The sequence below is a fragment of the Rhinatrema bivittatum genome, chromosome 3 (assembly GCF_901001135.1).
Source record: "Rhinatrema bivittatum chromosome 3, aRhiBiv1.1, whole genome shotgun sequence".
NCBI lineage: Eukaryota > Metazoa > Chordata > Amphibia > Gymnophiona > Rhinatrematidae > Rhinatrema > Rhinatrema bivittatum.
Window position 1 is genome coordinate 364,284,904 of NC_042617.1, and position 288,358 is coordinate 364,573,261.

The 288,358-nt window shown below is 44.8% G+C and overlaps 1 protein-coding gene and 1 long non-coding RNA gene across 3 annotated transcripts; one reads left to right on the top strand and one right to left on the bottom strand.

Annotated features, from left to right (window-relative positions):
- Positions 1-570: 570 nt before the first annotated feature.
- On the bottom strand, positions 571-160,158 carry HTR1E (5-hydroxytryptamine receptor 1E). 2 transcript variants are annotated; one of them, XM_029595472.1, is made up of 3 exons: positions 159,597-160,158; positions 2,646-2,775; positions 571-2,099 (listed from the first exon to the last, which is right to left on the bottom strand). In XM_029595472.1, the coding sequence occupies exon 3, from the start codon at positions 1,933-1,935 to the stop codon at positions 838-840; it is 1,098 nt and encodes a 365-aa protein (XP_029451332.1). In that variant the 5' UTR covers positions 1,936-2,099; positions 2,646-2,775; positions 159,597-160,158; the 3' UTR covers positions 571-837. The 2 variants fall into 2 exon arrangements, with proteins under 2 accessions (XP_029451332.1, XP_029451331.1); XM_029595471.1 differs by lacking the exon at positions 2,646-2,775.
- Positions 159,995-170,090, top strand: LOC115087844. Its single transcript, XR_003855631.1, has 4 exons — positions 159,995-160,483; positions 161,946-162,087; positions 167,140-167,190; positions 169,962-170,090. It is a non-coding gene; the product is annotated as an uncharacterized LOC115087844 (long non-coding RNA).
- The last annotated feature ends 118,268 nt before the right edge of the window (positions 170,091-288,358 follow it).

The following is a 288,358-nucleotide window of genomic DNA, read 5'->3' on the forward strand; positions in this document are numbered from 1 at the left end:
CAAGTACTGCTGTTCCAAATTAATGGAAAGGTGCTTCTAATTCTTCAAAAGAGGCATTTATTTTTTAAGCTACCAATAGCAAATTTCTTATAACAGGAATACAGTCCCCCATATGACTTCTTGTGTGATCATATTACTCCACAATTCCTGTGTGCATGAAATCTGACTGACACGCTTTAAAAGTGTTGTTAAAGCATGAAAGCTGATTTGTGTGAACCTCAGCCCACTTTAGTACATCATTGCCATAATAAAGGACATCAAATAGAGACTAACTGGTGTATCCAGTCTACCCAGTTGCCTTCCTTTCTGGTTCTTTACCATGTTAAGATACTTAAGCCAATGCCATCTCACTCCTATGTTATCTATACTCACATAAACACACATATGTAATTATACAGATTTATATTACCACAAATTGTATGTCAAATTAGCATTGATTAGACTTCATTCTGATGTTTTGCTGAGACTAAAGCAATGAAGAGAAGAAAGACGTAGGATTGTGATAAGTGACTAGATCTAAAATAACAGCTAAACATGAATGCATGAGCGTTATTTGTATTGGAAATGTGGTATGTTAGTATAAGAAAATTTATTTTCAACATTGTACTAGGAGTAACACCAGAGGTAGAAAACAGCATAACAAGTTACAGGCCAGAAAGAAAACAGCAGGCAACACCTTTCTCCCACCCCCCCAAACTAAAACAAAATAAAACAACACACATAAAACTCTGAGGCTGGAAAATCTGAAGGCAAACAAAATAGTCCATAATTCAACTTATTTTGTCCTCCTTAAGGCCAGTATGATAGTCATACGCTTAACAGAGATTTCTACATGCTCTAAGAATGTTCTTTGCATTGGATGAGCTTTTTAAAAGCTAATTTGAAATCATCATTAAAACTGGTATAAAGCAATGGATTGATAAGAGAGTTGACATAACCCAACCAAGTCAGGAAGTCTCCAACCTCTGCTGACACAGTACAAAGGTTGAGGCCTACAATGAGCTCCTTAATGAAAAATGGCAGCCAGCTTAAAATGAAAGCGCTCAGTATCAGCCCAAGAATCCGAGCTGCCTTTCGCTCTCTTGAGCTGGAGATCTGCTGCTGACGGTCCCCAGCCTGGTCTAGGTCATTTTCAAAAGGTGGAATTCTCATTGAGGCATTTTTTTTATCAAATTCCATCATTGGATCTGAAGTGGAGAAGTCTGACACACAGAATGTCTGGGTGAGTTTACAATGAGCGAATGAGTTTTGGCTGTCATTACTCCTGTTGCTCAGATGTCTACTAGAACCACGTTTTTGGTAGAGACTCTTTGCAGCATGGTAAATTCTATAATATAAAATCAGTATTAAAGTCAAGGGAATATAAAATGCCCCCAAAGTTGAGTAGATGGTGTAGACTGCATGGTCATGTTGAATTATACATTGACTGGGAATATTTTTGCTATGGTGGTGTCTCCAAAACAATGGTGGCAATGAAATGAAAATGGATATAGCCCATACTATGAGGATCATAAGCCCAGCCCTTCTTGCTGTTCTTTTCCTAGCATATTCAATTGCATCTGTGATTGCCCAGTATCTATCCAGTGCGATGGCACAAAGATGCAGAATTGAACAAGTGCAACACGTCATGTCCACGCTAAGCCATATCTCACAGATGACATATCCAAGAGCCCATGTATCCATGGCTATGTAGGTGATACTCAAGGGCATGACCAAAATGGCAACAAGAAAATCTGTCACAGCTAAAGAGCAGATTAAGTAGTTGGCAGGCTGATGTAGTTTCTTGGTTATGCAGATTGCAACAATTACAGCAGAATTCAACAATGTTGTCAGAATTGTTATTACAGCAAGCGTCAGGGTAATGAGCATCTTCTCTGTGATGGTTTTAGTTTTGTCTCCCACACTGGGTCCCACTGTGCAATTTGTGGAATTCATTTTCTCCCCATAAAATGTTTAATGGAAAAGTTGATATATCTATATGTTAGTCATCCAGACTTGGGTGCTCTAGATGCAAATATCCTTCAGGTGTACAATTCCTGAAGCTCCATTTTGAATGGATATGCACAGGATGCATGGTCTTCTTCTGGTCATGGCTTTACCTGAAAGACAAAACCGTGTTTGTTAGTGCCATCCCAAAAAATAAAATGCCCAATCATACTGAAAAACGAAAGTTGAAGCACTTATTACTGAAATGGAAAAGCTGGAATTAATTTGTCACACTGCTTTTCTCTCTCCTCAGTCCTTCCATCTTTCTCTTTATTACTAATCCTCATTCAAAGGGTACTTTTTTAAATAGCCCACAGTGCTACAAGTCATGCGGGCATTTTTACTGTGAGTGCTTTATGCAGATTTTCAAAGAGAAACTAACCGGGTTGCTTCTTTTAGAAAATTTACAAGTACAAAGTAGTATGCATGTTAAAAGAGTCTTGCTCTGCTCCGGCTCTAGATACAGGCAGCCAAGTGAGGGCAAAACAGCGCATGGACAGATGGAATTCACCTATGCACGGTGCTATTTTTACTCCCTTGACCTGAACGTGCCTGCAGGACCATCTCCTTTTAACGAAGCTCTGAGAAAACTGCGAGTGCTTTCAGCTGCATTTGAGGAGGATAGTTTAGAGCCAGTCCATTTCCCCCTGGGTAAATACCTCTGAAAATTGCCCTCTGAGTACTTTAGCATCATTGAAAGTCAAACTTTCAGATGGCCTCCAGGAAGACTCTCTGATCTTTTGGTTTTAATTAGATGTCAGATTCAGAACTGTGCAACGTCAACATATTCTGTAAAATAAAACAGTAAAGCTTATTTCAGTGAAAATTTTCAGTTTATTTCAAGACAGGACTGTGAGGTTCTGCAAAAGCATTTCAGTGTCCTGGCAGAAGCACATTATTATTAAAAAAAATAAAAAAATAAAAAATCTGACTGATAATTTATAATACGTAATCTGCAAACACATGCTTCCAAACTCATAACATTGACTGGGAATTGCTGTTCAGTTTTTTTCAATGATTAATTGAACTAGAGGCTTTTCATAATTTTGTCTAATTATTCCTGACAATCCACATATCACACACATATCTTTCTTAGGAGAAAATGGAAAAATAACATGCCTTTGAGAGGAAGCTCCTGGATTAAATGCCATGAACCTTCTTCCATCCCCAAAGAAAGCAAAAAAAAAAAACTGTTCTTAAAAAAACTGTAAAATAGTAAATGACAGCAAAAAAGACCAAAATGGCCCATCCAGTCTGCTAGCAAGGATTTTAGGGTTGTAACTGTTGCCTAGGTTACCTTCATATATTCTGTTTAGAGCTGAAACTGCTGCTCCTTGCAGGCTACCCTCATACTTTCTGTTTAGGGTTGTACCTGTCACTCCGTGCAATTTACCACTGCTTTTCTTGGACGCATAATATAATCACTTTAATATCTTGTAAGATTGAAAGGCAAAAATAAGAATCACAATTTTTAGGTCAAAAGCAGTTAATGTAATTTGATAAACATCAGCATGACTGCTTGTCACATTGTAAGTAATTGCTTGCAGTCAGCATAAGAATTTAACCATAAAGGGCAGAAAGGCATAGGACATCAATTTCAGAATAGACTGATGTCCATGTGTATAATGCAGAGATTCTAACATACACTGAAATCTCAGTGTGTATATTTCCAGATTGAAAACCAATGTCTATAAGGGTGTCCTGAAGATAGGCCAGGAGCTGAGGAAATTTCTAACCTCTAGTGGGACCAGGCACCTTAAAGGCCATCAAAACCCATTTGTATTCTATAGTAGAGATCAGGTGACATGAATTGAATGCTGATTCTTACCAGTGTAGGAGTTTTATAGTATAGGATCAGTGGTCTCAACAGGGATGTCAGTTTAGGCAGGAGTGTGTTAAGGAGGATCGACTCTGGGAGGGGTCTTACTCTTAACAAAACTCCTGCTCTCATGTGATGCAGCAGGATTTCAGGATTTAGAATCTGAGGGTGTCCACTGTCCATCTCTTTCACAGAGGGCGTCTGGTCCCTCCATAGGAAACGTCCAAGGAAGTGCTTTCTCCCAAGGAGGAGTGCTGAGAAACTGAATTATTCCTGTTTTGAGGGAGTAGCTCTCAACCAAGACCAGGCAGGCTTTCAAGAGAGACGAGGAAGAAGAGGTCCTGTTCAGGAAAGGTGATTGGGGCCAGACTGTGATACCCAGGAAGAATTCTTGGGAGGAGAGATCAAGGAATATCTCTCATCTTGTTCCTGAGAGAGCTCTTGCAGAAGGGTGTGCTGAATTTGTCCTTGATGGGACTTGAAAGGAAAAAGCCAGCCCATCTGAGGAAGGATCCCAAATGAAGCTCCCGTCAGATGAGTAAGCCAGTAGTTTGCCAGAGTGAGAAAAGCTAGAGAGATGCAAGGAAAGATGGTCTACATAAAATATCTGGGAAGTGCCAAGGGGGGAGGGTCCTTGCCCTGAGAGGTGACCTGCCTGTGAGGGCAGCAGAATGACTATGGATTTATTTATTTATACAATTCTGAAGCAAATATATTGTCCTAAAGAGGCTGAGAGTTGATTTTTGTACCTTTTGAACTCTGTTGCTGTCTGGTGCCCTATTCACTTGTTTATCATTGTAGACTTTGTTTTACCTGCTTAGTCATCAGTGCCAGTAAAGTATTTTTATTCCAAACAACAATCTGGGAGTCTAAGTGGTGTTTCAGCTGCCTGGACTGAACTGATGAGTAGAAGAGCCCCAGTGAAGAGAAACCCCAAGGGCCTTGAAAAGAAGAAGATATTCTCCCTATGCGAGAATCTCTAGGAGGTCATGGGGTCTGCACTAGGTCGTGACCTTCCTCCTGAGTCCCGGTGTCTGGGAGAGAATTGGGGCAGGGGATATAACTGTATGTAGCACCTGCTTGATACTGCATCAAGGAAAGAAAAAGCAAAGGGGCGGATTTTAAGAGCCCTGCTCGCCTAAATCCGCCCAAATCCGGGCGGATTTAGGCGAGCAGGGCCTGTGCGCCGGTGAGCCTATTTTACATAGGCCTACTGGCGCGCGCAGAGCCCCGGGACTCGCGTAAGTCCCGGGGTTTTCTGAGGGGGGCGTGTCGGGGGGCAGGCCAGAACCGCGCGGCGTTTTCGGGGCGTGTCGGGAGCATTCCAGGGGCGGGCCCGGGGGCGTGGCTACAGCCCGGGGCGGTCCGGGGGCGTGGCCGCTCCCTCCGGACCCGCCCCCAGGTTGCGTCCCGGCGCGCTAGCGGCCCGCTGGTGCGCGGGGATTTACGCCTCCCTCTGGGAGGCGTAAAATCCCCCGACAAAGGTAAGGATGGGGTTTAGACAAGGGCCGGGCGGGTGGGTTAGGTAGGGGAAGGGAGGGGAAGGTGAGGGGAGGGCAAAAGAAAGTTCCCTCCGAGGCTGCTCCGATTTCGGAGCGGCCTCGGAGGGAACGGAGGTAGGCTGCGCGGCTCGGCGCGCGCCGGCTATACAGAATCCATAGCCTTGCGCACGCCGATCCCGGATTTTAGCGGATACGCGCGGCTCCGCGCGTATCTACTAAAATCCAGCGTACTTTTGCTTGCGCCTGATGCGCCAGCAAAAGTATGCCAAATCGCGCGGTTTGAAAATCTACCCCAAAGGCTTTTGTGCAGGTAAACATGTTTCCCCATGTAAAATCCCATTTTGAAAACTGCATTCCCTGCTAGCAGGTAAAAGTATGCATTAGGGATGTGAATCGTTTTTTGACGATATAAAATATCGTCCGATATATTTTAAATCGTCAAAAATCGTTAGAGGCGCGATACAATAGGAATTCCCCCGATTTATCGTCAAAAATCGTAAATCGGGGGAGGGGGGAGGGGAAGGGGGAGGGCGGGAAAACCGGCACACTAAAACAACCCTAAAACCCACCCGACCCTTTAAAATAAATCCCCCACGCTCCCGAACCCCCCCAAAATGTTTTAAATTATCTGGGGTCCAGTGGGGGGGGGGGGGGGGGGGGGTCCCGGTGTGATCTTCCACTCTCGGGCCACGGCTGCGTTAATAGAAATGGTGCCGGCGCAAAATGGCAAAATGCCGTATTGCAAAATGGCGCTGGCCATACGCCGGCGCCATTTTGCAATACGGCAATATGGCCGGCGCCATTTTGCAATACGACAATACGGCCATACGGCCGGCGCCATTTTGCAATACGGCCCTAGTGCATGAGGTCGCTCCCGGACCCCCGCTGGACTTTTGGCAAGTCTTGTGGGGGTCAGGAGGCCCCCCCCAAGCTGGCCAAAAGTCCCTGGGGGTCCAGCGGGGGTCTGGGAGCGATCTCCTGCGCTCGTGACGTCGGGGGACAGGAACCAAAATGGCACTGGCGCTACCTTTGCCCTGTCATATGACGGGGCAAAGGTAGCGCCGGCGCCATTTCTATTAACGCAGCCGAGGCCCGAGAGTGGAAGATCACACCGGGACCCCCCCACTGGACCCCAGGTAATTTAAAACATTTTGGGGGGGTTCGGGAGGGTGGGGGATTTATTTTAAAGGGTCGGGTGGGTTTTAGGGTTGTTTTAGTGTGCCGGTTTTCCCGCCCTCCCCCGATTTACGATTTAAACGCTTTAAAAAAAACAAAACAAAACCGCGACTATCAGATTCCCTCCCCCCCAGCCAAAATCGATCGTTAAGATGATCGATCACACGATTCACATCTCTAGTATGCATGCTGTTTCTCAAGGTGTGTACTTTTGCCTGCATGAAAAAAAGGCCTGGAGTTAGGTTGGGGGATGAAAGTACACACCGCGAGTTTATTTTCAAATCTCTGTGTCCATTTTGTACCTACTTCCCTGCAGGTGCAAAGTGCACGGGTACAAATGTACTCATGTGGTGCCGTGCAGGTTCCATTTTCAAAGGGAAACTCCAAAAGGAGTTTTTCTCTTTGAAAATAATCTTGCAATCAAGCTCTGTGGCAAAACTGAAAATTGCTCTCATATTTTTTGATTTTAGTTTTGTGTGTGAAAGAACACCTTAACTTTAAATCACATATGTGAAAGGAGATTATAAAGAGTCAAGGAAGGGACCCAGTAGCATGAAAAGCAAAAAGTAAACCATTAATATTAGCAATTTAAAAGAAACTTCAGACACTCTTGTATCTAGAGTGATACTGTAGATGCATGTGGTTTTAAATTGCTGACACAAAGTAGGTTTCTTTGCTTTACTGGAGAAACAGCACAGATTTGTACATCCAGTTTCACTGTTACTCTTTCAGCCTCATGTTTACCGCATATGCCTTATGTGCTAAGCATTTTCCTCATAGATAGAAAATCTTTAGTATATAGGACCCATGTGTTTAAGCTTTTTCACTTTACATAGCAACATGGTGGATTCAGTTGGATAGAAACATAAAATCAATTTTAATTCAACCTCTGCTCTGGCTCAGAGGAGGGGGAGAATATTTCTGCAACGTTGCTCCTTAAAGCAAAGCAGTCCTTAACTCAGATCTGTTATCTAGCAGTTACTTATAAGGGGAAATTAGTAAGCCCCCTTTTTTTTTTTTTTTTTTTAATTTTAAAAGGGTTAGATCCTTGTCATCCTATTCTAACAGAAACAAAAGCAGTGGAAATGTTGATAGCAGTGCAGTTCAATAGCTATGGGGGGGCAACAATTTTTAAAGAGCCCTTCTGGAAGCAGGATGTTTGCCTTTTCTGTGTCCAGTTGTCTGGACTGAGGATAGAGATTGCAGAGCTCACGACAGAATTGACTAGAAATAAAGGGACCCCCCCCCCCCCCGCCCTATCCAGAGTCCTTAAGGAATGCTTCTACTCCCACACAGGAATTGTGAAGCAGGTGGATTATAGTAGACTCTGGTAGGACAAGGGCTCTGAGTTGGAAAAACACTGCCTTAACTCCCAATGTTACAGCACTGCACTGTTCCTTCATGGCACTTGACTATAGCAGAAAGTCCCAGAGATGAATTGGTGGGTGAGATAGCGATGAAAGTGGTGGCCCACCGTGAAAAAGAACCTAAGACGGTGTCAGGGTATCCCAGAGGAGGAGGAGACTTCTTCAGGTAGGGGGATGCAATCAGCAGCAGCCATGCTGCCCACCTAGTTATATGCTTCGGGAGGATAACTTTCGTAACTGCTTACGCGTGCCCCATATGCGCATGTTGTATATGGGAGCGCGCAAGGCTGCTACAGTATTTTATAACCCATGAGCAAACGATATGCAGGTTGTGGGTACATAAAAAAAAAATACAAATATACCTACTGTCTGTATGGAAATGCCAGAAGTCTGAAAAATAAGACTGGAGAGTCAGAAGGAAGATATAGACATAATAAGCATCTCAGATACTGGGAGGAAGGGGGATAACAAATGGGGCACTGTGAAATCAGGTTACAAACCCTTATTGGCATGACAGGACAGATAAAATTGGTATAGGGGTGGCAGTTTATGTTAAGAAAGGCACAGAGTCAAGCAGGAGAAAAGTTTCGAAAACATCTCACCAATCAATTCTCTCTCTCACCTCCCCACGTCCCTCCCTTATCCCTCTCTTCTCCCAGCCCCTCAGCCGATCCCCCTCTCCTCCTCCTGCTCCTTTTCACCACCCCCAGCCAATCCCCTCCCCTCCAGCAGCTGTGGCCATGGAATCGTGAGAGCATGGGACTCCCTGGCTCACAGAACTGCAGCGGAACTCGGGACTTAAACCTGCAGCATTCTGGATCTGAGCCAGGGATTCTGCCACCAAGATAAAGAAGCAATGTTCCTTCCTGAGCCTGCAGGAGAAGCCTGCTTGCTTTCGCGTGCTTGCTCGTGTCCTTTCTGTCATGCATCCAGCCCAGCACGTGAATATTAGCGCCAGTGGCTGGATGGCGATCGAGTCTATTCCAGTGTGCACCCTCGTCTGATGCAGGATCTCCTTCGCTCTGGAAAACAACATGTGCCGGCCTTGACTCCTCAACAGATCTGGCGTAAATGCACCTTCTGCCTCTCGTGTGCTCTGGACAAGGACACGACGCCTCCTCGTAGCCTTCTGCCATGTCACAGTCTCTCTGACTATGTCACGTAGTGAGGATAAGATTTAATGGCTCATTAGTCAGATACCGTTCATGAAAGATCAAAAACAACAGCCACTTGTATTTTTTATTGTGTTCATGTGCAGTTGGACTTTAATAAATATGTTTTATTTCTGTATTTATTTTGTCTCATGCATATTCAGGGTGGATATCCTGAAAAGTTTTCTAATTGGTCGCCTAGAATTTTAGATAGGGTGGTTTATCGATAATTTTTAGATATAGAAAATAAAATAAATATATGCAAGTTTTTGGACACTGGCTACAAACTCTACTGAACTCTGTTATCACTGAGGAAACAAGGTAAGCTCCATGTCACACGGGTCTGGCTCGGCCTGTCCTGCATGATATGGTGCTAGCTCAGGCCTTCCCAAACCTGTCCTGGTGAGCTCCAAGGCCAGTTTAGCTTTCAGGATGCCCATCGTAAAGATTTCACGCATGAGATACAGTTTCATACACTGGAGATCAATTATATGCAAATCTGTCTCATGCATGTTCAGTGTGGATATCCTGAAAAGTGTTCTAATTGGTCACCTTAATTATAATTCCCTTCACTTTAGCACCATAACCCTAAATTTCTTGTTTCTGAAGAAACTTGAGAGTGAGTTGAATGTTGGTTGCTTTATTTATTTATTTATTCAAAATCATAAGAACATGCCATACTGGGTCAGACCAAGGGTCCATCAAGCCCAGCATCCTGTTTCCAACAGTGGCCAATCCAGACCATAAGAACCTGGCAAGTACCCAAAAACTGTTACTGTTGCTAGTAATAGCAGTGGCTATTTTCTAAGTCAACTTAATTAATAGCAGGTAATGGACTTCTCCTCCAAGAACTTATCTTTTGTATACTGCTTATACAAAATAGAGATCTAAGCGGTTTACATGACGATGTTTAGTGATCTGGTAGTTCAAACAAGGCCTGGTTGATTTTTCTGCATTAAAGAAAAAACTAGTAAGGTTTCTCCTTAAATGAACACATCATAAAACTTTTTTTTCACTTACATTTCATGTTTTAAGTTTTTATCTGACGATTGGCTGAACAACTCAAACTTTGGCCGCACAAGGTTGAGAGATGTATTTCTTTGTTATTGTTTTATAACCATGAGCACACGGGACACTTTGGTTTCCCTCGGACTCTCTCCCAATCCCGAACAAACACTCAATGCAGCACATAATGGATTTAAACAAGGCTGCAGTTTACTGACGAACATGAAGGAGACCCGCGCTCTGTGCAGAAAATTCAAAGAATAAACAGCCTTCGAACCATCGAAACCCCACCCTACCCCCCTCCACCCCCTGCAGTCTCGGGACAGATTCTGCATCTAAACCCCTGTCTCCCAAGCTGCACTGCAGGCCACCGTCACTTTCAAGACCTCACTATCATATCCCAACCGGAGGGGGAAGGGGGGGGGGGGCCTGCAATTCCGTCAAACACCACTTTGAACTGCCGCTGCCTCGCTATATCTGTTCCCTTCCAAAACCAGAACATAAGAACATAAGAAATTGCCATGCTGGGTCAGACCAAGGGTCCATCAAGCTCAGCATCCTGTTTCCAACAGTGGCCAATCCAGGCCACAAGAACCTGGCAAGTAACCAAACACTAAGAAGAACCCATGCTACTGATGCAATTAATAGCAGTGGCTATTCCCTAAGTAAACTTGATTAATAGCAGTTATTGGACTTCTCCTCCAAGAACTTATCCAAACCTTTTTTGAACCCAGCTACACTAACTGCACTAACCACATCCTCTGGCAACAAATTCCAGAGCTTTATTGTGCATTGAGTGAAAAAGAATTTTCTCTTATTAGTCTTAAATGTGCTACTTGCTAACTTCATGGAATGCCCCCTAGTTCTTCTATTATTCGAAAGTGAAAATAACCGAGTCACATCTACTTGTTCAAGACCTCTCATGATCTTAAAGACCTCTATCATATCCCCCCTCAGCCGTCTCTTCTCCAAGCTGAACAGCCCTAACCTCTTAAGCCTTTCCTCATAGGGGAGCAGTTCCATCCCCTTTATCATTTTGGTTGCCCTTCTCTGTACCTTCTCCATCGCAACTATATCTTTTTTGAGATTCGGCGACCAGAATTGTACACAGTTTTCAAGGTGCGGTCTCACCATGGAGCGATACAAAGGCATTATGACATTTTCCGTTTTATTAACCATTCCCTTCCTAATAATTCCTAACATTCTATTTGCTTTTTTGACTGCTGCAGCACACTGAGCAGACAATTTTAAAGTATTATCCACTATGATGCCTAGATCTTTTTCCTGGGTGGTAGCTCCTAATATGGAACCCAACATCGTGTAACTACAGCAAGGGTTATTTTTCCCTATATGCATCACCTTGCACTTATCCACATTAAATTTCATCTGCCATTTGGATGCCCAATCTTCCAGTCTTGCAAGGTCCTCCTGTAATGTATCACAGTCTGCTTGTGATTTAACTACTCTGAATAATTTTGTATTATCCGCAAAGTATATGCTTCCCATAGTAACACACAAGATTGCAGAATAGAATCACCCAGGGCTTGGGGCAGCCGCCGCTGCGACAATGTAACAAGCAAGTCCAAATAACACAACGCATGAGAAAAAAGGGGGAGGGAGGACAGGAAGGAGAGACGGCAGCCAGGAACGAGGTAAGTGCAAGAGGAGGGTAGCACGACACCTCTTAAAAAAGGGGAAATACACGAACCCCCTTCACACTGGGATCCTCATGGGATCTCCTCCGCTCAGCAGACCCCCTGCTTGGTTTGAAAATCCCATGAAAAGCAGTAAGACTGGGCCCAGCCAAAAAATGGGGAAGGAAGCGGGGGAAGAAGTGAGATTTCACCTCCAACCCTGAAGCCCTCTCCCCCCGGTGAACCAAATTGCTACTGTAGGGCGTGGAGACTGCGGAAGGAGGGGAGCCCAGCCCAGCCCATCGCCATGTTAATGGCAGCAGGGCTGCAACCTTGCTCACCCAGCTTTCTATGCAAAGGCTTTGCTTTGTTAGTTGATGATGTTCGCTATTTTTGACAACTGTTACCTGCATTGTATCTTTACGTTTTTAATTTTGTGTATCAACTTGGGCAGCCTTTTCAAGACTGGGAAGGTGGTTTATAAATCCTTGAAATAAATTAAAAAAATGCATGATTGGTGTTTAATAAACTGACTGAATTCGGTTTTTTTTTGTCCCCAAATCTGGTAGTGCATAGAATTGGGACTGGAAACATTTGGCCGTTCCTTAAATGCTACAGCAGGAAAAACAAATTTCTTTACTTATTGCTTGTGCTACGCTCATCTGACAGATGGACAGTGCCAAATGCAGGAAGTAAAAAAAAGCCCAAAGCAAAAGAAGAGAAATCATTACGTTTTAAAATAATTTCCAGGAATACGAAAGGCAAAAATCAATAAGCGTATTAGTGAAAACAAAACATATAGCAATCAATATGGTGTTCAGGTACAAATGAAAGCCTGCCCCCAAACTAGGCAGTTGTTTAGAAATCTGTATTATTATAGCACTGAGAATGTTTGCTGAATATTATCCTTCTTTTACCATCTGAACTATCTCCTCTGGTGTGCCGAGAATATCAGCATGTCTGTTTCATGGCTCGTTCTTTTCTCTTTTATTCCTGGCTTGCTTTCTATTCCCTTTTTTCACTGTAATGTAGTATGCTTGATATATTTTTTATACTTTTTTTTTCTATACTGAAAGGTGCACATTTTTAATTATGATCATGCCCTCTATTTTTTTTTTTAATCTCTTTCCCTGAGTCTACTCTACCATATGAAGTACAGAATAGTATTATTTTTACTGGTATTATCAGCAGTAGATGGTATATTCTCACTCTACATAACAGAATTCACTGGTAACCCAGAGGACTAACTTTCTGTCTGATCAGATTCTATGGAGAAATAAAAGAATAGTTCAGATGACTTCTCTTAGAAGAATCTTTCTCCAGTACTACTACTACTACTTATTTTTGTAACGCCACGAGACATAAGCATGGCTGGGCACCTACCCATCAGAGACATTCTCTGCTCCAGAGAGCTTGCAATCACGTCTAGGTGCACAGGAGAGACAAGCAGGAGGTTTCAGGACATGCATTCTTGCAGTAATATGGTTAATACTGCAAAAAGAGCTCAGCTTGACTGTACTAAGAAACATCTCCCCTCCCATGCAAGTTTGACTGTTTCTGCAAAAAAAAAAAAAAAAAAAAGAAGGAAAATCCCAGAGCTTCCCTAAACAGCAGAAACTTCTCACTGCTTGAAAGAAGGGCTGTGCAGATATCACAAAACCAAGCTGACAAAGGTGGTTCTACTGGGATCATGAACAAAGTATGTTAAATATTCCACCACCACCCCCCCCCTCCCCGCCTCCCTCAGCTCTGGCTGTCAAACACTTGCCTCCCTAAAAAGGAACGAGATGGCTGGAGGATCAAGCAGTTCTCAGCAGGCCTTCTTCTCTGTTCATGACCTCATTCTGGTTGTACCTAGCCTTGGCCATGTTTGCTGTAAAGGCAGTTTAGGAATCATGGAATTAAATGCATCACCCCTCTCTGCAAAGTTTTTAATCCAACAGGGCCTCACTGCCAGACCATGAGAGAAATGGAACGTGCCTTACAAGTGTCCCCGTCCCCCCCCCCCCAAACCTCTCCCCCGCCTGCTTCAGAACAAGGAGAAAAAAAATAGACAAACCGAGTAGGGTACCCCTTATTATTTGTAATCCCACGATACTCCCACTCAAAAACCTCATCGGGGATCTTCAAACTATGATTTCACTTTGAAAAGACATACAGGAAAGATGGGCAGAAGAACAAAATACATTCAGTTCTTTTTTAGATAAGGAAATTAAGAGTGAGAGACTGAACCAAGCCCTTGGATGCAGGACTACAGGAATCTCTAAAACCATCTGCTCTCAGTCCTATAATTGGTGCTAATCCAATTTCCTTTGGATATCTTCTGAGGACCCCTATTTTTTGAATTCCTACTCCGCATCATATTCTAGATTTAAAATTAGCCTTCTCTAGCTCTAAAGTCACGGCGGAAGAAAAGGCCAGTGAAGTCTCAAATTCATGTAAAGCATTCTTTTGCTGGTCCTGGGGAGGATACTTTTATAACAGCCTGCACGCTGATAAAGTCTGTGGATGGACTTCTTTAGCTCTGCTTATAACACTTCCTTGCACTTATTAATGTTGGCCGTTCACATGTTTTATGTAGAAGTGTGTCTTTATGTGTTGTGATACAGTTGTTATTTCTTTAAATAAATTGTTGTGCTTTTGTTGGATTCTATTATTATTGTACACCGTTTTGATTTTATGGAAAAGAATGGTATATTAAAAATAAAATGTTACCATACCTTCTCTTAGTCTTTTTGCTGTTAATTAGGAAGTATATGTAGCCCCTGGCCTGATCTGGATGCAAGCCCAGGGGCTCACTGGGAGACCAAGGGCAATAGCCGTACCCATGCCTCCTGGGTCCTTCCTGAATGGGAGGGGAAGGGAATCTCTTTTTCAAGGCCTTTTTGGGTTTTTCTCTCTTCTGGGCGCTTTTCTGCACACCAGTCCAAACACGCCAGCCAAAAATACCACACTGCCCACAAAGGCGGATGTACAAAAAATAAAAATCTTTACTGGTCTCTGACAGCAGGCAAACAAAATCCACATGAGCACAGTATTGTCCATAAGTCCAATACCAAGAGCAATAAACTCCGTTTCTCCTAGTATCCAAATGCCTGGCAGGTAAGCTCTCTGGGGCAGGAATCCTCCTCGCTGGGAGCACCCCTGGTACCAGTACTGGTCGCAGCTCTCCTTCTCTCTCTTTCACAGTTGCTCTTCCAAATCTCACATAAGATGAGGCTCTGGCTCATTCCTTTTTTTTTTTTTTTCCAGTCAGCAGCTCTTCAGGACCTTCCTTAGCTGAACTCCCACCAGGAGCAGTTCTCTTTGTTCCTTAAAACCTCTGTGCATTCTCTCTGGACGGATGAGGAATATAGACTTAAGCCTCTTTCCTTAAGAGTACTTCATGTCTTCACGCAGCCTCTCAGGAATTCATTCTCTGGAGCCCCCATTCCTGGAGACCTGGGCACCCCGACCTTGGGTGCCAGCCACCCCCTCAGGACAAGAGCACATTTTCAACCACCCCCTCTTTTGAGAAAGGCACCTCAAGACTCCACCTGCACTCACGTGGGCACTGGAATTTTCTTAGGCCTCTGACACTCTTGGGGTTGAGATTAAGGATAATAGGGTTAGCAAATAAGATTAGGATAAGGTACGCCTTGCACTTGGAACCAAAGAGGTAGGCATCAGGGAGAATAATAAAGGGACTTTCAGCACGGCACTTTCCACGATGGGCAAACATGAGCCTAACAAGCTAGATGGAACTTGGAACGAAGGACCGGTAGCCATTGGCACACAGTCAAGCCCCTTCACCACTGCACCTGCACAAGTGAAGTGAGGGCCACAAATTCCAAATCTGGAATAATAGATACAGACGTGGGACCCAAGATGATGGACACTGCACCTTGGGTCATGGGCCCACCAATCATGATGAAGTCACAAGGTACCACCATCCCCAACTCACCAATCACAAAATCAACAAGGCGTGGCACCCGAACCACCTAAACATCAACCAGGAAACTAAATGATCGTCTGGCCTAGGGAATAAAACTCTATAAACTAATGTTTTTTTTTCTGGGAAGCAAGCCAGTTCTTCAGCCGGATCCCTAACTATTCTCAACAGATACACCAGAAGAGGATGAGGCAGCGAAGATGACTCCAGACCCTGAAAGACATCCAGCTAAGGTGTAAGGACTTCAAACCAAGAGTGAGAGAAAGCAAACAAAAGGGATAGATAAGAATAAGGAGCATGGGCTACGCTGCATCCTTTGGGGTAACACCAATAAATCACTCATAAATCATGAGTAGTGTGTGAGTGTGTGTGAACTGCAGGGTCTGTAGTGATCGCACATTTCCATGTCCCGTACACACGTGTGTCTGCAACACTACCAGGTAGCTTGTTGAAGAAACCACTTATCTGATGGTGCCATCCCCAAATAATTTCCCATTACCACACCTCTCAATAGGGAGTAGGGCTATAGAAATGTTAAGCAGTAGCTGAAGTGTCCAACCTCTCTAACCTCGCCTACTCTATCCTGACATCACTCACAGGGGCAGGATCTGTTGAGACCACTGATTCTACACTAGTAAGGGACAACTATCACTACTGAGGCACCTATGCCACAGAAAGTGCAAGGATTTTAAAAAGCGCTGAAAGATTTAATGGTAAAAATGCAGGTTTCCTCTGTATGGGAGCCTTGAGAGGTTTTTAACAGCATGTCAACACCGGTTGGAAGGGCACAGGATGTGCATGGGGCAAAAGATTAATCTGGTAAGCAGTATAGGAATAGTCCAGAGCTTTGGGTCAGCTGTGTCAGGAGGTGTAACCTGCCTTCTTGGCAGACAAGGGGGTACATCCCCTGAGGGGGTTCGGTTATGGGGCAGAGGTGATAAAAGACCCTGACTTTCTTGAGTTAGGGGCTGCTCCAGATTGCAAGGAAAGAGAGTGGGATGGAGCTGTGACCCTCCCCCAGGATCTCAGAAGGGAGCAATCAGGAGTGTAGGGATTTTCCTCTAAAAATCCCCAGAAGCTTGAGAGTAGAGGAGAAGAAGAGTGTAAAACAGCCTGTAATTTGGAATTTAAAAGGTAAAGTCTGAATTTAACCAAGGTAGGAACTCATCTGTGCCAGAAAGCCAAACTGCGCCAGAGGGAACTTGCTTTGGGGCTCGGAGGATCCTGAGGTTGCACCAGAAGGATTTTTCCTTGAGCTGAGCAGGACATTCTTGTGAGTAATTATTTTCCTATCTGATGAAACTAAAGAGAGGACCAAGCTGGGGTGCCAAAGCTGAGGAAAGAGAAGAAACTAAATAACTGGCTCAGTGTGCTGCGGCAGTCAAAAAAGCAAACAGAATGTTAGGAATTATTAGGAAGGGAATGGTTAATAGCACGGAAAATGTCATAATGCCTCTGTATCGCTCCATGGTGAGACCGCACCTTGAATACTGTGTACAATCCTGGTCACAGCATCTCAAAAAAGATATAATTGCGATGGAGAAGGTACAGAGAAGGGCAACCAAAATGATAAAGGGGATGGAACAGCTCCCCTATGAGGAAAGACTGAAGAGATTAGGACTGTTCAGCTTGGAGAAGAGACAACTGAGGGGGGATACGATAGAGGTCTTTAAGATCATGAGAGGTCTTGAAGAAGTAGATGTGAATCAGTTATTTACACGTTTGGATAATAAGAGGACTAGGGGGCACTCCATGAAGTTAGCAAGTAACACATTTTAGACTAACTGAAGAAACTTATTTTTCACTCAACGCACAATTAAGCTCTGGAATTTGTTGCCAGAGGATGTGGTTAATGCAGTTAGTGTAGCTGGGTTCAAAAAAGGTTTGGATAAGTTCTTGGAAGAGAAGTCCATTAATGGCTATTAATCAAGTTTACTTAGGGAGTAGCCACTGCTATTAATTGCATCAGTATACACCAACCAACCTCTTTCCCTTTACTATTAATTCTCCAACATTCGCCGATTCAAGGGAAACCTTGTTCAGTGGTATTTCTTTTGTACGGTGGCTCTGTTCAAGGATAACCAATTTGTGGGATCTTCTGGGTGTTTGGGTACCTGCCAGGTTCTTGTGGCCTGGTTTGGCCTCTGTTGGAAACAGGATGCTGGGCTTGATGGACCCTTGGTCTGACCCAGCATGGCAATTTCTTATATTCTTAGGGGCAGATTTTAAAAAAATACGCGAGCGCGTACTTTTGTTTGCGCAGGAGGCGCGAACAAAAGTACGCTGGATTTTATAAGATACGCGCATAGCCGCGCGTATCTTATAAAATCCGGGGTTGGCGCGCGCAAGGGCCCAGCGCGGCCTGCCTGTTCCCTCCGAGGCCGCTCCGATTTTGGAGCGGCCTCAGAGGGAACTTTTCTTCGCCCTCCCCCCACCTTCCTCTCCCTTCCCCTACCTAACCCCCCCCCCCGGCCCTATCTAAACCCCCCCCTTACCTTTGTCGGCAAAGTTACGCCTGCTGAAAGCAGGCGTAACTTTGCACGCATCGCCGGCAGCCCCGCTCCGTCCTCCGGTCCTGGGGGCTGGTCCGGAGGCCTCGACCATGACCCCGGGCCAGCACCACGCCCCCGGGCCCGCCCCCGAAACGCTGCGGCACACCCCCAAAACGCCGCGTCGTTTCGGGAATGCCCCCGGACACGCCCCCTCCCTCCCCTTTTCGAAAGCCCCGGGACTTACACGCGTCCCGGGGCTTTACGCGCAAGGCTGCCGATTTTGGGCAGCCGGCGTGCGCCGAGCCGCGCAGCCTGCCTCCGTTCCCTCCGAGGCCGCTCCGAAATCGGAGCGGTCTCGGAGGGAACTCTCTTTCGCCCTCCCCTCACCTTCCCCTCCCTTCCTCTACCTAACCCACCCCCCCCGGCCCTATCTAAACCCCTCCCTTACCTTTGTCCGTAGATTTACGCCTGCAAGATCTACGCGCCGTCCTCCGACCCGGGGGCTGGTCCGGAGGCCTGGACCGCGCCCCCGGGCCGGCGCCATGCCCCCAGTCCCGCCCCCGAAATGCCGCGCCCCGCCCCCGAAACGCAGCGTCATCGGGTCCCCGCCCCGACATGCCCCCTTCCAAAAACCCCAGGACCTACGCGCGTCCCGGGGCTCTGCGCGCCGGCGGCCTATGGAAAAAAGGCACGCCGGCGAGCAAGGCTTTTAAAATCCGCCCGTAAAACTGCAGGCTTCAATTTAGATCAAGAAGTCAGATGTGGAGAACATTTTAATCAATTACATTTAATTATTAGAGATGAGCTTCGTTTTTCTGGCTCGGGTCGGGTTTCAGTTCGGGTGCTTCGTGGGAAAACGAGTTATCCCACGGATCGTTTTTCGGCAAAAACGAAGCTGGAACTCGAACCCGAAACCAGAAAAACGAATTAAATAAAAAAAAATCCGAATCTGAAAAAAACCTACCCCAACCCTTCACATTTACTGTATTACAACCCCCCCATGATCCCGATCCCTCCCCAAGACTTACTAAAAGCCCTGGTGGTCCAGCGGGGTCCCGCGAGCGATCTCTCCCTCCGGGCCATCGGGCTGTCAGGCCTGCTACGAATCAAAATGGCGCAGATGGCCTTTTGCCCTTACGATGTCACAGGGGCTACCGGTGCCATTGGTCGTCCCCTGTCACATGGTAGGAGCAATGGACGGCCGGCACCATCTTGTGACAGGGGCTGACCAATGGCACCGGTAGCCCCTGTGACATAATAAGGGCAAAGGCTATCGGTGCCATTTTGAATACTGGCAACCGACGGCCCAAGGGCAGGAGATCGCTCCGGGACCCCCGCTGGACCACCAGGGAGTTTTGGTAAGTCTTGGGGGGGTCAGGAGGGTGGGGGTTTTGTTTAAATTCGCTCCTTTAGACGGCCGAATAATTCGGTGAAGATTCGTTGCATTCGTGGGAATCGCGATACGCTTCGCTTCCCCACGAATACAACAAATATGGCCTTATACATTGCGGATTGCCAATACATTGCAAACAAATGCACACCCCTACTGCCTATGGAAGGTGTTTTATCTCTTTACAAGCAGCGTTAGTGGGTGTACTCCTCTTACCTTCTGCTCTCTTACAAACACACACACACACACACGCAGAGACTGCAGTGTGCAGAGGCAAAAACTCTCTTGTTCAAAAGCAAGCCACTGCTGCACTGGCAATGCCTGCTTTAGTGAGTGCCTGCCTCTACCTGGAAAGGGTATTTTTTTCCACAGATAATGACACACTTTGTGGAAAAACAGCATGCCTTCTTTTTTAAAGGTTGCTTTTAAATCTTAACCACTTCTCTATATAATAAATATATTTCCTGTAGATTCTTGTCATGTATGTTTGTCTTGACTAGCTTGTAAACTTCATGGAAACACTTTGGGGCCGATGCAATAAAGTCGCATAGAAAGCAGGCGCTGAACAGTCAGCGCCCATTCTCTTACAGGCCCCAGGACCCCCAAGGGGAGCGCCATGCAATATTTAAATTAGGGGTTCGCTTTAGCAAGGAGGTGCGAGAGTCGCTCGCGCGACCCTAGCGCATCCTTGCTAACGCAAACCCAATCAGTTTTCGTGACTGCCGTACGCCGGTCACGAAAACCGACGCCGGCAGACAGCAGTTACGAAAATTGACGCCGGGTTTATCGGCATCTGTTTTTGTGACTCGGCTGTCCGCCAGTAGAAAACCAACGTCCATAAACTCGGCGTTGGTTTTCGTGATGGGTCTGACTGTCAATTTTTTTTTTTTTTTTACTTTTGTTTCTTTTATTTTTCATCCTACTTAATATCACAGTTTTTTCTGCTTTTCTGTACTTTTTTTGGATGCGCACAGCTATTAACGCCGGCTACAGGCAGGCGTTAATAGATGACAGTTAAATGTGCGTCCGAAATGCACATTATTTCTTTGCATCGGGAGTGAATGCCTAATAGTCTCATTCACATGCATTTGCATGTGATGAGCGCTATTAGATTCACTCCGCGTTGGACGCGCGTTGAATATGTGCTAATCCCCTTATTGCATTAGGGGATTGATTAGCGCCTATTCTACCCGCATCTGACTGCAGGTTAACAGTGCGCGCGGCTGAGTGAAATGTATTGCATCGGCCCCTTTATTTGATTCTGTTCGGGATATGCATCTGGAAACCTTTGCTTTTTTTAGGTACCCTAAAAAAAGTTTTGTAATTTTTTTTCTTAAATTTTCATTTTGTGTGCACTAAATCCAAATAGTGTGCACTAAAATGAAAGCAGTGCATGCTAAATCCATGTAGTTTTCACTATTTCAGTTTAGTGTACACTAAGGGGTAGATTTTATAAACCGCGCGTGTATGTGTGGGTGGGGGGGGGGGAGGGAACTTTAGCAATTTCCGTACGGCCTTCCCCAGTTCCCTCCCAGTCCGTTCCAATTAAGCAGTGGTCTGGGAGGGAACTTTCTTACCACCCCTACCCATACATACTCCCTCCCTTTTCCCCCTCTCCTTCCCAGCCCCTAAACCCTACCTCTTTTTGTTATTTTTCTTTGTTTTGCAACTTACTTCAGCTTACTGACAGAGAACGGTGGCGCTGTCACGGCCCGCCCCGCCCTTCGAAGAAGCCCGGCACTTGCGTGCGTATCGGGCCTTATGCATGCGGCTGGGCCCCTTCGAAAATTGGCTCGTTGCGCACAAGGCCCGACCATGCGCGTAAAGCAGGGCGTTTAAAATCCGGGCTTAATTTTTTTTTTTTAGTGTGCACTGGAAAAAATTAGTGAGGACTAAAACCCCAAAATGAATTCAAACGAATGCACACCCTTAGTGTCGGTACAGAATCTAGTAGTGCTTTAGAAATAAGGAGTAGTTGTCAGGGGCGAATATGCTGCCCCTACTGAACTGACTTTTAGCATCACCAGTCTGATGTCACAAGTGAGCAGAGCTTCAGCCCCCCACTGCACCAATGGCCGCTCTCCCTTCTGAGAAGGTAAGAAGTACAGATAAATCCTCTGGGCCAGGTGAAGGCATTCGGGGGGGGTGGAGGTGGTGGTGGTGGAGGGGGCGAGGTTCTCAGGCACCATAATACGCCATTCCACTTTCTGAACTGCAGAAAGCATTCTACAGTGAATTCACTCTATTGTACCCGCCTCCTACGTGTGCCTAAAATAAGTACTCTCCTCCTACCAACACACTTAGAAAAGCCAGAAAATAGCTTAAACTGAAAGGATCAAACTGACAACTTTGGAGCCTTGACTTCTTAAAATCGTTACCTGAAAATTTCCAGACTATTCCTTTTTTTTGTTGTTCTTGTTGTTGTTGTGAATGACTAGTCATTAGGAAGGAAAAAAGTCGTGTTAGTACCTTGTAAGAAACGCGTTGCGGCTATGTCTATGTGAAAATATTGCCCTTACCTACATTTTTTTTTTTACTGTAAACAAGTGGTTTCGGGGAAGCCATTTTAGGTTGACGTCATCGGGTTTTTAAAAAATACGGCTTCCAAAGCCATTTACACGCACAAAACCGGGTTTTATGCGCATGAAGGGCCGTTACGAAAGAGCCCATAGGTCTGTGCATCTAAAAGCATGCGCATAACCCAGCTAGACGTTAACTTTTATGCAACTTTTTTTTTATGCAACTTTTTTTTTTTTTTTAATGCAACTTTTTTTTTAAACAAGCCTTTCCCGAGACTAATATCCAAGGAGAGATCCTACGGCAATAAAGCCCCCCAGAGTCTAATATCCATTAAGAGACCTTACTGCACAATGTAAATAATATCCATAAAGAGACATCACTGCACAATGTAAATAATCTACCTCTGTAAAGATTTATATTTATTCTTGACTATTCTTGTCTTCTTCCTCCCCCAGTTTCAACAACCTTGTTATATTGTAACTTTTTGCTTCCTCCGCACTGGTTAAAAATAGAACAAAGTTATTGCACCCCCCTGTTATTTGTAAACCGGCATGATATGATTGTATCATGAATGCTGGTATAGAAAAGCTTTAAATAAATAAAATAAAATAAATAAACTTGGGGAGAGATGTTCGGAGGAGGGAGGAGTTGGAACTAAGGGGAATACCTTTTGAATCTAAAATGTATGCACAGAATTTTACCTGTACAAGTTATTCCCTCCGAAGAGGGGGAGGTGTGCCCTTTGCGTGCGTTAATCCGTGCATGTACCTGGCCAATTACCTGCAAATTTGCACAGCGAACTTACGTGCGCAAGTTGGCTTTGAGAATGCATGCAGAATGACCCTCCTGAAGTCATTTAAGCATTTAGAGCTAGCACAACTTACTAAAATGCCTACTGAAAAGCCATTAAAGGATTTTCTTACTGTAGGAGCGAGGAGGACAAACTGGTGCTTTTTGATGAAGAGAAGTTGCCAGCTGCTTATTTCAAAATCACTTGCTGCCTTCTGCCTGCTGTCTTGAAGATACAAATGCCAAGTTTCAAATCTATCCATGTTCAGAGAAAACTAATAATTATGCATTTGCTTGAAAAGTCCATCTGTGATTGCTCAAGAAGCATGTCACGAGTTTCTATCACCCTTGATGGTTTTCCATGACTACCCTGTAATTTCAGACTCAACGCGAAACATCAAAAGGGGCACCTTTACCATGGAGGATGAGGCATACGGCAGATGCCAAAGAAACAAACCTTAAGTGGTGGCTCCCTTTATTGGAAGAGCCTGTGTTTGGAAAAAAGGCAATGAAGCAACTGGCAGAAGGAGAGAATGAGGCCAGTTCACATTTAATTCAATAATTCTTTTGGCTAAAGATACATTCTCCCCTCCCCCAGGAACCATTGCTCTAAATAATTCTGAAAACTGGTGCTACCACACTGTAAACAGGATAGGTTTAATGGGATTCTCCAAGTCTACCATTGTGTCCCATGCATATTATTTACAAGAACTAATCTAATAATAATATTCATAGATTTTTAGAGGACTACTGGTGCTGTACAATGGTGCTAAGTCAAGGAGAGCTTGCAGTTTAAGTGGGTACTTGAAACAATGTTACTCAATCTTTAGGAAACAACTGAAAGCTTTATATTTTTCACAAGCCTTCAGCTCCCTGACATCTTGAACAGCTGGCGGGTTTTTGTTTTTTTTTGTTTTCTTATGAAGATGTTTCTGTTTTATTATGTATGTCTTTTTAAGGTTGTTTCAATTTGAGTTGTAATCGCTTTTATTTATTTTTTGTTTTATTGGTGTTTTAATTATGTACAGTGGGGCGGATTTTAAAAGGGTTAAGCGAGTAATATACGCGCGTAACCCTTTTAAACCCGCTCCTGCGTGCGCCGAGCCCATTTTGCATAGGCCCAGCGACGCGCGCATGTCCCGGTGCTTGAAAAAAGGGGCGGGGAGGGGGCGGGACCGAAGCCTCCGGCATAGCGGCCATGCCAGGGGATCGCGCGCCGGCCAAGTGCGTAAAGGCAGGCGTAAATAAGAAAACAATGGTAGGGAGAGGATTTAGGTAGGGCTGGGAGGCGGGTTAGATAGGGGAAGGGAGGGGAAGGTGCGGGGGGGGGGGGGGGGGCGGAAGGAAAGTTCCCTCTGAGGCCGCTCTGATTTCGGAGCGGCCTCAGAGGGAACGGGGAAAGCCATCGGGGCTCCCCTAGGGCTCGGCGCGCGCAAGGTGCACAAGTGTGCGCATATTATAAAATCGGGCGTAGATATTAAAATCCGGCCCAGTATGTTTTCTGTATCCGCCGAGTACTTTGGATCAGACAACCTATAAGTCCCTTAAAACAATCAATCAATCAATCAATCAATTAATCAATAAATAAAGGGCTGATGTACTAAACTGTGATATTTTCTACGAAAATGGGCCAGTAACGCACGAAAAATTGCATGCATTACAGACTCATTTTACTAGTATAAAAACTGATTTGTGAGCCAAACTTTTGCCAAAACATTTGTACAAAATTGTGGACTCTTTCACAAAAAGACATAACTATTTCTCAGTGGAGGTATAGTTAATTTTCACACAAAATTTGGCTTTTGTGAAATTTTGCATGCAAAACGTTGCTCATGCAGAACTGCTATTGTGAGATGATTTGCAGGATTTTTTAGCTTATTATGTGATTTTGTATACATTTTACAAATAGATTTGCAAAAGTCTGAAGTTCCCTCTTAAAGTGTGTAAAAACTTTCAGGGGTCTTCTGAGACCCCCATATACCAACCCATCCCACACCTAGAAGCAGCCAATAAGTTCCCATAAAAGGAACCAGAGAGGAACAGCAAGCAGAGATGGAGGGAAAGATATGGAGAGAGAGAGTGTTGCAGTCCGGTCCGTGAAGCTCACGCCCCGGTCCTTACCTCAAGGGTTCCTGCCGGCTGGGAATGAAGCAGAATCAAGATCTGGGCGTCCCCGCGGGGGAGATGTCATTGTGGGCCTGTCCCTAGGCGTGCGCCCGCAAGTCTCTCACGCTTTTCTGGACAGTTTCCCCCTGGAGGGTGGCTCCGCCCTGAGTCTGACGTCAGACACCGTGGCCTACTTAGGGCCACCGTGGACACCCGATGAGTGCCTTGCAACAGGGTTTCTTCGTTCCCCCATTGCCTCGAGCCCCGGAGTCAGCCACTGTCTTGGCTACTCCGTTCCTGCCTGCCTGCCGGTTCCTGCTTGCCAGCCTGCCTACAGCCCAAGCCGGGTTCCAGCCTGCCTACAGCCCAAGCCTGCTTATAGCCCAAGCCGGGTTCCAGCCTACAGTCCACACCGGATCCCAGCCTGCCTACAGCCCAAGCGCCTGTCTTCAGCCCAAGCCGGGTTCCAGCCTGCCTACAGCTCACGCCGGGTTCCCGCCTGTCTCAGCCAAGCCAGATACTCGCCTGCTCCCTCTCCATCGACCGCCTCGCCTAAGTCCCAGTGGTCGGGCCCCTACGGGCTCCTCCTGGAGGGGCTCTGACTTCCAGGGTGAATCTCCTAAGTCCCAGCAGCTGGACTCCCAAAGGCCTCTCCCGGGGGAGTATCAGCTTCCAGGGCGAAACCGCTTGTACCCGCCTGCCAGAAGTCTGCCTCCCGGCCCGTTCAGTCGAGACCAGAGAAGTCCTTTCCTAGTCTCCTGCAGGCCGGCCCAAGGGTCCACTAGCCCCGTGTTCACAACAGAGAGAGAGAGAAGGGCACCTGGCTAACAATGGGGTGCAGTGCTGATGAAGAGGAGACAGAACCAGATGGACATTTCCCATTTCTAAGCTAAGTCTCTTGCCCAGAAAACATCAGGGGAACTGTGGCTATTTTCTTGGAGATCTGGGGAACGTGTTTAGGAAGCAGCAGATGGTTAAACTTTGGATCAACGTAATAGAAGCCACTGTGGCACGCTAGCTCTGATATAGCACAGCTCCTGAGAAAGCCAGAGTGACAACTCTAAAAGGAAAACAGATTAAACAAAGAGAAGAATGTTTGCTGCGCTTTAAGTTTAAAGTTATTGGCTAGAACAGGGGTGGGCAATTAATTTTCCCATGGGGCCGCATGAGAAATTGGGATGGTTTTAGAGGGCCGGACTAATATAATTAACTCAGTTCTCAATAGCCCTACTTATGAAAAGACAGCAGTTTACCACCAATGTATGTCCTCTGAGAAAACACAACAAATAAGACCGATACAAACGCTTACATGCTAGCAAAATATCTCATCTCGGTAACAGACACAGAACCGACCTAACATACTCCCAGGATCTGTAGTAATGCACATAAACTAATCCGCACACAGTTACACCTGTATTATGGAATACACTCAAACAGGAGCAACCCTATCTATGAAAAGGCAACACTACAAATATTACATCAGACCCTAAACACCAATACACCTCTTATTAGGAAAACAGAACTAGCAAGCAGCTATAGATCCCCACACAGAAATAATTGTAAAACTATACTAATAAGCAGAATAAATGTTTCTAAACAGCTATGAACAGAATAACATCCAACAATTAAAAACTCATAAAAACTATTAAACATTCTCCAAACACCAATAAAATATTTCAAAAAAGCAGACATCACACAATTAAAATGGCAGTCAAGAAAAATAAACTTAAAGCCACCTTTACTTACCCCCTCCAGCAGCTCTCCTACTCCCCTTCCCTGCAGGCCATGGCACACACCAGAAGCAGCAGTAGAAGCTAAGCTCTATACTTATGGTCCACTTCCTTAGTGCCCATGTCTCTCACACACACACCATACCAGTCATGCCCCCATGACCAGTTTCTGTCTCTCACACACCAATCATCTCCCAAACAGTCTTTGGCACACACACACCAGTCACCTTCCTGAACAGTTTCTCTCATGCCATACACACACACACACACACACACAGGCTTCCCACTCCCGTGTTCTACTTGCATATATGGTCTTCTCACTCTCATAATCACTTTCTCTGTCTCTCTCTCTCACACACACACACACTCACTCACCAGTCTCTCACTCCCATGCTTGTTCTCTCCACATGCACAGGCTTCTCATTCCCAAAATCACTTTCTTTCTCTCTCTCACACACACACACCAGTCTCTCACTCCCATGTTCTCTTTCAGATATACCGGCTTCTCCCTCCCATGATGTGTCTCACACACACCCGGGTTTCTCACTCCCATGCTCACTCTTCACATGCACAGGCTTCTCATTCCCATAATCACTTTCTCTCTCTCTCTCTCTCTCACACACACACACACACACCAGTCACCTGATCTCACTCATGCATACACACACACACAGGCTTCCCACTCCCAAGTTCTCTTTCAGATATACAGGCTTCTCCCTCCCATGCTGTGTCTCACACACACCCAGGTTTCTCACTCTCATGCTCACTCTCTTCACATGCACAGGCTTCTCATTCCCATAATCACTTTCTCTCTGTTACACACACACCAGTCTCTCTCATTTCCATGCTCACTCTCCACGTGCACAGGCTTCTCATTCCCTGAATCACATTCTCTCACATTCACACACACCAGTCTTTTTCTCTCACACACACAGTCACCTTACCAAGCAGTCTCTCTCTCTCATGCATGCACACTCACCCAGGTTTCTCACTCCCACAACTCCAGGCTTCTTATGCTCATGCTTTCCCACATACCCAGACTTCTCACTTCCATGCTTTTTCTCTCACACACACACACACATCAGTCACCTCCCTGAGCAATCACTTTCATTGTCTCTCACATACACACACACATCAGCTCTCTGACCACTCAATCACACACAGGCTGGCTGGCTGCTTCTCACTCTCTCTTACTCACTTCCTCTTCCCCCTACATATGTCACGGAGTTTTTTGCCGGTCCGCGGCGCGCGCTCCCGGTCTCTCCCGCTGCCGTTGCCGCTGGGCTGTCAGCACGTTCAAGCCCAGTGGAAACGGCAGCGGTGTTGGAAGAAGCTATGGCACCCGCGGCCGGCCTTTTCTTCTTCCCGCGCCTGCCCCCCCCCTCCCGTGACCCGAAACAGGAAGTGATACACGGAGCGGTGCGCGGGAAGGAGAAAGAGCCGTGCCGCGTCGGCTGCAGCATCGGCCCCCGAGCAATTGAACCAGCCGGCAATTGAGAAAGGAGTCAGCAGCATGAGTCCCCGCAGGCCAAGAAAGAAGAATCCCTTCGGCCGCGGGAGGCTCATGCTGCTGACTCTTCTCAATTGCCGGCTGGTTCAATTGCTCGGGGGCCGATGCTGCAGCCGACGCGGCACGGCTCTTTCTCCTTCCCGCGCACCGCTCCGTGTATCACTTCCTGTTTCGGGTCACGGGAGGGGGGGGGGCAGGCGCGGGAAGAAGAAAAGGCCGGCCGCGGGTGCCATAGCTTCTTCCAACACCGCTGCCGTTTCCACTGGGCTTGAACGTGCTGACAGCCCAGCGGCAACGGCAGCGGGAGAGACCGGGAGCGCGCGCCGCGGACCGGCAAAAAACTCCGTGACATATGTAGGAAAGAAACTCGAGCGAAGGCACGCTGTCCGATTGGCCGGTGCTGGGCAAGCCTTGCCCAGCACCGGCCAATCGGACAGCGTGCCTTCGCTCGAGTCACTCCCTCCTCCCCCCCCCCCCCCCCCCGGACGCTGTAAAAAAAAAAACCAGTTCATTCTCCGCTCCCTCGCTCCCCGATTGGCCGGCCAATCGGGGAGCGAGGGAGCGGAGAATGAACTGCTGCCTTCCCTCTGCAAGGGAAGGCAGCAGTGCCTCATTCCTCGCCTGCTCTCAGCAGTGGGCGGGCCGGATTCAGCCCGCGGGCCGCCCCTTGCCCGGGTCTGGGCTAGAACATGGTTTGGGAGAGAGAAAAACTCAATATTACTGGCAGCCTTAAGGCTGAGCAATGTACACCCAGACATATTAGACTGAAGCTACTTTAACCAGTGCTGGAACAGTTTGCGTGTGTTCATTAATTAATTGGTTAATTTGTGGTTTGCAACCCCTAACATTTGGAGTGCTGAAATAATCTATTGAAAGTTCAGTACTTTGGAGCCATGCTCGATCAGCTCTGTCCTTGTATGATTCTAGGGAAACTGTGGTGTTTAGAAAACCCTGAACATTTAAGTTTGAAATGTACCCTGCCGTTAAATGCCTTTAACTTTATAAATTAGAATTCCAGACTGTAAGGATTACTCTAGGCCAGGGATGGGCATTTCTGGGCCTGGAGGACGGCAAATAGTTGGGTTTTCAGGATAATCTCTAATGAATATGCATAAGAGACATTTGCAGGCACTCTGCTCCAGTTGCATGCAAAACTATTTCATCCATATTCGTTTGGGATATCCTGAAAAAAACTCTACTGGTTTGCAGCCCTCGAGGACTGGAATTGCCCACTCCTGCTCTAGTCAATCACTTGGAAAGTCCGGCGAGGAGTCCTTTTAAACTGTGCCATGCAGCCCAGGAGTAGCTGGACTAGGAGCAGTACTTTTCTCCTTAGGCTTGAATCTGCTTGGAAACTCAAGATGTTGAGCTGCCTTAGGCCTTGTTGCATACCTGCTGCAAACTGTTCCTGCTGCGCTTGAGTGCTAACTGTTGCTGAATAAAAGGAATTTGGGGAAGGAATGGTGGCTTGGTTTGGAGTCATTACTAAGGACTGGCACGGTGCAAGGGTTTTGGGGAACAGATGTAGAGCATTACAAGAGTTGCCACAAGGAGACGGAGTCCAGATCCCCCACATGGCTGTCAAAGACACAGTTAAGCTGAAACTATTAGAATTCTGTCTTTAGCATGGAGCCTTACTTATGGACTGAAGATTGGGTCTACATTCATGACAGTAAGGATCAGCCACATGCTAGGGAGAAGAACCCTTTTCCTTACTGTGAGAGGTTTTATGACTTATGAGCAGGGAAGCTTCTGGCAACAGAAAACCCACTGCTGTATTAGAGAGCATTCCTCCTTAAAATCCCAAAGACCCATGTCTTGAAATTGCCCACTGTAATTATAGAAATCAGCCTCACAGAGACCCTGAAACTATGCCCCATATCCGAGAGCCAAAATATGAGGTACTTATGAACTCTCTCTTTATTTATTGTTTTTCTTTTGTATTTGCTTATATTTTCTATTTTTAAAATGTTTATATTGTATATTTATTAGTGATGTGACTCGCTCAGAGTATTTCTTGTATATTAGCAAGTAATAAGTTTTAATAAATAAGTAAACAAACTTCATTTGTGTTTAGTCTGCTATGCTTTCTCATTAGTTTCACCCCTTTCTCTATTACACAGGCTGGAACAAATGTTCTGCCCAAGAGTCTGGTTCCTTTTGTCTGACACACTTTCTCTCATGGAAGGGATAAGCACTACATGGTGGTCTGAGAAGTTGAGGACTGATCACAGGTCTCTTTTAGAGAAGCAAAGAGTAGTGCTCCTAGGTTTTCAGGCCAACCCCCTGTTCTGGGTTCAGACTGTGCACACTGGCATTCTGCCCAAGGGCACTGACCTAGGGGGCTAATCCCCCTGAAGTCTCCACTGGGGGCTACTGAGGGGCTTACCCAATATAAACACACACAATTACTGGGATTATACCTGGGGGCTTGAACCCTGGAGCTTATTCCTTACATAAAGAGCCACACACAAACTTTGATTCAGATAACAACCAACAAGGACTGAACTTCACAATCTGGGTAAACAAATAACCATGGGGGTAGCTTGCTTATTACGACGGTTACTACCCTAAACCAATGAAGCCTGATACATCACTTTGAATGCATATTCAGCATTGCTCTCTGCTTCAATGGTAGTGGGAAATGTGGAAAACAGGATTTACATTCAGACATTATCCAACAAGGCATTGATCTGTGCAGTCTAGGTAAACAAGCATTGGGGTAACTTGCTTGATGCGGCGGTTACTACCCTTAACCATTAAGCCTTATGCTCACCTTTGATGCAACTCCAACATTGCTCTCTGTATCAGTGGCAGGGGGTGGCAGGAAATTTGAATCAAACAGTTACCAACAAGGGCCCCGAACTTGGTGGTTGGTGAAACACATAAGTATGGGAAAATAAGTGTGGGAGCTTGCTGGGCAGACTGGATGGGCCAATTGGTCTTTTTCTGCCGTCATTTCTATGTTTCTATACATCACAGTTCCAGTTACTTAGGAAAGTAACCAATAGGAGGATAGAGCAAATAAAATCAGATCATACAGAAGAAGTAATGGCATAAAAAAGCTTACGTTTCCAAAGGATCAGCCTGTGCTATCACGTCCAATGCACGCTCTCTAGCTGTTATTTTCTCTTTATACTAAACTGCTTGGGGAAAGCAGTGATGTTCCCGCTCTCTGAGTTCTTATCAATTTCAGGTGCAGCTGTGTGGCCTTCATTTTTTTCTGAGGCTTTAGTATAAGTTAATTGCTTGCTTTCTCATTATAGACCTACTGGAATAACTAAATAAACAGGCTCTTTCCTGTTTGTAAACATTTCACAGTGCAAGACAGTAAATAGGAGTTCACTCAGAGGTTGGCCTGTGGCCTTCAAACTAGTCTGTGTCTGGGTGAAAATTTTGAATCCATAAAGCCTACCCTCTATTATACATTCTCAGCAAAACTAATAAAAAAATGACTCCAACACCTCCCTTATTAAGTTTGTTAAAAATGTACATGTAGTTAGGGGCCGACCTGGTGATTCAGTGGCAGTGCTGCAAGCTGCCATATGGAAGACCTGGATTTGATTCACAGTGCAGGTCTTCCCCAGGCCACCTGGTACCGGGGATGCTGAGGAGGCAGCATTCACAAACTGGGAGAAAGCGGCGTCAAAGTTCTTGTGCAATAGTGACACCTGGTGGCCAGACTTCGGATCTGCATTAGCTAGGTTCTTGCCATGATGTCTTAATGTATGGGCATCATGGCAAGAACCTAGGAACTAGGCTACCATATCAATTGCTAGTAGGCATGCAAATGGTCCCAGCAGATCTAGACTATAATTATGCATATGGTCCAATAGAATATTGCCTGGCTTACTGGAGGAACCAAATTCAAATGAATAAGATCAACAGTGCCAATGACATTAGGGAAGTGATTATTTCCCTCCCATGGGAAATAACAGGATGGTCAAATGCGTGGCCACTTAGATTTACACCAGTTATGAATGAGTGTACATCTATCTGGAGTATTTAGATAGGTGAATAAATGTCTGGAGGCAGAATAAAAAATGAAACAGAGTCAGATAATGGAGTGTAGGCAATCTTCCCCTCTTGCATGTATCAAATCTATTTTTCTGTCTCCCTCTGAACATGTCTTTTGAGCCTTTTTTTTTTTTAAATTGCTTTTTAAACATAATACAAGCATCCACTTGTTTAGGACATCTTTTAAGTACAGTTTAAGGAAATGATTTAAATATATAACATCCTATTTCGGAAGAGAAAAATATTCTGTACTTAAATATCAATATAGGAAATATGGGAGAGCTTGGACATTCCCATTTCTAAGCTAAGTCTCTTGCCCAGAAAACAGCAGGGTAACTGTGGCTATTTTCTTGGAGATCTGGGGAACGTGTTTAGGAAGCAGCAGATGGTTAAACTTTGGCTCAACGTAATAGAAGCCACTGTGGCACGCTAGCTCTGATATAGCACAGCTCCTGAGAAACTCCAGGATGTTTAAAACAAATTGTTTAAACATCCTGAACCAAATCCCATCAAAAATTTCTACATTCACACCGGAGCAACAAGTTTAACTAGGGTTGGAGTGAGCATCCAAAAATCATTCAAAGAACACATATTTCTGCTCCCCAAAAGAAATACAGCATTTACAAGGAAACTGTAATTTGAAAAAGGCTCCTTTCTGAAGAGCTTCCTCCCTCATGGCTAGAAATGATTTTCTTCTCAATTGTGTTTGCTTTACTATATCAGGATAACAACACATCTTCTGACCAAAAAATAAAGTTGGATAGTTACGGAAATATTGCTTAAAGACATTGTTCTTGTCCATTAAGAAGGCAAACGAAACCAATAGCGGTCTCCGATGAGAGACTACCATTTCTTGGGAGGACTCCAATAAAGTAGTTAAATCTGGTAATGTATACTCTTTCATGTTTTCTTGACCTGCTGCGCTGGGGTACAAATAGTACGCCTTGGTAATAACAGGCTTAATTTCTTCGGGTATCTTCAAGACCTGAGAGGTGTATAATTTGAATATATCCACAGGTGATATATTTCGAAATACTGGAAAGTTTATAAATCTTAGGTTGTGTGCCCTCAGGCTATTTTCAATCTTTTTCAGTCTCTTTGTTGTTTCATTTTCACTCTGAACTAGATGTAACTGAATTTTCTCCATTGCTGAAAGCTGATTTTCAGTTTTTTCTAGTTTAGCTTTTTGGAGAACCAATTCATTTGCATTAAGATTCACTTGATTCTTAACATCTCGCACCTCACTCGTTAACCCCATAGTAGCCTTCTCCAGAGATTGAAGTGCTAACCAAATTGAAGAGAGAGTTATTTCTTCTTTAGGCAGCAGAGAAACTTGTTTGCAAACTTTTTGGTCCTCAACTTCCCTTCCCCCACTTGCTGCTTCGCCGACACCATTTCCTGTTCCCGGCACACCAAGTATTACAGCGCAACGCAGTCCCCCCTCCTCCATTACCTCCACTGGGATCTGTGTTCGCTTGCTCCAGAATGGAAAGTTCAAAAGGTGTTTCCATTTGCCCTGCCACCTCTATCTCCCTTCGGAGATCTCCCGAGGGTTCGGCGACGTCCTGCTGCCTCAAACTCACACCATGGCCTGGTGGTGTCGGCCTCCTCAGTGATCCGGGGCTTAGTGATATTTCGGTCTGAGATGAAAGCCCTCACTCCTCGGCTGCCACCTCTGCGACCCAGCCTTCCGGCGTTGGTGGGGGAAGTGTTGCAAAAAAAAAAAAACCTGCCGATCCAGGGTTGAGATGTTTCTACCGGTGTGGATGAACTTTCTCCACATCGGACCCGGGCTTTCCGTTTCATATGTGGCATGTTGGAAATAAAGAATAAGGAAATAATTCGGAGCCTCTTACAGCCACGTCTGTTCAGGACGCCACTTAGACGCTCTCCTCAAGATGCCATCCATCTTTTGAGTCTTTTAAGACTGTATGAATATTGACCAAATATCCTCTCTTACAACACTAGATATTAAGGACAATCTGATATTCAGCAGTTATTTACCTAGTGGATGACTAAATCTCCACTGGAAAATCGAGTCGATAATTCTTCTTCTTGCATATTATGTTTTCAATTTGTGTTATTTTCTTTTTAGGCATAAAATATTGAACAAAGTGTACTCAGTTCTAACTTGAAGCGATGTGATTGCTTTGATTATTCCAAAAGTACTAATTAGTAAAATTTAGTCAAGACTTGTTCTAATTTGTGTGGCATATATTTCCAAAATGATTTTCATTGGTTGTTTAGTGCACACACATTCTTCAGCATATGTGAACTAATGTTGCCTCTAGTTTTGATACTCACTATCCTCTTCCCACACACCACCTGTAAAATCCTTCATGTTCTGTTATTCAACTTATTCTGATAAATGATCTAGTCATTTGTAGACGTCAGTTACTAGTGTAAAATAAATCATTCTGAAATAGGGTTCCCCTTTTTCAGAACGTTTGCGTGGAATGAATTACTTTATCACACCTTCTTACATAGATATGGCGATTCAAACCATCATGAATGATGACAGATTACAATCATACAACAGCAGATATGCTGGTTGACTAATAATTCAGAGCTTGATTCACTAAGTTATATTTTTTTCCAATAGAAACGGAATGGAAAAAAGCCTTGGTGAATCAGGTCTTTCATGAGTAAATTGTCATGATGAGCCATTATGATACATTTGCTTTGAATATGAGGCAGGGGCACTTTCTATCCTTGTATGCATCTGCTGGAGTCCATAAGAGAAGGTCAAGTTATAGTTCACAACTTTGGGTGGCCTGATGAATCTCTTGATGGTTTTTATTTATAATATTTTGCTATGCCTAAGATAAAGAAATCCTTTAAATCACAGGTTTATTTATTTATTTATTTCTGAATATTTATTCTACCTTTCAAAGAATGGCCTCAAGGTGGTTTGCAATCAAATTAGAATTAAATTTACAGGTACAAAATAACAGTGACAATAGTTGCAGGATCATTTGCAATCCTAATTGACTCAAAAGTCCAGTTAAAGTAGCATTAGAAGTTTTTTCTTCTCTAATGAACAGTCTAGGGGAAGGCCTAATTGAATAACCATGTCTTAGCTTTTTTTTGAAAAGTGAAGTAACTTGGCTTGAGATGAAGGGGGAATGGTACTTTGTTCTAAATTTTAAGTGCATAACAGCTGACAACATAAATTCTTGGGCAGGTCAATTTGCCAGAAGCTAGAGAGGGGGAGGCGAGATGGGCCATTTGTGAAGATAAAAATATAGAAGAAAGGAGAGATACTCAGTGGCCTGTTGTACATTTAAAGATGAAGCTTTAGCTCCTACCAAAATTTTGGCTACAAAATTCTGCAAGAAATGAAGGTGTTTCAGACCGTACTGAAAAATGTCACTGAATAGAAATTTGCAATAGTCAGTTTGGTCGGTGGTTAAAGCATGAATTACGGTAGCTAAGCTGTGTTTGAAGTATGTGCAGAATAAAAAAGTTCATTTTGGTTCATTAATTCATTTTGCGGGCACCTCAATTTGTTTCATTAGTTTTAAAAAATATATATATTCATTAATTTGTTTCATTCACTTTTTTGTTTTACAATGAAGTCGATGGGAAAAGGCCCCATTGGCTTTGCTGTAAAAGAAAAACAGGTCCAGGACCCGGCCTAAAGCTAGGTCGCACTTACCTAGGCCAGGGTCCAATATCGGGGCCCAGCTGAAGTTGGGTCTCTACATCAAGGGCCTAGGGTTAGGCCTGCTGACAGGACCTGGCCCAAGGCTGGGTTCTAGTCACCAAGAACCAGGCCTAGGTCCAGGTCTGATGCCAGGAACTAGCCAATGCCAGGTCCCCACACAAAGGATGGGCCTAGGCCTGATGCTGAGGCCTGGCCTGATGCTGCAGCCTGGTTGCTGAGGACCAGGCCTGGGCCTGGGCCTAGATGCTGGGGCCTGGCCTTAGGCTGGGACCCAGTCACTGAGGCCCAAGCCTAAGCCCGGGACCAGCCAAGACCAGGTCCTGTTGCTGAGATCTGGGCTCGATGTTGGGGCCCAACCAAGGCTATGTCCTGTCGCTGTGCCTAGGTCTATGCTAGGCTCAGGCCCAAGGCCTAGACCTGGAGGCCAAAGAGCAGGCTTTCCTGTCTTTCTTGACCTGGTAACTAAAAATTATGTCCTCCGCATAGATGGCACACTACAGTTACATTACTGCGGTGTCCTCCTCTATAGTGGATGGTGCCATTTTGTTGTATGCTTCATAACAGGATCCAGCATCAGCCTGAGGTCTAGGGCTCAGTGACTGGGACCCAGCCTCGGGCCTAGGCATAAGCTCATGCCTGGGCCTCTATGATGGGACCCAACCACGAATGGACCCTGGTGTCTGATCTGGGCCTAGGCCCAGGCCCAAGCCTTGGTGAAAGGAGCCAGGCTTGGGCAAGGACCCAGGGACAAGACTAGGCTGAGGCACAGGAGGCACTTAATTAATTAATTTTTTTTAGTGCACAAATATGAAAATACCCCAAAATGTTATGGTATTCTTGTCCAAGACCTATTTTCGGTTCATATCATTCATACAAACTGAAAATGATCTCATTCCTTGCATTTTTCACACTTGTTCAAAACAAATGCACATCCCTATTGTGTTTGATAAGGTAGCCATACAGTCTGCAAATCTGGCATAAATGCATAAAGGAGGATTTGTGACATTTCATTGTGCGATTTTGATCAAGTTAAAATTCAAGGCTTGGGATGTAGGGGGATTCCTGACAGAGAAACAGTGGTCATAGGGGATGAACTTTGCAGTTTAGCCAGAGGAGTTCCAATATAAAGGGGTTTAATGTGAGTTTGTGGTTGCTTAGCTATTGGCCTACTGCTATAAGACAGTTATTGAGATTAGGAATGGAAGAAATTTAGTTAGATCCTATTTTGACAACCCAGTCCTCAAGAATCTCTTAGCCAGTCTGGTTTTCAGACTATCTATAATGAGTATGCCAATATTAGGGCTATTCTTTGTTTAAAATAACATAGAAAATGTCAACAACATTTCCTGTGTTGTTTTATTTTATTTTGTAAATGAAATGACAGAAAAAGGAACAAAACATCTTTTGTTTTTCTTTTGTTTCATTTGCAGCCAGCCCACGCATCTGATGATTAAAACTGTGCCACAATTTTTTTTTTTTAAAAAGCCCCTCTGTGCTTGCTCTCCATCTCTCCTACCCCTTTATTTTACCCAATGCCTGGAGTCCAAATGAGGCAGAAGTTAGCACTGGCAAGGATTGCTCTTGCCCCATTTGCATCCTGGGGAATGAATAAGATGAAGGGAGGTCAAGCTCGGGGGTCGATGTCTTTTGAAAACTTTGCAGCATTGGTTTTAATCAGTGTGTGTATGGGGGGTATGGCTGACAGCCAATTTTTAGTGTGAGCTATCTGCCATTAGCACTCACTAAAATGTTTTAGTGCATGTTATTACAAAATAGCATGCACTATAAAAAGAAGAGAAAACATGAAAACAACCGAAAAATAAAGTAAAATAAAGAAGAAAATGAGATGAAAATTTTTTACATGCACACCCCTACCAAATATATCTTATGCTGTGAACAGTTGGTGTGGATGGGCAGACTAGATAGACCTTATGGTCTTTTTGTTATGTTTGGCAAGCCACAAACGGCCGCACTCATTAGAGGGCCTCCCTACTGATGCTGCGGCTCCAGTCGCCACCATCACTCCCTCATAGGCATCCCCTATGCATTGCAATGCGCACACACCAAGTAGGCCCCATGGCGCGGAAACCTCTGCATATGCGCCCATCAATGACATCATGCAGCTGGTTATTTAAACCCAGCCGCAACTTCAGCAACTCACCTCAGCAACAGGTATCCTGCCTTCCGTGCAGTGCGTGTTGCTTGCGTTCCCGATTGCTTTGCCTGTCCTGCCTCCCAGTCTTGCCTGTCTTTCCTCCTGTCTTGTCTCGCCCAGCCACCCTGGTCCTTGTCTTCTGCTTCGTCTTCCTCCTGATTGCCTGCCCTGGTATTGACCTCTGCTTTCAACCTTGCACACTTCCTAACTTTAAGTTAGGCTCCTAAATTGGGCCTTTTGAAAATTTAGTAGGGCTGAGTGCCTAAATTTCAACTCCTAGTTTCACTAGGCACCTAAATTTAGGAACCTAAAAAGTGGGTGGATAAGGGGTGGAGTTAGGGTAGGAAAAAAGGTTAGGTGTTTAGCACTGATTTTCAGCACTAGGCATCTAGCTTAGGAGTCTAAATCTAGGCAAATATATAGCAGGTTTACATGTAGGCTCCTACGTTTTAGGGCCTTAAATTTAGGGGAATTTTCAGATGAAAACCTAGGCTCCCACATTAGGCACCTAACAGCTTTTTTGAAAATTGGCCACTAAGCAGTTAACTGGGCAAAACCCTTCAGGTGAAAGTTACCCTTCTCTTAGCGGGTAAATGCAGGCAGACGCCTTGACAGTGCGTATATTGTTAATGGTGGGTGAAAGGAGCAGCCCAAAGGGAAGGGTTGGGGCCAGGGAGGGAAATCGTGAAGAGCAATTTCATTTTTTACCCTCTGTAATGGACTTTCTGCACAGACTTTGCTAACAACCACCCTGTAGACCAGAAAACAATGCGATAGAAATGGTCTTACATTGGTTGCCAGTCGAGTGGAGATGCAGATTTCGACTTATGACATTTGTTTTCAAATTATTAAAATTGTCCATCTTCTTGTGTTTTGAAAGACAATATTGTACCCTATAATCCAAGTCAGTCTTTAAGATCAGAAGGAACCCAATTATTAGTCGTTCCCCCGGTTAAACAGTAGAAGAAGGTTTTAACTAGAGGGCATGTGTTTTCTTATTTGGCTCCTAATGAATGGAACAAACTCCCAGTTGCTCCGAGGATGCAGCAAGATTACAAGGCAGTTAGGAAACATTTAAAGGCAGCCTACTTTCTGGAAGCTTTTGGGGATAGAGAGCAGATTCATTGATATCAGAGAGGGGTATACAGAAGGGGATGCTTTTAATTGCATGTTGTATTGGCATTGAATGTATATGTTCAGTATCTATTATTTTATGAATGCATTTCTTGTAATCTGCGCTGAAATGATTTCTGGAGGTAGCAGAATATAAGGAATTTTAAATAAATAAATAAATAAATAATAAATGCACTTACTTTAAGGTAATTTTATAACTGTGTGTGCTGGGGTAAAGCTTGCATGTATCTTTTTAAGAGCCCGCTTTACTCCAAATGTTCAAAGTAAACTTATGTACATAGGTTTGCTTGGAAGGTTCTTCCATAAGTAGCCTGAACGTGCACAGATTCACCTGCCCAAAATCATGCCTGCTCTACAGAGGGAATAACTTGTTTGGATTAACGTCTGTGCATGCTTTCCAAACGGCAAAAGTATATGTGCAAGCCCCAACTCCCTAGAATGCCTGTTCCCAGTGTTGGTAAAAATATGTGCAAAATTGGATTTTGCGCATTCTTTTATGGGCAACGACAGCCCTGGATTATTTTGAAAATTCAGCCCGCCATGATGCAGATTTCCTGCTCGAGGAATTTGCTCCTTGCATCACTGCACCAAGGAAAATGACTAAAAGGACATCAGTTGTTTACCTTGAGAAAAAAAAAATGGGTCCATTTCTTCATTTCTTTCCTCTAATTTATAGACCACCAAATTCACAAAGACTGGAGGCAGATTTAAAATAAGATAGAACAGAAAAATACACAATTAAAACCATAAGAGAGGCCTGCTTTTTGCAGCCATACCCATTGATTTGGCATGGTAAAGATGGCAGAGGGGTTATATAAGGAGCATGCAAGCGTAGCAATAAAAAGTCTACCGTGTGCAAAGAGCCAAAAAAAAAAAAATATCAAACATGGATTTGTCCTTGTCCTTGGAAAAAACTCAATTTCTTTTTCACATGACAGGTTTAGCTAATTAAGCTGTTTGTACTCTAAGCTGGAAATGATATTCTGTGCTTAGAGTATTATTTGCATGTACAATGAATTCACAAATGGTAGGAACAGTGGGTGAACATAAAACAAAGAATTCACTGACAGGTGATTTTTCAAAAGATTTTTAGGCTGTATGAATCTCAGCTTGAGCTATTCTTTCTGCATCTCCCAAGCCTTAAGACTTTGAAGGCTAAGACTATCCTGAGGGTTACTGGCCATGACTTCTGAAGCAGCTAAACTTCAGATGATATCAATCGTAAATGGGCTTAGATTTTTCCGTTGAGAGATTGTTAACCAGCCTCATAGGGTAGCAATGAAGACATGAGCTTAGTCAATACATTTAGGGGTAGATTTTCAAAAAATGCGCGTTCGCGTACTTTTGTTGGCGCACCAGTCGCAAACAAAAGTACGCTGGATTTTAGTAGATTCGCGCGTATCTGCTAAAATCCAGGATTGGCGTGCGCAAGGCTGCCGATTTTGGGCAACCGGCCTCCGTTCCCTCCAAGGCCGCTCTGAAATCGGAGCGGCCTCGGAGGGAACTCGCTTTCGCCCTCCCCTCACCTTCCCCTCCCTTCCTCTATCTAACCCACCCCCCCGGCCCTATCTAAACCCCCCCCCTACCTTTGTCCGGGGATTTACGCCTCCCGGAGGGAGAAGTAAATTCCCGCGTGCCAGCGGGCCGCTAGTGCGCTGAGACGCGACCCGGGGGCGGTTCCGGAGGGCGCGGCCACGCCCCCGGACCGCCCCGGGCCAAAACCACGCCCCCGGGCCCGCCCCCGAAACGCCACGTCCCGCCCTCAAAACGCCGCGTCGATCGGCCCCGCCCCCGACACGCCCCCGACAAAAAACCCCGGGACTTACGCGAGTCCCGGGGCTCTGCGCGCGCCGGCGCGCCTATGGAAAATAGGCGCGCCGGCGTGCAAGGCCCTGCTCGCGTAAATCCGGGCGGATTTACGCGAGCAGGGCTTTTAAAATCCACCCCTTAGTGGAATTCCTATTTTTATTTTATTTATTTATTTATTTTTATTTTAAAATCTTTTCTATACCGTCGTTTAGTAATGCACCATCACAACGGTTTACATAGAGGCACATATATTTAGTTTGGTTACAAAAAGTATCTATGAAAGTGCCATTACAGTGTCGGCACATGTTTATATAATATAAGGTATAAGATAGGCGACATGGATCTAGTCCATTTATATGATTAATAGGGTAATCATACAAGAATTGTTAGTATGTGTAGTTTGTACTTGGTAGAGGAGCCAGGGAAGTGAATCACAGAGATCACTAAGGGTCAGCCTCACACCAACTGGGAGCTTGGGAAGAGGACTGCAGACGTTACCAAGGGTTGGCCCATTCATACATAATTTCTGGCTGTCTGACCAATTGAATTTTGCAGTTTTCCAGGGCTTCTTGGAGAGATGTTAAATATTTCATCCAAAAGCTGGACCATCAGGGCCAGGGCTCTTCCAATTTGGGGCTTTTTTAATCTGGTTTCCAACTCTTTTATTGTTACTTCAGGCCATTTCATAGTTTTGATGTTTGTCCTTTCTGTGTTCTCCTGTATGTGGGGTGGTCATTTTGTTTCTTTGTTATTTATATGAGGATCCCACAGAGTACTTTTCTGTTTCAGCTTTGACTGGTGTTTTAACTGTAGTAATGTTCTTTCCCATTTCCCAGTAAAATTGCTTTGCACTCTGTCTAAATGTTTTATTTTAATATCTTTCATTTCTATTTTTTCATATCTCCATAGCTGTTGTGCTTACGGTGCATCGCTGAGGCCGGGGATCCGTCTCTGCTTTAGACGCCGGTGCAGGGCCACCGGCGTACAGGATGCTGCCGGCTCCACCCCCAGCTGCTTCCTGCTCCCGTCAAGACTGGAGAGCCTCTGTGCCCGATTCACTGATTTCCGATGCCGGTGCAGGGCTGCCGGTGTACAGGACGCTGCCGACTCCGCTCCCAGCTGCTTCCTGCTCCACGCGCGTGCATCTCAACTGAGGAATTAAAGGGCTTGAGGGAGGAAGCAACAGCTGGCTTCCTGCTGACGTCAGAGCTCTTACTTTTAAAAGCTAAAACAAACGTTCCTCTGGCATCTTGGCAACACGTTTGCCTTGCTACTTGGTAGTGCTGCAGTTTGTTCTTGTTACTTTTGAGCTTGTTCCTGTTTTCTTGCTTTTTCCAGGCTGTTCCTGTTTTCCTTCCTGGTTCCTGCTTTTGATCCTGCCTTCTGCCTTCACTGATTCTTCTGGCTTCAGACCACAGACTGGTTTCGACAATTCTTTTGGCTTCGGTCCATGGACGGGTGTCGGTAATTCTTCTGGTTTTGGACCACAGACTGGGATTTACAATTCTTCTGGCTTTGGACTGACTATTGGCAATTCGTGGACTTCTGATACTGGGCTGAGTTTGGACATTTCCGCTGACACCGTCTCTCTCTTCATAAGAACCACCTAAGATCAGCCTCGCCTTCCAACGGTAGGGACCTGCGGGGGTTCGCCTTTTCAGGTTATATCAACCTTACCCCGGGCAAAGGGTCCACACTCTCGCCTGGCATCGCTACAGGTGCAACAACAGCTTTAGACAGGAGTTTTAGATACATGTGAAGATTGTATCAATGCAACCATTTCAATGTCAGGAAATATTTGTTCACGGAGAGAGTGATGGACACCTGGAATGCCCTTCTGGAGGAGGTGGTAAAGACAAAAACAGTGCAAGATTTCAAAAGGGCATGGGATAAACACTATGGATCCCTAAATACAAGGGGAAGGGGAATGAAGTAAGGCATGGGAGTAATTTGCTGGTGTGGCAGATACTACCCTTAACAAATAAGCCTTCATACTGTTGATGCAACCCCATCATTGCTCGCTGCTTCAACGGCAGGGGAAAAAGAGGAATTGGATTCAGACAACAACCAACAAGTGAATTGGTCTGTAAAGTCTGGGAAAACAAATAAGCATGGGGGTAACTTGCTTGATGCGGCGGTTACCACCCTTAACCAAAAAGCCTGATACTACACTTCTGATTCAACTCCATCATTGCTCGCTGCTTCAATGGCAGGGGAAAAAGAGGAATTGGATTCAGACAATAACCAACAAGTGAATTGGTCTGTAAAGTCTGGGAAAACAAATAAGCATGGGGGTAACTTGCTTGATGCGGCAATACTACCCTTAACCAAAAAGCCGGATACTACACTTCTGATGCAACTCCATCATTGCTCGCTGCTTCAACGGCAGGGGAAAAAGAGGAATTGGATTCAGAAAACAACCAACAAGTGAATTGGTCTGTAAAGTCTGGGAAAACAAATAAGCATGGGGGTAACTTGCTTGATGCGGCAGTTACTACCCTTAACCAAAAAGCCTGATACTACACTTCTGATTCAACTCCATCATTGCTCGCTGCTTCAACAGCAGGGAGTGAAAGAAATTTGGACTCAAACAGTAACCAACAAGAGAGCCTTGACCTTGGCGGTCTGAGTAACTGATAAGTATGGGAAATCGATAATTATAGGAGCTTGCTGGGCAGACTGGATGGGTCATTAGGTCCATTTTGTCCGTCATTTCTACGTTTCTATATTTTCATTTAAGGCAATTTCCAAGGAACCAAGCAAAACCCCAATGGAGCTCATTGTTGGTCAGTTGTTACCCATCCAGAAAAAGATGACGACCCATCCGAGTGCTGCCTTGCCTCCTTGCACCCTGGGCAGAAGCAGCTTGCAGAGGCAGTCCCACAAGCTACAGGATTACAAGACTGGAAAGCTGAACAAACCCTGTTGCTTCAGTGATAGAGGTTACTCTCTCTCTAGCTCTGTGATGAAGACTGAGAAAGGCTGAGACAGCCAGACTAAGGATCCAGAGAGCATGTGTTGTGGCAAGTCCCGTATTGGTAAGAAATTGTGGGCTCCAATCATGGTTTAGTGGATTATAAAGTTAAGGCTCTTTAGCCCTTTACATATGCAAGACCAGGCTAGAGAGATGTGATACCAGGTTAATTCTGTAATTTGATAAGCAATGGATGTCAAGCATGCTTTGGTAACTATTGTTTTCTTATTTGTTTACTAATGATTTGTGCTTCCCTGTATTAGTCATTACAGTAGCTCCTGAATAAATAAGATTTTACTCAAATGGTCCAAATATATATTTTATATTAATTAGAGGGATCACTGGAAAAAGGAAGCAGTGTGGAGAGGAGTAAGATCCAGAAATCCCCATATAGTATGGACAACAAACTGACCTAATTTACACCCTGTTCAAGTGTATCTCGGGCTCTGGAGTTGAATTCCTTGTAGGTGTCCCCTGAAGTTAAGGTTACATCTGTTCCTGAATCAATTTTAAAGGCCTTTCTAATGTCACAGACCATTAGGTTTACAATCCAGGCTGCCTCAGAGTCAGTTATGCATGATATTGAACCCACAGAGCATGGGTATTCCTGACTAGCTATTATGTAGGCATCTGATAAGAACATAAGAAATTGCCATACTGGGTCAGACCAAGGGTCCATCAAGCCCAGCATCCTGTTTCCAACAGTGTCCAATCCAGACCATAAGAACCTGGCAAGTTCCCAAAAACTAGGTCTATTCCATGTTACCATTGCTACTAATAACTAATAGCAGTGGCTATTTTCCAAGTCAACTTAATTAATAGCAGGTAATGGACTTCTCCTCCAAGAACTTATTCAAACCTTTTTTAAACCCAGCTACACTAACTGCACTAACCACATCCCCTGGCAACAAATTCCAGAGCTTAATTGTGCATTGAGTGAAAAAGAACTTTCTCCGATTAGATATACTAGCTGCAGCACATACTCTTTATCAGTGTCCAATTTTGTTGCACTTCCGCATTGGTTAGGTCATTCCTTGCTGGGCACAGTTTACCTTCCTTGTGTTGATCCTGTCCACATCTGTAGCACACTGCTGGCTTGGAGATTTTTCACTGTTGTGGCATGATGGTGCCATTTCCTTGCTGCTGTTTAACCTTCCAGGAGGTTATTTTATTTTTAACTTCTCCTAGGCTTTTAGCAGCTTCTTGCTGTAGCAGCTGTTTTTTTTTCACCATCTCTGACGGGCAAATTGGCTACATGGCACAGGTGTCACTAAATGGTGCACAATTCCTGTATTTTTATGGTGCTAAATGTTGAAATGGATTTATGCTGTATAGTGTTTGAAAGTTGGGTTGATGTACTTTATAGTTGAGAAGGTTGTGGCCTGGGCAAAGGATGTTGGTGGGAGGAGCCTTTTGGGTAGCCCTTCCTCTAAGGGGGTGTTCAGAGTAGGTTCTTCATAAAGATTAAAAGTTTATTCTATTTCTTGAACTATAAAAATTCCAGAGTGTAAGGCTAGAACAGCCCAGAGGATGCTGTGTGTGAATGGCAAGTATGAAAGGGGACCAATGGTTACAGTTTTATGCCTGGTGATTATTTTTGTCCTATGACACGTGTTTCTCTGTCTAGCTTCAGGCCTCATTTTGTGAGTGATTCCATTTTTCTAGCCTCTTACAATGTTCTTTTGATTTCCCATACATTAGCATATATATATATGGATATAAATATATATATAGAAGGATCGGCACTATCACCCATACTTTTCAATATCTACCTTATACCTTTATGCCATCTCCTATCAAGCTTAGGCATCACGTACTACATGTACGCTGATGACATACAAATCCTCATTCCAATAATCTCCTCCGTAGAAGATGCATTGTCAAGAGCAGCCTCACATCTTGATGCAATCCGAAACATGCTAATCAACCTAAAATTATGCTTAAATATGAGCAAAACTGAATGTATTCTAATCGTAAGAAAAAATTCCGAATCAAAAACCACACCACCCTTCCAAATTGACAACATCCACATTCAACTTCAAGACAGCGTAAAAGATCTAGGCATATGGTTAGACAATGACCTTAACTTCAAAAAACACATTACTACAAGAACAAAAGAGGGCTTTCATAAACTACAAGTAATCAAACACCTAAAACCGCTGCTTCACCCCCATGATTTCAAAACCATCTTACAAGCCCTCATCTTTACCAGTTTGGACTATTGCAACTCTCTCCTGATTGGCTTACCAAAATCATCCTTAAAACCTTTGCAGTTACTGCAGAATGCGGCTGCCAGAGTCCTGATGGGTAAAAGAAAACCTGACCATATAACCCCCGTCCTTAACAATTTACAGTGGCTACCGATAGAGAAAAGAATAGAGTTCAAAGTTATCACAATTCTTCATAAAGCAATTTACAAAGCAGACTACACAGCCCTGGATAACATTATACATATTCATAGATCACCTCGCATGACAAGAACATCAAGTAAACTCCAACTAGTGATTCCTTCTCTTCCACTTGCCAAACTATCCTCCACAAGAAATAGAGCCATTTCCATCATTGGCCCGAAGCTATGGAACTCGTTACCTATTCACCTGACCGCTCAAGAAAACATAAAATCTTTTAAAAAAGACCTTAAAGCCTGGCTACTCAGCCAAACTCTCACAGACTGCACGCTCAAAGATTATAAAGGATAATCCCACAGTTCTCTCCCTCTGTGTGTCCCTCCATCCGACATACAATCTACCACCTTTGACTAACTCTCTTTCTGACTCCCAGAATCCTTCCCTTTCGTTCTATACAGATGTCCCTTACATGATTTGAACTCAGATTTCTGCTCTTACCTATTATATGGTATATCATTATCTGTTATGCTAATGTTCCATACCAATTTTTACAGTGTTTATAGTGTTTGCTGTTAATTCACTTTAAATGTATCAAGTTGTTGTAACTGTAAACCGGAGTGAAGGCAACTCCGCTATACTTCGGTATATAAAATATGCTAAATAAAATATATATAGGCCCTCTTTCTAGTTCATATAGGATTACAGACATTTTCTTCTGAAAAATCCCTGGAGCAGTTCAGATGCAAAATGGGAAGAGGCAAAAGTTGAATTGATCAGATGAGGTAATGAAAGTTGCCAGTTTGGCACTGTGTGTTGGCACTTGGAAACACCTACTTGCAGCATCTAACACTTTTGCACCTGACAGTTGAGAAATGGTATCATCTACTATAGGTAGGATACACTTTTCTCTTCACATTCCTTCACTGGGTTTTTTCAAAGCTACACAAAGTTTACTTTGGCAGTTTGTTTTCAGAACTGGCATTATCGGTGTACACCAAGCTGTAGGTTTTGTAATTTTCTCATTAATTCCATTTCGTATTAGTTCCTCCTGCACGTTGGGATTGGGACTCTATGCACTCTACTGACTGCGTAGGATACAACCCTTGTCTTTCAGTGAGATTTTTTACTGGATTCACACTCCAAGAGGCTGATGGGGTAAGAGAGGCTCTGGAGGGTCCAGGCCACAAGTGTGAGGAAGGAAACATCTGGTGCTTCACCCAGAAGCACTACTATAAGTGTGACAGAGGAATACAAGTGGTGAAGTGAGAGATTTTCAGAGAGTTCCATCAGCTCTCTTGGACTTCAAAGTGCTGCAGAAGTCAAGGATTACTGGAATGGTTAATAGAACGGAAAATGTCTCTATATCGCTCCATCGTGAGACCGCACCTTGAAAACTGTGTACAATTCTGGTCGCCGCATCTCAAAAAAGATATAGTTGCGATGGAGAAGGTACAGAGAAGGGCAACCAAAATGATAAAGGGGATGGAACAGCTTCCCTATGAGGAAAGGCTGAAGAGGTTAGGGCTGTTCAGCTTGGATAGAGGTCTTTAAGATCATGAGAGGTCTTGAACAAGTAGATGTTACTCGGTTATTTACACTTTCGAATAATAGAAGGACTAGGGGGCATTCCATGAAGTTAGCAAGTAGCACATTTAAGACTAATCGGAGAAAATTCTTTTTCACTCAATGCACAATAAAGCTCTGGAATTTGTTGCCAGAGGATGTGGTTAGTGCTGGGTTCAAAAAAGGTTTGGATTAGTTCTTGGAGGAGAAGTCCATTAACGTCTATTAATCAAGTTTACTTAGGGAATAGCCACTGCTATTAATTGCATCAGTAGCATGGGATCTTCTTAGTTTTGGGTAATTGCCAGGTTCTTGTGGCCTGGTTTGGCCTAGGTTGGAAACAGGACCCTCGTTCTGACCCAGCATGGCAATTTCTTATGTTCTTATGTAGAAAGAGAAGAGGTTTTGTGCTTAGATATTTTTCTGAGAAACTGTGTTGGCGGGATTGGCTGGGCCTATGGAAGAGCCGCCAACTGGCTATTCCATCACAGGGCTCGAGACTAGCTTTGGCTCCAATGGACCGGGAAGGGGATGCACTGTCTTAGGAGCTCCTCCGGAAGGCAAGTGTCTGAAATCCAAACAGCTTCTAAAAAGTGGGTAGACATTTGAGACTTCTGCATTGGAAGGATACATCTATAAAGGGCTCCCCTGGGTCCTCAACTGAGGCAGAGAGATCGGGTGCAAGGAAGTGAAGAGAGTGGTGTGGATCCCCCTGTGAAGAAGTGAGAAAATCTAAAAATTGTGTGAAGGGGAACCCGGCCCTGGATGTTAGAAGTAACCTCTACCAAATCTGATCAAAGGGAAGAGGAGCCTTCCAGCCCAAAGAGTGCTTGTGGGAAAGTTAGCAATTGTGGCAAGAACAGTGGATATGAAAATGGATTATGATTTAACTCTGATGATTCGGCTACTGTTACTTCTGTGTTTTAAAATATATTTTTACATTTTTGGAGCACAAGTACTGCTTTGACAGTGGAATTTATGGACAGTGTTTCTAAGTGTCATCAGCCAGTTTGACCTTACAAGGAAACCTGTCCCCAGCCTGCCTCCTGAGAGACAGTAACCCCCATCTTGAGGGAGTTACAACTGTATTGCCCTTTCCACTGTAAGATTTGCTTGCATTTGTAGCTGCTAGCATAACTCTTTATTCAAAATCCCAGTTACTAGGTTCAGGGGTGGCCAACTCCAGGCTTTAAGAGCCACAAATAGGCCAGGTTTTCAGGATCTCTCTCATAAATATGCATGAGGTACATTTGCATACAATGGAGGCAATGCATGCACATCTACCTTATGCATATTCATTGTGGTCACTCCCAAAAATCAGACCTGTCTGTGGCTCTCGGGCTGGAGTTGGCCATCCCTGTACTAATTGGTCCCTGATGAATTATTTCACCTTTGTATCTTTCAATTCATGGGCATCTGAAAGTTCATACAGAGACCAGGTGTAGGCCTCTGCTTTCTCCTGTCTTTGAGCTCACTGGTAGAAACACACTCATCCATGGAAGATGTTGCATTTTGAAATGAATATTCATCAAATTTCTTCATTGTAACTTCAGAATTATTTCTCTTTGCCTCTGCAAGCAGACATGAATGAATTGTAAATGATATCTGCCTCTCTGGCCATTGCATTAAATCAAGGGACAAACCTGAACTTCCTGTGATTCCGCATTCCAATTTGGGCAAACTTGAAATGAGTAATAAACCCATTGGGCTATCGTGGCAAAAGTTCTTTGGCCTGAAGAGTTGAATTTTGGCATTTTCACCAATTCAGATTTAATTCATATCTCACACACAGCATAGGCATCGGTCATTCATTCACAGAAGAGGCTGCAGGCGATTTAGTAAAACAGGAACTTTTATGGCAAACAGCACTTATTCAACATCGGCCTGGCCCTGGCATTTTTCTCCCAGTAATGCAGGGGTGGTCAACTCCAGTCCTCAAAAGCCATAAACAGGCCTGTACTTCAGGACAGCCGTCATGAATATGCATGAGATAGACCTGCATACATTGGAGGTGGTGCATACAAACATATCTCATGTGTACTCATGATGGATATCCTGAAAACCAGGCTTGTTTTGTGGCTCTGGAGGACCAGAGCTGGCTGCCCCTGCAACAATGCCTTGCTTCCTTATCCTAGCACCCCCTAGTGGCACAGAATACACTTACAATTTAACTCCCTCATGACAGGAAGCCGCCGCTGCAATTCCGCACGGTGATTCAGGAACCACTGCCCTGGGCCGAGACCTGAATCACCGCCATGGCTCGAATTCAAAGCTTCCAGGGCCAGATGTGACTTAGTTTGCCCACCTCTGTCTTAGGCCCCAGTACATCTCTGACTTTTCCTTTGCTTCTTCTCAGCTAAGGATTCCTGTCCCTATCCCATTGCTTTCCTGAATTCTGTTACTGTTTTTGTATCTACCATCTCCACTGAGAGGCTGTTCTGTGCATCCACCACCCTCTTCCAGTGGGAGCAGGTGCCGGCATAAAAAAAAAAAAAGTAGTAGCGTAAATTATTTTTTATTTCCTTTTTCTGAAATCTCTCAGCCTCCCCCACCCTGCCTTTTCCTTATTAAAAACAAGATGAAGGCGGGCCTAATCTCCAGGATGCGTTTTCTTTAATCTTTCTGTATGATTTTTTTAATGTTTGCTTTCTTCTATCCAAGGCTTCTCAGTTCCCCTGTTACTGGGAGAACATGTTAGCAGTGCTGAGAGATCCAGCAGCTTCAAGCTACTGATTATAATCGTAATGGAACCTGATGTTTTCATTTAAGATACAGATTTTTGGAGGATCAGTTTTGACAATAGGCTAGCAACTTTCAAGAGGTTTTAGTGTACTTCCAAATTGAGACTGACAGTTCACCAGAAAAAAGCATTAGCATGAGAAACCCAGCTCTATCTAGCAGAATGAATCACTACTTATTGCAGATAAGACTGGAGTGTCAGACAGATGGGCACAGAAGAGGTTTATTGTGACTTATTATGCTGTGTTAGAGAGACTTCCTATAACTGAAGGAGGAGAATGAAGCAGACATTCTACTTTGATGACATTTTGTAAAGCAGAAGTACTTGACAGATACTTTAAAATATCAACTTGACTTTATTGCATCATGCATTGATTAAGGTGATGCCCTCTCCATTCAGGAACATTTGCTGTCCATGCTGTATTCACACTTGCCATGTGCACGCATGGTGCTGTAATGGGATTCTAAGCCCAGCTGCTTCCTTCTTCATTATTTTTAACCTCCAAATTGATTGAGCTTGATTGATTTTATTGATTTATGAAATGCACTTCTCGGGTCTCAAACCCATACAAAATGGTGAGCAACAAATTAAGCACGAGTATTCAATGAATATCAATACAAAACAATATAAATACTGTACATAATCACATGGGGCAGCAAATTACAAATTATTTTAAAAAAGTGCAATAAATCAATAAAAAACAATAATGGAAAAAAAAAGCTTTGACTAAAAAATTTAATATACTCAAAACTAAAAACCCAAAGTAGAAAATACTGCATCCTAATTTAAAACTCAAGACTATGGTAACCAGGATACAATTCCACATTATATGATTGATGTTCTACATGGCAGGGCTTTTGAGAACATTAAGCTTGCCTAAAACAGACTGGGGATGCCTAAAAAGCAATGTCTTTGAGTCCTTTCGGAATACTACAAGTACAAGGTTAATATTATGAAAGATTTGTCTGGCTGAATTTGGGATTTAATATTTCTCCCCAGTGACTAGCTGTATTTTAGCCGGGTCAGTCATTACCTGGTTAAAACTTAGCTGGACAAAAATAGGTGGTGTGGGGGTATTTTGGGAGCGAGGTTTCAATAGCTAGGTAGCCTTGATACCTGGCAAAGGTTAGCTGGGTAAGTATGGCCTTGGTGGAAAACAGGCCTGAGTTATCCGGGTAGGTGTTTACTAGGATAACTGAAAATGTAACCTGTTCTATAAAGCAATAAGCATATAACTGGTTAAGACAAAAAAACGAAAGCCCTCAGCCAGCAATCTTGATCTCTCACCTTATCTCCTCCACTCAAAATAATTTTAAAAATGTGGGGGACGAAATCACAATCCCCTACCTTCCTAAAAGAATTAAAAAAAAAAACAAACCATTGTGAACCATAGTGGCCCAATGCAGCCACAAGATATTTACGTTCCAAGAATGGTTCCGGCGCTCCCTCCCATCAAACTGGCATCCCTGTTCCCAAAGACAGTAAGTGCCAGCTCCTGGCATGGCCTGGGGAGGGGAATGGTGAAAAGGTGGGGGTAGGGGTTCCAGTGTGCCAAGAGGACAGGGTGGAGAAGGAAGGGGCCCGGAGCTGTTCTTTTAATTAAAATATCAGGGGTGGGGGGGAGGGGATGCATTCGGCCGCTATGGCATACAATGTTCTTTAATTCTTATGGGGAAGTATGTATCTGTGTGTAGGTGGGGGGGGGGGGGGGGGGGGATCCAGTGCTATGCTCCTACATGGTTTTAATTCTTCTGGGGGTGGAAGGGTGGTGGGAGACTGGGCCTGCTGGCCAAGGATTTTTTTTTGTTTTGCTTTAACTGGACATATACATAATGCAGCAAGTTCAAACATAAGTACATAAGAAATTGCCATGCTGGGTCAGACCAAGGGTCCATCAAACCCAGCATCAGAAGCCAAACCAGGCTACAAGTTACAAAACACTAAGAAGATCCCATGCTATGATGCCAGTAATAGCAGTGGCTATTCCCTAAGTCAACTTGATTAATAGCCGTTAATGGACTTCTCCTCCAAGAACTTATCCAAACCTTTTTTGAACCCAGCTACACTAACTGCACTAACCACATCCTCTGGCAACAAATTCCAGAGCTTAATTGTGCATTGAGTGAAAAAGAATTTTCTCCAATTAGTCTTAAATGTGCTACTTGCTAACTTCATGGAGTGCCCCCTAGTCCTTCTAGTATCTGTAAGAATAAATAACCGATTCACATCTACCCATTCTAGACCTCTCATGATCTTAAAGACCTCTATCATATCCCCCCTCAGCCTTCTCTTCTCCAAGCTGAACAGCCCTAACCTCTTCAGCCTTTCCTCATAGGGGAGCTGTTCTATCCCCTTTATAATTTTGGTCGTCCTTCTCTGTACCTTTTCCCGTACAACTATCTTTTTTGAGATGTGGTGACCAGAACTGTACACAGTCCTCAAGTTGCGGTCTCACCATGGAGCGATATAGAGGCATTATGACATTTCCCATTTTATTCACCATTCCCGTTCTAATAATTCTTAACATTTTGTTTGCTTTTTTGACTGCCGCAGCACACTGAGCAGAATATATCAATGTATTATCCACTATGATGCCTAGATCTTTTTCCTGGGTGGTAACTCCTAATATGGAACCTAACATTGTGTAACTACAGTTTGGGTTATTTTTCCCTTTATGCAACACCTTCCACTTGTCTACATTTGGATGCCCAATCTTCCAGTTTCGCAAAGTCCTCTTGCAATTTATCACAATCTGCTTGTGATTTAACTACTCTGAATAATTTTGTATTATCTGCAAATTTGATTACCTCACTCATCATATTACCTTTCAGATCAATTATAAATATATTTAAATGCACCATTCCAAGTACAGATCCCTGAGGCACTCCACTGTTTACCTTTTTCCACTGAGAAAATTGACCATTTAATCCTACTCTCTGTTTCCTGTCTTTTAACCAGTTTGTAATCCACAAAAGGACATCGCCTCCTGTCCCATGACTTTTAATTTTCTTAGAAGCGTTTCATGAGGGACTTTGTCAAACCTTCTTGCGGCCGCTGCCGCTGCCTGGCCAGGCCGCATGGTTCCTCTCGGCCGGGCTGGCTCCTCCCCCTTTTGCTCTACTAGAGCCGCGCGCGCGGCTGATGAGAATTCTTAAAGGAGCCATGACAGGAAATTGTCATGGCTCCTCCTGAGACTCCTCCCTCGACTTCCTGCATTTAAGGCAAGGTCTGATCCTCAGACCTTGCCTTGGTATCAAGGTTCCTGGCTGGGTATTGTCCCGAGCTTCTTGTTCCTGGTTCTTCGTCCCGCTTCCTTGCTCCGTTGGACTAACTCTTGGCTTTGAGTTCTGGACCGGCGTTCATGTTTTCCATGGCTTGATCCTGGTACGGCTTGCGACTCTTCTCCTGATTTCTCCTGGACTGGCTTCGGACCCTTCTCCTGCTTTGATCTTGGACTGGATTTCGACTCTTCTTGGGTACCGAACTCGCGGACCGGCTCTGGACTACTCTGAGACTCCGTACTCAAGACTACTATGACTTGCTGGAGGCACCAGCCGTCTGGAACTCACGACCCGCAGGAGGCGCCTGCATCCAGACCTTTCTACAGTCTTCGGTGAAGTCTCCTAAGTCCCAGTGGCCGGGTCCCTACGGGCTTCTCCTGGGGGGATCTCGAGCTTCCAGGGCGAAGTCTTCAGTCAACAGCTACAGCCTTCGGCCTCGCCCTTCGACGGTAGAGACCTCAGGGGATTGTTTCCCTCTTAGGTAGCGCTGACTCTGCCTCGGAAGAGGGGTCCACCTTCTGATTCACAACAATTCATTTAAAAATATTTGCATTTCCAAAGGAAGAAAGGAAGTAGATACATAGTTTCAAAAATGTAAGTAAATAAAATAGTAAGCTAAACATATTAGGCTAAATAATCATAAAATTTAAATAGTTAGAGAGGCAGTATAGTAAGAGTAGAGATAATAAAAAATATATACATTACCTTGGTATAAAATCAGTAGTTTGAAATCATTGTGTTAACAGCTCTTGGAAGGCTTGTTTAAAAAGCCAAGTTTTAATCCCCTTTTTAAATAATTTGATGTCTGCCTCCAATCGTAATTCCTGTGGAATAGAGTTCCATAGTTGGGGTCCAGCAATAGAAATAGTTCTTTCTCTAACATTATCTAACATTGTCATTCTACCATCATTCTTCCTCTCCCCTATCTAGGCATCAGTGCCACCATTACTTATCCCCACCTTGTCACCGCCATCCATAATGCTATTTAATGGGGCAGTTTTGGAAAGTACCCACATGGATGCAAAGCTCGCAAGTACTTTTACCTGTGGACTTTGCACCAATTCTCAACAGGAAAGTATGAGCATAATTTTCCTTTAAAAAATGGTCCCGGGAAAGCATACCCCAGCAAATTATCACCTGTTTTCTCTGCAGGTACTTTATCAGTCTTAAATAAAGTGTGCAGTTTTGAAAAATACAAAACTGCATATATTGCTGCCTACCTCAATTTAACCCTACCCTAGGAACCTCTCTGCACAATGCGTGTAAAATTAGGGATCTTGAGAAGCAAAGGTGCATGGGGGGGGGGGGGGGTGGTGTTACGTTTTCAAAAACCCCTCTTACCTGGGTAAATCGGTATATATATCCAGGTACGTGGCTTTTGAAAAATGCCCTCCTATGACAAATAGTTTTTACCCGTTTCCCACATTTGTTACATCTTTATTTAAAGATTCTTTGTTTTCGGGGTAGTCTATATGTCATGACCTCTCGAGTGATACATAATTGTCCATGGTGGGACTTATGGTTTCTCAGACAGTTCCATTACAGTTGCTTATCACAATATATTTTGATGCCGATAAGGATTATGACCATGGCTTGCTTTTATATACTACCTTTCATTTAGACAGGATCAGAATGTATTTGACATTTGTAATTCTTCTGAGACATGCACATAGTTACTTCTAGGGAAGAAAATCCAGTTACCACTTTTGGTGTTTGATTTGTCTGGCTGGTTCCAAATGAAAAAAGGAAGAAGGAAGAATTCTAGAATTATTGATCATAGTCTTATTCAATTACAATAGGGAAATCAAAACACAAGGTCACAAAGTAAGACGCTAATGGTTTTGGAATTTTTTTTTGTTACCCACTGGACATGGACTGCTAATTTATAAAATGAAGAAGACAAGGTACCTACCAACCATGAATAGGATGACAAATATTAAAAAAAAAAAAAAAAAAAGAAATCTATAACAGGGGTAGGATTTTCTTTTACAATAATGGTTTCCAGGGAAATGAGTGACAAATAATAGTTCTGAAATATAATAATTGCAGCTACTGCTGTGGAACATTCACCAGTTAAGAATGACACATACTTCATCTACTTTTAGTTCTGATGCTACCACACACTACTGTTGAATCCACTCAAAAACACAGGACATCGATCATCCTGCCCCCCTCCTACACCTTCCATCTCTACTGAATATACTAGGCCTAATGGTGTGCGCAGATAGATTTTGTCATGGGGGACCAGCCTCACTCTCAACTATTTTCTCAAAACTTGACTTCTTCATGCTACTGAGAGAGGTATGTGGCCCACCCAAAAGACAAATCTTCACAAATGGTATATGAAGACACAGACCTATTTTAATGCCAGATCAATCAACAAAAAATGCCCAAAGATCCAGGACATTATAAATGACTCAAATTAGATATCTTAGAGATAAGTGAAACTTGGCTAGATGAGGCTGAAAAAGTCTCATTAAATAAACTATGCCCAGAAGGCTTCTCAGTGGTTAAAAAAACAGACCAGAAGATGCAGAGCAGGAGTAGCAATCCTGTCCTGAAACACTATCAAAGTGGGCCAAGTCACTCTCCCACAAGTATCAGAATCAGAATCCTACTACCCAGTTAGGAGCTGAGAACCCAATAGGACTCTTATTGAGCTCCTTGAAATAATTTCTTATCCATTTGAGAAATACTAGAACTAGAATTGACTCTAAGATTCACCAAACTACTGATCATGGGCAACTTTAATTCCCACAGAGAAAAGCCAGCATCACACATGGTTGACATCCTAGATCTCATCCAGGCTGTAAAATCCTCTGCACATCAGAAGGGACACATGTAAGACCTAATCTTCCATGTGGGAAAACCCAGAATCTCGGGTGGATGGTATTATCGTAACACCACTCTTCTGGTCCAATCACTCAATTAATTTTCTCTCTGTGCAGATCCTTTAACAACCAGATCCTTGAAAGTGATCCGAAACAAGAAATCCAAGAAATTGGAAAAACCTGTGTGGCCCCTCTGTGCCACACAAACAGCAGCAGAGTGCAATGTGCAGAGAGTTTATTGTGATTAATGTGATTTCCCCCTACGAGCCCTCCTAAAGAGTGCAAAAGAGCAGGGAAGGTTCCGCTAGTAAAAGGTTATCTGTTGGTCAAGAGGTGGGTCTGAATCTCTTGTCAGGCAGATTAGTTCAGCCCCTAGGGGCTGGGTTTTGAAAAGGAAATATAACTCTGCTCAGAGTCACCACGAGAAGAGAAGGCAGCAGCTGGAATCCTCTCCAAGGGAAAGGAGAGAGTTGGCAGAGCTACTCCAACTGTGTGATGCATCTGGAAATTGGATTTAAAAGTTAAAAGTACTGGAAAGGAAAGGAGCTGTGAAGGAACTAGCTGGGACCAGAAAAGAAAACCCTGTGCCTGGCTGGATCCTGGAAACAAGGCTGAAAGTCTCCCATTTCCTCCTGCAACAAGGGAAGGTGAGTAGCTTGCAGCCATTCGAGATCTAAAGTGAGTACATGGAGATTTGCTGAGTTTGAGAAGAGAATTTAAACAGTGTGGCCTACTTCAGGCTGAAGAGTGGTGTATATAGACTGTTACATAACTTGTTTGAAGCTATCTGGGAGGCTGAGAGAAAGGTCTTACTGGATTTGCTGTGAACATGAAAGCTGTACCCCCTTTTCTAGAGTAACTGAAGGTAATTTAATAGAATTATCCTTTTTTTTGGAGCACAATTTGCATGTGCTCCAAAAAGATAACTAACAGCTAGCCAGATAAATGTATCTGGCTAACTTTGGTCTTGCTCAACAGCAGGACTAACTTATCTGGCTGACTTAGTCAGATAAGTCTGAATATCGCCACTTATCTGGCTAGCCGGGTCATTCATCAAAATGCATTAGGGCCTTATGGCGCCATAAAAGACCCTAATGCGTGTAAATCGCATGCTCTTCGTGATAATTAGCATGTCCCCGCTCTGATACCCTCCTCTATTACAATGACCTTCTTTGCATGCAATTTGCATGCATGAATAATGCAAATGGATGCAAAGAAGGTCATTACTAGGCAATTCTATGCTAATATTTTATCATGGCCAACTGAAAAGGTGGTCAGCCTTGATAAAATAACTACACCTCCCTGGCATGCGTTAGATGTGTGGCAGGAGGCCCGGGTCCCTAACATGGGTTCCAAGGCTCCCACTGCACATTTAAAGCAGCAGGGGAAAAAATATTAATATATAAAAAAAAACCAACGGCCAAATGGGGAGGTTGAGCGGGAGTCATTGCTGATCCCTGTTTCAACTCAGGGCCACCGGTTGAGGCGGCCCCGACTCCCTAAAACTAAAAATAAAGTTAAAATTATGTGTGCAGTGGTGGCCCTCCCCCCCAATCCCTGGTCCCCCTCTAGAGACCCCCTTACCTTGTAATGGTTCCAGTGTTGGGGCCATTTTTCCAAAATGGCACCGACCTCACCTTGCCTCAGCCATGTGAGGGGGAGGGGTGCCAACACTACATGCATACTTTTAACTTTATTTTTATTTTTGGGGAGTCGGGGCCGCTTCAACTGGTGGCCCCGGGTTGAAACCCACACTCCCTGTTTGAGCATAATTTTTTTGGCGGCCAGAGGCTCTTCAAGATGATGGCGGTTCTGTGAGACTGGGAAGCTATCGCATTAAAGGGCTGCTTGCCGCATTTTTTTGTGTCACAGTGTTTGGCTACGACTCAAAAGAAAGTGCCATGGAGCCGTAATATGTTTTCAGGGAAGAAACCCACTATCACAGCTAACACCCCCCCCCCCCCCCCCCCCCGCAAAAGTGGGACACATCTTTTGAAGACGCGTCACAATTTGATGAATATAGGCCTAAGTTAGCTGGATAAGTAGCCATGTCTTGGAACATCCGCATCCCACCCACCATGTAGCCAGATAATTTAGTCAGATAAATAGTTATCTGACTAAATGGCAGCCACAGAATGTGGCCAAATATTTAAATAGTGCCATTTAGCTGGATAAGTCCTAACTTATTTGGCTAAGTGGCATGAAATATCAACCTCTAGATCTATGGGAATCATTTACCCCAAACATTGAAGAAGGCCTTTAATGGCTCTAGCTGCCCTACTTCCAACAAGCTATACCTTTTGACCCATGCTCATTCAAGTTTGTAAAGCTCACAGCCTGGGTATCCAAAATTATAAACTCCTCCCTCTCTGAGGTCATGCTTCCTACAGATCTAAAAAAGCCATGGTGTGGCCACCTATATAAAATACAAAACTGGATCCAGACAAACCTGAAAACTACCACCCAGTATCAAATATTCCTTGTCTAGGAAAACCTATAGAAGAATCAGTGTTAGGATTTGTGGCACTCACCCGCTCTCACACATGATGCCGCAGGATCCAGCCATCATGCTGCTGCACCCGGTCTCCCTGTAGGTGCGCATGTGCACACATTGCTGGGAAGAACTTGAACGGTGCCTCCTGATAATGTCACTCTCCTGCCCTACGTAAGGTCAGGCTCCGCAGTAGTTCTCACCTCAGCAAGATGATTCCTGTTGTGCCTTGCTCGACGGTGCGTGTTGCCTTGTTCCTGTGTTCCTGTCCATTCTCTGTTCCGGTGTTTCTGTGCTCCAGTCCTGCCTTTGTCTCTTGCCTTGTTCCTGAGGCCTTGCCTTGCCTGGCCCTGTTCCTGTCTGTGCCTTTCCCCAGTCTGGTATTGTTCTGACTCATCTTGTTTCACCCTCCCTTGGCTTGACACCCTGCAATCTGACCATCCTTGTCTGCTGCCTGCCCTGACTTCCGGCCTGTCTACTGATTCTCCTTGTCATCTGCCTGCCCTGCCCTGTCTACTAATTCTCCTTTTCGGCTGCCTGCCCTGACCTCTGCCTGGCTTTTGGACTCTTGTTCTCGTCACCACTGTAGGGACCCACCTAAGATCTGCTAGCCACCAGAACCCAAGGGCTCAACCTGCGGGGAAGGCGGCTGGTATAGGTGAAGCTCTAGACTGTCTCGCTACAGGGCACAATTGCCAGCTGACAGGGTGGGCCTAAGGGGTTCACCCACTAGGCTGTGCCAATCACCTCTCAGCACCAAGGGTTCACCAACATCTATTCATGTGCTGGCGGTTAAAATATAAAATCAGTGCAAGCATCGCTGAACAAATGGATAAAAGAAAAAAAACTGATTGGACCCATAGCCAACCAAATTCAGAAAAGGCCATGGAACAGACACAGTCCTCGTCACGCTCTTGGAAGATTTCCTGAAATATTACAATTGAAGTCAGGCAGTAGTTCTAGTGTTATTGGATTTCTCAGCAGACTTTGACACCATAAATATCAATATCATGCTATTATGACTAACACAAGCTGTCCTAAATAGCAAGGGCCTAACTTGGTTCAGCTCCTTCTATCAGAATATAACATTCAGTACATTTCATTGATGCCATATTGGCACCCTGGATCTTGAATTGTGGGGTCCCCAAGGCTCCATACTGTCACCAATACTCTTCAACATATACCTCAAGCCATTAGCACAGTTGATTTGAACTTATGACATAAAGGCTACCAATGTACCCAGAACCTTCAACAGCTATAAATAAGCTAAGCACATTCCTTACAACCATTCAAGAATGGACAAAAAACCAACAAATTCCATCAGAACCCCAACAAAACGGAGATACTATGGATACAAATCAAGCACAATCAAGTCCTGACCTGAATATCCTATTCTGAACCTATGAGCTACTGCTAAACATACAGGTAAAAAGCCTAGAAGTCTTACCGGACTCAGAACTCACCTTACTCCCAAAAATCCAGGCAACAGTAAAGATCTTCCACCTTCAGTTATGTAACTTTTGAAGACTTCGCTCGCTCATCGAGCTGTCAAACCTACTCACCATTGTTCATGTCACCGTAACCACCACATTGTACAAGAGTCTAATAGACAAGCCCTCCACAAACTCCAGATAATATAAAAATCTGCTGCATGACTGATAGAAGGATGGAAACCGCAAAGCCACATCACACCTGTACTACACCAACTATGCTGGCTGCCAATACTATAAAGAAGGAAATTCAAAACTCTTGCCACTGATGCACAAGGCTCTAAGAGACCTATCTACTGAGCAAAAGGGTTATCTTTATACATTGCTTTCCAGACCTTTAAGATCTTTACTTGAAGTCTCCCTAACATCTCCGTCATCAGAATAAATCAAAAGAAGAGATAACAGCAAGAGAGATCCTTTATGGGAGGAGCACCTGCCCTGTGGAACTCCTTCCCGGAAGAGCTGCACCAAATATATAACCACTCTTACTTCAAAAAGCAAATAAAAGTCGGGCGTTTCCACCAGGCCTTTGACGCTCAACCTGTAACCTAAAGCTGCTAAATTTACTACAGAAATTGTCTGGCATTCACCTCGAATACCTTAAATGTACTGCTGCAATCCATAGTTTTACTATGGCGCTATTTATTTTTGGAGTTAGTCGCTAATATGATGTCACTATAAGAGCTTAGTTGATGATATATGTTCTATTTAGGGTTAGGCTTTTAAGGCGCACCTTATTTTTGTATATTAATTAGGGATGTGAATCGTTTTTATGACGAATTAAAATATCGTACGATATTTCTTAATGTGTCATGTATCGGTAAAATCGATGCAAGATCGCATTTCCCCTGAATTTCTGTTCCAAAATCGTTTTTTAGCTTAGTGCGCGCTAACGGGGGTTAGCGCGCACTAACAAAAATAACAAAAAACAACAAAAAGTAACAAAAATTAAAGTTTTTTTGTTAGTGTACACTAACTCCCATTATTTGTTATTTTTGTTAGTGCGCGCTAACCCCCATTAGGAGCACTAAGCCGAAAAATGATTTTTGACGAAAAAAAATGCCAATCCGTGGAAAAACAAGATTTTCCCGTGGCTACACAAATCCGAAAGCGAAAATGATCGGGCACCTGATGCATATCTCAAATATTAATTATATGACTGCTCTCACTTCAGGAAGCAAATAAAAACTTGTCTTTTCTTGCTGAACCCGCAACTCAAAGCTGCTAAATTGACTAAGGCAACCGTCTACAATAAAAATCTCCACTTGAGGGGGTTAACAAGAAATATCACGAAAGAATATTAATAACCCCCACTTATAACTAAAAAAAAGGGTGTAATGCTTCTGTTCAAAACACACTTAATCAACCAAAATAATTGTAAAGTGGAAGCGTGGTAGTTTCATATATTGACCATTTAACAAAGCGCCATCCTTATGGTTGCCGTCTGGTCTCACTTAATCGTATAATCAGCAACTTCCACCCTATAATGTGACAGAAACCCCACTTGTTTAAATATATTTTTTTTATCAAAAAAATGTTTCCAAAACTGCCTGTGAAATCAAACAACTTGTGAATCACACATCCAGATCAAATAGTATCACCAAACAGTTAAAGACTCAAATTTCAATGATGCTTTAATTAACTTAGATGTTATTGTATGTAACTTAACGAGTCTTCCATTAATTCTTTACTTGGCTTAAAGATTACGATATTTAACTTGAAGAATCTTCCGACACGGCCATGTTTCGAAAACTCAAATTCTTCGTCAGGGGAGTAATAGCTCTCATCGTTAAAGACTCCAGTCGATGAACACGATTGTTTGGTGTGGACGTGGATAACTGCTTCTATGGAATGGTATTTATAATGTTTTTCTGTGGGTATTCGGAAAGCACCTTCAGACAGCTTTATGATCTAAAAGGCAAATTTATTGATAGCAATACAAAGACAATACAGTTAAGAGGAACAAGGAAAAAGAGGAAGTCGTTGTTTCTCTGGAGACGCAGGTCAGTGGCAATTGGCATTCAGCTTGCTTCTCAAAGCGCAGAGCCCTCGGGCTGGAGTTTTTAAACTTTTTGCATTGTCCAATAGAAATACATTGATGCGCATCCTGGGTGTATTATCTTCTTCTAATATCCAATTATGAACGTTACTTTATAGTCCAATCAGGTATCGTCTCTGGGGTGTTGGCTTCTTCCGGTACTGAGCTTGCCAAAGCACATGGTTGTGAAATATGTTGCCAGCAAAGTCAGGAAATACACAGCTCAGGCTTAAGGCCTATATACATTTCCCCCCTTGAATCGTTTGGGAACGATTCACCAATGAAAGGCTGAGATTGTATTTCCTGGATTGGAATGGTCATAGCATCAATTTAGTATGACCCACCTTTTGGACTGTTAAAAATGGCTTCCATATTCTTTATGGTGTTGAATCATTCTTTTTATACAACTCACATTCACAATCACAATCACAATCGTTCACGCATTCTCATTTTGTACTTTGCTTTATTGACATTCAATCTCACATTCATTCTTCATTCAGGTATTGTTCTGGCCTTCTTCCAGTTGATCCAAGATTCTGTAGTGTGCTCCTATTAGCAGCATACCAGTGACCTATATTTCCAATTATTCCTCTCAATGATTGATTATTGATTGTCAATGAATGGTTAGAATGGTTGAAGCAATAATCCATCATTCTACTCAGGGTTAATGCCACTGTCTTAGGTTGCCCACGGTACGCAATCCTAATGATTGGCTACCTGGTGCTTACCCGTCATCGTTAAGCATAACAGCCTGAGGAGGTAAAATTGCTGCTAGTAAATAAAAGGCTTTCTGTCGTCATTGCAGATGATATCTCAGGCCATTAAAATAACAAACTTCATTCATTCCCACAATTAACCATTGCAAACTCACTTAGAAATGTAAGCCACTTTAAACTGTGTTTCCCGTCAATTAAACCAAATTCTGTGAAAATACAACCTTATCCTTTAGAAAATCTCACTCATTAGCTTCAGAAGGAGATTCAATCATGCTCATCATCAGATGTTGTCTAACTGCGGTGACTTGAGAGTAACTTGAGAGTATTTGAGACATAGCAGAAGCAAAACCACGCTTGGGAGTACTATAGCTTATGTCTTAGCCTACCATGCATTTCAGCGTTATGAGAATATAAACAAATGCTTTAAGTCTAAATTAAGAGTAGGATTTTTGAAAGAGACATCCATATGTATAAGGGATAAGAGATCTCTGTAACCAATGGGATGGTATCTGCAAACTCTAACTGTGTGGTGTTTAAGAATGCTTTAAAAATTGCATTGGAACCTGTTGAGGACCTACCAATAATTGAACAAATGGCTCTGATGTTTGTAGGAATACAGTATCTCCCTGAACGATTCCTTCATTCCCTGCCTTATGTCAGTAATTATCAGGCCCCCACACAGGATATTGTGAGGGCAACTGCTGCGTGGGCTGTGGCCCGGACTGCCTAGGCTGTCCCTGGTCCGGTGCTGGTGGTTGTGTATGATAAAAATCAGAGTTTTTTGGTTGTCTACATTCGTTTGAATAATGACCCACAGAATGACAATTCCAACATTGTACATGGGCTCTTCTATCTGGCGATGGTCTATTCGCCCTCCCCTGTGTCAGGCCACGGCCACCTCTACCCCTTTGCATTCCTCTACCACGGGGGATATATGGGCCATATCCTCCCTGGTATATTCCTGAGGGTGGTTATAAACCCTCAGGAATATACCAGGGAGGATATGGCCCATATATCCCCCGTGGTAGAGGAATGCAAAGGGGTAGAGGTGGCCGTGGCCTGACACAGGGGAGGGCGAATAGACCATCGCCAGATAGAAGAGCCCATGTACAATGTTGGAATTGTCATTCTGTGGGTCATTATTCAAACGAATGTAGACAACCAAAAAACTCTGATTTTTATCATACACAACCACCAGCACCGGACCAGGGACAGCCTAGGCAGTCCGGGCCACAGCCCACGCAGCAGTTGCCCTCACAATATCCTGTGTGGGGGCCTGATAATTACTGACATAAGGCAGGGAATGAAGGAATCGTTCAGGGAGATACTGTATTCCTACAAACATCAGAGCCATTTGTTCAATTATTGGTAGGTCCTCAACAGGTTCCAATGCAATTTTTAATTGACACGGGTGCTACCTCTTCTGTTATATGTGTTAAGCCAGTTGCTGTCAGAGAATCACGTGAAACAAATACAACTATAGGTTTTGATGGTAAACCTAGTGAAAAACATCTAACTGAATTAACTCCGGTAGTAATTAAAACTACACAGGGCAGAAGGGAGGCATCCGTAAAATTTCTAATTGCCGAACATTGTCCCGTAAATCTCTTGGGCCGAGATTTACTTTCTCAATTCGGTTTGACACTAACTTTTAAAATCCCGGTGTCTAAAAGCATCCTCTCCCTGGTTGCTCAAACGAGTAAAGAGGAGGAGGATGGCGAGATCCCTGATGAATGGAACTGGGATAAATTACCATCAGAATTATGGAGCAGGAAAAAGCTCCTTACGGAAAGGCAAAAACAGCCCCTGCTTATCGGATTAAAAAGGAACCGTATGAGCCAGGTCCAAAAATAAACCCTTACCCAATTAATAAAAAATTAGTAGAACCTACTATGCGACAGATTGCTAAACTATTGGAAAATGGTATTATTGAGGAATCACGATCACCCTATAACACTCCTTTGTTCCCTGTACCAAAAGGAGAAAATGATGTTAGAATCGTTCATGATTTACGTGCTTTAAATGAAATAGTAATCCCACAATATCCAGTATGTGCAAATCCATTGACGCTCTTACAAACTCAGCCAATACATAAATTCAACTCAGTTATTGATCTGTCCAATGCATCAATACAATGCATCAATACAATAATACAATAATCAACCTCATAATCAACCTCATAATTCAAATAAACCAATGGAAAGGAAGCACCTACCCATTCATCAAAGAGGACCAATCCAGTTCCTCATTAAGGCCATTGGGCATCACTGTGTTCAATTTATAAATCCAAAATTGTTCATGGTAGTTAAACGTGCTGCATGGTCACCTACTTTGAAATAAACTTAGTTTTTGGGTACTTGCCAGGTTCTTATGGCCTGGATTGGCCACTGTTGAAAACAGGATGCTGGGCTTGATGGACTCTTGGTCTGACCCAATATGGCATGTTCTTATGTTCTTATGTACTTTGATGGTCCGTTCAACTTGATCAATTACAGTCCACCATAATTGATCAAATGTATGCTTCAGCACTGCATTGAGGAGGAGCATACATTTAATCAATTATGGTGGACCGTAATTGATCAAGTTGAACGGACCATCAAAGGAGGTGAGGGGTAGAAATTGCTATAAATAAATAATAAAATAAATGTTAAAATTGACCTCTTTGTTATCTAATTTCTAATATGCTGTAACCTGTTTTGAATGAATTCCATTTTCAAAATGGCAGGAAATAAATCCCCATAACAAATAAATAAATACATAGGCCCCCTATGATTGTAAACCGTTTGAGAAAGGATAAGAGCATGAATTCAGCTCATACATAATACATCTTATTACATCCAAATTCTCCTATCCATCTGTGACCCCCTTTCTTCAAGATCCTTCCTGAAAGTGGGAAGGGGCCACTGCAGAGTCCTGACTAACTCATTGCAGCCCCAGATTTAGGATTCTCCAGTCAGCAGCAGTAAAAAGCTGCAATACTCAAGGGGATCAATCACACAGTCTTTCAGTAAAAAATCTCCACAAGCTGGATATTGTTAAAAAAAATAGATTTCACTGATCAAAAATATAGGCAGTAAATATTATGAAATCAAAACCCTCCCCCCACTTCTTCACAAGTTCAAAAGACAAAATATGCAAAATACAGTTCCTTTTGCCATTTAAATGAAGTTTCATGAAACCAATAACTTTCCTTTATGTTTCTAACAGGCCTCTGTTTCTCATAGAAACCTGTCTGGCAAATTAGACAGTCTTCTTCTCCCCCCTGAAAAAATCTGGTTGGCTCCTCAGCCTCTTAGCCAGCTTCCTTATCCCTTGGACTAGGGAAAAAAAAAGCCTTCCAGAGCCCTACTGGCAGCTGGGCCACTCCAGCAGTCTGAGAGAGCAACCCACTCTCTCAAGGAAAAGAAAGGCAAATGGACCTCTCTCATCTAGGAGCCTGGGGAACCACAGCCTGCTGCCTTTCCCTTACTGCTCTGATTAATGACTCCTCCCAGTGACTCAGGGGATCACCTTTACGGATTCTGGACAAGTGGCCCACCCTCGGAGGGATGGACCCTAACCACCACTCACTGAGCACTCTACACCCAGGGAACCTCCCATTGCTGTAAATTTCCACATTATAACATATAGCGTGAGGCCCAGCCTGCCTTACACATCTTTGCAATTTAAAGCCAATTCCTAGTTCACAAGCTCACTTCATTTTGGATTCCCCTATTTGATCTAGACAAGTGTAGCATAAGAAGACTGAAATTCACTCCATTTTTAACTGCTAAAGAGTGCTAAAATATGGGAGGTCCTGCTGACATAACAGAAAATTTTACTAGTCACCCAATCTGGAAAATCTGAGTTACCTTGCCTAAGGAAATCGCAGCTACTTCGCTTTGAGGAGCCTAGTTTGGATGAGTTAGTCAGATGTAAAAACAGAGAATCTGGATTTCTGTACCAACAGGGTTAAAGCTGATAGGGAAAACCAGACAACTATCAATTCGGTCTGCCTAATCCAAGTGGGCATCTGAGCTGGGTCATGGCCAGCTCACCCATAGCCAAACATCACAGCCTAGTTACAGCAGCTCTCATTACCTTTCCCACTCAGACGTCAGTATTGCTTTAGTTCGATATCCACAGAACTGCAACTTGTAAATCCAATCACTACTGACATGCTTCACTTGCTCCTTTGGTGAAGCGCATTTTTCAAGGAATATAATGCACGGCGTCCTGCAAGTAATTGTTTTCATTTATTTCTGCTGTGGCAGGAGAGCCAACAACTGGCCTGAGTGCAAAGGATTGATTGTCAATGCGGTTCTGTTGAAGAGGTATAGAAAACGGGCAGCTGAGAATTGAGATTACACTCTGCGTGGCTCATAGCCTCTGAGGAAGAGCCTGAATGAGAATAGATTTGGTCCATATCAGACAGTCAGCAGGTTGTGATGTGCTGAATGAGATCCAGGGCCCATCAAATCCATCAAAATGGAAGGAAAGTAATGCATCCACTAGACACAGCAGTGTTAACCGTGCCCTCAGACTCGAGTCTGCCGTACACAGTGGGGGTAATAATCAAACCACCCACTTTAGTGCAAACTCCGCGGGTACTTTATGCTCTCGGGGTTTGCACCAATGATCAAAACAGGACTACACCAGTAGTTTTGCTTTGATAATTGCCTCCCCAATAAATTTGCTTGCAGAGAATTTTCGCCTGCTGTCTCTGGGTACATTTTTCCATTGGAAAAAATCCATCTAGTCTGATTAAACAAAACTGTGCACATCGCGGTGTGGCCCATCCTCTTGCTCCCTGTCGCTGGAAAGTCCTCCGCGGTAGGAGGATAAAAGCAGGCATGTTGAATGATGCACGTGCACTTTTCCACCCATATAGGGTGGATAATAATCAAAGGGCCCATTTCAGCAGGCAAAATACTGTTTTTTTTACCTGTGGAAAGGCCTTTAATTCTTGCCCTCAATATTTTACACTCATAGTTTCAATTCTGTACTTTGCTTTATTGCCGTGGAGATATTTTATCTTACTGGTCATATGGTGTTAACAGGTTGCCTTTATTTTGAATCAGTCTGCATATCTCAGTTGGAAAAACTGTCACTGTAATTGTTGGGCTAAACTGGGGGGGAGGGAGGGGGCAGGAGAAGGAATAAACCTGGAGGGAGGGGAGGGGGAGAGGTTTGATGGAATGAATGCTCGTTATGTTGTTGCTACAGCTGGGACAGGTTCATGTTGAGCAGGAAATCCCAAGGAGGAGAATGACGCTGCCAGGCAAAAACAATAATAAGAATAAAGATTCAACTACAAGTTTGACAATTGGCAATATTTTCTAGGAAGCAGTCAGAGCGTTTTGCAGAGACATTATCGGCCAGATTTTAAAACTTATGCGCGGGCATAGATTTGTTCGCTCAACCCGGCGCGAACAAATCTACGCCCGATTTTGTAACATGCGCGCGCTGCTGCGTGCGCATGTTACAAAAGCCAGGGTCGGCACGCGCAAGGGGGTGCACACATGTTCACCTTGCGTGTGCCGAGACCGAGGGGAGCCCCTATGGCTTTCTCTGTTCCCTCCAAGGCCGCTCCGAAATTGGAGCGGCCTTGGAGGGAACTTTTTTTTCGGTCCCCCCCCACCTTCCCCTCCCTTCCCCTATCTAACCCACCCCCCAGCCCTACCTAAATCCCCCCCTCCTACCTTATTTTATTTCTTACGCCTGCCCGAAGCAGGCGTATCTTGCGCGCGCCGGCCAGGCTGCACGAAGGAGGCCTCGGGACCGCCACCACGCCCCCGGACCGCCCCTTTTTCGAAGCCCCGGGACATGCGCGCCCCGCCGAGCCTATGCAGATTTTCTCAGGTTATGCGCGTAGCCTTTGAAAATCTGCCCCTATGTTTAATCACAGTCCTTCAGGTTTAATTAGCTTTTTCTTGAGCATGGCTTTATGGCAAACGGTCAGAAAGAAAAAAAAAACTTGAGAAAGCAAGGAAATCCAAAGTTGGCGTTTCACAGTCTAGAGAGGTTAGGCCAACATACTTTCATACAATAGAAATGGGGAGAAAGGACAACAGCTGGAAAGCGACGCACACTAATGCTCATAGTATGTGAAATAAAGTCCCAGATCTAGAGGCAGCTATGGAAGAGGCCGACTTGGATGTAGTGGTTGTCATGGAGATGAGGTAGATGGCAAATTATGATTGTGATATGGCTCTTCTGGGCCTCAATCTATTCAGGAAGGACAGGGAAGGAGAAGTGCCACTATATAAAAAAAATAATATTAAAGGAACAAAAGTGCAGGGTTCAAGGTAAGGAAGAGGCGCTGGTGGGTTAATAAGAACATATGAAATTCCATGCTGGGACAGACCAAACTCCATACCCTGTCTCCTCCAGCAGTGGCCAATCCAGGTTTCAAGCACCTGACAGATCTCGTAAAGTAGATCCAAGTCCTGTTACTCACCCCCAGGGATAGAAATTGTTTTCCTTAGTCCACCTAACTAATAATGTGTTATTGACTTTTCTGCCAAGAATTTGTCCAAGCCTCTTTAAATCTTTAAAACTTGTTGTAGCAAGCTACTATAAACCAGGTTCCTACCCACACAAGCTTATCGTGTGTTTGAACCTTACAGTGTGGACTGAGCTGCATCTGGATCTGAGTGATGTGTTTTGCACCTGCCAAAAAGGGTTTTTCAACCCTGCAGAAACTGCAAGCTGCCACAGCCAAAGTGAAGGAATATAAAAATACATCAAAACCCCGGTGTGTTCTCCTGTGAATGACAAAGGTTCTGCAAGAACCAGTATCCAGCACTCACAGTGGTATCAAGTTGGGAAAGGGGCTGTACTGTTTAGTAGGGATGTGCATTCGTTTGTACCAAATAGGAAATATAGACGATATTTCCTATTTCTTCGCGGTTCGGAGGGTCCCCGAAACGATAGGAAAACCCATGAAATTTTGTGCGGTTTTCTTATTGTTTTCGGTGCGGGGGGAGAAAGGGCACATAAAAACAAAACCCCCCAACCCACCCCAACCCTTCAGGTTTAATTAATTATAATCCTCTACCCTCCCGACCCCCCAAAAACTTGCCTAAAGTCCCTTGTGGTCCAGTGGAGGTCCCGGGAGCGATCTCCCCCTCTCGGGGGAGATCGCTCGGATCAGGGCAGCCGAAAAAAAATCGGCCCGAACCGCAAGTCGGATTAACTTGTCTGGCTAACTTTGCCAGTATATTCAGCAGCATGGGCATGCCGTTGAATTTATCTTGCTATTTAGAATTTAGCCAGACAAGTTTGTCTAGTTAGTTTATGACTGCTGTCTGGCAATCCTAAAATTATCTGGTTCCACTAACTGGACAACGCCAAAAATCAGCATTATCTGGTTAACTTTGCAGGGTAAAGCTGTTTTGCCCTAGAACAACCCGTGGACCACTCCTGACATAGCTGGAAAAGGTCTTAAATGAAACTGGTGGGATTTTTAAATCCCATGATTTGTACGGCTAAATCCAAACTTAGACAAACCAATTTTAATTTTGACCTCTATAAAAAAATAAAGTCGTTTCTAACCTTGCTTGTGTTTGTATTAACTATTTTGTGTTTTATTGGGTAAGGGTAAAGGATCTCAAAGGTCAGCACAAGGAACGGATCTCAGGGATGAGGAGAAGAAGAGGAGGAGGAGGATCAGAAGTGGGGTGGGAAGATGAGAGGACTGGGGATGGGAATGGGGTTGAGAAGAAGAGAGGACTGGAGATAGGGGAGAAGAGGGACTGGAGATGGAGAAAGAGAGAAGGAGGGATGGGGAATTATCTTGGGTCAGAGCTTGGGGGTGAATTCCAGGATCTGGGGAGAAGGAAGAGTTGAGAAGAAAGGGAGATTTCAGGATCTGAGCGATAAAATCCAAGAGGGAAGGCATATTTAAATTGTAGTAGGAAGGAAGGGGGAAAAGGGAAGTGTCCCTACTCTGATCCCCCTTGAATCTCCATCCTCTTTCTAACCTCTCACCTAATCTGGCCTGCACCATACACACACATTCCTGGCATTGATCCCTTCTGTCTCTCACACACTGCTCCCATCCCTATTGCCCTCTCTCTCCCTCCCTCCCATCCCCAGTTCATACTCCCAGTTCACTGTAGCTGATCTCGAGGGGAAGGAGGAAATGAGCAATGGTGGTGACAGGACAGGAGGGGAAGGGCTGGATTAAGGAGCAGAGCTCCACTCTAGCCTCTCCACTCTCAGGCCCCTCCCCGCTGTTCCCTATAGGCTGCCGGGATGGGCCGGGGGATGTGGGGGGGGGGGAATACAAAGGGCTATTCCCTGCTGAGTGAGAAGGTAGCAAATCTTCAGTCAACCTGCTGCCCTCGGATTTTTGCTGTCCTAGACAGAGGCAAATCAAGGCCTGAAAAATCAGCAAAAACTTTACTTTTATAAACTTGCACATGAAACGTATTATTTTGTATGCTGTGGTAGCGAAGGGTTAGAAGTACGTGATATATCAACTGGACTACAAATTTACATTATTTGCAGAAAAAAAAAAAGGTGAAACACTAAAGGGATTACTGAAATGAGCTTGTTGCTCTTAGCTAAGTGTCAATCGGGTAAGATCAAAGGGTTTGTGGAGAGAGCTGAGGCAGTGACGCATTTAGCACGCAAACACTGATTGATCATTGACTGTGGCTTTGTGCTCCTTTTTACCGCTGCAGGGCATTAGGATGCAAGTCCAAAAATAAAATTCTCTGGTAATAACTCTAGATTGGGACTGGCCGGCTAGCAGTCTTTCACTGTGGAGAACTGACTGAACCTGTCCCGCTGTAAAATGCGTCTATGTTCTAGATCACTGGCTCTCAATTCAGTCACCAAGGACCATCTGGCCAGTCTGATTTTAAGCATATCCATAATAGATGGGCACCTTGGGTACTGTCTGCAGTTCTGGTTGCCCCATCTAAAAAAAAAATACATAGCAGAACTAGGAGAGGTGCAAAACATGGCAAAAAAAAAAGAGAAAGCGGATGGGATATTTCTCCTATGATGAGAGAGACCTCCTAGGACTGGGCTCTTCAGCATGGAAAAGAGACAATTTAGAGGAGATATGATAGAAGTTTATAAAGCCATGAGGGTCGTGGATGGGGTAAATAAAGGATGGTTATTTACACTTTTTAGTGATTCTAAATAAAGGGGACGCTCCTTAAAACTAACGTAAAACAAAATCATAGAAAGTATTTGTATCCCTGGTTTGGGGTAGCAGCCAAGTACCCACGGGGACATAAAATAATTTTTGGTGTTTGGGGACGACTCCTTTTCCATTGACTCTCTCACAAGCCTCTTTTACCAGGGCCCGAGGTTCTTTACTGGGGGGGGGGATGAGGAACGGAGGAATTTCTCCTTCAAGGCCGGCGCCATTTTGCAAAGCAAAGCAAAATGGCGCCGGCCATATGGCCATATTGCCGTACAGCAAAATGGCGCCAGCCATACGACAACACGATTCGAGTGCAGGAGGTCGTTCCCGGACCCCCGCTGGACTTTTGGCAAATCTTGTGGGGGTCAGGAGGCCCGCCCAAGCTGGCCAAAAGTCCCTGGGGGTCCAGCGGGGGTCCGGGAGCGATCTCCTATGCTCGTGACGTCGGGGAACAGGAACCAAAATGGCGCCGGCGCTACCTTTGCCCTGTCATATGACAAGGCAAAGGTAGCGCCGGCGCCATTTTCTATCAACGCGCCCGACGCCCGAGAGTGGAAGATCACAACGGGACCACCCCACTGGACCCCAGGTAATTTAAGACATTTTGGGGGGGTTCGGGAGGGTGGGGGATTTATTTTAAAGGGTCGGGGTGGGTTTTAGGGATGTTTTAGTGTGCCGGTTTTCCCGCCCTCCCCCGATTTACGATTTACACGATATTTATAAAAACAAAACCGCGACGATCCGATTCCCTCCCCCCCCCAGCCGAAATTGATCGTTAAGACGATCGATCACACGATTCACATCTCTAATCTAGAGAGCCAGACTGGTTGGGTGTTCCTCCAGGACTAGGACGCCGAGTGACTAGCTCTTCAAGCTTACATCGCTTTTGCCGCTGCCCACACAGTTCTGGGCAGCAGCACCTTATTAAGATAAGATAAACCGCAAATAACCATCTCTTTGCCAAGCCGCACATTTTACTTTCAGAAATTAGCGCCGACCCAAAGGTAGGCGCTAATTTCTTCCGGCACCGGGAAAGTGCACAGAAAAGCAGTAAAAACTGCTTTTCTGTGCACCCTCCAACGTAATATCATGGCGATATTAAGTCGGAGGTCCCAAAGAGTAAAAAAAGTTAAAAAAAAAATAATTTTTGAATTCGGCCCGCAGCTGTCGGGCCAAAAACCGGACACTCAATTTTGCCGGCGTCCGGTTTCTGAGCCCGTGGCTGTCAGCGGGCTCAAGAACCGACGCCGGCAAAATTGAGCATCGGCTGTCAAACCCGCTGACAACCGCCGCTCTGGGCTAAAAGGAGGCGCTAGGGACACGCTAGTGTCCCTAGCGCCTCCTTTTCCCCGTTTCTACCGCACCACCTAATTTGAGTACTGAATCGCGCGCACCGGGAGAGCGGGCGTTCGTCCGCTCTCCTGCGGACTTTACTGAATCGGCCTGACAGAGATTGATCTTTTATTAGACAATGTGACGAAGTCACCAGAGGTGGAAGTAGTGAGCAGTAGAAGTAGCCCTGCTGGGCTACTATCCATCAGGCGCTGGAACAGCAGCTCCTCCGGTAACAGTGCTGTAGTGGAAAGAACTGAGAATGATGAGTACAGTGGAATATGCAGAAAGTCCCAGTATGGAGAATCCCAGGATAGGGATAGCAGGCCCTTGAAGAGCGAGTACCTGATCCCTAAGAGCTGAGAGGCTTGAAGGTAATGTACTCACACAGCGGTTCCACGTAGGAGATGGCACTAGAGCTGGAACGGAGGCAGGCCCTCGAGGAGCGAGTACCTGGTTCCAGGGAACAGCTCTGAGGTGAAGATGGTAGTACTCACTGGTGTTGAAGATAGCGAATCCTTCCAGGCAGAAGAGAAGGTAGGAGCAGGCAGCGAGTCAGGGAGCATGGGCCCTCGAGGAGCGAGTACCGGTTTCCTGATAGCGACCTGAAAAGCAAGTGAGGCCCCCGAAGAGCGGGTACCCCGTTAGTGTTAAGAGTCCAATGGAATTGGAGGCAGAGTAGCAGGGTACGGAGAGCGAATCCCATCCGAAGTTTACCCCTTGCTAACTCAAAGGCTAGCAAACATTGTAGGCTTTAAATATCTGGGCAGCATGACATCATCACAGGGGGATGCCCCAGAGGTTCGCGCCAAGTAGGAAATAAGAGAGAGGGCCGCGTGGCGCGTGTGCCCTAAGGTACCAGCGGAGCATGGCGGGAGGCAGCGCCCATGCCGGTCCGGGGACGCCGGAGAGGACGGCAGGCAGACGCCACGGCAGCCAGGCGTCCATCCACAGCGAGAGGAGGTGCAAAGAAAGAAAGGTAGGCGGAGTGAAGCCGTCGGGAAGGGATGGTTGCAACACCACTCCATCCCCTCTAACTCTTTCCATAGCTCCCTGATACCTTAAAATGCCCAGCTGGGAGTGAGGTAAACACCTCCCAGCGGGGCTGAAAGGATATCCCAGGTGTGAGTACCGTGGAGTCGACAATTTAAAGAGACTGGGAGAAACTGTATGACCTGGCACCCCACTACTGGGCCCTTGAGGTTTATCTTCCTCTCCTGCTGGAAGAACACGGACGCCTTGATGTACATTGGAGAAGAGAGGGGGAACAGGGAATAAGATTGGCCCAGGGTCTGTCGCATGTATTTGAGAACAGGTACACAATGTCTCAGAATAGTAAGACTGCAGCTCTTACAGACATCGATATCACGTTTCGCATTACATTTTACAGAGAGCATTACTGAAAGTCCCTGTTCCTTAAACTCCCAATCAGCAGCACTTCTGCTCTATGGGAGATTTCACTGCACTAATAAGTGTCAGAGTCTCTCTGTAGGCAACCATTCCTTTGACTTGGACTTTGAGCCTACTAGACAATTAAATTCATTTGTCTGGCTCCTTTGCCCTTTTACATATCATGGGCAAAGAGACAAAGTTAGTATCTATTTAAGCAGAAAGAAAAAGCAAGTTTTTGCAGTCTACAAACTGAGCAGATTAAAAGACCAAGAGAACAGCAGCCCGTCTGACACCATCCCAGACTATTTCTGCCATCAATTTTCACCTGCACATCTGTCAAAGCAATATCCCAGACTTGATGTCTGTGCACTAATGACAACCACAAGCGCTCTGATCACAGGGGTTAAGACCTCAAGAAAAAAAAAATATATATATAGCCAAGTCTGCTGGGAGCATTCAAATAAAGGCAGCCAAAGTCTGAAAAATAAACAGAACATTTATACAATGGAGGGGGGGGGGGAGCAGATTTGAGTAGCTGGTGTGGTTGCAAAGCATGTGAGTGCTTTGCCTGCGCACACTGGGGCGGATTTTCAGAGCCCTGCTCGCGTAAATCTGCCCAAAACCGGGCGGATTTACGCGAGCAGGGCCCTGCGCGCCGGGAAGCCTATTTTACATAGGCCTCCCGGCGCGCGCAGAGCCCCGGGACTCGCGTAAGTCCCGGGGTTCTCCGAGGGGGGCGTGTCAGGGGGCGGGCCCGGTCGTCGCGGCGTTTCGGGGGCGTGTCGGCAGTATTCTGGGGGCAGGTACGGGGGCGTGGCTACGGCCCGGGGCGGTCCGGGGGCGTGGCCGCGCCCTCCGTACCCGCCCCCAGGTCGCGGCCCGGCGCGCAGGAGGCCCGCTGGCGCGCGGGGATTTACGCCTCCCTCCGGGAGGCGTAAATCCCCCGACAAAGGTAAGGGGGGGGGTTTAGACAGGGCCGGGCGGGTGGGTTAGGTAGGGGAAGGGAGGGGAAGGTGAGGGGAGGGCAAAGGAAAGTTCCCTCCGAGGCCGCTCCAATTTCGGAGCGGCCTTGGAGGGAACGGGGGTAGGCTGTGCGGCTCGGCGTGCGCCGGCTATACAAAATCCATAGCCTTGCGCGCGCCGATCCAGGTTTTTAGTAGATACGCGCGGCTCCGCGCGTATCTACTAAAATCCAGCGTACTTTTGTTTGCGCCTGGAGCGCAAACAAAAGTAGGCTATTCGCGCGCCTTTTAAAATCCGCCCCACTATGCACCCAGTTTTCACAGAGAAAGTACATGGGCCGTTCCTCTTTGGTAATTAGCTAGCACACAGTGCCTGTGTTAAAACACCCAGCATACACTGGGGTCGAAGGTGTGGGGCGGGATGGGGGAGGGAAATGTAAAATAGCGCAGATATTTTTGAAAATTCCATATATTTTTTGCTGTTTTTTTTCCCCTTCAGCTAAATACCTTTTCCTCCCCCACTACTGAGATCGCCTTTTTTCAACTTGGCTAAAAGGATACACACTAGAAGTTCATCCAAAACCTTTAGCTCAGCTGGAGGGGGCAAGTTTTAGCCAGGCCATTTTTGTCAGAATAAGTAGCTATGAAAACTGCCCTCAAGAAGGCTAGCGATGCTAGCTTTTCAACAGCTCCTGTGGTACATTGTACTATCGCCTTTCATAGGATTACGGTGGGCATCACCATCTGAGCGCTAAGTTAGTGCTCATCTTCCACTAAATTACATTTTCAATTCAACATCCTCCGTAAATCAGTGGCTGAATTGGAAATTTAGCATAGATTCAGATTTGGATAACTTTATTGGCATGGCATACGCATGCTAACATTTACAGACTATCATTCGATTTAGTTCTTAAATGTAGTTACCTATCCACTCGTGGTATGGTGCAATTAACAATGCACATCATAATTAGAGAATTACATACAGAAATCGATTCCTGCATAAAGTTAAGCTCGGTCATTATTTGCGCTTGTCTGAAATAGTGTATCATTCATAAATGACCTTTTCTTTCAATGTTCTATTTCTGATAACAATATTCCTCACTAATTATGTATCCCTTTCATCACTGGCAAAGATAGATTAAAACTAAATAACAAATAACAACTTTAAAAATATGGATGTCTTTCACCAACTCTACATACAAAAGAATTAACAAGGAGCAACTACTTATTAGAGAGTATTGCCATTTTTTTGTACTACTCTCTACCCACCCACAGGAATCATAATAAGTATGAATGCAGTGTCATTCTCACCGCTGTCTCTTTTTTCATCAGTTTGAGCATCTTCCAACCAAACCCAGACAGAAGTATTGTCAAAGGGGATGTTGTGATTGCCAGCCGCGGCCGCCCGCAGCAGGCTCAACTCACGTCATGTCCTGCTTGGTTCTCGACCCCTGGTACTCTCGCAGCGGTGGCCAGTCCATGCCGCCGCATTCCTCCTGGCTCCCTGCACTCCACACGGCGGCTGGGATGCCGCCGACCAGCGTTCCGATCCTGGGCCTCTCTAGGCGCTCACGCCCGCCATCTGTCCTCTCTTTAAAGGACCAATGGCGGGAACTCCAGGCTCGTCCCCGGCTGATGACATCACTGAGTATTTAAGCTTCACCTCTAGCCACCACTAACCGACTTGGCAACGAGTTCCTTGGTTCCCTTTGGTGCCAGTTCCTTTTCCATGGACCAGTTGTTCCTGTCTTCGGATCTCTGCGCTTCTCCTTCCGGGTTCCTGCCTCAGTGCTTCCCGCTCCACGGGCCCTGGCTCAGCGCTACTTCTCCTGAACTTTCAGCGCTTCCTGCTCCTCGGGCCAGGCTCAGTGCAACTCCACCTGGTCTCTCTCGCAGCGCTTCCCACTCCGCGGGTCCTGGCTCAGCGCCACTTCACCCGGACTCTCTCTCAACGCTTCCGCTCCGCGGGCCCTGGCTCAGCGCTGCTTCACCTGGACTCTGTCTAGCGCTTCCCGCTCCTCGGGGCCAGGCTCAGCGCTACTTTACTTGTATGTCCCTTCTGCAGTACCCGCTGCTTCTTGGGACCCCCCACGGCACTTCTCCTTGAGAACTTTGCTACAGTGCCTCTTCTCATCAAGACTTGGCTCAGCGCAGTACTCCACCAGACCGTGTCTCGGCGTCCCGCTCCTCGGGGCATTCCCCTGCGCTGCTACTTTCCAGACACCAGGTTCCCCGCTCCAGCCCTTATTCAGCATACTACAGTTCGTGTCTCTGCACCCGCACCTCCTCCTCTCGAGGCCACTCCCACGTGGTCCTGCTCTACTCCCTTCAGAGCCGCAGTGGCCTTGCACTCGCTGAGACTCTTTCTCCTCCTCCCTCCGAGAGTGCTCCTGTCTCGAACTGTGCCTATCCTCCCTGACACTCTCTGCACCCACTCACCTACCCTCTCCGGGTCCAGCCACACAGAGGTGCTCCTAAGTGCTGACGGCCCCGGCACCCAAGGGCTCAACCTGAGGGGAACGAGGGTCAGTACAGGCGAAGTCCCAGCTTGCCTCTGTTCCCAGCCAGCCTCGCCTCCCGACGGTGGGGACCTGTGGGGCCCAACCCTTCAGGTAGCAACAACCCCCACCTCAGGCCAAGGGTCCTCACTTCCTAACAGGGGAGAATGGAGTAAATGATGGCGAGAAGGATTATGAAAAATAAAACCCATCAGCAGCTTAACTGGTCTTTTGAGGACAACTCATTACCAAGGACAATGTTGTTGGACTCTTACTGCTTCTTTTAATCTTGAAAGAGATGTCAGGAAAAAAAAAAAAGACTAAAACAATGTAACCCCCCTTTCCCCTCAAACAATCAAGGGCTCATTTTCAAGAACTGCAGAGCTGGAAAAAAAAATGGTTGCAGACCGGATTAGGATTCTTCCAATTCGGGGGGGGGGGGGGGGGGGGGGGGGGCAGCGACTGCGTAAGGCCCCTAGGGATCACACACAGGCATTTAATTTAGGAGCTATTTTCTGTCAAATTTAGGAGCCTAGGGATGCAATGGGCAAAAAAATGTGTATTGTTTTTTTAATTTCGTTATTGGGGTGTTTGTTTCCACGAATTTCATTTTGTTTAATTTTATTTAGACTTTTTTTACAAAAACAAAATAAATTAAAAAAAAAAAATATAAAAGAAATGGGACCTCCTGAGGCCTCTTGCCCCACCACCCATCCCTCCAACCCAGATATATGCCAGGGTCAGGATCCTCCCCGGCCCCCACTTACCCAGTCTAGGCGGCATCTGCTGGTGAGGCCAAAGCCTTGGCCTTCCACAGACCTAGGCCATGGAAGGTTGTCCCAATGCCTTGGGCCTAGGCCCATCAATGAGACATAGGCTAGACACCAGGGCCTTGGCCCTAAGGACCTCAGCCTTGGCCTAGACCCAGGCCCTACACCGGGGCCTGGCACGGAGGCCAAATCTCGAAACTGGAGCCTTGGCCTAGATTCAGACCAAGGCCGGGACCTGGTGTCGGGCCTGGGCCTTGACTGTGGGTCCCAGCATTGGGACCCAGCCTCTGGACCTGACCCTGGTATCGAAGGCCTTAGCCTAGGCCAAGGCCCAGGTAACGGGACCCGGCCTCCATGCCGGCCCCGGTGTCAGGCCTGGGCCTAGACCGGGGAGGCTCCAGCTCTGCATATTTGCAAGGAGGGCAGGAGAGGAACATTTTTATTCAGTGAACTGAAATTATACGAAAACGCATGGATATTTTTAGGTAAGTCGATTTTGGTTCCTTCCAATCATAATAAAGCATAATTTGACTTTTTGATTATGAAATGTACGTTTCCAGAAAATACACTTCCCTAGCTCTTGAGCTCATTGTATTTTTTTTGCCTTTAGGTCTATTCAAAATACTGTGGTTGGAGTTGGTGGACTGAGGCAGACTATCTTCTCCAGAGGTTAAATCTAGGAAATTCAAATTAGGAGTTCTATTAAATATCCTAATCAGAGACCACAATGGCAAGACCTCAAAATGCATTTCCACATGATAGCTAGCCTACCTAATATGATGAGTTCAATCAATTGTACATATTAAACCTATACTATCTCATGAAAGAGGTGCAGTCTTTTGCAATAGAAGATTCTATCACTCTTGTGGAGGATAACTTTAAATGAATTGTGCATGAAACCATTTTCTGACATACACATGGGCTTGCATGCACATGCATGTGAATTTTATATCAAGTGTGTATAATTGTGTGCAGGATATAAAATACGTGAAACTTTTGTGTGCACACTGCATGTATATTTGTGCATGTTCTATTTTTCACGTGCAAATTTAGGCTGGAATTAGGGAGCACTCCCGCAGAAGCAACACAGGACTGCAGAGAGGACTGGAGATGATCTTCTGCCTAATTAGCCCTCTCCCCCACAGATTGAGTCCTTGGGTTCTTTGGGATGGTAGAACTTTCCTCCTGGAGAACATTATGGTTGGTGCTAACACAGGCTAGGAGCTAGATACAGGTACCGGCTGGGAGGTGGATATAGGTTCTGGCTGAAGGCTGGTTGCAAGCACAGACTGGGGCTAGAACTAAGTACAAACTGGGAGCTGAGACTAAGTACAGACTAGGAGTTGGGACCAGGTACAGACTGGGAACTGGGACTAATTACAGACTGGGCTGGAGACAAGACTGGAGTTGAAGGCAAGGCCTGGACCAGAGGCAAGGCAAGGCTAGAAAAGCTTATAAGGGCGTCGACTGGGCAGGGCAATACAAGGATAGGACTAGACAAGGACCAGATAAGGAGAGGACCGGACAAGGATAAGACTGGACAAGGAAAGGGCTAGACAGGCAACATGAAACACGAAAGCCCAACAGGATATGACACTGAGCAAGGTAAGCCTAGTAGGCCTGAAGGCCGCAAGGGAAAACAGATAGGCCTAGAAGGCTACTGAGCAAAGCAGTTCTGGGGTAGGTTCATTCCGTGATACTACGACCAGCTCGCAAGCCACACTTTACCACCAGGGATGTCACCTACCTGGTATCCATGGTGGTGGTACATGAGAGGGTGCTCTTCTCCATCCAGGGAGTTAGGAGAAACTTCTGGGAAAACAAGCAGGCCTCTAATGGCCTGCAACGCACTTTCAGCCATGGAGTTTTATCCTCATGCGGAGTAAGTAGATTTGGCTATTAGGGGTGGAGCCTGGTTAGGGTATGCTTGGGGATCATTAGGGGGGCTCTAGGAGTGTGGGGGTATGGGTGGGGGCTGGTGAGGGTATGCATGGGAAGTCACTAAGGAGGGCTCTGGGGGTGTGGGGATGGGGTAGGGGCTAATTAAATTGTGCATTGGTGGTCACTAGAAGGAGCTTGAGAGGTGTGGGGGTGAAGGTGGAGGCTGGTTCAGGTGTGCGTGTGGGTCCACTAGGGGGCCTCAATGTGGCCAATAGGTAAGGCAAGAGTCAATAGATATGCATGGATACAGTAACAGATGTATCTTTTTTTTTTATTAACAGCATGACCAATATGCATGTGTCACAAAGGTAATATAATGTAACTATGAAATCATAGGCAAGGCTCCCTGTTAAACACTGAGTACATTTTAAAGTCTTGGTTTCCATTTTTAAAGCTCTAAGAGCTAATGGCCTATCTTAGTTTTCTAATTGTTATCACATTATACCCTAATTGATACTAGCTTGTAGCTTTACTTTTGGCAAAATCAGTTCACCTGATGGCCCTCATTTTCATTGGCCAACCCTATGGATTGCCTTGCCTGATGCCTTGCGGGCAGAGGAAGCTATTACCGGGTTCTGTAAATCTTTGAAGGCCCCTTTGTTTCAAGAGGCTTATGGTATTTCTTGATTTGTATTACCAAGTTTAAAATGTTTTAGTTTCTTATTTTAATTTATTTTGATATTCATTTTACTCAGGCTGTTTTAATTGTCTGTTTGTAAATCGTTGTTTTATATTTTATTCTTTACTTCACCTAGCATGTGTTTAGTTATAGGCACAACACAAATGTTTTTAGTAAATAAAATAATAAATACGGATAAAAAAGAATGACTTAAACCAATAGTCACAAGTATAATAAAGGTGCGATAACAACCTAGAACTTTTGATGGGACATTTAATAGATTTAATGGTGGCCCTAATTGCAGAATAAACCAATATGCTTCTTCAGAAGGGAGAGATTTGGCCCTGTTGGACGGTTCCTGTTATTCCCCAAACATGTGTGCTCTCTGGAAAGGGATATTCTCTAGGGATGTGCAATTGGATAAACCAAATCTACAAAACAAAACAAACAGAGCCAACTCCTTTCTTTTGTGGGACCCCAAAATAAATTGAGGGACCCTCTGAATTAAACAAATCCTATGAGTTTTGTGTAAAAAAAACAAACCAAAACCCTCCCATTGGGCCTGCGTTTAGGCCTAAGGCCGGGATCATGCATAAGGAATAGGCCGAGGCCTATTTGAAATGTGTCAGATGTGTGGCAGGAGGCCCTGGACCCTACCACAGGTCCCAAGGCTCCTGCCGCACATTTAAAGTAGCAGAAAAAAAAATGTTGCAGCCAAACACTGAGGATGAGTGGGGGTCAGCGCTGACCTCCATCTTAACCCGGAGCCACCTCGATGGGCAGCCCTCTCTCTCCCAAATGTTTAAAAGTTAAAAAAATCACGCAGTGAAGGACGCGGACACCTTTCTGCCTTCCCTAAAGCACTCAAAATGTGGCCCCCAGGCCCCTATAGCACTACCCCCCACCCCCTGAAGTACCAACATTCAAACCCCCGGTCCCCCAAAGTAACAACATTCAAACCCCCTGGTCGTCCCCCCCCGGGGGAGTCAGGGCTGATTTGAACTACTGCCCCAGGTTGAGATGGGGGTCAGCACTGACTCCCACTCAACTTCCCTGTTTGCAGAATCTTTTTTTTCTCAAGCCATCGGCCCTTTAAGGCGATGGCAGTCCCATGAGTTTGGGGGTCATCATCACATTAAAGTGCCACTCGTGACATATTTTTTTGCTACGGTGTTTGGCCACGATACAAAAGAATGCGCCATACAGCCAGAATGCGTTTTCGGGGGAGAGGCCCTCTTTGGAATAGGCAGCTTGGTGTGACTGTGTCAGGAGAAGATGGTTGGTTGGGTTAGGTGATCTAGCCCATATGTATGGTGCTGTAGACTGTGCTTCAGAACCACTCAATATACAAGCAGGACCCCTCCGCTTGTATATTGAAATCTCACAGGCACTGCCCTCCATGACTAGCTGTTGCTGGCACCAGTGCCACCCATCTTCTTTTCTACCTCCAGCCTTACCAGAACACCTTGCATTGGCCCTATCCAAAAAGCCGGATTAGGCCTAGAAGGAGAAGAGATGTGGTGGATCATTGAGTATTGCTCCCTAGTATACAACATATGCCAAGACTGAAAAATTGAGAGTGGGAAGAGAGATAGCAAGGTGGAAGAGAATGGAGAAAAACCTCTTCTCCCCTTTACCTTTCTGTGCTTTGTATACTTCTCATATCTATCCCCAATTATCTCTGAGGGTGGAGGGAAAGTGTAAGCACGAGCCCTTCCCCTATCAATCAAATCCAATAAATAACTATAAACACCAGATATATTCTAGAAGAAATACCTTTTCTTGACATCATGCATAGCAAATCAATGGCAAGGTTATAAACATCACTAATGCTAGCATTGAACATGAAGGACATTGTGTACAAAGCGGAATCAAGTGACAATCTGTTCTACAGTAGAATACTGTATCCAGGAAACCATGGCTACAGCATGACACCGAATGAAAGCAGTAAGTCTGAACAGACAATCTTGGACAGTGGGAAGGGCCAAAGTCACAGTCCACGGGCAAATAATCCAAAGGGAGTAGGACCCAAAAAGGGAGGGCACATAAGCAGCCAGGTCTCATCAGGCAATGACGTGAAGTCTTTTTCTGCATTGAATATCCCTGAAGCAATTACATTGATGCCATTAATTTCAAAAGATGTTAACTCTACAATGTGATATCTTGTGGTTGAGGATGCAACAGCAAATCAGCAAATAGAGAGACAGAACGTATGGCATCAGTACAGGGGCTTGGAACTTGCTTATCCTTCATGGGGTGGAATGATAATTGTCCCAAGTTGGGTGCGGTGTCCTAGGTGTGGATGAGTCCCCTCCCCAGAGTATCTGAGGTCCATGGACACTCCCGATCTCCAACCTGGCTGTGTCCTGCGCCTCTGGGGTAGAAACTCCTTTGGGAGTCTTCAGATACCCTTCTCCTCTTCTCCCCAATTGAATTCCTCTTCAAATCAGATGGATGCAGACCTTCCTGGAGGAAACAGTTCTTAATGCTTTCAGCTCTAGGATAAGGAAGAGTGGCAGGAAAAACAACTTCCTTCCCAAACTCGGGCAGAAAAAAGTCAGGAAAACATCATTCTTCACCTTGATGGCTGCTGCAATCCCTTCTTGGACAGGGCGAAAAGGTATACAACTCCTGCCTGACCTGGGCAGAGGATACAACTTCCCAGAAAGCCACAGGTCTTACAGGACAAAAAAACTCAGATGGACTCTGGCATTGTAGCTCCCCAGAAGCAGCATACCAGCCAAATGGGGGTGCTGCCTCACAACTTTTGAAACCCACAAATCTCAGCTTAGGTCTGTGTTCTCTCTGCTTTCTTCCAGACCAAATTCTTTTTACTCTCCTAACCCATCACTATGGGTCTCTCTACCCCTTCCTTCACAAAGTATAGAGCAACACATCTTTAGAGGGGATTTAGATTATCACCCTTTTCCAGCTCTGGGAAAATGCAGTTAACAGTCAAATTCCTTCTTGAATCCTGCACATTGGACCCTTGTGACTCCTCCAACTAGAAATCATTGATCTCCACAAAAATCAAAAGGCCAACTCACTGGGTGTTCCTAACTTCTCCTACCAATGGTATGCATCACAAGGATAGGGGTTATAGGCAAAAATATTTTTCAAAGACCCTGCCAAACTTGAATAGCTTGCATGATGTTTAAATAAATACCTCTAACTATGCAAGGGTAGAGGCCAATCTTCCAGTCCTTCACACTGTGCTTAAGTACAGTAAAGGTACCCAGAAATGGAGTGCTATACCTATCCAGTAGGTACAGGGGGAACGTATGTTCTGTGTATGTTGGCAAATTGGATCTAGTGTGTTGAAGTAAATATTATGATGTTTTTGATAAAACGGGGCTCGGACTGTGATGTTGTGTGCCTGTACGTCTTACCAGCAATTTTCCCAGTCCAGTCAAGAAGAGGAATTAAAGATGACGATGTGCTCCTAGTTCCCATGTTTGCTCCTCCCTCAGCTGTATATGCCTCCAGATTAGAAAGGCAGAGCATGAAGAAAGGGGAGGAGCTGCTGTAGGGAACATAATCACATGCTCAGTGTGTCTGAGCTATCAGCTTCCTGCTGCTACTTCTACTACTTATCATTTTATAGCTTGACTGGATGTACTCAGAGCTGTGCAGATGAACATTAAGAAGAGGTCTGCTTTGTGCAGCTGGCAATCTAATCAAGAAACATACACAAGCAAGAGATTTCAGGAAATGCACCGATTGTAGGAAACAAACTGGCAAAGTAGAAATGAAAGGTCAAGGAAGGAGAGGAGTGGGAAGAGAGCCAGGAAGGAACCTGAGGGAGAAAGAGGGGAAGAAGGGAAACCAGAAAAGGGTAGGAGAGGAACATGAAGGGGGAAGGAAGGGAGATAGAGAGAGAAGAATCAGAAGAGAGCAACTGAAAGGGAAGAACCTGAAAGAGGGAGGGAAAAAGAGGGAATCTTAAACAGGGAAGTGATAGAGAGTAACCTGAAAGGGCTTGGATAGAGAATCGGAAACTAAAGGGGTGGGCATGTGGTGAGAGAAGGCGGCACTGGGGGAAGTGACTGAGAGAAAAGTAGAAGAGAACAGAAGGAAAAAAAGCAAAACAGAGGGTGAAGTTGGGAAGAGAAGAGAACCTGCGATGGAGGCCAGAGAAGAAAGAGTGAAGGATCAAGAGAAGGGCTAGGCCCCGAGGGAGCAATCGAGAGCATGGCGGGAGAACTGGAGGGACAGAAAGAAGGGAGCGTAGCCTCACTTTCTTCCCTCTGCTTAAGATTGGCTTCTCAGATATTACAAAGTACTACACAACATCGGTTGAAGAACCATGACCGACTGCCATATGGGATATGGACTTACAAGAGGACGTGTCGCATGAGAGTTGGGAGAATGACTACTTTAATTTAGTTTATAGGTGATGAAAATGTAAACATTTTGTTTGACGTGTCACTGTCTAACAAACAGCCAAGTATTTGCAAAATGCCCTATTAAAACTTTTTCAATTAGCTGTTCTCTTGACGACGTAAACCGTTATTTCTTAGCAGGGATCTCAGAACACAAATCTAAGGAAGATTCATGTTTTAAATAGAAGCTGTCCTTGAAACTCCTTCCTTAATACGAAGACTGTCCTCTGATTCTCTCTTATTCTCTGATTTTTCAGGATCAGCCCCCACTCTCCGGAACCCGATAGCTTAAAGCATCAGGCTTGCACCAGACCACCTCGCTTTCAGGAAGGAACTAAAAACCCGGCTGCCTGTGGAAGCACTCGGCACACCAGCTGTAACTCACTGGACTCTCCTCCAAATGGAGTCTCACGGCTGAGCGCACCAGCTCCAAGCATTGCGGCCTTATTCAGAGCTAACTGTTCGTTCCACGATCCCCTCCATACTGCAGCCCTGTATCACTTATATTTTTCCTCACTGCACTATGCATCAACCTAAATTATCTGCTCCCCTCCCCTACTGTGCATTGTACTCAGCCACTTTATTTTACTGAGGACCCTCTCCCCTTATCCAGTTTTGGAGCAACCTGTTAGTATCTGATTGATGTACCCCCCACACACCTTCTCTGACCTGTCTGTTGTCCTTTTTCACAATTTGTTCAACAAAACCCTTCCTCCTTGTTGTAATTTGTGGCTCCTTGCTTTTTCTGTTCTGATATTTACTGTATCAGTTGTAGACCTCCAAATACCGTAACACGCTCTGGACTCTTCTGCTGGAAGAACGGGAGAAAAATAAACAATGAGAATGATGATTCTGGGTGCGATCAGGCTTTTTTTTTTTAATTCATTATAAATATTTAGAATTAGCACCCTTTTCGAGTTAAGCAAAGATGAATGCTAAGGAAGAGTCATGCCCATTGGTAACCGTGGCACAGGGAAGGAGATGATTTAATCATTGCTTCTTAATTCTTTGATAGCAGTTTGTTTTGCCTCGTCTGATTGAACCGTTTATAAATGTCACCTGGTTCCTATTTATGTTCACTTGCAAATATATTTAACTGTTTATGCCTGACATATTATCTGTTATAGGCTTTCATCACATAAATCAAGTAAGTGGAATCATTTTTAAAGGTATAATATTTATATTAAAGCATACAGTATAATAGAATTTGTACAATTATATAGCAAATACAATTAAGGAATATTAGGCGTTCCCAACTGCTTATAATTTATATTTAACCTAAAACATAATCTTCCTCAAATTAATATGTATGTGATTGCAGCGTTTGGCCCCATGATCGGCCTCACTCATCCTGGGATGCTGTGATCCTCAGCTGCGGCAGAGACTCCGCTATCGTCCGTGGCTGGACGCTGCCTGTCTCCCTCTAGGTTTACGCTCCTCGGCCTGCTAAATAGGCCTCGTGGTGGGAACCTTGCCCACGGTGCCTCCTGTTGACAACAGCATGGCTTGGTATTTAAACCCCAAATTCCAAGGCATAGGGTGAGGGGTAAGGCAGTAAGCACAGTTTAAAACAGGTGAACTCAATTCATTTGATGTGTGCTTTTGAAGCCGATTGCTTACACCAGAGCTTTAAGTATTTAGCAATGTTACTGAAGTACAAGGGGGGTGTAGACTTATTCAACCAAGCTATTCCATATACCACTCATTTCTAATTTATTTTTAAGGAATTTTTCTCTTGGCAGTTCAGCTTCTCTCTCACTCATCTTTTCACTTCCTCCTTCCCCTCCCTTCATTTCCTTCCCTCTCCTCTCTCACTCACTCACCTTCTCCCCTCTTCTCTTCTTCCTCCCCTCTTCCTCACCCTCCTCCTCTCACTCACTCTTTCCCCTCTCACTCTTCTCACTCACCCCTTTCCCTATCTCTCACTCTTGTACTCTCCCCCCATCCTTCATTCTCCTCCCCTTACACTCCCAGCCTTGTCTTTCTTTTCCGCTGTGGCTGAGCGGTGCTGATCCCACCATCCCTCACCCTGCTGCCTGAAGCCTCCTGTGGTGGCAGTGGCAGCCCGTCCCCCATCTCCAGGTGAGCCTTGCTACCTGTGCACATGTGCGGACGCACCATGATGCTCACCTGGAGCCCCTAATATTCTTATAATACAGAACGATAAACATTACTGCTCCAAATATACCTTTATTACGATCCGTCACATTTAACCCTATGAAAGGCCAAAACTTAAATCGTGGATATCTTCCCAGAGATCCTTTAATCACACAATACCAAAAAAAGTGAAGTTCACAGGAAAATCTAAACCATAGGCAGAATGTGAAAATAGGAGTTTATTTTATTCTCTTGAGAAAGAGAGGGGAAAATAGTGTGTCAACCCCTCCTCTTCCTCTCCTCCCCCCCAATTCATACCTGCAAGGCAGAATAAAGCCACTTGTGAAACTATAAAATGCAGCAGAGATTTTCCACCACGGACTCTGTCTCCAGACAATATCATGAAAAGCGATTCATTTTCCTGTGCACAGTACTTGGATTTCTATGGCGATAATAATGGGTGAATCTGCATTGGAGTTGGAGTAGATTTTCCTAGTTCCAGGAGTCTCCAATGATCAGATGTACTGTGCATTCCCTCAAATTGCCAAATCGATGGTAAATCCACATTGAATCTATTGGATTTCCCCCAGATTCACTGGGAAATGATTTGATGAATTTCCATAGCAAACCAGAACAAAATTCAAAAAATCTGTTGACTTAAGATTTGTCTGGTTCAAGCTCAACCTCTAATTTTCTAACACCACTTCTCATAACATAATCAGATCAAGTAATAATGTAATTAGATGAGGTGTTTAAAGAGAAAAGTTTGTGGGTGTATTGATATTTATAGAAGATTATGCTTTTATTGGTTGCATTAAGTGGAGGGTACTGAAAAAAAAGGCAACATAGATTGAATGCTTTTCTTAAACTTGTAATTTAGTTAAATCAATTTTGCTTTTCTATTCCAAGACATTTTTTTACAATCGCCTGATGGAGAGAAATCTGGAAGACCTTATACATAATTTTATTAATTACAATGTTAATCTATAATATTTATTATCATTATGTTATATTGTCATCCAGTTATATTGTTACATATGTGCCACTGTTCTATGTAAAGCCCCTTATCTCTGTTGGGCAGTTTATTGTTATATGTAAACCGGAGTGATTTGTAGTCTCTATAAGAACCTCGGTATATAAAAATTAAAAATAAATAAATAAAATAACAATAATCATATAGCACTGAATACCTCATGTTCAAGAAAGAAGATTCATAAACTGTTGTCACTGTTTTTCACAGTAAGGGTGAGTCTTTGAAATAATGTAGTGCCAGTCAGGGTTGGTATGGGGGGGGGGGGGTGACACGTGAAACATGACTTATTCGCATAGGTTTCATGAAGCAGTTAAGATTCCTCCTCTTATGTTTGGTGTCCCTGTATCGCAGCGGCGAGCACAGTACTACAGAAGAAAAGGCGCTGCCAAGCCTGCCAATGGCATCGGAAGTCATACTGCAAGAAGAAGATCCTCTCGATAAGTACTGTGGTGTGCTTAGCAGTCTGGTGCTGGTAATATTACATTACGAATGCGGGAGCAAGGTCACTTGGTCCCTGCAAAAACCACCATAATATGGCCGGCCACGTCGCATGCATGTGGCTGACTGAAATGTGCTCACTCCTCGAACGCCCCAATCTTCTACAGATTTCCGCAACCCTCAGAACTCTGGTGCTCTCCCCCCCTACCCCACCCCTGCTAGTCCAGTGCTCAAACCAGAACCCCCAGACTTCAGCAATACCAATCACCCCACCACACTTCCCTTAGTGTTACGAATCCGGAAGTGGACCCCTGTTCCGAGGTAAGGTTAGCACTGCCAAAGAGGGGGATAACCCTCTCTGGTCCCTACCGTCGGAGGGCAAGGCTTGAAGGTTCGCCAGTCAAGTACAAGACTTCGCCCTGGAAGCTCGCGGTTCCCCCAGGAGGGGCCCGTAGGAACCCGGTCGCTGGGACTTAGGAGACTCCCTCGGGACTGAAGATTGGTCTGGATGCAGGCGCTTCCTGCAGGTCGTAGATTCCAGACGGCTGGCGCCTCCAGCAGGTCGAGTCAGTCCAGGAGTCGAAGCCGAAGAGTAGTTGAAAGCCGTTCCGAGGGTCGAAGCCAGGAGAAAGGTCCGCAGCCAGTCCAAGGTCAAGCCAAATGAAGAACGACAGCCGGTCCAGGGGTCAGAAGCCAAGAATCAGTCCAACAAGGAAGGAGAACAGAAACGGGACGAAGACCAGGAATGGAGACCAGGAACACCAGCGCAGAATCCGGAGCCAGAAGCCAATACCAAGGCAAGGTCTGAGAAGCAGATCTTGCCTTAAATACCTAACATGAGGGAGGAGTCTCAGAAGGGAGCCACGACCATTTCCTGTCATGGCCCCTTTAAATCTAGTCTTCAGCCGCACGCGCAGCTCTAAGGCAGCCAGGAAGGGGGAGGAGTCAGCTCAGCCCCGCTGGTCTCCGCGGCCGGCCTAGGCAGCAGCCAAGGCCGTGGGAAGAACGCCGGAGGAGGCTCCCTGCTCCTGTAGGAGCCTCCGGGCCCACCAGAAGCCGCGGGTGAATACCTGGTCCCGGCTGCGGACCGCCGCGGCCGGCAGTCATGACATTAGGCCCCGGTCGCAGCTTGCTGCAGCCATAACACTTAGCCTTTGCACCCTTGGCAGGTTTCAGTGCAAAGGCTGGCAGCAGTACGGAAAGTATGTCTTTCCTGCCTCAGCTGCACCAAATTAAAAATGGCACCGGCCAATCCGATGTTGCACTACGACCCACAAGCGCAGAACATGCAGGGCACAGTGCAGCATCAAGTCAGCCAGCACCATCCTGAAGGTGGCTCGGCTGGGGCAGAAGGTACATCTTCTCCTGTCACCGGCTTTTCCACCAAGATCTGTCGATGGTAAGGGATAGAGAGGGGGTGTCAGCAGAATCCGAGGGGGGGGGGAGGGCAGGGGAAATTATAGTTCTGGTTTGAACTTTGGGGCTTTGGGTATGTAGGCATAGCCATCTAGATTTAGACCAGCTATTCCGTGCACTGGCTGAAATTTCAGCACTAGGCAGCTAAGTCCTTTCCCCCATCTAACCACACTGCCAAGAATGCCCAGAATTTGAGCAGCTCAGTATAGCTGCCTGATGAAACTAGGTAGCTATATTCCACTGCTCAGCACTGGCACATTTTCAAAGACTTTGATCTAGCTGTCTAATTCCATAGTCAGGTGGCTAGATAGCTTTGGAAATGTAACTGTAAGTTACTGACCCTAACCCCTTTCAACCTCATACCATGACACCTTGGAAAAGAATTTCCTTTTCACTGTAAAAATGCTTATGTTTTGTACATTATCTACACTTTTAATGAATTTAAATGTTTCTGCCCTATGCCTCTCGCCTTCCTGTCCTCCAGTGACCTAGATAGGATTTTAAACAGTGCTGGGGAAGTGCCAGCTGTCATGGTACATGTGGGTGCCAACATCATAGAATGGTGTGGGAGGGAGGTTCTGGAAGCCAAATTTAAGCTCTTAGGTAGAAAGTTAAAATCCAGAACCCTCCAGGGTAACATTCTCTGAAATGCTCCTTGTTTCACGAGCAGAGCCCCAGAGGCAGGTAGAGGCCAGGAGTCTCAATGTGTGGATGAAACAATGGTGTAGGGAAGAGGGATTCAGTTTTGTAGGAAACTGGGCAACCTTTTGGGGAAGAGGGAGTCTTTTTGGAATGATGTGCTCCACCTTAACCAGGGTGGAACCAGGCTAACCTGGCTGGCGCTAACCTTTAAAAAGGAGTGACAGCAGCTTTTAAATTAGAACAAAGCTGAAAGCCAACAGTCGCTCAGCAGCACATGTTCGAAGGAAAGTATCTTCAAAAGATACGATTGCAGAAGGAGAATTAGAGCTTCCCAACAGAGAAGTTCCAATAAAAGCAAAAGTAGTCCATGTGCCTATAAGTAAAGAACCATCCGAGTTAAAAGATTCCAAATTATCCCTGACAACTGATAAGCAAGTTGTTAATACAAACAAAAACCATACTTTCAAATGTCTGTATGCCAATGCCAGAAGTCTAAAAAGTAAGATCGGAGAGATACAGGTAGATTTTTAAAGCGTTGCTCACATAAAAAGGGCCCCATACACGTGTATGTTGGTCATGCACGAGCAATGCGAATTTTAAGAAGCCGGGAAGTAGGCGTGTACATATCTGTGAGCATGTCAAGAATAAGGAGGTAGAAAAGGGGCAGAGCCTGGGCATTCCGGGGCGGGGCTAAGACTTACACGCATAAGCCCCAAATTTTGCAAGGCTCAACATGGCAACGAACGCCATATTACCCACATAACTTTACTACTGGTCCTGATGAAGCACAAGTCTGGAGATTTTGGGCCAGAGGGATCCTGAACAGAGAGTGAGAGCGAGCGAGAGAAAGAGAGAGACTGACACTCTATATATCTCCCACTGTAAGAGGGGCACTTTCAACTCAGGGTGGGTTTTGCCAAGGGCGCAAGGGTCTGTAGACCCTTGTAACACTGTGCCCCCAAAAACCCACCCTGATTTGAAAGTGCCCCTCTTATAGTGGAGGTATATAGAGTGTCAGATTGTGTGTCTCTCAATATCTCTCTCTCTCCCTGCCAGCCCCCCCCCCCCCCCGGTCACTTGTCAGTGTGTGCGTAAAGGCTTCACACATATGCATGGTAGGGATGTGAATCATGTCCTCGATCGTCTTAACGATCGATTTCGGCTGGGAGGGGGAGGGAATCGTATTGTTGCCGTTTGGGGGGGTAAAATATCGTGAAAAATCGTGAAAAATCGTGAAAAATCTAAAAATCGAAAAATCGCAAAACCGGCACATTAAAACCCCCTAAAACCCACCCCCGACCCTTTAAATTAAATCCCCCACCCTCCCGAACCCCCCCCAAATGACTTAAATAACCTGCGGGTCCAGCGGCGGTCCGGAACGGCAGCGGTCCGGAACGGGCTCCTGCTCCTCAATCTTGTTGTCTTCAGCCGGCGCCATTTTCCAAAATGGCGGCGAAAAATGGCGGCGGCCATAGACGAACACGATTGGACGGCAGGAGGTCCTTCCGGACCCCCGCTGGACTTTTGGCAAGTCTCGTGGGGGTCAGGAGGCCCCCCACAAGCTGGCCAAAAGTTCCTGGAGGTCCAGCGGGGGTCAGGGAGCGATTTCCCGCCGCGAATCGTTTTCGTACGGAAAATGGCGCCGGCAGGAGATCGACTGCAGGAGGTCGTTCAGCGAGGGTTCCGGCGCCTCGCTGAACAACCTCCTGCAGTCGATCTCCTGCCGGCGCCATTTTCCGTACGGAAAATGGCGCCGGCCATATGCGTATGGCCGGCGCCATTTTCCGTACGAAAACGATTCGCGGCGGGAAATCGCTCCCTGACCCCCGCTGGACCTCAAGGAACTTTTGGCCAGCTTGTGGGGGGCCTCCTGACCCCCACGAGACTTGCCAAAAGTCCAGCGGGGGTCCGGAAGGACCTCCTGCCGTCCAATCGTGTTCGTCTATGGCCGCCGCCATTTTTCGCCGCCATTTTGGAAAATGGCGCCGGCTGAAGACAACAAGATTGAGGAGCAGGAGCCCGTTCCGGACCGCTGCCGTTCCGGACCGCCGCTGGACCCGCAGGTTATTTAACTCATTTGGGGGGGGTTCGGGAGGGTGGGGGATTTAATTTAAAGGGTCGGGGGTGGGTTTTAGGGGGTTTTAGTGTGCCGGCTCACGATTCTAACGATTTATAACGATAAATCGTTAGAATCTCTATTGTATTGTGTTCCATAACGGTTTAAGACGATATTAAAATTATCGGACGATAATTTTAATCGTCCTAAAACGATTCACATCCCTAATGCATGGTAGGGATATTTTAAATAATATGCATGTACTTGCACGCATGATATAAAATTAAGCGTATTTTTGCTCGCGTGCCCAATACATACGTTTATGGGTGCGCACACGCTCTTTTTAAAATGTTCCTGTTAGAGTGTATAGCACTAAATGAAGAGGTGGACATAACTGACATCTCAGACACCCGGTGGAAGGAAGATATCCAATGGGACAGTGCTAAACCAGGGTACAAATTATATCACAATGAGAGGCTGGATCAAATTGGTGAGGGGGTGGCGCTTTATGTCCGGAATCCTGCAGGAGACTAAATGCACAGTAGAATCCTTATGTGTAGAAATTTCATGAGTGAGTGGTAAGAGTATAGCAATGGAGATATTCTATCGTCCACCTGGTCAAAACAATCAGATAGATGATGAAATGCTATGAGAAATTAGGGAAGCTAACAAATTTGGCAATACAATAATAATGGGAGATTTCAATTACTCCAATATTGACTGGATAAATGTAACATCAAGACGTGCCATGGATATCAAGTTCCTGGATGGCATTAATGACTCTTTCATGGAGCAATTGGTTCAGGAACAGACATGAAGGGGAGCCATTTCAGATCTAATTCTTAGTGGAATACAGAATTGGTACGAGTGGTAATGGTGGTGGGGCCACTCTGTAACAGTGATCATAGTGCAATCAAATTTGACTTAATGACTGGCAGGGGGCCATTAGGTAAATCTACAGCTCTAGTAATAAACTTTCAAAAGGGAGACTTTGATAAAATGAGGAAAATAGATAAAAACTGAAAGGAGTAGCTACAAAGTTTAAAAGTGTACAACAGGCATGGACATTGTTTAAAAAGGTTATCTTAAAAGTCCAGTCCACATGTATTCCATGCATTAAAAATGTTGGAAGAAAAGCCATATAATTGCCAGCATGGTTCAAAGGTGAAGTGAAAGAGGCTATTTTAGACAAAAGAATGTCTTTAAAAAATTGGAAGATTAATCCATCTGAAGAAAATAGGAGAAAGCATAAACGACTGGCAAGTTACATGTAAAACACTGATAAGACAGACTAAGAAAGAATTTGAAAAGAAGCTGGCCATAAAGGTAAAATCTCATAATAAAAACTTTAAAAAACATATCTGAAGCAGGAAGCCTGTGAGGGAGTTGATTGGACTGATAGATGATAATGGGGTTAAAGGGGCACTTAGGGAAGATAAAGCCATCATAAAAAGACTAAATGAATTCTTTGTTTTGGTATTTACTAATGAGGATGTTGCAGAGATAACCAAGCCGGAAACAGTTTTCAAGAGTGATGAGTCAGATGAACTGAATCAAATCACAGTGAACCTGGAAGATGTAGTAGGCCAGATTGACAAACTGAAGAGTAACAAATCACCTGGACTGGATGGTTCGCACCTCAGGGTTCTGAAAGAAGTAAAAAATGAAATTTCAGACCTATTACAAGTAATTTGTAACTTGTCGTTAAAATCATCTTTTGTACCTGAAGACTGGAAGGTGGCCAAAGTATTCCTGATAAATTAAAAGGGCTCCTTAGATGATCCATAGTGCTGGAAAAATCGTGAAAGTATTATAAAGTATAAAATTACAGAACATATAGATAGAAAATTACAGAACATATAGATACAGAACACATAAGAACATAAGACTTGCCATACTGGGTCAGAACAAAAGGTCCATCATGCCTAGTATCCTGTTTCCAATAGTGATCAAGCCAGGTCACAAGTACCTTGCAGGATCCCCAGGGGTAGTAAATTCCATGCTGCCTATCCGAAGAATAAGGATTGGATTTCTGCAACTCTACCTTAATATTAGTTAATGGACTTTTCCTCCAGGAACTTATCCAAACTTTTTTTAAACACAGATACACTAATAGCTTTCATCACATTCTCTAGCAATGAATTCCAGAGCTTAATTATGCGTTGAGTAAAAACATATTTTCTCTTATTAGTTTTAAATGTATTACCTAGTAACTTCATTGTGTTTCCTTTGATCTTTGTACTTTTTGAAAGAGTAAACAACTGATTAACATTTTCTCGTTCCATTCCATTCATTATTTTATAGACCTTTATCATATCTCCAAGGTAAAGAGTCAAAACCTCTTTAGCCTTTCTTCAAAGGGGAATTGTTCCAACCCTTTTATCATTTGGGTCGCCCTTTTCCGTATCTTTTCTAATTTGCTATATCTTTCTTGAGATGTGGTGACCAGAACTGCACACAATGCTCAAGATGAAGTCGCACCATCGACCTCATCTTGATACAGCCAGTATGATTTACACAAGATAAATCTTGCCTCATAAATCTGATACATTTTAATAAGGATTAAATAAGCATGTGGATAAAGGTAAGCCAATAGATTTGGTGTATTTGGGTTTTCAGAAGGCATTTGACAAAATCTCCCCTGAGAGGCCCCTAAGAAAGTTAAAAATTCATGGGATGGGAGGCGATGTCATTTTGTGACTTGCACACTGGTTAATAGGAAACAAAGAGTAGGATTAAATGGTTTGTTTTCTCAGTGGAGAAAAGTAAACAATGGAGTGCCTCAGGGATCTGTATTGGGACCAGTGCTTTTTAATATACTTATAAATGATCTGAAAAAGGGAACAAGTTAGGTAATTAAATTTGCAGATGACACAAAATGATTCAGATTTGTTAAATCACAAATGTATTGTGATAAATTGCAGGAGGACCTTGCGAGACTGAGAGACTTGGCATCCAAATGACAGATGAAATTTAATGGGCCAGATTTTATAACATGTGCCGGGCGTAGATTTGTTCGCGCAACCCGGTGCAAACAAATCTAAGCCCGATTTTGTAACAAGTGCGCGCAGCCGCACGCATGTCACAAAATCCAGAGTTGGCGCGCGCAAGGGGTTGCACAATTGTGCAACTTGCGAGCACCGAGGTGAGCAGCCTTCCTCCCTTCCCCTATCTAACCCGCCCCCCAGCCATAACTAAAAACCCCCCTTGACCTTTGTTGAAGAAGTTACGCCTGCCTCCGGGCAGGCGTAACTTGCGCGCGCTGGCTCTCCATCCCCCGGCCCGGTGGCTGTTCCAGAGGCCTTGGTCTTGCCCCTGGAACGCGCCCGGGCCGGCGCCCCACCCATTGCCCTGCCCCCAGAGAGCCCGTTTTTTCAAGTCCCAGGACTTACGCGCGTCCCGGGGCTTGCGCAAGATAGGCTCGGCGCGCGCAGGGGGAGTGAGGGATAGGTTTTCAGGGGTTACGCGCGTATCTTACGCCTGTAACCCTTTGAAAATCTACCCCAATGCGAACAAGTGCCAAGGGACGCACATCGGGAAAAGCAACCCATGCTGTAGTTACACAAGGTTAGGTTCTATATTAGGAGTTATCACGCAGGAAAAGATCTAGGCGTCTTAGTGGGGAATACATTGAAATCCTTGGCTCAGTGTGCAGCGGCGGTCAATAAAGCAAACAGAATATAAGGAGTTATTAGGAAAGGAATGGTGAATAAAATGGAGAATGTTATAATACCTCTGTGTCACTGCATGGTGAGACTGCACCTTGAGTACTATGTGCAGTTCTGGTCACTGCGACTCAAGAAAGCTATAGTTGCACTGGAAAAGGTATAGAGAAGGGAGACCAAAAATGATAGTGGATGGAATGGCTCCGCTATGATGAAAGGCTAAAGAGGCTAGGGCTGTTCAGCTTGAAGAAGAGTTGCCTAAGGGGGGGGGGGGGGGGGGGGGATATGTTAGAAGTCTATAAAATTATGAGAGAACAGGTAAACATGGACTAGGGGACATTCCATGAAGTTAGCAAGTAACACATTTAAAGCAAATTAGAGAAAATTCTTTTTCACACAACGCACAATTAGACTCTGGAATTCACTGCTGGAGGACCTGGTTAAGGCAGATAGCATAGCTGGGCTTAAAAAAAGGTTTTGACAAGTTTCCAGACGAGATGTCCATAAACTGTTATTAACCAAGCAGACTTAGGGAATAGTAGCATGAGATTTATTTACTGTTTGGGTAGTTGCCAAGTACTTGAAACCTGCATTGGCCACTGTTGGAAACAGGATGCTGGACTTGATGAACCCTTGATCTGACCCAGTATGGCAATTTCTTATGTTCTTATGAATACAATTCTTTCACCTTGCCCAAAATCTATTATAATAATGACTGGGCTTATCCAGGGTTCATCCATGCAGGTTTCCCAGCCTTCCTGGAGGCCCAATGCAATTATTTCATAGCTGTTTAGCATTGTAACCACCACTCCTTGAAGATTACCTGAATGCCTTCTAGAAAACAGGTTAGCCAAATCAGAAAGCACATGACATTGCCGATGCTGCTTTTGGGTGTAAATTCCATTCCATGCAGATCACTACCAGTGCCTTCTTGGAAGCACAATGCTGTTGTGGGCTGTATCTGTCAATTTTTGCAACTTACCCAGGGCTTCATTCCCATCATCTTGCTACCAGGGATCCTCTTTTTGTATCATGCACTATTTTGAATTCCATTACTATTTTTGACTCGACAGCTTCATCTCGGAGGCCATTCAGGTATCCACCGCCCTTTCCATGAAAATTATTTTCTGAATTTGTTCTTGAGCCTACCCCCTCGGAGTTTCATATCATGACCCTTAGTTCTACAGGTTGGCTTCTTGTACATCAATGCCTTTCAGATATTTTAATGCTCTATCATATCCCCCCATTTCTCCTAGGGTGTACATATTTAGGTCCATCAGGCTCATAACTTATGGATTGTGGTGCAGACCCCATACCATTTTGGTTGCCATCTGTAGCCCTGGGACTGAGGTCCTATGAAGGCGTTCACAGGGTACACATGCAATACCTGAGGCTAAGTAGCCTTCTCGCAAACTCTTCAGTCCTGGTCCTACAGGATTCGCTGTAGTAGGGGAAGAAAATCTTCTGGGCCTTGGGTATGAATTTTCAGCTTCTCTAATAGGTGCCAATAATCAAAGTGATGGCAAAGCTGGTGTTTCAACACAATTTTACTAATAAAGTTGATGTAGACATAAAGCATTGTACTCTTCAAATGTCTTTCAGATGATATCCATAAACAAATCAACTGTGTAAATAAGTGAATCTGAGGTTCTTTAATTCCTCAAAACAGCCCTAAGGGTCCCCTCCTTATTCTCGGTTAGAAATGTGAAACCTACCTGGGTACTATAAATGGCAGGGTTGTCTTTCCAATTTAGACACCCAAGTCAAATAACTTGAATTTGTTTGCTGGATATCAAATTCTTGCTTCTCTTCTTTCCTTACTCATTTGTACCAGATGGGGACAAGTAGTGGGTAGGATGCTTATTCAATGTGAATAAAATGACAGTGATCTTGAGTAGAGATGTCCAGATTGGGAATAATACACATTCTGTAACAAAAGAGTAAGGAAGGGTGGAATATTTCCTTTTAACCAAAATTCCAAGCAGGGAAAAAAATCTTCTCTAACCTCAAAAAGGCAAAGTAACTGGGAAAGTCTCTCACATCACAGAAATTCCTTCTCCCACTGACTGGGACCTAGTACGTTTTGGGGGACTCTGTCTTATACAGAATAGGAAACAACCACTGCAACAGCTTCACATAGGTATGTCATGGAATAAACGGTATGTTCCTCTCTTTCTACAAGGCAGTACCTTAGAAGGTATCCCAATAGGACCCTACATATTTATATTCTGTCTGAGATTTGGCCTCCAGAATGGAATGCAGTATTCTAATAGAGGCCTATTATCACTGTGTGAAACCCCACGTGTTTAAATTACCCTCAGTGCTCAGATACTGGTCTTACTGCTCCCACTACATTTTCAGTCTTCTCTTTCATTCTTACATTTTCGATCATTGTTGTGCTTACTGCCCACGGGTCAGGCTCATGAGCAGTTCACTCATCCCCAGCGTTGCGCTGCCCCAGCCGAGTTGTTGCCACGCTGTTTCTTGTGGCCTAGCCATCATTGTTGCTGCCCTGTCTTTGTGGTAGGAGAGATGCCACCAGCTCCTGATGCCGGCTGGATGCTGCCTCCCCCATCCATGTGGTGAGAGAACACTGCTGTCACTAATGTTCATCTTTATGGCCTAGGACGCCGACTTCCTTTCCGCTGCTGGTATCTTACTACGTGTACGTGCACCTCTGTTCACAATTTAAAGGGACTGCGGCCCTTCCTGATGATGTCATCTAGCCAGCCCTATAAAAAGGCTCTTCAGTCTTCACTCAGGGCCTTTGTTGGATCACTAGCACCATCTAGGTCTTCTGTTCTTTGTTCCCTGTATTCCTGGTCTCTTGTTCTTAATCCTGGTTTGGTGTTCCTGTCTTTGTCGCCTGATCTTCATCGCCTGAGGTCCAAGTCTGGTGGTTCCTGCCTTTGTCTTCTAAGTTCTTTAGTCTGCAGTCCGAGTTCTCGGCTGGTTCAAGTCTTTGGAGTCTTCAGCCTTGGTTTTAGAGTCCAAGTTCCTGAACCTTGTGTCGAGTTCCTGAGATCCTGGTTCCAGAGTTCTTGTTCCTATTCTTTGGAGAGCTTGTTCCAGTCAAGGAAACCTTGTCTTCAGTCTTCACCTGGTCTCTCGTCTCACCTGGATCCCTTATCTTCAGCTGGTTCCATCAAGAGCCTACAGAGTCTTCAGTCCTTGTTTTGTCTACATCTTCAAAGTCTTGTTCCAAGCCCAGAGTCTGCACTGCCATCAGCATAGTCTGCAATCACCCACAGGCCGTGTAGGGCACCCTGTGGCACAGGGCTCCCTCAGTGTCTTTGTCTGTTCCAAGTCTTCAGAATCATGTTCAAGCCTTCGTCATGTCTTTTCGTGTCCTCTGCCTCCATCTGTCCCGATGAACAAGCTATTCTCAAGCGGCAGATCTGAAAAGGATATTGAGTGGTCGGAGGGCTACCCCCAGAGACCAGCATTGCATTGCTGGGTCTCATTCCTGTACGTGCAGGTTCAGTGGAGTCTCCAAGTGTTCCAAGTTTCTAAGCTTTTATCCAGCCCGTGCCTGGATGCACTCGCTTACTCACGGCGTGTTCCTTGGAGTCTCGCCCCAGGGTTGTACCATGGCCCAAGGGCTCACGTAAACATCCGCTCGCGAACACCATCCATGCTCGCAACTTCATGAACTCCTTCTTACACACATTAAGGAGATTGGTCTTATTGATTTAGTTTTGACCTGGTTTTATTCCTACTTATATGAACAGTATTTCAAGTAGAGTGGAACCAACAGCTTTCAGATCTTATGTCATTACCCCTTGGTGTTCCCCAGGGATCTATATTAACTCCTCTTCTTTCAATACATTTCTTTCTCCTTATCAACATTAATTCAAGATTGTGGGCCTTCCTTTTATGCAGACAAAATTCAAATTACTGCTTTTGGAAATTCAAGAGATTTTCTTACTTACAGATTTCAATAAATGCTTAGATCCAGTGACTAATTGGATTTTCAATCATAAATTAAAAGTCAATCACGCCAAATCGGAAGCTGTGTGGATTAACCATTGGGTACATCTATCCTACTTAAGACTGTTGTTACTGTCCTTGGGGTCCAACTAGACTTTAAGCTCACTATGAACCCTTTTAACTCTAGTATTGTTCAGATATCATTCTTTTTTCTTTGAGATATTTATTCTCTATGTTCACTACCCGAGCCTCATGAATCAAAACTATTGATTCATGCATTTGTCATTTCTAGGATTGATTATTGCAGAAAAGGACCAAATGGTCCATCCAGTCTGCCCAGCAAACTTAGGGCAGTATCTGCTGCACCGTGCAGGTTACCCTATGCTTATCAGTTTCCCAAACAGTAAAAGTCAGAGCCCTTGTTGGTTACTATCTAAAACCAATTCCTTGTTACTCCTTGTCTTTGAAGCAGAAAGCAATGATGGAGTTGCATTAACAGTAAATAGGCTTATTGGTTAAGGAACATAAAAACATGCCGTACTGGGTCAGACCAAGGGTCCATCAAGCCCAGCATCCTGTTTCCAACAGTGGCCAATCCAGGCCATAAGAACCTGACAAGTACCCAAAAACTAAGTCTATTCCATGTTATTGTTGCTAGTAATAGCAGTGGTTATTTTCTAAGTCAACTTAATTAATAGCAGGTAATGGACTTCTCCAAAAACTTATCCAATCCTTTTTTAAACACAGCTATACTAACTACACTAACCACATCCTCTGGCAACAAATTCCAGAGTTTAATTGTGTGTTGAGTAAAAAAGAACTTTCTCCGATTAGTTTTAAATGTCGAACATGCTAACTTCATGGAGTGCCCCCTAGTCTTCATGGAGTGCCCCCTAGTCTTTCTATTATCTGCACCAGCAAGTTATCCCCATACTTATTTGTTTCCTTTAGGCCATAAAAGTCAAGGCCCTCTTTGCTGGCTGTCTGAATTCCATTCCCCTTTTTCCCTGCCGTTGAAGCAGAGAGCACTAATGGAGTTGCATTAACAGTATTTAGGATTACTGGTTAAAGGTAGTAACCACCTCAAAGCAAGTTACCCCCATGCACTCTTTTCTTCATTTCCATCCTCTAGTTTTTAGTATCCACAATGTTTATCCCATGCCTGTTTGAATTATTTCACTGTTTTCGTCTTCACCACCTCCTGTGGAAGGGCATTCCAGGCATCCACCACCCTCTCTGTGAAGAAATATTTCCTGACATTGGTTCTGAGTCGTCCTCCCTGAAGTTTCATTTCATGACCCCTAGTTCTACTGATTTCTTTCCAATGGAAAAGGCTTGATGATTGTGTATCAGTAAAACCTTTCAGGTACCCGAAGGTTTGTACTCACCCAGATATCTTTAAAAGATATCTGAGAATTAGTGCTTTTAAATAGGAAAAAATTAGACCTCTGGGGGCTAGTGGCCCAATTCCAAACCCCTTCCTCAATAAACTGACATTGGCCATGCCAGGCCGAGCTTCTGCAACACACCCCAAACTCCTACAAACAAAGATAATGTCTTTTTAATTGGGGGGGGGGGGGGGGCGGCGCTGATCTCTTCTGCCCCCTCCTTTCCCATTTTAGTATGGATAAAAATATGCTTTCCTGTCATCTTCTCCCCAGCCACAATCAAAATACCAAACACTACCCAGTCCCCAAACCTCCAGAAAAATTGCTAGAAATGAGGCAGCATCCTACCTGATCCCGGTGCTTCCAGCACTGATCCGATAAGAAAAGGGTGGATAACTTAAAAACCTAACCGGCTACATTCAAACATAGCTGGCTAGGTTTTTTAAGTTATAATGCCACCTGTGGAGAAGCAAAGGGAATCCTCTAGGCAAGGGATGGCTGGGAGAAATGAGGGGAGAGGGGAATGCTGGACACGTAGTGATTGGGGGAGAGAAAGAAGGGAGCCCATCCAGGGACGGCTCAAGGCAGTCAGCTGCCTGGGGCGAGGGGTGAGATGACGCTCTTCTCCCCCCCCCCCCCAGCACGGTGCAGTTCAAATCACCGAGCTGACCAAGGGGAGTTGGGGGTCCTCTTTGGAGTATGCCCCTTTCAGTGATTCAAAATGCTGGGGAAGGGGCTGCAGCAATTGCATCTCCTCCTTCCCACTTGTGCAGGCCCATGTGACACGGCTTCCTCTTCTGGGCCCGCGCTGGAGGGAATGTCAAGGAGTCGCAATCATTACAGTCCTGCCACTGCTGTAGCACCCCCAAAACTGTGGTGCTCTTGGCATCCACCTAGTCTTTTCAATGGCCCTGCACTCTCTCCCACTCACAAACCCTCCATACTGCGTTGCCCCTCTCTACTTCCCACCTAATACTTCTTTCCCTTCCCTCCCCTCTCATTCACAACTTCTTCCCTTACCTTCCCCTCCCCTCTAGTTAACCCCACTTCCCTACCACACCCTCTCACTCACCTGCTGTTACCTCTGCCGCGAGGTTGCCGGCGAGGTTCCACGCGGGACAGGGCGTTCTTGGTCCTGATGGCGGCAGGGCTGGCCCGGCAGCGTCGGCAGCGCGGTCCCGTGCCAATCGGGGCGTTCCCTCCGGCGGTGACGCCAGGATTTCCGCGTTGACATCGGCAGCCAGGTCCCGCGGGATTCGGAGCCAGGACACGCCCCCATGACGTCAGACGCCGACGGGGGATCAGTCTGCGCGGGAACCCGGGCTATTTAAAGAGAGCCTTTTTCCTTTGCTCTCTGCTTCGGCCACGAGTGTTATTGGAGTTCCTGCGTTTGGATTTTGCTGTTTTCTCTCTGCTCTGACCTGGACTGCCTATTGGATTACCCTGCTTGCCGCCTGCCTACTGGATTATCTGCTTTGGTTCCTGATTGCTTGCTGCCTGCCCTGACCTGGACTGCCTTTTGGATTACGCTGTATTTCTCCCGTTCCGTGTTCCTCCTACAGAAGGTAAGCGGTCTACAACTGTGGTTCCACTAAAATCTGAGCAGCAGTCGTAACACCTGCCTTCTCTTCCCTCCCCATTCATTTACCCGTATTCTCTGAAATGCTCCCATTCACAACCGGTCCCTTTCCTCTTCTCCCTCCCATCTCTTTTCTCTCGCTCCCCTTCCCTTCCATCCCATTCAATCTCACTTACCCCTTCTTTTCCCTTCCCTCTCACTGACTCCCTCACCTCCTCCCTTCCATCCCCGTTCATTCTCTCTTCTTCTCTTCCCTTCCATTCTTCACTTATCTTCCACTCACTCCCCACCTTCTATTCTCTTCCATTGCCCCCTTCCTTCCCTCACATACTCCTTCCTTCCTCTCCACTGGGTGTTCTTCCTGGGATAGCTGCAGAATCCTTTCCCTATCCATAGGGCTTGGGATCCCCTGCGGGCAGGTTCACTTGCTGCCACCCCAAACGTTTGCTGCCTGAAGCGGCCGCCTCATCCTGCCTAATGATAGAACCACCCCTAAGCCCATAGCAAGTGGTGGAGGGGGGGGGGGGGAGAAAAAGAGGGCAATGCAGGACATGGAGTGTAGTGGGAGAAAGAAAGATTTTGATGCAAAGCATAGATTGGGGCATGCAGGGGAAAGAGTGGAGGAGAAGGGAAAGGGATGCTGGGTAGGAGAGGAGAGAGTGTGTGTGTGTGTGTGTGTGTGTGTGTGGGGGGGGTTCTTTGCTGGAGCTGTTGCCACCAGAGGGACAGTTAGCTGTGCCTTTGCTGCCACAGGAGAAGGTGCTCTGCTGGAACAGCCACTGGAAGTCAGGGGCGGGGGTGTAATTCTGAATATTTGCTGCAGGTGCAGAAAAAGCTGGTCCCAGCACTGTCCAAGGCACTGGGGCTTCAGGGCAGCGGGAACCTTGAACCCACAGTGCTGTTGTGTACAGGAACTCCTGATGCTAATGATGGCAGCTAACGTGTTTGGTTAGGCTCTGAATGCATGTGCCAGTAGTCTGTCTTTTTTTTTTTTAGCTTCCTGCACTGTAAATAATAAGCTCCACCAGCTTTGGAAACAGCCTGGCCGGAGCAATCCCTGTGCTTTTCACCCGCCTCCCACAGGTCATAGCAGAGTGGAGTTAAGCCAAAGGCCCATCTAAGTTGAAACAAGAACTGACTGAATAATTCTGCTTGAAATCAGAGCTATCTGTGCCCAGCAGCCTGTAACCCACAAATTGCTAAATGGGAATTTTATCTTGTGCAGTTAAGAAATGCAGTTCTCGTTTAGGCCAATATTTAATTTCCATTGACTTGTTGCTGCATATCTGGCCTCTTGCAGGCTTGTTTACCTCCTGAATGCTGCTGGAACCTCTTTCATTAGCAGCACCCGAGTGCCATTCCCCCCACAGTTACTGAACTTTTTTCAGCTCTGCCAAGATCAAAACCGAACCAAACCGCAGACATGCTGACCTTCGATAGCGAAGGCAGGTATGGTGGGTAAATGAGCCAGGATAGCTTGCCCTTACATTTTTCTCTGTCTGTGCCTTTGAATGTTCAAATGTCTCCCCTGGTTGTTGCCTCAGAGACAGCGCTGGTGGAACAAGGATTTTGGTTTATGAACAATGGAACATTTGTTGTCGACTCCCTGTATTTAAAAAGGGGGGGGGGGGGGAGGTCACCTGGATTTTATTCACTCCCTTTGCAAAGACCTCAGCGCCACCAGGTGACCTTGATCAGGCGACACTTATTGGGTCGCACAGAGGGAGAAATTTAACCCACAGCATAATTGCTTTCTTCTGTTGCAGAAAACAAACATGAAATGGAATTTCACTTCTTCACTGACTGCGGAGAAATGTGCAGGTGCCTTTTTTTTCAATTTCGATCTCATATTGCATCTGACATTAGTTTGTGATCTTTAAATTAAGAACTCTAAAATTTTTTGGTGTGTTATTTCAGGAAAAAAAAAACGTTCACAAAAAAAGAACAAAGACTAGGAGACATGCAATGAAATTACTAGGTGATACATTTCAGATAAATAGGAGAACATATTTTTTTACTCAATGCATAATTAAACTCTGGAATTCACTGCCAGAGGATGTGGTTAAAGCTGTTAATGTAGCTGGGTTTTAAAAAGTTTTACACAAGTTCCTGGAAGAAAAATCCACAAACCATTCAGCTGAACTTGGGGAAATCCACTGTTTATCCCTGGAATAAGCAGCATGGAATCTATTGACCTTTTGGGATGCTGCCAGGTACTTGGGACCTGGATTGGCCACTGTTGGAAACAGGATTCTGGACTCGATGGACCTTTGCTCTGATCCAGTATGGCAAATCTTACATTCTAACCCAACTTCTCCTTTATTTTGATGCCTGCTAATACTGAAATTTGAAAATTTTCTTTGAATAATTCTTTAATTCTTTTTGCTGTTTTTTGTGGCATCTCAGAGAGCAAAGAGGTTGCATTACTAATCAAAAAGACGGACACGGCATGAATAGAACAGGCTTGATTTTCAATAGCATTTACTCATTTAAAACTGTGTTTTACATGTGTACATGCACTTTACCTGTGTACGTGGGCTTTTGAAAATTGCTACAATAAATGCCTGTGAATTGTCAATCGGTTTTACCTGCTTTAAGTACACTTAACGTGGGTAAATGGCTTGTGAAAATGACTAGGATAGTATGTTACATTTACATGCGTAATTCCTTTGAAAATTCACTTGTTAGAGTATTTGCAATCAACATCTTATTTCTATGTGCTCGGCATATCATATCACACTGCAGTAAAATTAAAGTAAAAAAATGCATTTGAATACTCCGACTAATAGATGAGCATATGGTTATTTTGTCACATCATGAAAATTCTAAGTAAATATTTAGATTCTGCAATCAAAACCACAGTGGCAAGTTCTGAAACGTAAAACAAATGCTTATCTGTGGACGAAAGAATATACTGATTTGCTTCCTCGGTTAAATATTTCAGTACAATAAAGTTCCCCCATTCAAATGTATGTGCCCTCGTTTGTCTGGGACCGTGGTTTTCACACAGTACAAAATAAACCCCTGGCTGGTACATTCCCATGGAGGGGGATCAGAGTGGATTTACATGCAGTGCAGGTTTCATTTTATTCCCTTGGAAAGTCTGAGATACCTCTCATCTGAGTTCCAAGTACAGTTGTGTACTAATATCTGTAGTGGTCTCGAAGAAAAACTGGAATCTTTTATAAACTGTGATACTTTTTCAGGGGATCATAAAATCTGCAGGCTGCTATATGCCCACGTTACACCAATATTCAAAACAAACTTACGCGTGTAAGTTCACCTTGAAAATTACCCAGGCAAAACTACCCATGCACGAAATTACACCTTATTGTTGGTGTATGTAATTTTTCCAGGAGAATTTATTTGCAGACTTTTTAATATGAAGTCCCAACCCCATCCAAATTCTATCCGCTGGGATGCCTCTCCCCAATGCATATAACATTACTCACAAACACTGTGCTGTGCATGCATATAATTTTATGTGTATATCTGTCATGTAATTTCCTAAAGGACCATTATTCTGTCTCCGTTACATATTTCCTTGCACATCTTAAACAGATAACCTAACTCAGTCTTTACTCGCAGAAAGAGGAAGCCGCTTCTTCAACTCCAAACTTTATTAATAGGCAAAACAAATAAACAGAATCTTACTGTGCAGGAACTGGAGATAAAACAACCAGAACAGTCTGGGACACAGAAATAAAGACAGGTAAAATGAGGACAATTCTGCAGGAATTAGCTACTGATGCACATGCACTGACCAGAGTTGAATGAAAACAAGAGATAAAAAAAACTCCCAGGCACCCCTGCTTCCAAGACAGACGTTAACCCTTTAGAGCCAGCTGCACTGAATACAGCAGAAGCTGACCACCAGTTGGCAGTATAACAGAACACAAGAAGGTATGCAGAATAAAGGCAAACATAAAGGCTGCCATGGAAGAAGGACACTATGAAAGCAGGACAACAGAGAATATAAAGAAAAACACCTAGAATCATAAGATTCCAATATTAACTTTTCTTTAATTAAACACTAACAACACTGAAGTCAACAAAAGGAGTCTAAAATATGAGCCTAAACAAGAACTGTCTCAATGAAGGGTCTAACAAAGTTCTTTATATTCCCTTGTCTGGAAGTCCATATGTCAACTTTATGGATCTTCCCAGCTCTGCTAGGCATCATTTTGGTGATAAGCTCTCCAGGCGTGTGCCAGATTCACATCAGTCTTTCGAGTAAGGATGGTGGCAGGAGTCAGGATGGTTAGAGCATCCACGTCTGTTGACACAGTAACCAAGGGTCTGGCATTGATGATGGCTGAGACGAAAACCATCAGAGTGGTCAGGATGAGCATTGTCCATCTTGAAATTCTATTGAAGTGATGTGTTCCTAGTTGTTTTTTTACTCAGAACATTGGTAACCAGAGCAGTCACCCAAGGATGGATCTCTGCATCCAGTTCAGGATTTACCAGTTCAAAGAAGACTGCTGAGTTTGGTGCTGTCTTGCCATAACTCTAAAGAAATTCTAGCCCTGCCAACAAAGTAATTGCATTAGGTGAGCTGCAGAGACGGACTTTATGGCATAGTCAGCAGGGTTCAGTTCAGTGGGAATGTAGTGCCACTGCTCTGGCTGGGTCGATTTTCTGATATGTTCAACCCTGTTGCTCACATAAAAGTGAATTTTAAAAGCCTGGAGAATACCAAAACCAGAAGATACTCACACAAGTTGGGATTGTGCAATCCATCGGGATACGCTCATACATGACGCTATGTGCACAAAGAAAAAAATATCCAAAAAGGGGTGGGGTGTGGGCATGGTCTGGGTGGGCCATGAGCGTTCCAGGGTCCCCTGCCACAGATGACATGTAAATAATAAAAACAAAAAAAAACCTGACAGATCAGTGGGGTTTTTAAGGGTCATGGCTAACAGGGGGGAAGGAAGGCTATTAAACTAGGGGGGGGGGGGGGTTTGAAAGTCCTGTAAGTCCTATCCCTTAATTGGTTGAACTGGGAACAAACTGGGAAAACTAGCAATGGCATCAGCATGCGTCCCTTGCAAAATGTCCTCACTTACGCTGTGGAAGCGGGATTTGCACGTTCATGCACGCGTCCATGTAAAATTGAGCATACATATACGCACATCCAAGCTATTTTATAACATGCGTGCATATACGCGTGTAGTTTATAAAATGACCATGACCCTTTGTGCGGGCTGACAAACACTCACACATGCACACCCGCATACCTATTTAAAAGTTAGCATCGTACACATTAAATCTGCTGCTCTGATTACATCTATAACCTAAAAAACCACTTTACTGTCGGTATAAAACTTAACCATGTCAGGTTGCAAGTCTGTTTTATTTAGCACTATTTATTTATTTAGTTTTATTAGTTTTATTAGTTTTTGTATACCGGCATTCATGTAAAAACATATCATGTCGGTTTACATCCATGGGCAAATATCAATTAAAACATTTGCAATTCAAAATTAACAGTCTAAAATATAAATACATTAGTTCAGCACTTTCTACTGCTAGCGTTTTCCTATAAAATTCAAGTCTTGGGATGGTGTGGCTAGTCTGTGGAGCTAATTTAGACTTATCAAGGGGCTTACCTTCATTGTCTAATATCTTCAAGTAGGCCACTGCAGCCAGGACTTTCACTGAGGCATCTAAAAAGACTTCCCTGTATTGTGTTGCAGCGAGAGAAACAGAGGTGTGTGTATATATATATATATATATATATATATATATATATATATATATATATATATATATCTGGAACTGATCAAGAGCTTGTAAGGAGACTCTTCATGCCTCCAACTCCCCTTTCTTGTTCAGGGGCAATAGGGTGTCCCTTTCTCATGTCTCTGCTGAAAGATCTTTTAGCAAAGATGTTCCTTGAATAGTGACTGGGGCTACAAATCCAAGTGGATTCTATAGGCTGTTTATTGTTGCTAGGAACCCTCATCTGGAATTGATACCTGAAAGGTGAAAGTATCTTTCAAGAGATCGCAGCTGAGTCCATGGTGAATTGGTGGTGTTGACTCTTAGGTCTAGGGCTTTTAGATCCTTTGCATGGTCCTCCAAAGAGAATGCCTTTATTACGTCTGCACTGTTGGAAGCTATCTTGTGCAGGCTCAGGTTAGTGATGGCTAACATCTGTTGTGTCCTTTTTTAGCAGGTCAATGGCCTCTTTTTCTGTAAGCATAGATGAGCTCATTGTGCACCTAAAGTCCCTTTCCACAAACTCTTTGGCATCTATACCATACTCCATTTCTCCTTCTTGTGATGTTCATCTGAGTCTATAATTAGCCACTGATGATAATGGACTGTTGAGATAGTGTTCAAGTAGGTCTGTGCAGCATGACCTGGTTGTTCTTTGTAGCCAAGGCATTTCTTTAATGAAGAAATTATTAGGATATGGTTTGCAAAAGGATGTACGTCATTTTCTAAAACATTAGTAATGAAAGCATGAACACTATCTGGCTTATGACTCTATCAATGCAAACATCACTTACTATTCCCCAGCCAAGGTCCAGTCTTTGGGCATAAGGAGTGACATGAGGACTGTTGCATTGCTAACGAATCTTATGAAGTTCCAGCATATCCTTATGGCGGTGCTGTCTATTTTTCATTTCCCTCCTCAGCATCCTTTGAAATGGATAGAAGCTTTGGGGAAGTTGATTTTTGCAGAATCTGATTGCAGGGCAATAACATGTTTGCCACTGTCACACTCTGGGCACTTAATGGCTGCTTTACAGTCTTTAGAGAGGTGATTTGTGGAAAAATGGCATCTAAAGCAGATTCCTAATTTCTTGAGCAAATTTTTACATTCACCCAGCGGCTTTACTCTGAACTCACGGCACTTCTTTAGAGGGTGAGGTTTCTTGTGCAAAGGAAACTGTCTATCTGGATCGTTTACCTTCTTGTTTGTGGCAGTAGAAAGAGTAGAAAGTGTAGATGCCATGGATGAAACTTCTGTTTTGTGTACAGCTTCAGGTTTTTTTTATGTTATCATCCCTTTTAGTTAGCTGGTCATCCCAGGGATGGTTTGGGGTGGGTCACATTTGATGCATCAAGCATAAAACTAGGATCATTTTTCATCACCGCTAAGTCTCAGATGAACCTGGAAAAAACTGTAAAAGGTGGAAAAGCAACATTGACCATTTTATATTTTGAACCTTGGGAAACCCATTTTTCCTGCAGGCTATATGGAAGTTTCTTCAAGATTGACTTTACTCCATAGGGAATTTCTAGATAGCTGAGGCCTGGAGATAATATGGGTCAGCTTTAGCTCCTTCAAGTTCCAGTAGTAGATCTCCAAGCTCTTGCAGCTTGTGATTATCTATGTTTGAGATTTTTGGAAAGTTCTCAGTCCTCTTGAACAGAGCACTCATAGTTGCTTCTAGGCTTCCATAGCATTGTTCCAAGTCTTTGCCACATTACAGTCAGGCCAGCTGAGAGATTATGTATATGCATGGACCTTAGTCTTGTTACACGTTCTGAGGATTCATTCCCCAACCATGTCACCAACAGGTTAATCTCCTCGCTTGGGATAATGTTCAGCTCAGCGAATAAATAAACAGAAAAACATCTGTTGAGATAGGACAGCCATTTCTACCGACAAAGCACTATGCTTTCCATAGAAAGCCCTTTTAAAAATTACCCTCCCTATAAGCTTAAGATCTTTAGAACAGAAGTGTATTTGTTCCAAGGTTGGTCCATTGGGCCCCAAAAGGACTGTCATAGCAATACCCAGATAATGGATAACAAGAGACTTGCCCTGATACACTGAAGAATACTTTTTCAAGATGTGCCTGTTTGTAAGCCTGTTTAAATAAAAAAGCAGACAGACAATACTGCAACTTAAGCTCATAAGCCAGGAATCAGGGACCAGCCAAGGCAAGGTCCAGAGGTCGGAAAGCCCCCCACCCTTGGAAGAAAGGAGGGGCAGTCTGAAACAGAGAAAAACACTGACCCTGGCATAACAGCCTGGCACACAGATGTGGCAGTTCTCCCCCTGAAGAAATAGGGAAGGGGGAAAAGACCTGCAATGTGGCAAAGACCCTCTACCCACCACATGATTATACATGAGCTTATGCATGGAAAGTATAAGATGGGGGGCTGGGGGGTAGACTTTAAAAGCAAACCCTAAGAGCAAACCCTGAGAGTGACCCGGAAAGAAAGAGCAAAAGGGCAGTCTGAAGCAGACCAGCACCCTTGCTATCAAAGAGGGAGAAGACTAGGTATGGCCAAAAGACTGGGGCAGGAAACCGGAGAGAGGAGACATCCTGCTCAGGTGAGGAGAGTGACACAATGTCAGAGATGCTGAGGGTCGAAAGCAAGCCCCTGATAGCTTGGCAAGTGCCAGAGCAGGAACCTAGTTTCCTTCCCGGATCACAGCCGGTAGCTCTGCCAGAACCCATCCCAGAGTCAAGTCTCCTCACCTGCCCACACTCTCCAGCTTTAAGCCGGAGTCTGCTTCAGAGGTAAACAGGGGAGATCACCTGAAGCTGTACCAGGGGTAAGTAAGTTTATGGCATGTTTGTTATCACCCATGATACAGAACTTTCATTAGGGAAAATGGTGCTTAGTGGCCAGGAAGTTAAGAGTCAGGAATTGTTGTTATTTTCTAAATGCTATATCCTGCCAAATCTGATAAATAAAAGTCTGTGTCTGAGGAGCATACGCATTGTCTTTTCCTGACTTAGGATCGTGAAGGAAGGTGGGAGGGCAATTAGAAGTGTCCTGTAGCAGTGTCCGTACACCCCTAAACTTGCTTACAGTCTGGAGGTTCCCCAAGACAGGATAGACCATGCCCATCTGCAGAACTGATGTCAGATGTGCAGATAGATTTAGTTGAACTAGAAAATGAAACATTAGTAAAGGTCACACAGGTTTTCACTAAAAAAGAGGATGTACCATTCCATATCTCTAGGGTATGTGATAATTTAAAAGAAACATACCTGCAACTAGGAAATGTTACTAATTATTATCTGACAGCATTGCAATTTTTAATTAGTGAATCTAAATTAACACTTAAGACATTAGCTGAATATGCTACCACTTTTCACTCACTAAGAGAATTACTGCAAAGTGATAACTCACATTTACAAGCAACAAATCAGGTAGTACAAAATGGCATTAGCCAGTTAAGATCAGAGATAGATGACATCATTCAAAAATGCTCTCTGCAAGAAGCAGACTGGAAATTAATGGCAAAACAGAACCAAGAATTAAGAGAAAAAATACAAGCTTTAGAAAAGCAGATTGCAAGAGCTCAGCCTTCAGACCCTCATTTAGATAAGCTACCTGTAGACCTTGAACAAATTCAAGAAATTTAGAAAGAACAGGAGGGGGACTCAGAGGGATTCTGAGGACAAAACAGATCAAGTTCAGGAATTAGAAATAGCTATTAAAACTCATCAAGAAGAGTCAGAAAAAGAGATTAAATCTTTGAGAAGCCAATTAACAGATCTATGACTGAAATTAGCTGTGACTGATTTAAAGATGTGGAGCAAGAAGTGCACTCAGATAGAAGTTCAGGCCACTGAAAAAGATCAAAGAATCCAGCAGCTTGAATTACAAAGCTTGCCTTTTCAGGAGACATACCTTACTGACAGGCCGATACAGTAAGGAGCGGTAGGAAGAGCTGTGTTAGTGCCGGGCGCACCCGCGGTTGCCGCACGCACAGTCCGGCTTACCTACCGCTCAATACTGTATTTAAATAGCTTGCAAATGCAAGCTGCGTCCAAGAAGTGTCCGTGAAGCGTTAGGCCCACGCAATCCATTTTACTGTATAGAGCGCTATACAGTATCCTGGGTGTGCTGGCCTAACGCTTCACGGACACGCTGGTATCTGTCATTTCAAATGTCATTTCAAATGACATTTGAAATGACAGGTACCAGGAAGTGGACGGTTGTCCTATGCTCGGGATTGCCAGTCCTCTCTCCCCTCCTCCCGAAGCAAGGCGCGTAAAGCAGCTTTGCTTCGGGAGGAGGGGAGAGAGGACTGGCAGTGTAAAGCAACGAAGCGACTTACTCTTCTTGCAGCCCCCCTCCGGAGACGGACATCGGCGGAGACGGACATCGGTGGACCGCGGCTCCCCTGCCTCCCAGAGCTGCCGGCGAAGATGGATGCCTGCACGGGCGAAAGCGGCCCCTGTGCGTGTAATTGGGCCGCTCAAGACGTGACGTCACATGCTGTGACGCCAAACGTCGTGACGTCACACCTTGAGCAGTCCAATTGCATGCACAGGGGCCACTTTCGCCCGTGCAGGCATCCATCTTTGCCGGCAGCTCCGGGAGACAGGGGAGCCGCGGTCCGTCTCCGCCGATGTCCGTCTCTGGAGGGGGGCTGCAAGAAGAGTAAGTCGCTTCATTGCTTTACACTGCCAGTCCTCTCTCCCCTCCTCCCGAAGCAAGGCTGCTTTACGCGCCTTGCTTCGGGAGGAGGGGAGAGAGGACTGGCAATCCCGAGCGTAGGAGACCGGCCACTTCATTACTACTTTTTTTTTTTGCTTTTTTGCTTTTTTCCGCTTTCGTTGCTTCGGGAGGAGGGGAGAGGACTGGGGCTGCCCCGGAGACCAGCACCTATGGATGCGGCCAGGGCAGGTGAGCGGGGGCTGGGGGAAAGTTTGCCGCTTACCCTTTCCCCTGCCTCTAACGCAGGGTTAAGGGTAGGCGGTAAGTTAGCAGGTTAAACACGCGGCAAAACGGCAGGTTAAAAAAGCGATAGTCGGGGCGCGCGTTACTGTATGGGAGGGAATAGCTAATTCGATCGTTTACATTTAATATACATGCCGCGGGCGGAAGGGGTTACCCGGTGATTTAAAGAGGCGGTAAGAATGGGTTAAAGGGCTAGTGTATCGCGGGTTGGACTAACGCGGCCGAAAAGTGAGTAGAAAGCGGGTTAGGAGCAGGGTAACCGTGGCCGCACTTTGCTGTACTGACCTGTGAGATTGAATTGTTAAAAGCTGAAAATAGAACATTACCCAACAGTTTCAGTAGAAAAGCAAGATAAGAAGCTCTTTGCAGACAAGGAAAGTAAACAATATACAGCCAGGTTTTGCCAGCTGCAAGAAGCAAATTTAAAGTTAGAAGAAGCAAACCAAGAATTGATACTTGATTTAAGGGAGTCTAGGTGTCAATTACAGCTGTCCCAAAGTATGGTTCAATTATTGAAAAAGAAAACAGATAATGTAATGCACAGCTCTGTCTCTCCGAAGCAGAACATGCAGGCAGCAAAGTATCCCAGCATAGCTCAAGAAACACCCCTGACCCCCCACCTCCCTAAGGATTGGTGGGAGTGGAAAGAGGAAGGCATAACGCAGAGCCACAGACAGCCTTGTTCCCAAGACTGGGAGAGATTAGCAGAACCACAGGAAAAGCTTAAGGTATGGGACAGAGCACAGGTGTTAGCTTCTAAATGCAGCCATAGTCTCTTGCCAGTACAAAGGCAAGACACACCCTCACCTGCCCCTCCCTATACAGCCTGGGACGGAAGAGCGAGCTGCCCCTCCCATCCTCCCAGAAGGGGGCTGGGATCAAAGACCAACACTCCGACAGGCTTACTACCAGCTGACACTAGAGGAAGCTTCAAATCTCACTAAACAAATTAAGCTGCTTTGAACATTAATTACTTCATTTAGAGAGAATTCTGGCTCAGATATTATGCAGCACTTAACCAGATTGCATGAAATGTTTGAGGTAATAGGTGTACATTCTGAAAAAGATCAGGTGGTCCTACTCCTATGGAGTTTCAGTGAAGAAGCCAATTCATCCCTGCTGAGGTAAAATATTCCTTAGACACATATGAGTTCTCCCTCAAAAAGCACTTTGGGACTTATGCTAACAGCGTTTTGGTATGGCAGGCTCCCTACAATCTAAGATGTGACCCTGAGGAAAATCCCAGCGCTTTTAGCTAACGCTTAAAGCAAACTTCCTTTTATCGGGAGCCCTGTGCCACCGAAGCAAACAGGATCACTCTCCAAAAACTCTTTTTTGAGGCTCTTCTCCTTACTCTGTGAACTCTATTATATCTTCACAGGGAGGCGCCCTTATGTTTCCTCATAGAGGAAGCAGAAAAGCTATATGCCACTTGTCATATAGGAAAGTCTGCCCCTAGGGAGCAAAAGATAGATAAGAAGGAAAGGAATCACCATGAGCCAGAGATACACTTTGAAACTAATCCCCTATCTTCTTATCCTAAGTCTGACAGGCCCTGGAAGCCTCCTCTCCAGGAGCAATCAGATAGCACAGCAGCTAATCCAGAAAAAGGTGCAGGAGTTTCGCAGCCACCCAAATAAAACCACAACTGGAGATGGTGGCAAAATTATAACCAGAGACCTCCTATAGAGAATCAGCTGGCCAAGCTGACATCTGTCATCCAGAAGCTCATCAACCAAAGCCACAGTGTGCCTGCTCTGCCAGAAAAAGTTCCTCAGAAAAAGAGAAAAAGTGTGAGGAATCTAAGAGTGGCACCAGGCCTAGCACACCAAAAGAGGGCCCCAGTATCTCTGGGTCCTCCCCTAGCATACAATGACTAACTGATCCTGTCTTTCCTCACCATATCTTTACCATAAATGCCCGGGAGCCTTCCCTGTTCAAACCCAGAGATGCCCATACCTCTTCAGTACCAGGTGACATCCAGTCGAGAGTCCTGCACCCCTTCTGGATGTGGACTCTGTCAGGAAGCACAAGTATTTCTTAGGGAAATTAAAGCCTCAGGGACTCCACTACCTAATCCCCATCAGAATACATAATGTGTTCAATTGGGAGAGGTCCCTAGATACGGGTTCTGAGGTTACCCTAATCACGCAGAGCTTGTTTAACAAGCTCTCTGCTTCCTTAGAGAGTAGGTCCACTCCAAGAGTAGTCCCAGGCGAAGTGGACCTAGAGGCATATGGAGGAATGCTTGTGGAGATCAGAGGTAAGGCATGGATTACCCTTCAGATAGGGAAGATGAAAGTGAGACACCCAGTTCTGATCACCAAGACCCCTGGTGAGGAAATCCTAATTGGGAATGAACTCTTCATAAGACTGTCCTCCATCCTTGATTATGTAAATGAGGTCATGTGAACTCAGGTAAGGTACCATTTCCCATATGGAAGAGTGGCTCAAAGGGGGAAGGAGGCCCATAGTTCCTGCTTCATAGAGCAGAAAGAGACTACCCTCAGAATAAATTTCCAGAGATCAGTACAGACAGCCCAAAGAAGGGGGAGATAATAATGACAATGTTATCCTCTTGAAAAAGGAGACCATACTCAGCATTGTCCCAGATACTGATCAAATGGAGATCTGCCTCAACCAAAACCCACCTTCAACTGACCAGAGCTGAGCGGTCTCAGGACCTCAGGAGGTAAGTCTACCTGTAACCAACGACACACACCTGGGTCACCCCAGGAAGCTGACTGACATACACTGGAGTGGAGATGCCATTTCAGTGCAGGTCCAGCTAGCAGACACACAAAACGTACAGGTACCCTTGATGCTCAGTAGTGAGGACTCCATCAGGAGCGAGTCCCTCTTCTGCAAGGTGAAAGGTAAGATGGAACGGGATGCAGTAAAACACAGTAATATGTTGTCTAGTTCTACAACTGCACATGAAGATGTTACCCATCCCAGGAACATTTGCAAAACACTTTTGCCTTTGCCCAAAATAATTTGGAGACAAATGTCACGGGTAGAAAAGCCTATTATGATTTAATAGCTACCTCTAAATAGTAAAAAATTGAAGACAAGGACTTTTACTATAATTGTAGTAAAAACAAAGCCAAAGAAAGCAAACTTTTGCCTAGCTGGAAAGGACCTTCTGGAATTATGAATAAAGTCTCACCAGTCACGTATCTTATTCAAATTAAGACAAGTCCTGAAGGTGAAGATGTCTTTAAATGGGTCCACATTAACCAGCTCAGACCTTGTCACTCATAAATTTGTGGATCAAATGCTGTGCCTGGTGACAGTGACATTAACAATAAAGCAGAAGAGTAGTTCTCTACTGTTTTTCAGATGAAGAGCCAGTCCCTAAGGGCATCGTCCTAGTGCTGCTGATGACAGGAGCAGAAGCTGCCAAGCTGGTCGAGCCTGGTCCTTCCTCCAGCATTGTGTGATGCAAGACACCCCTGGCTTCCTCATCACGCAGTCTCAGATTGTTACCCAGAAAGTCTTTGTGGCGCCGAACCCCTAACATGTGATCCAGAAACATTTTAACCTTACTAACATGCATTTGCCTGCAACTAAAGCTTGATTCAAGGATCACCTGAAATATGCTACCCAGAACATTCAGAACATTCTTAGCCAATTGGACAAAATTATGACCCAGCCTATTAGAAAAGACTTAGACCATCCCAAAAGGTTTATTGGACTAATTGCTGGATCCATTATCTTTTCTACCCTGGGTTCCATCTTTGGTGCATCCATGTCCATTGCCATTGCAGTTTCCATAATATTTTGCAAAACACTGTTAAAGACTTGCAGGATGATATTAAAAGTATCTCTAAACAGATACAACACCAACAAAAACAGTTAACTTCTCAAGGTAAAACACTAAGTAGCACTGTCACCTTGGTTAACCTACATTCTCAAGCAATTGAGCATAACTGAGTGGACATTACCACCATTAAAATCGTGCAGAGTGAGGACTGCACTTTTACCCAGCGAACTCAAGTGCTCACTAATGACTTGTTAGAGAGCTGGACAACAGCATGAATAACTTAATGAAAGGACAGATTTCAACCTATTTAGTCTCCAAATGTCATTACAGATACCTTCGCTAAAATTACCCAAAATAACATCAAGCCTATCCAGGTTCAGATTGCTTATCATATGGGTAATGCTATACTTCTGTACATGGACACTGAGAATATGGAGGTTGCATATGTTTTAAATTTGCCTTTCATTTTACCTGAAAATGTTTACCAATTGAAACAAGTAATTAATGTAGGACATGGATAAATGATGCATTCCTGCGTGTAGTCACCCCTGCCCTTCTAGGCTATCAGTGCGACAATCCACAGCAATATTTAGTTCCTATGCCAACAAAGGACATACATTGGTTATGTCCTGGTAAACCTTTCCTTAAGGATACTACAGAAACTCTGTGTGATTTGTCCTCGGACATGTCCAAGAGAAATGTAAGATTACCATGACAAGTTGCTGTTGTAAATAATGTTTGGTTAGTTAGCACACCATCTGAAAAAACTTGCTATTTCTAACAAGCATGAAGTTACCAGTAATGTTTCTTTAGTCACAGTACCTAAGGACTCCATAGTTACTATAGGGGTTGTATCTTTATACTACCTAGAACCAGGCCCGGTTCCCACAGAAGTAGAAATCCTGGATGTGTTTCAGGGCCATGAAATCAACTTTGATGAAAACCTGGTATATCTTTTAGGCTAAAAAGACTCTCACACTATGGAACTGTCTGAAGACCAAGATACAGCAGAAGACCAAGATACAGCAGAAGATATTTTACAAATTGATTATATATTGTCTTACACCATACCTGTCCTAGCCATGGTGATCGTAGCCCACATCTTATTCTCAATCACAATCTTCAAAAGACACACACGGGGAAGGTCTTGCCATAAAGCTATGCACTTGCGAAACCTCCCACAGCCCCCATCTCTGGAACTGTATGAGATACCAGATAATCAGTGATCACTCTTCTTATTTCCCAGACCAGGGAAGGAGGGTGATACACCTATACACTCTACCTCAAGTTTGAGATGATGTCCCTACCTCATATTTCTACAGCATGCACCACGAGAGAACTACACTAGTTCTTTATTTATTTATTTAGCCGTTTTATATACCGTCGTTCCAAAAGAAGATCACAACAGTTTACAAAGTCAGTATTCATATTCTTGGTCAAGATTCGCATACTGTGTCAACATTCATATTCTAGGTCAATACCATAATAAATAAATATTCTGGTTCATATTTTAGGTCAATACAGCAGCTTATATATAATCTAGTTCATATTCATACATTTTCTAGGTAGTTTAAGTTCATGTTAATATATTTCCTAGGTCAACACAACTTCAAATGTAAATTCTAATTTTACTAACAATATTCTTTACATCATTCATTGTTTATAGCTAGCTCCACTAACATTATCTCTGGTACATATATATTTCCTGTTCTATTCCCCATTTATTTTTCTTCATTATACTTTTTGCCTTTTCTCATAATAGTGATGATTTATTCACTATTATCCTATCTATTACATTGTTACATCACTCCCATTTTATTATTATTCCTTATTATTGTTGCATTATTCCTACCTCATATTGATGATGTCATCATTGGTGGTCATGCATGTCATATAACTGAGGCCTGCACAGTAGCAGATAGTTAGGCTTAAGCGAGATAAGCTCCATTGCTGGCTCATCCTGCTTAAGAAGGGGGAAATGTAGGGAGATATCTCATGTTTTACCCCTGAAAGCAACAAATATGAATCATAAGAGCCAAAGAAATATGCAAATAGTAATAACAGCCCACAAAGCACTGTCACAGCAAGAGAAAGAATTTTTGCCAAGATGAACTTTAAAACAGGACTGACTCAGTTGAAAACAAGAGACTTGTCCTGATACACTGGATACTTTCTGTGCTGCCACAAATCTTGTACAGAGCAGAGGTGAGCAATTGCCTGGGACCTGCTGATGCCTCCTCTAGTCTTCCACTTCAGCTTCTGGAGAAGGAATTCTCTGGGCCCCCTTACAGCCTTCTCTCACTTTCTTTGGCCCTTTCTACTGGCACTTGCTCACTTATCAATTCTCAATCTCTTTGTTGGCAACCAGAAATGTCACACCGTGCCGGTACTGTGTACTGTACTTAAATTTGTAGAATAAGGAACACTTATGCATGAAAGAATCCCAGACACTTTCAGTTCAATCGTGGCTTTATGGGCTAGATTTTATTCTGGGTTTTGCTGTTTCACATTTATTTTAGCATTTCCAAAAACCAGAACAATAAGATTTGCCAATGTTAGGAAAAAAGAACATTGCATTCCAGTTATACCAAAATAGCCTGTGCTGATTTATTTTACCCACAGTATCCATCTGTTTGGTATATCCTTCAGTCGCTTTAGGTTCACGCCCTGTCTCTATAGTTCTGGCATTGTTGTGAAACTGGCCCTCTTTAAGAGGCATTAGATCTGTTTAGAGAGAGGCATCTTGCAAAGTGCCCTCTCAAACTGAGGGAAAAAAAGGTAACAAGGACAAGGTCCAAGACTAAACTAATCAGGTTTATTAAAACGAATCGTGAATTCACAGCCAGAGAACTTGCTCTTGTTGTGTTTTCTTAAGTCTGCCTGTGCTCCATAAAGCTATCATTTATTCCATCCAGGAACGTTATCTCTCTAGCGAGTCCCGATGATACATTTACCCAATCAATATTGGGGTAATTGAAGTCTCCCATTATTATCGCACTACCAATTTGGTTAGCTTCCCTAATTTCTCTTAGCATTTCACTGTCCGTCTCACCATCTTGACCAGGTGGACAGTAGTATACCCCTATCACTGTAGTCTTCCCCGACACACAAGGGATTTCTACCCATAAAGATTCAATTTTGCATTTAGTCTCATGCAGGATTTATGTAGGTAAAACAGTATTTTGCCTGCAGAAATAGTGCAAAATTTACCCAGAGTGAGCAGCGCTAATTCCGGGGCTGGGGATAGGGAGGGGTTTGCCCTTATGCATACACATGTGCATTTTTTAAAATATGCACACAAAATTTTCTGAAAAATGTCTGCACACAATTTGGCAGGTGTAATTGTGGGTGGGAAGTTTCAGTGTGATAACTTTCAAAAGGAAAAGTATTTTTCCTTTGGAAAAGTTTAGTGTAATTTATGCAAGTTTTTGCCATCTAAAGTATGCAGGCTGCAAAAAGGACCAACAGAGGAACTTCCATTCTCATAGGCAGCACCAGCTCTTCTTGCTAGCAGTAGGTAGGTTATTTTCCTTGCTACAAAATTGTAGAGTATAATTAAATCGTTAGTTCAAAATTCGGGGAGGAATGGAGGTGGCATGGATGTTGGTTGAAATACTCACGCTCTAAAAAATGCCATAAGAAAACAACTTTCTTTTATTCTGCAAATTCCTTTGCTAATTGAAGATGAAGAAATCTCTGTGGTTCCAAGAGTTTGTGTAACACCTGTGGATAATTATGATGCTAGTCCAGTAAAATGTATCAGATCCTGGGAATAGTCCTATTACTAGCAAAGGTGATATGTGATTTCTATCTACCTCCCTACTCTGCTTTAATAAAGAGTTACATTTAAGGATGAAAAAGCAGGTTAAGGTTTTTTGCAAATGTTCCCTAGACTAAGCTCGGCTCACTTGAGCTGCATCTCACTTTGACATGTAAGTATATATGCACAAAATGGGATAATGTTTTAAGCAAACTGAGCCCACAAAGATGATCTGTCCACATATGTTGATATGTTGGGGCAGAGGAGACGTCAAATGTGGTTAGACCATGAGACAGAGTCTGTGTTCCCTGAAGTGGAAATGGGCAGGTTTTGGGCAGAAGGAAAACCTTACAACCTCAGGGGAAATGTGAATAATTAAATGAATTCAGTACTTCTCAAGGCCATAGAGGTCACCTGAGGGGAGACCTTAACAGCGAGAGGCGTGAGACTCTACACCCACCATCCAGTTACAGGTAATACCAGCTAAGGAAGCAGGTCTTAAAAACAGCTGAAGACAGAGTCAAAAAGAAAAGGGAAGACAGAAGGAGGGGACTGTTGGAGAGAGCTACCCAGGAACAGTAAAAGAAACCTAGAGTGAAGTCCGTGGGTTACCGTAGACCCAGTAGCAGTGTACACATTAGACCCCAGTGGGCGTTAGTCTTACAGAGCAAGAAAACAGAAAATCAATCCTAAGTGCAAAAATACCTCTCAGAAAGAATAGGGATGTACAGGAAAATATATATGGGTTTGGTTTATTTTACTCGTTTTCAGATCATTTTTTGTTTCATGGGCATGTTTTTTTTTCATCTTTTCATTTTTCTTCATTTTGGAAAATAGTGCACACTGTTTTTTGAAACAAATGCATCTGAAAATTTTAAGGATTTTTGGAGGAATTGTGTATTAATTTTGGGGTAAAATGAACCAAATGAAAATGCCTGATTCATCTCGGATTACCATTCATTTGAAAACAACTTCATATTCCTAAAGGATAATACTTGTTTGGCCTGCCTAGGACAGGGTCTGGGAGACCCACAGAGTAGACAGAAATGCCATCCTGGTATCATACACGGTCACAATCATCACATTTGCAGAGGGTATAATGTTGCAGATCTGTAGCCTTTAAGTGGGCGATTTTCAAAAGGATTTAAATGCATAAAGCCCAGTTAATCTGTGCATTTTTTTTAAATTATTTGTGGGGGTGGGGTTCTGCAGGGAAAAATACACATATAACTAGATTTTCAGAAGGCATTTGACAAAGTCTCTCATGAGAAACTCCTCATGAAATTAAAAAGACATGGGATAGGAAGCGATGCCCTATTGCGGATGCAAGCTGGTTAAAAGACAGAAAACAGAAAGTAGGACTAAATGATCAGTTTCCTCAATGGAGGGAGGTAAATAGTGGAATGCCCAGTGATCTATACTGGGACTGATGCTTTTTAAATATTTATAAATAATCTGGAAAAGGGAACCATGATTAAGGTGATCAAATTTGCCGACGACACACGATTCTTCAGACTTGTGAAATCACAAGCAGATTCCAAGAAACTGCAGAAAAAAACTTGGGAGACTGGGCATCCAAATGGCAGATGAAATTTAATGTCGAAAAGTGCAAGTGATGCAACATAGGGAAAAATAATCCAAACTGCATTTACACGTTGAGGAGTCACCACCCAGGAAAGGGATCTAGGCATCTTGGCTCAGTGTGCAGCAGCAGTCAAAAAAGCAAACACCTCGAGTGCTATGCGTAACTGTGGTCACCGCATCACAAAAAAAAGATATAATTGCACTGGAAAAGGTAGAGAGAAGGGCGACCAAAATGATAAATGAGATGGAAAGGCTCCCCTATGAGGAAAGGCTGAAGAGGTGAGGGCTGTTCAGCTTGGAGAAGAGACGGCTGAGGGGGGATATGATAGAGGTCTATAAAGTCATGAGTAACAGTGGAACAGATAAATGTGAATCAGTTGTTTACTTTTTCAAAAAATAAAATGATTAGGGGATACTTCATGAAGTTATTAAATCGAGCAAAATAATTTTTCACTCTGTGCACAATTAAGCTCTGGAATTCACTGCTGGAGGATGTGACAAAGGCAATTAGTGTAGATGGATTTAAAAAAAGGTTTGGACAGATTCCTGGAGGTGGCATGAAATGATTAGTCGTATATCTCTGTCCTTCATGGTTGTAGTGTTCATTTTATTTGTTCATTTGTTAGTTCTTATACTCCACCTCTTCTTGGTGGATTATACTCTTAAAATTCATAAAATATTAACACATAATATTAAGAATAAAACGAGAATGCTTCAACATAAAAAAACTGCTTTGAGCTTTTTCCTGAAAGCCTGGAGATCGATTTTCCTCCGAATTTCAGCTGGCAAATTGCTCCAAAGAACTGGCCCTGCATAGGAAAAGGCCCCTGCTCTGAATCACAGAGGGTCTACATTTCTTCAATGGGAGAACTAATAACAAATTTGCTCTCAGGGAGCGCGCAGGACATCCAGGCACACACCATTCCAATTTGTCTTTTATGAGTTCAACTTCTCAGCATTTAGCAACTTATAGATAAGTTCCATCAATTTAAACTTCGACCTCCACTTAATGGGTAGTTAATGTAGCTCTTTTAACACAGGACCAACATGACTATAGAGACGGCAACTTTCAAACAGGCCTGTGGGCGCACGCACATGTGCGCATGTTGTGTCAGCGTGCACCCAGATGTGTGGCCATTTTATCACATCTGAGCACATGCACACGTATGTTACAAAACAGCCCTGGCACGAGTAAGTGTGTGCCCAATTTTGCAAATGGGCACGCACCTCCACGTAAAGTCGGGTTTGAGCTGTTTAAGGGGGAATTTTATAACAGGCTCGCGACCACGCCATGACCCGTTTGTCTACCAGTTTGCCCCTGGTTTATTATTATAAACCACATGGATTTATAAAAGAATATTATGGTGTTTAACATACTAGCTACCTCTTAGGAAGATGACCGGCCAAATATATTTCTGTAGTTTGGCATCAACTCTAAGCTGCCAGATAATAAAATACTGTAATTTCTAGTGGGAAAGTAACACATTTTTTTTTGTTTTGGGATTTGCAATTCATTACTCACTAGGTAAGCTATTATATCCTTTTCTTTTGACTTCTGCTCAGTATGCAATGACATATCACTGTTAGTTTAATTATAAAGTGAGGAGACATTATGCAAAGTCATCTCTGATGCTAATTCCTGCACTGTCATACAAGCAGGATGGAAACATGTTTTCTGGGATCTGATTTTTTATTTGTGCAAACCAATATCTTATTTTCAAAAAGGCTTTCTACTACTAGACAGTAGGGCTATGGAAGAACTGTTTTGCAAATAGAAGGCTTTTACATTGTAAATAATTATGATGTGCAGTAATTTATCTAGCTAAAACTTTTAAAGCATTAATTTATGATTAAATCTTCTGATGAGGCTCAGAGAGGAGATACAAGTGAAGAAAGAGACGTAAGAAAAAATATTTCCTTTCAGTACATTTATAAAATACATTTTTTTAAAATAATGTATGAATTTTTGTCTACTAAATTTATTGCCTGTGAGAGATGCTTGGTTAATGGTACTGAAAAACGGCAACAGATATATCTTCTGTTATCTACATAACAGGTATGGCAGGGGCAGTGGCAGTGTAAGCTTTCCCATGCTATCCTGTCAATGCGCATCAAACTCTTTTTGGATGGGCTACGTCTAAGAGAGCCATTCATCTTCTGTTCCCGTTTAGTCCCTTGACCTTTCTTTAAAGGCTGCCAGCGGAGGTGCCAATTGGTGCCAAACTGTGATGCTGACTCTAGTTCCACTGGGAGCTGGACTGCAGTAACATTCATTGCCCACAGGTTACCAAACACCTTTCAGATGGTAATGTCATTTGACCGCTACTGACTGACCTCTTAAAGATGTGAATTAGCGATTTAGATGTTAAAAGTATAGAGTAGCAATACCACCACCATGTACCACTGTTGTGATTATTTAGGGCCTGATATTCAGCCATATCTGTTGCGCTCGGGGGTGGACCCTTGTCCTGGGGCAAGGATGGATTGGCTCCTGAAAGGGAACAGGAGGTAACTGGCCCCAGGGGGCGGAGCACTGAAGGAGACAGAGGCAAGGTAGAGCTTCACCACGGGAAGCCCGAGGTCCCCCTTGGAGGAGCCCGTAGGGACCCGGGCCGCTTGGACTTAGGAAGGCCTCGCAGGGTCTCCTGGGAGAATGGAAGTCCGGCGTGGCCACAGACACAGAAGAAGTGCGGTCAGGTTCGAGCTGGAGCAGTAGTAACTTTTAAGATAAAGGTAGGGAGGGGGTTTAGATAGGGCCAGGGGGGGGGGGAGGGTGGGTTAGGGAGGGGAAGGTGCGGGGGGGTGAATGGAAAGTTCCCTCCGAGGCCGCTCCGATTTCGGAGCGGCCTCGGAGGGAATGGGCAGCGCGCGCAGGGCACGGCGCGCGCAGGTTGCACAAATGTGCACCCCCTTGCGCACGCTGACCCCGGATTTTATAAGATACGCGCAGCTACGCGTGTATCTTATAAAATCCTGCGTACTTTTGTTCGCACCAGGTGCGAGAACAAAAGTACGCGTGCGTGTAGATTTGTAAAATCTACCCCTAAGTTTTGTACCTGAGGCAATGGAGGGTAAAGTGACTTGTCCAAGGTCACAAGGAGGGACAGCAGGACTCGAATTAATGCTAGGGCTGCCAGAATGAAGGCCAAAGTGGTTAATAAATGTAATCCTTGGGTGGGACGGATCCTTTTACTTGCACATAGGGAAAAGTAAAAGAGATGGACCCTTTCTGCACAACCCTCTTTCACTGTCTCTCAGTCTCTCCTTCACCCCACCAGATAGCTTTACTTTCTGAGTTCAAGGATTGCCTTGTGGGGAGGAACAATAATTCTTATACCCTGCTTTTTGCCAGACCAGACCTTTCTCTGTCCTCTGTACACAGAACTGATAATTAACATTGTTTCTGCATCCAATAAACACACATGAGAAGAATGGCGGTTTCCAACTTCTTTACTGAAAGTTGATTAGATCACTGAATGCTATTTACACTTCAATTTCGTTTTGCAGTTCAAGTCAATAAATAATAGGACATCAGAAAGATGTAATAAACTTGTGACTCCACTTTGTTAGTAAAATCTCCACTTTTACTGGAAGCACTTCTTTAATACCTGATCTCCTTCTCAATTACTATAAATTCTCCAAATTTATCAGACTGAAGGAGGATTAGCTAAATTCAAAATCCCAATTGATTCCTTAGCCTTCCCACGGAAGGTGGCTAGAATAGCAGCGCCAATAATTTATCAGAACTTAGTGCCAGAGTTTTCTCTTCCTAAATCCTCTGGAATCATTTAACTCCTCAGGCAGCACCGGGTGGGCACCTGACTCTCCCTTTAGTTAGTTCTCCCTATAGCACCACAAATTTCTTGCTACCTTTACTTTCCTTCCTTTATCATCCTTTGATGGGATCCCCTCCTCCAGATGAATTTCTCCACACCTCTGTTTCTTTCAGAATGAAAGAATCCACTCTCTAATGGTTTGGTTACTGAGTCCTAGGTACCAAGGGCCATAGGCTTCCAGTGGAACAAAATTAGTCTTTAAACCCAAAAAGGGGAAAAATCAAGCAAGAAGCAGGAAGGGTGGAAGACGACTTCCTTGCCTCCAAACAGAGGAGACGGTGCAAAAGCAAATATAGTTACTTCAAAATATGCTTCCTGTGTGTCAGGTCCCTGTCAGGTCTAAAGCACACTGCAGGTCTACCTTACCCCAAATCCAGCCTCGAATACAGGGATGTCCAATCCACTGCAACAAGGAGGAATGGCTCGCACAGGGAATTCTTAAAATTGGCTTAAAAGAGTCCAAAATAAGCTTAAAGGCTGGATAGACAAGTCAATGGGTAGCTGATCTCTAAATGGAATGTCCTCTTTACTCCTTTCCCATAACTTAGGAGAAAAATAGCAAGCAGGAGTTAAAGGGCTCCTGTCAGCTTGAAAATGTAAGTACAACTTCATGAGGATAGATGGTGCTGAGGGATGATAAACAGCTAGGACACACTATCTGCAGCTCCCACATGGGGGAGCAAAACCCAAACCTCTCTCACTAATTTCTACACAGAACCTCCCCAATCAATTGGTGCACTCCTTTTAGTTAGGGAAACCAAAGGTTCCCTGCATCTATAATATTAGAAGTTCTATTGAAAAAAGGCAACCACGTGGCTGGGTTTGTCTGGCAGGTTGTGATGATAGACTCAGCAGTTAGTTGATGATTCTGACAGGCTGCAAGTCCTGTAATAAATAATTAGGCTGATACTGAAAAGCGTTTGTCTGGGTAACTTTTAAGTTTCTCAGATAAACCCTGAGATTTCAAGTTCCATCCCTCCTAACCTGCGAAAGCTTTTACCTGGCTAAAGTTTTATCCAGATAAAATTCAAATAAATAAAAAGAAGTAGGGGGTACTAGGCGTAGCATGGCCTAAATTTACCCACTAAATACTGGAACTACCTGGATAAATTTAGGTGGTTAAGTCTGAGCGAACAATCCCAGTGTTAAAGTTCCTAAGGTGAGGTTATCTGGGTAACTTTAAGGGGGTATAATCAATGGCAGACTTATCCGAACATACTGGCTAATGTTACTCAGGTACTTTCCTCCTTGCTATACCTCTCAATATAAACTTCCAGAAGTCCTAGCAGAAACATAGGGGCTTATCTAGCTGGATCAATCTGGCAGGCTTTCCAGAAGATCTAGGAAAGTCTCTAGTCATGGTACCTATTTAGATCAGTCTGTGATGACAGAATCAGACTAGCAGCCGGATCTATTGGAAGCCTATAATAACTAGAAGTCCTATTGGAAATGTAGGCAGTTATATAGCCAGGTCTGTCTGGCAGGCTATGCGGGGGACCCAGAAAACTGGATGTTTGAGCAATGACCACATTAGTATTGCTATACCTTAGCAGTTATTAGATTATTACAGAGCTTTGAGGTTAGACATGAGAAAGCTAGGGTATGGGAGTGAACTAAGAGGGGATCTTGCATGCTCATCCACTTAAGGTATTGCATAATGAAAAGGACGATAAAAGACTGTCCCGGATAAGGAGACAGGTCTTATAGGTATCAAATTCTGCAGTTGGTAGCTGGAATGTATCCTTCTCAGTGTGGCCAGAACAAGTAGCCAGACTAGATGGGTCCGATGATATTTTTCTACCACTATCTATTATGGGCTTGATTTACTAAGCTTTTTTTCCCCATAGGCATAGAATTAAAAAAAAACAAGGCCCTGTGTTAATATTCTGTAATATAACTTCCTTTTTATTTCATACAATTTAAAATATACATTACTGAATAATAGTAGGCCATCTCAGTCCCTAAGGACATTAATGGGAAGCATAGTTGATGATCTAGAAGAGACTTCATGTTGTCAGAAATGTTGACGTCTTATTAAAATGTTGCATTAGCACTGGGGGAGGAAATGAGGAGGAGGTTGCTGATGAGCCGGAACCTGGAGACACTTCATTATACATTCTTCCTCACAGGAATGCAAAGCAACGTCAAGCTGCATCTTAGCATTGCCCCTAAAGTCCTATCTGCTGCTAAAACTTGCATTTTTTTAATTGACTGGCTTAATCCTGCTTTGGGCTAATAAATGGAAAGCCTTTTCCATGCTGAGTTAGAGCTCACGTTGTATTATTCAAACGAAGCAAGCAAGGGGAGCCATCCAGGGACAGATCCATAGTTACAAGTGGAAATCTGATTAGAATGATGTATTTAAGTAGGAGGCATTTCTCTGAGGCGAAGTAACCTCAGTCATTCTGAATGCACTTCACAAACGCTTCCTACTGCTGGACTGTTGAATGGCTCCAGGAACGAAAACAATGCCGTCATAATCATATTGAGCGGCTTCTGTTTATAATTGTGTTCCAGTTGCAAATTGTACGAGGACAAGGCAACGCCGATGATTTTACTTCTGACATTTCCGGCGTAAAGCCTCAAAACGAAACACGCAATAAAAGTGTTAGTCTGTAGTGAATTACAAAACCCAGATCGCAACAATAGAAGAAAAAAAAAACTCAGTAAAATATCTGTACGGCGTTGATCCTTTCCAAAATGTACAGGAAGCAAATAAAAATGCCTTACCATCTGCCAGTTTTTAAATATACTTTAGAAACACTTTTAGGCAATGCCTACGAGGATACAAAGCATAAAAGACAAGAAACAGGTTGTGCCAGCATATGAAGAGGCTCAGGGAATTTGGCAGTTCGTTAAGATGCCATGAGGAGAAATATCTGTTTCTAGCTCCTCTCCACCCCCATCCCAGTGACAGATTTGTAGCCTCACAAGGCCAAGGATAATTAAATACTGGAGATCCTTTCCCACCGCACCTCTATTTCTCCCTCCCCCTCCTCACCTTTACCTCTATATTGTAACTCAGCGTTCTACAGTTACTGAAAAAAAGGCAGACATGCTTCTATTTCAGAACAAAAGATACTTATCTTGCATTTATCCTTGCACTTATACAAGCGTTTAAAATGCTTTAGGTTAATTATATGGGCAACAGGAAATACCGTGATGTGTAGGAAGTGCATAATTGAGATGTGTGGTAGTAGGGAGTGCACGCTGAGCTCCAGTGTACTCTGTGGTAGTAGAGAATGGACTGACAATTCAGAGAGAGAGAAGAGCAGAGCTGGAGAGAATAGCCAGAGAGATAGGAGGAGCTCAATATCCATATGCAGTAGTAAAGAGCGGATTGGATAATACAGAAAGAGAGGGGTGGAGCTGGACAGTGGGGCAGGCCTGAAGAGTATAGAGAAAGAGAGGGGGTGGAGCTCAATTCCCATACAGAGAGAAGGGCGGAGCTGGAGAGTACTGGGAGGGAGAGGGGTGGAGCCCCATTTGCATACCGACTATGCAGGTGCGGGGCAACTTTCCTCTTTATTATACTTAGATAGTGAGAGGACATTAAAATAAGTTAACTGTTTTTGGCACTTCTGCGTTGAGAACCCAGAGAGCATCCTGGAAGTTCATGATCCAAGGATGTCGCGTCTCTTCCTCCCTCACCCCATTAATGTGGTCTTGTTACAGCATACTCCACAGATGGTAAATTTTGCACAGAGAATATTCCTAGCTAATGCATGCCAATGCATTTTTATTTGATTCATATTTCAATGTCTGAAAATTTTCTGGAAGAAATATAGCCATTGGGTGCACAAATAAAAATTGTTTGAAACCTACAAAACCACCCTGGAGGAGGTAAGACATGGTACATATTTTGAAACATTCACATAAATAATCTTGCTTTTTATGTTAACCAGGATTTGAAATAAGTACAGTTAAACACACAAAGGTGACAACGTGTAGCAGTTAAATCTTTCCTTGCCAAATACAAAATCTGCCTCTGGTGGGGGTACAACAGTACAATCAGTCAGACATTAAGATAATGCAAATAAAATAAAGAAGATTAAAATCAATAAAACATTTTTAAATTCTGACCAACCCACCATCTGCTAACACAGCTCCCAAAACATGATGTCTCAAGCCTTATTTTTCTGGCCCTGGTCACACATTTAACCAGTTCTAAGATCTGTATCTTATACACACATTCTACCCTTAGACCAGACAAATATAACAGTCCTTTTACATCTAGCAAATATTTTAAAACTTTGCATGCTGGTTGTGCTGTTCTTGCCATGCAACATTCAGAAACCAGTAGGTGAACATTTCAACCTTCCAGAACATTCGCTATTTGACCTGAAGGTTGCCAAACTCCTAAAAAAGAACTTCAAAGGAACACTCCAGTGAGAAATTAATGAATTAGAACTCATCAAGAAACTTAACACCATTACCCTAAGCCTGAACAGAGACAAGGGCTCCATGGCTCACTACAACTATCTATCAGGCCGATAGAGTACAGTGCGTTCCGACGGAGCGCACTGTTAACCTGTCATTGGACGCATGTTTCCCCTTACCTCTTATTCAGTAAGGGGCGGAAAACGTGCGTCCAACCCGCTGAACCTAATAGCGCCCTCAACATGCAAATGCATGTTGACGGCCCTATTAGGTATTCGCGCGCGATTCAGCCAAGCCGCACATTTTACTTTCAGAAATTAGCGCCTACCCAAAGGTAGGCGCTAATTTCTTCGGGCACCGGGAAAGTGCACAGAAAAGCAGAAAAACTGCTTTTCTGTGCACCCTCCGACTTAATATAATGGCGATATTAAGTCGGAGGTCCCGAAGAGTAAATAAAGTTTAAAAATTTTTTTTTAAAAATTTGAAGTCGGCCGGACACTCAATTTTGCCGGCGTTCGGTTTCCGAGCCCGTGGCTGTCAGCGGGCTCGAGAACCGACGCCGGCAAAATTGAGCGTCGGCTGTCAAACCTGCTGACAGCCGCCGCTCCTGTCAAAATGGAGGCGCTAGGGACGCGCTAGTGTCCCTAGCGCCTCCTTTTGCCCGTTTCTACCGCTGGGCCTCATTTGAATACTGCATCGCACTCACAGGCGAGTGGCCCGTGCGTGCGCCGGGAGAGCGGCTCTCCCGCGGACTTTACTGAATCGGCCTGTATGAATTTAACTGTTCTCACCTCATTCTGTTCTTTCACACTTACCTCAGTTGACAGTAGTCTGGACTATAATGCTTTTATCACTTTCAGGCGTTTTGGATGCGCTATTACCCCTTACTGAATAAGGGGTAAAGCTAGCGCGTCCAAAACGCGCGTCCAACCCCCCCCCCCCCCCCCCCGAACCTAATAGCGCCCGCAACATGCAAATGTATGTTGATGGCCCTATTAGGAATTCCCGCGCGATACAGAAAGTAAAATGTGCAGCCAAGCTGCACATTTTACTTTCAGAAATTAGCGCCTACCCAAAGGTAGGCGCTAATTTCTCCGGGCACCGGGAAAGTGCACAGAAAAGCAGTAAAAACTGCTTTTCTGTGCATCCTCCGACTTAATATCATGGCGATATTAAGTCGGAGCTCCCGAAAGTTAAAAAAAGGGAAAAAAAAAATAGAAAAAAAAAATTTTGAAATAGGCCCGCGGCTCGCGAATCAAAAACCGGACGCTCAATTTTGCCGGCGTCCGGTTTCCGAACCCATGGCTGTCAGTGGGCTCGAGAACCGACGCCGGCAAAATTGAACGTTGGCTGTCAAACCTGCTGACAGCCACCGCTCCTGTCCAAAAAGAGGCGCTAGGGACGCATTAGTGTCCCTAGCGCCTCTTTTTACCGCCGGGCTTAATTTAAATAAATTAAAATACTGTATCGCGCACACAGGAGAGTGGCCTTTTTGCTTGCACACCCCTGCCCTCCTTTTCAATGCCTTGTTTGTTCTGCAATTCCCCCCATCCCCAAATACAGCATTTTACCCACCTCTGTCTTCACTTCATGCATCTGAGGAGGTGGATTCTGTCCTCGAAAGTTCATGCCCAATAAACTGGTACCACCCACCTCGAGTCATTTTTTCATAACTCTGAAGATACATTCTCCGCTCTTTTCCTCATCTGCTAGAGTGATCCGAGACTGTTCCTCATAGAACTCCAGATCGGACAATCAGAAAGAGCTAGCATTGCATAGAAGCTCTGTGATTCAAATTAGGAAAAATATGACTGTTTTGCATAGTGCGGGGAAGTTGATTTTATCAGAGGGTCATGGCTTAACATAGCTTCTAAGAAGGAGAAGACATATTCAGAGACATGGGACAAAGAATGCCAGTCATCCTTCCATCTAAGGCACATGTCCAGGAAGCAGAGTGCTTTCAGCACTTTTTGCTTCCACAGACAAGCTGTGAGGGTGGTGCAAATAAGACTCAGATGCCTTTACATGCTCACACAATTTAAAGATGAGAATCTGCTTAAGTAAAAAAAAGAAATGAGCCAGGCCCTCTCCAATCTCCATCAGTTCTTCCAGATCTAGTCTGGTTCTAAAGCCTTTTCTCTCTGGGCTGCTAATATTTCCAAGATGAGGGTCACTGTCAGGGCTGCACGTCAGGAAGGGGTCCAACTGCCGATAAAGGCAAGGGAGAATGCGGCTGCTGTGTTCTCATGATTGGATAGATGTCTTGAATTAGAACAGGTAAGTCAATAACTGAATCAAAGTGCTGCACAGACAATGGCCCTTCAAGAGTAGCACTTCCCCCTTTCCGACAGAGTACAAAACTGTGAGTCAGATCATCCTCATTGCAAATGATTGTGGCAGAGACAAGAGAAGCCAGCTACCCAGCACAAGCACAACTAGCTAGCAAGAGAAGCTAGCTACCAGCACACCACTAGTTCTGCCTGATCAATAACTATAATCAGCAAACAATTCCTATTCTGACAGGAAACATTAAAAAATACTATAGCCTGCTGAAACATGTACTTACTGTATAACCACTAGGGATATGCAATCGTTTTTGCCGAATTGGAAAACTTCAAAGAAATAGTCCAGTTCGGCATGGGCTGGAGGTCCCGAATCCCGAGACGGATTTTCCCCGAACTTCGGAGAAAATTAGTTGTTCGGGTTAGCGGAGGGAGGGGGGTGTGGAGGGGCACATTTATTAAAAAAAAACAAAAAACCCCAAACCCACCCCAACCCTTCAAATTTAGTTAATTACAAACCCCCCCCCCCCCAAAAAAAAACTTGCCTAAAATCCCTGGTCCAGCAGGGGTCCCAGGAGCGATCTCCCGCTCTCGGGCCATTGGCTGTCAGTAAAAAAAAATGGCACGGGCCATCCATTGCTCCTTCCATGTGATAGGGGTCGACCAATGGCACCGGTAGCCCCTGTCACATGGTAAGGGCAAAGGGCCACCGGTGCCATTTTTTTAATGGCACCCGATAGCCCGAGAGCGGGAGATCGCTCCCGGGACCTCCACTGGACCACCAGGGACTTTAGGCAAGTTTTGGGGGGAGGGTCGGGAGGGTTGGGGGGGGTGTTGTAATTAACTAAATTTGAAGGATTGGGGTGTTTTGTTTTTTTTTCAGTGAAAATTGCTAACAAAAAAACCTGACTCATTGGAAAACGAAGTTTTCCACGGATCGCCCGACCCATAGCCTGACCCGTCATTAAAAAATGATGCGCATCCTTAATAACCACTTTCTGCTTCCGATATAGAGCATTATTGGTATGAATTGAGCTGTGGTACAAGTCTTCTGAAATGCATCGCATTACCATATTATAAACTAGAGGTGTGAATCGTGTAATCGATCGTCTTAACGATCGATTTTGGCTGGGGGGGAGGGAAATCTGATCGTCGAGTTTTGTTTTTTTCTAAAAATCGTAAAAAATCGTAAATCGGGGGAGGGCAGGAAAACTGGCACACCAAAAAAACCCTAAAACCCACCCGAACCTTTAAAACAAATCCCCCACCCTCCCGAACCCCCCCCCCCCCCAAATGTTTTAAATTACCTAGGGTCCAGTGGGGGGATCCCGACGCGATCTCCTCCCGCTCTCTGGCCACCGCTGCGTTGAGAAATGGCGTCGGTGGCCCTTTGCCCTTATCATGTGACAGGGCAAAGGTAGCGCTGGCGCCATTTTGTTTCCTGGCTCCCGACGTCACGCGTGCGGGAGATCATCCCCGGACCCCAGCTGGACCCCCAGGGACTTTTGGCCAGCTTGGGGGGGCCTCCTGACCCCCACAAGACTTGCCAAAAGTCCAGCGGGGGTCCGGGAGCGACCTCCTGCACGCGGGCCGTATTGCCAATCTTCAAAATGGTGCCAGCGCTACCTTTGCCCTCACTATGTCATACGGGCGACCCGTATTTCCCGCGCCCTATTTAACGATACAATACAAATGACCCTGACGATAAATCGGGGGCATTTGTATTGTATCGCGTATCTAACGATTTTGGACGATTTTAAAATTATCTGACGATAATTTTAATCGTTCAAAAACGATTCACATCCCTACTATAAACCACCCTGCCAGGGGAAGAATCTTCTGCTATGGTATCTGTATGTGGGCTGAGGGTATATAAGGCAGAGACGATGGAGCTGGCAGGGGACACTCTCAGAAGCCCTCCCTCCAATTGGGTGTTGCAAGTGAGGGGACTTGGACCCCACCCAATATCGTCTCCCGCAGGTAGGGAGGGAGAGCAGGGGTAAAAGAGGGAAAGGGGAGAAGGGCACTGAATGACTGGATTTCTTCGGTTGCATAGTAAACAAGATTTATTAGCAAGAACAGTAATAAAATGCAAAGAACCATAAACAATGTTGATAACAATACTGAAAATTTCTTTTATATACATGGTTTTTATATACAATAAAGATGTAATTACTCCTGAGATTGCAGTATGTTCACTTCCTTCAATCAAGAATGACTGTTCAAGAATAAATGTCAGGTAAGTATTCTTTATGTACTTTAAGGTGTTATGTATTTTTTTTTTAATTTATATTTTATTGAATTTTCAAACAAACATCAAAGTATACACTTTGTTCAGAAACGTGGTATCATATACGCAAACATTTTTATAATCGAAAATAAAACAATAACACAAAGGTAAATCCCTTACAGCTACCAGGGATGTGCAGAGCAAAATTTTATGTTCATATTTCTTATGTCCGAAAGGGGGTCCCACTTGCGGCCAATATGGACATAAAAAAAATCCAATGAGTTGGGTATATGTACATATGTGCAAAAAAAAAATTTAAACCCCCTCACCCTCCTTAATCCCCCCCCCAGACTTACCACAACTCCCTGGTGATGGAGCTAGGAGTGAGGACGTCATTTCTGCAACCCTTGGCGAGAAGCATGTGACGTCGGCGGCACGTCGAGTGACGCGGCGTCACGTGATTCCCGGCTCGTTCGCGCCGGACGGCTCGTTCGGCCCAAAAAGAACTTTTGGCCAGCTTGGGGGGGCCTCCTGGCCCCCTCAAGCTGGCCAAAAGTTCTTTTTGGGCCGAACGAGCCGTCCGGCGCGAACTCGCCGGGAATCACGTGCCGCCGGCGTCACTCGACGTGCCGCCGACGTCACATGCTTCTCGCCAAGGATTGCAGAAATGGCGTCCTCACTCCTCGCTCCATCACCAGGGAGTTGTGGTAAGTCGGGGGGGGGGGGGGGATTAAGGAGGGTGAGGGGGTTTATATTTTTATTTTGGCTCAACAATCGCGATTTCCCACATATCCAACATATCTATGTTGGATATGTGGGAACTCCGATCGTTTATGTCGAATCAATTTTTTAAGTTAAAAAAAAATATGAGTAGCGTTTTACTAATGCGGTCAATCCGAATGCACACCCCTAACAGCTACCCTTTAGACCACAAACAATATCGGGGTGGAGAGAACAGAGGAGAAAACAAAGGTAATATTATGTCAGAAAAAACTACTCTGGGTACCCATTTTCTCTTCATATGATGAGTATTAATTATTCTCAAGCATCAACTGAGCTCTTTTCGATTGTATAAAATCCTTTAACTGTTCGGGTTGGAAGAAGTTGTAACTATCACGATTAAATTTCACCGCACACTTGCAGGGAAATCTCAGGAAAAATGAAGCCCCTAAAGCAGGTGTCTCCTGCTTCAGCGCTAAAAAGCCTTTTCTTTTCGTCTGCGTAGATTTTGTCAAATCTGGATATATTCTTATTTTTGCACCCATAAATAATGCATCCATTTTTTTGAAGTATGTTTTCATCACATCTGCAAGATCTTTCTCATTGTAGATGTAATCAATAATGTGCTTCTTTCAATTATTTCGAAACCCGAAGATTCAAGGAACTCTGTCAAGTTAGCAAAGTCTCTTGGAGTTTCCTGTATATTCTGTCTGTTCTTATTTGGCAGAAAATACACTCTGTCCAGGGGTGGGGTGCTTTGAGAAGGAAATTCCAGTACTTCAGTAAAGTACCTTTTAATTGTACTGCGAGGAGATTCCCCCACGATCCTGGGAAAATTCAATACCCATAGGTTGAGAAGTCTTAGCACATTTTCAATTATTTCTATTTTTCTATTGATATTCCCACAGTCTTGGATAATAACATTTTGTACAGATTTCACTTGCTTTATTTCATTTTCCATCTTTTCAAATTTCCCCGAAACTTCCTGCTTCTGTGCTTCGAAATTTTTATTCAAAGAATCCATTTGTTGAGAAAGCACATTGATTTTAACTGAACAGTCCCCGCAGGATTTCGCTATGGCTGATGTTAAATGCCAAAGCGCTTCCAAAGTCACCACCTCAGGCTTTTTCAAGCCTAGTAGTGCTCCGGTGGAGGGGCTAAGGGGGGTTGCAGGCCTCTCTCCTCCACCACCTGCCTGCAATTCTTCCCCCTCCCGTTCAAACTCACCGGGCAAAATCACCTCGATCTCCTGAGGGTTAACAGCAAGAGAGTCCAGCGACGAAGCTCCCTCCTCCTGCGAGGGCTGAGCCTCAACTTCGGAGCTCGTCCTCGAGCGCGGCATCGAGGTTTAGCTACGCTCCGGTGGTGGCCTCTCATCAGGTGGGTTTAGCGATATTTCGTCCGTAGTTAAGATCCACTTCTCCTCCTGGGGTTCTAACAGCCGGAACGCGATTCCCTTCTTGTTTGGGTATCTTGGTGCATTGTTGGATGGTTTTTTTGCCTGGGAGGTAGGGTGGTAATGGAGGGGTAGTTTCTCACCCTGCCTTTTCTTTTTGGCAGCATATTAGTTCAAGAAAATTGCTTTAATCGAGGTAATACTCCTGCAGCAAACAAACAATGCAACCGTTTAGGGCGTCATCTTGACTCCACCCCCAAGGTGTTATGTATTAACCCAAAATATTAACACTAGGTTTAAGAATTTAATGCTTTGTATTCACTGTCCTTTTGCAGGTGTTTCTGTTACTGCTGCCAGGCATTAGGAAAAAGCAAAGTATCTTTCACTTTAAAACTGTAGCTGTATGTGTCTTGCTATTCTTCTTTCCTTTATTAAAACTTGTCTACTCAGAGTTGTCTTATAGCTGTCCCTTTCTTTGTCTGTGTAAGTGTATATTCTTTTTTGAACCTGTGTCTTTCCTGTAAGTTGGTCTAGCAAGACTGAGGTGCAAATATACTTAGCTCAAAAAGTCTGTAGCTTGGTTTCTTTGAAGCTGGTTCCTCTATCTTGATCTTGTATTTTGGTTCTTTCCAAGTCCTGCAGTCGATGAGGATGCTGGATCTGTGATTTCTAGATCTTCTTTCTTCAATGTGTTGCCTATGCTCTAATTAAATAAAATGGGGAAGGACTCACTACACTCTCCACAACAATCTTCCAAACGTGTACTTAAAGGCAGTGTTAACTCAAGCCTGGATTTACTAACACTGCCGGGCTCTCTGAATCCCGCGGTACAGGGGGGTGGGGGCGAAATGGGGGTGCGGTCCTGCGATAGCCGGCAGCGATCACACCTCCGCGGTGTGATTGCTTCTGGCGTCGCAACGAATAACTACACCATAAAAGGTGTAGGTATTCGGCGCGAAATAGGCAGCGATACGGAAGCCGTTTCACCGTCAGCACAGTTTTCGCCCAGTGTGTCGACAAGCACCGGCAGAGGTGTGTCGCGTGCTCCCGGTCTCTCCTGCTGCTCTTCCTTCCCTGCTGCAGTTGCTGCAGGGCTAACAGCAGGTTCAAGCCCAATGGGAATGGCAGCGGTGTTAGAGGAAGCAGTGGCACCCGCGGCTGGACTTTTCTTCTTCCCGCACCTGCCCCGGAACAGGAAATGATATGCAGTAGGGATGTGAATCGTTTTTTGATGATTTAAAATATCGTCCGATATTTTTTAAATCGTCATTAATCGTTAAAGAGTGCGATACAATAGAAATTCCACTGATTTATCGTGAAAAAATTGTTAATCGGGTTAGTGCACACTAACGGGAGTTAGGACACAACATAAAAACCCACCCCGACCCTTTAAAACCGCTCCCTTAGCCTCCATCACCCTCCCGACCCCCCCCCCCCAAAAACATTTTAAAATTACCTGGTGGTCCAGCGGGGGTCCCGGGAGCGTTCTCTCGCGCTCGGGCTGTCGGCCAATAAACAAAAAACCCACCCCAACCCTTTAAAATTGCTCCCTTGGACTCCACCACCCTCCCGAACCCCCCCCCCCCCCAAAAAAACATTTTAAAATTACCTGGTGGTCCAGTGGGCCCCGGGAGCGATCTCCCGCTCTCGGGCCATCAGCTGCCACTAATAAAAATGGCACCGATGGCCCTTTGCCCTTACCATGTGACAGGGTAACCGTGCCATTGGCCGGCCCCTGTCACATGGTAGGAGCACTGGACGGCCCGTGCCATTTTTAAAGTTGGCGCCGATTTCGGAGCAGCTTCAGAGGGAATGGAGGAAGGCTGCGCGGCTCGGTACGCACAAGGTGCACAAGTGTGGGCCCCCCTGCGTGTGCCGACCCAGGATTTTATAACATGCACGCACATAGGTGCTGTATACCGCCCTATACAGTAAAATGGATTGTGCATGCTTACCACTTCATGGACGCGCTTTGGACGCCGCTTGCATTTGCGTCTCATTTGAATACTGTATCGAGCGGTATGTGAACCAAATTGTGCGCACGGCAAACGAGGGTGCGCCCGGCACGGCCGCACTCTCTTTCTTACACGTCCTTACTGTATCGACCTGTTAGTGAAATATAGGTGGCTAAATTTTGCCGGCTAGCCTGCTCAGTTCTGAAAGGTTTTGATCTAGCCAGCATAGTCCCTATTTAGCTGGCCCCATTGTGAGCAATCACAAAAAAAGTTGTACAAGAAAAAATATAATTTATCCCATAACAGATATTAGACCAGCTAGCGAAGTTAACAGTTTAGTCTGGCCTTTTTCCCTATTGCAATACTGTAAAACCTACTTCATCTTTGGTTTTATACTTTATTCCCTTCAGCTAAAGGTCCTTTATGCTTATTCTTGAACTCTGGGTAATGAATGTTTGGCTTTCAGTTTTAGATACACAACTTCTATTGCATGGTTGTTTCAATTATTAACATAGAGATGTTTGTATGGTCGTGATCAAATGCAGTATAAAAAATATGAAATAAACTTATAGCATCTTAGTGATGAGATGACATACTTACATACACATATGACAATTTAATTTTAGAAATGTGCATATATATATATAACTAGCTGTACCCAGCCACGCGTTGCAGTGGCACAGCCAGGTTAAGTGGAAAAGAAAGAAAAGAGAATGGGGATAACCGCCCCTGCCCCCCCCCCCCCCGAACATGGACGCAAGAACATCCCCAGGCCCTCCCCCTGCAGGCCCGCCGATACCTGTCAAAAATGGTAGTCGGTGGAGCGGGCGTTCGTTCCGGCATGGAAGTATTGGCGCCGGGCCCTCGGCAGCCAGCACTGAAACTGTCTCCGACGGTTGTTAGAACTTACTCTGTCAGTGGGGTGGAGCAATGGGAGCGGTCGTCTCACTCAGATAGTAAGGGCGAAGGTGCGCCGGTTGCCAGTCCAGAAAATGGCGTCGACGGGCCCTCGCCCTTACTATGTCACATGGGCTACTGCCGCTATTGGCGTTCCCGAGTGTCCTAGTAAGGGACAGAGCCGTCGGCGCCATTTTGATTGCTGGCAGCCGACGGCCGTAGTGTATGCGATGTGTCACGGAGTGGTGTTGCCCCCCCCCGCTGGAGCAGCCCGAACTATTCTGTAGTTTTGCGTGCGTTCGGAGGGTGTGGGCAGTAAGTAGAAAAGTCATGTGCGTGGGGGGTGTGAGGAGGGTGTTTTTGTGTGAGTTCGTAGGGTGTGGGAATTGCAAACATGTGGCATGTGAGTGGCCTCCCGGTGTAGCATGCTGGAATTTTGTGGGTTTTTGTGCGTTTTGGGAGGGTGTGTAAAGTAAGCACGATTGGCATGTGTGCAGGGGGGGGTGTGAGGAGGGTGGATTTGTGTCTGGTCGGAGGGTGTGTGAATCCCAAACATTGGTCACGTGTGTGTGGGGTGTGAGCGTTTGTGCAAGGTGTAAGAGCTTGTGCTTACGTCCAGCAGATGTCGCTGTTTTGTGGAACCAAATTTTAAAACTTTTTTACCAGCCCCCGGTGTGACATATATGTAACGTAAGTGTAGAAGAACCTTGCCGTATGTGAGGTGAAGCTTGTGTCCAAATTTGAAAGCAATCACGCGTTGCTGTGGCTGAGCCTGGTTAAGTTGAAAAAACAGAACAGAGCAGTAAAGTTTACAGTTTGTGTGTTTTTTTGGGGTTTTTTTTACCCCAAATGAACAGCACCAGCAAAGAATAGTTTAAATATGCAAGCACATCTTCCTGGCCCCCCACCCCCCCCCAACCCGGCGAAATAGAGCAACCCACGCTACAGCCCCCCTCTCGGGAGATGAGGAGAATGAGTGCCCCCCCCCCCCCGAGAAAAACGCGTGGCGGAAAATAAGAATGGTCCCCCACCGTGCTCCTCCCCGGCTACCTGGGTAAACTGCCAGCCGGTGGCGAGGGTGTGTGCTAGGGTTTGTTCCGCCGGCTGCCATGTCGCAAAACTTCACCGGTGAAAGTGGTGCGTCAGGATTCCTGACCTAGTAAGGGCAAATGTCTGCTGAGGATATGGCGCCGACGGGCTCTTGTCCTTACTATGTCACATGGTGTACTGACGTCATTGTTGTCTCCGTATAGCATAGTAAGGGCAAGGTCCGCCGGCGCCATTTTGGTTGCTGGCATCCGACGGCCCTACTGAATTCGATGTGTCCCGGACCGTTCCTGTGGTGCCGGCGGAGAAGCACGGACTTGTTTCAGGTGTAGTGTGTGATCGGAGTGCAGTGCGTGGGTGGGTGGAAGAGGGTACTTTAATTTAAATTCGGAGGGTGTGTGAAATGCGTGGCTTCCCAATGTAGCAGCCAGGAATCCGTGTTTTGGGAGGGTGGGTGAAGTGACATTGGCAGGCGTGTGGGTGGGGGTATGTGGTGTGATGAGTGTGGATTTCTGTGTGTTATGAGGGAGTGTGAATGAAAGACAATAGCCCTGTGTAGGTGTGGGGTGTGGTGTGTGAGTGTGTGTGTGAAAGGTGTAAGAGGTTGCGCTTGCGCTGACGGCCACCAGATGTCGCTGTTTTGTGTAAGCAATTTTTAAACTTGTATTACCTGTCACAGGTGTGACCTATATGTAATGTAAGTGTATAAGATCCTTCCCGTATGGGAAGTGAATGTTGTGTGCAAATTTGAACGCATTCGGTTAAGCGGTTGGCGAGATTAGCGACGACGTACAAACTATTTAACATTTTTATTTATATTGATAAGGTTTATGGTAAGAGAAGGCAAGCATAATGCATATTCTTAAACACATTTTCCCTAAGCATTCTAAATTATTTTTAGACTATTGGGAACTCAAAATATATTAAGTAAAATAAAAAATCCACTGCACCTATGCAGAACTTTTATCCATAATAGAAAAATGTTATATTATTGGAAAGTTAGTACTATTTGTCACATTTATCGAGAGGCCCTATATTCAGTAGGCTGGCATGTGAAAAGTTATCTGGGTAAAGCTGCTTGGATAACTTTTAGCTGGTATGTTCAGTGGGACAAGTCTCAGAATCGATACATTCAGGTAAAACTATCCAGGTAGGTTTGCGGCTCACCAGCTGTCTCAATATAAAAAGAAGGAAAAAAAAAAAACCTTACAAGCCAGCAGTGCCCCAATTCTGTTCCCTGCCTATCCCCTATGTTAAGAAAAAAAAAATGTTGGAGCCTTAGCTGTTCTCCTATGCTATCAGCCTTGTTACCAGAGCAGCGCTAGACATTAGGAGGACACGGTTTCACAGCCCTAACAGCATCATCTAATGTTGCTCCGACAGCAATGCCGAAAGCTCAGCCAGGAGAATGGAAACTTATTTCCTCTGAGCTAGGCTTCCGCTAGTTTACCATCAGGCGGGACTTCTTGGGAGTGGGGGAGTGGGGGGGGAAGAAGGATCTATGTGAGGCTGTCAGCAACAGTTTTCAATTTGGATGAATGGGAAGGAAGTTTTGCCACTTCATGTGATTTTGGCTTTGGGCAGGAAGTGTGTGTGTGTGTGTGGGGGGGGGGTGCCTGTCTGGCCCATAATTTTTAAAGGAGCAGGGTTCGAGGGAGGATGCCGGGAGGCTGGCAGCTCCTCCCAGCATTACATTGCAGGGAAGAGGCAAAGACTTCTTCTCCTTCCGTGAGTGCAATGGAAGGCTTTTGGGGGCTTGTGCCCCATATTTTTAAGCAGGGAAGGCGGGAGTAGGTCACTAAGACTCCAACATTTTTTTTTTCTTATCTTAGGGGGTGGGAAAATCAGGCCTTTGCTGGTCTGCTATAGAGTTTCTTTAAGCTTAGCCAGCTATATGCTTAATAAAGCCAGGTAGAAATTTAGACCTGATCTCCACTGCGGCCAGACTACCCAGCTACGTTTACGCCCTGATCCTTGAAGGACTCCACGCCGTCTCTTCTTTTGATTTTGGGTACGTTTTAGCTGGGTAATGATTTCCCTGGCAAACATGTTTCCATTTGGTGGGGCAGGAAATTCAAAACTCAGGTTTTGTCCGACTAATTCCAGACAAACCTTTTTGAGTATAAACCTCAGAGTTGAAGGTGAAGCCAATCAAGAGCACTGGATAGTAATGGAAAATGTGCATACAGGAAAAACAACTCATGATGAATCAAGCTGCAAAGTAAACTTTTTCCATGAATGGTTGCATATTTCCATTTGGCATAGGAATGAATTTCATGACAATTTCTAGGGGTATCCACTTACATTTTTTTTTCTTTTTTTTTCTCTTTCATTAGTGGCTTCTTTTGTTTCATTTATTTTCTGTTTCTGTTTGCTAATGCTGTGTTCATGCTTTTATTTGGCAGAGGTTTTTTGTTGACTGTTATACTGCCAACTGGTGGTCAGCCTGCATGTTCACAGATACTGTTGTATTCGGGGCAGCTGGCTGTAAAGTGTTAACCTCTGACTTGGAAACAGGGGTTCCTGAGTGTTTTTCCTTGTGTTTTCAGTCAGTTCTGTATACTTCAGCAGATAATTTGGCCAGCACCGCAGAATTAACTTTATTTTACTTGCCTTTATTTCTGTGGCCCAGACTATGCTGGTTGTAGTTATTTGTTTTGCTGGCTAATGAAGTTTGGGATTGAAGAAGCGGACTCATCTGTCTGCAAATAAAGACTGAGTTGGGCTCTCTCTTTAAGCTGTGCATTGGATATGCACAGTGGAGACAGAATAGTGATCCCCAGTCGTGCCTGCCACCACTGGGTTAGTATTTAAAAATGGAACCTGAGGCTGATGCCATTTACTGCATGACGATATGGCTGTACCTCCTTTCAGAACCCTGTATCATGGACTCTAAATCCAGCCACCAGCTGTCACCTTTGATGAAGACTATGTCTCCCTCCCTCCTCTCCCAGGGGCTGTGAATGTTGCCTTTGCAGCACACCCAGTCCTGGCCAAAGCATGATCCAGGTATCGAACTGGGGACCTTCTGCATGGCTCTGTTTCGTGCTGTCACTGAGATATCAGGAAGGCCCTAACAAATTTATCAGATTTTAATTTAATACCAGTCTGGATAAAATTTGTCTCAAAAAAAATGTGATAACTGCACATGTAAGCCAAAAAGAAAAGTTGCTATAGTTTTTAAACATTTTAATGATTTTGTTACAGTACCTCGTTGATTCATGCAACCAATTATTGACACAGGGGAAAGTGGAACTCATGAATGACGGTGAAAAGAAGTCAAGCTGACTGAATAAAAATCACACATTGTAGACAAAATGCTGAAAGTGTATTTAGTGCATAGAGCATGTTATTCTTTTCTTCCAAGCTCAGCGTCTTCCATGCTATAGAGGTACGTCAGTATATAAATTATACCAAAACCAACAGTCAACAAAATTTCAACAAAACAAACAGATTCATACATTTTTGCTGAGGGTATAAAATGTCTAATTATACAATTTTACCATACAAATTTTGACACAAAAAAATGTATGGTTTAATCATCAGTTACAACACAAAATGGCAAGGCATACAATGCCCAAATGTGAGAGCTCCCCTGCAGATCAGTCCATTCATCTATCTCACACAGACACCAAGGTTAGTGTTCTGGATTGTAGATCTTTGTGTGCTGGCTCAAAAGGCCAGTATCAGCTTCTTCTGCGTATATACTGTATGTAAATGAGTGAATCTGCATTCTGGGACAATATTATTACATAGTGATGGGGTTTTTTGGAACATCACTCACCTGAGTTGTGGCCACTGTGATCAATTTTACTGATTACTAGTTTTGGCTTATCATTTGTTTATTTATTTATTTATTTAGACATTTTATGTACCGTCGTTCCATGTATAGATCACAATGGTTTACAAGATGACATTCATATTTATACATTCATAGTTATACATTCAACAGATAAACATAGACAAAACAAAACAATTGGATATGATGTTGGAGTTCATATGTAGGTATTAATTCCCATCTATCTAGAGATGGTTTCTGGGGCAAATGGAATTATGACCAGAACATAAAGCTAGGAGTGTTGGTAATCACAGATAATAAGGTAGTTTTCACTTCTTAGTCTGTGGGTTGTTTGAGAATCATGCATTCTCTCGTTTGATTTATTCTTCATGCTGCGATTATCATTTGACTTTCTTGTCTTTTATTGGGTCCATATATTCTGAGGTTTAAGTTAAATTATGTGTGTTAATGAATAGCCATATTCTTAATTCACTTTTAGATTTCTTTCTATGTGATGGCACATGTAGAGCTTCCAGTAGAGAGTTCAAGAGCTTTGGACCTGCTATGGAGAATACTCTGTCTCTTATTTGCGTCAAATGTGTGTTCTGTATAGTGGGAATATTCAGGAGACCTTTATTTTGGGATCTTACTCTTCGTTTAGAGTTGTAGGGCTGTAGTGCCACTCTTAGCAGTCTGGTGTTATTGGAATGAATGATGTTAAATATTATCGTTATTACTTTATAGCAGATTCTGGATTGTACTGGTAACCAGTTCAGAGTCATCAGCGAGGGTGTAACATGATCATATTTCCTGGATCCTGTTAATGCCTTGCTGCGACATAATGTAGTGATTTTAAGTGACTTGCTGGAAGATCTAGAAGTAAGGAGTTACAATAGTCAAAGCTGGAGAATACTAGGGATTGTAATACTGTATGAAAGTCCACCAAGGTTAACAACCTTTGTAGTATACACAGCTTAGCGTATCCTGTCTTAATCAATTTCCTGATGTGCATTTTCATAGTGAGGTTCTCATCTAGCTGTACACCTAAATCCCGTACTTGATTTGAGGGGTTAATTTGAAAGTTGCCTAAGTCTAAGGCAGGTGGTGTAACTATCGATGTGTTTCGACTCAGCCAAATGATTTCTGTCTTTTTAGGGTTTAGTGTCAATGTAATTTGTGAAAGTTCTTGTTGTGTTGCTTTCATATAAGAAGATATTATCGCTGTTGTATTTTCGAATGATCCGGCTAGTGGTATGTAGAACTATTGGTCATCTGCATACAAGAAGAAATTTATTTCTAGATTTATTAGTAGTTTACATATTGGGAACATGTAAATATTGAATAGTGTTCTTGAAAGGGCTGAGCCTAGAGGGACACCTGTCTTACATGGAAAGATGTCAGATATCTGGTGCCTAGTTTGGCTTGAAAAGATCTTTTGGATAGAAAGGAAGAAAACCATTTGCTAACTGTACTGTTGATCCCAATGTTTCTCAATTGATGGCATAGTAAATTATGATCGATTGTGTCAAAGGCTGCTGTTAAGTCGATTAGCACTAGACAGTAGAATTCATCTGTGTCGAGAACTCAAAAAATTGAGTCCGTTAATATGAGCAGTAATGTCGCCATTGAGTGATTTTTCCTAAATCCGAATTGATTTGGGTATAGGATATTATGATTTTCCAGGTGATGTTCAAGTTGGGTTAACACTGCTTTCTCCAGAACCTTTGCTAGAAACGGTAAGTTAGATATTGGACGATAATTGTTCCAATCATCTGTTCTACCAAACTTGTTTTTTAAGATTGGTTTTATCACTGCTTGTTTTAGGCCTTGGGATATGATTCCTTGATAGTGAATGGTTAATCATGGATGTGATTGTTGGTGTGATGATTTGATGTACTTGTTTTAATGAACTGGCCGGTATTGGGTCACGTGGGTGAGTAGCAGGCTTGATTTTATTAATGAGTTGACTAATTGTCAGTTTTGATACTCTGTCGAATATGAACCATTTGACAGTGCTATTTGATTCTTCATGTTCTTCTTTTGAGTGACAGATTGTGAATTGTTTTTTTTTATTATCGATTTTGTCTATTAGTGTGGTGGCATGCTCTTTGCAAAAGGCTTTGGTGAAGTTGTAATTTCTTGAAATGTAAGATGTCGGATCTTGTATTAGATGTTTAACTATCTCAACGAGAAGTTTAGAGTTAAATATAGCCTTGTGAATCTGTTTAGCATAGTAGTCTTTTATTGCTTTATTGGTTATTGTACGTATTTTGTGAGGCAGGATTTATATTTTCCTAGGGATTCAGTTGAATGGCGTTTCCACCATTGTTTCTCTAGTTTCCTAAGGTTCTGTTTCTTGCATTTTAGTTCTTTATTGTACCAGGGTTGATTATGTTTGAAGTTGTTTTTTCTTTGTTAATAATTTTTGTCTAAGCTGGGCAAAGGGATTCAGCTATGTCATTGACTATGTTGTCCCAGGAGTCAAAAGCTGTTATTGTGTTAGTTAGGTCTTTGTTCATGTATCTTAGTTTCTATAGCTTCCGCCAGTATTTCTGTCTCAATCTTTTTTCTGAAGGTAATTGTATATTTATTATCCATCCTATTGTGGATTTGGTTGGTGAGGGCTATTTAAACTTGTATTAGTAGTTGATCAGACCAGGGTACTATTGTGTGCGAGGTATTGATTAAGCAGTTATTTATGTTAGCAAATATTAGGTCTAGAGTGTGGCCTGCTTTGTGCATTGCATTTGAGACAAATTGTGACCATCTCATTGCTTATAGAAACATTTCGCACACTAAGGTTCTTGGTATTTTGTCTACCTGTAGATTAAAGTCTCCTACAATTATTGTAGATTCTGAAGTAGGGAATACTTTAGTGAATAATTCTATCGTGGTGGACAGTCTTTTTGTAGTGAACCTGGGGAGCATTGTAGTAAACATTATACCTAGGGTGGTATAATGTCTACTTTGAAAAGTACTAGTTTCAGTTCTTGTTTACTGATTATTAAAAAACTCCCGCCTTTATGTTTCGGTCTAGGAACGTGAAACACCTCATAGTTTGGTTGGGTAATTTGGTTTAGAATTATATCGTCTTTGTCAGTCAGCCAGGTTTCTGATATGCAAAAGATAGTGGGCTGTAAGACTTCTAGCAGGTCATCAAGTATAGGGATTTTTTTTTTAGATGGATTGAACATTTAATAGTAAGAGTGTGAACATTAAGCAGGAGGAGATGGTGGAAGGGTTATTACTTATCGTTGGGAAAGCAAAGTTTGTTATCCTTCTTTGTTTCATGTTTGTGGTTCTCCTTAGATCTCTGAATATGCCTCATCCTTGAATGGGTTCAATATAGTACAACTGGTCCATGGCTGTAAGTATCATTTTTGTGACTAAAGGAGTGATTGCCGAAGTAATCTAGTAATGTATTTCAGGCTCGCGCAAAGGCGTGCAGAAAGGGGCAAGCTCCTTTGTCACATTCCTTCGTGTGTGCACCAATGGCGCATGCCTCACTGTGCAAGCGCCTTCAGGGTCGCTGCGGCGCTCTTCAGGAGTTGGTGGGCGGGCGATGGATGGTCTCCCTTGGCACCAGCTACAGATCCTGGTGCCTCTGGATGCGGTGGAGGGAAGACGGGTTCTTGTTTTATGAATGCTAGGTGTGCATTGAAGACTGGCAGGTGTCATTATAGATCAGAGTGATTCTGTTCAGAATCAGGCTATTGCCTTGGTTTTATGGGTTTATAGTTCAGATGCCTTTAAAAAAGCATATTGTTCCACCCTTATGGACCAATCCTATCTCTTTAGGGAAAGATTACAATGCTGCCATGGAATATTCAAACTCACAGACGTCTCAAAGAAATCACTGTGGTTGCTGAGTCCCTATTTCGATGAACTGACTTGCGTTAATTTGAATTAGGAGGACATTCCAGACATATTTTAAGAATACCCCTAAGGAGCAGGGGTTCCAAATAACAGTTCTCTATATAGAAAAGGGTCAGTAGTCACAATCTTGAAATGCTGATACCAAATAGCTTCCTGGAAAGAGGAGGTTCAGATGAGTTGTACTACATTCACTTCCTAGGTGCATTAAGCAAGCCCAACCTAGAAGTAGAGTGGTTAGTTGAAAATCTCTGTACTGGTCCAGGAACTGGCCTAGTTTACTCCTGGGGGAATTCTGTGCAAAAAAAAAAAAAAAAGAAAATTCTGCACACAAAAACTTAAAATTCTGCAAAATTCTGCAAACTTTATATTGGTCAAAATAACACAATTTAAATATTTTGAGCAGAATTTCCCTAGAAATTCACTGTAAGAGTGTCCCTACTTCCCTGGCTACTTTGCCCTCTCAGGCCCCAACTCCTCCACCTGTCAGTATCTCTCCCCTCCACCTCTAGGCTCAACCCCTTCCACTCTATTGCCAGTCCCAAAGTTTGACTCCGTTCTGGCTACCTATATCTCTCTCTCATGCATCCCTTCACACAGGCTCTGTCTCACACATACACAATCCCTTCACACAGACTAGCACCCTCACATACACAGGATCCCTTTTTCATACACACGAGCTCCCAATCTCTCACACACATAAACATTCCTTCACAATCTCCTAATGTAGGCTCCCTCTCTCTGAAACCCACACTCAAGCATCCCCCCTTACTTCTCATGCTCTCTCACCCTCCCCTCCCCCACACCTCCTCCCCTCATATAGGCGCCCTCTTTCTGAAACCCACTCAAGCATCCCCACCCCCTCTTACCTCCCATGCTCTCTCACACCCTCCCCCACACCCCCTCCCTCATATAGGCTCCCTCTTTCTGAAACCCACTCAAGCATCCCCACCCCCTCTTACCTCCCATGCTCTCTCACACCCCCTCCCTCATATAGGCTCCCTCCCTCTGAAACCCACACTTAAGCATCCCCCCACTCTCTTACATCCCATCCTCTCTCTCACACCCTCCCCTCCTCTCTTACACACATATTCTCTCTCACTGGGGCCTTCATCTTTGCCGCAAATGGAGCGCGTCCCGCGGCACACGCGGGCCTTCGTCTTTGCGCGCTCCATTCGTAGCATGCCGAGGTCTCATCTGCTATTTTCTGCGCAGAATTCCCCCAGGACTTCTAGTTGGATGTTCTCTCTTAGGCTTCTTCCTGCAGACCGAGGGAGTTATTTTCCAAGCCGCGTTATGGCCTTTTCGCATGCGAAAAGCACCATAACGCATGGTGCGATGCTAATTTAGAAAAGAGGGAGGAATTTGGAGCAGGATTTCTGTCCAAGTGGGCTGGCTTTGCACTTTGTGAAGCCATATCACACAGTTTAACGCCGGAAATAACTACACCTTTTTTATTCGCATTAAGCAAGAAACATTTTAGGTGAGAGAGAGAGAGAGAGAGAGAGAGAGAGAGAGAGAGAGACTGACTGACTAGCTATAAGGCCCTTCTCGAGGTTAGGTATTTATACCTCTATATGAGGCCCACCTAGTTACTCAAGGTGAGGTGTAGGTAGTAGTGTAGGGGTTAGGGGCCACTTTGACATTCAGAGTGATGAACAGAATAGTACACAATTGTGAAGATTTGATGTCCTTCGGAGTGAGAAAACTCACACAAAGATGAGATTTGTACAATGTTCTCTCAACCTAGCTTGATGCTAGTCAGTCAGTCTCTCTGTCTCTGTCTGTCTGTCTGTCTCTCTCTCCCTCCCCCCAGTGGTTGTAGGTAGAAATTGTGGCACTTACCGCAAAGTGTGAAAAAGTTATCGCACTCTGCGGTAATACCTATGCGAAGCGCTAAGATAGCCTATTTATCGCAAAGTGTGCTATTACCATAAAACACAACCCTCTTCCTATCACATGCGATTGTTTGATGAATCCTGGCCTGAATTTGCAGTTGTTCAATCTTGAACGTCTAGGTGTGCCTCAACATATACAAAGGGGTCTCCTGATTTAATTTTCAGTGACCACCTCCTAAGGGGATCTATAAGTGCTTTTCAGTAGCTTATGGCAGACAGACATCCAAATGTTAATTCAACAGGAGTCATTACTATGCACCAAACAAGAGTCCTCAAGAATGTTAAGAACACTTAGTTCTATTGCACAGTGGCTACAGGCAAAATTGTTTGCAACCATCTGTATGAGTAGTACTTGTTTACAACATTAAATTCACTTGTAATAAATAGATGGAAGCTTATTTAACCCACAAAGATAAGTTACATAATATTTTTTACAACTAAAAAGTCTGCGCGTAACTCTGTCCCAGCTCCTCCCCTAAGGGCCTCTCTGCAGTTTACGCAAAAATATGTACAAAAATGAGTTAGGGACACCGAGTCCAGGTCAACGTTAGAACTGGGTTTTATGAAGGTAAATGGCTTTGAAAATTCAGCATTTAACAAACAAACATGAATTTAGGAAAGAGTTTTTATAACCAGTGATCTACTGGGATGCAGGCACTACATCTCAGATACATTGGATTAATCTTCATTTTTTATTTTTTTCCACCCACACCTAGTTGATGATCAAGCAACACATTAACAGCGATGTCAATTTTCAAAGGGTTTAAGGGCTTTACTTGGAAGAGTTAGGAACCTAATTGTGTCCCTTTGAAAATTTTCTAGGGGGAAGCACCTAAATTTAGGAACCTAACAAGTGGGTGTCTACAAAGATGTGGCCAGGGTGGGGAAAGTAAGTGATGCTCTCGGCGCTGATTTCCAGCACCTAACTAAAGTGCTCCACAACAGGCATAAAATTAGGTACCCCAGTATCATCAGGCACTAATTTAGACAAATTTCTAGCTTAAGTGCCTAATTTCACTTGAAATTTTGTCAAACTTTAGGTGCCTAAAGCTGAGACCCCTAAGTCAAGTGCTCAGCATCCTTTGAATATAAGCCTGTTAGAAAATGATAGCAGATAAAGACCAAAGTGGCCCATCCAATCTGCCCAGTTGAAATTCCTCTACTTTTGGTAAATGCGCATATAAATTCCCGTAGACAACACATCACCAACTACCCCCTCCTCCATGTCTTTTACCAAACCTCTCAACCATTTTCCTACACTGCCCTCCAGCCCTGTCCCAAGCCTGCCCAAAATCAGCTACACTGATGGCCTCCACCGTCTCCACTAGTAGGCCATTTCAGGCCTTGCCATCTTCAGATTTGCTTCTTATATGACCAATGCTTAAGCCAAACACCCAGGCCTCCTTCTAGGTCTTATTACCAGGTTTCGTAACAATCCCTCACTCCCCAAATTAATGAGGCTGTTGTAAAAAAAAAATCTTGCTTCCCCATACTCACTGCAGTTTGAGTTTCAACCATCACTCCAGCCTTCTTGGCTGACCAACAGAGTTGTGCCACTGCTGTTTTGGATTCTAACCGTTATTCCATGCAGGTTACCCTGGTATTTTCTTGAATACCCAATGCAATCGTACCACTGCTGTTTTAGGATTAGTGCTTCATTACCATCCTCTTGCCAGTAGGGATCCTCTGTGTTTATCCCAATCTAGTTTGAATTCTGTTGCTGTTTTTGCTTTCACCGCCTGCTCCAGAACCACATTAAAAGTCACCCAACACCATTTCTGTGAAAATATATTTCCTGATGTTCCTGATTCTACCTCCTTTGAGGTTCATGTCTAGTCCCCTAGTTCTACAACTTCCTTTTCATTAAAAATGGTTTGCTATTTGTGTATTAGCAATACTTTTCAGATATTTAAATGTCTCTATCATATCCTCCCTGTATATCCTCTCATCTAAAGGACGTTCTGGGCCCCCCACTGATCCACCAGGGCTGGAACTGTAAGTCTTGTGGGTATCTGGTTGGTGGGGGCCATAGTCTCCAGGGCATAATTTTTGACTTGATGGGGGAAGGGGCTGAGGATGGGGCCTGGGCCTTTAAACATTTTCTTAACTTTTTTTCTACTACTGTCACTTCCAAGGGTGGCAGGTAGGGATTCTATAGAGTGCCCCCGGTACTTTTTATAACTGTTGGCCCCTTTAAGGCTAGGCCCTGGGAGCATCGGGACATGTGTGAGCATCCCGATGATCTCAGAGGAAGTGAGTTGCAACTCAAGAGATGTAGCTAACTTCACATCAAATAGTGTGGTTTGTGATTTTTCTGGCAAGCCGTATTATTTGATTTGTATCCTTTTTAGGGTATTTATGAATTGACTAGCATGTATTTACATACTCATCAGCTCATTTAAGTACATGCAGTGTGCCAGGGGCAGAATACCAAGAGGTATTTGATATATCTCATGTCATCTCTGCGTTAAGACATTTACCACTCAATTAACAGCTGCTAACACAGCTTTTGTGAATGAGTCCCTTAGATTGGTGTTTACCAATCCTCTTCCGGAGGCTCACCTAAACAGTCGGATTTTCAGGACTGCCACAATGAATATGCACGAGATAGATTTGCAACCCCCCCCCCCCCCCCCCCGAGTCTCTAGTGTATGCAAATCTCTCTCCTGAATATTCATTATGGGAATCCTGAAAACCTGACTGATTAAGGTGCCTGTAGGAGAGGGTTGGGAAGCACTGCCTTAGATTGTAAGCCCTCTGGAGCTACATATATATATATATTTTGATGAATCACTCTGTGTAGGTAGGCCTGTGAGCAGAATAGAAAGCATTAATCAATATCTATGCCAGCTCCTCCTCTAACATGACCCAAATAACTTTTTCATGCTGCTCCAAAAATCTCTCCCTAATTTTTTTTTTTTATGACAAATGAAATTTGACATTATTCTGATATTCTTCCTCCGCAGGCCAAATTCATTTTGGGCAAATCCAATCCTTATTGAGTAGAAGTTTCAAAAAGAAAAAAAAAAAAAAAAAAAAAAAGAGTTCAAAACCGTGGGATGAAGGGGGCACAATCTGGCCCACCATGTGCAGCTGCCTCCCCACCTTCCCCCCTTCGAACTCTTTAAGATTCTCCGTAATCGTTTTGGGGCTTGGCAATTTGTTGTTACTTCTCTCCGCTTCCCTTCCTTTCCCCACAGCAAAGCACTTGTTATTTCTTCCACCTAAGATGCCTCTCTTGCCGACCAGTAAAGCACCGACGACGGGCAGAGAAGGAGGAAAACGTTGTGTCCTGGCCCAAAGAGAGGAGGGTCAGCCGGTGTAAATACCAGAAAGGTATAATCAGCATCCGATAGCCTGCACCGATCCCCTTACGCAGTCACAGGGCACAGAGAGAGTCAGCGGTGAAACAATTCCCCTGCAGCCTGCAAGCGTATCAGACACCGGGTGCTTCAGGGTACCCTAGGCTGCCACTAAGCGCGTCAACGCAAGGCTGAACACATTAAAAAGGTAGCTGCGATAAAGGAGAGGAACACTTTTCAATGAATCCTTCCAGGGCTTATGCGATGAGATTCCCCAAATGCTCCTGGGTCTGCTCCCACCTTTTAACCTTTTTCTTGAAACGTTTTTTTTCTGCTACATCCGGTTTTCTTTTCTTAATTCTTTGTGTGTAACTTCATGTTCAGCCAAAGCCATTAACTGTAATACTATGTTACAAAGACTTAAAGCACTTTTGCTTGTGCCATCAGCGTGTTTGTCTTTCATTGCCAAATGCTTCGCTATTTGTTAAAATATTGCTGCATTGATTTAAAATTGTTTTGCCTTCAGGGTCTGCTGGAGAGCAGTACTTTGTGCTCTCTAGCAGGCCCATCCAATATCGGCGTGCGGGCAACAGGTGCCCGTGACTGAGCGCCCGCTCTCCCGACGTGCGCCGATCCACCACTCCGGGGAGCCCGATGCAAAATGCAAATGGGCTGCCATGGTAAAAGAGGAGGCGCTAGGGGAAATCGTGCACCCTTAGTGCCTCCTCTGCAGAGGGCGCCTAGGAGAGGAGGCTGTCAGCGGGTTAGGAAAACGGACGCTCAATTTTACGAGCGTTGCTACAGGTTAGGAAAATGGACGCTCGTTTTCCTAACCTGATTTTTTTCACGAGCAATGTAAACCTTTCTGATGGCGAAACCAAATGATGGTATTCCAAAACACGTTAAATCAATAAATAAATAAAATAAATAATTGCGCATCCCTTTTCCTACCCTGACTGCCGACATACTTTTTTTTTTTTTTTTTTGGATAGTTCTAATTTTTCACTTCCTCCGACTTAATATTGCCATGATATTAAGTCGGAGGTAGTACAGAAAAAGCCAGATATTAAGTAGGAGGCAGTACAGAAAAAGTATTTTCTGCTTTTCTGTATTCTTTTTGGGATCCTCAAAAATTAATGCCTGCTCCGGGGCAGGCATTAATTTTGGAGAGTAAAAATGTGCGCGTTGTGCACACTTTTTTTTGTTTGCATTGGGGGAGGGAATAGCTAATAGCCTCATCAACATGAATTTACATGTGCTAAGCACTATTAGCTACGTGCACGATTGGAAACGCGTTTTGGATGCACTAACCCCCAGGGGTTATGGACATGCGTTCAATCATGCATTGAGCCATACGCTGACCGCAGCGCACGATACTGCATTAGCCTGTTAGTCTGTATCCTTTGGCGATGCTTTGTAAGGAAAAGTGATATAATAGGTTTACTAGACCATGAAACCAGATGGTCTTATTAAAAAAAAAAAATACTTTCATGAAAATAACAGACAGTTTTACACCTTTGGAAGTCCTATTACTTATACCTTTAAGAAAAAGCAACTATTTACATGAGGTCAATAAATCATTTGGATATGGAGTTTATTATTAAAAGTGCTGTTTAGAGAACAAGTATTATTGTATATCAGAAGTATCCGCTGCTAGACATCTCAAACCTATTTATCATCTTACTTATCATAAGACTGAGGGTTCAGGATTATTTTTCAGGTGGTACGGGCAGACACAAAGTACAGGCACCTTTTCCTGCCACCTGCATGACTGTCCTAGTGGTTCCCCAAAACAGGCATGCCCCCGGCACCACCTCCGCTCCCCCACCCCTCCCCTCTCTTCTGCAAGGGCGGACGGGAGAACGTGAATGTCTCTAGTCAATCCTTGTGGACCCACAGGAGAACTTGGGTGTCTCCAGCCAATCTGCATCAACCTGTGGCAGAACTTGGAAAGTGCCTGCTGCAGCAGCCAATCAATCTGGCCCCAGCAAAAGACAGGAAACGCGTGCTGTGGCGGTGGAGCTGCGCCTGCACATTGTCCCCCCTCTTGTTGCCCTGAAAAGCTTCGGCAGCTGCTGCCGAAAACAGCCGGAGCTGGAGTGCTGTCTCCCAGTGAGAATGAAGATCCTGTGCTAGAGAGTTGGGATAGGAGGAGGGACTTGGGGGGAAAAGACACCGCTGCCGGGGCAGGGAAGTGGAGGATAAGGAGGTTGATGCAGGGTCCTGGGGACACAGAGGAGGGTATTCAACTTGCCTGCTGGGAGGAGGTGGGGAAGAGAGACAGAAAGGGGGCCCTCTCTATCTCTCCCTATACCCCCCCCCCCCCTAGTAGGCAGGGGGGGGGTATAGGGAGGTAAAAAAGAAGGGATTATATTGAGGGCGCTGAGGGAGGAAGGGGAGGTGTATGTAAAGGCCATGGAGCCTCTGCTGTTCTTTTGTGTGTGGGCAGGGGAGAGGAGAGGGTTTGGAGGTCGTATTATATGGGGCCTCCGAGTACCCCTCGTTATTGTTGTGAGAAGAGGGTGTTAAGTTAGGGCCCAAAATGTCTGCACAACAAAGGTATAATAGAAAGCATTTTATTTGTGGTTTAGTGATTCAAACATTGTCAGCTTTGGGAATGTGAATGTGCAGCATTCTCTGTCATCTTTGTATTTTGCACAGCACAGGAGGAAACGCTTTTTTTTTTTATTTGTTTGTAAGTCTCCAGGGTTGCACTGCATGCAGATTCAGGCTTTTTGGGGTTTCCAGTTCAGTTTTTGTCTGCACATCTCTTTTCTCTAATTTGTGGTCACTTATTCTGTATTAGGTGAGGGAGGTCTGCCTGTGTGACTGAGATAAGGTATTCTGCTAGGGTGCAGTTTCCTCGTAGGGATGTATAGAAGTCTGACTTGTTCTGTTTTCCCAATTAGGGGTATACTGGAGTTCTAGGGACTGGTGTAACATTTGCAGTGCTGCCTTTGCATAGGCTCCCTGACCATTTGCAGGAGGCAGAGCTATCCTGGTTGGGGGGGGGGGGGGGGGGGGCAGAATCCTGAGTGCTCCTCCTCCTCCCTGCCCCAACCAAGGATAGTCCTGCATGTGAATACTGACACCTTTATTTCTAGAGGGGGGAGGCAGTGCTGAGGTTCAGTAGTCTACCATACCCTGAAAAGAAGTTTTGCATATCCAAATGTCTGTATTATTAAGTTTGTCACTTCTAAAGAGCTCATTCCAGTTAATTGCTCTACTGCAAGAGAGCCAGCAAATAACCCGATATTAATTTTGTTTCTAATGTAAACTATAAAGCTGCACGCAAGGAGATTCCATAACTGTGAAATCTAGGATTGTTGTTTTTTAAATTAATGTCCATAGCTGTTTGATTCTGGAGATGGACTTTATAGCAAAAAAAAAATATTAGTTTCACAGCTGACCAACTAGCTCTGCCCTGTGGATGTATACAGAGAGAGAGAGAGAGAGATTGCATTCTATAGCGACAACCAATTTTCAATACAAAAGTCCGGACCGGACGCAGGGCAATAGCTAGGATGCCTAAACTGCCCTCATCACTTCCAGAGCGCACCACTGTCCACGCCCTTACCTGGAAGACTCCGGCTCCCGCTAAGGCTTCAGCATTCCTGCGCTGCGCCGCTCTCCTTGCTCAGCACCTTTGCATAGTAAACGCGGGGTCGCTTCCTCTGCCGGTCTGGTGCCCCTTCGTGCCTGACGCGTTCTCCTGCTTTCTCGCCCATCTCTCCGCCCGCCCCTTCAGCCACTTTCACAAAGCGGGGAGTTAGAGCTTTCATCTCCCTTCGCAGGGTGGTTTTTTTTTTTTCCCCCCCCAGCCCCGCGGGGGCTCGCTTGTGCTCCAGAAGCCTGCAATCCGTCCGGGAAGGGGCGAACAAAATCGGAGACGGATCCCGTCGCGGTGAATGAAATGCCGCCGCCCCCCCTCCACACAAAAAAAAAAAAAAAGAGAGAGAGAGAGAAAAAGAAACAGGTGCGCGCAAGGCTGAGGGTGCAGGGAAATGTTCGCGCTGTGTGCGTGGATGGCTCCGGCTTCTCTCTTTCTGGAAACCGACGCCAGCGATCGCCTCAGCCACGAGGTGGCAGAGCTGCAGCTTCACCCTGACCGAGATGCAGGCAAAGTTAAGCTACGGAGGGGCGGGGGGGAAACGATTAAGAAAAAAAAACAAAAAACGATTGCAGTTTTCGCATCAACTTTGCGCTGCTATGCGCTTCCTGCTCAAGTTCGAAGACGAAACCGCAGCGTCCCGGCGCGAGAGAGGTGGTGTCCCCCACCCTCGCCAGGTCTGGCAGCATCCTGAGATTTATCCTTTGTGGAGTGCGAGCTGCCTGCTTCGCAATCCCTGAGAACTTGTGAGAAACACGAGCAAAGCCACAGGGGGTAAAAAAAAAAATAAATGGTAAACAGACGACGCAAGCAAGTTGGTTTTCTAGTGAAAAGAGGATTTATTACAGCTCAGGGTGAGTGTATCAAGACGTGATATTATCAGGCAGTAGGAAGACGTTATCTGGTGATGTCAGCTCCTGAGACTTCACATAATAATACAAATGATCCAGAAGTCACTTTCCTATATCAGGATCTTTTTTTTATTTTTATTTAGAAATAAAGGAGGCGAGAGGGAGCGATGGCTAAGAAGGGGGAAGGAGAGGGAGCCTCACAGTTGTCTCAGTCAGTCTGTACATAATACAGCCTGATTTTATATAAATGACGGGGGAGGGGGAGGGCCACGTGTACAAAATAACAAAGAGCACCTCTTCCTCACTAAAACAACTATGGGACGTGGGAGGGCAGATAGCCTGGGAGTTTCCCAAATGATCCAGAAGATTTGGGTTGTGTGTGTGTTTGTATATATAGAGAGAGAAATGATTCATAAATAAAAATGATGATAATAATGAAAACATGATTTTTGTCTTACTTGCAAAGTGGATCAGGATCAATGATCCAATTTGGTGCTAAATCTAAATGCTTTTAATTGCAAATCAAAGTTGGATAGCACCTCCTCTGCTAAGCAGCATTGCGGTTTTACTGGTAGTTACTTCACAAATAAAAATAAAATGAGGAAAGTGGATTTTTTTAAATCTGTAAAATGAACAAAGGTGACTTAATTTTTAAACCATAGGATAGTTGCAAGCAACTCAAAGATCTTATTTTTACAAACAGTTTACCAGAAGCTTGCGGACATCGCATGGCTTCCCAAACCTGCCCTAGAGACCTTGCAGGCAGTTAGGTTTTCAGGATATCCACAGTAAACATGCAGGCGATAAATCTGCATGTACTGTATTGGAAAACCAGTATGTGCAAATGTACCTGCTGCCTATGCATTACGGATATCCTGAAAAGCCAAAAGGCTGTGGGGTCACCAGGACAGGTTTGGGAAGCATGGCTTTAAGTCAGACCTTCCAACCCTCTAGAGAGTTAAATCTATCATGCATTATGAGGAAGGTGATAATTAGCTCAGAAGCTTATTTGAGCATACCCTGCTAGGTCTGGCTGCTGTGTCTGACTGGTGTCATGGATTGCTTGTTCGGCTGATGGATAGGTTGAGCGTGTTCTTCTTCTGGGCAAGTGGATGACTCACAGACATTGGAAATTGATCCAGTCAGTCTCATTTCATAAGCTAGGGTTGCAAACCTGCTCCATTGTTAAAAAGATAGGCTGATCCAATCCTGGTTTTATCCCTTAGCACATACTAAATTGTAGCCCCGCTTTTCTTAGGAAAATCAGAATTGTATGATCGTGCATGCTATAGGGTAAAACCAGGACTGGATTAATCTTATCACAAGTAGGGCTGTGCATTCATTTAAAACAAATGTATACTGTACAATGTAACAAATGAGGCCCTTTTTGTTTCATTCATGGTCCCCCAAAACAAATAGAGCACACCCATGAAAATAAACAAAATGTTTGTGTTCATTCATTTAGGTTTCCCATTCAAGTCTATGGCCTATGAAAAACAGTAGCAGCTCAATCACTTAGCAACCAAGCAATGCCAGTGAAGTCATAGTAGGACCAGAGCCAAGATGGGAGGAATCAAGGAACAAGATATGATGGAGGACCAATCAAGGTCAAGCATTTTTTTAAGCAGCCTAAAGATTAATCTGTATCAAATGATACTTCCTCCCACTAAACGTTTTGAGCATGTGCCAATTCCATTTTAGGATTCACTTCTCAGGTGGATTTCACAGGGTAAGGTTGTATTTTCTGGAGCTATGAGTGAATGAAAGAAAAAGTTTAAAAAAGAGAAAAGTTGGGAATAAGAATGTCTTTGTACTTATCTTTGCTGCTGCAGTGCTTACAACTGCTACTTAACATTTCTATAGTGCTACATGACATGCACAGTGCTGTACAAACATATAAAAAGACAGTCCCTGCTCAATAGAGCTTACAATCTAATAAGACAAACATATAGGACAAGAAAGTTGGGGTATTTCATAAAGCAGGACAATGGTTTAAAAAGAAAAGAAAGTTAGTTAACAAGATTAAAAGCAGACAATCAGGCATAAGATTTAAAAGTGGTTTCAGAAAGGTGAGTCTTTAGATGGGATTTAAACATGACAAGAGAGGGAGCATGATGCACCAGTTCAGGAAGACTCTTCCAAGCATATTGTGAAGCCAGCTGGAAAGCACGGAGTCTGGAATTGTCATTGGAGGAGGACACAAATAGAGTGACATATACGAAGAGTGGAGTGCACAAAGAGGGTATGCTTACTGTGTCAGACAAACAGACACACTGGAATTCTGTTCACTGTGGTGGGATAGTGGAGAGAAACAGTGAACAGGAGTGTTTTTAATATCTATCTCATTACACCGCAATCTTGTTTCAAGAATAGCCAGAGCCTGATTTCTTCTCTAAGAGTTTTTGTGTGTGTAAAAGGAGTCAGCAGCATACATACACTGTGTGTGTATGAAAGACACACTTTTGTATATACTGAGAAGAATACTGGAAATCTGTTCTTCTTCATAACTGTAGGCATAATCAGCCAGCAGAATCTGTGCCTCAGCTAAGTTGGTAACTGCTTGCTAAGCATTTCAGTGCACTCATTCTCTGGTGTGCATGTGACAGACAGTGGTATTAGAATGGTACTGGTAATACACTACAGTATGCTAATAAATTATATTGTAATAGCAAAACACCAATGACACTATTTCTAATTCTATTCTGCCACAGTGAGGAAAGGTGAGAAGTAGGAATAGCAATGGGTAGAAGAATGGCAGGAAAAGAGGAATGGGTGTTCCAGCACAGTCAGCCAAGCCTAGCAGAAGCACAAACCTTGGCAGTAGAAGGAGGGAGAAAGCAGAGAGTCCTGCCGCTAGATAAAAGAGATACTTTTACCCACAGAAATCCAGGCATGGAAAGCTCAAGCCATAAGAATTAAAATTGGGAGAGCATGTTCCATTGCTGTCTATTCCTCTCTGTTGTTTGGAATAGGAGCAAAAGGCAACAGAGCCATTGGAGGTTAGCATGAGCAGGGTAGGGAAAGGGTAAGCTGAAGTGCAGCACCAAAATCTAGCACTATGCTCCTCCATGATTATTACTTCTTAGGTAATGGAGACGGTATTTGCAAAAACTGATTCAGAGTAAAAATTGTACCCTGGATTCCCTGAATCACTGGATATTGAACGCTAAAGGATGAAGAGAATTTTGGGCCTCTAGTCAGTAGCATCTTAGCCTCCAGTGAGGAAGTTGAGGAATCAGATGATATTGATGTAACTGAGATTATGCCACAGTAAAGAGGAGGACCAACTCCAAACCTGAACCCCCAGCCCTTCGCCAAATCGTGCCATAAGGAAACTATATCAGATCTCCCCCTCTTCAAAGATTTCCTCTAGTTTTTCCTTGCCCAGAGACAGTAAGTTTCCTATCTTTCGGCTTCTAGGTAGTGTGATTAGTCTTTTGATCTATATAGATGCAGGTCTGAGGTCCAATTTTCACATCAAGACTGGTATAGACCTCCTCCATGGATTTCCTCTGGCTACTACCTACCCAGTGCTTTATATCAATTTGGTCGTTGCCCATTGCCCCTCATTTGGCACTTTGGGGTGTGCTTGCCAATATAGGTGTCTGCTTTGTACTGCTCATGGAGCTTTGGGTTCTTCATGCCACTCTTTCTGCTGCTTTGATCCTGTATTGCTACCTTGGGGTTTTTCCTGCCATCTATGCTGCTTCATTCCTCCTTCATGGTGCCTTGGGATGTCGCTGCCACTCATGATACTGCATTGACCCTCTCATGCTACCTTGGGTGTTTGGTTCCACTGTTTTGGTGCCCTTTTCCCCTCTGTTGGAGTCTTGGTGTGTGTTCTTATCACTTTTGCTACTGCTTTGTTCCTTTCATGGTGCCTTGGAGAACTCCTGCCACATTGTGCCCTAGAGATGTGCAGCCTGAAAAATTTAGTATCATTTTTTTTTTTCATTTTTGTTTGTTTTTCCCTGGATATTGTTTAGTTTAATATTTATTTGTTTCTTTGCAGAAGCGAAATCAACTTAAAATCCCCACCCCAAAAACCAAAAAAACCAAAACAAAATGGGGCCACCTCCAGGCCCCCCCCCATGCCCCCTCACCATCTCCAAAATGTCCTGGGGCCAGGAACCACCCAGTGTCTATTTACCCTTACCATGGGATCCAGAGAAGCAGGAGGGATGCCCACTCGCCTCCTGCCCTGAGGTGGTCCGCATGAGGTCATCCGCATCACTGTGTGATGCCAAACTAGCATCGGCTGGACCAGCACAATAGAGTTGCCAGAATGGTTCCTTCTCAGGGCCAACTGGCATCATTTTCTTATACAGCCACACAAATATCTGGCCATAGAAGAAAATGTTGCTAGATGGTCCTGAGGAGGCACCATTTTGATGTCACACTATGGTGCTGGACTGGCCAGCACCATTTTGAGACCACACAGTTGCGATGGTCTTAGAGCTGATGAACCTCAAGGTAGGAGGTGAGTGAGCATCCATTCTGCAGCTCTGGACCCCCATCGATAGGATAAGTTGGGGGGGTGGGGGGTGGGGCAGGGTGATTCCTGGCTCCTATAGAAACATGGTAATGATGGCACATAAGGACCAAATGGTCCATTCAGTCTTTCTAGCAAGTTTTTTTATGGTAGTAGACTTCCCAATTCCTAAGTATCCTAATTACCCTAATTATGGACACTGCATCAAGTACTAATTTTAGAATCTGCTACTGGACAATTACCGTTGAGCTCAAAAATTTACTATATTTTATATATATATTTGGCATTGCTTATATTTATATTTATTGATATGTTAAACAGTTAAACTGTCTTTATAAATATTATATTGCTTTATTTATTTCCAGTTAAACTATTATTACTTTATTTAGCACTATGTTAAATTGTCAATCAGTTATACTGTTCCATATGTACCTCGGTTCCATGTAAAGCTCCGCTCTCTGTTGAGTAGTTCTTCGTTTTATGTAAACCGGATTGATTTGTAGTCCCTACAAGAACTTCGGTATATAAAAATTAAAAATAAATAAATAAATAAATATAGTAACTGCTGCTCCATGCAGGACACCCCCATGTTTCTGTTGATGGTAGTTAATTGCTGCTCCGTGCCTGTTAAACCCAAGCCTTATGTTAAGGTTAGCAATATTTACAATCTCAACCAAGCAACTGACAAACCCATCACAAAATTGTTTTTACAGGATGAGCAGCCTTCATAATAATTTAGACAATGCTGCTTGAATGTGCTTTGCTTTTTGATCTTGGCTGTAGAAGCAGTCCTGTGCTTTATCCCCACTGTCTGCTTATCAGTGCCTTTAGGGTGAGGGGAATAGGAGGGTCTGGTTGGTGGACCCCGGGTCAGCCCTGGGAAGCCTTGGGAAAGTCTCCAGTCTACCCCAGAGGAATTTTTGTTTTTTTTCCAAAACAAAACTGAAGTAAACCAACAAAATGAGTTTCATTAGAATTGATTAGAACACCGCAAATTTGGAGTCCAAAATTAGCTGCATTAACTTTAATGGGAAACAAATGGAACAAATAAACACTTTTTTTGTCTGAAATGAAGTAAATGAATTTTGATGACCTACGAAACAAATAAATAAACTGAAACAAAAATATTTCCTCTGCACTACACTAATCACAAGTAGATTTGTTTCTAATATTATACAGAACTGCAAAATGTGTCATGAGACTGTAACCTCAAAGGGGTGAATTGAAAGATCATGAAACGTCCAGCAATAGTTTTCCACGTTTGTTTTCTGTGAAACGTTTTTTTGTTTCAGAAGTTTCTGGAATTTATTTATTTAACATTTTTTTTATATTCCACAACTTCCAACAACACTGAGTTCAGTGCAGGCAAGAGATGCACCATTTCAGAACTGTGCAAGCAAACTCACTTGCAAGATTTTGTGCTAAAATTTGCTCGATCCTCAGCTGCCAGTTAGATGCAAGCAAAGGGCTCCACGTTTTTTCTTTAGATTCCCCAACTTAAAAAAAAAACAACTTTTTTTTTAAAGTGCGTTTTTTCAGATACATATAACAATGATTAGAATGGTTCAAGCTTGAGCATACAAGCTGTGTATATAACCCCCTTTCTCATGGCACCTTCAAATGCTACAGAGTAGGGAAAAACTAACTGCATCTTCGGCTCAGGATCACCTGAGGGGGATAGCTAAAGCTGTAACACCCAAGGGGTTCACCACACCGTCTGTCAATCATTAAGTTCGCACACAATGGGTGTTGTTCCCAAACTAAGACATATTTTACTGAAGACAAAACAAAAGTGAGGCAGTACAAAAAGGAAGCCTGTAGATCTTCCACAGAGTGTTGGGTTATTCACCATGAATATGCATGAGATAAATTTGCATGCAATGGAGGCAGTGTATGCAAATCTTTCTCATGCATATTCATTGCAGATATCCTAAAAGCCTGACTGGCTGGGGGGTCCCCCAGGACAGGTTTGGGACCCACTATTTGTAGAGCATTTTTTATATGAAAAACGTTTTGTTTCTTGTGCGTGATTTACATCTTTGAGGTATTTGAGTGTCTCTATCATATCTTCCCTCTTCATATTTAGGCCCTGAAACCTAATCTCATATAACTTTTGCTGCACATCCTGCACCATTTTCATAGCCTTTCTCTGGATTGTTTCCAATAGGTCTATACCCTTTCAGCGTTATGGCATCCAGAACTGGACATATTATGCTAGGTGAGTTTTCGCCATCTCTTTTCTGCTAGTTATGTCTCCCTGTGCACCCTAACATCTTTCTAGCTCTGACCACCACTAATGATATTTTGCTACCTTGATATCATCCAACATCACTCCAAGGTTGGTGCACATCAGTTTCTCACACCTCCTCCTTCCCCTCTGAATACTGCACCCTTGAATCAAAGGAGGAACTGGGTAGGTAGAGTCTGCGAAGTATTAGCAGGGAATGGTGTGCATGGGGCAGATATTGTAAGTATTGCTGAATCACTGTACTACTCAAGCATTCTCAGAAATGATTCAGTGAAGGGTATCGATCTGGCCAACAATTCCTGGTCATTGTATAAATTATTGTATAGTTTGCCACTATACGTTGGTTTTGTTTTCTATAGCTAGGTCATGGGCTAGTGATGCTGCAGGAATAGAACTACAGTGGATTTTATAATTAATCTGTGGTCTTGTATTTATGTAAGTGGCATCGTATCAGGGTAGCTATATGTGGAAACAAATTAACAAAATTAGGAAATCATATATATGTAGCCCTGGTCCAAGTTTGGGGACTGCAGGTGTCCTTAATTTCACTTAACCTCTACTGCTTACCATCTGCCAATAGTCTTTATGGTTAAGTGGTTCTACAACACTTGATTTTTTATTACTTTAAGTACATGTTTGGAGAGGAATAACCTGTGGAGAGGGTGTAGCCCTGGGTACAGAAGATTTGGAAAGAAGAAAGAGAGTCTAGACTTGGAGCTCGAGGGAACAGGACCTGTCTTTAGATTCTGGGAATAACCCTTAGGGTCACCTGGTTTCTCCAGTCCAGAGATGGCCTTGCCTGTTATCATGGATGTTGGTCTGCCAAAGGACCACTCCTAGGCTGGGATACCTAATCACGCATCAAAAGCCATGGGAGGAAGAATGGTCGCAGCAGTCTTCAACTTGTACTGATGGACTCGGGGCCCATGAGTGAGTAATACATGGCTCATCAGGGGGTCAAACTAGAGGATTTATTTCTGGTGGGGTTTTTTTTTTTTTTTTTTTTTACTAAATGAGAGGGATCTCTAATTGTTTTGCTGCTATCACAAATTGGGATCTGCTTAGCCAAGTCTCTCTGTTAGTATTTCTGCTGTTAGGAGGCTGTAGCTCCTCCTTTAGTTTGTGGTACCCCAGAAGAAGTAAATGAAAATCTGATACGTTGGATCCATTGTGTGAGACTTTCTTTTCTGAATCCCTGGGTTGTGAGTTTAATGCATTTGAGGCAACCAAGGGCTGAAGAGGAGAACAAGGTTTCCACAAGGTGGGCAGTTAGATGGTCACGGGGGGGGGGGGGGGGGGGGGGAGGAGAGTGTGTTTTTGTTTTGTTTTTTACATGTTCAGCAGATCTGTACTCTTTTTTTTAAATTTTTTATTTATCAGCTTTTTCATACATTTTACAGAGAACTCCTTTACAGTGTAACTAAAAGAAGAAATCTCTAGTATGTATTACATATTACATATAAATCTATATATATATATCTATCTACTAATCATGGAAACATCATTTACCTCTTACATTTCAAAGGTAATACATGGGGGGGAAAAAAGAAATCAGAGGAGACTTATAAGATAATCAAAATTAACAATACTGCTTGGTTCCCCGTCACAATAGTTACAGATCCCTTCCAATATTGCAGACCCTATGCCCTCCCATTCAGGAACGTCCTCAACTGCTCCGGCGAAAAAAAGATATAAGTATTTCCAGAAAATGTAATTATGCATTTGCACGGATAACGTAGGAGGAAACTTGCTCCTGAAGCCAAAGCCTCGGGCCGCATTAACAAAACAGCTTTCTACGCTGTTGCGTAGCTCTTGAGAGGTCTGGATAAATACGTATCAGACCTCCCAAAAAGGGAACATTTAGATTCTTAAAATAACTTTTCATTAACAGACTCAAGTCGTACTCAGAGAAAAAGGGAAACAAATAGTACTGCCGATCTGTACTCTTTAAACTTTTGAGTCAGTGCAATCCAATATCTTACTTGACTAAACAAATGTTGAACCTACACTCTAGCGCCAGGGAAGGAAAGAAACCCCTCAGCACATGGTTCTATTTTATGTGCTCCTAGCAGAGGTTTTAGCCCCTTTTCTGGTGATTATCCTGAAAGGCAGGGGGGTCACACAGGGTCCTGGGGCTAACTAACTCCAATACCAATCCCTCAGCCCTGAAGTTAGGATTCTTCCACTGGGGGGAGGAACACTCCTTCAAGACCCAATGGGTGGTGGCGACTTTTTCTCTCCCTGTTGGGGAGCACTTTCTTCAGTATTGGTTGGAGGGATGTGAGTGCCAACAAAATACTCTGACTCTCAACATGGGTGTCCAAATCAACCTTTCCTGCATAAGTGGCACTGTCTATATTAGTTCTCGACACAGTCAATTGATATCTCATTCTCCAACTTTTCTTTATTTGTGCAAGTGTCCCTCTGTAGATGGGCCAGGGAAGAACTCACACTCCAGGATTTGGAAAAGTAAAACTTCCCAGGTCGATAGGGGTATCTTAGTCATGGGCAGAAATTCCCTTCCAAAACTAGAGATCATAAAAAGACATCAAATACTGCACAGCTTCCAAGTGTACCTCTTCTCCCCAGGGTGAAGACTCTGGGTGAGGGTCTCCAATGAATCAAAAAAGTCTTACTCTCAGTTATCTTTTTCCAGATAATAAATGGGATTATTTTTTTTTTTTGGAAGAAAAGTCCAGTTGACAGAGAATAATCAGCCCTTTCAATTTTCCCCACTCTAGGGCAGAAAGGACGAGAGCAAAAAATGTTCCTCCCAGATCCAAAGGACAAAATCCTTACACAAATGGCCAAACTGGAATTGTCTTGCAGTGGGGGTCACCATTGGGCTGCCAACCGCGAGCTTGAGCAGGCAGAGCCTTCCCTACCCTGGCCATCCCCAGGAAAGGGAATTCCCCATCATCTTTTCCCAGGTGAAGAACCAAGGCTCTCGCAAGAAACACTCCAAATCTCAGGAAAAAAAAACTGGAGGCAACTCAGTCAGGCAAACAGTGTTTTGGAAACGGTTAAGCCTCTCACCTATCCTGGACTACAGACTGTGAAGCCAAACCACAAAACAATAAACAGCGCCTTCTGCCTCTATACTCCTCAGCAGGATGCTGCCGCTGGCACACAGATCTATGACTCAGCCTGCTTTCATATAAGTGGGGTGGGGTGGGGGGAGGGCTTGGAGGAAGCGCTGTTCTGAAAATGGTGCGCTTCTCTGTCTACTTCCTATTCCTAACCCCTAACTCCTAGACGTCTGCTCTCTAGTGGTGGTGATCCCAAAGGGTCACCACATATACTTATGTCCTATGTTCCTTGGTTTGCGTTTCGGACACTGTCATGCTTAAAAACATCTTTATGATCGCTTTTCTAGGCAATTACTGATTGATTTCATTTACTTAGGCTGCACTCTCAGATGTCTGTACTCACCGGCGAGCGCAAAGTTATTCAGGCAAACTAACCAAAATACTTTAAACCTAACCTCTTATGTTTTGCATTCGGCCAGTTAAGTGCAAAAAAAAAAAGTAGAAGAAGAGAAAACGTCTTAGGGAAACAGGCCTGATCCCCCCCAGCCCCCAACCCAGAGCAATGCTGGACGCAGCGCTATCACCTTCTGGCTAGGACTTAGAGGTCTGGGGAGTTCTGGGTGAGGCAGGATTGAGGGTTGGGGCAGGGGAGACAGGAGGGTGGATGGCCCGGCTTTTGATTTTAACGGCTAGCGCTAGGGAGACCTTGGGACACCCTGGGCTGCGTCTTTTAATTATTTTGGAGTAGTTGGAGGGAGGATTGGGTGCTAAATGTCAACATTATGAAAACATTATTTTAGGGGGTTGAGTGGCAGAGGATTGGGCCTGGCTACTTGAAAGGATTATTTATTTATTTACTTATTTGGACTTACCAGTTCTGTTCAGAATATAGCTGACTAGGTTTAAAGTTATCCCGATAAATGCTCTCCACCATGACAAGACTTACCGAGCTAAATTTAGGCCTGATATGCTGTGCTACCTGGCTAAGTTGAAGCTCCACCCTGGAATGCCTTTTTAAAAAAAATCGTATACATTTTAGCTGGGTAACAGCTTACACAGTTGAAACCTGTCTGGTTAGTGGGGTGAAATATTTTTAATCCCCAGGTTTGTCCGGCTAAGTCCCAGACTTAGCCAGACAAATCTTTTAGAATGCAGGCCTCTCAGTACGCAAGCAAAAATTGTCCCTTAAAACACAAAATGCAATAGAAATAATTTGCTTCCTAGTTGTCAGTGCGACATAATTGCTGTGACAGCTGTTATTGGCACACATGATGTATGTTTGAAGATGACATCTACGCTCTGATCTCAACACACACTTCTTCCTTTGGATGAGATGAAAAAAAAAGCCTGAAAAAGCAACAAGAAGAAGACAGCTGAATGCTGAATAAGAAGCACGTAAGTGACAAAATGAGCAAACAACTGAAGCTGATCAGAGAAGAAGCAACAGAGACACTTTTGTTTACAGAGTTCAAAATAAAAACGAAGAGGAGGCAGATATCAGACTCGGGGCTGGTGCTAGCTTTTTCCCTGCACTGGGAGAAAAATTACTGTCCTGCCCCTCCCCCCCCCCCCCCCCCCCCCCCCCCCGATTCATTCAGTATCTGTCCCAGACCCATCAAATGAAGGCCAGCTCCCTCCTGCAAACTATGGGCCTGATTCATCAAGATATTTTCCCATAGACACAGAATGGGAGCGAAGCCTTAGTGAGTCAGGCAGAATATTTTTAAAAACTGACACACTCCCCACTCAAGATCCTATGGATAGGGAAGGGTATTAGGTACCCTAGGCAAACTTTACAGCCTTGCACACACACGTTCCCACACACTTTACAGACACATACAATTAAATTATGCATTTATAACACATTTTACATGAAAAAGAACATTCAAAAGTACAGTCTTCTGAGGCAAAACTATCACTTACAACTTGCATAATATATTTGCATGCACTCCTGTGGTGCCAACCAGAAACCTCTGCAGAAAATACACTTGGAACTCCTATTGAATTAGACGTTTTGTAATGCGTGTTGGTTGTGAGCTTGGCCCTCAGAAAGCCATGAACAAACAGAATTACCATTACAATATAGTAAACCTCCCATACCAAAAGAATCCTAACAACCTCATCTCTGAAAAGGCAATACTGAACCTATATTACACCAGGCCCTAGAACACCAATAAAACTCTTATTAGGAAACCAGACTGCTATGGATCCCTGCATAAAAATGACATGCCAGCAAACTACATCACTTATGCAGAACACAGAGCGACAATGACCACATATAGAATAAAGAGATCAGAAAGTATAAACAGAAATGTGCTGAGAAGAACTGAACTGGAACTCACAACAAGTCAGCACCTGTATGCAGAGCAACAATGGAAAAACAGAAATATTACCATTGTTTATAAAACAATAATAAAATAAAGAAATATTAAAACAATCATAATAGTAAAATCATATTCATAAAAATAACATTTCAAACCAGTTAATGAATAGAATATCCAAAATTTCCCAAACGCCACTTCAATATTTCAAAATCTCCTGATGAATAAAACATTCAATAATTAAAAAATGTTCTAATATTCCCCCCCAAAACAATAAAATACAGCAGAAACATCAAATAACACCCAATAATTAAAACTAATAAGGATTAAAAAATCTCCTGCTCTCCATACCTGGAATCTTTTCATTTCCAATCATCCTGAGATTGTTGTGGATTGGGGGAGGTAGAGCCACTCAAACTTTATCTTCTCTCTCTCACACACACCCACAATAACACATTCATTCTCACACACATTCCCTCTCTCATTTGCATGCCTATGCTCTCACACACATTCCCTCTCTCTCAAATGCACAGGCTCTCTTTCCCTCTCAGACACATTATTTATTTATTTATTTTATTTATTTAAAATTTTTATATACCGGCATTCATGTTGCAAACACATCATGCCGGTTTACATATAACAGGGGTGTACAGTAAACAATTCAATAACCTATTTGTGTAGAAGGAAGCAGTTACAAATAACAAGGTAATAGAACTGGGAGGAGAGAAGAAAAGAAAGAGAATAACATTAGGTATAGGTATTTACATTAGTAATAACATTTTTACATGTGGAAGTGGTAGAATCTGGCTGAATAGAATTAATCGGTGTCCGGGAAAGCTTTTTTAAACAGCCAGGTCTTAAGTCTCTTCCTGAAGGTTGGGAGGCTGGGCTCCTGTCTAAGGTCCGGTGGGATGGAGTTCCATAGAAGGGGGCCGGCTGTTGAAAAGGCCCGATCTCTCAAGGTAATGTGTTTGGTAGTTTTGGCTGGGGGCACTTGAAGAGATCCTCTGAGTGTGTCTCTTGTTGGTCTGGAGGAGTTATAAATTTGGAATGGGACTTGTAAGTCCAGTGGGGTGTGTTGATGGATGGTTTTGTATATTATGGAAAGAGATTTGTAGAGGATTCTAAAGTGAACAGGCAACCAGTGGAGATCTTTTAGGATTGGAGATATATGGTCCCTCCTCCTGGAGTTTGTCAGTAATCTTGCCGCAGCGTTTTGTAACATCTGGAGGGGTCTAGTATAGGAGGAAGGTAGGCCGAGAAGGATAGAGTTACAGTAATCGATCTTAGAAAAAATGATAGCTTGTAGAATGGTTCTGAAGTCCTGAGTGTGGAAGAGTGGTCTAATTCTTTTCAGAACTTGGAGTTTGTGGAAACAGTCCTTGGTGGTTCTGTTGATGTAAGCTTTAAGGTTCATCCGGTTATCAATTAATACTCCTAGATCTCTCACCTGTGTAGTAGTTGGGATAGTTGGAGGATTAGAGATGGCATTATTATCTGGGGAGATGAGAAGCAGTTCTGTTTTAGAGGAGTTTAAAACTAGGTTTAGGTTAGCCAGGAGATGTTTAATTTCGAAGAGACAGTTTTCCCAGTGAACCAATGTTTTTGTGTAAGATTCTTTAATGGGTATCACGATCTGGATGTCGTCGGCGTAGAGGAAATGTTTGAGGTTAAGGTTGGAGAGGAGTTGGCAGATAGGTAAAAGATAAATGTTAAAGAGTGTAGGTGACAGTGAGGAGCCCTGGGGGACACCTATGGATGCGTCCATTCGTGAAGATTCTTTGTTCTGTATCTTAACCTTGAAGCCTCTGTTGGAGAGAAAAGATTTAAACCATGAGAGAGCTGTGCCTGAGATACCTATAGAAGCCAGAATGGAAGTGAGAATGGAATGATTGACCGTATCAAAGGCGGCTGATAGGTCCAGTAGAATTAAGAGGAAGGATTGGCCTTTGTCAAGGCCCATTAATATGAAGTCAGACATGGAGATGAGGAGGGATTCTGTGTTCAGTGACTTGCGAAATCCGTATTGTGATTGGAATAGGATTTTGTTTTCTTCTATGTATTCGGAGAGTTGAGTATTGACAACTTTTTCTAGAATCTTGACTATGAATGGGAGATTGGCGATAGGACGGAAGTTGTTGGGGTCTTTAGGATCCAAGTTGGGTTTCTTGAGTAGAGGTTTGATGGAGGCCAATTTGAGGTCGTCAGGATATAGTCCTTGGGAGAGTGAGCAGTTTATGATGTCCGACAAGGTTTTAGCGATGGAGTCAGGGATGGCCAGGAGCAGTTTGGTGGGGATAGTATCCAAAGGATGGGAGGAAGGTTTCATTCTTCTTATAAGAGTTTGTATCTCTAAGATAGAGATGGGTTCAAGTGTTTCCAGACCATTGTTGTTGAGGGATGATTGTTGAAGAGACTGGTAAAGAGCAGGGTCGGTGGGATTAGAAGGCAGATGAGTTAGAAGGCTGTTGACTTTGTTGTGAAAATGAAGAGCAAGTTCTTCAGCTTTGGGTTGTGCTAGGTCGTTGGGAATCTCCTGTGGGATGATTTGGGTGAGATTGGAGACATAGGCGAAGAGGGCTTTTGCGTCGAAGATTAAGTGGTGAATCTTGGATGCATAGTAGTCCCTTTTGGATTTAGAGGTAGTTGACTTGTATTGATGGAGGGTGGCTTTGTAGATGGATCGTGTATTGGTGCTTGGGGATTTGCGCCAGTCGCTCTCTTTCTGTCTTAGATTTTGTTTTAGCTTTCTTAGTTCTTCCGTGAACCATGGTTGTCTTTTGGAGGCGTTTGGGAGTGATTTTTTGGTTGCTAGCGGACATAGCTTGTCGGCTATGGAATCTGTGATGGCTTTCCAAGAGCGGAGAGCTGTGTTCGGGTTTGAGAGATCAATGGATGGAAGTTGAGAGGCTAGGTGGGAGCTGAGGTCTTCTGTAGAGCAGGATCTTCTGTATGGGAAAGATGGTGAGGGCCCTTTGGAGGTGGAGGGTTTGTTCAATGAGAATGCGGTTGAGATAAGTGAGTGATCTGACCAAGGGACCTTCTTGCTTTTGAGGCGTGAAGAATGTTTGATGCCTGGGTTAATAAAGATAAGATCCAGCGTGTGGCCTGCTTTGTGTGTGGGTTTGGTAACTAGTTGTTTGAAACCCAGGGCTGAGAGGGCAGAGAGAAAGGATTCACAGCTGGATGATGGGGTAGGATTGTCCACATGCAGATTAAAATCTCCTAGGATAATTGCTGGAGCGTCCAGTTTGATGAGGGTTGTGATTTCCTCTACTAAGGGGGAGGGGTCTGTCTCAAGGAGGCCCGGAGGGGCGTAGACGAGTAGGATTTGTAGTTGTTCCGAGGTGAAGAGACCCATTTCTAGTTTAGAGTCTGAGTTGTATGGGTGCTGGATGAACCCGAGGTCTTTTTTTGATGCAAATAGGAGTCCTCCTCCTCTTTTTTTCAGTCGGGGGATGGAGAAGATGTCGTAGTTTGATGTGGGAAGTTGGTTTATAATTGCTGTGTCCGTGGGTTTGAGCCATGTTTCTGTTATAGCACATATATCTGGTTTGGTATCAAGGAGATAGTCGTTGAGGATTAGAGATTTCTTGGACAGAGATTGTGCATTGAATAGTGAAAGTGAGAATACAGTGAGGCCTAAGAGTTGGGTGATGGGTGTTATCAAAATTGGGGTGAATGATTTAAGGTTTCGGTGTAGCGCCTGTCGTTTGTGTTGTAGTATGAATGATCTGTTCGGTTTTCCTATTGCTGACAGGCTGTGTTGTAAAATAGGTATTGGGAAGGTGGGGAACATTTTAGCGTGTAGTGCTTGTGTTGTAGTGGTGCTGCGTTAGTGCTGTTGATGGACCGAGGGGCGAAGGCAGTCTTTGTGAGTCTTTTGTTTTAATGTAGAGTGCTGAGAGGTAGTTGTTTTGCTGTTGCTTGAGTGTTGTTTGCTCAGGATGGTTGCTTGTTCAGGGTGGTTGCTTGCTGAATGCTTGCAGGATGGTTGCTTGCTGAATGCTTGTAGTATGGTTGCTAGCTGAATGCTTGCAGGATGGTTGCTAGCTGAATGCTTGCAGGATGGTTGCTAGCTGAATGCTTGCAGGATGGTTGCTTGTTGAATGCTTGCAGGATGGTTGCTTGTTGAATGCTTGCAGGATGGTTGCTTGTTGAATGCTTGCTGAGATGACACTGGCTGGGTGCAGTATGGTGCTTGTTGGGAGAGAGCTGGAAGAACGTGAAGCAGGATGGATGCTGGCTTACTTATGAGGGTTCACATTGGTTTCAATATATCCAATTAGGTTACTTGCTGTTAGGAGGATAATGGATGAACCAGCTATTATCATAGTCATGTGAGACGTTGGTGGAAACCATCAAACATTTAGAGGAAGGATCCCTCACTATGGGAAGGGACTTTTTGTTTAGCCTGGTGTTGCTTGGGCTGGTCGTCCGGGGGTTTCACTGTTCATTCCGAGGAAGCCGTGCGGTGGTACTGCTTAGAGATGTCCGAGGGTGCAGGGAGCCACATCTATGTCCTTCTGGGCTGTCTGCAGGGGCTGCACGAAGGGGCGCTCAAAGGGGCAGGCCCCTTTGTCGCGCTCCTTCGGCGCGTGACGCTAGGCGCGTGACGCTTGACCAGGTTAGATTTTTATAGATGACTCTTTTTTGTGTCGCTCAAAAGTGATGTCATCAATATGGGTCTTAGCATCCAGCACAGAGATTTAAAAGCGGAGTCGTTAGAAGCAGGGCAGTCTTCCAGCTGGGGGAGGGGTCAACAGCCACGAGGTGGAGGAGGAGGAGGGGGTCCAATGGAGGGCTGGGTGCAGGAAACAGCTCAATCCAAGCCCTGGATCCTGGCTTGCAGAGCAGAGAAGAAAAGAAAGGCAAGTACCTGTACGGAGATTTAAAAGCACATTCGTTAGAAGCAGGGCAGTCTTCCAGCTGGGGGAGGGGTCAACAGCCACGAGGTGGAGGAGGAGGAGGGGGTCCAATGGAGGGCTGGGTGCAGGAAACAGCTCAATCCAAGCCCTGGATCCTGGCTTGCAGAGCAGAGAAGAAAAGAAAGGCAAGTACCTGTACGGAGATTTAAAAGCACATTCGTTAGAAGCAGGGCAGTCTTCCAGCTGGGGGAGGGGTCAACAGCCACGAGGTGGAGGAGGAGGAGGGGGTCCAATGGAGGGCTGGGTGCAGGAAACAGCTCAATCCAAGCCCTGGATCCTGGCTTGCAGAGCAGAGAAGAAAAGAAAGGCAAGTACCTGTACGGAGATTTAAAAGCACATTCGTTAGAAGCAGGGCAGTCTTCCAGCTGGGGGAGGGGTCAACAGCCACGAGGTGGAGGAGGAGGAGGGGGTCCAATGGAGGGCTGGGTGCAGGAAACAGCTCAATCCAAGCCCTGGATCCTGGCTTGCAGAGCAGAGAAGAAAAGAAAGGCAAGTACCTGTACGGAGATTTAAAAGCACATTCGTTAGAAGCAGGGCAGTCTTCCAGCTGGGGGAGGGGTCAACAGCCACGAGGTGGAGGAGGAGGAGGGGGTCCAATGGAGGGCTGGGTGCAGGAAACAGCTCAATCCAAGCCCTGGATCCTGGCTTGCAGAGCAGAGAAGAAAAGAAAGGCAAGTACCTGTACGGAGATTTAAAAGCACATTCGTTAGAAGCAGGGCAGTCTTCCAGCTGGGGGAGGGGTCAACAGCCACGAGGTGGAGGAGGAGGAGGGGGTCCAATGGAGGGCTGGGTGCAGGAAACAGCTCAATCCAAGCCCTGGATCCTGGCTTGCAGAGCAGAGAAGAAAAGAAAGGCAAGTACCTGTACGGAGATTTAAAAGCACATTCGTTAGAAGCAGGGCAGTCTTCCAGCTGGGGGAGGGGTCAACAGCCACGAGGTGGAGGAGGAGGAGGGGGTCCAATGGAGGGCTGGGTGCAGGAAACAGCTCAATCCAAGCCCTGGATCCTGGCTTGCAGAGCAGAGAAGAAAAGAAAGGCAAGTACCTGTACGGAGATTTAAAAGCACATTCGTTAGAAGCAGGGCAGTCTTCCAGCTGGGGGAGGGGTCAACAGCCACGAGGTGGAGGAGGAGGAGGGGGTCCAATGGAGGGCTGGGTGCAGGAAACAGCTGGGTGCAGGAAACAGCTCAATTATGTGTGTGTGTGTGTGTATGTGCCTGTGAGAGCCTATATGTGACATACAGGCTCTCACATGGCACTCACAGACACACACACAAGTACTCACACAGGCTCTCACACGGACACATATGTACACAGGCTCTCACACATACACATACACAATTATCACACAGATACACAGGCTCTCACAAAGACATACACTAGCTCTCACACAGACATACATGCACACAGCTCTCACACAGACATACACATGCTCTTGAACAGATACACACATACACAGGCTCTTAGACAGACTGTCACACAGACACATACACAGGCTCTCACACAGATGTATATGCAGGTTCTCACACAGACACACACAACTCTCTCAGACACATGTACACAGGCTCTCTCTCTCACACACAGACACACACACTCTCTTTCTCTTGCACACACACACACACACACACACACATGCTCTCACACATACAGGTACACACAGATACATGCACACAATCTCTCACCCAGAATCAAGCATGCACAAACTCTCTGTTATGGGAAGTGGACCCTTGTGCTGTGTAGTGGATGGTACATATGGATAAGTGTCTGTCTGAGCCACAATACAGCAGGCAGACCACCCTAGATGGGGTGGCTGGAGCTTTGCCTTTACCAACCATCCGCTCTGCAGATTGAGCCCTTGGGTTCTAATGGCCGGCAGGACTTAGGTGAGTCCGTAGGGTCATCAAGAAGTGAAAGCAAGAAGTCCAAGCAAGGGTCAGAGGCAGGCGGCAGACAATGTGATATGTGGACAGGCCAAAGATTGAGGTAGGCGGCAGAAAATGTGATCTGGTGGACAAGCCAAATGGGTTGAGGCAGGCGGCAAGCAAAGGCAATGAGTCCAAGCAAAGGGTCAGGTCCAGGCAGCAATCCAGAGAGGTCCAATTCCAAGCCAAGGTTAGAGTCCAGAAGAGCCAGCCGAGGACAGACAGAATGGAATAACAAGATGGAACAACGAGGAACACAATAAATAGGGCAAGGCTAGGAGGGAAACAGGGAACAGGAGGCAAAAGACATCAGCACAGGAGGAAAAGCAGACCAATGGAAAGCAAGAGGAAGACACAGAAGCAACACACACTGAGAAACAGAGCCCAGGAGACCTGTTGCTGAGGTGTCGATGGATTGCCTGGGCTTGTCTTATATAGAAGGAGTCTTCTGATGTCAGCAAAGGGCACAACGATGATTCTCCCGCTGCAGCCCCTTTAAGTGCCAAACAAGTGCATGCACACTTAGGACAGGCCAGGAGATGCAGCAGTCAGACAGGAGGAGAGCCACACGAAGTGGCCATTGTGCTGCTGAGCAGCGTTCCTGTCCGGCACGGAGGCAGGAGTAGCAGATGGTGAGTCCTAATACTCTCACACAGAGACACACGATCTACTCTTCTCTTCGGGCCATGATGGGATGAGGTCTACCATGGCCTCCGCCGGCCTCCTGTTCTCTTTGGGGCTTGGTTTGATAAGCTCCACCACTAGCCTTCCTGTGCTGGAGTGTGTGTGTATGTATGTGGGGGGGGGGGGGGGGGGGGGGGGGGGAGCTGTGTGCATCTACTGAAAAATAACGCGTGTGCACGCACGCATGCAGATTTAGAAGAAACACCATGGCCTCTCCTTATTTTCAGCTGCTGGTGGGTTAAGATCTTCCGGTGGTCCACGGCCTCTCTTCATCTTTGGCTGCTGGTGGGTTGGGCTTCAACGGCAGCCCCACAGCGCCTCCTGCTGCTGCTGCTGCTCCTGGGTGTACCACTATGCACACCTGGTTGGGGTGGGTCTGAAAGCAGGGAATAGATGACAATATGAAGCAAAGTTGCAAAGAGGATGTCATAGATGAAATAACACTGAAAGTTAAATGCAGAGACAGTAATGAATTGGAATAAAGATTAGAATTTATTAGTTTAGAAATATGCTTATATGGAATTTTGGCCTGTCATTTTTGCCAGGCATTACACTAGTCTTTTTCTCTCACTGTATATATTCGCAGGTCTCTCCCTTGGCCTTTGCACGACCCGCTGACAGTTCTCTGGAATACACCACTAGGAGACAAGCATTTGCAGTGAAACAGCTTTATTTCAGACATCAATGTTCATTTCACACAAGTTTCAACTCCCTCGTTGAGACCCCAGTATCACCATAGTATGGACCCTGGTACTTTGCTGTAGGTTAGCCAAATTCCTCAGGTCTACTTTCCCCAACAGTACCTTTGTGCAGATTCATATCCCTAACCAAAGGGCTGCTGGCAACTCTGGAGCCAGGTGACTCCTTCCTGTCTCACTGACCCCTTCCTTCTCCACCTTTGTGACTGCAGGCAGAGTTTCAGAGCCACACTGATTGCACTGAAGTCTCTAAATCAATCTCAGTTGTGTCTCCCAATCAGCATCATGCATTTCTTAGGCAGATGGTTAGGTCCTATTTAATACTTTGCCCAGGATCTCAGTACTACATTTCCCAGCAGCCTCGTGCTTCCTGTTTCATCTGGCTTTACCACCCCCTAGTTGAATAAGTGTTCTTTCCCCTTTTGAATCAGTGTTCTCTGTGGACCTCCCTCTGTCTTCTGGAGTTTCTAGTTGTCCTGTCGCTCCAGGCAGCTTCAACTATATAAGTATATATACTGGTCATACAATAGTAATCACATAATCCACAGTGAGATTAGGAATTTTCATGATTTATGCTATCAACAAGATAACAGTTTTACTACCTGGAAACTTAAAAATGTAAAAGGAGACTTAATTGAAAATAAAATAAATACAGACTCAAATTTTGTATTTCACATATTGTCAACTTTCAATGGACCAGGGCTGACTGTGTTTCTTTAGGCGACAGTCCATTAGCAAATAACATAGACAATGACCGGGGCGCTTTTGCTATTGTGTGATGAAGTCACTTATTACTGCAGTGCATCAAAGAGACATGGTGCAAAAAACCTTAAAGCGTGGGAGGAGGAGGCTCAGAGTAGAGCACCTAAGCAAACATGCCCAGGGAACAATAAACCCTGCCTACGTGGTTAGCACAAGTACCCCATTTCAATGCTCTCTGTGCTCCTTTAGAAAGAGGCCATGACTTTGAGGCTCAAAGTGGGAAGACTGAGAACAAAGTAACATTAGAAAATATTTCTTCATAGAAAAAGCGGTGGATGCATGGAACGGCTTCCCAGGAGAGGGGATGGAGGCAAAAATAGTATTGTAATATTTCACAGAAGGTACATAGGTTCCCCAATACAAATATCCTACATCACACAAAGGAAACACTTATTTGCTTTATCACAAATGATCCATTTATTAATACATTAAGAAGTGGCGGTTTGTGGCGCAGTATCCGGTCAGTGGAACGGGACCGGGCGTCATTGAGATTTGTTATAGGAAACACTGGGCAGGTAAAATTGTCATAAGAAAAAATGCAGGGTGGTGTGACAGGGTAATATATATTTGGATTTTTTTTTAGTAGTATCTGCATAGTGTTTTTCTCTTGTAGAAGTTTTTGGTAAATCTCATTTTTGAAAGGAGATTTGGAGAGAAAAATAAAGGTTTATCACGCCATCAAAGTTAAGGGCTTTTGAAGAATGTACAGCAATATGGAGTCCAAGTGTATTAAAGATTAAAGAACATCGGGGGATGTTAAGTACTACAAGAGGAGAAATTAATAGGAGAAGAAATTAACAGGAGAAGTAGTATACATAAGTACAATTAAAGAAAACATTATGAAAAAATTGTTTGTTATAGTCCCTGAGGAAGCCTAGGGTGGGCGAAACAAACAGGATCCTATAGTGTTGGACTTTTGGATTTGTGGGTTTTAAAGAATGTGGAGTGAATGGCGAGTGTGTGAATGAGATTATGAGGGGGAATATGGGGAGGTATTTTTAAATCATATGTTTGTATACAATAAATGTGTTAATAAATGGATTATTTGTGATAAAGCAAATAAGTGTTTCCTTTGTGTGATGTAGGAAAAATAGTATTAAAGAACAAAGAAGATAATGGGACAAGCACAGAGGATCCTAAACTGGAAAGACGTGAGGAGAAACCAAGCATCACGTATAGTCTGTGGCAATGCAAAAGGATAAACATATCTGGCTAACTTTAAGATAGCCGGATATATCCAGCGTCGTGGCTGATTTATTGAACTGTATACTTCAATGAATCTCAAAGTGAACGGAAGCTGACACAACCTCTACAAGATGCAGAGGTAAACATTTTGACAGTAACTTTCAAAGGGGCAAGTGTATACACGATGACACACGTGCGTTGGCGCTCGCCCAAGGATGTAGCAATTTTATAACTTTCGCGCACATGTGCACCTATGTTATAAAATAGCCTTGGCACGAGTTTCTTTACACAAATTTTAATGCAGTTTTTTTACAGATTCAAAATAAGAAAACAGTGACTATGGCTTGTGCAAAAATGTGTGTAGTCTTTTAGCCAATATTTTGTAACAACTCCATTAGCAGGAATAACAGCATCTAAATATTTCCTGTAGTGAGCTAAGAGTCTTTCTATTTTTCTTTTGGACATTTTTTCTCACTCTTCCTTGCAGAACTCTTCTAGTGCAGAAATATTCTTAGATTTCCTTGCATGCATTGCATGTTTGAGATTTTCAATAATATTCGTCTGGAGAACCATTACAAAACTTTCATCTTTCTCTCCTATAAGTGCTTCATGGTTGATTTTGAGGTATGTTTTGGATCGTTATCTTGCTGCATCAGCCAGCCTCTTTTCAGCTTCGATTTCTTTACGTTCTGTGTGACATTAGCATCTAAGGTTTGTTTTTTAGTTGAATCCATTCTTCAGTCCTGGTGTGTGTGGGCCAATAGCACAATATTTCCTGTAGAGATGTGAATCGTGTCCTCGATCGTCTTAACGATCGATTTCGGCTGGGAGGGGGAGGGAATCGTATTGTTGCCGTTTGGGTGTTTAAAATATCGTGAAAATCGTTAAAATCGTGAGCCGGCATACTAAACCCCCCTAAAACCCACCCCGACCCTTTAAATTAAATCCCCCACCCCAAATGCCTTAATACTTCATCAACTTTGGGAGGGAAGTACTTACTTGCCCTAAACCAATGGCAGGAAAACCGGCACACTAAAACCCCCTAAAACCCACCCCCGACCCTTTAAATTAAATCCCCCACCATCCCGAACCCCCCCCCCCAAATGTCTTAAATTACCTGGGGGTCCAGCGGCGGTCCGGAACGGGCTCCTGCAATTGAATTGTGTTGTCTTCAGCCGGCGCCATTTTGCAAAATGACGGCCGCAAAATGGCGGCGGCCATAGACCAACACGATTCGACTGCAGGAGGTCGTTCTGGACCCCCGCTGGACTTTTGGCAAGTCTTGTGGGGGTCAGGAGGCCCCCCCCAAGCTGGCCAAAAGTCCCTGGGGGTCCAGCGGGGGTCCGGGAGCGATCTCCTGCCGCGAATCGTTTTCCGTACGGAAAATGGCGCTGGCCATACGCGTATGGCCGCCGCCATTTTGCGGCCGCCATTTTGCAAAATGGCGCCGGCTGAAGACAACACAATTCAATTGCAGGAGCCCGTTCCGGACTGCCGCTGGACCCCCAGGTAATTTAAGGCATTTGGGGGGGTTCGGGAGGGTGGGGGATTTAATTTAAAGGGTCGGGGGTGGGTTTTAGGGGGTTTTAGTGTGCCGGTTTTCCTGCCATTGGTTTAGGGCAAGTAAGTAAGTTCCTGCCCTCCCCCTTCCCCCGATTTACGATTTTTTAACGATAAATCGGGGGAATTGGTATTGTATCGTGGCCCTAACGATTTTTGACGATTTAAAATATATCAGACGATATTTTAAATCGTCAAAAAACGATTCACATCCCTAATTTCCTGTGCTATTGGCTGTCACACAATGCTAACCATTTTTAATGTAAAGTTTTCTCAGTTGTTTTCTTACTGTTTTATGTAAAACGCAATTGCGGATTTTGTTCTATGTACACCGACGTGATATCTCTGATGAGCAGCGGTATATAAAAACCAATAAATAAATAAATAATAAAATAAATAAAGCATAATAGGGCACCTTGCACCAGCTCTGTGGATCTAAGTGAACCTTACAGCCTTGAGGCCCATCTCCTCAAGACCATCCCACATATAATTCAAAATTATGCATTTATAGTAGATTTTACATGAAAAAGGACATTTTCATATAAAACTAATCACTTACAACATATATATTATATTTTCATGCACTACTGTTGTGCCAACCAGAAAACCCTGGAAGGCAGCGAGGGCCTCGGGAGACCAGTTCTTGGTATTGCTGCCTTTGCGGGTCAAGGCCGTGAGAGGCGCAACCAAAAGAGAGTAATTCGCTATGAAATGGTGATAGTAGTTGGTGAACCCTAGGAACCTTTGGAGCGCTTGAAGGCCCACAGGCCTAGGCCATTCCTGGATGCCTTTAACTTGCTGTGTTGGGAGACGATGTAGCCTAGGAAAGGCAAGCCCGACCTTTCAAATAGGCATTTATCAAGCTTGGCAAACAAGTGGTTCTCCCGCCGATGCTGAAGCACCATGCGGACATCAGCGCAGTGAGTGGTCAGATCTTTTAAAAAGATGAGGATGTTTTCTAAGTGAGCGACGACTTTGGTGTACAGAAGGTCACAGAAGATTTCATTTATCATGCGTTGGAATACCACAGGGGCATTACAAAGTCCAAATGGCATTAAGAGGTATTCGTAATGTCCATCCCTGGTATTGAACACTGTTTTCCAGATGTCTTCAGGACGTATGCAGACCAAGTTGTAAGCCCCTTGCAGGTCTAGTTTAGTGAAAATGTTGGCGCCTTGGAGGCGGTCAAAAAGCTCCGTGATTAAAGGTAGAGGATACCTGTCCTTGCGGGTAATGGCATTTAAGCCACGGTAATCAATGCATGGTCTTAGAGACCCATCCTTCTTTATGACGAAGAAAAACCCTGCGCCCGTGGGTGAAGTAGAAGGACGGATGAAACCTTTAGCCAGGTTCTCTTGGATATACTCCAACATTTCTCAGGTTTCTGGTACAGGCAGAGGATAAGTTCTGCCCTTGGGGGTGTAGTACCGGGCAGCAAGTTGATGGGGCAATCAAATTTGCGAAGGGGCAGAAGTATATCCGCCTTTTGCTTGGAGAACATATCCTTGAATTCAGCATATGGAAGAGGGAGACTGGAAGCAGCCACAGCGATGGGAATCGCGGGGGGTGGTCCCACCCTCCTGAGGCATGTCTGATGACAGGCTGGGCTCCACTCGGCGAGTTGTAAGGGCTCCCAGTCAAACTGAGGGGAGTGGCGCTGGAGCCACGGTAACCCTAAGACCATTGGATGGATGTATTTTTCTAGGATGAAGAACTCAACCTCCTTTTTGTGCAGGGCTCCGGTGAGGAGATCCTTCCGGTAGCGGGTCACCATATATGGAGGCGATGAGTAGTGGTTTTGCGATAGCGTGAGTAGAGATGCCTAGGAGGTGAACCAGGTCCTTCACGATGAAATTCCCACCTGCTCCCGAGTCAATCAAAGTCAAGGTAGGAAAGGAACGAGAGTTCCAAGTCAGGGTGACAGATAGTGTCAACTGAGGGGCCAGAGCAGTAGCGCCCAAGTTCAGGACCCCAACTGAAGTTAGGCCGGGGAGTTTCCTGGATGGACGGGACAAGATGATACGTGGTGCCCTGCAGCCCCTCAGTACAGGCACAGACCCAAATGCCTCCATCTGAGGTGCTCCTCCGGGGACAGACGTCCTTGACCTAGCTGCATGGGTTCTTCTGCTTTGGAGGATGGCAGTATTCCACTGGGGGCGGACCCCGCTGCAGTGGAGAGCGAGAACATTTAGCAGTGGGACATCGGGGCGTCTGAACTTCTCAGTGACACTCCTGGAGGCAGTGGTCTGTGCGGCCTGCAAGGTTGATGAGATCCTCGAGAGAGGAAGGTAGCTCGTGGGCTGCAAGCTCATCCTTGAGTTGAGATGACAGACCGTCCAGGTAAATGCCTCAGAGGCAATCCTCTTGCCAAGCCAATTTTGTGGCAAGAGTTCGGAACTCAATTGTATATTCGTTGAGTGCTTGTTGGTCTTGCCGCAAACATAGGAGACTGGAACTAGCTTCAGCCTGCCTCCCCGGGTCATCGAAAGTCCGACGAAAGACGGCCACGAAACTTGACAGCTCTTGGAGGGGAGACTCCGAATGCTCCCACAAGGGAGATGTCCATGCCAGCGCCTTGCCCTCTAGGTGCGAAAGAATGAAGGTAACCTTTGTAAGCTGTTGTGTCCATTGGTCCTCAACGCCCTCTCTCCGCTCTCCTTACCTCTTTGGCGCCTCCCTCTTCGTCCGCGGGAAGATTGGCTGCCACGTGTCCTTCTGCCGAGGTCCTCCGGCATTCCCAGACCAGCTAGATGCTGCAACTCGCCATGTTTCCTGGAGGCCTGGGGCGCGCACGCGGAGCGGCCCCGACTGAAGTACCAGCAATGGTACGAACCTCGGGAGCGTCCCCCGAAGATGACGTCACCCACGACGGATATATAAGGTCTTAGAATTTGCTAACAGATTGAGTTAGCAAGGAATGACTATGGACTCGCTTCGACTTTCCAAGCTACTTTGCATCCTCGGACTTACTAAGAGGTTACTCTACTTAAGCTACTCTGTCTCCTCGGACTTACTAGGGGTACCCGCTCCGCGGGGGCCTCGTTCTCTCTTTTGTTTTTCAGGTGACAGTCTGGAACTGGTACTCGCTCCTCGAGGGCCCTCGTTCCCAGACTTACTCGGTACTCTCTTCTGCCTGGAAGTCATCACTGCCAACTACATCAGTGAATTACCATCGCTCTCTCAGAGCTTTCCCTGGAACCAGGTACTCGCTCCTCGAGGGCCTATACATTCCAACTCCTGGGCTTCTATGAGACATTGGGAGAGTGTTACTATCTGGTTCAGTACATGAACTCTGCATACCCTGCCTACTCACTATATTTCAGTTTCTCTACAGCTCAGCCTCCAGGGATCGCTGTTCCAGTATCTGAGGGACTACAGCCCAGCCGGGCATTCCAGCTCACTACTGCCACCTCTGGTGGTTCAGTATACTGTCTAATAAAAGAACTAGTGTGTGTCTGTTTCCATACTCTGAGCCTGACCGGTGGTCCCTCTCAGGATCTTCCCCCGGGGGCGTGGTCATCTGCCACCGGTCCAAGGATCCACCCACAACTCTCCTAAATACAGATTGCTAATCCCAAGCAGACTGCTAACTCCAAACTGAACAGATTGCTAATTCCCAAGCAGACTGTTAACTCCGAACTGAACATAAACTCATCCTGAAAAATGGAGGGCTGTAGAGTAAACTGCATATAACACTGGTTGATAAACCCTCTGCAGAGCCTGGGATCCCCAATGAAACAGGGTGCAGCGGGTAGGGCCAGCAGAGCCCTGGAGGGCAAAGGTGAAGGGTGAGGGTCAAGCGGTGCGGATGTCGGGGCTGCAGACCCAACATGAGTGTCTAGGCGAGCATGGAGACGCTCAATGGAGGAGGCCAGGGCCTCTAAGAACTGCTGCTATTCCTGGATCTTCAGAGCCAGGCCTGGAATGGCCTGGGGGGAGGATGGCTCCGCTGAGTCCATGGCCTTGGCAACCTGTTGCACTAGTGGTGGACCCTTGGCCCGAGGTGGGGTTGATGCTACCCGTAGGGCAAGCCCCACGGGTCCCCACCATCAGGAGGCAGAGCAGGCCGTGAGATGGAGGCCGACTGGAGCTTCGCCAATACCAGGTGTCGTTCCCCGCAGGTTGAGCCCTTGGGTGCTGGGGCCGGTTGGTCTTAGGCGGGCCTCCGTCAGGTGAATCCCGGTGGATGTTCGGAGTAGGCAGCCAGGGACAGCAGAGGTATCGGAGGGACCTAGACAGGTCCGGACGAGGCAGGAGTCCAGAGGCCCGGGCAGCAATGACGGACCAGATTGCAAGGATAGGTGACGCCCGGGCAGAAGAAGGCCGAAGCCTAACAAGGCCAAGTCTGAAGAGATACCAGAAGCGAGGTCAGGAACAGGCTGGAGTTGGGGCAGGCGGCAGTGCTAGGCAAGGTACAGTGGAGCAAGGGTCAAAGCCAGAAATCGGTCCTGAGCGTAGTCCAATGAAGCAAGGGTAAAAGCCAGTCAGTCCTGAGCATAGTCCAATGATGCAAGGGTCAAAGCTAGTAGTCAGTCCTGAGCGTGGACCAACAAAGCAAGAGTCAAAGCCAGTAATCATTTCTGAGCGTGGTCTAACGAAGCAAGAGTCAAAGCCAGTAATCTGTCCTGAGCATAGTCCAGTGAGGCAAGGGTCAAAGCCAGTAATCAGTCCTGAGCATGGTCCAACAAAGCAAGGGTCAAAGCCAGTAATCAGTCCAAGGTAGAGGCTAGTAGGTAGGAACCAGGAAAGAAGTCAGGAACAGGAACGGGCAACAGAGCACACGACTAGTGTGGAGACCTGTTGCCAAGGCAAGGAGTGAGTAGTGGGCCCTGCCTTAAATAGTGGGGCCTGATGATGCTAGACGGCGGCATCTCCCCGCGGCACACATGGGAAGACCCGCCGGGAGCCGGAGGGATCTGCGGAGCAACTGGGAGCCCCTGAGGAGGCAGCAGGGGTGCAGGAGTGCAGGCGGCTGCCCACTGCCACCAGTGAGGATGGGCCAGGTCCGGGAACCGGGCGCCGGAGGTGAGTAGGCCAAGTCGTGGGCCTGCCGCGGCCGGGGCACCCAACAACAGCTCTCCCATACAGATTACTGTGGTGTATGCAACACTGTACTGTGCACTTGTGGACAAATACTCCAGCTGCAGCCAAATTTTTCAGCAAATCCTTTGCAGTGATCTGTGGGTTCTGTTTTACAGATCTGACCAGTTTTTGGGCAATTCTAGCAGGGATTTTTTTTGGTCTTCCAGATCTTGCCCTGACCTCAGCGGTTCTATGTAACTTCCATTTCTTAACAATGTTTCTGCCAGTTGAAAATACTAGCTGGAAGCATTTAGAGAACTTTTTATTTCCTTCCCCTGCTTTGTAAGGGTGAATTAAGTTCATTTTCAAATGCTCAGACAGCTGTTTAGAGGTTGTAGAAGATAGAACAACAGAGTCTGAATGTTTGTTAAACCGTGGAGTTGTCTTCACATGATTAATTGAAGGTCTAACAAGTTAATTAACATTTTGGGCCCGATTAACATTTTTTTTTAATGTTGTAATGAATCAACTGGACGTTTTGCACATGTCAAAGTCACTTTTTTAAAATTTTCAACTAGCAAATACTAATTTTGAATTAAACATTGTAGAAAGATATTATATTTATTTAACTTTGTACCATCTAGAGCTTATGTCAGCTTCTAGTCACATGGAGGACACCTTTCAAACAGCTCCATGTGGCCCCATATATGTTGCGCTCCTCCCGAGGCTGGTGCCACAGGTGGCGCTTACCTTCGTGGGTTGGAGCTGCCGCCGTTCCGCAGCCCGGAGGCCACAATCCCTGGACTCCCCTGTGGCAGGGAAGCTGCTTCCGAAGCTGCTCTTCAGCGGCAGGACGTCGCCACTCCAACAACGGGGCCTGCCTGCGGCCCAGCTTCCTCCTGTGCTCCTGTGCGGCAGCATGGCCGCTGTCCATGGTCCTGCCCCTTCCTCCTAGGGGCGCGGCCGTGTCTTCCTTCCTTTCTTAAAGGGACAGCGCAGGTGTGGCCCTTTGGAAACTCCTCCCTGGGCATTCCTGGTCCAGCCCTACAAAAGAGCTCCTCAGCTAGTTCAGCTTTGCCTTGGCAAGGAGCCAGTCCTCCTGGGAGCTTCTCCTCCATGGACTTCACTGCATCTTGCTCCTGCCTGGCATCCGAGTTCCTGATGTCCATGTCTTGATGTCCCAGGTCCTGAGTACCCATGCCTCCGGAGGTTCCTTGCTTTTACATGATCCAAGCTTCCGGTTCCAAGTTCCTGTTTTTAAGACTGTATCCTGTTCTGACTCCGGAGGATCCAAGGGGTAACTTGTCCTGACCTGTGTCTACGTCCAGAGCTTGCCCACGCCTCTCGTGGTCCGTGACCAGCCATCTGGCTGTGTAGGGTGCGCAGAGGACAGTGTGGTCCGTGACCGGCCTACAGGCTGTGTAGGGTAGGGATGTGAATCAGTGCTGGAATCGGTTTCAGTTTCGTGGACCATTGGGAAATTCTGTTTCCCCCGGTCCGAACTTTTTTTTTTTTATCGGCTGCGCCTGAGCCGAAAAACAAAAAACCCACCCCGACCCTTTAAATCAAATTCTTTAGAATCCCCCACCCTCCTGACCCCTGCTGGACCACCAGGTACTTTAGAAAAGTTTTGGGGAGGTCAGGAGGGTGGGGGATTCTAAATAATGAGATTTACAGGGTCAGGGTGGGTTTGGGGGTTGTTTTTGTGTGCCCTTTCTTTCTGCCCCTCCCCCCAAAACGATAAGAGTACTCCACGAAATTTCGTGGGGTTTTCCTATCGCTTTCTGGGACCCCCCCGATATTTGACGAGTTTGAAAATATCGTCCGATATTTTCAATCGTCAGAAAAATGATTCACATCCCTAGTGTAGGACACCTGAGGGACCTTGCTCGCCATGTCTCGTCCCCTGTGTTCCAAGCTCCAAGTCTTGTCTTCAGAATTCCAAGCTCCACTCCCAGACAAGGCTTTGTCTCGCTGCAACGGCACGCATTCCTCGTATCACCATGAGGAGCGCCCCCTCACGCTCCCTTCCACCTCAGCGCAACAGATTTGCCAAAGCCTCCAAGCGTCCCGATGCTCAAGGCCTCCTCCAAAGCGCAACAGATTTGCCAAGACCATTTGTCCAGTGGGACTATCCTTGTCCCAGGTCTTGTCCTGGTCTTTGTCTTGCCCCCCAAAATTCTTTTTGGGATCTTCTTCCTACGACCTGCTGGAGGCGCCAGCTGTTCTGGATTCCACGACTGGTATGAGGCGCCTGCACCCTACCTGATTACCGTTGCTACAGACTGATCCCACACTGGATCCTCGCCCGGATCTTCTTTGAAGTTCCTTTGTTCACTTGTTCCTTGTTTTGCTGTTCCTTGTTTTGCCATTCCTTGTTCTGTTCCTTCTGTGCTCCACTGTTCCTTGAGCTCCGCAGTTCCTTGTCCTTTGCTCCGCCGTTCCTTGTCCTTTGCTCCGCTGTTCTTTACCCTTTGCTCCGCTGTTTTGTTCTTTGCTCCGCTGTTTTGTTCCTTGTTTGCCTGTTCTCTTGTTCCGTTGCCTGTTCTCTTGTTCCGTTGCCTGTTCTCTTGTTCTGTTGCCTGTTCTCTTGTTCTGTTGCCTGTTTCCTTGTTCTGTGTTCTGTTATTCCATGTTTTTCCACACGACCTGCAGGAGGCGCCTGCACCACCCTTGTTCCAGATACCTTGCCCGGTTCTACCTCCCGAAGGAGGGGAGAGGACCCCCTTTGAGGGGGGGTATTATTGCGCTCCTCCCATGGCTGGTGCCACGGGAGGCGCTTACCTTCGCAGCTCGGAGCCGCCGCCGTTCCGTGGCCCAGAAGCTGCAATCCCTGGACTCCCCTGTGGCAGGGAAGCCGCTTCCGAAGCTCCTCTTCAGTGGCAGGATGCCGCCACTCCAACGACGGGGCCTGCCTGCAGCCCAGCTTCCTCCTGCGCTCCTGTGTGGCAGCATGGCCATGTCCATGGTCCTGCCCCTTCCTCCTAGGGGCGCAGCCGCGTCTTCCTTCCCTTCTTAAAGGGACAGCGCAGGTGTGGCCCTTTGGAAACTCCTCACTGGGTGTTCCTGGTCCAGCCCTACAAAAGGGCTCCTCAGTCAGTTCAGCCTTGCCTTGGCAAGGAGCCAGTCCTCCTGGGAGCTTCTCCTCCATTGCTGCATCTTGCTCCTGCCTGGCATCTGAGTTCCTGTTGTCTGAGTTCCTGATGTCCGTGTCTTGATGTCCCAGGTCCTGAGTACCTGTGCCTCTAGAGGTTCCTTATTTTTACATGATCTGAGCTTCCGGTTCCAAGTTCCTGTTTTTAAGACTGTATCCTGTTCCGACTCTGGAGGATCCAAGGGGTAACTTGTCCTGACCTGTGTCTACGTCCAGAGCTTGCCCGCTCCTCTCGTGGTCCGCAACCAGCCATCTGGTTGTGTAGGGCACACAGAGGACAGTGTGGTCCGTGACAGGCCTATGGGCTGTATAAGGCACCTGAGGGACCTTGCTTGCCATGTCTCGTCCCCTGTGTTCCAAGCTCCATGTCTTGTCTCCGGACTTCCAAGCTCCACTCCCAGACAAGGCTTCATCTCGCCGCAAGGGCATACATTCCTCGTCTCGCTATGGAGAGTGCCCCCTAGCGCTCCCTTCCACTGCAGCGCAACAGATTTGCCAAGGCCTCCGAGCGTTCCGATGCTCACAGCCTCTTCCGCAGCACAACAATATACGGTGTATGTGGCCACATAGAGATCTACTATCGTATTTTATAACCTGCATGTATCTGGTCAACACAGATTATAAAATGCTTGTGTGTCTGGTTATGTGCACATACCTAGAATGCATTGAAAGTGCATACCTTTTCTACTTATTTTATAAATATACATACAAATATTTTATGCACAGAAAAAATATAACTTGCTCACATAAAACCTTAATTTATATGTAGAAGTCAGTATATATTAAATCATGAGCTAATAATTGAAATCACCCAGTTTGCCGATACATCCACCAGTTCACCCAGCTCTTCTCCTGGTCATCGAGACCCTCTTAGGTTCTTGATCTTGAACTTCCCCCAGTTCACTTAGACCTCCCACCCAACCACTAGCAAAGGATGAGTCTGATATCAATTGCAGTAGATAATTAGCCGATGGAAAATTATATGAATAAGTTGCCTAATGTATTTGCGTAAATCTCTTATAACAGCAACTTGCTGTGTTCTTCTTGGCCCTTCCCTGGAAAGCCCCTAGACTGCTTCTTTTTCGCACAGGTAAATGTGCATGCGAAACTGAAAATATGCATTTACTTTTGACATTTATAAAATAAATGTATATAAGTAAAAGCTACTTATGCGCATATATGCTAATTTTAAATGTATTTTTTTTATTTATTTTAAATATCTTATATTCACAACTTCCAAAAATACATTTGCATTGGTAGATATAACCGTCGTAATCTTCCCAAAGGCCCGACATACATAAAATGTCAAGAGTCTCACTTGCCATAGAATAACAATCACTTTGGCTTCTACTCTGCTCCAAAATATCTTGGTAAAGGGGCAGGATCACCAATTATGCATATAGGAACCCTGTTTGCCACAATCGCTCCAAAACAGCCTAGACAACCATAGGGAGAATCTTGTAAAGAATCAAGGTATCTGTATAACCTGTGCATTAATTTGTACATAAGCTCAACTTCTACTGAATATGGAAGTTTTATGTAAATTTCTTCAGATATGTTTCCAATCTGATGCACCTAGAATTCAGACCAAGGTCTTTGTTCCAGTATTCCATCAATGAAACTAGGAGATCATGATCTTCAAGTGTCATAGTGATGTCTCGATATAACAGATATATAATCTTTCATCCATCTTCAGATGATGGCAGCCCTAATCCTATCAAATGCCTCCCGATATTCATCCCTCAGCCCAAAATCACCCTTTAGAGATTCAAAGATTAACTATCCCCCTTCCATCACACAGTTGTCCCAAAAATTTAAGGCCAACATCTAATCAATCAGCTGTCTCAAGGTGGAAAGTGGACACAAACATCAGCGTTATTCCGCAACAGTGCAATTGGTGAAATAAATCCCTCATCCATATTCATCCTCTTACAGAGTGTTCACCATGTTTTGACCATGTGCACAATAATATAGTTGCACCGTAGTACTTTCCTTGCCTATGGGGACTTAAGAGGAAGCAGCATATTAGGGAGCACCATGCCCCCACCCAATTTTCTTCCCCAAAGTGTGTGCATTTTCAATCGTGTCAGCTTTCCTTGCCAGATAAAAGGAGACAGTGAGCTATTCAGATCAGCAAAAAATTCCATGGGAGCATATATAGAATATGCTGAAATAAATAAATTAACCAGGGGAGTACATTTATTTTAAGAATCCCAGTTACCTGTTCATAACTCCAGGAGCCCTTCCCAGCTCTTCAAGTCCTCCTGAATACTATTGAGCATTGAAATATAATTTATTTTATAAATATCGGACCATTTCATGGGCAGGAATATACCTAAGTACTTAAACCCATCTTTAGCCACCTATATGTGCTAATTTTATGCATATAACTCCTTTGAAAATTCACCCCATAGAATTTCATTGAAACACACAATTTGATCGGGGGTGTCTAAACCTTTGTACACAACCATATGTCTCCTACTATATGCACAACCAATGGGAAAAATAAAAATTGCTGATTGAAAAGTAGTGTTCCTCTGTGACATTTAGAAACAATATGAGATTCCTTTGATCTTGGAAGGAAGAAAGGGAGCTGCTAATGACCTATACCAGGCATAACCATGCTGTGATAATGATGCTTTTGCTGCATCAAGTAGATTTGATATTTATTGGAAATATTCCAAGTTGGAACTGACCAGAAAAAAAAATCTGAGCTAAAATAATATGCCTTCTATTTCAGAATATTTTATACATTTTTTTTAGAAGCACAATATTGGAAGTAGGATAAATCTGTTACATAAGTAAAGGTCTAACGCTTCATAAATACACTGTATTTTCTAGTTCTGTCCAAGGCTTCTACATTTATGTGTCCTGAATAAACTTATGGGGAAATAAGGGCAAGCAGAGTCATCTTTAGGCAGTTGTGACCTGATCAGACCTTGCAGCTGGAGGGGGTCGCATGGTGGGCAGGTTAGTAGTGGTCAGGGGCCAGTTTCCCTTGGGACAGTTTTTCCTTCCAGAGGCTTAACCAATTTTCATATGCAAGAAGGGATTCAGCCAGCTCCAGGCAGCAAATGAAACTCAGTTTAGCAGTTTTTTATAAATATTTCTTTATTGATTTTAAATGTGCATAACTCAAAATGTACATTTGAAGTAGAATGACAAATGGTCAGTAATAGGTTAACAAAAGAAAAACATGGAATAAAATGCAAAAAGCAAGCCATTATTATTACACCACTCTTGGTGGCGGCATGTGAAAGGAAACAATAAATGAGGCAGAGTAAACCAACCTATTACTTTTGGCTATCTAATAACACCCGCCCCCTTAAGTTGATCAGACTTATAGAAGCATTATTTTATACTCTAATAGACATGTGCATTCGTTTTCAATGAAATAGGAAATAAAGACGATATTTCCTATTTCATTGCATTACGGGAAGAAAAAAAAACGAAAAGAAAACCCACGAAATTTCGTCTAGTTTTCCTATTGTTTTTTGGTTTTTTTTTGGGAAGTGCACATTTAGAAAGAAAAACCCCAAACCCACCCCAGCCCTTCATCAAATTTAATTAAATACAACCCCCTTCCCCCCAAGATGTTAACTCGTGGACCCTTGGACCGATCGGAACCGATGAATGGATGGAGGCTGAGAGGGTTCTCAGCACTGGTGCCGATCGGAAGGCGGCTGAGGCGGGCTCGAGGATGGCTGGCGGAGAAACCACGGAAGGCCCTATGCGACCAAGGGCCTGTCAAGGCGTTGAAGAGAGAGTGCGACTGGCCTGGTGGTAGGAGATCTTCGCCCTGGAAGCCGGTACTCCCCCGAGAGGAGCTCGTAAGAGTCCAGCCGCTGGGACTTAGGAGATTCACCCTGGAAGCCGGCGTCCCCCCAGGAGGAGCCCGTAGGAACCCGGCCGCTGGGACTTAGGCGATACCTCGGAGATGGAGTTCTGAAGAAGTCCAAGGTTGAGAGTCAGAGGAACGTCGCTCACCAGGCCAAGTCGATACCCGAGAATCACCGCTAGCCGGACCGGGTCAGGAACCAGAGGATCGTCGAAAGCCAAACCGAGTCAGGAACCAGAGGATCGTCGAAAGCCAAACCGAGTCAGGAACCAGAGGAAGAAGAGACAAAGCAGGAACTCAGCAACTGGAAGCAGGAAGAACCCGGGAACCTCGTTGCAAGGCAAAGAGACGCTCTAGTTGCAGGGTTTAAATACCCTGAGGCGTCTGCCGTCATCCGAGGGCAGTGCTGCAATCTCCCGCGCTGGCCCCTTTAAGAGCAGAGCCCTGCCGCGCGCGCGCGGCTAGGGGGCGGGGCCAGCCGCGGGAGGACGCCGGCTGCTAGCTCGGCGTGGGGACGCCGTTCTCGGGGCCTGCACGGCCCGAACGCGGCTCGAGGAAGCCCGAATCCGGGTCGGGGCAGGTAAGGGACCGCGTCCGGGTGGGTGGCGATCCCGGGGGCGGCCCGGGGTCGCAACAGAAGACTCTCCCAATGTATGCGACTATCTTCCTGACGCCTGACGCCTCAGTAACGGGTCACCCGTGATGGTGCTGTTGCAAAAGGAACTCATCTGTTCATGACTACAGCATATGATGGGGCAATTGGAAGTATTGCATGACAAACCCTCTCAACACAGCAAAGGCTACTGGTGTGTAGCTGCCTGCCAACCATGAACATATACGTAAGAGGTGACACACCTGTGCTACCAGCAAATGCCATACCTCATGCTGTGCAGGTGAATATCCGTGGCAGCTGTGCAGTCTAGGGATGTGAATCGGGTGCCCAACGATCCAGACCAGCTTTCGGGATCATCTGGCCATAGGAAAATCTCGTTTTCCCACGGATCCCCGTTTTTCTTTTTAGTGAAAAATCGTTTTTCGGGTTAATGCGCGCTAACTCATGTTAGCGCGCACTAACAAAAATAGCAAAAAGTAACAAAAAATAACAAAAATAAACTTTTTTTGTTAGTGCGCGCTAACATGAGTTAGCACACACTAACCCAAAAAACAATTTTTACGAAAATTCAGGGGAAAAATGATTGTTTCTTTTTTTACCCGATATATTAACGAATTTAGAAATATCGTACGATATTTCAATTCGTTAGAAAAATGATTCACATCCCTAGTGCAGTCTGTCCTGCATAGAAACCCATTAGTGTGCCCACACACAGGGATATGGCAGGCCAGCAACATGCACTGTATACAGCTCGTGGTACCAGTGTGTGAGGCTGTAAAGAAACTGTATGCGACTATCTTCCTGACGCCTCAGTAACGGGTCACCCGTGATGGTGCTGTGCCAGCAGTGTGGACAGTGCACGGTTCCGATTCACCTGACACATTGTAACAGCTCCCAAGGGGAGGATAGGAATGGGGCCTTTTAGGTTATAAAGCCGTGCTGCATATATAGTGGCTCCTCACTCACCAACCTTGGCCAATGACCTGCATACATGACCACACAAGGCAGTTGTGAAACCACCAATCGTGTCTTGCACCACAGCCTCTCCATGCCCTCCATTTGGGTGCTATTAGCCACATACCCGTAGGCAGAGATGGAACTGAGAAAGAAAAGTGTGTTTTAGTTATGAGCCACCCGTCACTTACAGGCCGGCATCAGATTTGTCAAAGAGCCCCAATTGCCTAAGTATAAAGGAATCGTGTGCAGCTCCAGGGTACCTGGCCACAATGTCCAGGATACGCTTTCCAGTGTCGCAGACCACTTGCACGTTGATGGAGTGGAAGAACTTTCTGTTGTGGTACGTCTCCTCCCTCTGACGGGGTGGAATGATGGGCGCATGAGTGCAGTCGATAGCTCCAACAATATTGGGAAAGTGTGCAAAGGCATAGAAACCTCTCTTCAAGTTCATCAATTCCTGCCTGTCACAAGGAAATTTAATATATCGATTAATGCAGTCAGTGACTGCTTCGATGACCTGGTCCAGACAATGTGAGAATGTTGTTTGGGACATTCCCCCCACGACCCCTACTGTGGCTTGGAAGGAGCCGCTTGCCGTGAAATGGAGGGCGGCCAAGAGTTTGGTGAGGCCAGGGACGACGCTGGACCTTGCGGTGACTGGATCCAGATCCCCTTGGATGTCTTCCTATAATTCCAGGATTGCCCGAGAGCTGAGGCAATACCTGCTAACCACAAAGTCCTCAGGCATGCCCAGCACGGATGTTTGTGGAGGAACGATACGCTCCCTATATTTCCGATGCCATGCCTGCCCATGTGCCAGCTGCTGGGCCAGGGCCTGAGGCCGTGGCAGCGGAGCCTCTGCCTGCGCTGCTGGTACTTCCCTCGGAGGTCTTGAAAGTGGCCTTGGCTGTTGTTCAGGTTGTTCTTCTTCCACGTGTTGTCGTCTGTGGCGAGCCTGGTGAGGCATGAAGTATGCATGTACAAGTACACTTGACAGTCACAAAATGCTTTTAGGAAGGTTGACCTGGTAAAAAAAAAAAAGTCACTTTTATTGGTCCAGGAATGCTAGATAGGTGTGTTGGTATTGTTTGGAGTTTTTATTGCATGTGATACGTGCCTCGATAATAACGCGGTCTGTGATACCACCCACAATAAACACTTTTTGGCCTGTAACACCAAGAAAAAAGGTGTAGCTATTATCCGCGTTACTGACCCACAATAATGTGCGATACCTATCGCATGCCGCGCTACCACCCCCTACTTTACATTTATTCCACCCCAACTCATCCCACTTGAATAGAAATGTTTGCATTTACATACGCAATTTGCAATAGGCCGTTATTGCATGCGTTACCGCCTATCACAATTTGATGAATGACCCTATCTGTTTTCCAAATTTTATCTGTTTTGTTGTTTTCTATTACAATATAAAAATCACTTACAAACAAATAGTCAGCATACTTTGGTTTCTTATGCATACTAAGCCAAACTATTCATAGCAATATACATTTTCCATTTTTAAGTTTTAACCTGCCCTCCTTTATGTTTATTAATTTCTTTTAATTAGCTTAAGAAATTAAAAGCCAGCAAGCATCAACTTCACCCTTGCCAGATAGTATCTCCTCCTCTTCTAATCTCCAGGACTCTGTGTCAAGTCTTGAAAAGGAAAGGGAAGATCAGCAACTCCCACGCAATCCGCTTACCTCCCCCACCACCACCACCAACCCACAGCAGAGCCACACACCATATACTTGATACAATGACCCATAAAATTATGTACAGGAAATACAACTTTAACAGTTTAGAACCAAACTCAGAGAGTTTGATGGAAGTCTTTGGATACGGCTTTCCCAAATTGCCAAGAAAAACTTCCTTTGAAGAAAAAATAGTTCTACTTGCCATATTCTCCATTGGTATCATTTTGTGCAATAAGTTATGCCAACGCAATTATGAAGGGGGTAAAGTGTCCCTCCAAACAGTCAATATTTATTTATTTATTTATTTAGTACTTTTATATACCGATTTTCCAGTAACAGAATTACTAATCAAGTCAGTTTACATTCTAAACAATAACAATGACAAGTTGATGTCTTACAATAAACAGGTAGTTAGAACTTGGATACAGATAAATGGGGTTAACAACATAATGTAAAAGTTACGGAGCCTAATGTAGGCTGGAGAACAGATGTTAGGCATAAGGCTAGGTTTTTTATTTTAGACTGCATAAAGATAAATAAATAACATGAGCGTTCTTTAAGGGGTTACCAATGAAGGGATCATTGGATGAAATTCAACTAGCGAAGTTATGAGAATGCTTGGTTGAATAACCAAGTCTTGAGTTTTTTTTTAAATATAATGGGGCATTGCACCAGTCTGAGGTCTGATGGGAGAGAGTTCCAGAGTTTGGGACCGGCCGTGGAGAAAGCTCTTTTACTTAATGCTGTCTTCATCGGTGGGATCTGGAGGTTGTTTCTGTAAGCTTGTCTCACTGGTCTGGCGGAGGTGTGGGGTTGGAGAGGGATCTTGAGCTCGAGTGGATCGATGTTATGTAATGCCTTGTGGATTGATGAGAGCGCTTTGAAAAGTATTCTGAATTTGATAGGAAGCCAGTGTAGGCTTTTTAAGATGGGTGATATGTGGTCTCTTTTGTTTGTCTTGGTTAGGATCCTTGCTGTGGCGTTTTGCAACATCTGTAGAGGTTTTGTAGCATTAGCAGGGAGGCCCAGTAGAAGTGAATTGCAGTAATCTATTTTAGTGAGAATGATTGCTTGTAAAACTGATCGGAAATCTTGAAAATGGAGGAGTGGTCTCAATCTTTTTAAGACTTGTAGTTTGAAAAATCCATCCTTTACGATGTTGTTGATGAGAGATCTGTAATTCATTTGGTTATCTAGTATAACTCCTAGATTTCTGACTTGTGGGGATAGGATTAATTGGGAGGTCAGGTTGGTAATAGGATGTGTGTAGTTTCCATCTTGGGAAATGAGAAGGTTCTCTGTCTTGTTTTGATTAAGAATCAGATTGAGACTTGTGAGCAGGTTGTTGATAGCTTGTTGGCATGAGTTCCAGAAGTCCAGAGTTTTATGAAGTGACTCCGTGATTGGAATCAGAATCTGAACATCGTCAGCGTATAAGTAGTGGATAAGATTTAGGTTGAGGAGGAGCTGGCAGAGTGGGAGTAGGTATATGTTGAATAAGGTTGGAGAGAGTGAAGAGCCTTGTGGGACTCCCAGGTTGCAGGTGACTGGTTGAGATTCCTCCTTGTTGATCTTAACCTTATAATGTCTGTTCTGAAGGAAAGATTTGAACCAGGCGAGGGCGACGTCTCTAATGCCTATGTCTGACAGGCGATCTACCAATGTATTATGATTGACCGTGTCAAATGCCGCTGTTAGGTCGAGGAGGATGAGTAAACAAGGTTGTCTTTTTTCAAGGTTAAGTAGGATGGAGTCCGTTAATGAGATTAGGAGAGTTTCTGTGCTTCGAGATTGGCGGAAGCCGAATTGCGAAGGGGAAAGAATGTTGTTGTTGTTCAGGTATTCTGTTAGTTGTTTATTTGCAACTCGTTCCATGATTTTTGCGATGAGGGCAGATTAGCTATTGGGCGAAAATTGGCCGGGTTATCTGGAGAAAGATTTGGTTTTTTTAGGAGTGGTTTTATGATTGCCATTTTGAGAGGGTCAGGAACTAGCCCTTGAGATAAGGAGCAGTTGATGATTTGTGCAATAGGTTTGGAGATGGTTTTAGAGCAGGTGATGAGGAGGTTGGTTGGGATGGTGTCCTGAGGATGGGAAGAAGGTTTGAGTTTTTTTAGGATGTTTTCGATCTCTAAGGATGAGGTCAGCTCAAATTCCCCAAGGCTGGCCTTTTGTAGTGGAAAGGCAGCTAGAGGTGTTGCTGGCATAGTATCCTTGTTTTTCTTGGCCTGAGTTAATAGGTTCGGGATCTTGTTTTTGAAGTAGTTTGCAAGTTCCTCTGCTTTGCCTGCAGCTTTATCATCTGGTATAGACGTCGATGGGGGTTTAGTGAGGGATGAAACTAAGGAAAAAAGCGCCCTGGGGTCAAAGATGAAGTGGTGGATTTTTTGTGAGTAAAAGTCTCTTTTTGCTTGGAGGATAGAGATTCTGTATTGGTGCATCATGGACTTAAATGCCGTGAGGTTGGAAGATGATGGGTTTTTGCGCCAAAGTTGTTCTTTTTTTCTGAGTTCCTGTTTAGTGGATTTTAGTTTTGGAGTGTACCACGGTTTTTTGTTGTCTTTGTTTGCTTGAGAGGCTTTAGTGATAGTTGGGCATGTAGTATCGGCCACTTTTTTGGTGATATTGGTCCAGGAAGATATGGCTGAGTCCGCGTCTGTGAGGTCCAAGTGGTTAAGTTCTACGGATAGGCTATTGCTGAGTGTTTCCTGGCTGCACATTTTCCTGAATTGGATTGTGTTATTCTGCTTTTTTGGGGGGGTAGGTTGGTGTATCTTTAGTGCAGTGGTGATAAGCTTACGGTCTGACCAAGGAACTGGTAGGCATGTTGAATGGGAGGCAGGAGTAAGTCCATGGTTAATGAAAATGAGGTCCAGCGTATGACCTGCTTTATGGGTGGGTTCATTAACTATTTGTTTGAAACCCATGAAGTTCAGTGTGTCGAGGAAAGTTTCACAACTGGGTGAACGAGGAGATAAGTCCACGTGGAGATTAAAGTCCCACAGGAGTATAGCTGGTGTGTCGGTATTGATGTGTTTTACTATACTTTCAATCAAGGGTGATGGGTCTGCTTCAAGGCATCCTGGGAGGGCGTATATGAGACCTATTTGCAGGTGGGAGGATTTAAATACAGCGAATTCTAGTGAATGTAAGGATATTGTAGTTTGTAGAGACATTCCTAGTTTTTTTTTTTGCTGCAAGAAGGAGACCACCTCCTCTTTTTTTCAGCCTGGGGATGGAGAATATGTCATATGAGTGAACAGGGAGTTGGTTGATTGTGACAATGTCTTCTGGTTTTAGCCAGGTTTCAGTGATTGCACAAAGGTCAGTGTTTGTTTCCAGAAGATAGTCATGAAGAAGGTGAGTTTTTTTTGTCAGAGACTGTGCGTTCAGCAGCGATAAGGTGAAAAGTGAGAGGCCCAGTAGTTGGTTCAGGGGCGAGATGATGATAGGGATGAATCTTTTTTGTATAGAGTGTGGTATAGCTTGTTTTTTTACTGGAGTTCTCTTGATATTATGGATGATGGGGATGGCTGATGAAGCCATGCTTGGTTTTTGTGGAGGGTGTGTTGATGGTAAGAATTGGTGGTGAGCTGTGGGAAGTAGGGGTAGGGATGATATTGAACATTGAGTGTGGACTCTGATGAGAGGTCAGGGAAATAGTTCTTTGATGGAGAAGGATAAGCTTTAATGGAGAACTGGTTGGGTTTGTAAGCTGCTCAGGACTTAATGAAATTACCCAGCTGTTGGGAGCCGGAAATGGGGCCGCTGTGGGTTTGGGAAGATGTTGACCTGGACTGTCTGCAGTAGGCTCCACTCAGGGCTGCACGAAGGGGCGCACAAAGGGGCCTGCCCCTTTGACGCGCTCCTTCAGTGCGCGGCGTTCGGTGCACGGCGCCTGGGTGGTGTTTTAAATTTAAAGGGCCGCTGGGCCTCAGCCGATTGGCTGCCTTGCAGCTGTCTGGTGATAGGCTGGCTGGCTTTCGGGGGTGGGCTTTCGCCGCGTGGTTTGTTTGGGTAGGGAGCGGAGCCTGCCTTGCCTCGCGGTCGGCGTTGGTCCTGCCCGGGTGAGAAGATTAAACAGGCCTTACCCCGATGGGACGCCGGCGCCGATTGCGCAGGCCTGATCCAACCGTCTGTGCTGTCTCCAGCTGGTAGTCGGGCCGCTGCTGCTTCAGGAGGTGAGTCGCCGGAAAAAGGGAGCTTGGCGGGCTGGTGTTTAAATTTAAAGGGCTGCTGGGCCTCAGCCGATTGGCTGCCTTGCAGCCATCTGGTGATAGGCTGGCTGGCTTTCGGGGGTGGGCTTTCGCCGCATGGTTTGCTTGGGTAGGGAGCGGAGCCTGCCTTGCCTCGCGGTCGGCGTCGGTCCTGCCCGGGTGAGAAGATTAAACAGGCCTTACCCCGATGGGACGCCAGCGCCGATTGCGCAGGCCTGATCGACCGTCTGTGCTGTCTTCAGCTGGTAGTCGGGCCGCTGCTGCTTCAGGAGGTGAGTCGCCGGAAAAAGGGAGCTTTGCGGGCTGGTGTTTAAATTTAAAGGGCCGCTGGGCCTCAGCCGATTGGCTGCCTTGCAGCCGTCTGGTGATAGGCTGGCTGGCTTTTGGGGGCGGGCTTTCGCCGCGTGGTTTGCTTGGGTAGGGAGCGGAGCCTGCCTTGCCTTGCGGTCGGCATCGGTCCTGCCCGGGTGAGAAGACTAAACAGGCCTTTTACCTAATTTAACCTTTTACCTAATTTAACCTTTTACCTAATAAAAAAGCCTTTCTGACAAATAATTTCCCCCTTTCCGTTTAATTCTTAGTAATATCAAAGAGAATGATTGAGAGTCTCTTATAATTTACACAATATTGTAAATCTTCATTTATTAGCCAATAATATTCCACATAAAAAAGCACACATTCACACCTCATTCACACCATAAAAACAACCATAAGGGCAAAAAGGGTACATATACAACATACCTCGATAATGATTAATACATGTATGTTCTTTACAATGTGTTCTTTACAAATCGCATATATATAAATGATAAATGTTACATATATTTTCTTTACATACCCTCATGTAGTCACTGTTAATAGGTGCAAATACGACCTATCTATTTATCTAGCAACTTTTCATATAGCAACTTTCCTCATCCTGACAAAATATTTTATACACAATGGGCCGGATTTTAAAAGCTCTACACGTGTAAATCCAGTGGATTTACACGCGTAGAGTGGGTTATGCGTGCTGGGCCTATTTTATAAAGGCCTAGCAACGCGCATAAAGCCCCGGGACGCATCTAGGTCCCGGGGCTTTATAAAAGGGGCAGGCGGGGAGGGGCGAGGCCAGAGGCCTCCGGCACAGCGACCATTTGCCGCTGTGTCGGAGGATCGCGTGCCGGCAGGCTGCCAGTGCGCACAACTTGCGCCTGCCCAGAGGCAAGCACAAAAGGTAAGATAGAGGTCAGGGTGGGTTAGAATAGGGCTAGGGGGTGGAAAGGTTAGGGGAAGGGATGGGAAGGTTAGATTAGGGGGAAGGGAAGTTCCCTCCCAGGCCGCTCTGAAATTGGGGGAAGACCGCGGGCATCGGCACGTGCAAGATGCACTAGTGTGCACCCCTGGGTAGCACGCGCACATGTAAACCTGCGCATACATTTGAAAATCTACCCCAATGAGTTTTAATCTCTTCTGAAACTGTTAATACGCCTTTATATACTATCATGTGTTTTACATTAATGCTCTTATATCAATATGAATATTGTTGCCTCATCAAATTCTTCTTATATTTCCTTCCCAATATGTGTATTATTGCCTCATTAAAGTCTTCTTGTATATCCTTCCAAAAATGCTGTTCTCGTTTCCTAATCGGAACCTTTTTATATTCCCAAATGCTGTTCTCATTTCCTCATCGGATCCTTCTTACGTTACCGTTTCCTACAAGGGACCCTCGTTTTGCCTTTAAGGCTTCATCAGGGGAAAAGTCAAATCTGACTCCTTATTTCAAAGCTTTCATCACTTCACAGTTATACAACTAATTATTCAATGTTCCAGTCATATACAAGCTATACACCAAAAACTCCGATCTGAATCGTTACCCTTGCTATCTTACACGTCTGATTCATGGTGTGCCATTGTAATCACCATTTTTTGGTGTTTAGCTTGTATATAAATTCTTTGTGGGAGTGCAAATGAATGGCCATCTCTCTATCTCTCAGTGTCAATGAAGGACACGTACGCACCATTTATAACCTTTATTTACAATTACAAGCCCAGTCTTTACAACGTGCTTCAGTTAGAGTTTCTATCTTCCAACTTAATAGTCTATTCCTGGCTTCACAAAACATTTCTAGCAGGTAGAGAAGATGTAATTCTAAGCAAATCTGGATCCCCACACTGTAGAAGCTCAGCCTTCTTGCTTTCCAATGCTCTGCTCTTTGATGACCTTCTCTGGACGGGCACATTGTACTGTTTACTAAGTACGTATAGGGTTAAAAAAATCATTTTGGTTCATTCACTTGTATCATAGATTGCAGTCATTCATTTGGTTCATTTCAAATGAAAATATTTTTTATTTGTTTTATTTGTATATAGTGTTAGGATTCAAACTTTTTTTTAACAAGCTAATTAAAAATGATTTATATCCTCATACACTGAACACAGTATGACTAAGAAATTTTAAAAGGAAAGAGGAAAATATATGCCTTTATGTGAAAGTTGCTTTACATATACTTCCAGAAAATTAACACGTTTAATTTTGTTCATTTTTCTGGCATACGAAGGGAATAATAGATCTACAAAGCTAATAATGTGATGACCTTACGTTAAATTTACATTTTAACCCATGCTTTCTTTCCCTATGTAACAAGCTTATGATAAAGACAAATTGCTGAAAGACAGATCCATTCTATGTTTATACCAATCCAATCTAGTTATAGCAGTCAAAGCCTAGGTAAAAAAATTATCTCAAACTCTGGAATATTTAGTATGTAATTAGAATTACAGCAGTGCACTGTTACAATTCAATATTAATTTTAATGTTTGATGTAAGAGAATAACTTGATTGCTTTGTTCTATCTTACATTCAGTAGCAAAGTGGCAAAAATAATTCTAAAGATAACATAAGCGAATTGAAAATTATGCTCCTGTACGCTGAATGCAGTAAGATAATTTATGAATTACAGAGCTCATTAAAAGAAATAAAAAAAAGGAAAATAATACTCACACAAAGTCTTTTTGTGTGAGGCTGTGCAGTAGAACTTTTTAATAGATAAATAATGGATCTTCTAAAGCTAAGAAATTACTTCCTGACGTAAGATGCATAATTCAGAAATGTTAAATCTATCTCATAAGTTACATTGTTTGTTTTACTGTTTGCTATTTAGATTTAAGGAAAAAAATTAATAGCAACAATATAAAGTTTATTTGAATACACTGAATTATTTTTGCTGCAAAGATTTTGAAATGAAACTAAGGTGTAGCTGTGCTTCTTATTAAAGAAAAATTGTGAAACAGATGTAATTTGTAATAAACTGTCATTTTTTGCTTATACTAACAACTCTGTGCAAAAATAACTTAATCTCCAGAGTATTAAAATGGTAGTCCTTAATACCCGTTTCTCTTCCATGATTAATTTTTATCTTCCCTGTGTATAAAATGGTTATATTACCTGCCCCCTCCAGTATGGTATAGTACTGCTATTTTTTTTAATCTTGGGTACTGCTTCCTATTCTGTTTCTGTACTGTAAACATTTTTAAAAGTTCAAATCAGCCAGTCTGATGGACTCTCATGTTTAGCTGTCTATTGGAAAAGTAATAGAATTTAAATTAAGTCTTTGTTTAAAGTTGTTGCTTTATTCTCTTTTGAAATATTTCCTCCTTTTAGATTTCACTTCTGTCTCTGTTACTTTCTTATCTGTACTAGCGTGTGTCTGTGTTAGAAAGCATAAAATACGTAGAAAGAAAGCACTACTGCTGTCTGTTTGTCATCATTCAAAATCTATTTCTTTTCTTTCTAACCTTCTAGCTCAATTTCTCATTCCTGGCTTAACCCATGGGAACTAAGATACTTTTCTTTTTTTTTCAAAGCAAGTATGTGTGAAACAGTGTGGGGCAAATTTTATAAATCTGCTCACACGCGTACTTTTGTTTGCGCACCAGGCGCAAACAAGAGTACGCGGGATTTCAATAGATACGCACATAGCCGCGCGTATCCATTAAAATCCGGGGTCGGCACGCGCAAGGCTGCTCAAAATCAGCAGCCTGCGCATGCCGAGCCGTGCAGCCTGCCTCCGTTCCCTCTGAGGCCGCTCCAAAATCGGAGCGGCCTCGGAGGGAACTTTCCTTCGCCCTCCCCCCACCTTCCCCTCCCTTCCCCTACCTAACCCACCCCCCCGGCCCTATCTAAACCTCCCCCCTACCTCTATCACGAAAGTTACGCCTGCTGGAAGTTAACTTTGCGCGCATCGGGCCGGCTGCCGTGCTCCATGTTCTGGTCCGGGGGCTGTCACGCCCCCGGGCCGGAACCATGCCCCCGGACACGCCCCCGAAACGCCGTGTCACTCCCGACATGCCCCCGAAATGCCACGTCACTCCTGGCACACCCCCGACACGCCCCCCGGCACGCCCCTCCATGCAAGCCCCGGGACTTACGCGCGTCCCGGGGCTTGCACGCGCCGCCGAGCCTATGCAAAATAGACTCGGCACGCGCAGGGGGGGTTTGGGGTAGGTTTTCGGGGGGTATGCGCGTATCTTACGTGCGTTCCCCTTTGAAAATCTACCCCTATGTGCGAAATAGAATAATAAAAATGTATTGGTGAAGATAATTTGCTTATACAAAAAATTAATTTTAGGGTGAAAAAATTTAAATATTTATAGACATGGCACTATTAATTTAATAAATCTGTTCTCATATTTGGCTAGCATAGACATGGTAGACATTTTATTTTCTCTTTATCTAAGTAAGATCCTTTGTTTTGTTTGTATACACTGCACAAGTTAAAATCGAATTATTCCCTTAAAAAAATAATTCTTTGCTTTATCTGAGTTCTTCCTTCCCTCATATGTCTGTAGTGTACTTTCTTATTTAGGAAAATAAGTAATAAAATTAATTTAAAATATGTGATTCATTATTCAGACTATCTGTCTGTTGATATTTCTTTTTCTGTGTTACTATGTTCAATTTAAATGTGAAGCTAAGATGCAACTGTATTGTTAGCTCTTTCTGATGCCCTTGTGTAAAGATAAGAACAGTCTGGGCTGAATTCCAGTTAAAAGACTCCAGAGATCACAGCGAGCTTCGAGCAATCCAGGCTTTGATCTCCATGGCCCCAGCTTCCAGAGGTGCCGCACCCCATGCAGCAGAAGAGGACCGGATACTCTATCCATTTTGCTTGCTATACTTTATGGGCCAGATTTTTAAACCTATGCGTGGGTGTAGATTTGTGCACGCAACCCGGCGCACACAAATCTACGTCCGATTTTATAACATGCGTGCGTAACTGTGCACATGTTATAAAATCCGGGGTTGGCGCGCAAGGGGGGTGCACACTTGTGCACCTTGCATGCGCCGAGCCCTAGGGGAGCCCCGATGGCTTTCCCTGTTCCCTCCGAGGGAACTTTCCTTCCACCACCCCCCACCTTCCCCTCCCTAACCCACCCCCCAGCCCTATCTAAAATCCCTCCTCACCTTTGTTGGCGAAGTTGCACCTGCCTCTGGGCAGGCGTAGTTTGCGCGCACCGGCACGACCGCTGTGCCGGAGGCCTTGGTCTCACCCCTGTCCCGCCCACTCCCCGCCCATTTTTTCAAGCCCCAGGATATACGCGCGTCCCGGGGCTTGCACGCGTTGCCGGGCCTATGCAAAATAGGCTCGGCATGTTCAGGAGCGGGTTTTCGGGGTTATGCCCTTAATATATGCACGTAACCCTTTGAAAATCCGCCCCTATCTGTTTACTAGACCTTATTTGTTTATATTTGGTTTTATATGTTTTGATTTTACAGGGTTATTGTGCTTGGTAGGAGTAATTTGTTTCAGATTTTATACATAAGGAATCTAATTCAAAACAGGAGTCAATAAGTTGGGTAACTAGGAAGATATAGGTAGATTAATTGTAGTGTATTGAGGGTCATTGCCAGGCATATATAAAATAAATTCATAGAATAAAAGTACTTTAGGTTAGCTTTACAGCCCTGCTTCCTTAGAAATTTTAAATCAGTAACAAATGAACAAAATTATGATGCAGGAAGTAGTCCAGCGGCAAGAGGGACGCTTCCCAGTCTTTTGCACTGAATGCCACATGTATGATTATCTCTCAGCTGGTGAGAGATCATATGTGTGCTAAATGCAAAGAGCTCCAAGCCCTCAGAGAATGAGTCCGATCTCTGGAGGCCGGAGTGGCAGACCTGGAGGAGCTAAGGAAGACAGAGAGGGATATAGTGGAGACCTTCATGGTCATAGTAGAGAAGTCCCACCTCCAATCTGGTAGCCCTTGTGCTGCTTTGGAGGAGAAAGGGCACCAGGAAGGAGAGCATCAGCTTGATGAGGCAGGAAACAATCCTATAGCTAGGACCTACTCTCAAGATGATGTGGTATCCTCTCGCAGGATAAGTATCCAGGGGCATATGCCCAGGAGGGAAGGGTTAGGATGGCCATTATAGTTGGTGATTCAATTATTAGGAAGGTTGATAGCTGGGTGGCTGGTGGATGTGAGGATTGTTTGGTCTGCCTGGAGTGAAGGTGGCAGACCTCATGCATCACAAAGATAGGATTTTAGTAAGTGCTGGGGAGAGCCAGCTGTCTTGGTACATGACATAGGAAAGTGGAGGAGGGAAGTTCTGGAAGCCAAATTTAGGGTTTTATATAGAAAGCTGCAATCCAGAACCTCCAGAGTAGCATTCTCAGAAATGCTTCCTGTTCCAGAAGCAAGCAGAGCTCCAAAGGTTTAATGTATGGATGAGACAATGGTGCAAGGAAGAGAGTTTTATATTTGTTAGGGGCTGGGCTTCATTTTTGGGGAGGGGGGACTTTTCTGAAAGGATGGACTCCACCTTAACTAAAGTAGAACCAGACTGCTGGTACTAGCCTTTAAAATAGTCTAGCTTTTAAACTAGATGATGGGGGAAAGCTGATAGTTGCTCAGAAGCATATGGTTCGGAATGATGTATTTTCGAAGGATACTAAGAGAATAGGGAAAATAGGGCATCCCAGTAGAGAGGTTGCAATAAATAACAAAGGGGACCAGGTGCTTTTATGTACAGTGCAGAAAGATTCCAAATTACCCCTGTCAACAGATGAGCAGGTTGTTAATACAAACAAGAAACATACTTTGAAATGCATATATATATATATATAAATGCTAGAAGTCTAAAAAATAACATGGGAGAGTTAGAGTATATAGCACTGAATGAAGAGGTAAATATAAGTTTTCTCAGAGACCTGGTCGAAGGAGGATAACCAATGGACACTGTGATACCAGGATACAAATTATATCAAAATGATAGGCTGGATCAAATTGATGGAAGGGTGGCATTATATGTTAAAGAGAGCATTGAGTCAAACAGGATAAATGTTCTGCAGGAAACAAAATGCAATATTTAACCTTTATGGATAGAAATTCCAGGTGAAAAAGGGAATAAAATAGTAATGGGGCTGTATTACCATCCACCTAGCCAGAATGAACTAACAGACAATGAAATATAAAAAGGAATTAGGGAAGCTAATAAAATCAGGAGCACAGTAAGAATGGATGATTTCAATTACCCCAGTATTGACTGAGTGAATGTTACATCAGGACATTCTAGACAAGTAAAGTTCCTAGATGAAATAAATGACTACTTCATGGAGCAGCTGGTACAAGAACCAACAACAGGGGAAACTATTTTAGACCTAGTCCTTAGTGGAACACAGAATTTGGGGCGAAAGGTAACAGTGTTGGAGCCACTTGGCAATAGTGATCACAACATTATCAAATTTGACTTAATAATTGGAGGGAGCACAAAAAGGAAATCTATTATGACAGCATTTAACTTTCAAAAAGATAACTATGATAAAATGAGGAAAATGGTTAGGAAAAAACTGAAAGTAGCAACTACAAAGGTTAATAGTTTAGCTCAGGCATGTGGTTTAAAAACACCATCTTGGAAGCCCAGAACAGGTGTATTCCATATATTAGAAAAGGTGGAAAGAAGGCTAAATGACTACCAGTATGGTTGAAAGATGAGGTGAGAGAGATTATAATATCTAAAACAACATTCTTTAAAGAAATGGAAAAGGGGCATAAATGAAGAAAACAGGAAACAGCATAAGCACTGGCAAGTCAGATGCAAAGCATTGATAAGAAAGGCAAAGAGAGAATTTGAAAAGAAGCTTGCTGTGGAAGCAAAAACTCATAATAAAAACTTTTTCAGGAACATTCAAAGGTAAAAAGCCTGGAGGGAGTCAGTTGGACCATTAGATGATCAAGGGATAAAAGGAGCACTTAGGGATGACAAAGCCATAGCAGGGAGACTAAATGAAATCTTTGCTTCAGTATTCACTGAGGAAGGTATAAGAGATATACCCATAATGAAAAGCAAAAATCTAATTAAATAGGTCAAACTGAAGGACCATCATACTAAGCACTAGAGATGTGAATCGGAACCAGAATCGGTTCGGATTTCAGTTCCGATTCACATCTCTACTAAGCACTACCGGTCTTCTTGACTTTCATTGCTTTTTAGATAATCATTGGTCTAAAAATTCAAATACATTTTTGATTATATTTTGTGCAAATAAAATTGAAGGTAAAAGTCTACTTATCTTTGGGCTTTTTTTTTTAAATTAAGTGTATTAATCTCAGTAGTCCTAACACGTGCTGTGTTTTGAGATAAATTTCTGCTTCAGGGTATTATCTTATAGTAAACAAATGCATCCATGTTATGTTCAGCTGTTCTCCAGATTATTAGATTTTTGCTTTTCATTTTGAGTTAGAGCAATTTTTTTGTGACCTTAGTATGGATCTTTTACAGATATACCCATGCCAGAAATTATATTCAAAGGTGATGATTCAGAGGAACTGAAACAAATCTCAGTGAACCTGGAAGATGTACTAGGGTAAATTTACAAACTAAAGAGTAGCAAATCAACTGGACCAGATGGTATACATCCCAGAGTGCTGCAGTGCAGACCTGCTTTTGGAAATTTGCAAACTATCATTAACATCATCTCTGGTACCCGAAGACTGGGGAATGTAATGCCAATTTTTAAAAAGGGTCAAGGGATGATCCAGGAAATTACAGACCAGTGAGTCTGACGTCTGTGCTAGGCAAAATGGTAGAAACTATCATAAAGAACAAAATTGCTGAACATATAGATAAGCATAGTTTAATGGGACAAAGCCAACATGGATTATGCTAAGGGAAATCTTGCCTCACAAATTTGCTATGTTTTTTGAGGCCATAAATAAACATGTAGATAACGGTGAGCCAGTTGATATAGTGTACCTGGATTTCCAGAAAACATTTGACAAATTCCCTCATGAGAGAATTCTTAGGAAATTAGAATGTCATGGGATAGGTGGCAGTATCCTATTGTGGATTGTAAACTGGTTTAAAGATAGAAAACAGAGACTAGGGCTAAATGGTAAGTTTTTCCAGTGGAAAAAGGTGAATAGTGGAGTGCCTCAGGGATCTGTTCTGAGACAGATGCTTTTTAATATATTTATAAATGACCTGGAAATGGGAACAACAAGTGAGGTGATAAAATTTGCTGATGACGTAAAATTATTCAGACTTGTCAGATCACAAGAGGATTGTGAGAAATTGCAAGAGGCATTGCAAAACTGGGAGACTGGACATGCAAATAGCTAATGAAATTTAATGTAGACAAGTGCAAAGTGATGCACTTAAGGACGAGTAACCCAAATGTTAGCTAAAAAATGCAAGGTTTCACATTAGGAGTCACCAATCAGGAAAAGAGTCTAGGTGCCATTGTTGAAAATCTGTTGAAAGCTTCTTCTCAGTGTGCAGCAGCAACCAATATATTGGACAAGAGCCTTCTCATAGAGTTTCACACCTCTCACCCCAAGAAGTCTAAACCCTCAAAGGGGGTTCAGAGAAAGGGTTACTGTTGTGTTTGGTGGCTTGTGGCCTCCCGCGAGCCACCACACTCACATCCAGGTTCCCCAATGCCATGGAAGACCACCTGCCGGGGTTCCAATGTGCTCCCCCTCCTCCTGCTGAGCGGGAGTGCCAATTCAGCATCCCTCCTGCTTCCACGGCTGGCCACTGCAATCTCCCTGGGTCCAATGCTTCTCTGTCCTAAGTACATGCATGCCTGATCCTGCAGGCTCCCAGTTATTCTCCTCTGGCCCATTTCCTTCTCTGGAAAGGAGGTACTCCCATCTCTTGCCGCGCTTCTTCACATCCTTCTCTTACTTGATACGTGGTATCATCTTCCAAGGTGATCTCTTGCAGCTGTGGCTCTTCTGAGAGAGCCAAGAGAGTATCAGGGGTTCAGGAGTGAGATGTGGAAGGAATTGTGAATTCCCAAGGATGCAGGTAACCAGTTAGTAGGTTACCGGCCCAAGCTGTCGCAGCATAGTTAATGGCCCGATGTACCGGGAAGCGAATCACATGGACGGAACTCCAAGCTTGGTATGGCATGTACTGAGCCATACCCTCTCCCCTGGTTTAAACTGTGTCAAGGGCCTCCAATGAAGATCAGTGAACCTTTTGGCTTTTAGGCCTGCTTTCTGTAGCATCTGCTGAATGTGATGCCAGAGCTTTTCGAGTTCTTATGCAGAAAGTTGAGCCGTCAGCGACAGAACTCGTAGGGGGAGAGGTAGAGGAGGTATGGCTGTCTACCATAGACTATTTGAAAGGGTGAGGAACCCGTGGTGGTACATGGGTGAGAGTTGTGGGAGAACTCTGCCCATGGAAGCAGGGCCACTCAATCATTTTGGTGAGCTTTGATGTAAGCCCATAGGATGCTCTTCAAAGTCCGATTGGTCCATTCGGACTGTCCATTAGCTTGAGGGTGGTAGGCTGTAGTGAAGTCCAGGGTGATGTTGAATTTCTTGCACAGGGACCACTAGTAGCGAGCAGAGAACTGAGTACCACAGTCTGAGAAATGTGTTTGGGGAGCTCATGGAGTCAAAACACAAGCTGAATGAAGAGTGGAGCTAGCTTTGGGGCCTTGGGGAGACCAGGCAGTGGAGTGAAATGGGCCGTTTTAGAGAAATGGTCAACTATGACCCGGATGACTGTATTACCATTAGAGAGGAGGAGATCCACAACAAAGTCGGTGGACAAATAGGTCCAAGGTTCCCTGGGGCCTGGCAATGGCTGTAACAGGCTCCAGGGTCATCCTGCCAATGGTTTCTGCTATGTGCATATGGAACGAGTCTACATATGTCTGAACGTACTTCTGTTTATGGGACCATCAGTAGAACCAGGGCCGGTCGCTCCCATCACGTGATTTTTTTTTTTTTTTAAACTTCCCGGCCAAAGACAAGAAGAGGGCGCTGCGGACCGAAGAGAAACCTGTGGGCAGGGCCGGTGGAAGCACTAGGCCTGGGGCGCCGCGAGCAGTGGTATCCCGAGGGGAGCCAATGCCCCGGGTGCAGGGAGGCTCATGCAGCGCTCTGACAGGCAGATCGACAGGGCCGTGGTGAGGCTCACGTCACCACGGTCTGAAGAAAAAGATCGCGTTTAAATGCACTGATGCTCCTCCTCCTTCCTGCCTGTGCAGCCCCGGAAGTAAATGTTGCCGGAGCCGCGTGGGCAGGAAGGAGGAGAAGCATCAGCGCGTGCAGAAGAGGAGCAGCGCTTACGGGCCAAATCCCAAGTCGCAGCGGCCCGAGAAGAGGAAGAGACCCGGTAGCAGGGCCGCCGCGGCCCGAAAAGATCAGGGCCGCTGCAGAGCCCATCCTGCGGCGACCCGCGAAGAGGAGGCCCAGAGGTGAGAGAGAGGCTGAGGGTCTGTAGAGTGTGTGTGCGTGTATGAGATGAGTTGAGAGATTGTGTGTGGGAGTGAGGACCTGAATGTTTGCAGAGACAGCATGTGAGAGCCTCTGTGTGTGTGTGAGAGACAGCATGTGACAGTGAGAGCCTGTGTGTGTGTATATGAATGATTGTATGAGAGAGAGCATGTGAGAGTGAGAGCCTGACTGTATGTTTAAGGGAAGAAGATAGATGGAGAGAAAAGAAATAGAAAAAAAGACAATATGAAAGGAACTGGCAAAAAAATAAGAAAGGGAAGGTGGAAAAAAAAAAGCCTGTCACTGACCAATTAGAAAACTAAGATCAGACAGTAAAGGTAAAAAAAAATAAATTACTTTTTAGTGATTGGCACATGTAATCTTTGGGAATGTGCAAGAATAGCACTTTCTCTATGCGGATCTCACAATGTACGAGATCAGCATGGAGAAAGTGGAAGCCCACGGGGCCTGCACAGAGGAGGCAGCAGAATGGGCTTCAGTGTCAGTAGCAGCAATCGGCGCCTCCCCAATAGCCACGCGGCAGCAGTGACAGTGGCAGCAGAGGAATGAGAGAGGTTCCGAGGTTGCTGGCAAAAGAGAGGGGGGTATGCCTTTAGTGTGTGCATGTGTATGAATGGGACTCTGCCTGGTGTGTGTGAATGCATGGGTGCCTGCCTGGGGGTCTGTGTGTGTGAGAATGAATGTGTGCATGCCTGGGGAATGGGGAGGGAGTGGTGTGAAAATGACTGGGAGCTTGCCTGGGTGTATGTGTTTGTGTGTATATGTGAGAGCATGAGTGTGTATGAGAAAATCCAAGGGAGTAAGAGTTTGCGTGTGTGTGGGGGGGGGGGGGGGGGGGAGGGTGTGGAGGGGGAGAGAGTTTCTTAGAGCCTGAGAGTGTGTCAGTGTCAGTGAGAGCGAAAGGTTATGGTGGGTATAAGAGCATGAATGTGTATGTATGTGACAGAGTATGTGTGAGAGAGAATGGACATTTGAGTATGTGTGAAAGAGAGAGGATAACCTCCTAATCCTTGATAATATCAGGGTGACTGGAAATCAAGAGCTCCCACAAAAGGGGACAGCAGGGGCTTTTTAAAATCCTTATTAGTTTTAATTATTGAATATTATTTGATGTCTGCTCTTTTTGAAATATTTTATTGGTGTTATACACAAATTTTTGAAAATTTCCCTGAGTTAAATTACTGGAGGTTCTATTCATCAGCAGTTTTGAATTATATATTTTTAATATGATTTTCCTATTGTGATGTTTTATATTTCTTGATTTTATTATTTGATGTTTTATGAGGAATGATGGTATTTTCTGTTTTTCCATTCCTGCATTACATACAGTCTAACTGGTTGTGATTTCCAGTTCAGTTTGTCTGTGCATATTTTATGGTCCCTTTATTCTGTATTTGGTGACTCACCAAATTGTATGTGTAATTGGGTACCCATGGGCCAGTATGGAGAAAAATCCCCTGGGCCACTATTTTCCCACAATCCGCCCCTGAGTAGAACTATTGGAATAATGCAAGGGTCTGGGCTCTTTCAGAGTGGACTGTGAAGCGGGAATCAAGGGACAATTTTAACACTTTCTCACAGAGCTTGTGGGGTACAATCGTTTTCCCTGGAGGGACAGTCATGATGGATGCAAAGAGGACCCAGAGAGGGTCGATAATGTGTCAGCGTGGTACTGAGGTGTCTTGAATCAGAAATGAGCGGGAAAGAGCATGCACTCGAACATTCTTGGCTGTGGGCCTGTATCTGAGTTTCAAGTTGAAACGAGCAAAAAATAATGTCCAGCGGGCCTATTGGGCATTAAGTCAGTGGGCTTGGTGGAGGTGCTCCAAATTCATATGATCGGTGTAGATGGTTATGTGATGTTGTGCTCCCTCCAACCAGTGGCACCTTTCTTCCAGCACTAATTTCATTGCCAATTCCTCCCTGCCACTAATCCAATAATTGCATTCAGCTGGGGAGAATTTCTTAGAGAAAAAGGAAAAGGGGTGCAGGGTTTAGGTGAAGGAATGCCGGCTCAGGATGGCTCCTACCCCCATGGAAGAGGTGTCTACTTCAACAACAAAGGGGCGCATAGAGTCCGGATGGTGGAGGCAAGGCTCCCAAAGGATGGCATCCTTTAAGTCTTGGAAGGCTGTCATGGCCTTTGGTGGCCAGAGTTTGGTGTTAGCCCCTTTATGAGTAAGGGCCTTGAGCGGACCAGCTATCTTGGAGTAGTTGCTTATGAAGTGACGATAATAATTAGCGAAGCCCAGGAATCTCTGTAGGACTCATAACCCACTAGGCTGAGGCCAATCTTGGATACACTTGAGTTTTTGGGGATCCATGTAAAAATCCCAGCTGGAGACGATGTAGTCCAGGAAAGGGAGCACTTCTCGAGCTTGGCTTAAAGGCAATTGTCCCAGGATGTTGGAGTACCCGGGAGACATCTGGCGATGGGAAACTAGATCTTTGGGGAAGACTAAGATATCATCAAGGTACATGACCATGCACTCATATAGAAGGTCCCAGAAGATCTCATTCATCATGTTTTGAAACATGGCTGGGGTGGTGCACAAGCCGAACTACATCACCAGGTACTCTAAGTAACAGTCTCTGGTATTGAAAGCCATTTTCCTTTCGTCGCCAAGTCGGATATGAATTAAATTGTATGACCACCGGAGATCCAATTTAGAGAATATCCTTGCTCCTTGCATATTGTCAAACAACTCTGAGACTAAAGGCAAGGGATAATAGTCCTTCCTCAATAGTCTATGCAGGAACGGAGAGTCCCATCCTTCTTTGCCATGAAAAAAAAGCCTGCACCAGCTGCGGAAGTGGACTGACAGATGAATTCATTGCTCAAGTTCTCTTGTGTATACTCGAACATTTTCTTTGTCTCAGGTAGAGACAAGGAGTACACCCTTCATCGAGGAGGCTTGGCACCAGGTAGTAAGTCTCTTGTGAGGGGCAAGGTGTCTGATCTCTTTTTGGAAAAGACATCGGCATATTGTGCATATTGCGGAGGAATGCCTACTGGAGCAGTGGACAAGGAGAGACATTGCCAGGTCTCTACTCTCTCTAAACAAGTAATATGGCACTTGGGACCCCACTGTTGTGTTTGAGGCATTGTGGACCCTTGGTTGCAATGGAGATGACTCCGCCCACGGGGAAGAGCTCCGTGGGGAACACTGCGATTGGCTGACACAGTTAGCAGACACAGTATGGATAGAGTCTTTATTGTACTGCTGTAGATAGATGGTGAAAGCAGTAAGGTAAGGCGCTGATCCACGAAGTGCCAATATGGGATGACAATCCATCCAGGAAGATGGAACTAAGGCAGTCCTCTCCCCAATGGAGTTCCATAGCCATGGTCCGATATTTGATGGTGTATTCTGAGAGGGAATGACTGCCCTGACAGATGTGGAGGATATCCAAGCCAGAGGCTGCTTGGCGACCTGGGTCATCAAATACAGACTTAAAGGCCACAAGAAACTTTTGGAGGTACTGAATAATGGAGTTGGAATGCTCCCACAAGGGAGAGGCCCAGGCTAGGGCCTTGCCATCCAGAAGAGAGAGAGAATATAGGTAGTCTTCATGGAGTCATCTAGAAATAGTGCTGATTGAAGACAAAAATGCATATTGCACTGGTTGATGAACCCCTGGCATAGTTGAGACTTCCCGGCATAGTGGGGAGAAGCTGGTAGCAAAATGATGGAGTGCAGAGGGGCCGCAGGAGAGGTGGAGGCCAGCGTAGGAAGCATCGGTGCTCCCTTGGAGACTAAAGAGTCTAGGCAGGCGCCGAGAGGCTCCATAGAGGCCGCTAGAGCTGTGAGAAAGCATCGCTGTTCATGAATCTTCTGGCCCAGGCCTGGAATGGCCTGAAGAGTGGAGGCCTCCGCTGGATCCATGGCCTTGGCAATCTGTTGCATTGTGGACCCCTGGGCCAAGAGGGCATTGGTGCTACCTCTCTGAGGAGCCCCACAGGTCCCCACTGTTGGCAGGCAGAGCTGGCAGAAGCAGAGGCCCAACTGGAGCTTCGCCAATACTAGCCCATGTTCCCCTTAGGTTGAGCCCTCGGGTGCCAGGGCTGGCTGGTCTTAGGTGGGGGCCTCTGCAATGGTGTTAGTCCAGGCAGGCAGGAAATGCTGCAAGCCAGATTGTTGAGGGATCAGCAGAAGGACAGCCTGGGGTCTAGTTGAGATTAAGGCAAACGGAGCACAGCAATGTTGGTATCAGGCCATGGTCAGAGGCAGGAGGTGAGAAGCAAGGTCGGAGTCCAAGCAGTGGTTGAGGCAGGCTGTGAGAAGCAAGGTCGGTGTCCAAGCAGTGGGCGAGGCAGGCTGTGAGAAGCAAGGTCGGAGTCCAAGCAGTGATTGAGGCAGGCTGTGAGAAGCAAGGTCGGAGTCCAAGCAGTGATTGAGGCAGGCTGTGAGAAGCAAGGTTGGTGTCCAAGCAGTGGGCGAGGCAGGCAGAGTACATGCAACTTCAGGGTCTAGTCCAGAGTCAAAGCCAGAAGTTCAGTCTACAAGAAAGATAAAGAGAGGGGGAAGATGAGGACCACAGGGTCATGAGGAGACGCTGAAAACAGATGTCAGGAACTGACCACAGATGACGAAATCCAGGAAAAACCAGGTGAAGTGATCCACGGACAGAAGACACAGAGACAGGAACCACAGCAAGTCAGGAACCATGAATCAAGACAGGAATGCAGGAAATACTTTTCTCCTAGAGGAGTTTGCCCATATCCAAGGCAGGAACTTGGGGATGGAGCCGGCCTGAAATATTCCTAGGTGGTGTCATCAGTGGACGCCGGGCAGCCGTTCCCACCAATGGCCCTTTAAGAAGGGCAGGATCGGGCGAGCACGGGCCTAGCAGAGAGGAGAGTTGGACCTGGAAGATCGTGGTGGCCAGCAGCGTGAGCAGGAGAGAGGCTGCGTCGGTGCTCCCACTCTGCAGGAAGAGGGGAGAGCAATAGAACCCCAGCAAGCAGTCTTCCCTGGCATTAGGGAACCCGAAGGTGAATGCAGTGGCTTGTGGGAGGGCATGAGCCGCCAAACGCAACAAGATTATAGTAACATATCTAAAACTAGAACAAGGATGAGACCAATTGACATTCCATCTAAGATTATAGAAAATATTCTTAGAACAAACATAAAATTGCTAATGCTGGCAAATTCCAAGAAAACATTTAGATGAGAGATGAGAATTAAATTACCATATAACCATTCAGATTATTTGTTTATAATAGAAAGCCAATCACATAAATTTTGACAATTATATAACCTAGTTTAGGGGCTAGAAATATGCAACTGAAATTTTATATAATGCTGTGTTATCAGTAAAATCATTTGAGAGGGAGTTTATGCTAATGTCTTGCGTGGCACTCTGCCTCTCTATAAGGTACCTTATTAGTTAATGTCTATGGTTTATATTATTTTATAAAATCGCAAAAAGAGCCAGAAAATTCCCACGTTATACAAATTGTCACAAAAAAAGGGAAAGGCAATGTAAATTCACAGCTGTATGTCAAACCAATTGCATCCACTTTTTATATGTTATTTATTTTTTATTTATTATTATTAATCATTGTATTTAGATCTAGAGAACTATAATATAGTTTATCAAGTACTGCATCAGCAAGCCTGTCGGCGTGTCTTTGTATGTATTTAAGAGACCGCCACAATTGGTTTGGCATACAGCTGTTAATTTATATTGCCTTTACCTTTTTTTGTGACAATTTATATTATTTTATAGCATTTTTAATAAAAACAATTTTTCTAAAGCTAGTGACTTTAAACATTATTATTTACAGAGAACCACAACACATTCATTTACCATTATAGTCAATAGGGGATGCATTGAGATATCTTGAGCCCCCAAATTGGGATTTTCTAATAATTTCCAATTAAACTGGTTGGTAGACATCATTAGAATGGGGAAGGCTTGCCAATGCATCAAGATTGTCAATGTGATACCAAAAGTGGCATGAAGAGCCCAAGGACCTACAACAGGACAAAATACTATCATCAGTGACAGGACTTCTCAAAGGCATGTCAGAGGAGCAAAGCAGCAGCAAGAGTAATCAGAGCATCCCATGGCTCAAAAAGGCAGCAATACTCATAGTTGTGGTTCCAAGCGAGGGTCTAATTTCAGAAGATGTCAGACAGAACAGGAACGCAGGAGAGATCCTCCGGGGAGGAACAGGATACGGAACCTAGAAAGCAAGAAGCCAAGGCAAGGTCTGCGAGCCAGACCTTGCTTTAAATAGGAAAGGAGAGGGTGGAGCAGCAAGGAGGGGCCGTGGTCATTTCCTGCTGCAGTCCCTTTAAATTCTGTACAGAGATGTGCACGTGAGCCTAGAGAGATCCAGTGGGGGAGGGGCCCACGCGGAGCGCGGCCTGTGCATCAGGAAGGCTCCAGCAGCATGGCCTACCAGTGCGGCGGCAGGAGAAGCCACGAGGGAGCGACCCGGGAGTGGCTGGCCGCCAGCGTGCCTGGCCCCGAGGGACCAGCGCTGCAGCGGTGAGTGGAGGAGGCCGGTTGTGGTGAGCCACAGCCAGCAGACATAACAGATAATAAGCAAGAGAGGTTGTTAATTCTAGTGTCTGTCTTTTCCTCCCACCCACCCCTAGCTCATCCCTTGATTTATAGGCAAGAGATACTTTCTCATTAAAAATCAATCAGGTTCTTGTCTAAATCATACTATTGCACCAGCCCTTATTGAGTGTTTATTCATTCCCTTGTAGGTCGCTACCAGATTAATTAGGTAATACACCTATAAATTTAAAGGACTCTAATTCCAACTCCCATAGCAACCTAAACTTAACTGGGAACTGAACAAAATTAAGATGAAGGCAGCAGTCCAGCAGTAAGGGGGGTAGGGGGAGGGCTTTCCAGTCTTTTGCATCAAGTGTCACATAAATGATTTTTTTTACCAGCAGTGCAAAGTTGTATGTGTGCACCTGGTGCAAACAGCTCCTTGCTCTCATAGAATGAGTCCGATCTCTGGTGGCTAGAGTGGTAGACCTGGAGGATCTGAGGCAGACAGAGAGGTATATAGATGAGACCTTCAGGGACATAGTAGCCAAGTTCCAACTCCAGTATGGCATCCCTGGTGCTGCCTTGGAGGAGGAAGGTCTCATGATCGGTGAGCATCAACCTGGTGCAGCAGGAAATGATCCTGTAGCAAGGACCTGCTCTCCAGGTGGTGCATCATCCTCTCACACCAAGGATGTGTCTCCCAGGGCTTCGGCCAAGGAGGGAAGGGTTAGGTCGGCTGTCATAGTTGGTGATTTGATTATTAGGAATGTAGACAGCTGGGTGACTGGTGGGCATGAGGACCACCTGGTAACATGCCTACCTGGTGCAGAGGTGGCGGACCTCATGCGTCACCTAGATAGGATTTTAGACAGTGCTTGGGAGGAGCCAGCTGTCGTGGTACATGTAGGCACCAACGACATAGGAAAATGTGGGAGGGAAATTCTGGAAGCCAAATTTAGGCTCTTAGGTAGAAAGCTGAAATCCAGAACCTCCAGGGTAGCATTCTCTGAAATGCTCCCTGTTCCAAGCGCAGGTCCCCAGAGGCAGACAGAGCTCTGGAGTCTCAATGCATGGATGAGACGATGGTGCATGGAAGAGGGATTCAGTTTTGTAAGGAACTGGGGAACCTTTTGTGGAAGGGGGAGTCTTTTCCGAAGGGATGGACTCCACCTTAACCAGGGTGGAACCAGGTTGCTGGTGCTAACCTTTAAAAAGGAGATAGAACAGCTTTTAAACTAGAACAAAGGGGAAAGCCAACAGTTGCTCAGCAGCGCATGATTCGGAGGAAAGTATCTTCAAAGGACACTAATGAAGCAATTGAGTTAGGGCATACCAACAGAGAGGTTCCAATAATAAGAAAAGTAGTTCAAGTGCCTATAATTAAAAACTCACCTGAGCTGGAAGATTTAAATTTATCCCTGTCAACTGAAAAGCAGAAAGTAAATACAAGCAAAGAACTCACTTTGAAATGTTTGTATACTAATGCCAGAAGTCTAAGAAGTAAGATGGGACAATTAGAGTGTATAGCAGTGAATGATGACATAGACTTAATTGGCATCTTAGAGACATGTTGGAAAGAGGATAACCAATGGGATAGTGCTATACCGGGGTACAAATTATATCGCAATGACAGAGAGGAGCATCTTGGAGGCGGGGTGGCGCTTTATGTCTGGGATGGCATAGAGGATAAAGATCCTGCATGGGACTAAATGTACAATCGAAACTTTATGGGTAGAAATCCCTTGTGTGTTGGAGCAGCGAATAGTGATAGGGGTATATTACCATCCACCTGGCCAAAATGGTGAGATGGACAGTGAAATACTAAGAAAAATTAGGGAAGCTAACCAAACTGGTAGTGCAGTAATAATGGGAGATTTCAATTACCATCCAAAAACAGAAGCAAACCTTGCACACAAGCAAGTATCAACAGAAAATGGTGCAAGAACACGCTTATACAATCCACCTTATTTTGAATTCAAGTGCTATTTAATCAATGTCTCTCACTCAATATAATCGGCAACTATATATATATATAATATATATATATAATCGTGTCGGGGGACCTATATAAAAATATCCCACAAGCTTTGTGGAGTTGCCGATTATATTGAGTGAGAGACATTGATTAAATAGCACTTGAATTCAAAATAAGGTGGATTGTTTAAGCGTGTTCTTGCACCATTATCTGTTGAGATTTCAATTACCCCAATATTGACTGTGTAAGTGAAAATTCAGGGCATGCTAGAGAGATAAAGTACTTTGATGGAATAAAAGACAGTTTTGTGAAGCAATAGGTTCAGGAGCTGACGAGAGAGGGAGCAATTTTAGATATAATTCCCAGTGGAACGTAGGATTTGGTGAGAGATGTAATGGTAGTTGGGCCGCTTGGCAAAAGTGATCATAATATGATCAAATTTGAATTAATGATTGGAAGGGGGACAGTATGTAAATCCACGGCTCTAGCACTAAACTTTCAAGAAGGAAACTTTGATAAAATGAGAAAAATAGGAAAAAACTGAAAGGTGCATTTACAAAGGTAAAGTGTGTAACAGGCATGGACATTGTTAAAAAATACCATCCTAGAAGCACAGACCAAATGTATTCCATTCATTAAGAAAAGTGGCAGGAAGGCAAAATGATTACTGGCATGGTTAAAAGGTGAGGTGAAAGAGGCTATTTTAGCCAAAAGATATTCGTTGAAAAATTGGAAGAAGGATCCATCAGAAGAAAATAGGATAAAGCATAAACATTGGCAAGTTAAATGTAAGACATTAATAAGACAGGCTAAGAGAAAATTTGCAAAGACGTTGGCCATAGATGCAAAAACTCACAATAAAAATCTTTTAAAATATGTCCGAAGCAGAAAGCCTGCAAGGTAGTCGGTTGGACCATTGGATGATCAAGGGGTTAAAGGGGCACTTAGAGAAGATAAGGCCATCACGGAAAGATTAAACGATTTCTTTGCTTCAGTGTTTACTGAAGAGGATATTGGAAAGATACCTATTCCAGAGAATGTTTTCATGGGTGATGATTCAGATCAACTGAACCAAATCACGGTGAACCTGGAAGATGTGGTAAGCCTGATTGACAAACTGTAAATCACCTGGACCGAATGGTATATACCCCAGGGTCTGAAAGAACTAAAAAATGAAATTTCAGAACTATTAGTAAAAATTTGTAACCTATCATTAAAATAATCCAATGTACCTGAAGATTGGAAGATGGCCAATGTAACCCCTATATTTAAATATGGATCCAGGGGTGATCCGCAAAACTATAAACTGATGAGCTTGACTTCAGTGCGAAAAATCATGGAAACTGTTATAAAGAATAAAATCACAAAACATTTAGATAGACATGGTTTGATGGGTCACAGGCAGCATGGATTTACCCAAGGGAAGTCGTGCCTCACAAATCTCCTACATTTTTTTGAAGGGGTTAATAAACATGTGGACAGAGGTGAACCTGTAGATGTGGTGTACTTGGATTTTCAGAAGGTGTTTGACAAAGTCCCGCAGGAGAGACTGCTAAGAAAACTAAAAAGTCATGGGATAGGAGGTGACGTCCTTTTGTGGATTGCAAGTTGGTTAAAACACAGGAAAAAGAGAGTAGGATTAAATGGTCTGTTTTCACAATGGATAAATGGAAACAGTGGAGTGCCTCAGGGATCTGTACTTGGTCCAGTGCTTTTTAATATATTTATAAACGATCTGGAAAGTGAGGTGATCAAATTTGCAGATGACAGAAAATTATACAGAGTAGTTAAATCTTAAACGTATTGTGATGAATTGCAGGAGGATCTTGCGAAACTCGAAGATTGGACTTCCAAATGGCAGATGAAATTTAACCTTGACAAATGCAAAGTGATGCATATAAGGAAAAAATAACTCTTGCTGTAGTTACACAATATTAGGTTCTATCTTAGGAGTTACCTCTCAGGAAAGAGATCTAGGCGAGTGTGATGTAGTGCAGCGCTGCCGGGGGGCAGGAATGGATAAGATACCATAGGATATCTAGTAATGCTAGAGCCAGCCAGCAGGGGGAGCAGGTGAGGGCGAGAAACTACAAGTCCCAGGTTCCTAGAACCACCACCTGACCTGTAGGGAGAGCCTGGAGGTGAGCAGGTGTCAGACTTAGACACTAATGAGTCACACAGGTGAGTCTAGGGAGCTAGAGGAAGAGGGCGTACCTAGGTAGCGGCAGTGGCCAGAAAAAGCCAGTGCCAGGAAGCAAGAAAGGAGAGGGAAATGGAGGTTGGTTCCAGGGGAGAGGAATCCTCCAGCTGTCTCATGGGTACAGCCTAGCCAGAGAAGGGAAATGTATAACCTGTACCCTAAGGGAAGTTAGGGCAGGGGTGTTTGCTGGTGAACTGGAGGGCCGGGGGGGCTCAAACAGTGCCTTTGCTCCAGCCCATGTGTTAAGGGGTTAGACTGCTGGAGAGCGGGGGCAGGGTCATTTGTTCAGCTCCTGAGGGGACGGAGCCAATGTAACAGATTCAGCTACTCTCATTTATAAAAATGCTTTGAGGAACCTCTCTCTCTCTCTGTGTTATCTTTGGGGGGTTGGGGGACTGCTTCAACCCCACTCCATTCAAAGAGAACCCAGAAGCCCCGCAAAACCAGGGCCTGCGGAGACCTGAACCAAGGGAGTCCTGTGCAACTGAGGGACTCCAGGGATATCCAGGACTCGCGAGGGGCCTGAACCGGAGGCAGCGGAGCGGCACCCAGGGCAGCACGGGCGGTGAGCCTTCACAGCAACATAGTGGATAACACATTGAAATCGTTGGCTCAGTGTGCTGTGGCAATCAAAAAAGCAAACAAAATGTTAGGAATTATTAGGAAGGGAATGGCAAATAAAACGGAGGATGTCATAATGCCTCTGTATCGCTCCATGGTGAGACCGCACCTTGAAAACTGTGTGCAATTCTGGTCACTGCATCTCAAAAAGGATATAGCTGCATTGGAGAAAGTGCAGAGAAGGGCGAAATAAGGGGCATGGAATGACTGCTCTATGAGGAAAGGCTAAAGAAGTTAGGGCTGTTCAGTTTGGAGAAGAGACGACTGAGGAGGGTTATGATAGAAGTCTACAAAATCATGAAAGGAATTGAACAAGTTAATATAAAATGGTTATTTACTCTCTCTCAGATAATAGAAGGACCAAGGGGTACTCCATGAAGTTAGCAAGTAGCTCATTTAAAACAAATCGAAGAAAATTCTTTTTCACTCAGCTCATAGTTAAGCTCTGGAATTCATTGCCAGAAGATGTGGTTACAGCAGTTAATGTAGCTGGATTTAAAAAAGGTTTGGATAAATTCCTAGAGGATAAATCCATAAACTGCTATTATGGTAATTAATAAGCAATAGTAGCTTGTGATCTATCTAAGGTTTGGGTACTTGCCACGTACTTGTGATTTGGATTGGCCAATGTTGGAAACAGAATACTGGGCTTGATGGACCCTTGGTCTGACCCAGTATGGCATATCTTATGTTATATAACCTATTCCAGAGTTCTGTGCCATTACAGTAAAAGTTCTTTTTGTAATTCATTGGCTTTTGACTGTGCTCACAGCTTCCAATTGATAACCCTGGGAAGACTATAATTCTCGCCCTGGTACATACCACTTTAACTTCTTTCGCAAATACTCTCAGCCCTTGCCCCACATACATTTAAATACTGTTATCAATAGTTTAAATTTCACTTGCTCAACTACTGGTAACCAGTATAATAAGGTTATCAGGGACTTAGCACTCTCACAACAATTCTTTCCATAAAGCACCCATGCTGCATTATTCTGTAGCACCAGCAACTTCTGAATTATCACCTTAGGTGATCTCAGCAATAAGATATTACAATAATCTACATTAACTCATAAACATAGATGACATTATCGTCCACAAAGCAGCAAAGTCTAAAAAAAGCATCCATTGATACAATGGATGCCTTTAAGTGCAGAAATGCTCATCTTAAAAACTGAGTACTATTTGTTTCAGCTGAAACACTAAGTTTCTAAATCAAACCCCCAAACTTCTTACTTTCTTAGAAACTACAAGAGGGCAGCCATCTACGGTAATTCAAATTGGAATTGACCATCTGTACACTCTTCAAATATTCTTCCTACTCTCAGTACCTCTGTTTTTTCCTTATTCAATACTAATTTACTAACCACCATCTACCATCCTTATTCAATACCAATTTACTAAACACCATGCTAGAGCATCCTTTCTGATGAAAGAGGCTCACCTCCAGTGCATGGAAACCTTTGAGATAGTAAAATATCTCTATCATGTCTCCCCTATCTTGACTTTCCTCTAGGCGTCTAGGGTATACATGATTAGATCTTTAAATCTATCCCCATATGGTTTAGAAAAAAAGACACTGACCATTTTAGTAGCCATCCTCTGGACTGACTTTAACTGGTTTATATCCTTTTGAAGGTGCAGTATCTGAACTGTACACTGTATTCCAAATCAGGAGCACACCTATTTTATTTCAAGACAGAATATTGCACAAAGTATACAAGTTATCTACCACTTGTGTGTGTAGCAACCCCCCTACCCCGCACGCTGATCTCAGTTCCTGCAAGAGCTCCTGCCGGCCCCTGCCTCAGCCAAGTCGCACCAGTGGGCCATCAGGGAGTGGCAAGCATGCGTAGCATTCACCCTGGTCCAGATGCCACTGGTAAAATTCCTGCTGCTCCCCTCTGTCTTAGCCTGCATGTGGCTTCGGCAGTGGTTGTGTACAGGATAGGGGTAACCTGCCTACTAAATGTAGTCATGGAGGGGCCCTTTGTAACTGGGGCTAGAAGACACAGCAGATGCTTAAAGCCCATGTCCTGTACTACCTGCAGGGGCCGGGTCATCCAGGGCAATCATTTCCCCAATGCACCTCATTCCTGCTTTTGATGTGTTGCCTGCCTCTTACCCTAGTACAAAGATATGGAACACCACCCCATTTCCTTCGTGGTGGGTTTGCTGCTGCAGATGCACAGCAGGGGGTGGGGGTGGGGCTGCTGGCCTGTGCTACCCGACTGGAGGAAGAGGCCCATGGGATCAGCTTGAGGAAAAGTCTTCCCCTTTCCAATTCCTGTCCTCTGGCTTTTAATTTGAGTGGAAGAAGGGGGTCTCCAGGCTGTTACTGCCACCCTCCTGTGATGCCAGTGGGTGCTGCTTCTGCAGGAGATGGTGCATACCAGGTTCTCCACTTACTTCCACTGAATGATGTCCTTACTGCAGTGAATACACTCGGCAAAATGCAGGTCCTTCTTCACTTTAAAATGCCTCCAGACCAGGGAGTCTTACACAATCACTTCTCTGCGTCCTTGGAGGCTGATGCTGGCACCGGAGTTAGCGGACCCTGAGCAGAGGCGTAGCAAGGCTCTCCGGCGCCCGGGGGGGCCAATGCATTTGTGTTGTCTCCATTGCGCCCCTCCCCCCCTTTCTCATCCGCACCCCTTTTCTCCCCCACAATCACCTGCCAGCGCATCATCACATGGTACCATTGTGAAGGGGGTCTCTTTTCACTGGGGAAGGGTAGAAATCCAGGCAACATGTCACCACAGGGTGCCGCCGTGCAGAGCCAGTGCTAACATTTTTGCAGCCCTGTGTGAACAATTACTGTTGTATTGGTCTTTCCTCATTTTTTTTTTTTTTTTTTTACATTTTATTTGTATTCTTTTTCTTATTTTTTTTTCTAATCTGGGTCAGTGCAAGCGTTTTAGGCACCCTAAGTGACTCTCACAGCTTTGAGCCCAGCCTTCCCCCCCCCCACCCCAGCCGTCTTCACAATTTCAAATTATGCATTTATAATAAACAATTTTACATGAAAAAGGACACTCAAAGTTCCGTCTTTTGAAATAAAACTATCACAACAGCATGTATATTATATTTAAATGCACTGCTGTGGTGTCAACCAGAAAACCCTGCATAAAAGCTAAAAAGATGCTTGGAACACATATGATATTGTAATGCATGCTGGGTGAGGGTTTGGTCTTCAGAAAGCCATGAGCAAACTAAATTACAATTACAATATAATAAACCTCGCATTCCAAAACAGCATTAATTTCCAGCATTCAGATACAACCCTATGGAAAGGTGACCCTAGTAACATTATATATGGCCCTAAAACACCAATATACCTCCTATAAGAAAAACAGAACAAACCAAACTTCTACAGATCCCTACATTGAAATGACACATTAGCAGAATGCTTAACCTCAATTGCAAATGCAGAACACAGACAGACCCTCACCAAAAATAGAATAAAGTGACCATAAAGTATACATAGAAAAGTGTAGTCTCAAACTGAACTGGAAACTGCAACAAGTCAGACTGTATGTAGTGCACCAATGGAAAAACAAAAAGCATCACCATTCCTCAGAAAACATCATACAATAAAATCAAGAAATATAAAGCATAAATCATAATAGTAAAACCATACCAATAAAAAGAATTCATATTTCAAAAAAGCAGATGAACAGAATAAAATCCAATAATTAAAAAAATCATATTTTTTAAATTTCCCAAACACCAAGACAATATTTCAAAACAGCATACACATCAAACAATACCTGATTAATTAAAAACAATAAGGATTAAAAAAGAAATCACTCACTCTCCATACCTGTGAACTTTTGACACCTAGTCCACTTGAGATTGTCACAGAGTAGAGGGAGGGGAAGGGATGTGCACAAACTTTCTCCTCCCTCATATACTTACACATTCATCCTCATGCTCACACAGACACATATAAACATTCTTTCAAAAATCATAGATGGTCACAGACACACATAAGCTGGCTGGCTTCCTCTCTCTCAGGCTCACACACACACTGGCTCCTCTCCTTCTCCTTGACACACACACATGCTGGTTCCACTTCCTCTCCTCCATATACATACCTGCTGGCTCCTCTCCCTATCCTCCACACACACACACCCTCATTTTACTCCCTCTCCTCTATACACACACACACACACACACACACAGGCAGGCTCTGGTTCCAGTCCCTCTCCTTCATTTGGGCCGCAGGCCTCCTCCATTTCTGCTGCTAGCGGGATGGGTTCCCCTGTGGGCGTGGGCCTCCTCCACCTCTGCCATCAGGTTGGATAGGCTCCCCAGGCAGCTATGTGCCTCCTCTTCTTCTGCCGCCAACTGGATGGGCTCCCCTGGCAGCCATGGACCTCCTCTTCTGCCGCTGAGCAGGATGCACCTCAAGTCACACACAGGAAGAACACAGACTGACCCTAACCTAATACAGGAATAAGAGACTACAATTTAGAAACAGAAACATGCAAACAAAACCGAAATAGAAAGCCTGAGAAACTAGACTCTGAACAGTGGAACGCTAAAGAGCAAAATACAAAATTGTAAGAAATGCACATACTCAAAGATGGCATATCCCAATTGCTAAAATCTCAAAATAATTTTTTCTTTACCTTTATTTTTTGATCTTTTTTATTTTTTTAATCAGTTGGTCCATGTTTCTTTTTTCCACTTTCCTCTTGTCAGTCTTTTCCTAATTCTTTCTCCATGGTTACTCTTCTCTTTCTGTTTCTTCTCTCTCCTATCTTCTTCCCTTCCTCTTGCTCACACACACTCACAAAGGCTCATGCTTTCTCTCACAAACTCCCTTACACACACAAGCTCTCACTCACACACCTAGGCTCCCATTCTCCCATTCTCACACACAAACACAAAACACCCAGGTTCCCATTCTTACCCACACCTTTCACCCAGGCCCCCATTCTCTCTCTCTCTCTCTCTCTCTCTCACACACACACACTCAGAACACCCAGGTTCCCATTCTTACCCACACCTTTCACCCAGGCCACCATTCTCTCTCTCTCACACACTCACGCAAAAAACTCAGGCTCCCAATATTACACACACAAAACACTCAAGACTCCCATTCTTTCACAAATACATTCAGGCTCCCATTCTTTCACACAGACACTTAGGCTTCCATTCTTTCACAACAAACACCCACACTCAAGCTCCCATTCCGTAAGACACACATACACACACCCAGGCTACCATTTTCAACACACACATACTCCCATGCTCTCTCTCAAACACACACAGGCACCTCACTCCTATGCTCTAAATCCTCTAAATAAATAAATAAATATGCTCTCTCTCACACATACACACACACAGGCTTCTCACTCTTACACACGCTAACAGGGCTCTCCCTCTCTCTTGGGCCTCCTTAATATAACAGGCCTCCTTCTCGGACTGCGTGGTATGAATTCTGCAACAGCCCTGCATCAGGCCTCCTCTTCTCGGGCTGTGCGAGATGAGCTTTGTGACAGCCCTGCATGAGGCCTCCTCTTCTCAGGCCGCACAGGATAAACTCTACCACAGCCCTGCGTCGGCCCTCCTCTTTTCGTGCTGTGCGAGATGAGCTTTGCGATGTCTCTGCATTGGGCCTCTTCTTCTCAGGCTGCGCAGGATGATCTCCGTGATGGCCCTGTGTCGAGCTTCCTCTTTGCGGGCCACGCGGGTTGATCTCCTTGATGGCCCTACATCAGGCCTCTTCCTCGGGCCGCATGGGATGAACTCCGTGATGGTCCAGCACCGAGCAACGCTGATTGGGTGGGCTTGAGCGCAAAGTGGGTGAGCCACTGCCCACCCAGACCCACCCATGGCTATGCCACTACTGTAACCTAGGGGGCAGTGAATCCAACAACCACTTCCTAATTTGTAAAAAAAAAAATTCCCAGCGAGGCAGCTTAAAGTTTAATGCTGACATTTTTTCCACGACCATTAAATTATAATTTAGTATGGAAGATAACACATTTACCAGAAAGGAATATTACTACTCCTAAGCTAAAGGCTAGGAGGGCCTTAACTGCTATTAACAAGTTTGCAATGAAGGTATGAAAATATCTTTCCTGTGGTATATTTTATTGACAACTATATAGCAGATCTAGCTGATGCTATCAAAAGCAAAATCTGCAGTGAATGGCAGATATACAGCAAATGATTTTCTCTGAGAAGCATAAATCATACTTTATAATGGCTTGTCAAATTAGAACCTGGAACAGTAGATTTGGGGATAAAGCAGAGGCATAAATCTTGGTAAAGCATACAACCCTTATTGGTAGCTTATGATCCTTTCTGGCAGTTTTCTCTCACTTAAAAGAAGGGTAATTGGCTCATTAGGCTCATTAGCTTAAACTAATGTGATTACAGTCTGGTATTGCAAAGCTGCCCAAAACAGCTGCAGCCACTTTAGGGAAATGCAAATCTATTTGCAGAAAACATTAGCTCTCTCAAGTACACTTCAGTAATCTAAGACCAAATATTGTTTGGCACCAGGTTGTATTTAGGGGACTGGAATTGCAATCCCGTATCACATGGACCTTTCTTGCGACCCTCCCCCCCTTTCAGGTGTGGTGTGAGATGTGAGGTATTGCATCCTGTTGTTTTCGACACTTCCACTTCATTGTAAAAACACTGCAGTGAGAATGGTCTCTTGTGGTGCTTTTAAAGCTTCCCCTTCCACACATCCCCTTACAAAGATGCTCCAGAGCAGTGGTACAGAGCAAGTCTATTTGTGTGGGATAAGAAGTACCATTGTTAGGTGCCTTCTGATTCTATGAAACCACAATAAGCATATTAGGGCCGATGTAATATGCCGTGCTGAGCCCACCGCGGATTTTTTATTCATGATTTAGTACGGTTGTTTGGCACAAACCTTATTCAGGTCTGTAATATGGGTTATGGCGCTGAAAAAAAAAATCCAGTGCTAAGAAACCATGCTTTAAAAAGTGCTTTAAAACAGGAGTAAAGAGATAAGTGCTGGAGGTTGGAAGGAGTTTGACCAAAATAACCTTGCATGCAAGATTGGCCCTGGGCATCGCCACTTGGGCACAATCTCACATGCAAGGCCATCTGGGCAAGGCATGCCAAGTGAAATCAAAGGGTAAGCTCTCTAAAAAGGAAGGCATCTACAGTACGCAGTTTGGTTGTTGTGCATCTCTAATGGCCGTAGTTGCCTGTTCTACCTTAGACTACAGAAGGAGTTACATTTCCAGTGTAAGCTCTCTGTCTGATGCATGTACCTACAGCTGAACAAAACATAAGCTCTCTGGTGCATGCACCTTCAGCTGAATAGTATGCACTTTCGTGTTGTGCATTCTGACTTTGGCATACTGTTCAGCTGTAAATGCCCTCCCAAGACAGCTTACACATTGCTCAGCTGTAGGATCCAGTTCAAGAGAATTTACATTGGAAATTTAAGTCCTTCCTGTGTCTGAGGTGGAGTACCACTCTGGGCACAACAGTAGACAGAACTGGCCACCAAAAATATGAGTTTACTCCATCTTGTTCACAGGAGTTAAATTTCCAGTGTCAGTTCTCTGAGGTAGGCACCAAACACAAGTTTACTTTGTTATCCTGAACAGCTGGACGGTACGCACATAGTGCTAAAGTGTGTACTGTTCAGCCCAGCCAGCCTAGACTATGCTCATTATTTTACTTGCCTTTCCTTGGACTTGAATGAGAGAATGTGCTAACAAGTCGGGATGCACAGCACCAATCTCACTTGTAATGCCATTTTAGGAGGGAACAGTAGGTAAAATTCCCCCCCCCCCCCCGAGTTTTACGTTTTGTTAAGCTAGCTGTTGGTGCCTTTCCCAGAGAGCTTATGCTTTGATTTTACTTGTCATTCCTTGTTAAAATGGCCTTGGATGCAAGAAGCTGCTCTCTGCAGTGAGCACTTACAGCTGGCTGAATAAAGTGTAAGTTTGCTGGAAATGGCATCTACAGTGAAACAGTAGGCTCTGGTGTATTGTTCCGCTGTATGCGCCCTCCTCAAGAGCACCGGACATTAAACTCCTGGGTCTGAAGTGGAGTAAACTCACATTTCTGCTGGCCAAAATTATTCAATTGCTAGGCCCAGTCTGGTAGAAGCAGCTAGACACTACCACACATGGCACAGCGATAGTATAAAATGGCCACCAGAAATGTGAGTTAAGTTTTACTCCTGCTCTGACCCAGATGTTAAATTTCCAGCATTAAGAAAATGTGCTTCAAGCTGTCTGCCTTTTAACACTCCTCCCTGCATTGCTGGGGAATAACTAAGACCTTTTTTACATGAGGTATTAAGCTGGTATCAGCTGGTAAAACTGAACTTGGTTATATGATACCACAGTCATAATATATATATAGATTATATACATACAGTATATACAATTGTTTTTTGAACTATTGAGTGTTTGAATTGCCTCATATATATATATATATATATATATATATACATATATAATTTCTTTTTTTGCTTGCATTATACTTTCTATGTAAGGCATATGGTGCTTTTTTTATTTATCTCCATTTAATATCAACTATCAGTAAATTTATGTTTGAACCATATCCATCATTGAGCGTGATAATTCTATAAATCTTAAAGACTTTTAACAAAGCTCAGGGCCTTGGAGATTATTCTCCTTCCTTCTCCCCACCCGATTTGGAATCCTGGAAAGAGAGGGGTTTAAGGGCAGTATGGGAGGTTATAAGCCCCTGGAAGAGAGGCTGGCCCTTGGACTCTTCGGTGAGGACCTCAGCCCAAGGGTTACACCAGTTTTTGTCTGCACATTTCTTTTTCTAATTTGTGGCCACTTACTCTCAGGCCGATGAAATATTGGGCGCTAAGGTCAGCGCGCAGCTGAACGCTCGGTTTGACGCACGTTTTGGACGCACTAGACTTATGACCGATGCAATCCTGGGATTAGCGCATCCAAAACGCATTTCCAAACCAGTGCATAGCTATTAGTGCTCATCACATGTAAATGCATGTTGATGGGGCTATTAGCTAGTATGCCTGATGAAAAGAGTTACTACTTGCTGGAAGCGCACGTTTTCACGCTCAAAAATAATGCCAGCCTCGGAGCTGGTCTTAAAGTTTGAGCGCCCTAAGCCCTTGCACAGAAAAGCAGAAAATACTGATATTCTATGCTTTCTGTGGATCCTCCGACTTAATAGTGTCGCGATACTAAGCAGGAGGAACCACAGAAGCAGCAAAAAAAAAAGAAAAAAGTGGTCAGTTTAGGAAAGAAACGCTCAATTTATGAGCATCCGTTTTCCTAACCTGCGCACGGCTACATCTCCGTGGCACTCAATGCCATGGATGAGCTAGGGTCACACGATTTATCCCTAGTGCATCCTTTTTAGTGCAGCAGCTCATTTGCCTATTGCATTCAGTGCCCAGGAGAGATGACTGTGCGCGCGTTAAAAAAAAAGTGCATCTAGTTTGCCTATTGCATCGGCTTGTCTGTATTTGTTGAGTGTTTGTCTCTGTTCTGCATGTCGTCCAAGATGAGAGATTCTGCTAGCGTGAAGTCTCTGTATGGGGATCTATATCAATCCAGATTGTGTTTCCCCAGCAGGAGGTGTACTGGTCTTCTAGGGCCTGGTGTAGTATTTGCTGTGCTGCTTTTTCATAGGTAGTTATTTCCATTTGAGTACTGGGAGTTAGCTCCGTTATAATATGGCAGACTTATTACACAGGGTCTGAATGACTTGTAGGGTTTTTACTCACAAAATACACCTGGTAACAGAGGGAATCTGTGTTGCTATTACTGATGTACCATCAGAATTTTTCTTTTTTTTGCATGTATTATGAGTTGTAAGGGAAACCAAGTTCTGCATTGCTGGTGTTTCTGTTGACACAGGACATATCTTCAGACATGGAGGTGTGAGTTTCATATTGGGGTATTGTCCCAGCCTATGGCTCCCTTAGGCAAAGTACTGGGTGTGGGGAGGGGTTTTGCCCCCAACAATCAGTGACTGACATGAGGAAATTCTCAGTTTTTGGGTGCCTTCAGAATTTGGTGCCCTTGTCATATGCTTATATTGCCAATACCTAAATACAGCCATGGGCCCATCCTATACAGACTTCAGACTTCACTGGTGTTATTCAATCTTCCTGGGGTGGACCATGGCACCAAAAGTATCTGGAAACAGCAAACACCTAAGGGGTAGATTTACTATGCTGTGGTATTTTTCACAGAGAGGAAGAATGCCATGGGCTGTGGAAAAATACCAGGGGGGGGGGGGAAGGGGCTTCCCTGAGGAGTTTTACTGCAACCTGCGTTATTTTTCCCCGCCATAGAAAAATACCACAAGGTGGAACAATTTCATGGTAAAAAATATTGCAGCGAAAATTACCTAAATTTGTGCGTTAGTGCTCCACTTCTCTTGGGGTTGCCATCATCTTAAAGTCCACACAGGCTCAAAACAACCCCATCTCCCTCCTCTGTGTCAAATTTTCCCATCCCCCTGGGGGTCTTGGAAGACGACCCACTTACACCTACCCTACCATTAGAAGCAGCCCAAAAGTAAAAAAAAAAAAAAAAAGTTTAAAAAAATAGGAGTCAAAGTCATATGGTGATGCCTCACTCCCTACTCAAACCCTACCCTTTTCCAAAAATATCTTCTCCCCCAGACCCAAACTCTCCCCTTCTAAGCCAGCCATACCTCCCTTTCCCACAGAAGGCAGCCAACCCCTCTGGCCATATCTAGTAAGTCCCTGATTGTCTATTGCAGCCCGGAACACCCCCTAAGCCCCAGGCAGGCTGCTGCTGATTTCCAAAGTAGTATGGGCCATCCTTTGCTCCTAACACATGGAAAAGACCAGGTAGTGCTATTTTGAAAAATGGTGGCTGCCGGACCAAGACCTAAGGGGTGATTCGGGCCCTACTAGACTACCAGGCACCCATTAGACTGCTAAGTATGGTCAGGAGGATGGGTTAGGGTAGATGGAGGGTCCAAGGAGTGGCTGTCTTCTAGTGGGGGGAGGGAATGACAGGATGCTAAGGGAAAAGGTTGGATCCAGGGGGGGTTGACATTTTTGGGAAAGGGAGAGGATGAGGCATCATCGTGCGACTTTGAAATCTATTTATTTTTAACTTTTTTTTTTTTTTTGGGCCGCCTCTAGAAGCGGCATTGGTGTGGGTGGTGGTCTATTCAGGCGGGGGGCTTTGACATGGTGGGAGGGGGGTTCTTTCAGGCTGGCGTGGACCTTTAAATTTCAGCCCGGAGGCATCGGTATACATGCTAGCGTCCCAATGCCTCTGAGAAACGTTAGTGACAACTCCTGAGTTGTCGCTAACTTTTTGTAAAATAACATGGCTTGTGTTTTTTTGAGGCAAGCGTGTTATTTTATAGACGTAATATTAGGTATTAATGAGTTGCTTTACAAAGCAGCTCATTAACATAGGAACATTTTTTTCAGGAAAAATAGCATGCAATATGGAAAATCTTGCGTAATGTACAGCATTTTTCGCACGTAAAACGCTTATTGTGGCCTAGTATATCTACCCCTAAATTTTTTACAGAGGTGTGGGTGGAAATGGTTAGACAGGATTGGTAAAAGGTCAAGATGTATGCAGGGAAAGGGGTAGGGAAATGCCCTGGTAGAAGCTGCAGACGGTGCCATGAGTGAAGCTGATATTATTCATGCCTAGAGCTGGCTCTGCTCCAGGGGAGTACAGTGTTTTCTCCATGTGAACTTGCTACAAATATTTCACATCCTGCACAAACTATTATGTTTAAAAAAGTTGTCTTTAAATTAGTGCCCTACCCTTTCTAGTTACTTCATTGCATAAAAGGTCCAAAAGTAACAGACGCAGACCTGTATGATATTTCTATGTTTTTATCACTTATAAATTACCAAGAAATGCTACAGTTTGTGTGAATCACTTATTGTGACTGAAAAATTATGGAAGAGACTTGGTTTAATTTTGATGAGTCACTCCTATGCACCCGCATGCTTATGATGAGTCATGTAATAATACCACACAAACTTGAAAAGAGCGCTGACTGGAAAGTAAGTAAATCTAGCCAATAATGGAAAATTACTTACCTGTCACTCTTGAAACCATTTAAATTCAACAAGGTTTTTCCATATTGGAGGGTTACTGTGTAATTAGTGCAGGATCATAGACAATACAGAGATAAATATTTAAAAACCCACTAAACAACCAAGATAACTAGCTAATTTTGGCTGGTTATCTTCAGTTAACCTGAATAGGTTTTCAACTGAGAGCTCTCCTAAATCTAGCTGGCAGTAACTTAAGACAGCTACATTTAGGGTGATCAATCAGGATTTAATTGGCTAGCAATAAAAATCAGCATTGGGCAGCTAAGTCCTCTTCAGAAACCCCTTGAAGGCCCAGTCCTCCTCTCACACACCTCTATAGTTAACAATATCCCTGCTGGTACCCTTGCCAACAAGCCTCACCCATCAGGTCCGAACATAAGCACAAATGTCCCGGGACCCTGACCTTTCTCCTTCTGTCCTGGTCTCTTCCCCCCTCAGCCTTCCCCACTTCCGAGACAGAAGAGGTATGCATTTTCAGGACTGGTAGTGAGGCTAGCTTTCTGCTATTTTTTATTAATATACTCACTTCACTTTGGAAAAATGAATCAATCCTTGTTCAGAAATCAGATTCAGAACAGGTCTTGGTCTGCTGGTTCTGATCGGGGATTGGTCCCTTCTTTGACAATTCAGTGAAGAAATTGTAGCTTTATGTACATAACTGCAAATTTAATAATCATCAATAATAATCAAATCATGTCATATAACTTTTATATATATATATATATATATATATAATACTTTTGGTGTTGTCTAGGAGCCAGTTGATAACTCCTAATTCTACGCAACCATGCCAAAACTTTCTGGTTGTGATTGACCTCCAGACAGACCTGGTCAATCTCCTAATTTGTAGCTTCCTGACCAATCCAGCAAATGCCCTTTTCCCTTTACATCCTTACTCACAAATTGATGTTTTCTCATAATAAACTTCAAATTTAAAAGAAAAAAAAATTGTAGCCTGCTGGTACCAACTCAGCTGTTTCCAGGAGCAGAGGTGTCACTAGATTATCTTGATGCTATCTTATTCACTTTTTTGCAATTAAGGATTCTTTGTGCTTACCCTATGCCGTCTTGAAGTCTGTTACTATTTTAGCTCTCACCACCTGCTCCAGGAGGCAGGGATGGATTTAAGATTTTGCTGTTTCTAGGCACTTTAAGTGCTTTCACCCCTCCACCTCCTGTAAGATTCAGCAGAACTGGAAGGTAACAAATCTTAGCCAGACTGCTACCCCTAAACGTTTGCCATCCTAGGCACAAGCATAAAGAGTGCCTATTGACAAATCCAGGGCTGCCAGGTGGGCATTCTATATACAGGGCCGGTGCAAGGGGATTTGGCGCCCTAGGCGAGCCTTCTTCCTTGCGCGCCCCCCCCCCCCCCCCCCGGTCTCGGCCCCGACTCCTACCTCATTCTCAATCACGCCCGCTGACTGGGGTTTTCTGGGTCGCGAGCAGATTGGGCACTGCTTGCGGCCCGCCAAATCTCCACTCCTCTTTGCCACCACTTGCGGCCCCATATGGCTCGCACCCAGTGGCGCACCAAGGGTCTCCGGCGCCCAGGGGCCAATGCATTTGTGTGCCACAGAAAATCAGTGGCATCTCTAGACAGAAGAATTTGTTTTGGGTGGGGGGGGGAGCCAAAATGACATTTCTTCATCTCACCCACCTCTATAGCATGGATCCTGCTTTAAAATTGGTTATAAAAAAAAGTGTTGTAAGTCCAAAGGGTCCTCTGCATTATTTTAAAAAGCTGGCCAGTTTCACACTTCTAGTAAAACTACTATAAAATTATTTGATAGCCTCATTCAACTAATTCTATATGGATTATGAGAGTGAAGTCTGGAATATATAGGAAGGGACAGAATGTCAATACAAATCCTGCACCTCCAGTTCTGTATCTCTGTGCATCCACTGAAATTCCCCCAAACAATGGAGCTTGGATGTTTCCCTTACAGCTCATCATATTAAAATATATTTTCAAATTCTGGTGTCACCTCACAGTAACAGCAGCACAAACACCTTCCACTGCCAGACACATTGTGAACTAACACAAAGCACTGCAAAAAAGACACCCAAAATCTATACTGCAATCCCATCATAACATAACAGTAATAACACCAAGGACTCAAACAACAATACCCTACCTGTGAATAAGCAAGGGTAAATATTACACTGGGTCCTAGAATACCAATACACCACCTACTGAGGAAACAAAACAAACCCGATTGCTATAGATCTCTATACAGACACTATATGATAGCAGAATCTCTCATCATGGTCACACACACAGAGCAGAGACAGACCCTCACCAAATACAGAATACAAAATAAAGGAGCACAAATTAGAAAAAACTGAAATGGAAACCCCAAGAAGCCAGACTCTGTGTATTAGCAATGGAAAAACAGAACAACCATTCCTCATAAAACAAATAAAATCAAGAAACAAAGCATCAGTTATAATAGTAAAACCATACTAATAAAATATTTTAAAACTACTGATAAATAGAATTTCTATTAATTAAAATCATATATATTTTTTACAATTTCCCAAACACCAATAAAATATTTCAAAACAGTACATATATCAAATAACACACAATAATTAAAACTAATAAGGATTTTAAAAAGCCCCTGCTGTCCATACATGGGAGCTCTTGATTTCCAGTCACCCTGATATTGTCGAGGATTAGGAGGTTATCCTCTCTCTCTCACACATACTCACATGTCCATTCTCTCTCACACATACACTGTCACATACATACACATTCATGCTCTTATACCCAACCATAACCTCTCGCTCTCACAGACACTGACACACTCAGGCACTCTCTCCCCCTCCACACACACCCCCACACAAACTCTTACTCCCCTGGATTTTCTCATACACACTCATGCTCTCACTCTCACTGGCTCCCTCACATACACACAAACACACACTCCCAGGCAAGCTCCCACTCGTTCTCACACAGACACACACACACACAGGCAAGCTCCTAGTCATTCTCACACTGAACCCCAGGCAGGCTCCCATTCATTTTCACACCACTCCCTCCCCATCCCCCAGGCATGCACACATTCAGTCTCACACACACAGACCCCCAGGCAGGCACCAATTTATTCTCATACACACACATACACCACAAACAGGCAGGCACCTATTCTCACACATACAAACCCCAGGAAGACACCCATACATTCACAGACACACCCTCAGGCAGGCACCCATGCATTCACACACATACACCGCCAGACAGACTCCCATTCATACACATGCACACAATAAAGGCAGAGACCCCCTCTCTTTCTTTTGCCAGCAACCTCAGAGCCTCTCTCATTCTTCTGCTGCCACTGTCACTGCTGCTCTATGGCTATTGCGGAGGTGCTGATTGCTGCTATTGGCACTGAAGCCCATTCTGCTGCCTCCTCTGTGCAGGCCCCATGGGCTTCCAGTTCCTCTATGCTGATCTCGTACATTGTGAGATCCGCATAGAGAAAGTGCTACTCTTGCACATTCCCAAAGATTACATGTTCCAATCAGTAAAAAGTAATTTATTTCTTTTTACATTTGCTGTCTGATCTTAGTTTTCTAATCGGTTGGTCACAGGCTTTTTTTTTTTTCCACCTTCCCTTTCTTATTTTTTTGCCAATTCCTTTTATAACATATTTCTTTTCTCTCCATCTGTCTGCTTCCCTCAAACACACAGTCAGGTTCTCATTCTCACATGCTTTCTCTCTCTCACATACACAGGCACTCATTCTCACATGCTGTCCCTCATACAATCATTTATACACAGTCTCTCTCTTGCACATGCTGTCTAACTCTCACTCCCACATGCTGTCTTGCTCAAGCACAGGTTCTCACTGTCACATGCTCTCTCTCATACAATCATTCCTACACACAGGCTCTCACTGTCACATGCTGACTCACACACACAGACTCTCTCTCACTCCCACATGCTGTCCTGCTCAAGCACAGGCTCTCACTGTCACATGCTCTCTCTCATACAATCATTCCTACACACAGGCTCTCACTGTCACATGCTGACTCACACACACAGGTGCTCTCTCTCACTCCTACATGCTGTCTTGCTCAAGCACAGGCTCTCACTGTCACATGCTGTCTCACACACACAGAGGCTCTCCCATGCTGTCTCTGCAAACATTCAGGTCTTCACTCCCACACACAGTCTCTCAACTCATCTCATACATACACACTGTACAAACCCTCAGTCTCTCTCTCACCTCTGGGCCTCCTCTTCACGGGCCACTGCAGGATGGGCTCTGCAGCGGCCCCGGTCTTCTCGAGCCGCGCTGATCCTCTTCTGCACGCGGCTGATGCTCCTCCTCTTTCCTGCCCGCGCGGCTCCGGCAACATTTTTCTTCCGGGGCCGCGCGGGCAGGAAGGAGGAGAAGCTCCTGCATTGGCTGGTGCTCCTCCTCCTTCCTGCCCGCGCGGCCCCGGAAGAAAAATGTTGCCGGAGCCGCGCGGGCAGGAAAGAGGAGGAGCACCAGCATGCTTAGACGCGACTGTACCACGGTCCTGCCGATCTTCTTGCTGTGTGTATCCGGCACACAGCATAGCAGTAGTTCACCGCTCAGCCGCCATTGGGATGACGTCTACCGGCGGCCATTGGCCATCAGCGGCTCGGCGCCCCCTAATGCTCAGCGCCCTAGGCGATCGCCTAGTTCGCCTAGTGGTTCCGCCGGCCCTGTCTATATATCCACCACCCTGCCCATGAAAGTACAATTCCTAATGTTGCTCCTGAATCTACTTTCCTTGCAACCTTATGTCATGATACCTTGTTCTAGAACTTCCTTTTTATTGAAAAAGTTTACTTCTTATGAATTATTAATACCTTTCATGTATTTTAACACTACTCTTCTGTTTTTCCAGTCCTCTAATACATCTGTAGTTTCATCTCAGAGGGATTTCCGTGTGGAACTCACGCAATTATCATATCCTTTCATTGGACTTCCTCCACCCTGTCTATATTCTTTCAAAGGTATGGTGTCCAGAACTGGGCACAATATTTTGGATAAGGTCTCACCAAAAACCTGTATAGAGGCATTACCCTACCATCCATCTGGTTCTAGCTAAAACTTTTTCACAAAGTTTTGCTACTAAGATATTATTATAAATGATTGTAAGAACATAAGATATTTGAAGCTGAGACAGACCAAAGGTCCATTGAGCCCATCATCTTGTCTCTGACTGTGGCCAATCCAAGTCATTAGAAAGTACCTGGCATATTCCAAAGATCAGATCGAATTCCATGTAACTCTCTTCCAAGAATAAGCGACGGCTTTCTCCGAGTTCACCTGACTAATACAATAATTGTCTATTTATTTATTTATTTATTTATTTATTATTTCCATTTATACAACTAGAGCATTGGACACAAATATAACATGCAACAAAAATACAATAAAAATATTAAAAAAAAGACATAATCCAATATTATCAAATAAAAACTACTAAATAAAAATATCATAATAACATAATAAAGCATAAAATAAGTAAAGGAAAAAAATCGGCCCACCAGCTCTACTTAAAACATTCAATTCAATGTAACGGAAAATAGCCAAAACAAACTTTACAAAAACAAAGATAGTCTTCAATACCATGAATATCCTTTGAAAATGAGTTCCACAGTGGTAACCATCAACTAGGCCTTTTTCATTGTGGGTATTCCAAGAGTATTTCATGGGAATATGTTAAACATCTCTTTGACAGCTACTGAGGAATCTTAGTCAAATAACCAGGACAGCGATTATAGAGTGATTTAAATTACACTTTGTAAACTACTAGTAATCACAGATGTGAGTGTAGAGTTGGTGAAATTTGATCTCATCGCCTAAGATTAGAGTATTCTAGCAGCAGTGTTTTGAATAAATTGGAAACAATGTAAAGAGAAGCTTTTAAATCCAGGATACAATGAATTACAGTAATCTAGGCAGGTTGTCACTAAAACATTTATTTATTTATGAACTTTTCTATACCGATATTCATGGCGACATCATATTGGTTTACAGCATAACAGCAAGTGGAAAATACAATGAACAGGTATAGAGGAGGGAATCCATAGGAACAGAGAGCTTAGCAAAGAAATGTAACCATAAACCAGAAAAACATCAACTACTTAAATAATAATTATAGTTATGATTATAATTATAGCAGGACTATGTACAAGGATTCGGCTAAGAGCTGGCATGACAAGTGGCGGGAGAAGCAGAGGGCTGGGATTATTGGGGGTACTGGAGCAAGGTTTTCTTTTGTGAGATAGGTTCACAGATTATGACCATTTTTATGTGGTTAAAGCAAGATTGTACAACATTAGTAAGTTGTTTTTGAAGAGCCAAATCACAATCCACATAAATTCAAAGGATTTTTATATCGTGCTTTAAAGGTAATACAGTACCCTCCACAGTTAGCGATGGTACAGTTAAAGAAAGTGAGGGCTTCGTAACCTGTATCACCTCAGTTTTTAATGGGTTTACTTACAATTTATTGATTGTAAGCCAATCAAATGTTTTTTTGGTTTTTTGTAAATTTATGTTTATTTGGTTTTATAAGACATGGTAAATAACATCGAAATCTTCGAAACATATAGTGAACATGGTACAATGACGTTTTGCAATTGAGAGTAGAATAACAGTAGAAAAACCTTGCAAACAAGCCTTATTGCTTTTATCCCCTTACCTATGCCTAAAATGTTAACAAACCCTTAGAACCCTTCCCCTCCAAAATTAACCCCTAATTCCCTTTGGTAGGGGACACTAAGCACAATCTTCTGCAGTAGAAAAAATAGAGACGTTGATAAGTTTGTAAAAGAGAAAAGTAAAGTAAAGCCAAGAGTTTTGTGAGAGAGGATTATTGAAGAATGTACAAATGAAGCCTTTTGCCAGGCCCGTGGAGTTTAAGGGGGTCATTTTCAAAAGCGATTGCACACGAAAAGTCCCTTTTCGCATGCGATCACTAAATGGGGGTGGAGTCAGCCCCGGAAGAGGAGGAGTCGGGGCGACACCCGGGCCAACTCTGCGGAGACATTGCTGGCGGCCAAAGGTAAGGACCCTTATCGCCGCCAGTTTCGCGCCAAATAACTACACATTTTATGGTGTAGTTATTCGGTGGGAAAGCCGGCAGCCAGCGCACCGCAGTGGTGTGATGGCTGCCAGCTTTCACAGGCCCGCCCCCCGCTTTGCCCCCCGCCCCCCATTACTGCCTGATTTTCTAAGGTCTGTGACCTTAGAAAATCCAGGCCTAAGTGAGCTATTTCATTGTTAGTCAAGTTCTTTTCAAAGTTCCTTGTAGGTGGTAGATAGATGTTGCTGCTACTCAGAGGTCTAGTACTGTATCCTTGGTCTTTTGTGGAAGACCAGCTAGATAGGGTTGCCAGATTTTTTCTATAAATTTACATTTCGGATCTGGTAGGGATTTGGCTGACATATAATCGAAAGTTAAAAGATGAAGCATCTTGTGCTCCCATGATTTGATACAGGGGGATTAATAAACTGGCTTTATTAATTAGCATAATTTGATGTTTGGATATCTTGTGGGAGTGTGTATCATGAAGTCCAAACAACCAGAGTTTAGGGCAACCGCTCAATGGCATCTCCAAAGATAGGGAACAACGAGCTCGCACTTCTGCCCAAAATGATGCTACTTTTGGGCATAGCCAAAAGCTGTGTACTAGATCACATTGTGAGGCTTTAATTTGGCACAACTGAGAGAATTGCATATACGGGCCTGAAAAGCAATTTTTTTGGAATAATAGTTGCCAGAGAAATTTGAATTGTAGTTCACGTAATTCGACATTTTCAGTGATATTTTGAAAACAATATTTGAAATCATTGTTTGTTAACAGGCTTAGTAAGCTTGAAGACCATCATTGGGTGGGCTCAGTAAAATCAGACCATTCATCAAAGGTAAGATTTTTAGGAAGTGGGTACAGGTAGGTTTACGTTGCGAAAATCTTGTTTGCCATTTCGGGAGGGAAGGTGGGATTATCACAGATGGTTAAAAACGGCGACAGTCGTCCCTGGACAGTTAAGGTCTTGAAAGGTATTGCCAGGCTTGCTGAATGGAGACGAGTATAAGATATCCTTGAAAATTAAAAGGAATATGAGCTTTATCTAATTGCATTAAAGAGATAAGGACCAATGTCCGAACCATTGCTGCAAGTAGAGTCCTGGAGAGAAAGTAGCAGTATTTATCAACCAATCTCGGACATGTCTGAGCATACATACAAAGTTATATTTTTGCAAGTCCGGACAATTCAGGCCTCCTTGAAGGAAGGGTTTTCGTAAGTGGGTGATGGATAGTCTGGCTTGCCTTCCGGCCCAGATAAAACTGTGCATGGTTTTGTTTATTTCGGCTAGGTCGGATTTTGTCAGCCAAATGGGCAGCATCTGTAATAAATATAACCACTTGGGTACCTCCATCATTTTTAATAATTGAATGCATCCCGAGAGGGATAGTGGAATGGATGACCATTGAGTAAGGTGCTTTTTCATATTTTGGAGTACTGGGGCAACATTAATTTTATATAATTGTGTAATGTCAACTGGGATTCGAATGCCTAGGTACTTCATATTACCTTCAACCCATTTAAGAGGAAAGGGGGATCCCCAGGAAGTTCTCATGTTCCCCCATATATCCATGGCTTCAGACTTGTCCCTATTGATCTTAAGGCTGGAAAAACATCCAAAAGTCAGTTGGTGGGTTAAGACCCTCGGTAGGGATGTAATAGGATTAGTAAGAAAAATTAAAATATCGTCAGCATAAGCAGCGACTTTAATGTAGTATTGATGTTCCCAGGCCTGGGATAGCTGCATCTTCATCAATCTTATGCAGTAGTGGATCAATTGATAGCAAATAAAGAAGGGGAGATACTGGGCACCCTTGATGAACTCCTCTGCTGATTGCAAAGGCTGTAGAGATGAATCCATTAGCTAAGATGTGGGAGCGTGGTGTAACTTAAAGGAGGGAGATTCACTTTATAATACCATCTTGGAAGCCAAATCTTCACATAACAGAGAAGAGGTAGGGCCACGCAACATGGTCAAAAGCTTTTTCGGAATCAAAGCTCACAGTAATAGATGGAATTAGATATTTACAATAGGCTATCGCTGTAGTGAGCTTAACAATGTGTGAGCTAGCCGATTGTTTTTTTACAAAGCCAGATTGGTTGAGGGAGATAAGAGATGGGAACATGATACTCAGCCTATCTGCTAAGATTTTGGCATATAACGTTAGATCACAATTTAGTAGGGAAATAGAGCGGTATGAGGAGGGTTGAGTGGGGTCTTTGCCAGGTTTTGCTAGTACTATTATATGGGCTGAGTTGAAGTCTTTTGGAAAACTATTTTTTTTCAAGGCATCTGCGTAGAAGATACTAAGTGGTCCCACAAGCTGTGTCTTTAAAAGTTTATAATAATCGTATGAGAACCCATCTGGGCCTGGGGCTTTGCCCAGCTTACTAGATTGGCATTTAGAATCTCTGAGGATTGGATAGGTCTATTTAGGTATGATAATTGTTGGTCAGAAACTTGCAGAAGTTTTAAGTCCCGAAAAAACTTTCCTCCTCAAATGCGCCTACAGGTCTGTCTTCCGAGGGTTTCACAAATGTCCAAACATTGGATAGCCCAGGTGTTCTGGGTGGTTTTTTTAACTTATCAATAAAAGTTTTACCTTGCTTAACCCTCACTGCATTAGCTAAAAGTTTGCCAGCTTTGTTCCCATATTTAAAAAAGTTGTGAGCAGAGGTTTGGAGGAACCTCTGGGCTCATTGGTGCAAACAGGTTTGTAAGCTATTGAGGATTGAAGTATACTTCAGCTTTGTTTCTTGAGATGGGTGTTTTATCAATTGGTCTTTCGCTATTTTTAATTGGGATTCGAGTAAAAAGATCCTGTTATTTAATCGTTTGTTTCTACTCTTTAGGTAGGAAATGATTTCTCCTCTGAGCACTGCTTTACTGGTTTCCCAAAATAGGCTTGGATTAGAAACATGTTGGGAGTTATCAGATGCAAATTGGGCCCATTTGGCTTGTAAAAAAGTTTGGAAATCCTTATCCTGCTTAAGGTAGGAGGGAAACCTCCAAATACGCTCCCCGGGGTTGGAGTCATCACATTTAATATCTATCCATATTAACGCATGATCTGATACATCCACACTACCTATTACTGTGTCCTGGATGTGTGGAAATATGTCTTGAGAGCCTAATATGTAATCAATTCGAGATAATGTGGTGTGGGCTCTAGAAATGTGAGTATAGTCCCTTTCATTTATTTGTTTATTTTATTTATTTTAAATCTTTTCTATACCGTCGTTTGGAGGATACCGTCACAACGGTTTACATCAAGGCACATAAAATTAATGATACTGTGATTTGCACATTTACAAGGGTGCCATAAGGTTCGGTAACATAAGTCAACAGTTTGTAAATTGTCACAGACATAGGCCACTCCCTTTTGTTGGTCAGTGTTCTGGCTTGCTTGTGTGTTCGACGATCGATCCATCCCCAGGTCGTGAGTGAAATTAAAATCCCCAGATATAACCAGCCACCCCTTTCTATGAATGGTGAGGAGGTTAACCAAATTAGTAAAAAAAATGTGGTTGTAGGTGTTTGGACCATATAGATTACATATCGTGATATCCGTGTCCTTTAATCTCCCTATCTAGATAGTGTACCTCCCTTCTGGGTCTTGGAATTCTTTTTCCAGTTGGAAAGGGAGGTTTTTATGAAATAAAACTGCTACTCCCACTTTCTTTCCCTTCACGGGTGCGTAGTATACTGAGCCCACCCATTCACGACACAGTTTTCTGCTTTCAGTGGCCGAGAGATGAGTCTCCTGAAGGCAAGCAACATTCACCTTAGACCTATTGAGTTTCTGTAGCACTTTAGAACGTTTAATGGGGTTACCCAGGCTGTTCACATTTAGGGAAGCTAGTCGAATACGGTCAGCCATATGATGTATAGGATTGGGACTTGCCAAAAGTAAAAAGGATTCGGCCGTGGTGGGGCTCCCAGCATAGCTCCACCACAGGTTTAACAAACTCCCAGGTCTGGCAAAAGCATGTAAAGGAAGCCAAATAGTAAGAATGAATTATTTGCAGTATTATAACCAGGCACATCTCGAACATATAGACAGTGTCTTCCCTTCCCTTTGTACTGCCATCCCTAATGCCCCCCATCCCCCTTCCTCCCTCCCCTCCAGAACTCTCTATTGTGGGCTCCAGTGTAGGAGCTTGAGGTACGTTTATGATGTGCATAGGCACTATCCCCCAAGAATGAGGTTCCAAGGAAATAATAAAGAAAAGACAGATTAATAGCCAGGAGAAGGGTGTAGGTAAAATAGAAAAAGAAGAGTTAATAACCCTAAACATTAACCTTTAGTTGCAAATCAAACAGCAAATGAGTGTCTCTCGCCAATAATATCAAATTGGAAAAGTTCCAATTGCTAAAACGTTCATTTGATTCAGTTCAACGGCAGAATTTCCAAGGGAGATGCGAATATTGTAGCGTTGCTCTAAAAGAGGCCGGACTCCTTCAGATGAAAGTTATCGCTGTCTCCTCCAATGACAATGCACAGCCTGCTCTCAGAAGTCCGTCGCCGGAGGTTTTAGATTTCACCTTTTCAAGTATCGTAGTTTTGTCCATCTCCTTGAATTTCCCAGACTCTGGTCTTTTCCAAATAGTGATGTGGTGGCTCAATGAAACGGGTGTAATCTGTAGTAAGATATATTGCCCTCTTTGGGCTGTGGATTTCAAAGGCAGGTCTGTGACGAGACCATGCAGTTGCCGTAGTCTGGAACAACTTTATCAACAATGGTAAATCAAAACAAACGGGCAGATTACAGATGCCGGGTAAAGAAGATGTCTTAAAGAAATGATTAGTAAAATAAAGTAATGGTGGATTCACTCATGGTAGACCATCCAGAAAGGCCTTTGCCGGTGTCACATCTTCAAAAACATGAGTTTTGTTGGCATGCCATATTTGAGCTTCGCCGGGTATTACACCTGGAAACATTTGTTTTTGAGTAAGGGTTGTACAAAGTGGGGTGAGAAGTTTTCTTCGTTGTGTCACTAGTGAAGAGAAATCCTGAAAAAGTCTTATGGGGGAGCCATTGAAAGATAGATCTCTTTGCTTCCAATATGCTTGCATTAGCTGCTGCTTGTAGAGCCAGTTCAAAACTTTTGCAATAACCATGCGGGGTCTGGTGTCTCCGTCACATTTATTTCCCAATCTATGGGCTATTTCTATGCGGAGTGCCCCCATTAGGTCTTGCAGAGCTAAAGCTGTTGGCAGCCATGTTTCTAGGAGAGATTCTAGGTTCCTATCTTCCACGGAATCTGGTAGTCCCATGATCCTGATGTTGCTCCGACAGGATCGATTTTCCAAATCATCAATTTTTTCTATTTGAGATTTCAGGTCTTTTTCCAAAAGGAGGATTTTATTGGTAGCAGAAAGCGAGTCATCTTCCAAACTCGAGACCTAGCCCTCTATTAAATCCATTCTCGGGGAGAGTTCTGATAATGTCTTTTTGAGATCTGTGATTTGTTCTGAAAGATCTGGTGACCAGAGCAGTGACAACTGCATTTGTAACTTGCAGTGTGAGGTCCGCTATGAGTTCAGCATTAATTTGAGAGGCTGCTAAGGTTTCTGTGGTCATGGCCATCTTGCCTGCGCAGGCCTGAGTTTTTCTTTTTCCTTTCATCCCTCTTCAGGGGCATAGCAGAAGGTGATCTTTGCATATATCTGTTGATAATGTTGCGTTCGTGCCTGCTTTCGCCCTCGCTCCACCCTCTCTACCTGTGTGGCGACTCCCTCCATGCCTGATGGATGGCTTGATGCCGCGGCGTCTCCATGCCGCTTCTTCCCGGCGTCTCCGGGCTGGCTCAACGCTGTGGATCCGCCGTATTCCTGATGACGTAGGCTGCGCACGTGCTCCGAAGTATGTACCAACAAGGGCGCGAACCTCAGGGGCATCTTCCTGTATTGACGTCATCCGCTTCCAACAAAAAGGTCTTTTCTTTTGCTAACAACTCGAGTTAGCAAGGACTCCGATTGGACTAGCTCCGGCTGTCCAAAGACTACTTTGCACCAAAGGATTGTTTGCGGGATTCCTCCGGACCCGCTGCACTCTTGCAGCATTGCCTCTCCGGACCTACCAGGGGTACCCGCTCCTCGGGGGCCTTATTCTCTTTCTCTATTTCAGATTACAGAAAGGAACCGGTACTCGCTCCTCGAGGGCCCATGTTTCTTTAAAGATTGCTGTTCCACTGGCGACGCCTATTCGATTCTCTGGAGAACTCCAGAAGACAAAAAGGCTTTTTGAACCAGTGCAGCTTACATTTCACTTTACAACCCTCATTGTTTTCCACGGGCCTTTCTAAGACCAGCTATATCCTCTCATACTTGGATGGGAGAGCCTTATCATGGGCATCTACCTTGTGGGAACGAAAAGACCCTTTCTTGCAGGACATAGAAGGATTTATGGACTTATTTAAATCCGTCTTTGATGACCCTGCTCGAACGTCTGTTGCCGGATATGCTTTGGTGGACTTGAAGCAAGGCAACAGATCTCTGGCTGAATTCGCCATAGAATTTAAGACTCTAGCAGCAGAGCTACGCTGGAACCCCAGATGTCTGAAGACACTCTTCTGCAGAGGCCTGGACCCTCGCCTAAAGGATGAGTTGGCTGCTCGTCAGACACCTGACTCGCTGGAAGAACTGATAGCCTTAGCCACTCGGATTGACTGGCGGCTCCGAGACAAGGTGAAGGAACTCCGGCCTAAGGTGTTATCTGGGTTAAAACCAACCAGTGCTCCTGCACTAACAAGGGGAACAGCACCTCCTGCTGTAGAGAAGAAGGAACCGAAGGAATCTGGTCGTGGTCACTTGACGTCTAAAGAGAGAAAATATAGAAGGAAGAACGGCCTGTGCATGTGCTGTGGTCAGCCAGGCCATGATGTTTCTGTTTGCCTTAGTCGTCCGGAAAATGGACAAGCCTGAGTCCCGCGGGAGGACTGTTCTTGGGCTATACAGCAATATCTCCTCCACTCTCTCGTTCAGTCTCGATGAACCCTGAACCAGTGACAGTTCGAACCTCTGTGGAGATTTAGGGTGGGGGGGATCAGGAGAGTGCCCACTATCGATCCATCGATTGTTTTTTGGACTTTGGGGTCGGGGGGGGGGAGGGGCATACTATACCATTATCGAATCTTTTTAAATCTTGGAGTTTTGATGGGAAAGGGGCATGGGGGGGGGGGGGGCCCCAATGTATAAACTTATTTTATGGAAATGGGGGAGGGGCAAAACTTTGGCCAGTTTTTATTCAATAAGGATGGGGTTGCACCAGTGTGTGTGTGTGGGGGGGGGGGGGGGGGGGGGGTCATCATCATGTGAACTTTTACATCTAATTTAATATTTTATTTTAAGAGGCTGCCTGGACCCAGGGTGGGGAGGGGGATGAAGGTTGGACCCCGGCCACTTTTTTTCTCTCTTCGTGGGTATTTTTTTCCAGCAGGGCCCTTTTAGGCAATGTCGGCTTGTGTGTTGGGGCTGCCATCACACGGTAAAGGACTCTGCCTCATTGTTTTGCCTCACAGAATTTTACCGCGAGACAAAAAACACTGCAATACAGCTGCAAAACTTGTTGGGGGAAAAGGGCACAATATCGCAGGTATGCTCCCCCATGATACTGGGGCCCTTCCTATAATAAAACATTGTGGCTTAGTGAATCTAGGCCATAGCTGGATAAGTCTAAATATCACTCCTTATCCAGATAAGTTAGCTGATAAGCAGATCCTCCCAATTACGCCCCCATCCTGCTCACCACTTAGCTGGCCAAAACTTAGCTGGATATGTAACTGTCTGGCTAAATGTGACCTCTGAATGTAGCAGGATATTCAAATGCCACCACTTAGCCAGATATGTCAGAACTGATCTGGCTAAGTAGCATTGAATATCGACCTCAGTGTGTACAATAATTTTATAACAGTCTTGATTAATAATTGAAACGCCATTCTTCTGATCTATGACGTACAAAATACCCATAACCCCAAGGGCATGATTGAGATAATATAAAATTGTCCTCATTAATGAGCCAAGTTTCAGTTAAACAAAGTCTAATTAATATTCTATTAAGAGATCATGAAGTGTTGCAGTCTTCAGTCTCATTGATCAGTTGTTAATTAGACCCATTTTAAAAGAAAACAGAGGGTTTAGAAATTGATGAAATCTGTGGAAAAAACTGGATCCGTACAGAAGCTCATCTTAACAAATTTATTTACAAACAGGATTTGGTGCATAAGTTCTCTGCCCTGTAATAATAACAGGGATCAACATTCCATCCATGACCCTCCCACAATCTCACTTTAAAACCCCAAAAAATATCTACTCACCAGGGGATTTCACTGAAAGACAAAGCCATGACCTTCAAAACCTTCAGTGGTTCTGCAAAGGGGCATGCCAAAGGATGAACCTACTTTGACTTCACGCCCTTTGGTAGTAAATATGCCACCCCAGCTGGGCGGGCTTTTAAGCCCACCAACATCATCAATCTGCACTTATGATGTCACAGGTCGGAGAGTCTAGTGCCAGGTTGGAGAGAAGAGTTCATCAGCAGAATAGCCCAGCACTGGAGTCCATAAACTGTTATTAACCAGATGAACTTGGGAAAAGCCAGTAGAGATGTGAATCGTGTCCTCGATCGTCTTAACGATCGATTTCGGCTGGGAGGGGGAGGGAATCGTATTGTTGCCGTTTGGGTGTTTGAAATATCGTGAAAATCGTTAAAATCGTGAGCCGGCACACTAAAACCCCCTAAAACCCACCCCCGACCCATTAAATTAAATCCCCCACCCCAAATGCCTTAATACTTCATCAACTTTGGGAGGGAAGTACTTACTTGCCCTAAACCAATGGCAGGAAAACCGGAACACTAAAACCCCCTAAAACCCACCCCCGGCCCTTTAAATTAAATCCCCCACCCTCCCAAACCCCCCCCCAAATGCCTTAAATTACCTGGGGGTCCAGCGGCGGTCCGGAACGGGCTCCTGCAATTGAATTGTGTTGTCTTCAGCCGGCGCCATTTTGCAAAATGGCGGCCGCAAAATGGCGGCGGCCATAGACCAACACGATTCGACTGCAGGAGGTCGTTCCGGACCCCCGCTGGACTTTTGGCAAGTCTTGTGGGGGTCAGGAGGCCCCCCCAAGCTGGCCAAAAGTCCCTGGGGGTCCAGCGGGGGTCCGGAAAACGATCTCCTGCCGCGAATCGTTTTCCGTACGGAAAATGGCGCCGGCAGGAGATCGACTGCAGGAGGTCGTTCAGCGGCGGTCCGGAACCCCCGCTGAACGACCTCCTGCAGTCGATCTCCTAACGATTTTTGACTATTTAAAATATATCGGACGATATTTTAAATCGTCAAAAAAAAATTCACATCCCTAAAAGCCAGTACTTATCCCTTGGCATTAGCAGCATGGAATCTATTTAATGTTTGGGTACTTGCCAGGTACTTGTGACTTGGATTGGCCACTGTTGGAAACAAGAGGCTGGGCTTGATGAACCCTCATATGGCAACTATGTTCATATGTTCTTGCTGTCACCACTCTGCCTATCTGCCATGCCCCTTATATAGGGGCAGATTTTCAAAGGGGTACGCGCATAAGATACACGTGTGCCCGCCGAAAACCTGCCCCAAGCTCCCCCTGCACGCGCTGAGCCTATGTTGCATAGGCTGCAGGCCGCGCAAAGCCCCGGAACGCATGTAAGTCCCGGGGTTTTGCTCGGGGGCGGCGCGGCATTCGGTGGCGTGTCGGGGCGTGGTTCCTACCATTCTGCCTACCTACCATGCCCCTGATACACCACCTTGCGGGGGGTGTCATGCTATTAATATGACTACCTGCCATGTCTATTGTGAAGCAACATGGGAGTTTCAGTGCCTCTGTGTTGTTTGCTGTTTGGATTTAAGCCTAATTCTCCCACCGTTTGTTTGTTGGTTGGTTATACTGAGTGTTTTGTCCCCAGAAGAAAAATATGAAAAAAGAAAAAAAAATACAAGTTTCTCCTCCCATCCCACCTATCTTACGGTTCTTTGCTTTGTTTTACCTGTCCACAATCCCAGTCTAGTTTTCTCACCCTGTTTCTTTGTTGATTATACTGGGTGTTTTTGCCCCCAGAAAAACATTTGAAAAAAGAAAACATAATACAAGGTGGTGCATATAGGGAAAAATAATCCCTGCTGTAGTTAAACAATGTTAGATTCCATATTAGGCGTTACCACCCAGGAAAAAGAACTGGGCATCATAGTTAATATTAAATTGAAATTGTCAGCTCAGTGTGCTGTGGTGGTCAAAAAATCCAAAAGAATCTCAGGAATTATTAAGAAGGGAATGGCAAATAAGATGGAGGATGTCATAATGCCTCTGTATCGCTCCATGAAGGGATCGCAACTTAAATACTGTGTGCATTTCTGGCCACTGTATCATGCATCTCAAAAAAGTTATAGTTTCACTGGAGAAAGTACAGAGAAGGGCGACCAAAATGATAAAGGGCATGGAAGAGCTCCCCTGTGAGGAAAGATGGAAGAGATTAAGGCTGTTAATCTTGGAGAAGAGACAGCTGGGGGGGAGGGGGGGGGGGAGGGTATGATAGAGGTCTACAAAATCATGAAAGGATTGAACGGATAAATGTGAATTGGTTATTTTCTCTATCGGATGATATAAGGACTAGGGGGCACTCCATGAAGTTAGCAAGTAACAGATTTAAAACAAATTGGAGAAATTATTTTTCACTCAATGCACAATTAAGCTCTGGAATTCATTGCCAGAGGATATGGTTAAGGCAGTTAGTATATCTGGCTTTAAAAAATGTTCTTTGAAGAAAAGTCCATAAACTATTAATCAATAGGGAATAGCATTGTTGTTGGCATTAGCATGGGATCTATTTAATGTTAGGTTCTTGCCAGGAACTTGTGACTTAGATTGGCCAATGTTGGAAACAAGTTGATGAGATTTATGGGCCCTCAGTCTGACCCAGTATGGCAATTATTATGTTCTTATGCTATGACCTAGATACACTACCTTAGGGGTCTTGCTGTAACTACTCTGCCTTCCTGTCTGACCCAGTATGCCATATCTTATGTTATTATGTTTTTATGTTCTCCTATCCTACTTCTTTTCTGGTTGTCCGATATATTGTTTTGTTATATCCCTCTATAATCCCAGCCTAGTTCTCTCATCCTGTTTCTTTGTTGGCTATACTGGGGTATTTTGTCCCCAGAAAAAAAATTTGAAAAATAAAAACAAATACAAGTTTCTTCTCCCACCTCATCTCTTTTCTGGTTCTCCAACTTACTGTTTTGTTGAACTCCTCTCTAATCTCATCCTCGTTCTATTACCCTGCTTCCTTGTTGGTTATACTGGGGTATTTTGTCCCTAGAAAAAAAATGTGAAAAAAGAAAAATAAATACACATTTCTCTTCCCACCCAATCTCTTTTCTGGTTCTCCAACTTACTGTTTTGTTGTACCTCTCTACAATCCCAGTCTAGTTCTCTCACCCTGTTTCCTTGTTGGTTATATGGGATCTTTTGTCTCTAGAATTTTTTTTTTTTTTAAATAAAGAACAATAAATACAAGTTTATCCTCCCAACCCATCTCTTTTCTGGTTACTACCTTTCTGTTTTGTTGTACATCTCTAAGATATCAGCTTAGTTCTTCTGTCCTTCTTCTTTCTTGGTTCTACTCAGGTGTGTTGTCCTCTAAAACCCTCAGTCCAGAAGGAAGAAATGCAGGCCAAACAGACAAGATGCACAGGAGAGACTTTATACATGTTGTGAATGTGGGAAAGCTTTCAATAGGAAGAGAGAACTAATGCAACACCAGAAAATCAACAAAGAGAAGAGATTGTTTTCAGCTACAGACTATGAGGAAAACATAAACCTCACAAATTTCCAAAAAAGCCAAAATGATGTGGCTTTCCTGGTGATTTGATTGTCACAAAAGTTTCAATTGGAAAGCAAATTTCATATGAAAACCAAACTTCCACCCGCAGTAAAATCAATTTCAAGTAGAGAATGTAATAAAAGTGATACTGATGACAGATCAGATCATTCTTTCATACTAAATCCAACAAGTGGCATGTACTCCAACAGGAAGACAGCTCCAATGTCACATTGCCTGGCTGCTGTGACCCTTTTTTGGAGGATTGTTCCTCCTCAGGGCACATAACTAATTGATATCCTTTGGAGCTGCTCTGGCTAGCATGTTGCATCCCATGCTGACTCTCAATACCTGAGGGGGCGGGGGGGATTCTTTTTACAAGGGGAAGCTCTAACTCATGGCCCAGACAATAGAAAAAGGTCACCAGTGTATGTATACTGAGGTGGTGCTTCTCCTGAGGTAAGAGGCTGTAATATGCAGACAGGACCAGGTCTGGGTGATAAATTAAAAGTTTACTGATTGGTAATATTAAATTAAAGTCCATTATTCAGAAGTGTGAGCATACATCTAACTGATGGTACATGGGGGGTTTTACCTATGTAGGTAGGCATCCTTAAGGTCCTTCAGACCTCTGGATAGAGCCCATGGTGATTTTACCTATGCATTCTCTCCCAGCGACTGTATGGGAATCCTAGTGGAGATATCCCCAAATTTACTGTAAAATCCTGCTTTTTTGATATTTTCTTCTCCTTGGACACCCAGCCTGTCCTAGACCCTTGGGAGTAGATCTGGATGGGATCTCCTAATTCTGGTTATTCCTTCTTTTAGTTTAGTTGTTCCTTTTATCCTTGATTGTTCTCCTTCCTGGGGACTTCTCTTAGGGAAAAGTCAGTGGGATCAGGCACGCTCTCTGCTCTGAAATCCCAGTGGGGAAGGAGGATCCAAAAAACCTCCCCACTTAAAGTCCAAAAAAGACTTTAAAATTTAAACTGGATATCTTCTCTGCCTTCGCTGTCTCTTGCAGGAGGATCTATCACTGGTGCTTGCCTACCTAGGGTTTAGAGTAGACTCACAGGTCTTTGCTCCCCTGGTGAGTAACCTTTTGCTCCCAATGGGTATCAGGCTTAAAAGTCTATCTCTCTGTAAAATATAAGAAGAACCCTCAGGCAATGAGTGTACTGAGAGGTGTCTCTTCTAACATAAACTCCTTTGGGTGAAGCTGGGAGGCCCCACCAGAGTGTGTTGTGTTCGTGGCTGCTCTTCACCCTTACTCCACTCTCTCTACCTCTGTGGCGACTCCCTCCGGGTCTGATGGATGGCTTGCTGCCGCGGTGTCTCCATGCCGTCTCTCTCTGGCATACTCATACCGGCTCGATGCTGCGGTTCTGCCATGTTCCTGATGACGTAGGACGTGCGCGCGCACGCTCCGATGTATGTACCAGCTAGGGCGCAAACCTCAGGGGCGTCCCCTGAGATGATGTCATCCACTTTCAGTAGAAAAGGTCTCATACTTTCGCTAACAGATTGAGTTAGCAAGGACTTCGAATCGGACAAGAATACGGACTCGCTATGAATTCGTCCAAGCTACTCTGCCTCCTCGGACTTACCAGGGGTACCCGCTCCTCGGGGGCCTCGCTCTCTTTTCTCTATTTCAGATTGCAGGTAGGAACCGGTACTCACTCCTCGAGGGCCCATGTTCCTGGACACTCTGAAGATTCTCTACTGCCTGGAAGCTATCGCAGATACAAAAATTTGTGAGTTACCATCGTTCTCTCAGACCTTTCCCTGGAACCAGGTACTCGCTCCTCAAGGGCCTAACTCTTTCCAGCTACTGAGCCTCCTTAAGACCTTATGTGAGATTGTCATCTAGTTCTGGCTATGAATACAGCATACCCTGTCTACTCACTATTTATAGTCTTTCTACAGCTCAGCAACCCTGGGAGCGCTGTTCCAGTATCTGAGGTACTTCAGCCCTGCCGGGCACAACAGCTCACTACTGCTACCTTTGGTGGTTCTACTAACCTGTCTAATAAAAGAACTATCTGTGTCTGTCTCCATAACCAAGCCTAGCCGGTGGTCCCTCTCAGGATATCCTCCTGGGGGCGCTGTCATCTGCCATCGGCCCAAGGATCCACCTATTTACATTCCTCTACAGCTGAGTGCCCTCTCTACACTCCGCTGATACAGATTGCTAACTCTGCAGACTATATCCTATGTTACTGACACCGCCTACGGAGCATAACAAGATTGTTAACTCCTCCCTCTACAGGAGCAGATTCCTAACAGATTGCTAACTCCTCCCTCCTTGAGGAGTAGACCATAACAAATTGCTAACTCCCTCACAGATCCATAACAAGATCGCTAACTCTTCCTTCAACGGGAGTATCCAGCAGCCAGTTCATAACAGATTGCTAACTTCCATCTGCTTGCTCCTCCCGTCAGCATAGCAGATTATAACAGAGTGTGGATAAAATACATCTTTACTCCTTGACTGCTTCCTTAAACTGAACTCCCTGAAGATTAGAATAGCTGGGCTAAATACTGTTCAGTCATCCAATCCAGAGCTTCCATGTGGGAGGAACTGAAGGGTATGGATGTATTCTTACCAAGTGTTCTAAGAACAGGGACAATGACATCTGGTGGCCAGATCCGGTAGATGTGCTACACTGCTATACCAAGACTTTACATGTAGTGGGTCTTTCTGCTACTCAACCTTGTTTCCATACCCAGACTTTGCACTTTGGAGTTCTTTTGCCACTCTGCCTTGCTGCCATAACATGGACTGTACACCATGGGTTGCCCTTGCCACTGTGAGGGGGTTGTTTGGCACCTCTTATGGCGCCTTGGTGTATTGATGCCATTCTTAGTTCTGCTTTGCTTCTTTATCGGTGCCTTGAGATTTTTCCTGCCACTTTTTATGCTTCATACGTAAGCATTCATATACACATATATTCTGGGGTAAAGATGCGCATATTTTATAATACATATGGATATATGTTTGGGTTATAAAATTTATCGCAGATCTATACACAGCCATATACATGCGTGTATGCCATCACATGTAGTTTGAAAGTTACCCTCATAGTATTGTACTAGATTGTTAAAAAAATTTAGTGGTGACTTGAGACGTAAATAGTAGTGGCAACCAAAACCGTGACAGAATTTAAAACAGCTCTAGTGTTTGCATGTTCTATGTGTATATATTCAAATATTTTATTTTATGTTTACCAGTTGTACACCGCCCTCAGTTTACACAGGTGTAATAAATAAATAAGTGTATATATTTGTTAAAGAATGATTATTTTGTTTCTGCAGGTGATGTAATGTTTCCCTAGGACATTTGAGAACATGGACAATGGCAGTAGAAGTTTCACCAAAGCAAATTAGTAGCAGGAGCCATCTATCTGCAAGGATGTCTTGTCTAGTTAATCACTGGGTCATTAACTTTATAAAATGTTAATGCACTGTTATTATGCAATTTAAGTACACTAAAATAATAATTAAGAGCATGTTTCCCACAGAGCAGAATATTCATGCATTATTGACATGTAGACAACAAACCTTTGAGGTAATATGAAGGATTTAGAAAACAGCATGAGTGGCACATTCATTGATAAAATGCACAATATTAGAGGATTAAATGTGGCTAATGGGAGATAAATGCATGTTTAGAGCCAGGTCTATTTATTGAAATACTGATACATAACATCCTTTGTGTTGTTTTGAACGAGAATGGTTTAACCTTTTTTTAAAGGCAAGTCATCATTATGAGCCTGATTTTCAAAAGGATTTAAACACATAAAACTGCAGTTTTAAGCAAGTCAATGGGCTTTATGAAAATTGCCTGGGAGTGGGGTGGGGGTTTGTGTATGAAAAAATACGTAAGAAAGCTATTCAACATGTTCTTTTATGCACAATGGATAGAGGCGTTCCAAGGTGGTGGAGCTGGGGCAGGGATACCACACACAATTTCCGATTTTCGAAAATGTATGCATCAATCTATTCACACACACATTTATAAATGATAGCAAGCAGATATAAATGTGCGTGCATATGCTACGCTGTACTGCCCTCGCACACGCTAATTTTCAAAGCAAAGTCCGTTTTTGAAAATTCAAACTAAAATTTGCAGGCACTTTCTACATGCAGACTTAAGCCCTAAGTGTGCTGTTATAAAGTTACCTTCTATGGGTGGTGTATTTTTTCTGAAGCAGCAAGATAGCATGTCTGGTCTGGTGGCGTACTCCCCAATTTCTAATGGTGGTCCCCCCCCACCAGCCACTCCCATGTGAGGAGTTGTCCAGGACTCAGGAACAAACAAGGAAATATTTCTTCATGAAAATGTTAGTGTATGCATGGAGAACCCTCTCAGATACAAAGGTTCTCCTAGGACAAGCAGGATGGTAGTTCTCACACATGGGTGCCACTATCCATGTGGAGTCCCTCTTCAGTCTCTTCTTTTCCATGGAGCCTTCGTTTCACCATTGTGGAGCTCGTGCTCTTTTTCTTCGGAAAACATTTTTGTTTCCTGTGCCAGGTCCCTCTCCATCCTCCTGGCTTTAGTTAGCTGGTGGCGCATTAAGTTTTTGCCTTCTGTGTGGTCGATTCCCGGTAGTGACGTCCTTCTGTGTCCGACGGTCATCAACTGCTTGCTGGCTATTTTTTCATCATGGCGTCGTCATGTTTTCGTTGATGCCCCCAGTGCCCTCAGACTATGTCCCTCACGGATTCACATGAGGTCTGTATCCTTTGCCTGGGAGAATCACACAATGTTTGGGGCTGTGGTTTTTGCTACCAGATGACCCCCAAGGGCCAGCACATCCGCTGGGACAAGATGGAGAAGCTGTTCCCTCAGTGTCCATCCCTCCTCCGGGGCTTCCGGTGGAGAGAGGTGCTGGAGATCGGCCTTCATTGGTCTCCTCTCATTCGAGGACTTCCAGAACATCTCCTTCGTGCTTGGTGTTGGGGAAAGACTGGGCCAAGCACCATGGGAAATCCTGGAAGTATCGCCACTGATCTCCATCCTCACATGGTGCTGGACTCAAGTTGGCACTGGCTCCTGCTGTGATGCTCCCAAAGTGACCCCTCGGCGAGGAGGTATTGCCCTCAAACAAGGTCGGAGGTCCAAGGCACTCCCCACTGATTCTGGTGCTGGTTGCCCATTTCCCTTGGGGCCTTAAGGAGGATCTGGCCTGCGCCTCCTCAGCCTGTTCTGTTGGCGGCAGCCTAGAGGAGGAGCTGGAATACAGGGTGCAGTTGGCGGTCGTTCGAGCCCTTCAGGGCATTGAGCTGCTGGCCCTGCTGGTGCCTCCACCAGTGTCGGAGCCTGCGCCTTCGATGTTGGCACCACTGCTGGAATGCCTTGATGTTCTACTCGGTGTTTTCCCCACGCAGCTGATGCAGGTGGCCAGGGTGCCATCAATGCCCCAGTGGCCACTGGTGCCTCCTCCTCCCGAGGCTATCCCCATTGTAGGGTCCTCTGAGGAGGAGGAGCCTTCGAAGCCGGATGTTATGCTTAATGTTGTTTGGGTGGATCCTTGGACACTGTGGCAGCTGACCACGCCCATGGGGGGCAGTCCCGTGAGGGACCACAGTGTCAGGCTAAACTCTGGACAGACAAACACAGATTTGAATCTTTTATTAAACAGTTTATGGAACCACCAGAGGTGGCAGTAGTGAGTAGTGGTTGTAGAGCCCGGCTGGGCGCGTCTCTCACAGAACACTGGAACAGTGGATCCTCTGTAGAGCAGTACTGTAATGGAAAGAAACTGAGAGTTATGAGCACACAATAAGGTTAGCATTCAGCGTCCCAAATAGAAATAGGAGAGCTCCGAGACAGGGAAAGCAGGCCCTCGAGGAGCGAGTATCTGATCCCTTAGAGCAGAGAGACTCCTTGGCATTGTACTCACTAGCAGTAGCAGAGATTCCACTAGTCAAGAGGTCTGGCACCGGAGCAGAGAGCAGGCCCTTGAGGAGCGAGTACCTGATTCCGGCGAAGCAGTACTGTGGAGAGAGATGTTTTCTGTACTCACTGATGGTGATGTAAGTTAGTTCTTCCAAGTAGAAGGGTAGAGGTTGCAAGCAGCGACACAGGGAACATGGGCCCTCGAGGAGCGAGTACCGGTTTCCCGATAGCACCTGAAAGCAGAGAGGCCCCTGAGGAGCGGGTACCCCGTTAGTGACCCCGAAGGGTAGTAAGAGTTCCAGATAGAGCTGGAGTGGCAGAGTAGCTTAGGAACGAAGAGAGAATCCCATCCGTACGAATCCTGTTGCTAACTCAACGAGTTAGCAAATACTGTAGGCAGATATACCCTGGAGTTGTGACGTCAGAACAGGGGGACGCCCCTGATGTTCACGCCAACGTGAAGTTAAAGATGAGGGCAGCGTGCGCACGCGCGCCCTAAAGGTACCTTGAAGGAGAATGGTGGGAGGCAGCACCAAAGCCGGTCCGGGGACGCCGGTGAGAACGGCAAGCAGATGCCGTGGCGGCCATCAGTCCATGGTGAGCAGGAGGAGCCACAAGTAGACAGAGGTAGGCGAGGCGAAGCCGTCGAAGACCGAAGGACGCAACACCGGAGGGGCTGTCAAGGCCCTCGGTTCCACTGCTAGCCTTGCCTAGTTTGGCTTCAAGTCCTTCGGGACCCTTGATGCCCTTGGTGCCGTCAGTGCTCTCATTGCCATTGGTGCCCTTGGTGCTCAAGCTGGTAGGCCTGGGAAGGCCTTCTCAATGGGCGTCTTCAGGCAATCATAGTGATGATGATGCCCCTTATGACCCATGGGGAGATGATACCTCCGAGTCTTCTTCTGATGAATCTGGTGACCTTCCCTTGGACCCGTCTCCGCCAGAGGGACTTAACCTTTGCTGGTTTTGTGCGGGCCATGGCTGAAGCCACTCCATTACAGCTCCTTATGAAGGAGGATGCCAGACAAAGATGCTGGAGGTTCTCCAGTTTGTGGATGCCCCAAAGGAGGTAGTGGCAGTTCCTATCCATGAGATTTTCAAGGAGTTGCTCTTCAGGATTTGGGAACACCCTGTCTCCGTGCCTCCAGTGAATAGGAAGGCCGATGCAGTGTACTTAGTCCAGCATGATACAGGGTTTGAGAAGCATCAGCTCTCATACCAGCTGGTTGTACCGGAGGGCCAAGCGCTCTTGCACCCATGCCTCTACCCCTACAGGATGGGAACACACGGCACTGGATGAGTTGGGTAGGAAGGTGTTTCAGGGAGCCTTGTTGATTGCCTGGATCACCTTCTACCAGCTTTATATGACACAATATTCTCAGAACCTCTGGAAGCAGATCCAGGAGCTGACTGAGCGCCCTCCTCAACAGCAGCAGGACATTTTTTCAGCTGTTATCCAGCAGGCTCTGGAATGCAACAAGCATAAGATGCGTTCCACCTGTGATGTTTTTGAGATGGCGGTAAAGGTGGTGGCTGCAGGAATTGGTGCCCATCAGATAGCCTGGATTAGGGCCTTGGATCTCCACCTAGAGGTGCAGAAGAGGCTCGCAAACCTACCTTGTATGGGCGACAACCTCTTTGTTGACATGGTGAGGGATACTGTGGCTCAGTTAAAGGATCATCTTGAGACCCTGCAGCATCTCTCAGCCAGTACGTTGGACCCGCCGTCCTCGGCTAGGAAATCCTCACGTCAGGGCCCAAGGTGTCCTTCTACCATCAGAGGAAATACTACCCTCCCACTTCTCACACCTGGGCCCAGTGGATGGGCTCTAGGGGCCATTATAGGCAGCAACGGACCCCCAGATCTAGCCAACACCCCAGACAGCCCCACTATGTGGTTTTGACTGGCCGCAAGGGAGCGTAAGCCAACCGCCCATACCCTCAATGCAGGACCCTTCAGTTGGTGGTTGGCTATGGTTTTTCCTGGACTGTTGGCCCAGGGTTACATCGGACCAATGGGTTCTGTCCATTGTGCAATGAGGGTACCGGCTGAACTTCCTGGGTGTCCCTCTTGGGGTCAGTCCTCACATCAGGAAATACTGTTGGCGGAGCTCGCCACCCTTGTAATGGCCAGGGCCGTTGAGCCCATTCCGCTGAAACAGTGGGGGCAGGGTTCTACTCCCAATATTTCCTGATTCCAAAGAGAATAGGGGGATTCTGTCCCATTCTAGACTTGAGAGCCTTGAACAAATTTCTAAAAAGAGAAAAGTTTAAGAAGGTCTCTCTGGGCACCCTGATTCCCTTCCTACACAGAGCAGATTGGCTTTGCTCCCTCGATCTAAAAGATGCCTACACCCACATTGAGATCTTCCAAGGTCACAGGAAGTATCTGTGGTTTCTGATGTGCGAGCGACATTTTCAGTACAAGGTATTTCCGTTTGACCTGGCCTCGGCCCCACATGTCTTCAACAAGTGCCTGGATGTAGTGGGTGCCTACCTCCACAGGTTGGGGGTGCATGTGTTCCCCTACCTGGATGGTTGGCTTGTCAAGGGCTCCACCCAGGAGGAGCGGTATGTTCTCTGCACTTGACAATTTGGGTGTAGAGTCCCTGGGGTTTATTATCAACTATCCGAAGTCCCATCACGACCCGTCGCCTCAGTTGAATTTCATTGGTACCAGGTTGGACATGGCTCATGCCTGAGCATTTCTTCCCCGTGACTGGGTGCTCATGTTGGGATCCATTACGGGCGTGGTCCAACAGAGCTGGCAAATTTAGGCCCACCGCATGTTGCGACTCTTGGAACACATGGCCGCGACCGTCCATGTTACTCCTTAGCTCTCTTGCATATGCGCAGAGCTCAGTGGACCTTGTGGTCCCAGTGGCGGCAGGCCACCCAAGACCTCCATGTCTGCATTTGCATTACTCTGCCTCTCCGGGACTCTTTTTCTTGGTGGGAGAGTCTGGCCAATTTGGAGTAGTGGATGCCCTTTCAAAATCCCCCTGCTTAGATTGCGCTCACTACGGATGCATCCAATCTGGGGTGGAGTGCCCATATGGAGGGGCTCTGCACCCAGGGCCTGTGGTCTGCCTAGGAAGCTCAGTGTCAGATCAACTTCCTGAAGCTCCGTGCGATTAGGTATGTGCTCTGGGAATTCAAGGATTGGCTGATCAACAAAGTGGTTCTGACCCAGACCGACAACCAGGTGGCTATGTGGTACATCAACAAACAGGGACATATGAGGTTGTTCCTCCTATGTCAAGAAGCTGTTCATATCTGGTCTTGGGCTCTGTCGCAGGGTATGGTGCTCCGCGGGACGGAGAATGTGGTGGTGGACAGGCTGAGTCGAACCTTCCGACCTCATGCATGGTAACAAACAGGAAGTGGCAGATTGGATATTCTGCTTCTGGGGGACCCCGGACATGGATCTGTTTGTATCCCCCTACAACAGAAAAATGGATCAATTCTGCTCCCTGTACAGGGTGGAGGGCAAACCAGAATCAGATGCCTTTGCCTGCCGCTGGGGCAAGGGCTTTCTGTACGTGTATCCTCTGCTTTGACTGGTGATGAATACTTTCTTGAAGCTTCGACAGGACAGGGGAACTATGATCCTCATAGCCCCTCTTTGGCTGAGGTAGATCTGGTTCCCGCTCTTGCGGGATCTCTCCCTCCATGAACTGATCAGTCTGGGGACCTCCTCAGACCTCATCACACAGGATCGGGGGAGGTTGTACCATTCCAACATTTGGACCTTGTCCCTGATGGCCTGGACGTTGAGAGGTTGATTCTGCAGCTCCTTGACCTCTCTAATGATGTGTCTCAAGTCCTGGTGGCTTCCAGGAAGCCTTCCACTAGGAAGTCTTATAGCCTGAAGTGGAAAAGTTTTTCCGTGTGGTGTGAGCACCGCAGCCCAGATCCGTTCTCCTGTGCTACACCAAAGCTGCTTGATTACCTCCTGCACCTTTTGGATGCTGATTTAAAGACCAACTCTGTTAGAGTACACCTGAGTGTGATTGGTGCCTACCATTGAGGTATGGATGGTTCTCCCATCTCTGTGCAACCCATTTTGGGGCACTTTATGCAGGGCCTGCTTCAGCTGAAGCCTCCCCTGAGCCCCCCTGATGTGTCCTGGGACCTCAATATGGTGTTGGCTCAGCTCATAAAGGCTCCTAATGAACCGCTGCATTCTTGTGACCTCAAGTACCTGACCTGGAAGGTCATATTTTTTGGTCATGGTCACGTCAGCACGGAGAGTCAGTGAGCTTCAGGCCTTAGTGATGTACCCACCCTACACAAAGTTCTTCCATGATAGGGTGTGCCCAGAACCACCCTAAGTTCCTGCCTAAGGTGGTGATGGATTTCCATCTTAACTAGTCAATCGTCCTGCCCACCTTTTTTCCCAAGCCTTATTTGCATCAGGGCGTACGACTCTGCCCAGTCTGGTTTGCAAGAGAGCCTTAGCCTTCTATTTGGAGCAAACAGCAGGCCATAGGCAGTCTATGCAATTCTTCTTTTCTTTTGATAGAAATAAATTAGGAGTTGCGGTTGCTAGGCAGGCCCTGTCCACCTGGCTGGCAGATTGCATCTCCTTCTGCTATACTCAGACGGGATTGCAGCTTGGGGGCCATGTTAAGGCTCATTCTGTCAGAGCCATGGCAACTTCAGTGGCTCACTTGAGAGTAGTTCCCGTGGATGAGATCTGCAAGGCTGCGATGTGGAGTTTTCTCCACACTTTTGCCTCTTACTATTGTCTGCGCAGGGATGGCCGACACGATAGCAGCTTCAGCCAGTCTGTCCTCCGGAATCTCTTTCAGCTGTAAAACCCAACTCTCCCTGCCTAGGGCCCTTTTTTAGGGTTCAGGCTGTCTTTCTCTGTTACCAACAGTACCACTGTTGTTGTGCCCGTTGGCAAATGGTTAGGTGTCTGTTGGCTGTTTGTTTTCGGGGACATCCTGTAGCTAGGGATTCACCCATAAGAACATAAGAAAATGCCATACTGGGTCAGACCAAGGGTCCATCAAGCCCAGCATCCTGTTTCCAACAGTGGCCAATCCAGGCCATAAGAACCTGGCAAGTACCCAATGTGAGGACTACCATCCTGCTTGTCCTAGGAGAAAGCAGAGTTGCTTTCTTGTAACAGGTGTTCTCCTACGACAGCAGGATGTTAGTCCTCACGAAACCCACCCGCCACCCTGCGGAGTTAGGTTTTGTTGTGTTTGTTATTTTATTTTTTAGTAATTCTTTTTATGAGACTGAAGAGGGACCCCCATGTGGAAGCATGGATAGTGGCATCCTGGGCATGCTCAGTGTGCCTGTCAAGGTTTCTAGAGTCTTTGACACAGAGTTTTCCATGCCGGGCTTCATTGGATGATGTCACCCATGTATAAGAACTAACATCCTGCTGTCCTAGGAGAACACCTGTTACAGGTAAGCAACCCTGCTGAATCTGTGCAATAGTAATGCTCCACAGATTGTCACAAGCCCAGTTGCTGACTAGCATTAACAGTAATGCTGCAAACAAAACTCTCACAGCTTGCAGAAAATAACTTTCATCTCTCCACCTCTGTTACTTCAGATTGTCACAAGCCCAATCTCTTGCTAGAGTAAGCTCACTGCAATAGCCAAAAGCTATTATTTTTCCCAGCAGTATGTCATACTACTAAACGCTTAAACTCCCAGCCAGCCTGGACGTTTCCTATCAGTGTAGCTGCTGTCAAGATCTGAGGGCCGTTCCATTTTGGCCTTACTATCCCTGTCAGGTTTCATGGTTTTGCTGCCCTGGCAGCTTCCTGGCCCCTAACCTCTCCTATTGCTTTCCTGCCAGCAAGCCCTTTCATATTATAGATGGTTTATGTACAGATTAGTTAGGGATGGTCACTCACTATCCTAAAGAGTCTCAGCCACATAGTCTGAACAGGAACAGTAAGTTTCTTTATTATTTCTAAGGGTGCCCTCTGGTGCCCCTATAACCTTTTCTGACAACTTTGTTAATTCAACTTCTGACTAAATATTCCACATGTGGAACTACTGGACATTATATTGCACATCACAAGCCCATTTTGCCAATTCTCTCTTAGTTGACTAATTAAGCCACACTCGTCAACCCTGGGACAACATTTCTCCGAGGCCCTGGTCTTAAAGCAGCCGTCCTTCTTTTCGTTTCTTTGAGCATGATCTCTAGTGGCCAGGTAACACAATTTCCAAGCAATGCACAGTCCCCCAACAAGCAGTTGTATGAGTGTTCTCAGGTTTTCAGGAATCTATTAGGTCAATTCACCCTCCTGCAACCATTTAACTATGTTCTGCAAAGGCATCTAAAATAAAGCAATAATCCCTACCCTTCATCTGCCTGACGAGATTTGTTTTTTTCCCCAGCATCTGTTTGTTGGAGACCTTGGCTATCTACAAAATGTGGAATTGCTTCATAGGATTTCCATCACTATATTCCTAATGACTTGGTGGCAGCAGTGACTATATCCCTATGGTTACAGAATATTTTTTATGTCTTTTTCCACTTTCATGAGAAGGATCTGGTGCTGAATTATGTCATTACAATATTTATTGGGGGTGTGAGGGGGTGTTGAAGGAAATGTGTTTTGCTCTGCAATCTGTCAAATTCTTTTTTCCTTTAATATAATTTGGGGCTTTAAGACAAACCTTAAAATTTACAGGAATAATTGTTACGGTTCTGGCGGCAAGCACCGCGACCAGTCCCTTACCTCCGAGTTCCTGGACCTGTTCCCGCTTCTCGTGGCCTAGTTCGCGGCTGGTTCGGCGGTGTCCCCGCGAGGGCCGCGCCGCCGGGAAGCCTCCCATGGACACACTGCTCCTAGGCGCGCGCGCGCGTGCCACTTGGGCACTTTTCTAGGCCGTTTCCCGCCAGTGGTGACTCCGTCCAATTCCTGACGTCAGACGCCGCAGCCTTGATAAACCGGCCGCGGACCCTCAGTCTTTGCCTTGCAACGGGCTTACCTACCGGATTTCTGTTGCTTCGTGCCCCGGAGTGAGCTGCCTTGGAACTCGCTCCATTCCTGCCTGCTACAGTACCTGCTTGTTTCCTGCTTGCTTGCTACAGTACCTGCCTGGTTCCTGCCTGCTTGCTACAGTACCTGTTTGGTTCCCGCTTGCCTGCTTCAGTACCTGCGTGGTTCCTGCTTGCCTGCTACAGTTCCTGCCTGGTTCCAGTATCCGAGTCTTGCTACAGTTCCTGTCAAATGTTCTAGTCTGGTTCCAGTACCCGAGTCCTGCTACAGTTCCTGTCAACTGTTCTAGTCTGGTTCCAGTACCCGAGTCCTGCTACAGTTCCTGTCAAGTGTTCTAGTCTGGTTCCAATTCCCAGTTCTGGTCATCAACCCGCCTAAGTCCCAGCGGCCGGGCTCCTACGGGCTCCTCCCAGGGGGCTTCGAAACCTCGCATAAGTCCCATTGGCTGGGCTCATATGGGCTTCTCCCGGGGGAGCACCAGCTTCCAGGGTGAAGAGCTCCTCTACGTCCTGCCTGAACATCTGCCTCCCAGCCTGTGGTGTCTCAAGAGACTTTGTACTTCTTTCCCAGTCTCCTGTAGGTCGGCCCAGGGTCCACTAAACTGAGTTTCCCTAACAGATTGCAAGGCCTTGGACTCGGCAGATGCGCCTGTCCCCTTGGACCTGCCAGGGTTGGCCCAGCAGCTCCAATACCAACAACAGTACCTCGAGGTTCTTACCGGTTCGGTAGGGGAATTATCAGCCCAGTTGGATGCCAGGGCCCCGTCTGCCTCCGAACGAGCACCCGAGGCTCAAGGCACTTCGGTGTCTCAGCTGCCGGCACCCTTTCGCTATGCTGGGGATTTAAGGACCTTCCGCGGTTTTTGAACCAATGTTTTATACGGTTCTCCCTGTTGCTTCGGCAGTTCCCCTCGGATGAGTTTAAAGTAGCCTATACCCTGTCCCTGCTTGATGGGAAAGTCTTGATATGGGCCTCTCCCCTTTGGGAACATAATGATCCCTCGGTAACGGACTTACAACAGTTCATCTCGAACTTCCGTCAGGCTTTCAATGAGCCAGCCCGAGTAGCTACGGCTACATCTGAACTACTACAGCTTCGTCAAGGGTCTCGCTCCTTGGCAGATTATGCTATGGAATTCCGGACCTTAGCCCAAGAAGTAGGTTGGCAGGATGGTAGTCTTAAAGCCATCTTCTTGGAGGGCCTTTCCGGCCGCATAAAGAATGAGATTGCTGCCCGAGATCTGCCGGAGGACCTCAACGCCTTGATAGAGATGGCTGCCCGCATTGACCGCCGCCTACAACAGCGGGCCAAGGAGCAGCACTCTTCCCGCCACAGCTCTGCGTCTGGGTCGGCGAGACCCGCCTCTGTACCTAAGACTTCTCGTCCTGACGCTCCCACCTGCGAACCCATGCAGCTGGGACGGTCCCCGCTCTCTGCGGAAGAGAGGCAACGACGTCGTTCGTTGAAATTGTGCTTGTATTGTGGCCAGAAGGGCCATTTCTTGGCACGCTGCCAGAAGCGTGCGGAAAACGCCAAAGCCTAGGAGGTCGGGAGGAGCTCCTCCTAGGCTGTGCTACAGCTCCTCAATGTACCGTCCCTGTTACCCTGGAATACCCTATGATTGCATTCCTGGATTCTGGAGCCGGGGGTAATTTCATCCTGCAGGACCTAGTCTCCCAGTTGCGAATTCCTACGCATAGACGGGAGATCCCATTACGAATTACCTGTATCCAGGGGACGCTTCTTCCAGGTCCCATTGTGATGTCCACTGCACCCATTACTGTCCGCAGCGAGGCGATCCATTCGGAGGAGATAGCCTTCCTAGTGTTAGATAAGGCTGTCCACCCTGTGGTGCTAGGGTTGCCGTGGCTACAGAAGCACTTGCCCACGATTCAGTGGGATATTCTACAGATTTTCAAGTGGAGCCCCTTTTGTCTAGCTAACTGTATGAAGGTGCCTAAGGCTCCCGGACTTCCGTTGATGCACTCTGCCTTGGGTCCGCTGGCACCTTATGAGGATTTCATGGATGTCTTTTCCAAGTCCAAGGCGGAGATCCTTCCACAGCATCGCCTGTATGACTGCGCTATTGACCTGTTACCGGAAGCTATGCCTCCCCGAGGAAGGGTGTATCCCTTGTCATTGCCTGAAACCTGGGCCATGTCTGAATATATTTCAGAGAATCTGGCCAAGGGGTTTATTCGCCCGTCCAAGTCGCCTGCAGGGGCAGGCTTCTTCTTTGTTAGCAAGAAGGATGGCTCGCTGAGACCGTGTATAGACTATCGAGGCCTAAACTCAATTACCAAGCGGGATCACTACTCGCTCCCGCTAATTCCAGAGCTCCTCAATAGGCTCCGGGGAGTGAAAATTTTTACAAAGCTGGACTTATGAGGTGCTTACAACTTAGTCAGAATTCGTCCCAGAGACGAGTGGAAAACCACTTTTAATACCAGGGACGGGCATTACAAACACCTTGTGATGCCTTTCGGCTTATGTAATGCTCCGACGGTGTTCCAGCACCTTATGAATGAGGTGTTACGGGATCTTCTGAATACCTGCATAATTGTTTATCTCGACGATGTGCTAGTCTACTCCCAGGACCTGTCCTCACACAGTCAGCATGTCCGTCAAGTGCTCCAGATACTTAGGGAGAATAACCTGTACGCGAAACTAGAAAAGTGTAGTTTCAAGAAGACGTCCCTGCCATTCCTGGGCTACATAATCTCTGCAACAGGCTTTCAAATGGATCCTGAGAAAGTGGCGGCAATTAAGAATTGGCCCAGGCCGAGGGGCCTCAAGGCTTTACAACGCTTCCTCGGCTTCTCCAATTTCTACCGTCACTTCATTCCTAACTACTCTCGTTTTGTGGCCCCATTGACTGCCCTCACCCGAAAGGGAGCCAACACGGTGGATTGGCCTATTCCCGCCTGTCAAGCCTTCAAGGTCCTCAAGGAAGCATTCTTATTGGATCCCTGCCTTAGTCATCCTGACCCCAGCCGGCCCTTTGTGGTGGAAGTCGATGCCTCCAATGTCGCTGTGGGGGCCGTGCCGAGCCAGTACTCTGATTCTGGACAGTTGTTACCCTGCTCATACTTCTCGAAGAAATTCTCGCCGGCTGAAAGCAACTACTGTGTTGGTGATAAAGAGTTGCTAGCCGTGAAACTTGCCCTGGAAGAATGGAGACAATGGTTGGAGGGGGCCAACCACCCGGTTATGATTTACACCGACCACAAAAGCTTAGCATTTTTGAAGCAAGCCCAACGCTTAAATCCAAGACAAGCCCGGTGGTCACTGTTTTTTGATCGGTTTGACTTTACTCTAATCTACCGACCCGGCTCTAAGAATGTTCGAGCTGACGCGCTCTCACGCTCCACTGAGGTCAAAGAGACTCCTGACACTCCCCAGTACATCTTGGATCCCGTGAAAGTGAGCCTTGCAGCAACCTCGGTGTCCTCTCAAGAGAAGACCGTCGTTCCACATCGCTCCCGGAGAACTGCCTCACGTGGGCCCATGACTCCCTCACTGGGGGCCATTTTGGCTATAAAGGGACCTTAGACCTGTTGAATCGATTCTACTGGTGGCCAATGGTGAGACAGGACGTCCAAGCTTTTGTGGGCTCTTGCCCGACTTGCGCCATACAGAAGCCGCTCATCGGGAGACCCAGAGGCCTGTTACATCCATTACCCATCCCGGTGGAACCTTAGACACACATTTCCACCGACTTTGTTGTGGACCTTCCCGTCTCTGAAGTCCATTCGGTCATTTGGGTGACCGTAGACCGATTCTCTAAGATGGCGCACTTTGTCCCCTTGCCAAAGTTACCTTCTGCATCTGACTTAGCCAATCTCTTCGCTCAACATATCTTCAGACTACACGGCCTTCCGCAAGATATAGTCTCAGACCGAGGACCACATTTTACTGCTCGGTATTGGAAAGCACTTTGCAAATGCTTCGGTGTGCAACTTAGTCTTTCGTCTGCGTTCCATCCCCAGAGTAATGGGCAAATGGAACGGACTAACTGAACCCTAAAGACTTTCCTCCGTTCGTTCGTGAATGAACGACAAGATAATTGGACCAAGTTACTCCCATGGGCGGAGTTCTCGTATAATAATCATACACATACCGCTACTGGAAGTTCGCCTTTCCTCGTTGTCTATGGGAAGCAACTTCGACCACCCTTGCCTTCGCCTGAACCTAGTGCACTCCTGGCAGTGCAACTCTCTGCCCGCCAGCTCCTTTCCCTATGGACCTCTATCCAGGGAAAGCTCCGTAAAGCCACCCAGTCCGCCAAGAAATGGGCAGATAGGCATCGTCAGCCAGTGCCTATCTTCCTTCCAGGAGACCGCGTCTGGCTTAGTACTAAGAATTTACAGCCACGAATCCCGTCCCGAAGACTAGCCCCGAGATTTTGTGGGCCTTTCCGAATCGCCGAACGAGTGGGAGCAGTCTCGTACTGACTACGCTTACCCTCCTCTATGTGTATACATGACATGTTCCATGTGTCCTTGCTGAAGCCTCTTGTCCTGTCCAGATACCACTCCCGGGCTCCTGAACCATCAGATCCTTCAGTCCCAGATGACATTACGTATCAAGTACGTGAGATCGTGGATGTACGTTTCCACCAACGACGCTTGGAGTACTTGTTGGCCTGGGAGGGTTGCGGACCCGAGGATAACTCGTGGGAACCTGCCCGTAACATCCTCGACAAGGATCACCCAAGTAAACCTGGACCTGCTAAGAGGGGAGGTACTGTTACGGTTCTGGCTGCGAGAACCGCGACCAGTCCCTTACCTCCGAGTTCCTGGACCTGTTCTCGCTTCTCGTGGCCTAGTTCGCAGCTGGTTCGGCGGCGTCCCCACGAGGGCTGCGCCGCTGGGAAGCCTCCCTTGGATGCCCCGCTCCTAGGCGCGTGCGTGCGCGCCACTTGGGCGCTTTTCTAGGCTGTTTCCCGCCAGCGGTGACTCCACCCAATTCCTGACGTCAGACCCCGCGGCCTTGATAAGCCGGCCGCGGACCCTCAGTCTTTACCTTGCAACGGGCTTACCTACCGGATTCCTGTTGCTTTGTGCCCCGCAGTGAGCTGTCTTGGAACTCGCTCTGTTCCTGCCAGCTACAGTACCTACTTGGTTCCTGCTTGCTTGCTACAATACCTGCCTGGTTCCTGCTTGCCTACTACAGTACCTGCCTGGTTCCTGCCTGCTTGCTACAGTACCTGTTTGGTTCCCGCTTGCCTGCTTCAGTACCTGCTTGGTTCCTACTTGCCTGCTACAGTTCCTTCCTGGTTCCAGTATCCGAGTCTTGCTACAGTTCCTGCCTGGTTCCAGTATCCGAGTCTTGCTTCAGTTCCTGCCTGGTTCCAGTACCCGAGCCCTGCTACAGCTCCTGTCAACTGTTCTAGTCTGGTTCCAGTACCTGAGTCCTGCCACAGTTCCTGTCAACTGTTCTAGTCTGGTTCCAGTATCTGAGTCCTACTACAGTTCCTGTCAACTGTTCTAGTCTGGTTCCAGTACCCGAGTCCTGCTACAGTTCCTGTCAGCTGTTCTAGTCTGGTTCCAGTTCACAGTTCTGGTCATCAACTTGCCTAAGTCCCAGCGGCCGGGATCCTACGGGCTCCTCCCGGGGGGGCTTCGGCTTCCAAGTGTGAAACCTCGCCTAAGTCCCAGCAGCTGGGCTCCTACGGGCTTCTCCCGGGGGAGCACCAGCTTCCAGGGTGAAGAGCTCCTCTACGTCCTGCCTGAACATCTGCCTCCCGGCCTGTGGTGTTCAAGAGACTTTGTATTTCTTTCCCAGTCTCCTGCAGGTCAGCCCAAGGGTCCACTAAACTGAGTTTCCCTAAAAATAATGGAGACCATAACTTATCTATTGTGATTTAATTTATTTTTTGTTACTGTCTAAGCCTAGGTGCATGGCACAATACTTCTCCAGACTGGTCTATGACTAAAAATGTGGCACAAATGTTAGAGACATGTAATGGGACAAGGCAAGGTGGACAGAAAGGAACAAGGCAGGAAGGTAAGATCAAGACAGGAACACAGGAACAGGAACACTGGATGAAGGCAACATGCTCTGAGGTATAAGGCATGTCAGGAGACCTGCTGTTTTACTGAGGTGTCTGTTGCTCCTCAGAAGGATCTTTTTGTAAAGAGGAGCTGGTGATGTCAATAGAGAGCACCATGGCTCACTTCCTGCCAGGGTCCCTTTAAGAGTTGGGTCGTCGAGCATGCACACATCTAAGGGAAGTCAGGGGGAGTGGCGGCTGGCGGCATCCCATGTCACTTTGAAAGGCGTTTGTGGAACAAAGCGGTGTCTTGGCCGCGAAACAGGTCCGGTGGTATCAGAGGTGAGTAAGGTGGCTCGCGTGGCTGTCCCACGAGCTACCAAACATTATCCCCCACCAAAGTACCCTCCCCATTTTTCTCAGCTTGGGTTTTCTGGGGAATCTTTTATGGAATTCTCGCAAAGGTTGGGGGGCTCTAAGGTTAGAAGCTGGCTCCCAGGAGTTCTCTTCAGGTCCAAAGCTCTTAAAATCAAACAAATCTAAGATTTCTTACACCTTATATTGTGTCATCCTTGGCAGTCATCTCTGTAAGCTTAAGGGGTGGCCTTGATGTTCAAGATATGACTGCTGGCTTCAGTAGGAATATATGGAATACCTCATTCACCCAGCATGTTGGGAACACTCTCAACTTATAGGCCACGGCTCTGATTTGATGAAGCATGGGAAGGGCTCTACAAGTCTTAGGTGCAAGTTTCTTGTAATGAGCCATACTAACTCTCCTGGCCAGAATTGGGATTCAGGTCGGTGTTTTTTGTCAGCTTGCCTCTTAGAACACCCTGCTGCTTGTTCTAGAAAGTGGTGCATTTTCTGCCAGAGCTCCTGAAGTTCGTAACTCATTAAGTTGGCTGCGGCACAAGTGACGGAGAGCAGAATAGGCACTGTGTCCGAGAGTGACAACCAAAGACCATATAGAAAGGAGATGATTTAGTTGAACTGCTCACATGATTATTGTGGCAGAATTCTGCCCATGGGACGCCTGTTGTCCTGTTGCTAGTTGACATAGGCCGTTAGGGAGGCTTTGAGAGTCTGAGTCACCCATTCCCTCTGCCCTTTGCTTTGGGGGTGGTATGCCGAGGTAAAGTCCAGTGTGATGAGAAATTTCCTGCGTAAATCCTTCCAAAAATGAGAGAATGTGGGTGGGAAGTCTGTGCAATCTGAAGTCATGCTAGATGAAGAGGTTAGCCTCCAAGGTTGAGCTCAGGAGCTCTTGTTCATGGCACATACAGGGCAAGAGTCCACATACGGCTTCACATCATTCTTCATCTGAGGCCACCAATAGTGGCGGAAGATTAGTTCCAGGGTCCTAGAGATATCCCGCCAACTGAAAGTCATGAGCCCACTGCAGTACCTTCTTGCAGAGCCATTGCAGGACAACCATCTTCCCTGGGGGACTGACACAGTGGCTGCTACCATGATCCTTGCTGGGTTGATAATGTTCCGGGGTGGTTCCAGGGAATCCTCTGTGTCAAAAGTGCAAGACAGGGCATTGGCCTGCTGAGTTTTCTCCGCTGGATGGTAACCTAGTTCAAAGTTGAATTTGTTTAAAAGTGGGACCAATGGGCTTGCCGCAGATTCAGTTATTGAGCCTGTGACAAATAATCCAGGTTCTTGTAGTCTGTATAGATGGTCACTGAATACCTGGCACCTTTTAATAAGTGTTGCCATTCTTCAAGTGCTAGCGTGACAGCCAGCAGCTCATGATTTACATTTGTATAATTACTTTCAGCTGGAGAAAATCTTTTGTAGAAATAGAAGCAAGTCACAAGGGTCCCTTGGGATTATTCTGCTGTAAGAGGCTGAAAACTATCAGCCTCAGCTCGGTGGTGGGAAAATTAATGGAGACTCTGCTGAAGGAAAGGATAGCAAACTCTCTCCAATTCAGTGGGTTGCTGGGTCCAAGACACCATGGATTCACCAGAGGAAGGTCCTGTCAGACAAATTACTTTTTTTGACTGGGTGACAAAAGAACTGGATCAAGGAGAAGCACTCAATGTGATTTATTTGGATTTCAGCAAAGCTTTTGATCCAGTCCTGCATAGGAAGCTCGTGAATAAAATGAAAAGTTTGGGCGTGAGTGCCAAGGTGGTGGAGTGGATTATAAACTGGTTGAAGGACAGAAGCAGTGTGTAATAGTAAATTGATCCTACTCTGAGAAGAGAATAGTGTTAAGTGGAGTACCTCAAGGATTGGTTTTGGAACTGATTCTGTTCAATACCTTCGTGAGTGACATTGTGGAAGGAATAGAAGGTAAAGTTTGTCTTTTTATGGATGATATTAGAATCTGCAACAGAGTGGACATTCTGAAAGGTAAAGAGAATAAAAAGTGATTTAAGAAAGCTTGTAAAATGGTAGAAGATTTGAAAGCTGGTATTCAATGCCAAGACGTGCAGAGTCATGCATCTGGGGCGCTGTAATCTGAAAGAACTGTATGTGATGGGGGAAGAAAGATTGATGTGCACAGATCAAGAGAGGGACCTTGGGGTAATAGTGTCTGGTGATCTGAAGGCAACAAAGCAATGTGATAAGGTGATAGCTAAAGCCAGAAGGATGCTGGGCTGCATAGAGAGAGGGATAATGAGTAATAAAAGGGAGGTGATAATGCCCTTGTATAAGTCGTTAGTGAGGCCTCACCTGGAGTACTGTGTTCAGTTCTGGAGACTGTAACTCATAAAGGATAGAGACAGGATGGAAGCAGTCCATAGAAAGCTAACCAAACTGGTGTGGAGTCTGTATCGGAAGACCAATGAGGAGAAGCTGAAGGATCTAAATGATCTGGAGCAGAAGAGGTGCTGGGGAGATATGATACAGACCTTCAGATACATGAAAGATGTTAATGATGTACAAACCTCACACCATTTCTATTGGAAAGGAATTTGCAGAACTAAGGGTCACAAATTGAACCAACATCAGAAAATACTGGTTTACAGAAAGGGTAGTCAATGCCTGGAATGCCCTCCCAAAAGAGGTGGAAAGGATGAAATCAGCCATATATGAAATATATGAAAGTTCTCTTTTAATAGTTTTCCTGTATACTTGTGTTAATGTATTCTGCCTTGAGGCGACTGTTTTAATGTATTTCCGCCCTGGAGGCGTCTGTTCAGTTCCTTGTAAACCGGTGCGATATGTATTCTTTACAGGAACATCGGTATATAAAAATTAAAAATAAATAAATAAATAAATAAATATATGGGCCGCATGCAGTTCTTTGAAACTTATCCTCACATTTTTAGGTCATTCTTAGTACATAGGCAACAATATATGTCAATATGGTTTCCATTTTTTTTTTGTGTTTAAAGATTTTTATTGACTCAGACAATCAGCATAAATGGTACATAGGAACAAAACAAGGAAAAGAGTAACATCGAGAGCTAATCATCTGGTCATTATTTTACAAATATAAAATAAATAAAAATAAATAAATATTTACCTGGGGTCTGGAGCAGTAGCAGGGCTTCAAGGGTGCTGGGGTTTTTTTTTTTTTTTAGGGATTGAGTTGTCACTGGGTATCTTTTTTTGCAGTGGCAGCTGCTGCACTCGTTAAGAGAGAGGAAATGGGAGAGCAGTATTTGCCTCGGTGCAAACTGAGACATTTTCTTTTAGTTTGTTGCCCAATGTCCGAGCCTTGAATGGGAAGACCGCGGAGGTGATTTTGCTTTGGTGCAGACAAGCAGACAAAAGAAAGAAATCATTATTTTTGTGTTTGTTTGTTTGTTGTACGCCCTTTAGTGGGGCTGGAGACCTGCGTGGGGCGGGTTGCTCCTGGGGAGGGGCTGGGGAAGGAGAGAGGGAGAAGCTCAGCCATGGAAAGTTGATTTATTTTTTTGAGTTTCTTTTGCTGCACCGAGTCTCCGTTTTTGCTTTGTGCTGTGTTGGGTTCCCGCTGCTGCTGCCGATGCAGGGAGGGGGAGGATGCGTAGGAGGAATCAGCCAGTTGGCAGTGACAGATGTTTGCTAGGGTGGAGGGTCTTAATGAAATGACTTATGAGGGGAGATTCAAGAATCTAAATATGTACACCCTGGAGGAAAGGAGGAGCAGAGGTGATATGATACAGACTTTCAGATACTTGAAAGGTTTTAATGATCCAAAGACAACGACAAACCTTTTCCGTTGCAAAAAAATCAGCAGAACCAGGGTCACGATTTAAAATTCCAGGGAAGAAGACACAGAACCAATGTCAGGAAGGATTTCTTCATGGAGAGGGTGGTGGATGCCTGGAACACCCTTCCAGAGGACGTGGTGAAGACCAAAACTGTGAAGGATTTCAAAGAGGTGTGGGATAAACACTGTGGAACCATAAAGTACAGCGGATGTGAATGAAGTAAAGAGGCATGAGGGTGGCTTGCGGGAATGACGGCTACTACCTGGAGATTAATATCCTAATTAAATAAACATACACATAGTTAATGCGACTCCAACATTGTTCTATGCTTCAACGGCAAGAGGAAATGGAAAAAAAAGGATTTGCATTCACAAAAAAGCAGGGGAGTAGCTTGCTTGATACGGTGGTTACTAGCCCAAACCAAATTAGCCTGATACTTCACTTTCAATGCATATCCAGCATAGCTCTCTGCTTCATTGGCAGGGGGGAATGATTTATATTCAGACAACCACCAACAAGGACTGAATTACATAAACAAATAAGCATCGGTGTAGCTTGCTTGTAGGGCAGTTACTACCCCAAATCAATTAAGCCTGATACTTCACTTTCAATGCATATCCAGTGTAGTTCTCTGCTTCAATGGCAGGGGGGATGAAGAAAAGATGATTTATATTCAGACAACAACTAACAAGGACTGAGTTGCACAGGCTGGATGAACATGCGTGGGAGTAGCTTGCTATGTCGGCGGTTACTACCCCTAAACAATAAACTAGATACTTCACTTAGATGCAGCTCCAGCACTAATACTTCACTGAGATGCAGCTCTAGCACTGCTAACTACATCGATGGCGGGGGTGGAAGGGATGGTGGGGTGGAAGGGAAATAGAACAAAAAGTCACTTACAAGGGACAAGAGAAAAAGATAAGTGTGGGGAAAAAAAAAAAAGTGAAAGCTTACTGGGCAGACTGGATGGACCGTTTGGTCTTCTTCTGCTGTCATTTCTATGTTTTTATGTAAGTGTAAAAAAAATAGGAAATTCCTAATAGTCTCTATAGTAAATATAGGAGGATAAAAATGCAAACTGACACTTACTTAGTGAATATTATTCAGTATGAAAAAAAATAGTACTAAGTGACATCATTGAGCAGGGATCTAAGGAGTACAGAAAAGTAAAAGACAGTTTAGAATCTGTGTCAGATCTGAGGCAGTAGTTGAAGGTGTAGAAACACAGACTCGTTGCTCTAACACTAAAGGCCTCAAATGTAAAAAAAAATATGGTTATATAAAGGAAAAACAACAGTAAAACACATACTCAAGTAAATTTTAAAAGGCCTACGCAGATAAGATTGGGGGGTCATGCGCATGGCCGGGCCTTGCACATATTTTACAAAAGGCCCGGCCACGCCCATAACCCCCGTTACGCGCTGAAGTGCTGGGCCCAACGAAAGAGGCAGGCTGGGGAGCATGGTCTGGATGGGAAGGGGTGGGGCAGGGGGCGGGCCGGGACAGCGCCATTTGATGTTGTCCCGGGGGAAGTGCGCGCTGGCTGCCGGCTGGTGTGCGGAGATTACCTCTGCTCCAGAGGTCCAGTAAGTACAGCAATAAAAAATTTGGGGATAGTTAGGATGGGTTTAGGAGGCAGGGAGGAGAGGGGAAGAGGGAGGAAGAATAGGGTTAAAGTTAGGGAACTGGGGACCGTCCAATCGCGTCGCTGCGTGTTGGTTATAAAATTCTCCCGCTGGCGCGTGCATGTTATAAAATTGGTGCATCCATGTGTGCGTGCCGGGAACCGCATGCACATGGATGTGCACACATGGGTCTTAAAATCGACCCCACTATTAAGAATGAATGAGTGTGAATGAAATAACTGTAACTTAAAATACTGGCAAGGTAAGGTGAAAGAGTGAGTTAGATTAAAGTAATATTGAATGTTGCCCCGCGATGTTAATGACAGCTTAGTAATAAGAAGAGTGTGTGAAACCAGAATATTTGATAAAATAGATAGAGATCTTGGCAATTGATGTGGACTCAAGAAGAGAGTCATGAAACAACCTCTCTGACTATGATAGAGAGTGAAATATGTCCATGCTCAGTAAAGTCCGTTGAATAAAATACAGGACTTATGTCACTGAGATTTATGAGTGTCTACCTGCTTTGCTAACACATAAACACTAGTATTTAAGATTTTTTTTAAATTAAGAAATGTAGGGAGAGTGAATGTGAAAAGAAGAGAATTTTTTTTAAAATCACAACCGTTCTGTTTCCTGGAGATAGGGCCTGATTAATTATCATTTTATTTGGTTAAGATAATTGGAAACAGTTAAACAATAAGATGGCGGAGAGATAAACACACGGGGCAGATTTTCAAAGCCTACGCGCGTAAATCCAGGCGGATTTATGCGCGGGGGGGGGGGGGTGTTACACGCACTGTGCCTATTTTTAAAAGGCCCGGCAGCTCGCGTAAAGCCCGGGGATGCGTGTATGTCCCAGGGCTCAATAAAAGGGGCGGGGCGTGGGTGGGGCGGGGTCATGGCTGGAGCGTCCAGTCACAGCGGCCATTTGCCGCTGTGCCCGGGATCGCGGGCCGGTTGTTGGCTGGCGCGCGCAACCTACGCCTGCACGGAGGCAGGCGCAACTTATAAAATAAAGGTAAGGGGGGATTTAGGTAGGGCTGGGGGGAGGGTTAGATAGGGGAAGGGAGGGGAAGGTGGGGGGCCGCAGGAAAGTTCCCTCTGAGGCCGCTCCGATTTCAGAGCGCTCTCGGAAGGAATGGGGAAAGCCATCGGGGCTCCCCTAGGGTTCGGCGCATGCAAGGTGCACTAGTGTGCACTCCCTTGCGTGCGCCGACCCCGGATTTTATAACATGCGCGCGGCTGTGCGCGCATGTTATAAAATCTACTCCCGCGCGTAGCTATTAAAATCGGGCCCATAGGGAACACTCAATACACTAGTTTTCAGAAGATGGTTGGTACAGGGAGATAGTTTTCTGTTTTTTGAGTTTTTAAAGAATAAACAGTAGACTGTTTAAAGAATAAACAGTTTTTAAAGAATAAACAGTAGACAGAAGACAGAAGATAAAAGAAGACGAGATGGAAGAAAGAAGAAAAGAAAAAGACAGTAATAAAATACAGATAAGTTTGTGCACACCCTAACACATAGGGCCAGATTTTAGTACCTACGCGCGGGCGTAAATTTGTGTGTGCAACCCGTCGCGCACAAATCTATGCCCGATTTTATAAGATGGGCTCGCAGCTGCGCACATGTTATAAAATCCGGGGTCGGCACGCATAAGGGGGTGCACACTTGTGCACCTTGCGCGCGCCGAGCCCTAGGAGAACCCTGATGGCTTTCCCTGTTCCCTCCGCCCCCCCACCTTCCCCTCCCTTCCCCTACATAACCTGCCCCCAGCCCTACCTAAAACCCCCCATACCTTTGTTATGTAATTTGCGCCTGCCTCTGGGCAGGTGTAGGTTGCGCGCGCCGGCTGAGTGCTGACGTGCGATCCCCCGGCCTAGAGGCCCCCCGAAGGACTCTGGCCCCACCCTGGACCACCCCCACCCCGCCCCTTTTTTCAAGCCCCGGGACATACGCGTGTCCTGGGACTTGAGTGCGTCGCCGGGCCTATGCAAAATAGGCTTGGTGCGCGCAAGAGCGGTTACGAGCGTAAATTCTGAGGATTTACACGTGAAACCCTTTGAAAATCTGGCCCTGAGTGACATTAACAAAGGTAAGAAATTGAAAGAAGAAAAAAATTACACAAATATTAAGACAGAGACAAGAAAAGAAAGAAAACAATAATAAGACAAAAATTATTTACCTTTGTTTCAGAACGCTGAACTTTAACTTTTCTGCAATACATAATAGGGAACACAAAGGCTCAGGTCTTACTAAAGTAATAATTTAGTAAGCACCAAGTATAATATACATAAGTATTGAAAGTAATTTAGAGGAGGGAAAATAATACATAATACCTAACTGATATAAGCATCTGTGAGTTCTCTGAAATTGTTTGTAGATTGTTGATACTGATGATATAAATAGAAGTGCTTTGCAGATAGTTCTTGAAGGTTCTGAATAAAAGTAAGTTGTTATTATTTGAATAATAATTTACCTATACTAAACAAAAGAAAAGCATAAAAAAAAGGTAATTCCTTATCTTCATCTTTTATCCACCCTGCCTTTCACCTCTACCTCCGAGGGACAAGTTCAGGTGAAATTTCCAAGTAGTCCTGGCAAGGTGTCCTGAATGAAAGGAGGATATTCTTGACCCATCCCCTCTTGAGTTAAGACTTTCTAAGAAAGTCACCTTATAAATGAAACCCCAGTCACTGTGAAACAAGCGGGTGGAAGTTGTGACCCGAGAAGGGGGAGGTTAGACATTTGTTGAACTGAAGGAGGAGTCTGAATCTAGTGCTATGCCAACTAATTTAAAAACATGAGAGAAAGGGAGAAAGGACCATCATTTTGAGATTAAACTGTAAGGTGCCTATGTAGTTTGTCTTCGAATGTACTGTCATGATAGTTAACTTGTAAATAGATACTGTGCTATATTGTGAGGGTGAAACCCAGGCTGGGCATAGAACCAGCGGAAGAGAAGCAGCATCATAGTCAACTCCCCCTGAAGAAGAATCATTGAAACGCCAGTGTCAAGTTGAATTGGTCAATGTTGAAATGAATGATTAGTTACTATTGATATACAACCTTTGAGATAAGTACTGGGTTAATGATCACGAGTATTTCTGAATGATGACATTTGTGTATATTCCCAAATTTTACACCAATGCTTCTCCTTGAGTTAAAGATTTTCAGTGCGAAGTAAAAACGTTTGAAAAAAACTTGTTGAAAAAACAAGGATCGAAAGAACTAGGAAGAGAAAGATGATTATAACGGGGCACTGACACAAAAAATGAAATTATGGTAACTATGTACTTTTGATATTCTCCCCCAACTTTAATTTCAATTTCAATTTCAGTTCAAAATTTACTTCTATAGGCTTTGCATTTTTGCTGGGCTGTTCTAAGTGATTTATTAGGTATTTGTAGGAAATATTTTTTTCACAGAAAGGTTGATGGATGCCTAGAATGCCCCCCAGAGAAAGTTGTAGAGACTAAAATGGTAATGGAATTATAAAAAGTATGGCATATACACAGAGGATCTGCACTGGCAAGATGATGGGGATAAAGAACTGGGGTAACAAGCACAGAGTGGCATATACAGCCCACAGCAACACTGTGCTTCCAAGCAGGCATTGGGGGTAACTTGCATGATGTAGCAGTTATAGCCCAAAAGCAGCACTAGCAATGCCTTGTGCTTTCTAGAAGGCATTCAAGTAACCTGCATGGAGCAGTGGTTATAATCCTAAAGCGATATAATTGCATTGGGCCTTCGAGAAGACGGGGGGGGGGGAGGGTGAGCAATCTGCGTGGAAGGATCATGGATAAACCCAAACTTTAATTAATAAATATATTTTAATAATTTGTATTCCACATATCCCACGGTTCAAGGCAGATTGCCTAAAAGCATTCATAATCTAAAACAATAATAAACAATAAAATTCGACCAAAGTCAAACAAATAAAACCATTCCTTTAGACACAGGAAATAAAAGAACAACAAACAGACAAGCAGATCTAACAGTGATCCAGAATCACAGGATGATGGCTCAAAAAAATCAGGTTTAGTGTACATTTGGACTAACAAACTGCAGGAAAAAAAAACTGTAACTATAATTCATCTTCTCCAAATGCTTTTTTAAACAGGAAGGGTCAGACATTCAAAAGCATTTGAATGCTTAAAATTGGGTTTTACATTGGTAAATGCAATTTACCCATGCAAGTGGGCTTTTTAAAATTGCTACAATATATGCCATTGAATTGTCAATAGGTTTTACCTGCCTTAAGTGCATTGAGTACAGGTAAATGGCTTTTGAAAATTGCTACGATAATGTGTTACATTTACATGCATAACTTCTTTGAAAATTCACCTGGAAGGTCTGTAATGCTTTTTAAAATAAAACCAGATTGGTAAAAGATCTCAGGTGAGCAGAGAAGGTATTCCACAGGGTAGCCCTGAAATGGAGAATGCATGCTCTCTAGCTTCTGCAAGGTGAACCATACAAAAGGAAGGAATTTCAAGCAAATCGTATTTGCCAACCAGAAGAAGCAGGCTGGAACATAAATACGTAAAGCAGCAGTGATCCAGGGGCATGTAGAACAAGTGTGATATGTTCACATGACTTATATCCAGTCAGAATTCTTGCCGTAGCATTCTGTACTATTTGTACCGCCCTCAAAGGTGGTTAAGGGAATAGCAATCAGCAAAGAACTGCAGTAATCCAATCCAGTAAGGAGCAATGCTTGTACCACAGTGTGAAAATTAACAGTGTCTAAAAAGAGATTTTAGGTTGCCAAAATGAGAGATTTGAAAAAAGATGCCTTCACTAGAGCTCTCACTTGAAGTTTCACAGATAATTCAATTAAAGACCTCAGAAGAAAGAAGCAGCTTCAAACTTTCAAACTCAAAAGCAGATGGAGTGTCGTTAAACAAAAATCTAATCAAGATAATAATTTCAGTCTTGTCCACATTCAGAGCTAAACAATTATGCGTTAGCCATGTTCTGACTGAAGACAAGCAGATGGATAATAATGTTTGAGTGGCAGAACACGAGGACAAAATTGGCGAAAAGAATTGGATGTCGTCCGCGTATAGTGCGTGCTTCATTCCTAGACCAGATAGCAATTTGCATAATGGGACCACATAACTGTTAAATAAGGTAGGGGAGAGAGCTGGTTCCTATGGAACAGCAGTAGACATATGCACTTTAGATGCTGCAATGGACGCATGCCGTGTACGGTCCGACAAATGAGACTTGAACCGTGTGTAATTTATTGTGACAATTTGGTAGCATCACAATAAAATTTGAATTGAAGAAAAAAAAAAATTGGTTCAAAACAGTTCTGAGCATTACAATCTGAGAAAGGAGGTTCAACAACATGGAATAGTTAACGGTGTCAAAGGCAGCAGTAATAGCTAGTAAAACCATTAAGTGGCTAGTACCTTGGTCAACCCCACATCTGATATTGTCAAAGCTGTTCAATAATAATATCTCAGTTTTGAAGTATTTCCTAAAGCCAAGATGAAATTGGTCTAACACATTATGGGGTAGATTTTTAAAAAAATACACGCGCGCGCGTCCATGTACACGCGTGCACACATGGACGCGTGCTTTTATAACATGCGCGTGCCAGGGCGCGCGTGCTATAAAATCGGGGGTGGCACACGCAAGGTGGGGCACAGTTGAGCTAAATTCGCGTGGCGACACTATCGTCAGCCTTCCCCAGTTCTCGCCTTCGGTGTTTTTCTTTGTTTTTGAAGTTGCTGCTCCTCTGCCGGCCTCCAGCCCCACCCTTCCCCACCACCCAGCCCACCCCCTTTTCAG

Coding starts and splice junctions, on each gene's coding strand:
- HTR1E (XM_029595471.1), bottom strand. CDS start 1,935: ATGAATTCCACAAATTGCACAGTGGGACCCAGTGTGGGAGACAAAACT.